The sequence below is a fragment of the Sus scrofa genome, chromosome 15, assembly GCF_000003025.6.
Source record: "Sus scrofa isolate TJ Tabasco breed Duroc chromosome 15, Sscrofa11.1, whole genome shotgun sequence".
NCBI classification, from domain to species: domain Eukaryota; kingdom Metazoa; phylum Chordata; class Mammalia; order Artiodactyla; family Suidae; genus Sus; species Sus scrofa.
Genome location: NC_010457.5, coordinates 24,981,192 through 25,269,549, shown reverse-complemented (window position 1 = coordinate 25,269,549; position 288,358 = coordinate 24,981,192). Strand labels below are relative to the sequence as shown.

General features: G+C 43.3%; 4 protein-coding genes, 2 long non-coding RNA genes and 1 pseudogene across 17 annotated transcripts; 3 read left to right on the top strand and 4 right to left on the bottom strand.

Annotated features, from left to right (window-relative positions):
- Positions 10,005-24,965, bottom strand: LOC100517560 (cytochrome P450 27C1). Its single transcript, XM_021075641.1, is given in 9 exon segments — positions 10,005-10,795; positions 17,298-17,483; positions 17,989-18,067; positions 19,469-19,641; positions 20,100-20,115; positions 22,408-22,415; positions 22,989-23,128; positions 24,556-24,590; positions 24,592-24,965. Coding segments are annotated over 9 exon segments (954 nt in total). The 5' UTR covers positions 24,792-24,965; the 3' UTR covers positions 10,005-10,678.
- ERCC3 (ERCC excision repair 3, TFIIH core complex helicase subunit) lies at positions 45,169-79,906 on the bottom strand. Its single transcript, XM_003133288.5, has 15 exons — positions 79,810-79,906; positions 79,242-79,447; positions 78,096-78,332; positions 76,016-76,065; positions 75,479-75,614; positions 75,127-75,291; positions 74,464-74,668; positions 72,649-72,963; positions 68,485-68,669; positions 64,727-64,929; positions 56,790-56,886; positions 55,462-55,579; positions 49,028-49,146; positions 47,094-47,246; positions 45,169-45,605 (listed from the first exon to the last, which is right to left on the bottom strand). Exons 1-15 carry the CDS (start codon positions 79,835-79,837, stop codon positions 45,474-45,476), a joined length of 2,349 nt encoding a protein of 782 aa, XP_003133336.2. The 5' UTR covers positions 79,838-79,906; the 3' UTR covers positions 45,169-45,473.
- On the bottom strand, positions 85,444-182,071 carry MAP3K2 (mitogen-activated protein kinase kinase kinase 2). 2 transcript variants are annotated; one of them, XM_003359437.5, is made up of 17 exons: positions 181,989-182,071; positions 140,901-140,969; positions 129,117-129,235; positions 128,444-128,484; positions 126,391-126,490; positions 119,497-119,610; positions 119,020-119,110; positions 114,944-115,074; positions 113,949-114,028; positions 112,331-112,398; positions 112,067-112,159; positions 110,607-110,813; positions 108,971-109,119; positions 108,463-108,594; positions 101,424-101,553; positions 97,180-97,357; positions 85,444-94,320 (listed from the first exon to the last, which is right to left on the bottom strand). In XM_003359437.5, the coding sequence occupies exons 2-17, from the start codon at positions 140,905-140,907 to the stop codon at positions 94,095-94,097; spliced, it is 1,866 nt and encodes a 621-aa protein (XP_003359485.2). In that variant the 5' UTR covers positions 140,908-140,969; positions 181,989-182,071; the 3' UTR covers positions 85,444-94,094. The 2 variants fall into 2 exon arrangements, with proteins under 2 accessions (XP_003359485.2, XP_005671692.1); XM_005671635.3 differs by lacking the exon at positions 181,989-182,071 and adding an exon at positions 181,729-181,912 and having other exon boundaries at positions 93,356-94,320.
- Positions 183,305-191,961, top strand: LOC110257077. Its single transcript, XR_002339296.1, has 2 exons — positions 183,305-183,414; positions 184,544-191,961. It is a non-coding gene; the product is annotated as an uncharacterized LOC110257077 (long non-coding RNA).
- On the top strand, positions 215,240-226,007 carry PROC (protein C, inactivator of coagulation factors Va and VIIIa). 8 transcript variants are annotated; one of them, XM_013983970.2, is made up of 9 exons: positions 215,240-215,395; positions 216,490-216,675; positions 217,294-217,457; positions 218,782-218,806; positions 218,930-219,067; positions 219,172-219,306; positions 221,143-221,294; positions 222,141-222,258; positions 225,324-226,007. In XM_013983970.2, the coding sequence occupies exons 2-9, from the start codon at positions 216,537-216,539 to the stop codon at positions 225,899-225,901; spliced, it is 1,449 nt and encodes a 482-aa protein (XP_013839424.1). In that variant the 5' UTR covers positions 215,240-215,395; positions 216,490-216,536; the 3' UTR covers positions 225,902-226,007.
- LOC102163381 lies at positions 231,885-237,780 on the top strand. 4 transcript variants are annotated; one of them, XR_001301353.2, is made up of 3 exons: positions 232,054-232,158; positions 233,104-233,183; positions 236,246-236,349. It is a non-coding gene; the product is annotated as an uncharacterized LOC102163381 (long non-coding RNA). The 4 variants fall into 4 exon arrangements; XR_002339118.1 differs by having other exon boundaries at positions 233,104-234,060; XR_001301354.2 differs by lacking the exon at positions 236,246-236,349 and adding an exon at positions 233,917-234,276.
- On the bottom strand, positions 237,919-238,709 carry LOC102163252 (annotated as a pseudogene).

Here is a 288,358-nt window from a genome sequence, read left to right as displayed (position 1 = left end):
TGGACCGAGCTGGATGTTTTCACCAGTGATCGAGAGTGAGTAACTGGAGGTTTTTGAGGTTTTTCCTTTTCTGGAAGTGATCCAAGACTATTGCAGAGTTCCCTGGCAGTGCAGTGGGTTAAGGATCTAGATTTTCACTGCTGTGGTGCAGGTTCAATCCCTAGCCCAGGAATTTCCACATGCCATGAGTGTAGCCCAAAATAACCCAAACAAAGAAAATGATTGGAAACTGCCCAAGGTTTCAATAGGCTGGAAGTGACCACAGCACAGGATTGCAGGAACAGATTAGAGGATGGTCGTTTTCAGTCTCACCCTGGGAACTCGACATAGCCAGGAGCTGGGATGCTGGCTGGCTGGCAGCCCAGGTTTGGGGCATCCCCCCACCCCTTCCTCCAATGGTCAGGGAACCTGTCAACCATAAGCCAAGCCAGTCAAACGCCAGTCACCTTGGGGAAGGTGCCCCCCCCGCCCCAGCTGGGACACTGGTTACTCAGAGATCCAATGGCCACCCAGGGCTTGGATGTTCCTTCCTGGTTCCTGGCAGCTCAGCTCTTCCTTTGGTTTGGTGGCTGCCCACTGCCCCCACCCAGTCTATCTGTTGCCCATGCCCCACAGGCCCCATGGACATAGCTCCTTGGCCTCAGGAACTGAGGAGCAGCAGCCTGCTGGGAGTGTGCCAGGCCAGCTCTCACAGCAGGTACCCCACACCTTTTCTGTCAGCCCCAGGCCAGTGCTGACCCCTCCTGTTTGACAGCACATTTTCAGAAATGGAGTGTGAAAACCTCTAGCAGGGAGCACAGCCTGCAGGCCCCACCACTCCCTACTGTCTCCTACCTAAGGTTTTACCCACTCCTCCCCTCCTTGGAGACAGCACCTCCCTGCTCCCCTTTCCCTCCTGATGCCCCGATTTTCCCCCTGCCTTGGCTTCTCAGCTGCAAAGGCCAGCTGACCCCTAGCCTTCCAGCACACTGTAATATAGTTAAATCAATAGTTTCCAACAATTATTGAAAGAGAAGGTAGCACTCCCTAAAGAAACTAATTTATGGTCAGTTTTGCTGGTTTGTAAACAGTATGAAAAAACAAAGGAACCATGAGAGTCTCACAGCATATGGAAGTTCCTAGGCTAGGGGTCGAATTGGAGCTGCAGCTACAGGCCTATACCACAGCCACAGCAACACCAGGTCTGAGCCACATCTGCACATTTTGACAATGCCAGATCCTTAATCCACTGAGCAAGGGATCAAACCCGCATCCTCATGGATACTAGTCAGGTTCTTAGTCTGCTGAACACAAAGGGAACTCTCAGCCTTTGGCTTTTGAAGATACTTTTTTATTATGGAAACATTCTCGTGTACACAAAGCAGAGAGCAGGTGAACCCTCCATGGACTGTCACCAGCTCCCAGCTGTTAACACCCAGCTGGTCCTGATTCACATACCCAACACATACACATAACTAGCCCCCCATGGCAAGCTGGTTGTCTTAAAGCAAATCCAAGATGTTGTAACATATTATCCATAAACATTACATATTTATATCTTTAAGGAATACCTCCAAGAGATAGAGTTCTTGTCGTAGCGCAGCGGAAATGAATCTGACTAGGAACCATGAAGTTGTGGGTTTGATCCCTGGCCTTGCTTAACTCAGTGAGTTAAGGATCCGGCATTGCCGTGAGCTGTAGTGTAGGTTGCAGACGTGGCTCAGATCTGGCATTGCTGTGGCTGTGGCTGTGGCCAGCAGCTGTAGCTCCAATTAGACCCCTAGCCTGGGAACCTCCGCATGCTGTAGGTGTGGCCCTTAAAAATTAAAAAAGTTTTTTAAAAAAAGGAATACCTCCAAGAGGTAAGATCACTTTTGTTAATGTGACAATATGTAACAATATTTCCTTAATATAATCAAACACAAATTGTTCAAATTTCCCTAATTATCCTTTAAATCTCTTAACCTTTGGCAGTTCCCCCTTTCTCTTCCCCCCACCCCCACCCCCACTCACATGGCACATGGAAGTTCCTGGCCAGGGATCAAGTCTGAACCACAGCTGCATCAACGCCAGATCCTTAACCCAATGTGCCACAGTGGGAACCCCCTTTTTCTTGTCACTTTCTTGTTGAAAAACAAATTATTTGTCCCGTAGACTTTTCTATACTCTGGATTTTGCTAATGGCATCCACATGGAATTTTAACATGTCCCCCTATATCCTGTATTTCTGTAAACGGGCAGTTGATCTACAGACTTAACCAATTGGGTTTCACTTTCTTTGGCAGGATTGCATCCCAGCTGGTGCCAAGGAGTGCCCCAGTGATCACACCAGGAGATGTCTAAGGTCTGGCTGCCTCTCTTTCTATCCATGGAGACTGAGGGGTGGGCCCAGGGGTGACCCCCCACTGTGCCCACCATGAGAAGGGCCATACCTCACTAGAGGGTCACCTTGTAGAATAAGAGGTTCACCTCAAGTTGCTTGGTTTGTCTAGATTTTTTTTATTTTAAAAATATATATATTTTATTACTCAATGAATTGATTACATTTATAATTGTACAATGATCAACACAACCCAATTTTATAACATTCCATCCCAAACGCCCAGCATCTCACCACCCTCAAACTCTCCCCTTAGGAAACCATAAGTTTTTCAGAGTCTGTGGGTCAGTATCTATTCTGCAAAGAAGTTCATTCTGTCCTTTTTTCAGATTCTACATGTACATGATAGCATTTGATGTTGGTGTCTCATCATCTGACTGACTTCACTTAGCATGATAATTTCTAGGTCCATCCATGTTGCTAAAAATGCCCTTATTTCATTCCTTTTAATGGCTGAGTAATATTTCACTGTGTATATGTACCACACCTTCTTCATCCACTCCTCTGTCAATAGACATTTAGGTTGTTTCCATGCCTTGGCTATTGGAAAGAGTGCTTCAGTGAACATTGGAGTATATGTGTCTTTTTGAGTCATGATTTACTCTGGATAGATGCCCCGGAGTGGGATTGCTGGATCAAATGGTAATTCTATTTTTAGTTTTCTGAGGAATCTCCATACTGTTTTCCACAGTGGCTGTACCAATTTACAATCCCATCAACAGTGTAATAGGGTTCCTTTTTCTCCATACCCTCTCCAGAACTTATTGTTTGTAGACTTTTTGATGGTGACTATTCTGACTGGTATAAGGTAGTACCTCATAGTGGTTTTGATTTGCATTTCTCTAATGATGAGTGATGTTGAACATCTTTTCATGTGTTTTTTGGCCATCCATATGTCTTCTTTGGAGAATTGTCTGTTTACATCTTTTGCCCATTTTTTGTTGGGTTTTTTTTTTTTTTTTTGTATTGAGCTGCAGATGTTTATATATTTTGGAGATTAATCCCTTGTCAGTTGCATCATCTGCAAAGATTTTCTCCCATTCTATGGGTTGCCTTTTCGTTTTGTTTAGGGTTTCCTGTGCTGTGCAAAAACTTTTCAGTTTAATTAGGTCCCATTTGTTTATTTTTGTTTTTACTGTTGTTACTCTAAGAGGTAGATTGCAGAAGATGTTGCTGTTGTTTATGGCAGAGAGTGTTTGGCCTATATTTTCCTCTAAGAGTTTTATAGTATCTGGTCTTATATCTAGGCTTTAATCCATTTTGAGTGTATTTTTGTGTATGGTGTTAGGAAGTGTTCTGATTTCATTCTTTTCCATGTGGCTGTCCACTTTTCCCAGCACCACCTACTGAAGGGGCTGTCTTTACTCCATTGTATATTCTTACCTCCTTTGTCATAGATGAGTTGACTGTAGGTGTGTGGGTTTAATTCTGGGCTTTCTATCCTGTTCCACTGATCTGTATTTCTGTCTTTGTGCCAGTACCAAAGGTTTTGATGACTGTTGCTTTGTAGTATAGTCTGAAGTCAGGAGCCTGACTCCTCCAGCTCCATTTTTCTTTTTCAGCATGTCTTTGGCTATTCTGGGTCTTTTGTGCTTCCAAACAAATTTTAAAATGTTTTCTTTGAGTTCTATGAAAAAGGTCCTTGGTAATTTGATAGGGATTGCATTGTATCTGTAGATTTCCTTTGGTAGTATAGTCATTTTGATAAATATTGACTCTTCCAATCCAACATTATGTCTTCATCTATTTGTGTCATCTTTGATTTCTTTCATCAGCATCCTATAGTTTTTTCAGACTACAGGTCTTTTGTCCCTTTAGGTGGGTTTACTCCTAGGTATTTTATCCTTTTGGATGTGATGGTAAATGGGATTGCTTCCCTAATTTCTCTTTCTGATCTTTCATTGTTAGTACATAGAAACGCAGTCAATTTCTGTGTGTTAATTTTGTATCCTGTGACTTTGCCATATTCATGGATGAGCTCTAACAGTTTTCTGGTAGAGTCTTTAGGATTCTCTAGGAATAGAATAGAATAGAATGTCATCTGCAAATAGTGATAGTTTTACTTCTTCCTTTCCAATTTGGATTCCTTTTATCTCTTTTTCTTCTCTGATTGTTGTGGCTAGGACTTCCAGAACTATGTTGAAGAGTAGTGGCGAGAGCAGACATCCTTGTCTTGTTCCTGATCTCAGCGGGAATTCTTTCAGCTTTTCACCATTGAGAATGGTGTTCGCTGTGGGTTTGTCATAGATGGCCTTTATCATGTTGAGGTAGGTTCCCGTCATGCCCACTTTCTGAAGGGTTTTTATCAGAAATGGGTGTTGGATTTTGTCAAAGGCTTTTTCCGTGTCTATTGAGAGGATCATATGGTTTTTATTCTTCAGTTTGTTAATGTGGTGTATCCACTGATGCATTTGCAGATATTGAAGAACCCTTGCATCCCTGGGATAAATCCCACTTGAACATGATGTACAATCCTTTTAATATATTGTTGGATGTGGTTTGCTAGTATTTTGTTGAGGATTTTTGCATCGATGTTCATCAGTGAGATTGGCCTGTTTCTTTTTTTGTGGAATCTTTGGTTTTGGTACCAGCGTGATGGTGGCCTCACAGAATGAGTTTGGGAGTGTTCCTTCCTCTGCCATTTTTCAGAATAGTTTCAGAAGGAGAGGTGTTAGCTCTTCTCTAAATGATGGAATTCTCCTGTGAAGCCATCTGGTCCTGGACTTTTGTTTGTTGGAAGTTTTTTAATCACAGTTTCAATTTCAGTTCTTGTGATGGGTCCATTCATCTTTTCTATTTCATCTTGGTTTAGTATTGGAAGATTGTACTTTTCTAAGAATTTGTCCATTTCTTCTAGTTTTTCCATTTTATTGGCATATAGTTGCATATAGTAGTCTCTTTGATCCTTTGTATTTCTGTGATGTCGTTGTTATTCTCCTTTTTCATTTCTAATTTTATTGATTTGAGTCCTCTCTCTTTTTTGCTTGATAAGTCTGGCTAAGGGTTTATCCATTTTGTTGATCTTTTCAAAGAACAAGCATTTCCTTTCATTGATCTTTTCCATGGTTTTCTTCGTTTCTATTTCATTGATTTCTGCTCTCATCTTTATGATTTCTTTCCTTCTACTAACTTTAGGTCTTGTCTGTTCTTCTCTCTTGAGCTGCTTTAAATGTAAAGTTAGCTTGTTTATTTGGGCTTTTTCTTGTTTCCAGAGGTGGGCTTGTATTGCTGTAAACTTCCCTCTTAGAATGGCTTTTGCTGCATCCCATTGGTTTTGGAGTGTCATATCTTTGTTGTCATTTGCTTCTAGGTATTTATTAATTTCCTCTTTGATATCTTCAGTGATCCATTGGTTGTTTAGTAGCATATTGTTGAGTCTCCACAAGCAAAGTGTTTGTGTTTTTTGCAGTTTTTTTCTTGTTGTTGATTTCCAGTCATATAGCGTTGTGGTCGGAAAAAATGCTTGATATGATTTCAATTTTCTTAAAGTTACTGAGGCTTGATTTGTAGCCCAGGATGTAGTCAGTCTTAGAGAATGTTCCATGTGCACTTGAGAAGAATGTGTATTCTGTTGCTTTTGGGTGGAATGTCCTATAAATATCTATTAAGTCCATCTGGTGTACTGCTTCATTCAGGGCCTGTGTTTCCTTACTGATTGTCTGTCTGGATGTTCTGTCCATTGCTGTAAGTGGGGTGTTAAAGTCCCCGACTGTTATTGTGTTATTATTGATTTCTCCTTTTAAAGTTGTTAGCAGTTGCCTTATATGTTGTGGTGATCCTATGTTGGGTATGTAGATATTTAAAATTGTCATATCTTCTTCTTGGATTGATCCTTTGATCATTATGTGGTGACCTTCCTTGTCTCTTAAAATATTCTTCAATTTAAGGTCTATTTTGTCTGATATGAGTATTGCTACTCCAGATTTTTTTTGATTCCCATTTGCATGGAATATTTTCTTCCATCCTCTTACTTTCAATTTGTATGTGTCCCTAGAAGTGAAGTGGGTCTCTTAAAGAGAGCATATATATGTGGGTCTTGTTTTTGTATCCATTCAGCCAGTCTATGTCTTTTGGTTGGTTCATTTAGTCCATTAAAATTTAAGGTAATTATTGATATGTATGTTCTTATTGCCAATTTATTAATTGCTGTAGATTTGTTTTTGTTGCTCTTTTTTCTTCCCTTCTTCTCTTGTTCTCTCCTCTTGTGGTTTGATGACTATCTTTACTGTTGTATTTGAGTTGATTTTTTCTTATTTGTTTTTGTATCAATTGTTGATTTTTGGTTTGTAGTTACTCTGAAGTTTTGAAATGAGTCTATATATATATAGATATGAGATTTTTTTAAGTTGCTGGTTTCTTAATTGCAAGTGCATCTCCATTGTCCTGAATTTGTACCCTCCTCTTCTCACAATTTCTGATTTTGGTGGCATAATTGTGCATGGATGATTTCATATCTTTACTGTAGATATACCTTTCCTGGTGAGCCTTGTCATTTGTGGTATTGTTGTTTCCTGTTGCAGCCCTTTCTTTCCTGCCTAGAGAAGTTCCTTTAGTATTATTGTAAAGCTGGTTTAGTGTTGCTGAATTCTCTTAGCTTTTGTTTCTCTGTGAAGCTTTTGATTTCTCCTTCAAATCTGAATGAGAGCCTTGCTAGGTAAAGTAATCTTGGTTGGAGGTTTTTTCCTTTCATCATGTTAAGTACACTATGCCACTCCCTTCTGGCCTGCAGTGTTTCTACTGAAAAATCTGCTGATAACCTTATTGGGGTTCCCTTGTATGATCTTTGTTTCTTTTCCCTAGCTGCTTTCAATATTTTCTCTGTGTCTTTAATTTTGGTTAGTTTGATTAATATGTGTCTCGGGGTGTTCCTCCTTGGATTCATTTTATATGGTACTCATTGCACTCCCTGGATTTGAGTGGTTGCTTTCCCATGTTAGGGAAGTTTTTGGCTATTATCTCTTGGAATATTTTTTCTGTCCCTTTCTCTCTCTCTTCTCCTTTTGGCACCCCTATAATATGGATGTTGGTGTGTTTCACGTTGTCCAAGAGTTCTTGGGGACTCTCTTCATTTGTTTTCAATCTTTTTTCTCTTTTCTGTTCCACATCCATGATTTCCACTAATTTGTCCTCCACCTTGCTTATTCATTCTGCCTCCTGTATTCTGCTGTCAACTGCTTCTAATGAATTTTTTATTTCAGTTATTGTATTTTACATCTCTTCTTGCTTAAGTTTTATATCTTGTATTTCTTTGATCAGTGTTTCCTGTAAATTATCCATCTTTGCCTCTAGTTTATTGCCAATGTCTTGCATCATCTTCAGCATTAACAGTCTAAAGTCTTTTTCCTGGAGGCTGAGAATCTCCTGATCACTTAGCTGTTTTTCTGTTTTTTTTTTTTCCTTTCTCCCTTATCTGAGTTATAGTTTTCTGTCTTTTCACTTTTATAGGTTTTTGGCATGGTGACCTTTTTAAAGATAATAGAGTTGTAGCCTCTCTTACTTCTGGTGTCTGCCCCCCTTGTGGCTGAAGTTGGTATGAGGGCTTGGTGTAGGCTTCCCGATGGGAGGGACTGATGACTGAGCACTGGTAGGTGGAACTGATTCCTATAACTCTGGTGGGTGGGGCTTTGTCTATGGGTGTGATTAGAGGCAGCTGTGTACCTGGGGGGGCTTTAGGCAGCCTGTTTACTGAGGGGCGGGGCTGTGCTCCCACCTGGATTGCTGTTTGCCCTGGGGCTTCTCAGGCTGACTTACGGGTGGGGCCAGATTTTCCCAAAATGGCCACCTCCAGAGAAACGCATGCTGATGAATATTCCCAAGAGCTTTGCCTCCAATGTCCTTCTCCCACAACAAGCCTCATTCACCCCTGCTTTCCCATGAGGTCCTCCAAGGACTGCAGTCAGGTTTAACCCAGATTCCTATGGAGATTTTGCTTTGCCCTGGGAGCTAGTGCACATGAAAGTCTGTGTGTGCCTTTTAGGAATGGGGTCTCCATTTCCCCCAGTCTCATGGAGCTCCTGTGCACAAGCCCCACTGGCCTGCAATGCCAGATGCTCCAGGGGTTCTTGCACCCAATGCCAGATCCCCGGTGTGGGGACTTTATGTGGGACTTAGAACCCTCACTCCTGTAGGTGAGTCTCTGTGAACCAGTTATTTTCCAGTCCGTGGGGCTTCCCACCTGGGAGGTATGGGGTTGCTTATATTGTGTAATCGCCCCTCCTACCTCTTGATGTGACCTCCTCTTTTCCTTCTGGAGTAGGATATCTTTTTGAAAGTTTCCAGTCCATTTGATTGAAGATTGCTCAGCATTTGGTTGTGATGTTGTTGTTTTAGGAGAGAAGTTGAACTCCAGTCCTCTATACCATCATCTTAGTCTTGTCTCAGAAATGCAATATATTTGTAACATACTCATGTCCTGGCTTCTGGTGTTCTTCAGGAGTCTGCCATTTCACTCTTGCTTCAGAAGCAGATTAGAGCACTAGATGCTGCAGCAAACACCTTTCTCGATTTTTTTTAAATTTCTGTCTCAAGCAAAAGAAAATTTTATCTAGTTTATAAAAGTTAGTATAGGAGTTTCCATTGTGACTCAGGAGGCTAAGAACCCAACTAGTATCCATGAGGACGCAGGTTCGATCCCTGGCCTCCTCAGTGGGTTAATGATACAGTGTTACAGCAAGCTGGGGTATAGGTCGCAGGCATAGCACAGATCCCAAATTGCTGTGGCTGTGGTGTAGGCCAGCAGCTACAGCTCTGATTCAGCCCCTAGCCTGAAACTTCCATATGCTGTAGGTGTGGCTCTAAAAACTTTTTTTTTTTTAATTTTTTAAGAAGTTAAAAAACAAAGTGAGTATAGATACTGCAACCTCAAAGTGATCCAACATTTTGTCAGATAACATGACACAATTTCATACGAGAGCTAACATCACAGATTTCAATATTATTAATACTTGAACAGAATGGGTATGTGAAATAGATATTATTTCCACTTTAAGGATTACTTTGCAGAATGACTAACTAAAGAGGGGAAGAAAGATTTGTAGTATGTGTATTAATAGGAAAGTGATCTGTGGGTAAAGATTATGTAAAGAAGACTATGGAACCAGGAATAAAAGGTCTCAAGTATGATAGTACAGAGAGAATATTATAAAATCATGTTTTTTATTGGTGGTCAGTAAGTAGCATGAACAGCAACAGGACAAAAACACTTGGGTGCCCGAGGCATCCAGTCAGAGCCTTGTGTGGTCACCAATGGTCACATTTCCAGTTCAGATGTTTAAAATAAAACTATGAAGATAAAAGTATTATTTTTTTATCTATAGATGCCCACTTGGGTATTTATTTTTCCTTGAAATAAAAATGTTCTGGAGTTCCCATTGTGGTGCAGCAGAAACAATTCTGACTAGGAACCATGAAGTTTCAGGTTCAATCCCTGGCCTTGCTCAGTGGGTTAAGGATCCGGCCTTGCCATGAGCTGTAGTGTAGGCTGCAGATGCGGCTTGGATCCTGCGTAGCTGTAGCTGTGGTGTACACTAGCAGCTGCAGCTCTGATTAGCCCCCTAGCCTCCTAGCCCCCTAGGCTTCCATATGCCTCGGATGCAGCCCTAAAAGACAAAAAAAAAAAAAAAAAAAAAAAGAACAAGAAGTTGGAACTAAATCCTGACATGGAGTCAGGATGTCACATTGCAGAAGGTGTATTAAAGCCCTGGATTTATAAGTACACCACACCTCCTGTGGCAAATGCATAGGAGATGGCAGGGAGCTGAATATTGAGTCCAAGGGTGAGACAGCATGTGCGGCATGAAAATTCCACGCCACTGGCTTCCAAACAGCTGTTTCTTCAAAGGAAAGGCAACTCAGGTGGGCAAAAGTGAAAATCTTCTCACATTACTCTGAATCAAGATTTCACAATATGAAATGCTATAAAATTGGGTTGTGATGATTGTTGTACAACTATAAATGTAATAAAATTCATTGAGTAATGAAAAAAAAGATTTCAAAGTATGGTGTTCTCTGGTGGCACAATGGGTTAAGGATCTGTCATCACTGCTGGCTCACGTCACTGCTGCAGCACTGGTTCTATTCCTGGCCCAGAAACTTTCACATTTTGCATGCTCAGCAAAAAAATAATAAATAAATAAATAAATACTTACATACATACAGGCACCCACAGAAGTGTCTTGAAAAAGAAAAAAAAAAAAAGATTTCAATGTCTGCCAGAGCCCGAGAGGCTGGTTTATGAGCAAGAAAGCCTCAGAAGGGATCCTCTTCCTCGCCCGCTGCCACCAGGTCTGCATCAGTCCACTGACAGGTGAAAACTTCAGGCTACTTCCTGCTGATGAAACGCACATGGATGGGCTCCCCTGGCATCAGAAGCCCCTGGGGTTTTGCATGAATGGTTTTAGTCTGAGGAGATGTTTTGATCTCAAAATGCTGAAGCAACTAAGAAGAGAGAGAAGGGCTTCAAAATTGGGAGGCAGGAAATTCACAGTCCTGCCTGGGTCCCTGTCCTCCTGCCCCCAGGCCCTGTCCACAGGGAGCCAGGGAAACGAGATGTGGGCATTTGCTGCCCACGGAACCACTGTGTTAGCCAGAAACAGCTGGCAGGTCTGCTGAGCAACTGTGAGTCTCAGGGGACAAAGACGTGCAGGCAGAATGTTCACATGCTGACATTTTATCAGCTGGTTCAAATTTCTAACCCTACTGCTTCCACTGTAGGTCTAAATGAAGAAGGAATCAAAGGAGCAATGGAAAAGAGAGACATTCCAGGGCTCCCATTGGTTCGGAACCTTCAGCCACTGCCCTCAGGGTGCAGACATGGGGGCAGGGGGGTGGGTGTCAAAAGGTGGGGGCAAAGCATCCCACAGGCTTCATTTAATTTAACATTCTTAGTTTAAACATTCTTCATTCTACAGTTCTAAGGGAGGAGCAGCCCAGCCTCTGACGGTGAAAGTGGAAAGTACTGTGACCGATGTCACTACCTAGCAGTAAACAAAGGATGTTGCAGCCATCAAGCCATCACATTACAGCCATCCCAGCAGTGAGCCCTGAGGGAACTCAGGATGGAGGCAGGAAGCCCACCATCACCTGCTGCACCTGCCCTGACAGTGCACCCAAAGGGACTCGGGATGAGAAAGCACAGGATGCTGGCCCCAGAGAGCTGACATGCACATCAAAGGGGCGATTTCATTGAGCCCAGATTCCTGCATATCCCATACACAGCAAAGCACTGAATTCCTTAACTTGAGATGTCTGGTTTTCTTTAATGAACAGTAATCTTTTGATGTTCTGACTACTTGGTCTTTGTCACTAAAGTTCCTACATATCCTGGTTCCTCCCTGGCCTCTTGGAAGCAGTTCCTCCAAGTGACCTGAGAGTCCTGACTCCTGGGCTTGACAGGGATGGAGGAGGCACAGGTAGCTAGGTCCCAATAAGGGACCATAGAGAGGGAAACCTAGGGAAATTTGGGAGATCACGGTAAGTTAATAACTGCTCAAGAGGACCATCAGAACGAGGCAGGCTTGCTAGACCGGTGGAGGCACGAGATAGGCCTCAAGTCATTGGACGGGGGATGGGGTGAGGCCTGCATTCAGGTTCAGACCAAGGGCAGGAGTTTGAGGACCGCCCTTCTGCTGATTTGAATACACACCTTACCAGATACTAAGGAGGAGCTACTACTACTCGAAGAAAGAGGAATAGGCGGTCTTTTCTGACCCCCGCTCCCCTTGGATGATAAAACTGTAGCCCACCAGATCCTGGGGCAGAGTCTCCCTGCCTGCCAGCTTGCATCTCTCACAAGGGTCCTATCTTAATAAATCTATTTCTTGCCTCTCACAGAATTCCTTCTGTGAAGAGGCATAAAGAAAAAGAACCTCAGTGATTCCAGATGCTGGGTGAGTGATTCTAATTTAAAACTCTGGGTTCAAGTTCCAATCTGGGTTTAGGCTGGGTTTGAGTCCCGGCACATGGGTTCAAGGCCCAGTCTGTGTTCTGACTAGGTTTAGCCTATTAGTGTTGTCAGTTTCAGGCTTAAGTCCTCAGAATGTCTGCCAAATAAAACATAATTATCAACTTTTATGTTGTGCATTTTTCAGTCATAGTACCAAAATGACCAGTTATTAAGAACCTCTAAGTACCCACCAGCCTAAAGCACTAACGTCTCCACCAACTGGCCATGGCCTGATGGTCAAAGTCACCTCTAGGTTTAGGGAATAAAAGGCAACCTACTCTAAAGACCCCTGTCACAACCATGTAAGCTCCTGGGGGAAGGCGGGGCACAGAGCAGGCTGGCTGACCAGCCACTCCTCCCTCCCCTGCTCCAGCCTGCAAGAGAGCCAGTGCTGAACAGCATGTGGTGTCACAGGTCAGACAGCTGCCCCGTCCCAACTCCAGCCTGTCTCCCAGGCTGGACCCATGGATAAGTCTTCTGCTGAGTTGGGGCTCTGGGGTGGGGGGCAGGCGGGGGCAGGGCTCAGTGAAGCCCCGGGCTGAAGGTGTTACTTTGGCACTGTCAGAGAGCCAAGCTGAACAGCCTGTACTTAGGCAGCCCTATAACACTGTGGCATGGAGACACCATCACCTCAATGTCTAACCTCTGACCCTCTGCTCTTACCTCACAGGACTATTTGCACATCCCCACGTGGCAGAAGGAGGCTTCACGTGGGGGTCGTCCTAAAGCAGGGAACAGGTGGGTCCCAGGCTGAACAACTGTAATCTGTTCCCGGTGGACAGATAACTTCAAGATAAAAGATGCATCCCGATTGGATAAAAGATAGAGTCAAAGAGACCTCCAGAACTACACATGCTCAGAAAGTTTCTCAGGGGTCAGAGAAAGGCGGGGCACCAGACCATATTACACCCTGTCAACTTCCCAGAGACCCTGGTGCTAAAATCCATCCTGGCTGAAGGATGCGAACAAGGGAGGCCCTGAGTCAGGCCAAAGCCAGAAGAAGCAAGATGATTGGGCAGGGGAAGCCTGGAAGGACCGGACACAAGTGATTTGAACCACTCCCAAGTGCATGGTGCTCTGTGAGTCTGTGTGTCTGTGTGTCTGTCCATCTCTCTGAGCCTGCTCAGGCTGTCTCCTTACATATCTTTTCTCCTAATAAACACTTTACTTTCCTCACTACTCTCAGTCTCTTTGCAGAATTTTTTCTCCAAAGGGACAAGGATTGGGATCCCACATGAAGCCTGCTAGCCCTGGTGGTCTAGTGGTCAGGGTTTAGCGCTCTCGCCTCTCGGCCACCCAAGAACACCCCTACTCCAAGGTCAACATCCCATATGGCCTTTTTACCTTTCTGAGTGGCAGTGTGTACTCACTGAAAATGTGAAACTACTCAGGAGACAAAAAAAAAAAAAAAAAAAAAAGACAAAGCTCCTTCCCATGGGTAGGGGCGTCTCCTTCTCCTTCCTCTTCCTCTTCTTCCTCCTCTTCCTCTCCTCCTCCTCCTTCTTGTCCTTTTAGGGCCACACTCACAGCATATGCAGTTTCCCAGGCTAGGGATGGAATCAGAGCTACAGCTGCCGGCCTACACCACAGCCACAGCAACTCAGGATCTGAGCTGCATCTGCAACCTACACCATAGCTTATGGCAACGCCGGATCCTTAACCCAGTGAGCAAGGCCAGGGGTCGAACCTGCATCCTCATGGATACTAGTCGGGTTCATTTCTGCTGCGCCATGATGGGAACTCCTGGTAGGGGCATCTTCTAAACATTCTCTCTGCAGTATGAAGGTCTCGTTCCTATTTTAAGGAAACACATTACTACTGCACCATCAAAGCCAACCCATCCTTCCAGGAGGCCATGGGCCTGCTTGCTGCACTGCTGGGACCAATGCTCTCTATTTGGTCAAGGAAGGCCCTCCCACATGGTTATGCTAAGAGACTTGCTTCATGAATGCGTGCTGAGTTTTAGCGATCATTTTGGGAGGTGGTCATATAATTTTTCTCTAATTTGTCATTGTGGTGAATTTGATCTTGAGGTGAATCCTTGCATTCCTGACCACACCTGATATGGTAACAGTGCACTTCTGTTTAATATGTTGCTGGATTTGTCCTGCCACTTTTTCATTTAAAGCATTTTTCATCTTTGTTAATAAATCAGATCTGCCTGTGGTCTTCCTTTCTTTTTTTATCCATTCCAGGTCATGACTGTCATGGTTATACAAGTCTCATGAAAATGATGGTCATCCATTGAATTGGTATTTTGATAAAACTTGCCGATGAAACTCTCTAGGTTGGAAATATTTGGGGGGTAGATCTTTTTACTACTGAATCAAGGTATTTAATATTTGAGGTCTATATCTTCCCACTGAGTCAGTTTGGGTAATGTACATTTTTCCTAGCAAATTGTCCATTTTATCTGTCTTAAAATTCATTGGTTAAAAAAGTTGTTTGCAGTGTTTTTTTGACTTAAAAAAAAATCACCTGCTGCATTTATAGGTATGTCGCCTTTCTCATTCCTAGTACTGTTTATTTGTGCCTTCTCCTTTCTCTTTTCTCCTGGTAATTCCAAATGATGATATTCCCTTTCTATCCTTGCACAAGTAGAAATTAGGACTCATGGAGCAAGAATTTCATTTGCATGTTAATAGCAGCAAACAAATAAAACCACTTTCACCACCACCCAGCATCTGGTTTCTGACCCCCTTCCCACCATCTGGGCTCTGGTAGAACGAGGGCTCTGCATGCTGGGCCGTGGCTTCGGGACACAGAGCAGCACTTAATGGACCAGGACCTTCCTGAGCACGGTCCGTGTGAGCAGACAGAGCAGGTGTTCTCACTGCTCACACATCCCAGGGGAGTGTATTTGGCCCATCCTGTGGATGAGGCTCAGGGTGGCTTGGAGGCCACTTGTGGTGTTGGAGCCATGAACTGGCACAGCCTGGAGCTGTCATCCTTTACACACCAAGCTGCCTCTCACCTCAGGCACCAGTGGGTCTGGCCAGTGTCTGCAGGGCCCACTTCTGCCAGCTTCAGCCGCCCTAGAAGTGACACCACTCAGCCACCACGTGCCCAGAGGCTGGATGGCCACATGGTAGGCCACCCCCTCACCCTGGCTGTGCCCCTCAACTTCTTTCCCTCCCAGCCTTCCCCCACGCTGACCATCCACAGCCCCCTGCAGGCCCCCTTATGCTCTCTGATGCCCTCAGCGCCCAGCCCCGGCTCTGCCAACCTGCAGGAGGCACTCCTGACATGTAGGAGGTTGGGACACCTGCCACACTGCAACCTGGCAAGTGCCTCCAACTCTCAGCCTCAGCTTCCTCGTCAGTCAAAAGGGACACGGTTGCCAGGTCATCCCTCCTGCTTCCAAAGCAGCTCCCGATCCCGGGGCCAAGGTTCCCATGGCCAACAGGTCATGACAGGCTTCCCAAATCCACAGGGAAGGCTAAGGGGTGGAACGTCTTTTCTACACTAGGCGTTGCTTTCATAAAACTTCCTTCAGACACTGCTCAGTTCCTGCTGCAGCCTGAACTCAGATACTGTATAAGCAGAAAAGTCAATGCTTTGAGATAGGCGTGTGAGTATTCTCTAACAAAACCGAGCCTCCCGGTGTTTGAAAACCCAACCATGTAAAAGTCTGGTTCACATAAAAGAAGGTACTGAGGGGGTCTAAGACAGCAGGTGTCACTTCCTCCATGGTAACCTGGTGACAGCACTGAGGGGGGACACCTGGGAGGCCAGGACTCAAAGCAGATGCAGCCGCCAGTTGGGTGGAGGCACTTCACACTTTCTTACACTTTCTGCATTTCTTACACCAAATGCAGCCCACAAACCACTGCTCCAGAATCTCCCAGAGCCCCAGAGTTCCCATCGTGGCGCAGCGGAAACAAATCCGACTTAGAACCATGAGGTTGTCAGTTCAACCCCTGGCCTCGCTCAGTGGGTTAACGATCTGGCATTGCCATTTGCTGTGGTGTAGGTTGCAGACTCGGCTCAGATCCCACATCACTGTGGCTGTGGCGTAGGCCAGCAGCTGTAGCTGCAATTCAACCCCTAGCCTGGGAACCTCCATATGCCTTGGCGAGGCCTTAAAAGGCAAAAAAAAAAAAAAAAAAAAGAATCTCCCAGAACCCAGCACAGTCCCACAAAGTTACTCTCTCTGTGGTCAGGGCTCAGGAATCTGCATTCCAGGAGCTCTTAGTGATAGGAAGATCCATAATATTTGAGATCCACTCCCTGGATACTCCAACTCACCTCTTTGTAAGGCTCCCGTGTGAGTGCCTGGGTTCAAGAACCCCCCAACTACACACACACACACACACACACACACACACACACACACACCAGTTCTGCCCACAGACTTCCAAGAGGAAAGAAACCAAGCAGGCAGCCATGGGGCTAAAGATGGCTATTTGGGGGAAGGGAAGGTATTTTAACATATAAAAGGGGGAGTTCCCCAGATGTGGCACAGTAAAAAGGAATCCAACTAATATCCATGAGGATGTGGGTTTGACCCCTGGCCTTGCTCATTGATTTAAGGATCTGGTGTTTGCCCTGAGCTGCGGTTTTGGTTGAAAACGAGGCTCCGACCTGACTTGCTATGGCTGTGGTGTAGGCCAGCAGCTGTAGTTCTGATTTGACCCCTAGCGTGGGAACTTCCATATGCCGTGGGTGCAGCCATGAAAAAAACAAAAATAAAATAAATTTTAAAATATATATAGAGAATTTATATAAATTTATACATAAAATTTATATTTAAATATATATATATATGGGATTTAATGTGAAGCTCTTATTTAAAGTTTTCAAAGTCATTTTTTCCTTTCTTTCTCCCCCCACCAAATGCATATAGAAGTTCCCAGGCCAGGGATGAACATGCGCTGCTGCAGTGAAAACGCTGCATCCTCAACCCATTGTGCCCCAGGGAACTCCTCAGTCTGGATGCAGAGGAGCCCAGTAACCCAAACCACACCTGCAGGCTCACCTGGCCCCCTGCCCTACCTGGATCATGACCAGGTGGATCTCCAGTTCTGCAGTCCTCCGCTGGATGCAGCTTCGAGCCCCAGAGCCAAAGGGGATGGACCCAAAGTTGCCCACCCTGTCACAGGTTTCCTACCGGAACTCCTTGGCCTGAGGGAAGGTTTCATCCTCGTAGGACATGGCATAGTGGCAGAGGGCCAGCTGGATCTGAGCAAGCCATTTCATCAGAAGGGAATAGAGAGCAGAATCAAGGGACACAGGGCAGAGACCAGAGCCCCAGCTCCAGAGACACTTCAGGCCAGGGAAGCCGTGTAAGGGCCCAAGAGGCCCCCAGACCTTGTGCAGCAGGGCCCCTTCAATTCACATCCTATCCTGAATGAACATCAATGCAGCCACAGAGAAGGCAACTCAGGTCCTTCAGAAATGCTTCCCCAGGGACCTTGAAGCTTCCAGGGGGTCTGGGGTGAGGACGGGGAAGAGGCCTGTGTGCTACAGAAATACCTGGCTTTGCTTTTGCCAGAGAAGTCACAAATACACCACTCCTTGCTCCTAAAGCCTCACCCTCAAAAAAAAAAAAAAAAACATGCATGAGAAAAGGAGAAAAGGAAACCTATAGATACCCGCTTAGAGACAAGGATGTCCTAACCATGGAAGCAAATTTCCAATCCAGCCCCCCTGCTCAGCCCTGCCTGGCCAGGTCAGCCACACTCACGCTTCTGGGAATCAGATACCCGCCAACAAGCAGGTCCTCCTGGGTGACCTGGCCATTCCCTGGCAGCAATGGAAACAGCCTGGAAAAGCCAACTGGGACAGGCAGGGAGTAGTGACTTTCAAAATACTTTACTACATTGAAAACTGTGTATGGAATGGATGAGTGAGGAGGTCCTGCTCTACAGCACAGGGAACTCTATCCAGTCTCTTGGGATGGAACATGATGGAAGATAATATGAAAAAAGAATGTATAAACAGAACAAAGGGTGGGGAAAAAATGCATACATGTAAGAATAACTTGATCCCCATGCTGTACAGCGGGAAAAAAATTTAAAAAATAAAAAATAGAATGTATATATATTTATGACTGGGTCACTATGCTGTACGGCGGAAATTGACACAACGTTGTAAATCAACTATACTTTAATTTAAAAAAACAGAAAAGTCTGTATGTACTGACATTTTCATTTTCTAGAAAGAGTTTCAACCAGGAAATCTCCAAGGACCTCCATGGCTCCTTAGCTTAGCCCAGTGCATATTCTGGGGAATGTGAAAAGAGGTTTCAGAGTCAAAAAAGTTTACAGAACATAAAGCAAACATGCTATTGTGCTCCCAAGAGGAATCATTACAAATTTATGCCATAAATTATGAAATTTATCAAGGACTAGTTCCTAGGACTTGGGGCTCCAGGAAATACATTCTGAGAAAGCTGACTTCAATTTTGGATTGTGCTGCAAAGACACTGAATATAACTTTGACAAATGCCAGTTAACACATAGCCGGCTTTTTTTCCTTTACTTTTTTTCTTTTTTTGAGTTTAAACAGCATGCTGAAGACTGAGAATGCAACACAACTTGCAATATCATTATCAAGTCAGGCTTCAAAGAATCTTTTTAGCGGGTACTCTGAATAAACTTTGCTGCTTGTCATGGCATTTCCCACAGAGGCTGCTACATTCAGGACCCTCAAGAGAGGAGGAAACTTCACTGCTCACCTAACCCCACCTCCCCCCTCAACCCTGCCCCAGACCACCTCTACCCCGAGTCCCCAGCTTCGCAGGGCCAGGATGCCCCTTCCAGAAGAGGATGAGCCTCCCAACTTGGTACTTCTAGCACAACTAGGAGATTCACACTAGGACCACAGTGTTTTGTAAGCACGTCTGGTAACCAGCCAAACAGCTCAAAACAGTCTTAATCTGCTTTGTCTGCAGAGGAGCCCACTGAGAGAGACACTGAGTGAGCCAAATGTCTGGAGTGGGTGCAAAGTTCAAGGGTGGCTCTGAAGGTCTTGATGAAGAAATTCGTGTTTCCAACCATAAAACAGAATAGACTTTCTGCCACCCTGATGAGGCCAAGAGGAAATAAAGATGGTTATGAACACCTCCCTCCTAAAGTATGTGCTTAGGACCCATTTTTAGGTCAAAGCACGATCGTTACAATAAAGAATCAGAGTCACGGTCTGGGCATGAATTTCCATGAGACTTTTCCTTCAAGTTCTCCTTAAGCAGAACTTGGATCAAAGGGACTTTAGAGACGTCTGCGGCTGTGGGGACCTGCCTTTCCCCCAGATTCTTCACTAGCTCCTGGTACACCGGCTGCTGCACGTCCCGGTGTCTTGCAAGGAGATACACCGCCCAGGCCAACGTGAGGGATGTCTGATAAAGCAACCGGCAGACATGGCACGTGGCGAGGAAAGCCAAGGATTGAGGCTGAGGCATAGGTAAGTCAGAAGCCAGGAGGTTGTGCCTAGAACTTTCTGTGACCCTCTTCCCAAGGGTCCCCTGGACCTTGTTAGAAAAGGTCTGAGACTTCATTCTGTGGCCCTGTGGCTGGTCTCAGACCACTCTGCCTGCGCTAATTAGCAGAGGTGGGGGAGTCAGGGGCACAGTACCAATGGTGAGCCAGTCATTGCTCTGTGAGCATATCAAGCAAAGCAGCACGTAGCATTTGCACAAAGCAGAACCATCATTTATACCATTTCTTAGATTGAAGAATTACATTTCCGGTTATGGTGACTAATTCTATATCACATCCTAAGTTCCATGACTTTCACTAAAAAATACTGTTATCTATACGACCATATTTTACTCTCTTGTAAACAAGGAAATTCCACAGTATCAATGCCCTTTCTTTCATTTAAAAAAAAAAATCTAACTTGGGAGTTCCCTGGTGGCCTAGTGGTTAAGGATCCAGCACTGTCACTGCTGTGGTGAGAGTTTGCTCTCTGGCCCAGGAATTTCTGCATGCTGGGGCATGCAGCCATAAATAAATAAATAAATCTAACTTAGGTTGGCCATATTGATATTATTTCCCTCTAAAAGATACTATGTATTTTCAGAGGGCAAGTGCTCCTTTACCATAATGGGCAGGTTCTTCCTTATAAATGATAAGGAAATACTTTAGATGTTTCTTATTAAGAGAACAGAACATTTCTGTTAAAATCACATTTTCATGGTAAAACCTGATGTGGTATATCCACACAATGGAATACTATCTAGTAACAAAAAAGAATAAACTATTTTTATACACAACAACATCCATGAATCTCAAAATCATTTTGCTGAGAGAAGGAAGCCAGACACAAAATACACACAAAATACATAGGGTTCTATTTATACAAAATTCTAGAAAAATGCAAAACCGATGTACAGTGTCAGAAAGCAGATGAGTGGTGGCCAGGGGATGGGGGAAGGGGCTGAAATGAAGGGTGAGGAACTTGCAGAGATGGTAGAAATGTGGTGTTGATTTCAACATCCAGGTTAATTTTAATTATTTCACTCAGCTAACTTCTTTCCACCAAACATTGAAAGCCTGGCCCTGCCTTTTCCTAATTCACTATCTTTTAGCAAATATAAAAATTGCTCTGTGGAAGTTCCCATTTGTGGCTCAGCAGTAATGAGCCCAGCTAGTACCCATAAGGATGCAGTTTCAATCCCTGGCCTTGATCAGTGGGTTAAGGATCCGGTGTTGCCATGAGCTATAGTGCAGGTCACAGAACTAGCTTCGATCCCGTGTTGCTATGGTTCCCATGTTCTCGTACCACCCCTGCTCTGGCCCAGAAATCCATGTCAACCATTCAGGCTGCAAGGCTCCATGCTCTCCTCCACACCCAGCAATCACTCAGACACATGTGCTCATGGTCTTGGGGGTTGTGGGGGGGGTGTTTGTTTTGCTAATGGGAACACAGGATGTATGCTTTTATCACACTGCAGCTTCATTTCTCATGTGGCAATAGGGTATGGAATTCCCTCCAAATCGTCTGGCAGTGCTTCATTTTTATTCTGACACTGAGCCCTCCTTGGTCCAAGTACATTATTCACCCACTACACTAATTAAATCTATTCACCAGGAAGAGTTTATTTAAAATTGATACATATACAAAAGTCAAAATTCTTTATTACTCAATGAATGTATTACATTTATAGTTGTACAATGATCATCACAATCCAATTTTATAGGATTTCCATCCCACAACCCCAGTGCATCCCCCCACCCCCTGAACTGTCTCTTTTGGAAACCATAAATTTTTCAATGTCTGTGAGTCATCATCTGTTCTGCAAAGTTCAGTCTGTCCTTTTTTCAGATTCCACATGTCAGTGAAAGAATTTGATGTTGGTGTCTCATTGTCTGACTACTTCACTTAGCATGATAATTTCTAGGTCCATCCATGTTGCTAAAAATGCTAGTATTTCATTCATTTTAATGGCTGAGTAATATTCCATTGTGTATATGTACCACATCTTCTTGATCCACTCCTCTGTCGATGGACATTTAGGTTATTTCCAGGTCTTGGCTATTGTATATGGTGCTGCAATGAACATTGGAGTACAAGTGTCTTTTTGAGCATAAGTCAAACTTCTTGTTAAACTTTTATTTATGCTTTCTTTAGCAGGTTTTGGCTTTAAGTCATTTATAAAATGAACTGGGAGGGAATTCCTGTTGTGGCTCAACAGAAACGAACCCGACTAGTATCCATGAGGACTCGGGTTCAATCCCTGGCCTCGCTAAGTGGGTCAGGAATCCAACGTTGCTGTGAGCTGTGGTATAAGTTGCAGGCATAGCTTGGATCCCCCATTGCTATGGCTGTGGTTAGGCCAGCAGCTGCAGCTCCAATTCAACCTCTAGCCTGGCAAATTCCATATGCCATGGGTGCGGCCCCTAGAAAAAGCAAATAAAAAAATAACAAAAAAATAAAATAAAATAAAATACTGGGGTGTTCTCCATGGCCTGGAATCTTTGTTCTTTTTACAGCCACACCTGAGGCATGCAGAAGTTACTGGGCCAGGGGTTGAATCAGAGCTGCAGTTGCTATCCTACAGCACAGCCACAGCAATACCAGATCCTTAACCCATGGAGCTAGGCCAGGGATCAAGCCCTCATCCTCACAGATACTATGTTGGGTTCTTAGCCCACTGAGCCACAACAGGACCTCCTGGCCTGGAATATTTTAAATGGTAAGTAAGAGTGTTTTTAATGACTGTGCCCTCTACATTTCTGATATTATTAAACAAATTGAGAAACGTTTGCAAATCTGGAATGACTTTAAACTTGAAAGCGTATTGTTACTTTGTGCACGTGATAGTGGAATTGGTTTATGCTATTTACAGAATTCCCTGTGCCCCTTAGGTTTACATCTCACAAACACACACACACACACATACACACACACACATTTGCCATGCCCAAGGCATGTGGAAGTTCCCTGGCCAAGGACTGAACCTGCACCACAACAGCAACCCAAGCCGCTGCAGTGACGAGGCTGGATCCTTAACCACTAGGCCACCAGGGAGCTCCTATATATATTTTATAAAGAAAAAAGGTCAAATCTTTTCCTGGACACCTTCAGCAGTGAAGCAGGTGTTCCGCTAGTATAAACACATGTGGTCCTCTTAAAGTATCTGTCACGCATTGGATTCCTCGGAAAGGTCATCAACTATAATTGCGCTCCGTTTATTAAGAAAAAGGCAACCCACAGCTCAACAGGTCAAAGCTGGCCAGCAGCATCTGGCCAGTTAGCGTAGATCTCCTCCCGCATCAGCTCCTAGCTGAGGAAGAGGCATGTGAGCAGCCCAGCTCCAACTCTCTGCCCCTGGTCAGGCTGGCACTGTATGTCCCCCAGCCTGCTGTCAACATGAATTTGGCCTGTTGAGACATTGTTTCTTTGGAAAGAAGTTTTGGTAAAGAATCATCTCTTCAGAAATGTGAATCAAAACTACAAGGTACCACCTCACAGGAGTCAAAATGGCCATCACTAATAAGTCTACAAATAACAAGTGATGGAAAGGGTGTGAGAAAAAGGGAACCGTCCTACACTGTTAGTGGGAATGTATATTGGTACAACCACAATAGAAAGTAGTATGGACATTCCTCAGAAAACTAAATATAGAACTAATACATGATCCAGCAGTCCCTCTCCTGGGCAAATATCCAGATCAAACTGCAATTTGAAAAGATACATACACCCATATATTTGTAATAGCACTTGGCTATTAATAATAGCCAAGACATGGAAACAACCTAAATGTCCACTGACAGATGAATGGATTAAGAAGACATGGTACATATATGCACAATGGAATACTACTCAGTCATAAAAAAGAACAAAATAATGGCATTTGCAACTACACGAATGCAACTAGAGATTCTCATATTAAGTGAATTAAGTCAGAAAGAGAAAGACAAATACCATATATATCACTTATATGCAGAATCTAAAATATGGTACAAATGAACTTATCTACAGAATAGAAACAGATTCTCAGATATAGAGAACAGACTTGTGGTTACCAAAAAGAAAGAGAAAAAAAAAAAGAATCATGTCTTCAGCCTTCCAACAACCCCATGTGTGGCAGGTTCAGAGGCTAAACAGGCCTCTGTTGATTTACTGTTGACGCTGGAACCTCATTCTTACATTTGTCTGTATGAATGAAATGAAAGTAGGGAGCAACCTCCTACTTGCCAGGTGGGACTCTGCTGATTCACGAATCATTGAATAAAACCAACTGGATCCTCAAATTTACTCCCCACCAAAAGTTACACATAAGCTAAATATCTCTTCCTTTTGAAGAATAATCTATAGGATATTTGCAAATGTTTGCTTTACTAATGAAATAGCCAAAAAACACTTTGGAGCTACATGAATACAAATCCTTTTTTTTTCCTACTATGCTTCTAGAGGGGAAAATGAATTGAGGGAAAAGGCCATGTCACTACAAAAAGAAAATTGCTAGTAAAGAAGTTCCCATCGTGGCTCAGCAGTGATGAACCCAACTAGTATCCGTGAGGATGCAGGTTTGATCCCTGGCCTCACTTAGTGGGTTAAGGATCCAGCGTTGCTGTGGCTGTGGCATAGGCCGGTGGCAACAGCTCCAATAGATTCCTAGCCTGGGAACCTCCATGTGCCATGGGTGCAGCCCTAAAGAAAAAAGACTAAAAGACAAAAAAAAAAAAAAAAAAAAAAAAAAGTTGACCCCAAATAACACGTAACCCCATCAGGCATCTTCTGAAAGACATCCCTGTCTGCATGGGCATTCAGCACACAACTAGCATCAGACTCCGTCTGCTCTTACTGAACTTGAAGAGTCCATCCCAGGACCTGCAGAACATCCCGGAGCCACTTGGGGATGGTGCCCGTGTACATGGAGGTCTTGAACAGGCTGAATAGGAGCCCCAGGGCCTCGAGGTAGTCCAGCGTGGGCTGCAGGCAGCATAGATGACTCTCATACAGGATGGTGGCCAATCCTGCATGGGAACACCAGATCCTTAACCCACTGAGTGAGGCCAGGGATCGAACCCTCAACCTCATGGATTCTAGTCAGATTTGTTTCCACTGAGCCACAACGGGAACTCCCTCATTTATTACTTTAGGTAGACATTGTGACTATTTCCTGATGGAGATATCTCTATACAAAGATGACACAATCTTGCATATAGAAAATTCTAAGAATCAGCTAAAAAACTATCAGAACTGGAGTTCCTGTCATGACTCAGTGGTTAATGAATCCAACTAGGAACCATGAGGTTGCGGGTTTGATCCCTGGCCTTGCTCAGTGGGTTAAGGATCCAGCGTTGCCATGAGCTGTAGGTCGCGGATGCAGCTCAGATCCCGAGTTGCTGTGGCTCTGGTGTAGGCCAGCAGCTGCAGCTCCTGGGAACCTCCATATACTGCGGGTGTGGCCCTAAAAGGACAAAAAAAAAAAAAAAAAAAAAAAAAAAAAAAAAAAAAACAAACTATCAGAACTAGTAAACATGTTCAATAAGCTTGCAGGATATAAGATCAATTTCCATACACTAGCAATGAACAATCCAAAAATAAAATTAAGAAAACAATTCCATTACAATAGCATAAAAAGAATGAAATACTTGGGAATACATTTAACAAAAGCAGTGCAAAATTTTTCTTTTTTTCTTTCTTCTTTTTTTTTTTTAATGGCCATACCTGCGGCATATGGAAGTTCCCAGGCTAGGGGCAGAATCAGAGCTACAACTGCAGGCCTACACCACAGCCATGGCTAGTCAGATCCTTAACCCACTGAGCAAGGCCAGGGATTGAACCCCCATCCTCACAGAGACAATATTGGGTCCTTAACCCAGTTAGCCACAACAGCAATTCCAAAAAGTGCAAAATTTACCCTCTGAAAACTAAAAGAGATCACTGAAAGAAACTAAAGACCTGAAAGACAACCCATGTTCATGGAATGGAAGACTTAATATTAAGATGGTGATACTCCTCAAACTAATCCATAGATGCAACATAATCTCTATCAGAATACCAGCAACTAAGAATAGCAAACACAACCTGGGATTTCACGAGGTAGCTCAGTGGTTAACAAATCTGACTGGCATCCATGAGGACAAAGGTTCAATCCCTGGCCTTGCTCAGTGGGTGAAGGATCTGGCATTGCTGTGGGCTGTGGCGTAGGTCCCAGATGCAGCTTGGATCCTGTGTTGCCGTGGCTGTGGCGTAGGCTGGCAGCTACAGCTGCAACTTGACCCCTAGCCTAGGAACCTCCATATGCAGTGAGTGTGACCCAAAAAAAAAAAAAAAAAAAAAAAAGAATAGCAAACACAACCTTAAAAAAGGACTTGCCAAAAAAAAAAAAAAAAAGAGGGACTTAACACTTCCCTATTTCAAAGGTTACTATATAGTAATGACAACAGCGTGGTGCTGGCATAAGGATGGCATCTACATCATTGGAACAGAACTGAGAGCCCAGAAATAAACCCACACATCTATGGTCAACTGATTTTCAACAAGGTGCCACAAGAATTAAATGAAAAGTAATAGTCTCCTAAGAAATGGTGCTGGGAAAACTGGATAGCCACAAACAAAAAATAAATTTGTACCCTTATCTCACGCTATATACAAAAATTACCTCAAATTGGACCAAAGACCTGAATGTAACAGCTAAAAGCATAAAACTCTTAGAAGAAAACAGAGGTAAATCTTCATGACCTTGGATTTGGTGATGGTGTCTTAAGATATGATATCAAAAGTACATCTTTTATATGATAACAAAAGAAAAAATAGACTGGACGTCATCAAAATTTTAAAATGTGCTTCAAAGGACATTACCAAGAAAGTGAAAGACAATCCCTAGAATGGAGAAAGTATTTGCAAAGTACATATTTTATGAGAGATTTATATCTAGAATATATTTAAAAACTATTATAACACAAGAGTAAAAAAAAAATGTTAAATGGGGAAAGAGTTCCCCACTGTGGCACAGGGGGTTAAGGATCCAGCATTGCCACAGCTGTGGCATAGGTCACAGCTGTGATTTGGATTCAATCCTCAGCCTGGGAACTTTCATATGCTGTGGGTTTGGCCAAAAACAAACAATAACAACAACAACTGGGCAATTTTTGAATGGACATTTCTCTAAAGAAGATATCCAAATGCCTAATAAGTACATGAAAAGAAGCCTAACATCATTAGTCATTAGAGAAATGCAAATCAAAACCACAATGAGGAATTCCTGTAGTGGCTCAGCGGAAACGAACCCAACTAGTATCCATGAGGATGCAGGTTCGATCCCTGGCCTCACTTAGTGGGTTAAGGATCCAGGGTTGCCATGAGCTGTGGTGATGGTCACAGATGTGTCTCTGATTACGTGTTGCTGTGGCTGTGGCGTAGGCTGGCAGCTGCAGCCCCTATTTGACCCCTAGCCTGGGAACCTCCATATGCCAAGAGTGCAGCCCTAAAAAAACAAAACAACAAAAAAACCACAAGCTATCACTTCACATGCACTCAAGTGCTAATACTCAAAAGAATAGGTAATAACAAGTATTGGGGAGGATGTGGAGAAACCAAAACCCTTTTGCAGTGCTGGGGGAATATAAAATAATGCTACCACTTTAAAACAGTCTAGTAGTTTCTCAAAAGGCTAAACACAGAGTTGCAATTCCACTCCTGGATATATATCCAAAAGATATGAAAACCTATATCTACACAAAAACTTACACTAAATATTCATAGCAGCATTATTCATAACAGCCAAAAGGTGGAAAGAATTCAGATGTCTACCAACTGAAGGAGTGAGCAAAATGCGGTCAATCCATACCCAGGAATACTACTTGTCCATAAACAGGAATGAGGCAATGATACACTTTATGACATGAGTGAACCTTGAAAACGTGATACTCGGTGAATGAAGCCAGATACAAAAGGCCACATAATATATGATTCTATTTATATGAAATGTCTAGAATAGGCCAATCTATAAAGACAGAAAGTTAATTATTACTGGTTACTTAAGGCTGGGGAAAGAGGAGGTCTGGGGAGTGACAGCTATAGGATAAAATATGTGGTTTCTCTTTAAGGTTATGAAAATGTTCTAAAGTTGATTGTGGGAGTTCCCAACCTTGGCTCAGTGGTATTGAACCCAACTAGTATCCATGAGGACTCAGGTTAGATCCCTGGCCTCGCTCAGTGGGTTAAGGATCTGGCATTGCCATGAGCTATAGTGTAGGTCACGGATGCAGCTCAGATCGGGCATTGCTGTGGCTGTGGTGTAGGCCAGCAGCTACAGTTCTGATTCAACCCCTAGCCTGGGAACTTCCATACACTGTGGGTACAGACCTAAAAAGACAACAAAATAAAAAATAAAGTTGATTGTGGTGATGGTTGTATACTGTGAGTGGGAGAACTGTGTGGCATGTGAATTATATCTCAATGAAATTGTTACCAAAAAAAGAAATCACAATAAATGCAAATGGGTTAAACTGTCCAGTTAAATAATTAAGGTAGGAAGAAAGGAAAGTGCCATCCAGCATGACACAGGCAAGGTTGAATGTAGAGAAAATGACTATATCTCACTGTGGCATCTGCCAACATTTCTCATCACCCAGACTCCCACCCTGGGAAACAGCAGGTAAGGGTCTTTCCTCATTTCTGCCCTCAGGTGGAAGCTGTTGGCTTCTTTATGGACCTGATTGAAGTCCAGGAGATGAAGACACTCAGACTCAACTGGAATGTGTCTAGTACAAAGGGATCACTCTACCCAACAAAGAGGCAGCTCTAAAAGGGTGTTTCTCCAGGTGTCTGATAGGATGACAGTTACAGGAACTTCTGGGAGATGGGCCGCTCCTCAAAGGGGCAGGAGCAGCACAAGGGAGCAACAAACCCAGGGGCAGAAAGAATGAGAGGAACACACAGATAGTTTATGGCCTTTTTGGGAGGTGGGCAGTAGAATGACAGTCAGCCACAAACTCAGAGTTTGTATAGACAGCCAGAGCCCAGGCTCTTGAGTGTGAATCTCAGTTTACTAGCTAGGTGACCCTGGGAAATTAGGTCCTGCTGTGCCTCAGTTATCTCACCTGAAAAATGGAGAAATAATAGAAATTTCCATGTCCAGCACTGCAGGGCAACGGGAGATCCTGGAAGAAGGATGGTGCAGCATAATAAAACACACAAGACTCTTTTATATCTAGAAAGTGGGGGACCAGGAGGCACTCTATTCTGCAGAGCAAAGGCCCCTAGGCTTTAGCCCTCATGACCTTCATTAGGGAAGGTGATGTAGGTTAATGAGCAAAATCAGGTGCAGGTAATGATAAAGCTATCTCTTAGTGGTTGTGCTTTTGCACGTGTGCCAAATTTGTTTACTGCATCATTCAACAGTTTCGATGGTCTCCAACAAGAAATGACCTCATGAGGAGGAGTTAGAACTGTGTCTGGCACACAAAAGAGTTCTAGAAATGTTTCTTATTACCTTTTGGTTATTATCACAGCTTACAAAGCCCTTCTACACCTCTGACTTCACAGCCTCACAATAACCCATGAGGTGGATTGGGGGTAGCTAGGCTTCTGCACAGAGGGGGGAAACCAAGAGAGACCGACCAATTAGCCAGGACTCTGCAGGTACTTGTGGGGGCAGCTGCAGCTCTGATTCAACCCCTAATCTAGGAGTTCCTGTCGTAGCACAGCAGAAACAAATCTGACCAGGAACCATGAGGTTGCACGTTAGATCCCTGGCCTTGCTCAGTGGGTTATGGATCCAGTGTTGCCATGAGCTGTGGTGTAGGTCACAGATGCGGCTCAGATCTGGTGTTGCTTTGGTGTAGGCCGGCAGCTGTAGCTCCGATTAGACCCCTTGCCTGAGAACCTCCATATGCCTCGGGTGCAGCCCCCCCAAAACAAAAACAAAAACAAAAAACAAAAACCTAGTCTAGACCCTCCCGCTCTGTCATACCTGGACCCTGATCAGTGTCTGCTCTGACACTAACCAGCTATGTGACAGCAGCAGGTCACTTGGCCAATGCTGTGGGCCTTTTCCACATTTGCAGTGAAGGTCTGAATCCTGTAGGGGGGCGCTGTGGCTCTTCTGAGCTAACACTCTGCAATTACATGTCCCAGAAAGTGAACCGGATTTGGGGTAACAGAATAATTCTCTTCTTCCCAGAAATGCCCCAGGGGTGACCTGGAGAGCATGACAAGTGGGTTTTACTAGAACCTTATACAGTCCAGAGTGACCTGAGGACACGGGCGTCCAGGCCCTGGCGAGGTTCACTTAAGGCCATAAAGCGCTGCCTGGGGTTCCTCAGAGGGCTTGGAGGAGAACGAGTGCTCTTACACACCTAGTACCATCTGGAGAGTAAAAGGGAAGCCAGAGGGGAATAAAAGGGACACTGGGCCTTCTGCTCTGTGGTGAGAAAGCACCGCAGGACTCCAGGGGCCAGTCAGAGCTGAGCCAGGCCGGTCAGGGTGGTGCAGGGAACACCCACCTGATAAGACAGGTCCTGAGGTGGCGGAGGTGGCAGTGGTCAGCCTCTCAGAGAACCCATGCTGGGGAACAAATAGGGCTTACGGTGTGAGGAGAAAAGCGGGTCGGTACACAATTATACCTCAAAAACAAACAGGCTAACAAATAAATTCATAGCAAAAGAGAGTAGATTTGTGTTTACCAGAGGCGGATGGGGAGGGGAAATTGGAGGAAGGTACAAAGTTCCAGTTATAAACCAATATATACTAGGGATGTAATGCACAACATGATAAATATAATCAACACTGCTGAATGTTACATATGAAAGCTATTAAGAGAGTAAATCCTGAGTTCTCTTCACATTTTTCTGTTTCTTTACTTTGTACCTATATGAGATGGATGTTCACTAACCGTTGTGATAATCGCTTCATGATGTATGCAAATCAAATCATTACATTGCACACCATAAACTTAATGCAGTGCTCTGTCAATTATATCTCAATAAAACTGGGAGAAAAAAACAAAAATAGAAGCAGATGGATGTAGAGGTGGATAAAAGCAAAACAAAAACAAAAAATTACAGTGTATTGAACTTGTCAACAAATAACTACGTGTGTGTATATATATATATGTACATATTTAACCATATTTGAAAACTATCATCCTTATAGCTACTGTTCAGATTCTACATGGAACAGAGAGAATGTCATTTTTGACCCCTAGAAACATGTCTGGGAAGAAATTGTGTAGTGTTCAGATAGAGGATGGAAGGAGGGGGCCAAATGAAATTTTAGTCAAATTAAAACTGCTCCTCTTAGAGTATCCATTGTGGCTCATCACATGGAAGGACCCCACAGTTGTTTCTGTGAGAATGTAGGTTCCATCCCTGGCCTTGCTCAGTAGATTAAGGATCCAGTAATGCAGTATGCTGTAGGCCAGCAGCTACAGCTGTTTCTTTCTTTGTTTGTTTGTTTCCCATTTAAACTTTTTTTTTTCACATCTGTAGTTGTTTAATGATCATAACAATCCAATTTCACAGGATTTCCATCCCATAATCCAAGCACATCCTCCCACACCCCAAACTGTCTCCTCTGGAGACCATAAGTTTTTCAACGTCTGTGAGTCAGCATCTGTTCTGCAAAGTTCAGTCTGTTCTTTTTTCAGATTCCACATGTCAGTGAAAGAACTTGATGTTGGTGTCTCATTGTCTGACTGACTTCACTTAGCATGATAGTTTCTAGGTCCATCCATGTTGCTAAAAATGCTAGTATTTCATTCATTTTAATGGCTAATATTCCGTTGCGTATATGTACCACATCTTCTTGATCCACTCCTCTGACAATGGACATTTAGGTTGTTTCCATGTCTTGGCTATTGTAAATAGTGCTGCAATGAACATCGGAGTACATGTGTCTTTTCGAGTCATGGTTTTCTCTAGATAGATGCCCCGGAGTGGGATTCCTGGATCAAATGGTAGTTCTATTTTTAGTGTTCTGAGGCATCTCCATACTGTTTTCCACAGTGGTTGCACCAATTTACAATCCCACCAACAGTGTAATAGGGTTCCTTTTTCTCCACACTCTTTCCAGCACTTATTTTTCGTAGACTTTTTGATGATGGCCATTCTGGCTGGTATAAGGTAGTACCTCATAGTGCTTTTGATTTGCATTTCTCTAATAATGAGTGATGTTGAACATCTTTTCATGTGTTTTTTGGCCATATGTATGTCTTCTTTGGAGAACTGTCTGTTTAGATCTTCTGCCCATTTTTTTATGGGGCTGTTTGTTTATTTGGTATGGAGCTAGCTGCAGCTGTTTCAACCCCTAGTCTGAGAACTTCCATATGCCGCAGGTGTGGCCCTAAAAAGAAAAAAGAAAAAAAAAAAACAAAAACGGTTCCTCTTGTATGTAGAAATATGGTAAATTACTAGCTGTTTATTAAATAATCTACTAAATATACTAAATATACTAAATTACTAGCTGTTTATTAAATAATCTACCTTCAAAATACACACACATACACACACACAAAACTGCTCCTCTTGCTCCACTGGGTTCTTTTTAAAATATATATTAATATGTATATTTTAAATATGGCCTTACCAGAGGCAATATGGAAGTTCCCAGGCTAGGGACTGAATCCCAACCACAGCTGCCTCAACCCGGATCCTTTAACCCACTAGAACCTGTACCTCCACAACAACCCAAGCTTCTGCAGTTGGATCCTTAACCCACCAGGCCACAGCAGAAACTCCCTCCACTTTGTTTTCTATCAGTAAAGTTTCTGCTTCTCCAACTGCAGCTGGCACCATGGTGTAGGTTAAGGGTTAGGGAAAGAATGAATGGCCTTAACTCAGGTGATTGGTCAGAAAGGCTTCCTGGGAGAAGAGCCCTGTAAGTGGAAGGGTAAGCTTTGAAGAAAAGGAAGTGAGTAGTGGGGAAGGAGGGTGTTCTTGCAGGAGGTCAAAGGGCCCATATTCCAGCCACATGTGTTGGGGGGACTCAGACCAGGGGGACACAGCTGCTGCCGCAGCCAGGGAGCCACAGTGGGCTTGAGGATGCTTAAAGGCGTGGGTCACCTGGCAATGAAAGACGCGATTTGAGGTGGGCACAGAAGGGCAACACTTGACAGTGAGCTGGTTCCCTGACACTCCGGCCCTGCCCAGACGTGGCCCAACATTGAGGTTCACACACGTAGGTTCATCCTGGTTTGTCCTGGCTCATCTTCCCATCACTTAGAGGTTACATAACCCCGAGCCTCCCAACCTCCGTTACTATTTTTGTTTCTTGTTTTTAATTATAAAACACAAACAAGGACAACTTCTCAAGATGGCAGAATAGAAGGACTAGAGCTCAACTTCTCTCCTAAAAATAACAAAATTCACAACAAAAGGCTGAGCAATCTCCACCCAAATGGACTGAAAACCTTAAAAAAGATACCCTACTCCAGAAGAAAAAGAGGAGGCCACATCAAGAGGCAGGAGGGGTGATTTTGCAATATAAACAACCCCATACCTCTTGGGTGGGAAGCTCCACAGACTGAAAACTAACTGGTTCACAGAGAGAGACTCACCTACAGGAGTGAGAGTTCTGAGCCCCACATCAAACCCTCATGTGCAGGGATCTGGCCCTGGGAGAAAGAGCCCCTGGAGCATCTGGCATTGAAGGCCAGTGGGGCTTGTGCGCAGGAGCTCCACGGGACTGGGGGAAATGGAGACCCCATTCCTAAAAGGCGCACACAGACTTTCACATGCACTGGGTCCCAGGGCTGAGTGAGGTCTCCATTGGAATCTGAGTCAAACCTGACTGCAGTTCTTGGAGGACATCCTGGGAAAAGAGGGGTGAACGTGGCTTGTGAGGGAGGGACACTGAAGGCAAAGCTCTCGGGAATATTCAGCAGCAGTGCCTTTCTCTGGAGGTGGCCATTTTGGGAAAATCTGGCCCCACCCGTAAGTCAGCCTGAGAAGCCCCAGGGCAAACAACAATCCAGGTGGGAGCACAGCCCCGCCCCTCAGTAAACAGGCTACCTAAAGACCCCTCAGGCACACAGCTGCCTCTAATCCCATCCAGAGACTAAGCCCCACCCACAAGAGGGATTAGAATCGGCTCCTCCTACCAGGGGACAGGCATCAGCCCCTCCCATCAGGAAGCCTACAGCAAGCCCCCATACTGGCTTCAGCCACAGGGGGGCAGACACCACAAGTAAGAGAGGCTACAACTCTATTATCTGGAAAAAGGTCACTACACCAAAAACCTATACAAATGAAAAGACAGAGAACTACAACTCAGATGCGGGAGAAGGGGAAAAACCCAGAAAATCAGCTAAGCAGTGAGGAGATTCTTAGCCTCCAGGAAAAAGACTTTAGACTGTTGATGCTGAAGATGATGCAAGACATTGGAAACAAACTGGAGGCAAAGATGGATAACTTACAGGAAACACTGAGCAAAGAGATACAAGATATAAAACTTAAGCAAGAAGAGATGCAAAATACAATAACTGAAATAAAAAATTCACTAGAAGCAGCTAACAGCAGAATATAGGAGGAGAAGAATGAATAAGCGAGATGGAGGACAGATTAGTGGAAATTATGGATGCAGAACAGAAAAGAGAAAAAAGATTGAAAACAAATGAAGAGAGTCTCAGAGAATTCTGGGACAATATTAAACACACCAACATCCATATTATAGGGGTGCCAGAAGGAGAAGAGAGAGAAGGGGACAGAAAAAAATGTTCCAAGAGATAATAGCCGAAAACTTCCCTAACACGGGGAAAGGAATCACTCACTCAAATCCAGGAAGCACAACGAGTACCATATAAAATAAACCCAAGGAGGAATACACTGAGACATATATTAATCAAACTGACGAAAACTAAAGACAAAGAAAATCTTGAAAGCAGCTAGGGAAAAGAAACAAAGAACATACAAGGGAACCCCAATAAGGTTATCAGCAGAATTTTCAGCAGAAACTCTGCAGGCCAAAAGGGAGTGGCATAACATACTTAACAAGTGATGAAAGGAAAAAACCTCCAGCCAAGATTATTTTACCCAGCAAGGCTCTTATTCAGATTTGAAGGAGAAATCAAAACCTTCACAGATAAGCAAAAGCTGAGAGAATTCAGCAACACTAAACCAGTCTTATGACAAATACTAAAGGAACTTCTCTATGCAGAAAAGAAAAGAGAGCAACAGGAAACAAAAATTCCACAAATTACAGGGCTCACCAGTAAAGGTATATATACAGTAAAGATATGAAATCATCTATGCACAATTATACCATCAAAATCAGAAATCATGAGAAGAGGTATGTACAAATGCAGGACACTGGAGATGATCTTGCAATTAAGACAACAACTTAAAACAATCTCATATACATATAGACTCTTGTATCAAAACTTCAGAATAACTGCAAACCAAAAATCTACAGTTGATACACAAACAAGGAATCTCTGGAGAAGAAACATATCTCATAGTAAATAAGTGCATAATCCACCATGAAGGGGGTCATTTGACATCATTCTTGGAATGCTGAAGTCTTCTTGGATCTGATTCTGATTTCCTCTCCATCAAAGAACTTATGATAATTATAATTAAATAATGCCACTGTACAATTAAATAATACAGTTCTACAATTGTATTATTAATAACCATTTCTCTCCATGGTACAATGTAAGGTCTATAATGTCTTGTGTATCACATCACCTAGAATGGTGTAATGCCTATATTGAAGAATCAATAAGATGTAACAAATTGTGAGGACATATTTATATAGTTACACTGTTTTTTAACCAATTTATGCACTTTATATTTTACTTATTTTCAGAGGTTGTATTATTTTTGTTATTCTTAGCAGTTAAGTTAATCTTTTTATTATGCTATATAAAATATTTAATGGTATATACAGCTTTCTTCTTTATAAATTTTAGTTGCATAATATACACAATTTTAACATAATGCTAATTTTTAAAGAACAATTGAAATCTAATAGATAATACTAAATAGTAAAGATGAAAGCCATACAAAATGGGATAAAGTATTGAATAAATTTCCTATTTGTCTCAGCATATTTTCCATTCCACTTCCCCAGAGGGAGTCACTTAATCTGTTTCTTAAGATCCATGATATAATAATCTGTGTGAATGTAATTGTGTTTAAATATATGTATTTTATTCTGTAAAAAAGGTAGAAAAAAATATATATGCCAAAAAACAAAAAAAAAAAACAAAAAAAAACAAAACCCACAAACAAAAAGGACTAGAAACATACCACGTCTGCGGCCACATAAAGATCCACAGGGTCCTCTCCTCGCCCACCACCCGCAGAGGCACTTCTCTCTGGCTTCCCTCCCACCGCCCGCGAGGCGAAGCGCAAGGAGCGGGGTGGGGGGGGGGGAAGCGGAGCAGCTCCGGGGAGCCCCCACGGTGACCCTCTCCCCGCTCCCCTCCTCGGGTCGCTCTGAGCCCTGTTTCCGGCGCACCCTCCACGTATCTCCCTCCCCAGGATTCTCTCCCCAGCGTGCCCTCCCTGGGACCCTCTCCCGGGCCTGGTACCCGTCGCCCTCTTGCCGGAGCAAGCCCGCTCGCCTTCCTGGCACCCCCGCGCCGCTACCTGGATCTCCTAAACCCGGCTGAAGCCGTCCTCCCAGAACTCCACCAGGTTGGCGAGGGTCTCGGCATGGCGGCGAGGCTCCTGTGCCCCTCTGCCCGAGCCCTGGCCCGCTGTGCCCCCGGCTGCCCGGATCCTTTGTCCAGATTCCGCGCCCCCGTCGGAAGCTCGCCACCTAGGGCCACCGTCTCAGACCCGTTTTCAGGATCCCCGCCAGCAGGGTCATTGCGATCCTTTGCGTTGGTTGATTTGAACAGTTTTTTTGCTTCGAGGGCTGCCATCTGAGGTTGCTCCTCGCTTCGTTTTAATGTGTAGGAGCAGCGCTCCTTTGAAGTCCTATAGCCTGGGAAACAGCTTACACAGACCGAACGCTCCCTCCTCCAAGGCTGGGGAAACGGAGTGGTCTGTGATGAGACTCCAAGAGAAATGAGGCAATTATTATTTCTTCTTCACATCAGATTAGTTCAGCGTTGAGACCAGAGTTTTAAGGTCAACCCCACTTCCAACCATGACCCCCGCCAAAAAAAGTCTCCTGGGGTTTTTAATTATTTCCTTCCTTGAAAATTACTATAGAGACTTATACTGGAGGAAGCTAATTTGCCCTTTTTGTATTTTAAAAAGAGTTCTTCGTGGTTTCAATACCATTCAATCACAAAAATGTGAATAAAAATGTAAAAAAAAAAAAAAAAAAAAAGCTAGTTGATCTTGCAGTAGTTCACAGTATTGTAAAATAACCAGTGTTATTTTAGCACGTTTCCATAATGAAAGTGATGCTGTCTCTATTGATGGTTTTTAATGGGTCTCCATTTTATCCCAGCACAAAGTAAGTACACTCTGGAAGTGCTAGTGAGGACATATGGTGAGGGGTGAGTGACTTTTCTTTGAACGTTTGGCCTTTTTCTGGTTTCCCATGAGGCCTGGGCTTGCTGCACAGTGCTTACAGAAATGAACATACCTCCATGTGAAGGTGAGAAGAAAGGACTTTGCCAACACAGGTTCCCATCTCAGCACCCAGCTCCAGAAGGAAAGTGGGCCACAAAGGGGGAACTTGGCATGGGATGGGCAAGAAGTGTGTCATCTGGTTTCAGGAAGGAAGCCCAGATTCTGAGCTAGTAATTCAATCATTTACTCTGAAAACTGAGAACACTGGTGAAAGATTTCATGCAGTTTATACTCCTGTATCTAAAAGTTAAAAAAGGAGTTCCCACTATGCACAACAGGTTAAGGATCCGGTGTTGTCTCTAGAGTGACTGAGATTCCATCTCTGGCTGGGGAACTTTTTTCCAGCAGGTGTGGCAGGGAAACAAACAAACAACACCTCCTTATGCAGGTGCAACACATGGAAGTTTCCAGGCCAGGCATCGGATCCCAGTTGCAACCTATGCCACAGGTATGCCAACACCAGATCCTTTAACCCACTGTGCCTGGCCAGTGACTGTGTCCCTATGCTGGACATACCACCAATCCCATTTCTCCACAGCAGGAACTCCCTATTACTTTTTTTTTGATTAGTAGTTTATACCTTTACAACTCTGTTAAATGTACATGGCATTTCATTGAAATAATTCTACATATGTAAGTAAAGCAAAGAAGACCATAGTTATTCAATTTCTAAAATATGATTAATAAGTATTTCACAACTCTTATTTATAAGGCACTATAGTCGCAAAGGACTCAAGAGTAAGATATCAAACCAGGTTTTAAGAAGCTTGTAACCCATAAGAAGAATAAAACAGTATATGAATACAATGGATTAAGAAGATGTGGTACATATACACAATGGAATACTACTCAGCCATAAAAAGAACAAAATAATGCCATTTGCAAGCAACATGGATGCAACTAGAAATTCTCGTATTAAGTGAAGTCAGTCAGAAAGAGAAAGACAAATACAAATACGTGAAATCTAAAATATCACACAAATGAACCTATCTACCGAACAGAACATGGAGAGCAGACTTGTGGTTGCTAAGGAGGAAAGGTGAGGGGGTGGATGGAGGGGGAGTTTGGGGTTGGTAGATGCAAACTATTCCATTTAGAATGGATAAGCAATGAGGTCCTACTGTACAGCACAGGGTCACTTTGCTATGCAGCAAAAATTGGCATATTTTAAGATAACTATATATATATTTTTTTTTAATTTTCTTTTTTCTTTTTTTTTTTTTTTGCTTCTCAGGGCCACACCCACAGCATATGGAGATTCCCAGGCTAGGGGTCTAATCAGAGATACAGCTGCCAGCCTATACCACAAACACAGCAATGCAGATCCGAACCGCGTGTGCAACCTACACCACAGCTCACGGCAATGCTGGATCCTTAACCCACTAAGCAAGGCCAGGGATTGAACCTGAAATCTTATGGTTCCTAGTTGGATTCATTTCCGCTGAGCCATGACAGGAACCCCAGGATAACTATATTTTTTTTAAAAAAAGCATATGAATACAAACCAGATGAGCCTAAGTGCCAGGAAGTTGGTACAGAATACAACTGGAATTTGTGGGAAGGAGCAGTCACCCCTGATGGGGCGGGAGGGTGGTGGAGGAGAGAGTCCTCTTGAGGGAAGAAGCCTTTCAGGCAGAGTTTGAAGAGAGGCTCAGCTTCAGTTGGCAGAGGTGGGTGCAAAAAATGGCACTATAATACTGTTCCTAGAGATTTTTCTGAAGTATTCCTGATGGTTACTGTTCCTCAGGAACAAAGAACTCATTAGAGAACCATACCTGTAAAATGCAATCCAGTCCATTGTGGACAAGGAATGTTAACGACAGATTTACATACATAATGATTTAAAACGCAGCTACTTCTCTATTAGGGTTAGTTAAGATGAAGATGGTAGTAAAGAGAGTGAGAGGCTCTGAAGAAAGGTAATGGTAGAGACACAGATTTTCACAGAGGAGCCCTCTTCACACGTCTTCTAGAGCTGATTTCAAAACTGTGGATACAAATAAAGTTAGCTGTTCTTGATATTTGCCTCAAGCTTTATTGAAATTAAATTGGCGTCTGGTATAAATTATCTGCCTAAAATTCTGCAATAGAATGATATACTGCTAATTATTATTAATGGAAAACATACGAACACAGATATAGAATAAATCATTCAGATTGGAAGAATTTGTGTTTTAAAAAAATTATAAAAGTAACAGTTACTTTGGTCTATCCAGGCCTTTCTTTCTTTCTTTTTTTTTTTTTTTTTTTTTTGTCCTTTTAGGGCTGTACCAGGCCACACCTGTGGCATATAGAAGTGACTGGACTAGGGGTCCAATTGGAGCTACAGCTACTGGCCTACAGGGGATCTGAGCTGCATCTGCAACCTATTCCACAGCTCAAAGCAGTGCCAGATCCTTAACCCACTTAAGGGAGGCCAGGGATCTAACCCGAAACCTCATGGATCCTAGTCCGGTTCATTACCACTGAGCCACAATGGGAACTCCTATCCAGGTATTTCTAATGAATAGTGCTTTATATTTTTTTAAAAAGGTTATTTAAAACAAATGATTCTCATAGTTGTGGGGAAGTCTAGTGGGGAGGAAATAAAGGATGGAACGTTTTAAGAATCTGAAATATAAGTGAAAAGTTAACTAAAAATTTTTTTTTCCAAAATAGGGAAATGATATCCACGTGTTTGCTCCCTTCTCCCCCAGGGAGCAAGACAAATAAGACTCTGACTTCAAGGAGACAAAAGAGCACCCTTTATCTCCATGTGACCTGAAACCAGACTTTGTACAGATGTTTCCCCTCAAGAAAGCCAGTTTGCTGGCAATGCTCAGCAAAGCAGTGAGCCGCCCTTACCCAACAAAAAGGAAAATAAGATTTCTCTCAAAGCCAGATGAATAAACTTCCCTCAAATAACTAGTCATGTGTGGACAGAAAACCAAGAAATCCTGGTTTAACATCTCTCCCTCAGACATATCTCAGGATGCAGAACTAGAACTCGGGGCTGTTAGGTAAGCAGAGCTCGGTGACCAGAATGGGTGAGCAAGCTGGAGCTCAGGAAAAAAGAACTGTGTACAAGCCACTCTAGCAAGCAAGGCTCTGAATCCCCAAAGCCAAAGCTACTGGTCATGGTGGGGCCAGAATAATTTACCAAGCTTCCTGGTCTGGGTGAAGTACCCCTCCACCCATGCCAGCTTCCTGTGCTCTGACTCCTTGCCACTGATTGGCTTCGTTTTCCATTTGAAGAATTAATGACGTTTTTTTAAAAAAGAATCAATCGGAGTTCCCGCTGTGATGCAATGTTAAGAATTCGGCTGCAGTGGCTCGGGTCGCTGCAGAGATGCAGGTTCAAGATGCAATAACCTGCACTACAGTGGTGACCACATCCCATCCCTCACAGGTTGCCCTAGCGTTTTGTGAAGCAATGTGGTGTGGCTGGAAAAGAAACAACTGCAGGCATCTTCTAATGTCCCAGATCTTGGACCAGACCTTTGTTTTGGCCAGGCATGTACCTCACAATTTTACCTTGGGAACTCCCCAAATCTCTTTTACCTCCATCCTATATATGTGCATCTCATTTACTAGCAATAACATAAGATGGTCCTAAGAACCTATTTAAATTCTAAAATGAGATCCTAGTATATATCTGGGAAAACCTATAAGATGAGAAATTTGCAAGGGAGAAGTATTTATTCTTAATGAAGACCCATTGTAGAAAAACTTAGCATCAACATATTACTTTCCTAGGAAACGCTTCACCTTGGACTCCCCAGGCCCCTGGATAGGAGGCAGGGACAGTGCAGGACCCACTGCAGATGGCAGTGAATGTTGCCAGTGTTCAATCAACAACAGCTGCTGATGGAAAAGCAGAGACGGCCACACGGTGAATGTGCTGTCTCAGAGTGGAAGGGGCATCGTGCTAGGAGGCACGGCCCCAAAGTCACTGTTCTAACTCGCCAAGCCCTACAGTCTCTCCCTGGCCTCTTCCCTTGTAGGCTATGTCCAGGAAAGGGGGTGGGGGTGGTGGCTACCTTTGGAGACAACCAAATGGGCTCAAATCCTCAGTTTTCTAGTTACCAGTCATGGGATCTGACAAGTCAGTCACACTCTCTAGGTTCCAATTTCCTTATCTGAAAAGTGGAGATGATAATAATCAGGTGCCTATAGAAGGCACTCCTTAAAACAATGGTTTCATATTTAATGAAGAAAGACTACAGCTTTTCTTTATAGTATCAAAAACAAGACAAGGACATCTGCTTTTGCTGTTTCTAGTCAACACTGTACTGGAGGTTCTAGTCAGAGCAATTAGACAAGAAAAAGAAGTAAAAAGCATCCACATTGGGAAGAAAGAAGTAAAACTAGCTCTGCTTACAAATGACATGATCTTATATATGGAAAAGTGTAAGAAAATCCTGCACACACAGGACAACTATTTACATTAATAAATAATGCAGCAAGGTTGCAGGATACAAGGTTAGTATACAAAATTGGTTGTGCTTCTACATATTAGCAGTGAAATATCCAAATACGAAATTAAGAAAAAAATTCCACTTAAAATAGCATCAAATTAAATAAAATGCTTCAGAATAAATTTAACCAAAGTATAAAACTTAGACACTGAAAACTATAAAACATTACTGAAAGATATTTTTAAAGACTTAAACAAATGGAAAAACATCCATATATATGAGTTGGAAGACACTATTATTAAGATGACAATAATCCCCAAATTAATCTGATTCCATGTAATCCCTATCAATACCTCAGCTGTCTTTTTTTTTTTGCAGAAATTGGTAACATAAAGCTAAAATTTGTGTGTAAATGCAAGAAAAGCAAAGACAATCTTGAAAAGCAACAAAGTTGAACTCGCATTTCCTCATTTCAAAACTTACGTAGTTAAGATTAGTGTCATCAGGATGACGTAGTACTGGCATAATAATAGACATCTGCACCAATGGAACACAATTGAGAGTCCAGAAATAAGCCCATACATCTACAGTCAATTTGTTTTTTGTAAGAGTGCCAATACAGTTAAATAGGGAGCAAACAGTCCTTTCAACAGATGCTGCTGGACAACTGGATATTCACATGCAAAAGAATGAAGGTGCACTCCTGCCGCACGCCATGTACAAAAATTAACTCAAAACAGACCAAACAGGAGTTCCCATTATGGCTCAGCAGTTAAAGATCTGACTAGCATCCATGAGGATGCAGGTTTGATCCCTGGCCTTGCTTGGTGGGTTAAGGATCCTGCATTGCCGTTAGCTGTGGTGTAGGTTGCACACATTGCTCGGATCCTGCGTTGCTGTGGCTGTGGTGTAGGCCAGCAGCTGCAGTTCCCATTCCACCCCTAGCCTGGGAACCTCCATATGCTGTGGGTGAGGCCCTAAAAAGCAAAAAACAAAAAACAGAAACAAAACAAAACAAAAAAGACCAAAACATCTAAACGTAATGTACTGTAACAATAAGTTTTGTTTTGGAATGTGGTAAGTTACTTGCAAAGTTGCATTCTTTTGGGACTTGCTTTCAAATTTTGCTAGGACTCATGCAACATTAGTTTAGGTCTAACCCAGGACTGAAGCAAAACCTTGCTGTGAACTGAGGATTTTCATTCTGCCTGGTGGGAACAGGAACCGTCCAGGCCCTTGGTGAGCTCCCCCCACCCTTTCATGCGGCTCCTTGCCAGTCTTGGGTAACTTTTTCATGTGCATATGCTGACCAGTGCTCAGTGGAAGCCTAAGCACATCTCTCTACGTCTCTGTACAGCTCTCCTATTTGGTATGAGAGCTTCCATACAATCCACTATGGGGTGTGAGGTCTGGCTCAGGGAAAAGACAGGAGGAAGGGAGAATAGGTAGATGGTTACCAGGGAGCAGTTCACTCACAACTTCCCTCCAGATGCAAGCAGGCAGTATTATTGTGTACCATTTAAGTCCATACTTTGAAAAGAGTCCAATTCAGTAGTAGCTCACTGGGTACCTGTGTCTGCTAGATACTGGGGTACAGAGAGAAATCAAACAGGATACAAATGCAAAAACCAAAAATGAAAAAAAAAAATAGTTCATGCTGTGGCACAGTGGGTTTAGAATCTGACTACAGCAGCTTGGGTGGCTATGGAGGCGCAGGTCCAATCCCTAGCCCAGGAACTTCCATAAGCTGCAGGTGTGGCCATTAAAAAAGAAAAGAAAAAAAAGGGGGGTGGGGGACAACACAAAGGACACAGCACAGGAGAGGGAATACTGTTGCCAGCAGGAGCAAGAGCTAGGCTTCCTAGAGATGGTATCTCAGCTTACTTTCAGAGAATAAACAGGAATTTGTTACATGGTATTGAAAAACTAACACAGACTTACTAAGGAGACTTTATTTGAAAGGGATACTGCAAAGGGGGGCACTTACACCAGGAGGACAGAGAAAAGTCTTCCTTTCATGGGGAGGAGGAAACCAGGAGGACCTGAGGACTGGGCGAATGGGAGTGGCCTGGTCGGACGGTGTATCAGACAGGGTCTGACTTTGCCCCTGCCTGTTCTCAGGGGGCTGCCAGCTGTGGGTGGGCCAAGATCGTGGGGTCTGTGGGAAGGAGACAGTCTTTACCAGGATTTCGTTAACAAACATTTTGTAACTGATCCATGGGGACAAGCCATTGGGCTACTTGTGTGAGGCAAAGAGAGGGAGTTTGGAAGGTCTGTATCTGGCTTGTCACTGGCCAACAAGAAGGGTGCCTGTGAGTTCTCCCTGACATGTGGGGAAAGGTGGGTCTTTGCAGTAAGCACTTTCCAGAACACAAAAGATGAGGGATTTCTTTAACAGACCCTGCTTTCCAGGACCAACAGGCTTGGGTAAAATTTAGCCACTATCCATAGACAGGTAGAGAATAAGAAAACAGTGAGCAGAAGGACAGACATGAAAATACAGCAAGTGTTTGGTATTGCTTGAGTATCACAAAGCTCTGACAGTATACAGATCTGGAAATAATAACGGTTCTTTCAAGTTTGAAACATCCTGATGCCACCCTGGGTGGGTGACGGGCAGGTCTGCAGGAGACCGCAGCACGGATGTGTCCAAGCACAGGCCTTGGGTCTGGCTGCCCAGGACCACTTCCAGGGTCTGCGGGACAGCAGCACCAACTGCTGGCTAGACTGTGACAGTGCACATCCCCAAAAGGCCAGCTCAGGGAAGGGGAATTCATGGAAGGAGGCTCTTGCCCTAAAGCATCTGGACAAAATGAACATGGTCCTCTGCCCGCTGGTGGGTGGCAGCCTCGAGAGTGGCACTGCTAACCTGGACTGACCTGGAACGCTGCTGTTGAGCTGCAGGCATGAGTGGCTCCAGGGTCAGGGGCCTCGGTAAGCACAGGCTCCTGCACTCCCCAGAGATGGTGCTGCTGTGTCCTGAAAATAACAGGTGCCTCTCTGTGACCTATGACTCCTTGGCACTTGCCTTGTATGTCTTTTCTGTAACCACTTTTCTTTCATACCAGGAACAAGAGAAAAAAATCCCAGACATCTTTCAGAATAAAGGAGCCAACTGTCAAAATCCAAGGGTACTAAACTGCTGCTGGAAGAGGACGCTAGCCTCCCAGCAACATCAACAATGTTCTTGGGGAAGAAATAAGAGATCGTTGTCTCTCAGAAGATCAACCCCCAGGAGCCTGTGCACTGTGGCTCCCTAAGAAGGTGATGCCTTCAGGTCACTGAGGGGACCTGCAGCTGTGGGTACCTTCCACCGAGCCCTCCAGACAGCACTGCAAACTGCTGAGCTCCTTGCTCGCCCCATCCAGCCACTCAGCCCCCCAGTTCCCCAGGGCCTGGCAACATTTCACACCTGAAGGCAAGTCTCTTCTCCTCTCTCTGCTCCCCACAGATGGCCCATCCTCCTCCTCTGGGCCTGCGCCAAACGGGACCTTGATGCCGTCCTCTAGCACCCTGTGACAAGGCAGAAGGACATCCATATGGAGGTTGGTTAAATGTCCGACTGCTGTTTATTCAGGAGAACATCAAGAAAAATACACTTAAGTATTACAAATTTTTATATACAGGAATGACCTCCCCAACAATTTTGAAAAGTAGTCTTAAAAAAACCCAAATATATATATATATATAGTCCCACCAACTTCCACTTTTAAATCTAGATGACCCGTGAAGACAGACTCAAGCTCTTGATGCATTTTCTTCAACAGTCCATAGATACTGAGTCTAGACTGGTTAGCTGATGCTACTGACAGAGCACGAATGTCCAGCACATGACCCTGTGGGGGTCACTTCCTGAAGCGCTTGAAAAGCGGGTGCACGTGCTTGGTGGCCGCCTTGCTCCGGGCTGAGTGGTACTCCATGTACACTGTGTCATCGGCCCCAGACATAGAACTCATGGTGCCAAAGCGCCGAGAAACCTGCAGGGGACACAGCCCAGCGTTAGTGTCCATGGGGAAAGACTCTCCCAAAACATTTATAATCACAGTATGTTTCATAAATGCATAAGCTTCATAGCTTTTATTGTTTTTACAGTAACATTTACTGACCACTTACTATGTCTCAGGCAGTGTTCTAAGCAGCTTATCCTTATTTACATGTCTTAACTTACCAAGTCCTCCCAAGCATTATAATCTCCGTCTTACAGAGGAAGAAACTGAGGCACAGAGAAATTAAGTAACTTGCCCAAGGTCACACAATTCTTAAAAAGACAGGACTTGAACCCAGGCTCTCAGCTCCAGCTTCCATGTACACAGACAGCCCTGAAGCAGCACCTCACACAGCCTGACCTCAGGTGGACCTATTGGAGGTGGAACTGATCACACATCACCTTGGGACACACTCAGAAAAAGCTTTCCCTGGGGCTCCTGTGGAGACTGCCTGGGAGAGGCAGCCCCCAGGTTTGGGGACAGAAAGGTCTCACTGCAGCCTGAAGCTGCAGGGAAGGTGGCACCTCCCTGCTGACACTACCTCTTTCTTGCCTGTTCCAGCCATTGCTCACCTTGTGCCTTTAAAATTAGCTCAGTTTCAAAAGTATCTGATTAAACTGTACTCTCCAGAGTTCCCATTGTGGCGCAGAGGAAACAAATCTGACTAGAAACCATGAGGTTGCAGGTTCGATCCCTGGCCTCGCTCAGTGGGTTAAGGATCCAGCATTGCTGTATGCCGTGGTGTAGGCCACAGACATGGCTCAGATCTGGCATTGCTGTGGCTGTGGTGTAGGCTGGCGGCTAGAGCTCTGATTGGACCCCTAGCTTGGGAACCTCTATATGCCGCTAGTGAGCCCCTAAAAAGACAAAAATAAATAAATAAATAAACTCTACTCTCCTTGGAGAGGCCTGGTAAGAATTCTTCATCAGTTACACTATGTTACATTCGCCTGGCACAACAGCAGGCAACTAATCAGTATTTGCAGAATAGCTGAAGAGTTGAGCACTTTTAGAGAAGTCTAAATTTTTCAAAGTATGTGCTGAAACTACAACATAAACTGTCTCAGACCCATCCCGCAGGCAAGAAGGTGCAGTTTCATCACTGAGGAGGAAGTCAGAGATGAGGGGACTCGCCCTAGGTGCGTCACGCTCCTTCCCGCTAATACCCTAGCAAGTCTGGGTCACATCTGGTACCCTGGGTTCTAACGTCAAAGTGCCAAACACTACGCCAGACTGTTGTGAATAAAGCACGGACTGACTACAGCCACCGTGGGCTCACACACCTAAAGCCAGACAGATGCACAGAACAGCAACAGGTAGTTCCTACTATTCTCTGTGTTTTGCAGGTTATTAAAAATACCATACAGACGAAAATACACACACACACACACACACACACACACACGCAAACTGTGCATGTGTATGTGTGTCTATGTCCTTCGGGAGAAATGCCATCAAGAGCCTCACCCGCTCACTCACCTGGCTGGATCTGGAGCCAAATTCCCCTGCCACCACTTCCTCCTCAGCATCCAGGTCAGTGGCTGCCAGCACCTTCTGTAAGAGCTGCTGCTGCTCCTCTTTTGTCGAGAATGCCAACTCCTCCTCCTCCATGCCTGCAAGCTTTGTGATCACCTGCAGGCAGAACCCTCTTGTTCTCTCCCTCGGCCCGATCCCACCTTCTCCTAGGTTGACCTGGTCTGGTCACTTCCCTCCCAGGCCCAGTAGAGCAGGTGGTAACAATGGAGGCTCCTCTTTGGCAGTGCAGAGACAGCTCCAGGAGCTGCCACTAACCAGGGGCTCAACTAAGGACTGCATGGCAGGAGGCTTAGGAATTCTAGAGAAATCTGCTCCCCATACAGTAAGATAACCACTGCTTACAGAAGAGCAAAAACAGGCACCTTGGCAACCTCAAGCCCACCATTTTGGCTGTTCCCCATCTTGCACAGGTAAAGGAGGGGACCTAGGCAAAGACAAGGCTTGCTGTCCCACAACGCCTTCATTTCCAGGCCTGACACTCAAGGCTTCCAGCAGGACGGAGCACTGACAAATGACAGCATCCTGAGAATGGATTTGAAAGATTTTTTTCCTAAAAGAACAAGTTAATAGCACAGTGGAGAGAGATTAGGTTTTCATTTCTTTGGAGATAACTTACTACAAGGCCTACCCATCCCTGAAGAAAGCTTGGATTGATTATGTAAAGGGAACGCTTTCTCTCGTTCTTCTCACCATTTTAATTAAAAGAAAATCCTAAGAAGGAAGGATCCGAGCCCTTCAGGTGGCCACTGACGTGGACCAGACATGGGACAGCCTTGCCTTGGCTTCATCACCACTCCTGAAACTCCAAGGTGGTGACTCGGGGAACTCTAAGCTGGTGCTCCCAGCCAGGGGGGCCCGACTAGAACAGAAAGCCATGGGCTCAGGCACCCAGAGCACCTTCGGATCTGCTGCTTCTCTTACCCAGACAACTCTCCCAGGAATCGGGAGCTATGAATGCTGTTATCAGCACAGTATTTCACAGATGGACAGAAAGGTCACAATGAAAATCCTCCAAAAAACTGTCCCAAGTGTCCTGAGCTAGAGCTCACTCAGCACAAGAAGTCTGGAAAGCATCACTGCCCCTGTTTTCTCCCTAAGGCTAATAAAGGGAACTCTATCAGCTCCCTAAACCGATGTGGAAAAGACATGATCTAAAGTATCCGAAAAGGCAGCCTATGGTCCTTCACAAATCAAGAGCCTGGGAACCTCCACGCTCTAAGATGTCCTTGTAGTCCCCTGTTTCCAACATCTCTGCACACCCCCACTAATAAAAACCCTCTGAGACATTGAATCCTGACATAATAAATAAATCCTATCTGTGTCAACAAAAGAAAGCAAATGGCTCAGCCAATGGAAGTTTGCCAGAGCTTCAGAATTTCCTGGTTGCTGGAAGACCAGACATATATGCATGGTTCTGATGTTGGCAGCTCCCTGGGACCAGGCTCAGCAGACAACTAAACGCAGAGCTCTGCCAGCTACCTGGAAGGGTTCCCCAAGAAAGTAAAACCTCAGGGCTCAGACTAGCACAGTGATGGCTACAGTACCTTGGCATCCCAAATCCTAGGCCAGCACATTTTCCCACCAACATCTAATGTTCTTTTTATAAGGCAACCATAAAGAGTTAACGACCTGATCTTGCATCAGAGGCCCCCTCCTCCACCGATCCACTGGGAGAAGCTGGAGGCAGGAAGAGCAGCAGAAGGCCCCATGACTCACGCATTGACAGAGGGAGTCTGAGCAGGGCTGCTGGACCCCAACTGCTGTGTGCCTGCCTGAGACTATTCTATGCTTATGATGACATGGCTCCTACTTCTCCAGAGGACTGGGTACCAAAAAAGCCCAGGTCCTACTCCGACCAGAGACCAACGGATACGTACCTTAAAGCTGTAACCTTGATCTACCAAGAACCTCTGGCGCTTGGTTGAGTAAGCCATCTCCTGTGTGTCCTGGGAGACCAGCGAGTAGAAGAAGGCATTGTACTCCTCTGCAACCATCCCTGGGGGAGGCAGGGAGGACAAACCAGCTTAGAATGCCAGGGACAAGGGCCAGAAAGCAACCACGCAGTGTGAGAGCTCTGCAATCAGAGGGTCACTGCCCTGATTTCATCAAAATTAAAAACTTTTGTGTTTCAAAGGACATCATCAAGGAAGTGAAAAGACAACCCACAGAATTAGGGAAAATGTTTACAAAGCATATATCTGATAAGGGGTTTGTATTTAGGCCATGTAAAAAACGATTACAACTCAATATGAAAAAACAAGCCAATTATAAAAAGGACGAAGGCTCTGAAGAGACATTTCTCCTAACAAGATACAAAAAGAAGATTCATGTGCCAATGAGCACATGAATAACATTAGTCATCAGGGAAATGCAAATCAAAACCAGGACAAGGAGTTCCTATTGTGGGCTCTGAGGTAACGAACCCAACTAATAGCCATGAGGATGCAGGTTCAATCCCTAGACTTGCTCAGTGGGTTAAGGATCTGGCATTGCAGTGAGCTGTGGTGTAGATCACAGATGCGGATCAGATCTGGCGTTGCTCTGGTGTAGGCCGGCAGCTATGGCTCCAATTCAACCCCTAGCCTGGGAACTTCCATATGATGTAGGTGTGGCCCCAAAAACACCAAAAAACAAACAAACAAACAAAAAACAACCCAGGACAAAATACTACCTGGCACACACTAGGATGGCTAGAACCAAAGAAGATGGTTACATTGCTGGGGAGAATCAAAATCCTCTGTGGAAACAGTCTGGCAGTTTATTAAGATGTTAAACAGAGTTTACTGTAACAGAGTTTACTATAACAATTTCACTCCAATATACACCCAAGAGAATTAAAAACATATATTCACACAAAATTTGCATATGAATTTCATAATAGCATTATTCTAAGGGCCAAAAAGTAGAAACAACCCAAATGTCCATAGTCAGACAAATGGATTTGAAAAAGCGGCATGCTGGAGATCCCACAGTGGTGCACAGGATTGGTGGTGTCTTGGGAGCCCTGGGACAGGGGTTTTAATCCCTGGCCCAGCACAGTCAGTTAAGAATCCAGTTTAGGTTTCGACTTCTGCTTGATCTGATCCCTGGCCCAGGAGCTCCATATGCCTCACAGCAGCCAAAAATAAAAAGTCACATGCCCATACAGTGGGATATTATCCAGCAATACAAAAGGAAAAAGTACTAAAAGGATAAAACCCTTTTGAAAACATTATGTTAAAGGTACTTAAAAAAAAATCAAAAAAATCAAAAAAACGCTGAGAAAAAAAACCCGGTAACTAGAAAATTACCACTGAAACTAGGACAGAAAATATTGCAGCCTATAAAACCTGATCCTTAGGAAAATCTAAATATTTTTGCTTCACAGTAAGTATTTGTGTGCTACCTCTGAATTCAGTTGTTTCCTTATCTAAAAAGAGCTCTTATATCAAGTATTTTCTCTTTCTTCTTCCTTTCAATTATACTGAGATAAAACTGACATATAGTGCCATCTAAGTTTAAGGTACACAGAATACTGATTTGTCTCACACATACTGTGAAATGATTACCTCAGTAAGTCTAGTTAACATCCATCACTCCATATGAATAGCCTATGGTGAGACTCTCCCAGACTTACTCTGAGCAAATGAGTCCACCCAACGGTGTTCCCTGCAGTCCTGTTGTACTCCCACCCCAGCACATTGCACCTTCCACTGCCAAGTCTATACCTGATGAACACCTTTGCCCAACGCCTCCACTCCCAATGCCCCCATCCCTGGTAACCACAAATTTGTTACCTTTTTCTATCAGGTTATTTATTTATTTATTTATTTATTTTTTGGTAGATTCCACATGGAAGTACGATCATGACTTATCTGTCTCTCTCTGTCTCATAATGCCCTTAAGATCCATCCATACTGTCACCGATGGCAGGATGTCCTTTATGGCTGAGTATCACATAGAAACACATGTGCATGCATACCACACATTCTTCATTCACCTGCTGACAGGCACTCAGACTGCTACTGTGTCCTGGCTATTGTAGCACTGCTATCAATATGGGACATGCATAGTGACTCCATTTCTGTCAGACACCCAGAAGTGGGATTGCTGGATCTTTTTTTTTTTTTTTTTTTTTTTTTTGCTTTTTAGGGCCACACTCATGGCCTATGGAAGTTTCCAGGCTAGGGGTCGAATCAGAGCTGTAGCTGCCAGCCCACACCACAGCCACAGCAACGCAGGATCCTTAACCCACTGAGCAAGGCCAGGGATTGAACCTGCATCCTCATGGATACTAGTCAGATTCATTTCTGCTGAGCCACAAAAGGAACTCCCATATGGCAATTCTACGTTTAATTTTTTGAGGCACCTCCATACTGTTTTCCACAGTGGCTGCAGCAATTTGCCTTCCCACCAGAAGTACACAAGGGTACCTTTTCCTGCACATCCTTGCAGGCATTAGTTACCTAGACTTTTTGATAATAACCATTCTAACGGGTGTGAAGTGATCTCACTGTGGTTTTGATTTGCATTTCTCTAATAATTAGTGATGTTAAGCACCTTTTCATGTACCTGTTGACTATCTGTATATCTTCAGGTTTTTTGTTTGTTTTTCTGTTTAGCTGCACCTGAGGCATGCAGAAGTTTTGGGGCCAGGCATCTAACTGCACCGGAGCTGTAACCGCAGCGACACCACCAGATCCTTAACCTGCTGAGCCACCAGCAAACTACTTGTATATCTTCTTTGGGAAAATGTGTGTTCAAGTCCTTCGCCCAGTTTTTAATTGGACTGTTTGTTTTTTTGTTACTGAGTGGTATATGAAGTCTTTATAAATTTTTGGTATTAACCAGATATATGATTTGCAAATATTTTCTCCCATTCCATACGTTGCTTTTTCATTCTGTCAATCATTTCTTTTGCTGTGAAGCTTTTTAGCTTGATGTAGTCCACTTACCGTTTATTTTGTTGCTTATGGTTTAGGGGTAATATCCAAAAAAACATTGCCAAGATCCATGTCAAGGAACACTTTTCCTATGCTTTCCTTTAGGAGTTTTTTTAAGGTTTCCAGTCTCGCATTTAAGTCTATAACCCACTTTGGGTTAATTTTTGTAAGCAGTGTAAGATAGGGGTCTATTTTCCTTCTTTTACACGTGTGGATGTCGTTTTCCCAGCACCATTTATTAAAGAGACTGTCTTTTCTCCACTGGGTATTCTTGGCTTTCTTGTCAAATACTAGTTGACCTTACAAGCAGGGGTTTATCTCTGGGCTCTGGATTCTGTTCCATTGTTCTATGTCTGTTTGAATGCTGGTAACATACTTTTTGATGACCAGTTTAAAAATGCAACTTAGAAGTATGACACCTCTCTCTTTGCTGTTTCTCAGAATTGCTTTGGGCTATACGGGATCTTTCGAAGTTCCACATAAATTTTAGGACTATTATTTTTACTCCTCTAAAAAATGCCATTGTAGTCTTGATATGGACTGCCTTGAATCTATAGATGGCTTTGGGAAGTACGGATATTTTAAATATTAATTTTTCCAATCCACAAACACAGGATATTTCCCATTTGTGTCTTCAGTTCCTTTCAACAGTCTTGTAGTTTTCAGTGTAGAGTGCTTTTACCTCCTTGGTTAAATTTATTCCTAAGTAGTTTATAGCTTTTGATGCTACTACAAATGGGATCATTTTATTTCTTTTTTTTAAAGATAATTTGTTGTTAGCATATAGAAATACTACTGATTTTTGTATGTTAATTTCGTATCCTGGAACTTTATTGAATTCACTGAATATATATGTTTTTCTGTGAAGTCTTTAGGATTTTCTTTGTATAAACTCATGTCATCTATAAATAGAGAAATTTTTACTTCTTTCCTAATTTTTTTTTTTTTTTTGTCTTTTTGCCATTTCTTGGGCCGCTCCCGCGGCATATGGGGGTTCCCAGGCTAGGGGTCGAATCAGAACTGTAGCCACCGGCCTACGCCAGAGCCACAGCAACGCGGGATCCGAGCTGCGTCTGTGACCTACACCACAACTCACAGCAACGCCAGATCGTTAACCCACTGAGCAAGGGCAGGGATCGAACCTGCAACCTCATGGTTCCTAGTCGGATTCGTTAACCACTGCGCCACGACGGCAACTCCCCCTTTCCTAATTCTGATGCCTTTTATCTTCTTCTTACCTACCTGCTTTTGTTAGGACCTCTAGTACCATGTTGAATAGAAGTGGTAAGAGTGATCTTAGGGGACGTGCTTTCAATTTCACCATTAAATATGATGGGCATGTGGGCTTGTCACATGAAGTCTTTCTGTGTGTGTGTGTGTTTTTAGGGCCACACCCTTGTCATAGGGAGTTCCGAGGCTAGGGGTTGAATCTGAGCTACAGCTGCCAACCTATGCCATAGCCACAGCAACGCCAGACCCGAGCCGCATCTGCAACCCACACTGAAGCTCACAGGTCCTTAACCCACTGAGCAAAGGTAGGGTTTGAACTTTCATCCTCATGGATACTAGTCGGTTTCGTTACCGCTGAGCCACAGCGGGAACTCCAAGGTCTTTATCTTATTTTATTCTTTTCATTTTTGGCCACCCTGCAGCATATGGAGTTCCTGAGCCAGGGATCAGATCTGAACCCTGAACCACAGGCATGAACTAAGCTGCAGCTATAGCAATGCCAGATCCTTAATCCACTGTGCCAGGCGAGGGAGCAGACCTGTGACCCAGCACTCCCAAGACACCGCCAATCCCACTGAACTCCTGTATAAGGTCTTTATTACGTTGAGGTACATTCCTTCTATATCTAATTTTTAAATCTTTTGTTCTGCCTTTTAGGGCCACACCTGCGGCATATGGAAGTTCCTAGGCTAGAGGTCAAAGAAGAGCAGCAGCTGCCGGCCTACACCACGGCCACAGCAACATGGGATCCAAGGTGTGTCTGCGACCTACACTATAGCTCACGTTAGATCCTTAACTCATGGAGCAAGGCCAGGAATTCAAACCCACATGCTCATGGATACTAGTCACAAGAGGAACTGAGCCATACCTAATTTCTAAAGAGTTTTTATCATGAACAGATGTTGGATTTTGTTAAATGCTTTTTCTGCATCTATTAAAACGACCATAAGATTTTTTTCTTTAATTATATCAATGTGATGTATCACATTTATTGATTTGCATGTGCTGAACCACCCTTGCATCCCAGGGATAAATCCCACTTGATCACGATGAATGATCCTTTTAATGTCCTATTAAATGTGGTTTGCTAGTATTTCATGGGGGATTTTTGCATCTGTAGTCATTGGATATTGCCCTGTCATTTTCTTTTCTGCAGAAAACTTTTCTGACTTTGGTATCAGGGCAATACTAGCCTTGTAAGATGAGTCAAATAGTATTTTAAGAAATAAAATTCCAATAAAATTCAAAGGAGTTTTCAAATTAGGTTTGGTTTTCCTGTATGTGATGAAGAATAAAGATAAGCAATGGATCACTTCTACACACACCAGTCAGCTCTATCCAGCAGCCTACCATACTCTGTTAGGTAGTCTCATTCCTCAAAATTGTCCAGCAAGATAAGGACTGTCACTATGACTCTGAATAGGAAGCTGAGGCTTAAAGGGGCAGATTATGTGCCCAAAGTTGCAGTGCTGAGCTGCAGCCTAAGACCATGTTTGCTATTCCTACTAACTTGCCCTGTCTCCATTTTAAACACAATCAATTAGCTGCTTCCTAAACATTCTCTCATACAGTATAATTCTCACTTGTACCTACTGACCTCATCATCTTCAAACATCCTAGCAGTCCAGGTTCTTCCTACGTCAAGTGACTTTCCTGAGGACAGGAGGGTGTGTGTTCTGGTCCCCGGAGGACATCTCTTAGCAGCAACATCACCCCTGCTCTCACCACAGTTAACAAGCAGGGACTCCTGCCTCCCACTTCCTTACTCACTGAGCTCCTGATGCCCCTGCTCCCCCTGAGGTGACCACCCCTCCAGACTGAGTGGGTTGAGCACCTGTGGCTGCCCAAGCTGCTCCCGAACTCCTGCTGGAGCCTAAGTTCTGCTCTTCCTCCCAGGTCTACCCTACTAAGCACAGCTTCCCTGGCCCCTCCACCTCCCAACACAAGCACGCAGCTTAGAGTGTGAGTTCCTGACAGCTGCCCTGGAGTACACCTGCATGCCGATCCGCAGTGCAGGTAGAGACCTTGGGCCTTGCTCCTCCCTTCAGAGCCCAGGAGCCCACGAGCCCCAACTTGCCCTCCTGGACACAGGCAGCTTGGCCAGACCCTCTTCCTGACCAAGGTGGTTGGAAAGAAGAGGCTCTGGGAGCAGAAGTTACCTTTCTTTGCCCGGAGCACTCGCCCAAGCCTCTGGGCCTCTTGCCGCCGGGAGCCACCATGAGACGAGATCTGAATGAGGACATTTGCCTCTGGCAGATCAAACGATGTGTCACCCACCTGCAGAAATGAAACAGCTGTGACTTTGGGAAGGGTTTTATTTATTTATTTATTTATTGGCCTCACCCATGGCATGCAGAAGTTCCCAGGTCAGGGACTGAACCTGTGCCACAGCTATAACCAGAGCCACAGCAGTGACAACACAAGACCCTTAACCCACTGAGCCACCAGGGAACTCCGGGAAGGTTTTTATGTAATGAGACAAAAAGGATGAAAAAAAAAACTGGCCTCAAATTTAAACATGCTCTGTAGGTAAGTTAGACAAACAATCACTATCCTCCTCAGCACGTACCAGGGTCCTTCAGATGCAGGCAGGCCCCTAGGATCTGGTGCTCTCCTGAGAGCTGTCCTGAAGCATCCCAACCCCCATTTCTGCCACAGGCCTGATGGGTCCCTGGGGGCCCAGACAAGAAAGCCCTGGCAACAGAGACTCTGGGAGTAAGTCTTAGTTTCTGCTGCAGAAACAGGTCTGTACAAACCCAACCATAATCTTATCTGGAGGCACCGAGGCCAGCAGCACATGTCAGACATGTGACCAGTTCGGGGCCACTGCCTGCACAGGCTGGATTCTGACACAGGGCAGCTTCCTGAGCTTGGGGGTGGGAACCACCCATTAAGGTTCCCACACACAGACATCAAAGCTTGGTACTTACTGACCCAGACATGATCACTTTATAGGCAAATCTCATTTCTCTAGGGCTTTGGGTCTTTTCTAATCTGAATGACTACCCTGAACTGCTGGGCCACCATCTCTAACTGCAAATTAAAGCCATCACAAGCTAGGCCTGCATAAGCATGCATTGTGCCAACATTCACCACCCATATTGAAACACACTGGGAGCCAGGACAAAGGCTGCCCACGACCCCCAGGAAGCACCAATGCCCCAAGGAGAACCTCACCAAGGTGCCCAGCTTTGCCAGAACAGGTAAAGAAAATACAACCTAAAATTCCTGTATCCCAGAAAGACATGGGAAAACTCAAGTCAAGCAAGATGACTACAGATCACATACTCCCTGAGATAGGGGCAAAGATGAGCTACATTTAAGCCCTAAACCTGCTTCTCCTGAGCTACCCAAGGCAACACTCCTGCCCCCAGAGCCTGGATACATGGGAATGAAAAGTGACACAGGACATTCCTTCAACAAACAGTGGTTCACAGCATAGAAATCATGAGAGCCCCAGGCTCTGGGCTGCCACTGCCCCACAGACCTTGGATATGAAGATGGTGTTGATTTTGGGGTTGTGCTTGAAATTCTGGAGAATCTGCATCCTTTCTCCCTGGGATGTAGGACCATAGATGTAGGGCCTAGAGAGGAACAAAGCTGTGTTAGAAGACCACAGACTCTCCCCAGCTACCCTGAAAGCATGTCAGAGGGAAAGGGACCCTGCCAGACGTCTATGCTAGGAAGGCTCCATCGTGCAGAAATACTACGGAGAGACCCATACAAAGGAGTGGCAACAGACCCTCACCACGACCTCACACGTCCAAACAACCCAGAGTCTGTTCTGCAAGGTATTATAGTGACCCTGTTCCCTTCTTATTAAGGTCAAGACTGACCAGAAGCTCAGCGACTTCCCGCCACTTTACAGAAGGGAGCACATGGAGTTTCCATCATAGTTCAACAAAAATAAATCTGATTAGCATCCATGATGTCACAGGTTCCATCCCTGGCCTCGCCTAGTGGCTTAAGGATCCAGTGTTGCCATGAGCTGTGGTATAGGTTGCAGATGTGACTCAGATCTGGTGTTGATGTGGCTGTGGGTGTAGGCCATCAGCTACAACTCCGATTCGACCCCTAGCCTGGAAACTTCCATGTGCCACAGGTACAACCCTAAAAAGACAAACAAACAAACAAACAAAGGCTTTCGGGCTCCTGGAACACAGTCTGAAGGGCCAGGTGCATGAGCTCTCCATTGGGTGCCCATGAGCCAGTGAGACTAGACTCAGCACAGAGGACAAGAAACAAACAGGGGAGGAAGAACAGTTTACTGGTCACTAATTCAGAGCCAGCAACAGCATCCTGCGAAAGACCATCCCGACTTTGTTACATGTGGACAGGACTGCAAGGGAACATGTGAAATTGAACATAATTGACAGAGACAAGACTCCAGAGTAGAAGGACTCAAGATCACCTCCTCTAACAAAAACACCAAAATTACAACTAACTGTTGAACGACCATCAACAAAATAGACTGGAAGCTACCAAAAAAGATATCCTATATTCAAAGACAAAGACGAAGTCACATCAAGAAGGTAGGAGAGGAGTTCCCGTCGTGGCGCAGCGGTTAACGAATCCAACTAGGAACCATGAGGTTGTGGGTTTGATCCCTGCCCTTGCTCAGTGGGTCAAGGTTCCAGCATTGCCGTGAGCTATGGTGTAGGTCGCAGATGCGGCTCAGATCCTGCGTTGCTGTGGCTCTGGCGTAGGCTAGAAGCTACAGCTCCTATTCGACCCCTAGCCCGGGAACCTCCATATGCCACAGGAGCGGCCCAAGAAATTGCAAAAAGACAAAAAAAAAAAAAAAAAAGAAGGTAGGAGGGGTGCTTTCATGATATAAGCAATCCCATAACTGCCCGGTAGGTGACCCACAGACTGAAAAATAACTACATTGCAGAGGCTCTCCCACAGGAGTGAGAGTTTGGAGCTCCACATTGGGTTCCCACGCCTGGGGGTCTGGCATTGGGAGGAGGACCCCCCGGATCATTTGGCAATGAAGGCCAGTGAGGCTTAAGCACAGGCTCCACAAGACTCAGGGAGACAGAAACTTCACTCTAGGAGGGCACACAGGGTTTCATGTGCACTGGATCACAGGGCAAAGCAGGGACCCTATAAGAATCTGGATCAAGCCCACTGGGAGGTCTTGGAGGGTCTCCTAGGACAGCAGGGGTGGCCATGGCTCACTGTGGGGACAGGACATTGCAGGAGGGAGTCCTGGGAATAATCATCTGTGTGAGCTCCCCTGAGGCTGCCATTTTGGAAAAATTTGGCCACACCCATCAGGGCTGAGAAGCCCCAGGCCAGACAACAAACAGGGTGGGAACACAGCTCCACACATCAGCAAATAGGCTGCCCCTAATCACACCCAGAGACAAAGCCCCACCCACCAGAGAGATAAGAATCAGCTCCACCTACCAGTGGGCAGGCACCAGTCCCTCCCACCAGGAAGCCCCTGTATCAATCAACTTCACCCACAAAGAGGCAGACACCAGAAGAAAGAGAGGCTACAACCCTCTAATCTGCAGAAAGGAGACCACACAAAAAGTTCTACAAAATGAAAAGTCAGAGAAACATGAGTCAGATGAAGGAACAAGACAAAACCTCAGAAGAACAGCTAAGTGAAGTGGAGATAGGAAACCGGTCTGAAAAATACTTTAGAGTAATGCTAGTAAGGATGATACAAGATTTTGGGAAAAAAATAGAGGCAAGGATTGATGAATTAGAAGAAACGTTTAACAAAGGAATAGAAGATTTAAAGATTCAACAAGCAGAGATGATCAACACAATAGCTGAAATAAAAAATTCACTAAAAGAAAACAATAGCATAATACAGGAGGCAGAAGAACAAAAAAGCCAGGTGGAAGACACACTGGTGGAAATCACTGATGTGGAACAAAATAAAGAAAAAAGAATGAAAAGAATTGAGGACAGTCTAAAAGAACTCTGGGACAACTTTAAACGCCCTGACATTTGCATTATAGGGGTGCCAGAAGGAGAAGAGAGAGAGAAAGGGCCAGAGGAAATATTTGAAGAACTAATAGCTGTAAACTTCTCTAACAGAGGAAAGGAATCACTCACTCAAATCCAAGAAGCACAACGAATACCATATAGAATAAACCCAAGGAGAAACACACCAAGACATGTATTAATCAAACTGACCAACGTTAAAATCAAAGAGCAAATATTGAAAGCAGCTAGGGAAAAGCAACAAATAACATACAAGGAAATCCCAGTAAGGTTATCAGCTGATTTTTCAGCAGAAACTCTGCAGGCCATAAGGGAGTGACATGATATAGTTAAAGTGATGAAAGGAAAAAAAATGCAACCAAGATTACTCTACCCAGCAAGGCTTTCTTGAAGGAGAAGTCAAAACCTTTATAGACAAGCAAAAGCTAAGAGAATTCAGCACCACCAAACCAGCTTTACAACAAATATTAAAGGAACTTCTCTAGGCAGAAAGAAAAGGCCACAACTAGAAAGAAGAAAATTACAAATGAGGAGGCTCACCAGTAAAGGCAAACATCAGTAAAGGTAGGAAATCATCCTCACACAAATATGCCACCAAAAGCAGCAATTGTGAGAAGAGGAGGGTACAAATGCAGGATCCTGGAAAGGCATTTGCAATTAAGAGACCAGCAACTTAAAGCAATCTTGTGTGTATATATAGACTTGTGTATCAAAGCCTCATGGTTACCATAAATCAAAAATCTACAATAGATGCAATTCAAACACAACACTAAAGATAGTCATCAAACCACAAGAGAAGAGAACAGAAGGGAAGAAAAAAGGCCAAGAGATAAAGGGCCAGAGAAAATCAACAAAAACAAATCCAAAACAATTAACAAAAGGGCAATAAGAACATACATATCAATAATTACCTTAAATGTAAATGGACTAAATGCTCCAACCAAAAGACACAGACTGGCTGAATGGATACAAAACAAGACCCATATACATGCTGTATAAAGAAGATGTGGTACACACGCACAGCCACGATGGAACATTACTCAGCCATAAAAAGGAATAAAATAATGCCATTTGCAGCAACATGGATGGGACCTAGAGATACTAAGTGAAGTTAGACAGTGAAAAACAAACATCACATGATATTACTTACATGTGGAATCTAAAAAAAGGATACATAATTATTGCGTCATTTAAGAGAAAAAAAACATGTGAACTGAAAATAGAAATACAAATATATGAGTAAAGTTAACTTTTGTTTCCCTCTTTATTGTTTTTCCCTGATTAATCTGTCCTTTAATAAATTTATGTCTCTCTTTTCTGCTAAGGAGAGGTATACTGACAATCTACTCAATAAAGAAAAATCTTAATACAAAAAAAATAAAAAATAAAAAAAGGATACAAATGAACTTAATGCAGAACAGAAACAGACTCACAGACTTTAAACAAACTTATGGTTACCAAAGGAGACAGGTGGGGTGGGGGAAAGGGTGAACTGGGGATTTGAGATTGGCACAGGTACACTGTATATTGAATGCCTGGCCAATGGGGACCTGCTGTACAGCACAGAGAACTCTATGCAATCAATATTCTGTGATAATCTATATGGGAAAAGAATCTGGAAAAGAATGGATGTGTGTATATGTGTAACTGAATCCCTTTGTCGTACAGCAGAAATGATCATAACTTGTAAATCAACTCTATTTCAATAAAATTTTTTAGTATGGGGAAAAAACAAAACAAAACAAACAAACAAAACAAGAAAGGAGCACAGCCCAGAGGCCACAGGATCATTTTAAAGCAAGAAGATAAGACAGACAACAACACTCCATTCATTTAAAGGCCAAGGAAAGAAAATAGTAAGTAAAAGCTGTAATTATCATTCTGATACCCATGAGAATACACAGCCTGCTGCCCTTCACTGTGCAGACCAGTTCAGTACAGGCAAATGAACGTCCCTGCTGAGGAAGCTCCAGGGAGAATGTGGACAGAGTGCTGGAGTGGGGACAGGAAGAGGAGGGAAGACGGCTCTTAACTGTGACACATTAAAGAAGGGCAGTGCCTTGTTGCCCCCTCGGACACTGATGTGACAGGAAGGATGAAAAACACCATCCCAGAAGGGCAAAGAGAACAGGAGAGTGTCAGCAGAACAGTGGAAGCTGACAAGCAGGCACATACAGACTTGGTAAATGAATGCAGACCAAAGAAAGCAGAAGCCCAAACCAGCAGGAAGGAAATCCAAATAAAACAAGCCAATTTGCTATGCAGAACACAGAAGCTTTGGGATCTAATCACCAGATGCCTCTGGAGGCGGGTGGTGGGGCAGGACTACAGACAGAAAGACAGACAGTACACATGTGAGGAACAGAGTCAGACCCCATCCCCAGCAATCAGGCATGCCCCCGCCCACCTGCAGAAAACTGGAGGCTTACCTTCTAGATTCTCAACGGGAGGATCTACACTTAGGAACCTCAGGCAGAGCTAAAGGCAAAGCAAGACTAAAAGAGAAGAATGAAGGGGAATCCCTTTTCCCTCCCCGCCACATGCTGGTATCTGGGAGACCAGAAGATTCCTCTCTGGAGAAACCTTCCAGCACAAGAGAAACGATTCAGATTATGGGCATCTGGCAATCTCTCAACAAGCTAGCCTGGTCTCTGCCTGACCATGCTATGGAGAGGCCCACAGGTCAGCTAAAAAGGCCAATCCGCTTTTTAGTGATTGACTCTTAAATAAATAAACAAAGACTACCAAAAATCAGAAGACAGGCTCTAATGACAGGTGAAATAATCAAAACACTTGAAGAAAGGAGAGTGCAGGGAATAAACAAAAGTCTCAGAGAAGACACTGTACTTACTCAAAAAACAAGAACAGTCTGCAATAAAGAAACCTTGGGAATGAACAAAAGTTTCTTTCAACAAAAGTTGAAAGACACAGGGATTAAAAAATAAGAGAAAAAAGATAGGAAAGTTGGAGAAGCTGTGGAGAAAATTAGAGAAGATCTACCATCTGACCAGCAGGAATTCAAAAGAGAGAACAGAGAAGGTGAGTACCAAAGAAAAAATAGAAAGTCTCAGAATTGATGGGCAGGGGTTTGCAGACTGAGTGTCTATCACGATGAAAGAAAAAAGTTCACACTAGACATACTGCTTTGAAATTTCCAAAAAAGAGGAGTTCTCGTTGTGGCTCAGTGGTTAACAAACCTGACTAGTATTCACGAGGATTCGGGTTCAATCCCTGCCCTCAGTGGGTTAAGGATCTGGCATTGCCATGAGCTGTGGTGTAAGTCGCAGACGTGGCTTGGATCCCACGTTGCTGTGGCTGTGGCACAGGCTGGTGGCTACAGCTCTGATTTGACCCCTAGCCTGGGAACCTCCATATGTCTCGGATACAGCCCTAAAAAGACAAAGAAAGAAAGAGAGAGAGAGGGAGGGAGGGAGGGAGGGAGAGAGGGAGGGAAGGAGGGAGGGAAAGAAGGAAGAAAGGAAGGAAGGAAGGAAGGAAGGAAAGAGAGAGAGAGAAGGAAGGAAGGAAGGAAAAGGAAAGGAAAGGAAGAAAAAGAAAAAGAAAGAAAGAAAGAAAGAAAGAAAGAAAGAAAGAAAGAAAGAAAGAAAGAAAGAAAGAAAGAAAGGAAGAAAGAAAGAAAGAAAGAAAGAGAAAGAAAGAAATTTCAAAAATGAAAATAACAGCCCTGCCTGTGACATTCTGAGGCCCAGCTAAACACTAGCCAACAGTGAGACTGACTAATGACATCTGCAAGCAAAGTCTTAAAGTGTCTCCTTCATACCTTCTCTCAGGAACCTGTGAAGACAAGCTCCACAATGAGAGACCAAAAAAGGAGATTCGAAGTTCCTGTTGTGGCTCAGCGGTAATGAACCCGACTAGTATCCCCAAGGATGTGGGTTCAATCCCAGGCCTTGTTCAGTGGGTTAAGGATCCCCCATTGCTGTGGCTGTGGTGTAGGCCAGCAGCTGCAGCTCTGATTCGGCCCCTAGCCTGAGAACTTCCATATGTCTCAAGTGCGGCCCTAAAAAAAAGACAGAAAAAAAAAGAAAAGAGATTTGGCGACAGGGCTCCAACACAGGAAAACACAGGCACTTCACAGGTGATGTCACAGGGCCCAGGGGTGACACAGGCAGCATCTCTAGTCATACAAACAGGGCAGGAGAAGGTGCTGGAAAGACACCAGGGAACGTGACAAGGAACCAAAGGTTGCCTGATGGAACCAAAGGTTGAGTGGGAGTTTATGACTGCATGAAAAGTCTGAAAAGGAATAATTATCAAATACATGGAAAACCAATAAAAGTAATGACAAGGCAATTGCTACCTCCAGGAAAACAAATATTAACGAAAAAGAAAATGTAATCATAGCATAATACATGCCTTGGCTTGAACAATATTATACAGTCAAAATAGTGTAACATTGAATATTAACTTAACCCCAAACACACTGGGAGATGGAGTGGGGAGGGGAGGGGAGGGACACGGTGCATTGCTGTTAGGAAACCAGCAATTCCTTGCACCTAAATTCCTACCCACAATTTCTCTTCCCCAAAGATAGCCACTTTCAATTTTGTTTTCTGTTTACCTTGGTATTTCTTTCTCTCTCTCTCTCTCTCTTTTTTTTTTTTTTTTTTTTTTTTCTCTTTTCTAGGGCTGCACCCACAGCACGTGGAGGTTCCCAAGCTAGGGGTCCAAACAGAGCTGTAGCCACCAGCCTACACCAGAGCCACAGCAACACGGGATCCGAGCCACGTCTGCAACCTATACCACAGCTCACAGCAATGCCAGATCCTTAACCCACTAGCAAGGCCAGGGATCGAACCCGTAACCTCATGGTTCCTGGTCAGATTCGCCAACCACTGAGCCACGATGGGAACTCCCCTAGCTTCATATTTCTAAGTTATAATCTGTATAACCACTTCTTGAATACGTAATTTTTTTAGGGCCACATTAGTGGCATATGGAAATTCCTGGGCTAGGGGGTGTATCAGAGCTGCAGTTGCTGACCTACACCATAGCCACCTCAATGCCAGACCCTAAACCCACTAGGTGAGGTTAGGGATCAAACCCACATCCTCATGGAGACTATGTCAGCTTCTTAACCCGCTGAGCCACACTGGGAACTCCCTAAGAAGCCCTTCCTAGACGCCAGACCACAGCTGGGATCTGTGTCCCTGTCCACTTTGCCTTCCTGACCCCTATGGTCTGATGGCCTACCCGGCCAGAGCGCCCACCCAGCCTGGAGATCCAGATGCCAACTTGTGCCCACCTTTGTAGACCAGCTGCAGAGCAGCACCCCTACAGCCCCTGCTCTTGTCTCACCTGGTCCCTGGGGCTCCAAAACTAGGTCTCTAGATCCTAAGAGGTCCCTGGGAGCTTCAAGAAAAAAACAGGCACCTTCTACAGGCTCACACAGGGAAGATAAACTGGCTTTGGAGGCAACGCTAACTTTTCAGTTCTTACTTGTTCAGTCGAATGGCATATTCCTTCAGAGCAAACACATTGTCAGCAAAGACAATAATCTTGTCGTTCCTCCTCTCATGAAACTTGATCAGAAACTGGCACGCTCTGAATTTGTTGGGGTTCATGGTGTACAGCAAGATTCGTTTCTTGGTTTTGATTGCCACATATTCCCGGTAAAACTCAGGAGACATCGGGCACCAAACCTGGAGTACAGTAAGAGTCAGGGTCAGCGTGCAAGTCTAAGGATCAGACGACAGGAAACCTGAGCAAATTAGCTTTAAAACAATCAGGACAAAACCAACAGTATATGAATTATATCTCAGTAATGCTGTGAACACACACACACCAAAGAACAAAACCTAATAGCCAATGTTGAACATAGATACTCTCACATGTTAATTATTTAACAAAGATTTTAAAACGTGTTGATATCCAGGGAATTATTTTCATACCAGAGCCAAGTGAGGAAAACCAGATTCCCAATCAGAGGTGCAAGCAAACCCTCCTCCCTACTGAGATCACAGCTGCACACACAGCCCATGCAGCACCACTAGAGAACTGCACACAGTCTGTGTGCCAGCGCTGTCTGTGGGCTTAGCCTAGCAATGCCATCCCAGGAGAACGGAACACATCCAGCACCCAGACCTTAGTTTTTAAGTTACATTCTCTACTAAAACGGCTCCATGGAGAAATGGCCGAGCCAGGGCCAGGGCAGGGAAAGTATCAGATGAGCCAGAAACCAAGGAAGCATTCAAACAATGGTGGGAACATGTCAAATGGTCATCCCTGACCCAATCTGAGCATCCAAATAAGAGTGACAGTAACATCCTGAGAGCCCTCCATGCCAAGCCCTGTGCTTGGGCTGCTTACAAACCACAGGAAGCTCGGGTAGGAGTTTTAAAGGTCTCAAGTCTATGTACAGATAAAAACGCCCCTCTAGGAGCTGTGCTGAACAAGCCACACTGCCCACTGGCAGACTAAGCTTTTGGTTATGACCAGTGCTGCCTCTGCGTGACCATCACAGACCACTTCTTTCTGCTGCCACCACTGCAGAACTCTGCCATCGCTATGTGCCAAACTCTGCTCAGCTCATCCATATGTTGTGCTGCTGCTGTTTTCTGGTCCTCTCTGGGACATACCTTGTTATGACTAGTTCTTTACAGCCAAAACAATTCTTTTTTCAGAATAAAATCTTTTTTTCTTTTTAGGGCCACACCTGCTGCATACGGAAGTTCCTAGGCTAGAAGTCAAATTGGAGCTACAGGTGCCGGCCTATGCCACAGCCACAGCAATACTGGATCTGAGCCGCGTCTGTAACCTATGCTGCAGTTTGCAGTAACACTAGATCCTTAACCCACTGAACCAGGGACTGAACCTGCATCCTCATGGGAGCCACAATAAGATCTCCCACAGTAAAATCGTTCCAATCCTGCATTTCACAGAATATGAGACACAAATGGCCAATAAACATATGAAAAGATACTTAACATCATTAAGTAAACTGGAAAATACAAACTAAAACCACAAAAAAAAAAAAAAATACCATTTCACACCTGTCAGGTTGACAAAAATTAAAAGAAAAAATTTCCATCCTAAGTGTTAAAGATGTGGAGCAAGCACACTACCCATGATGAGAGTGTTAATCAGTATAGCCACTGTGGAAAACAGGGTTTTCCAGGACATGACTAGTAAAGTGAGCATCTGGGAAGCCTTCACCCAGCAATGCTATTTCTCGGTGCACAAGCAAGAGCAGTGGCCTTCAAACCTGGATCACTTTGTCATAAACTAAACATTCCTACACAGGGCCTTAGGAAATAAGATACACCCTTAACACACACGTAATCTGGTGGATTCTAGTCTATCCTGGCTGTGACCATGATAGCACCACCTATCAGGTCACAGTCCACAGTGTGAACAATACTACTATAGAAAAATCTTTGACACAAGGGACCAGGAAACAGGTACAAAATGTATCTGCGGCAATACTGTCATACAGCAAAAAAACTAAGCACCAAACTTACAGACAGAAGAGAAACAAGTGCTGCCTAGGGCTGACAGCAGACATTGCAAATGGCCACAGAGGAAATTTTGTGAGGTGGGAGAAATGTTTAAAACTGGATTGGGGGCATAGCTGCACAAATCTTACATTTACTGAAATCACAAAATTTACTTACAACAGATGGATGTTATAGAACATAAATTAGATCTTGATAAAGCTGTTAAAAAACTTAGTAATCCAGGGAGTTCCCGTTGTAGCGCAATGGTTAACGAATCCGACTAGGAACCATGATGTTGTGGGTTCGATCCCTGGCCTTGCTCAGTGGGTTAAGGATCCGGCGCTGCCGTGAGCTGTGGTGTAGGTTGCAGACGCGGCTTGGATCCCGAGTTGCTGTGGCTCTGGCGTAGGCTGGTGGCTACAGCTCCGATTGGACCCCTAGCCTGGGAACATCCATATGCTGCAAGAGCCGCCCAAGAAATGCCAAAAAGACAAAAAAAAAAAAAAAAACCTTAGTAATCCAATGTCTGTCAACATTAGAAAAGGTTTTGTTTTTACTGCTGCATTATATTCCACTAGCTACCAAATTGTGTTTTATCTGTACAGTGGAATGCTACACATGAAGTCAAAGGAATGAACTACAGCCACATGCATCATCAAAAAATAACTCATTATGCAAGGAATAAAAATACTAAGCAAAAGACAGAAGTCATACAAGAACTATACAGCATGGTTCTATTTGCACATTGCATAAACATTTTTTACCAGGTAAAGCTAAACAACAAATGTTTAGGGAATTATATGTAGGAAGTAAAATAATAAAGAAAAGCAAGAAAATGGCAAAGACGGAGGTTGCCTTGGTGGGAGGAGGGGAGGTGTAGCTAGAGAGCAACAGATGCCTCAGAGGCTCTGGCAACATTATTCACAGGTGGATACTGGTTATGAGGTTGCCGCTCAAGGATAAGGAAGTTCTTAACAGAGCACTGACATCACATCCTCACACTTGCCTTTACCCAAGACACCCATTCAGAATAGAGCCCACTCTACCCTAGCCACTGGGTGAGAGTCATTTTAAGGTGCCAGAAAGGATTTCTGCTGCTATTCCTTCTGAGAAGACATACCTTTGAACATGTTTTTTTTAAAATGTAGCTGTGCAGGTATTTATTTTAGAGCAATACTAGGAAAACGTGTTCTTAGATATAAAATGATCAAGGCCACATGTGCCTTCTGGAAGCATCAAATCGATAGGCTTTGGAAGGTCCCTGGTGGCTCAGCAGGTTAAGGATCTGGCATTGTCTCTGCTGTGGCTCTGGTCATTGTTGCGGCACAGGTTCAACCCCTGGCCCAGGAACTTCTGCATGCTGTGAAGGTTTGGGGAAAAAAATAGACAAAAGCAAACCCAACAGTGCTTTGGCATTGGGGGTGGCCTGAGGGCTGCCCATACAGGGTCACTAAAGACTCCCGCAGGGGTGAGAGTAGGCAGAAATAACCTGAGGTGCGCACTTGCAGAAAGGAGGGAGAGGCGTGGGCTTTGGCACCGAGCCAGCCTGGACCAGCCTCCTGACTTCAGTTTTCCTGTGCGCCCCTGGAACTCATCTTATGCACACACCTGTGCCATGGCAGAACCTGCCCACCCCACAGGGGCTGAGGGTGCCGCTCACGTCAGTAGCATGTCTGCACAGGTCCTAACTGTACATCTGCCCACAAGGAATGGACCTGATCCATCCCTTCACTCAGGGACGGAGCCAGGAAGGGCAGCTACCTCGGCACACTGGACCTTGGCGATGTAGCCGTTGTTCTGCAGCTCCATCCAGTTGGCCTCATAGAGCTTGGGCCCGATCAGAAAGTTCAAGTCGACGATCTTGTCATCTTCCCGGACAAGGGTTGCAGTCAAACCCAGTTTGCAGTGGGCCTGCACGATGGTGAGCACTCGTCGGAACATCTTGGCTGGGGAGACAAGCGCACTCGTGCTGTCACTTCTTACATGCCCAGAGTACCACGGTCACGGTCCTGACACGACACACACTAAGTCCTGGTTTCTGGATCCCAGGGCTTTGGCTCTAAACAAGAACTGGTGGGAACTCCTGACCACCACTTTCAGTCCTGTTCAAGAAAAGGGTGAACAGGAGAACAAAAGGGCGAGGGGGCTTGGAGGGAGCCCCAAGCTAGGAAACTCCAGCACCCTCCTCACAATGGCTCCACTCTTGCCACAAACATAAACGGCAGTTAAAACCCACCACTGAGCTCTGAACTATGAAAGGAACTTGTCCCTGAAGCCTTTTACCTTGGTTTCCAGGAGTATGGCTGGGCAGCTGGAGAATCAGAGGAAAGGAAGGAGCCAGATATGCTCCATTCCCCCATCCTCCCAGAGACCAGAAATGAAACGTCCTTCTCCACACTCTTCTAGCCATATTCATCCTGCTCAGCCAGCAACTCCCTTTGCCTTCGCTTCATTTGAACGTTTTAATTCTTTGCGATGTATCAAAAATTAAACATATAAATGTGTATGAGATACTCATTTTAAAAAACTCAATTTAGGAGTTCTCCTGTGGCACAGCAGGTTAAAAGACGGGGTGTTGTCATTGCAAAAAAACAAAAAACAAAAACAAAAAACAAACCCAACAAACCAAAACTTCCTATAGCTTCACTTTTTAAAATTCTAATACTTTAAAGGAAGGTGGAAATGTTTGTCATGCTTATCTTATGTAAAATTAAAGACAAAGGTGAATGATACTTCAGAGATAGACATAACAATATGAGGGAAAAGAAGGTAGATTTCATCAAAACCCAAACCAAAAATAGGGAACAGTGGAGTTCCTGTAGCACAACAGGATCAGCCTTATCTCTGCACACCAGGATGCAGGTTCAGATCGCAGCCCAGCACAGTAGGTTAAAGATCTGGCATAGAGGAGTTCCCGTCGTGGCTCAGTGGTTAACGAATCTGACTAGGAACCATGAGGTTGCGGGTTCGATGCCTGCCCTTGCTCAGTGGGCTAAGGATCCAGCGTTGCTGTGAGCTGTGGTGTAGGTCGCAGACATGGCTCGAATCCCGAGTTGCTGTGGCTCTGGCATAGGCCGGTGACTACAGTTTCGATTGGACCCCTAGCCTGGGAACTTCCATATGCCGCAGGAGCAGCTCAAGAAAAAGCAAAAAGACAAAAAAAGATCTGGCATAGGTACAACTGCAGCTCAGATCTGATCCCTGGCCTGGTAACTCCATATGCCTGGGGGTGGCCAAAAAAGAAAAAATATATATACTATCATCTGAAATAACAAAGGGCTGTCTAACCCCAAACATCCATGTCTTATAGAGCTTCTCACACTGAAGCCTAACATGGCTACACACACACTTGGAAAAAAAACAGGGGGAGTTCTCTGATGGCCTAGAGGGTTGAGGCTCCTGCGTTCTCACCACCGTGGCTCTGGTTGCTGCTGTGCGGTGTAGGTTCAATTCCTGGCCCAGGAATTCCCACATACTGCCTGTGTGGCAAAAAAGAAAAAAAAAAAAAAAAACAAGAGAGAACCTGAAATAAACGTTGCAACTCTCATTTTAAAAAAAGCAACAATAACAACAAAAAAAAACAGGGCTAGGGTTATCTCCAAGGACTGTGCCAGCTCCAAAAAAGGGCAGCCCAGGACCCCAGCCCAGGTTCCCACATCAGAAAGACATGGCAGCCCAGGCAACGGAGACACCAAACTAATGTGGGCTCCAGGGAGGTGGCACTGGGGGATTTTACCCACCAGGAAGGCAGGACCCTGACTGTAGGCTCTGCAGTCAGAAAGCAGCCCTCCCTGAAGTATCTATACAACAGCCCCATCCTGCTGCTGCATCCTTACAGCCCTAACGGCTGACACAGGGAAGGATGCATGTACTAAGCAAACCAGACTCCAAAAGCTCCCAGGCTCTCCCTTACAGGCAGCCCCCCCCAGCCCCCTGACCTGTTGTCATCACTATAGTTCTGCCTTTTCAATGTTAGACCAAAGGAGTCACCCTGTAACCACTCAGGCCTGCCTGCCGTAATACAGCACCCACACCGCAGGCAGCGGGCGTCCCTTTTCCAGCAGAGCAGCGTCCCAGTGGACAGTGCCCCAGCTGCCCAACCAGCCTCTCCCTGACAGGAGTTTCCCTTGTTTCTAGGTTCTGGAGATTATGACCAGAACTGCTTTAAACATTCATGCACAGCTTTTTGTGTGACCCTGTTTTCACTTCTCTGGGAGAGACGCCCAGGCTAGAACCACCCAGTCACGTGGTACTTTTCTAATGAAGCCCCAGTGACTGCATTTTGCGATTTCTCTGGCCTCGTCTGATAGGTTCATTTGCTCTGCACTCTTCTCAGTACCTGTACAGTCAATGCTTTTATTTCTGCCACTCCAACAGGTATGCAGTGGCAACTTACCAAGGGGACCAAAGTAGCTGTACACCTTTCAAATGCTCACTGGTACCTGTATACTCTCTTGGGTGACAAGTCTACTCAGGTCTTTTGCCCATTTTCTAACATTTTGGCCACTGCCTGATGGTCTAACAGGCAATCAAATAAACGTGTCTAAAACATGACTCCTGATCATGTTTCTCCAGAGGAGAAGGCTTCCCCATCTCCATGAACGTCTACTCCTTCCAACGGCTCCAGCCCAAACCTTATGGCAGCCTTGCCCTCTCCCTCCTTCAGAGCCACATCCAGCCTGTCAGCTTAGCCTTCACCACAGAATCAGAATCAGACTGATTCGAGCCTTGGGCTGGGCTTCCACAAGCTAAGCTGCCTGGCTGCTTTCCACCCACTTCCTGGGTCTCTTCCCAACCCAGAAGCCATTAACTCAGATCACCCTCTGCTCAAACCCCTCAAGCAGCCTCTCACCCAGAGTCCAAGCCAAACGCCTGCTTTCAGGTCCTACAGGAAGTCCAACACTCTCAACCTCAGCATGACTACTGCCCTTGTTCCTCTAGCTCCAGAGCTGTACTATTACCCCTGCAGGACCACTTCCTTCTACCTGAAAGATCTCCCTACCGGGTGTACCAGCACCTCCGGGTCTCTGCAGACACCCACAGTTCCAGGAGGAGCTCTTGTTTCACAGGAAAAAACAGATGGAAAGGCCATTTTGACCATATTTTGAATGCTCTATGTGAAAATGCCTCCGATTTCACTGAATTCAGAGTAAACTCTAATTTACACTGCTTAACTGATCAGGGCTACCCCTTAATTTGTTATGCCTGGAATACCATTTAGTAATAAAAGGAACACATTACAATGTGGACAAAAAATTACATGAAGCCAGGTACAGGAAAATACCTATTATACGATTCTGTTAGTATGTTTCCAGAAAAGGCATGTCTCTACAAAGAGAAAGCAATTCAGCAGTTGCCTGGGGCTAAGGATGATAACACTGCAAGTAAGCGAGTATGAGGAAGATGCTCTAAAACTGGATCATGGTGATGGCCGCACAAACTCCATCCCACTAAAACTCTTAGATTGTATACTTATAATGGGTGGATTTTATGGTTTATAAATTATATCAATATGGCTGTTTAAAAGAAGGATCACCTGCAATATTGGACAAGTAAGGCTTCTATAACATATTAAGAATCAACGCTTTAGTCTTCAAATAAAACAAGCAGTACTGTAAGTACCTTTTTCTCCTAGTCTGGGTTTTTCTGGACCATTAAAAAAAAGGGCAGAGGGTTAAAGGTAAGTTGAAACAGAAGAAGGAAGAAAATTTCACTTTCTAAATGACTACTCTGGGGCCAGTGGTTAAGGAAGGAAGTGTTCAGTGTGCACCCCCCACCCTGTGCTTATGACTTATTCAGAAGCCTCATCTCGCAAGTATTTCCAGCAAGATGGATGCACTGCACAGCCAATCCTCCCTCAACCCAAGAACTGGAAATCAGTCTGTCCACACGCTGAGTGGGCATCTCTGCTCTCAGCCTGCTCACCAGGTATGGTGTGGACTTCGTCCAGGATCATGAGGCCCCACTCTTGAGTCTTCAGCCATTCCATCACCCGCTCAGCCTCCCAGGACCTTTTGGTGGTGTGGCCCAGCATGGAGTAAGTGCTGATGGCGATGGAACAGCCTATGGGCTTGTCCTTGGCATCGGAGGTGAAGCGGCAGATCTGGCTGTCATCAATGGTGGACCACATCTTGAACTGGGCTTTCCACTGCTCCACAGACACAGCTGAGTTGCCCAGGACCAGACAGCGTTTTCTGACAGTGCACGCAGCTGTCACTCCAACCAGGGACTTCCCAGCGCCTAGGAGAAACCAAAGGGCAATCCTACCCAAGGCCCAGTCAAGATGAAGGAGGACAGAGAGGACTCAGCACATGCATCTGGCCAAAATTATTTGTAATCATCCTAACAGCTAGCACTGCTGAGGTGCTTGCTGCTCTGAACTTGTTTCCTTCTTTAGAAAAAGGAGATATGTCTTTTCACACACAGATGTGAGCATTAGGAGAGACAAGGGCCAGGCAGGCCCTACTAGAGCACTGTACATGCACCTTGTTTAAATACTGAAATACACCATTTGTCAAAACCAACCACAGGTGAAAGGCCATCTGAGACATGGGAAGACAGCAGCCAAGGTGTCACGTGCCCCAGGCCCGGGAAGGGTGCTGCTGGGATACAGTGCACCCAGGAGACCACCTCAGGAGGGACTTGGTAAAGATGCCTATGAGGACTGAGCAGTTGACTGGGCCAAGCACCCAGGAATGTGGGAGCAGGCAGCTGATGGCAAAGACAGAGGAAGGAGAGTCCAGGGCTTCCCAGGCTACTACTATCTACCACTGGAAGATCAAGATTAAAGTTCCTCTGAAAGCTCCCTTTGTGGCTCAGTGCTAATGAACCTGACTAGCATCCATGAGGACGCAGGTTGGTTCCCTGGCCTCCGCTCAGTGGGGATTAAAGATCCAGCATTGCCGTGAGCTGTGGCTCGGATCCCATGTTGCTGTGGCATAGGCTGGTGATTATAGTTCTGATTCGACCCCAGCCTGTGAACTTCCATACGCCATGGGTGCACCCTTAAAAAGACAGGGGAAGAAAAAAAAAGGTACTCCTTTAAATAGCAATCATTCCTTTACTGGGGATGTGCCTCGAAACAGCCCATGGAGCTTTAAAAAAAAAAAATCTGAAGATGTAGGCCCCTTCGCTAGTCTGCCTTCTTGAGTCTGGGGTAGGGTCCCAGCAGAGTCTGCTGTGACCTCTGGCCAAAAATCTAGGCCAGACCTGACATGACCAAGAAAAATGGTAGCAGTCAGGTGCCAGCAGGCTGCTACTGCCCTTTCTTGGAAAAATGGTAGCAGTCAGGTGCCAGGGGGCTGCTACTGCCCTTTCTTGCTACTGCCCTGTAATAAGCAGTCCAGGAACAAAGTTGCTGGGCTCGGAAGCCTGCAAATACACATAACTCAAAAGAGAGACTGAAAAGAATATGACCCTAACCCCAGTATATAACGTCCCACAACACCTGGTTCCTCTCAGTCCAAGGTCTCATACTGTTTGGGTGACACATCGCATCTGTCCCAACCCTACCACATGAGCTTCCCGAAGCCAGGGGCATTGCTCCACCCTGATCACATCCCAAGCTGAGGCCAGGGCCCTGCAGAATAAGCTCTCAAATACCTGTCTAGTCATGGCCTTAGCTGTTCCCTGACCAGGTATGATTTAAAGAAAGGTGCCGGGGGCGGGGGGGGGGGGGGTAGCCTAAAGCAAATCCAGACTGAGCAGCCTAGCCATCTCCTTCACTCAGGCATGACTTACCACAGGGCAGAACAATGACCCCTGAACGGGCACGGCCATTCCCAAACATCTTCCGCAAGCTCTTCTCCTGGTAAGGTCTAAGCACAGCGGTGGGTTTCAGGTCAATGTTGATATCAGGGTTGACAGAGTCATTCCGGAAGTCATATTCTGCCAACAGAGGGTACTCCAGATGGATGCAACGTTTCTGGAGTTCCTCAATCATTTCCTAGAGTGAGTATGAAGGAGGTTTGATAATCTTAACTCCAAAGCGTGCTCACAAAAGGCAGGACATATTCTAAGAAGCCTAATGATAAAAAATAAATAAATAAGTAAATAAAAATTTACCTAGACTCAATTTCAGATCCTGCTTCATAAGACCAGGGTTAAAGCACAGAAATGCACCCCAAAGTAAAGGACATGGACAAAATTAAATCTAATCAGACACCAAAAATGCCCTGCAGGCACTGTTTCTGACATTTCCCCAGGAACCTGTGAACACTGGTCCAGCAGCCTGAGGAACAGGACACTCAGTCTAACTCCATGGGGAAGAGTGGTGCTGCAGTGCCCAGACACCAAAAGACAGGGACATGTGGGGCTTCCCTTCTCTCACAACACTAGCTGTTCATGCAGCACTGGCTTCTGACATAGCGCAAAGAGCCTACCAGGAGGGCATCTGCTCCTAACCTGTTTGACTTCAAAAGATACTGTCTGTGTCTCTTCTTCTTCCTCCTCATCCTTGTCCATTTGCTCGTAAAAATCAAACAGGTCCGTGGGGATATCTGATTTACCCTGTGGATCTGTCACCCGGGAGGTAGAGGGCCCACCACTGCCCTCAGCAGTCTTAGCGATCTGAAAGAGAAAGGCAAGACCTGGCCTTGCACAAAACACTTAACCTTATTGTTAGCAAGCAACAAAGTCTGAGAAAACTGCAGGACTGCTAGGTTGCAGCTGTCAGACTCAAAGAACCTGAGGGAACTCAAGTCCTTAACGTGCCCACCCCTGACCCAACCCAGCCCCAGAGCCGGAGCCCACATACAGCTGACTTGCTCGTGAAGGTCTCTGTGATGAGCTCGGTGGCCTCCCCCTCGGAGTTCCTCAGGCGGCATTCTCGGATGACCGGGTCCTGTAGAAGATGCTGGATGACATCAGGGTGAGAGCTTTCAACGAAGTATCTGTATGAGGCGGGGAAGGAGGGCCCGTGCTCATATAACAAGGTGGCTGGACATAGTGGCCTCGCACCTTTCTCCCCCTCGCTCTCCCACAGCCCTCTGCCAAATCCAAGCTCTGTGCTACGGGCCATGATATAATGCATGAGAGATATAGGCAAAGCCCCACTGTGACGACAAACTGGCAGTGATCTGAACCCCAGCTCCACTGCTCAGGGGAATACAGGGGGACACAGCAGTCAGCGAATGAATTTACCGTTTTGGTCATGTCACTTTGCTTACTCCTTTTACCCTCTAACTTAGGGAAAGGTGCTAGTGCAAAGCACAGTCCACAAAACATTAGCTCCCTGCCACTGGATATGCAGAGAGTGAAAGTGCCTTGGATGGGCCGTCACAGAACCCCTTACCTGTTGTGCTTCAAGACCAGCTTGACTTTTCCGTAGCTGACAGTACACAACTGCAAGGAGCAACGACATATACAGGTGAAATAGCAAAATGCAGCTCACTCAGAACACATTCCTCACTGGGCCCATCTTACTACCTATCAACTATGTAGAGAGTTCCTTTTACTTTCAGAAAACACAATGTGCAATCCTAAAGGGGTAAGATCTTCTAAATTGAGCTTTTCCTACTAGCTTCTTTTTGAGAGTAAAACCTTCTTCTTGCCTGGCTAATTCTTTTTTTCTCCTCCAGTGAGAGCAGGTTTATTTTGAGGTACACACTCCAGAGTGTGGGTGATAAACATTTTAGAGACAGACCATCTCAAAAGACTCTCTCACCTTTGAGACAGTCTGCATTCTATGGAATGTGTATCTATAAAATGCTGGTTAAAATCTTTCTTTGATTTTCCCTTTCTCTCTCTTCACCACACACATAGGCCCCGTCTACATCCAGAGTTTATCCTCCCAGCACAAAGCTGGCACACGTGTGTGTTCATTAATTGTTTGCTGTGTAAATTAAATGCAGAGCCTCTGGCCTCCTCATCAATGTTCCTAATTTCCCCAACTACAAGTAGTCCTTTTTTTTTTTTCTTTTTATGGCCACATGTACAGCATATGGAAGTTCCCAGGCTAGGGGCTGAATTGGAGCTACAGCTGCCAGCCCATGCCACAGCCACAACAACACGAGATCCAAGCCACGTCTGCGAACTTCGCCACTGCTTGCACCCACACCAGATCCTTTAACCCACTGAGCAAAATCAGTGATCAAACCCACATCCTCAGAGAGACAATGTCAGGCCCTTAACTGGCTGAGCCACAACAGGAACTCCATACATGTAAACTTCTTGATGGTAGAAAATCTTTAGGATGGAATGCAACAGAGGTTTGGAAGTGGCCAAGAACATTTGCAACTCAGATCCTGGGCTGCTGCCTGTCTCTACTGCTGCCCTTCTGGATCCACCAAGCCACATTCATGCAGGCAGCTCCCAGCCAAGCCTGAGAACAGCCAGGGTACTAAAGCAGGCTCACTTCAGCAAGGTGCCCGCCCTTCTCCCTGGGTACTCTCTCATATCACAAGAAGAGAACTCTCTCCAGAGCTCCCACCAGCCTCCTGAGATTGGATTCAGGACGACTGGACACCTGGGGCACTCATCTTCTACCACTCCAGGTGTGGGAGTCTGAATCCAATTCCCTCAAGACCAGAGGAGGACAACGAAAGCCACTGCCCGTCTCTTTTGAATGCTACTATCTCTCAGAACAAACCCAGGCAAAATCAAGTGCTCCTCCCAGAAAACCCTATCCACTTCAACACCTAAAGTCCTTTTTGACTTTTCCTAATGAAAGCTGTTGACTATTGGTCTCAAGCAGGTATTCAGATTCAGATGAAGTTTACAATGTGTATCAGTCTGCTCAGGCTGCCAGATAGAACACCACAAACTTGAGTTGTTTAACAACAGAAACTGATCTCTAGGAGTCCATGATCACGATGCCAGCAATTTCGTTCCAGTGAAGGTTCTCTTCCTGGCTGGTAGATGACTGACTACCTTCTCGCTTTGTGCTCACTTACCTCTTCCTTGAGCAAACACAGAGAAAGAGCGAATACAAGCCTTCTACTATCTTGTCTTTTAAGGACCCTAAGCCTACTGGCCCCACTCTTATAACCACATTGAATTTTAATTATTCCCTACAAATACAATCACATGAGGGGTTAGGTCCCCAACACATGAATCCTGGAGGGGGCACAATTCAGTCCACAACACCATCCCCTTTGGGCTGAATTCCTACATTACCTAGAGCAGAAGGGGCCTGAATTAGTAACCGCACTGTGTCAGTACCACTGGCTAAGAGCCGCTCATGGGAAGTAACCGCACTGTGTCAGTACCACTGGCTAAGAGCCGTGTTAAACCCGGGGCACAGCAGCTGAGCAGTCAGTTATCATGCTGCCCACACTGGATCTGACCACATGGGCTAACAACATACAGCTCCTGCCCCCCCTACTTCCACACTAAGAGGGAGGGCAAAAGAGACAGCTACAGCCCCCACTTGCCTTAATAAACTGAATGATCCCCTCGGGGACGCCCGTCTTGCTGAGCTTCCTGAGGTACTCAGTAATGTCACTGGTTTGCAGACCCACGCTGACGGCCGCATACAGTGAGTAGGCAGTAAGCTTGTACTCATGCACATGGGTAGGTCGGCACACCGGCTCTGCAATGGCCACCAGGAAGTCTTGGGCATATTTGTAAACTGGAGAAAAGGCTTCTAAGAAGATGTGCCCATCAGGAGCCTGAAAAACACCAAATGGACACAAAAGACAAACTATGAGTGGCAGAGACAATCAGACTCTTTCCCACATCATTATCTAGAAAGGATAAGTTGCCCAGAAAGCGATCTCTTTTTTTTCTTTTCTTTTCTTTTTTTTTTTTTTTTTTTTTTGGCTTTTTAGGGCTGCACATGGCATATGGAAGTTCTCAGACTAGGGGTCAAATTGGCGCTAAAGCTGCCAGCCTACGCCACAGCCACAGCAACCTGGGAGCCAAGCTATGTCTGCAACCTACAACACAGCTCACGGCAATGCCAGATCCCCAACTCACTGAGCAAGACCAAGGATCAAATCTGGATCCTCGGATACTAGTGGGATTCGTTTCCACTGCGCACAATGGGAACTCCAGAAAGTGATCTTTACACTAGCCAATACCAGAGTATTTCTGTAAGCACGCTGCCAGCCAGCTATAGGGCCAGTTACTTTAACCAGATACAACAGGAATAAAGAGAAGAGAAGAAAAGGTTTCCAAAGTCACTATTCTTCAAAGGAAAAGCTCACCTTATTGGCTATCTTTCTGGCTAGATTTCAAATGAATGGAGAACATTAATCACTTCAAGCTAACCAAAAAAGCTGCCTAGCAAATATGTCTCATTAATTTTTTAAGATGAATTAAAATATTAGATAGTAACTGACACTTATTCTTTAGATAAAAGTTACTTTCAAACATGTGGCTGAATTAGAGGGGAAGGGAGGGTGAAACGAAGGGGTTAGAGAGGCAGGAAGCTCAAGACTAGCCAAGTGTGGCCAACACACGAGTGCGAAGACGCTTATTCCCTGGGCTATTTCAGATGGTGTCTGTGAAAACTCACAGTTGGATTTGGGCTCCACCAAGCCTCAAGTCCCACCCACCCTGGCTGAGGGCGCACTTACCACCCAGAGGGGCCTGGAGGCGTGGTCGTCCTTCAGCGGCATCTGCAGCCTGTAGTCCTTGGCTCCATACTCATCCACTTTGGTGCCAGACTCATCCACCTGTTTCCCGGCCGCCGATGGAACCGCTTCCTGAGAGTCGTTCCCAGGGGCGTCTTCTTCATCATCTTCCTCATCCTCGTAGTGCCGCTTCTTAGACTTCTTCTTATCTGCAGGTACGGACATGGACACACAAGTGAGCCCGGAGGAGCCCTGGGTTCCCCCGCACTGACCCGCCGCACTTTGGGGGCACCTAGCTGCAGCCCGCGGCAGCCCAGAAGTCAGGGTCGTCCCCACTTAGCCCGGGGCACCCAGAGGTCAGGGTCGTCCCCTACCCAGCGCGGGACGCCCGGAGGTCAAGGTCGCCCCCCAGCCTGGGCGCCGGAAAGTCAGTGTCGCCCCCAACCAGAGGCCTGTGTGCCTGCCGCGAGGGACTGCGGACTCGACCGCTGTCAAGAAGCCATGCGCATCTCACACGGGACGTTGGGACTGCGGGTGCAGGCAGTCCCACCCGCGCCCGCGCACGACTCACCTCGGTCTCCCCGGTCTCTTTTGCCCATGGCGATAAACACAGCACCTGCCCGTGGGCCTCCGCGGTAGCGGCTCTCTACAGCGTTTCCGGTCCACACCGGAAGTTATTTCTGAACTGCACCGGAAGTCCCGCCTCCTAGGCGCTGGGTAGCTGTGCGGGTGGTGAAGGCCAGCGCGGAGTCGGGGCTTTTTCTCAGTGCTGCTGCGGCAGCTTCTCCGCATTTTTTTCCTCCTGATCATTGAAATCCTTTTTGAGTTATGGCCGTCCTTTTGTCATCGTTCAGGCACTGTTGTTTTAACTGCTGGTGCAGGATAGTGAACAAAGGCCTTGCATATATATCCAAAGGAAATGAAAACAAGGTCTCAAAGAAATGTCTGTACTCCCCTGTTTTTTGTTGTTTTGGTCTGCAAGATAGACATCTGCACTCCCATTCTTTTTTTTTTTTTTTTTTTTTGCCTAGGGCTGCACCCAAGGTGTATGGAGATTCGCAGGCTAGGGGTTGAATCAGAGTTGTAAGCTGCCGGCCTAAGCCAAGCCACAGCAATGCTAGAAATGAGCCATGTGTGCAATTTACACCACAGCTCACAGGCAAGGCCAGATCCTTAACCCACTGAGCAAGGCCAGGAATCAAACCAGCATCCTCATGGGTACTAGTCGAGTTCATCAACCACTGAGACATGACTGGAGTTGCTGCACACCCATGTTTATTGCAGCATTATTCACTATAGGCAAGCTGTGGAAACGACCTCAGTATCTGTCAATGGGCAAATGGATAAGGATATTTGATGATATTCTGATGTATATATATATATAATATATATAATATTATTCAGCCACAAGAAAAAAAATCTTGTATTCCCATTTATGTGTGTGTGTGTATATATATATATATATATATATATATATATACACACATACACACACATATGTATATATATAAATCTTTGCACTCCCATTTTTTTTAGGGCCGCACCCAAGGCATACATAATATATATTATACATTTATTATATACATAATATATATAAATTATATGTATGTAATATTATTCAAACACAAGAAAAAAGGAAATCTTGTCATTTATGACAAATACTGTATGATATTACATATAGAATCTAAAAAAAACTCTGAACTCAGAGTTCCCTGGTGGCCTAGTGGTTAAGGATTCCACATTGTCACTATTGTGGTGCAGGTTGGATTTTTGGCCCAGGAGCTAAATAAAACTATGAACTCATAGAAACAGACAGTAGAATGGTGGTTACCACAGGCTGGGGAATGAGAAAAATGGAAAGATGTTGGTCAAAGAGTAAAACTTCCAGTTAGAAGATGACTAAGTTTTGGGGATCCTATGGACAGGATGGTGATTATAGGTTTTTTTTGTTTTTGTTTTTTTCTTTTTGCTATTTCTAGGGCCACTCCTGCAGCATATGGAGGTTCCCAGGCTCAGGGTCTAATTGGAGCTGTAGCTGGTGGCCTACACCAGAGCCACAGCAACTTGGGATCAGAGCCGCATCTGCAACCTACACCACAGCTCACGGCAATGCCGGATCCTTAACCCACTGAACAAGGCCCGGGATTGAACCCGCAACTTCATGGTTCCTAGTCGGATTTGTTAACCACTGAGCCACGATGGGAACTCCTGATTATAGTTATTAACACTGTATTAAATACATAAAAATTGCTAAGAGGGTAGATCATAATCTCCTCAGCACAAGAAAGAAACAGTAATTATGTGGTGGATAATGCTGTGGTAGTTATTGCAATATGTAATTATATCAAATCAACACTATACATTTGAAACTTATACAATGTTTCATGTTTACTATATCTCAATAAATCTGAGGGAAAGAAAGGATTGTGTACAAAGCAAAAACATTTATCATAAGAATTTTTTAAATTGCAAATGAGCAAAATTAATAACCACATCTTGAGTGACATATATACTCTCCCAATGTTTTTTCTATTTTTAAACAAAAAATGGGATTAAACTATACATCTCATGTAACTTGCTTTTGTGAAATAAAATTCATATTTTATGGCAAGACGAGAAAAATTTACATATGAAAATCCCTTTCTGCCCTTTAGCCTCCTCTCTCCCCCACTGTGCATGTGTATCTGCATTTTGCATAGACCAGACCTCCCCCATCGGCAGGAACACCTGCTCCGCCGTAAAGAGCAACATTCTCCCAGCAGCAAGTCAACTCCTTAAAGATCACACTCCATCTTGATCTTGTAAGTAGGGTCACATGACCCACCATAATGGCACTTAGATCTGGATTACATAAACTGTCAATAGTATGTCATTTAATGTACAGCACTCTGTCTCAAAAAGCTTATATAAGCTGTGTCTTGACTCCTAATGGGCAGAACAGTTCTCACAACTTTCTGAGATGGTCTTCCTGGGTTATAATTCTCAAATTTGGCTCAAAATTTTCCAATTATTTCTTAGATCAACTGATTTTTTGTCGACAATTTCTTTCAGTCAATAATACATGACCGAGAGTTCCATTGTATGGATATACTACAATTTATTCGCTCATTCCCCATTGTGGTTAATATTATGTGTCAGTTAGCAAGGCTATAGCGTCCAGTCGTTTGGTCAAATGGTCTAGATATTGCTACTGAAGTATTTTTTAGATATAATTAACATTTACACTCAGTAGACTAAGTAAAGCAGGATTCCCTCAGTGTGGGCAGGCCTCATCCAATCAGTAGAAGGCCTTAAGAGCACAGGCAATTTGCAAAGGATAAAGGAATTCTGGGAGTTCCCATCGTGGCTCAGCTGAACAAATCTGGCCTCGCTCAGCGGGTTAAGGATCTGGCATTGCCATGAGCTGTGGTATATAGGTTGCACACACAGCTCAAATCCCGTGTTGCTGTGGCTGTGGTGTAGGCCGCCGGCTATAGCTCCAATTCAACCCCTAGCCTGGGAACCTCCATATGCTGCAAGTGCAGCCCTAAAAATAAAAAAAAAAAAAAAAAATTCTGCTTCCCGACTGCCACACAGAAGTTCTGCCTCTCTGCAGAACCCTGGCTGGTACAGAGTGCTGTAATAAATACTGCAAAATGTGGAAGTTTCTTTGAAATTGGGTGATGAGTAGAGGCTGGAAAAATTTTGCCATGGGTTATAGAGAAAGCCTAGTTTACCTTGAGGAGACTGTTGGTAGAAACATGGACATTAAAGGTGACTGTGCTGAGTGCTCAGATGGAAATTCCAATGTAATTGGAAACTAGAGGAAAGATGATCCTTGTTATAAAACAGCAGAGAATTTGGCTGAACTGTTTCTGTTGGGTGGAAAGTGGAACTTGCAAGTGATGAACTTGAATATTTAGAAGATTTGTAAGCAAAGGTTGATGGTGTGGCCTGGTATCTCCTTGTTGCTAATAATAAAATGTGAGAGGAAAGAGATAAATCGAAGAAGGAATTTTTAAGCAAAAAGGAGCCAGAATTTGAAGACTTGCAAAGTTCGCAGCCTATCCATATTGCAAATAACTAGAAAATATGCTCTGTTTGGTTTTGTTTTGTCTTGGGGCCACACCTGGGACATGCAGAAATTCCCGGGCTAGGGATGGAAGGAACCTCCTTAACCCTTCCTGCTGGGTGACTGCACCCAGAGGGAACTCCTAGAAAGTATGCTCTGGAGAAAACACCAAGGGTGTGGCTGGACAACCAATAAATAGATTAGGCTTGTCATCTGTGGATCCAATCAACTGTCTCAGCAGAAAGCCTGACAGCTCGGGAGGGACAGAGATGGGACAAAATAAAGAAAGGCTGGTAGAAGTCAGGTAGCCTACAGGCAGGAAAAGAACTGGTAGAGCTTTTCAGCTGCAAATGTGTTATCCTTCAAGTGAAGGGAAGAACAGCTTGAGGGCAATTCAGATGCCAGCAGGGCTGCTGTCAGGGCTACCTGCCTGGAAGAGGCCCAGGTACAGGTCTGCTGACATAGGGCCACCTTGGTTCTGACGGTACAGTGTAACTACCGCAGTGGGCTCTTTAGGACAGGGCATGAAGCCAATGAAGAATATTCTGAAATTTTAAAGTATAATGCAATGTGCTCTGCTAGATTTCAGATCTGCTCGGGACTCATGCCCTTTCCCCTCCTGATCCTCCCTCCTACCCCACCTTTGTACTTTGGAAGCTGGTAACCAGTCTGGTTTTACAGGTTCACAGGTGGAAAGGAATTCTGCTCCAGCATGAATCATACCTCTTACTCATAATTGATTTGGATCATTTAAATGATGAGATCTGAGTTGATGATGTTTAGATATTTTGATGCTGCAATGATTCAGACTTTGGCAAAGTTGGGATGGGGTGAAAGTTTTTTGTATATGGGAAATTATGAATTTTTTAGAGGCCATGTGGCAGACTGGAATGGATTCGTGTTCCCTACAAAAAGATATTTTAATTAAAAGAATTTTTTTTTTTGTCTTTCCTAGTACAGCACCCACAGCATGTGGAGGTTCCCAAGCTAGGGGTCTAATCAGAGCTATAGCCACCAGCCTACCCCACAACTCACAGCAATGCTGGAGCCTTAACCCACTGAGTGAGGCCAGGGATCGAACCGGCAACCTCATGGTTCCTAGTCGGATTCGTTAACCACTGAGCCATGATGGGAACTCCCAAAAAGATATTTTGAAGTCCTAACCCCCAGTACCTCAGAATGTGAATTTCTTTGGAAATACAGCAGTAATGGTTGAAATGAGGTCATTAGGGTGGGCCCTAACCCAATGACTGGTGTCCTTATGAAAAAGGGAAGGAAACACACAGAGGAAGACCCCCACCTGTAGATGGGAGGCAGAGGGTGGAATTAGAGCCATGTGCCAAGGAATGCCTGTGGCAACCAGAAAAGGAAGAGGCAGGGAAAGACCCTCTCTAGGCTTCAGAAGGAGCACAGTCCTGGTGACACCTTCATTTTTGTCCTGTAGCCTCTAGAGCTGAGACAAGTCCTGGTTTGTATTATTCTGTCACAATACCCCCATTGAGTGACACATAGAACCTCAATTTGGGGCTTTTATGGCCATATTTTGGCACATCTGCAATCATACACCTGCATGCAAAACTGTTGGGTCTGAGGTTTTTGACTTGCATTGCTAAGGGAGCACCCATCCCTTACCCTCTGACAGTAAGTTTTTTGTTGTTAATCATTGTTAATTTGTTTTTGGTTTTTTTTTTTTTGTCTTTTTTTTTTTTGTTGTTGTTGTTGCTGCTATTTCTTGGGCTGCTCCCGCGGCATATGGAGGTTCCCAGGCTAGGGGTTGAGTCGGAGCTGTAGCCACCGGCCTACGCCAGAGCCACAGCAACGCGGGATCCGAGCCGTGTCTGCAACCTATACCACAGCTCACGGCAACGCCGGATCGTTAACCCACTGAGCAAGGGCAGGGACCGAACCCGCAACCTCATGGTTCCTAGTCGGATTCGTTAACCACTGCGCCAGTTAATTTGTGATTTGGGTAATCAAAGTGTCCAGAGAAATCTGCCAAAGCATGCTGGGAACATGATGGACTTACATCCTGGAAGATTTAGTAGCAATGTTTCTAGTTGGTCTTTTTGTTGTGGGTATCCTTGAAAGTGGACAACTCAGGCAAAGGACAAACAATTGAGCACACGTGACCAAGAACAGATGTGGACACAGCCATCACAGTGGAAATAAATATCAGCTTTATTAACACTCAAAGTGCCATTCATTTATATTCATTCCATAGTCCAGAAGGTTACTCAGAGTAAGCCTTTGCACCACAATCTTTCAAAAAATGAACATGTAAGAAAAAGCAGTTTTTGTTGTGCTAATTATTGCAGGCCTTCATGCACGATAAATCTAAACAGAGATGTGTGCCAACAATATACAAATTTCCATATAAACAAAGTCATTGGTCACTAACAAAATATAAACATGGTCTCTTTCACATTGGTTTAAAAAAAAAGCTATTTACCAGCAAGAAAAAACAAGTACATAAAAACTGTAAAACTCAGAAATTTTATACATTTTTACAAGCACAATTGTGAAAGAACACAAAGTCAAAATGTGCATGAAATGTGGCACATACCACACTGTATCTGGCTTCTGGTAGGTTTTTCTAATCATACCGGCTCCTTATAACACAATAAGCTTAGTGACATTCGACTTCAACAGTGGACTTTATTCCTAACATTAAGTCATTTCACGTGGTACCGCATATTAAAAACAAAAGATTTTTCTTATTTTTTTCTCACATTGTCTGACTGGAAATTTAATTCCCAATTCTTTTTCTGCCAGTTACTTAAAACACACAGTACAGCATAAAGACACAACAATGTATGTTTGGACATTTTTAAACTGATTTATAGTCAATTACAGAGAATCACAATATGTTGATGTATTTTATAAATGAGGTATGGCCTTGCCCAGTGAGAGAACTAAATGTTGAAATCTTTGGGGTAGAATAAAGGAAATATTAAAAAACAACGTAGGACAGGCCAACAGCAACTGGTGATATAAAAACCTTGACATCTCTTCAAGATAATTTAATTTCTCATTTTTTCATAGCTCTGAGAATTCAAAGGCTGTTTTAGTGGACAGTGTTTTTGCTTCTGCTTAAAACCTTTTTTTCCCCTCTTAATTTGCATTTTGCAGAATTCTCAAAGAGAATTCAATGTTCTTCTTTGCAAGAGTGTTTTAATTGGTAGATATTTAAGTAAATCTGCATCCAATTGTGGAAATACAAATACATTTTGAATGGTTAAAAACAAAATTAAAAAAATACTTTTGATCAGCCAGCTGAAAATATATTCATATAGTAAATAATCTCTCAGAAAGCTTTATATATATTTAATTATTCTAACTAAACAGTACCTTTATAAAACAAGTTCATAAAAATGTAGAAATGAAAATAAGAAATTACTGGGATATATACATGTGCCTACAGACAGAAAAAGACATTTCCACACACACACATCCCCTGACACACAGAGTACAAGCATACTTTCAACTTAGTCATGGATTTTAGAAAGCATACAAAATCAGAAAGTGATGTTGAACTCCTGAGTTCTTCAACAAAGATAGAACCATAGATAAGTATACTTTGTAAAAGCAAGAGTGTCCATTTAAGTCAGTAATAGCAGTGCAGTTACTGACGGTTACATCTTAAAAGAAGTTTAAACACAGAGACAGACAGTAGTTCAATGCACGCATCCGCATTCACGATGCTCACACACCCATCAACGATGACTGTCAGAGTAGTAAATCAGTGTACAAATAAACATTTCCAAAAATGTGCAAAAAAGTCAACCTGGATAGGAAAAGAACACCTTTGTACATAATTATAAACTGCCCAGCATTCAAATGAGATTAAAAACGTTTACAGAGAGAAACTAACAGATTAAATATAGAGAATTTAATGGCTACATTAAAAATGTACATTAGGTCAAAGGGTAAATTTACAAATTGATAATCATAGTTTGCAACATTAAAAGTTTATTCTCAGATTTATCCAAGTTTACTTTTATTTACAGTGATGTTTGAATAAAAAGAACCATGTGAAATGTAAGAGATGTCAGACAATAAAAGTATTTTTTGGTATTAACTTTTATAATATTTCAGAATGCAGGGTAGCAAATTTTAAAACCAATAGCAATAGAAAAAATGTAAACCTTTACTTACTAATTAAGATTGTATTAAAACCACTTGTTTTTAAAGAAGTATTCTTATTCTCAGACACTGTACTTTCACTTGAACAGGGTATATTGCAAGGGTTTGGCCTATTTTCTTTTGCCCATAAATCTTTCCAGCTCAAATGTTTCCACCAGTTTTTTCTTATTCCAGGTGGAAAAAAATCTTTGGAAAAAATGAGAATATGACAAGTCCATTTTGGAGCCTAAGGATCTAACAGAGTTAAGATATAATTTTGTTACTTATCTCTCCTCTCCAAGTAATGCTAATGCTAAAATCACCAATAGTTATGTAAGAGAACACAAAAGTGCTTTTCAGTATAGTCACAAACTTTACTGGCTTTAAAAGGACTCAGAAATCCTAATGGGGGACAAATTCTGTACTCTTCCTTATGTTCCAAAATTTCTATGGTACAAAAAAATCCATAACCTACTTTTCTTCACAGCTTTCCTGAAGTGACCCTCAAGTCAAACACAAGTTCATAAATGTTAAGACACCAGGAAGAAAGAATGCCACCAACCTGAGGCATGCCATGTGGATGTATATGTGTATGCCTCTGTGGTCAAGTGGCATTAGTAAGATTGGCACATGTACAAGCTCAAGTTTGTAATGTCCATATAGTTCCATAATAGTCAAAGTAAATTCTGCATGTCTTAATGCAAACACTGAGCACCTGTCCTTTAACTTGAAGGCTAGACTGATACACAAATTCTACTAGTACCTGCTTTATCATTTTTATACTACTAGCTTACAGGTGGGCAGAAGTAACAGTGCTAATCATTTTGGCTATGTGTGCAGAGAATATAAAGCTTTGGTTTAAGGTGATTCTGATAATACAAATTGTAAATACAAACAAGACATCATCAGGCATAGAGAATAATAGTACTCATTGATTTAATGCCTTTGCTGTTAACAAAAATATCATTACTGTCAATTAAAATGCACAGTTATGAAAAACATGAGGAATTACATAAGAGACTGTATACAGGCAACAGATAACATTTATTCTTTTCTTGACTATAGCTCTGACTCCTCCCTCCACTCTCTGAAACTGGACCATGTCCTCACTATAACCAAGAAGATTCTCTGGACCCACCTGAGGGCTCACTGTGCCCTCAGCTCTGACAGATGAGTGCAGAGAGATGGTTGGCCCAGGTACTTCCACACCTGCCACAGCATCCTGTCCAGACTGTGGTAGAAGTCAAAGCAGAGCTAAAGACGACTGTAAAGGAGGAACACTGGCTTCACAGCACGCCTTCCCTAGCCAACAAAAAGAGGTATGAAACAATTTCCTTTTAAACGCCTGTTAAGCTAAGGAAGCTTATTTTGATAATGTCTGGCAGAATTTCTATTCCAAAAGAGCTCATGAAGAACTATGCAAAACCAATTACTTTCTATTTAAGAATTATATATAAGCTATTATACACACATACAAATTCAACTTTAATCTACTTTAGCAACCAAGAGCTTGGCAATTTACAACAAATACCTTTACTGAACAATCGTCTGTACTAGCTATTTGTGGAAAATGTGCTGGCGCTCCTACCTGAGGACGATTACACTCGCCTGTCACCAGGAGGTCACCTATTTTTGAGTTGTTCTTCCAAGAGCAGACTAATCTAACTGGACAGTCATACCTTTCCTTCCTTCCCACCCCTGCCCCAACTCCACATACACACACTTCACAGAAAAGGAAACTAAGGTTTTAGTCAAAACGTTAGTTAAAAGTAAGGATTAGAATTTGCTATCCCTGGATTTCTTGCTCATTGCCCTAGGTCTCATTGCCTTAACATTTGTAAACCATTCAAACGGGACCTCTTTAGGGCAAAACCCACCATTCTTGCTCTGCTTTGAAAATTATAACTGAATCATGATATATACTTTATATATACATAATATATAAAGAATTTGGACAGTGCCAATGTGATTGAAAATCAAGTAATCAACCTGGAAAACAATTCACTACGTCACATTAGAATTAGAATACCTCTTTCTCTCCTTGTCTTAGGAATTCGCATCAAGTAAAACTGCAGTGTGACTATCACAGACTAATGCTAATGTTTCTAACATATTAAAAAAAAAAAAAAAAAAAAAGAGGTAGAAAGGGGTAGGTGGAAGAAGCAGGCATTAAGAAATGTTTAAGGGCCAAAACACAGTCTAAGGCCAAATGACTCTTGAAGCCTACTGATTTTGGAAAAACCTTCATTTCGGTGGGTAACTTGAATTATTATTGATATAAAACAAAATTAAGGCATACAGAGAAAAAGGCACTACCAAAAATGAACAATTAAATTGCTTTTCATTGACATTTTAACCAATCTTAAAATCCAAATAAATATGAACATTACATTTGTAACAAAGGCCAAACTTCATATAAAGTAGTAAGGTCTCAAGATATTTTCCTGATCTTAGTATAAATAATACTGTTGAAAGAATTCAATTTCTATCAAATGTTTTGGGTATTTTAACAACTTAGCCTGAAAGAAAAAACAAGAAAAAATACTACGTTATGGAATAAATGCTCCCCATCACTGGAACTACTTGAGCACAGGCTGGGTTTTGAAGAGGGGTCCTGAGAGAGAGGCTGCCTGACCTATGGGGATCCCTCCAATTTGGGGATATTTTCAATCTCTGTTGTTCATGATATTTTAGTTTACAATAGCCAATGGTTACCCAACATTGTTTTCCTCTCACTTCATAAGAAATAACATTTTAAAATATTATGGCTGAACTTTCAAGGTTAGAATGTGCCATAAAAACAAGTTAGCTATCTGTTTGCCCATTTTTCCTCCTAGATTGTGATATCCTTAAGGATAAGTTAATTTAGAAATGGACACAGTAAGCCACAATATTGAATGAGCAAATGAAAAAAATTCATCTTATTAAAAAAAATTGATAGATCCCTATACTTGGTTAACACCAGGTGATTTTATATCAAGCTCTTGGTCACTAGACCCCAAATGAAATCATTGACAAAGAACTCTGCTGTAGGCCAAGGAGTTTGCATCTGGTGAACATGTTTGGCTTTGGCACTCAAGCTTGGTCATTCCTATAAATGATTCAGATTTGACTTTCTTAGTGATTTCATGTATCTTAGAACTATAAACCACACCTGATATACCTAAGAGCTGAAGTAGCAGAGAAAGCTACTCTAAAGAAATAATTTCACCTTTTTAATGTAGCTCTATTAAGAATAAGACTCCCTCAAGTGAAAGCCAATTCAATTTACTATGAAATAAGTTTTAATTTTTCTTTTACAGTTCAGCCTGTGCACTAACATTTCAATCTCTATTTATATAAATTATGTAAGATGGACTGTGCCTTTGAAAACTTTCTAAGGCAGTGGTCTTTAACCATTTTTCAGGTTAGAAACATGTTTTGTAAATGAGGAAAACTGAAAAAACCTTCAAGATAGTCATACTGAAAATTTCAAAGTCTGTATACTTTTAAATGCATCTTAAAGAATTACCATCGAAATTTCCATTAGTCAATATGATGGTATCTTTCAACCCTTTTATTCAACATACCATGTCTGCAATGTTAAAAGATCTTAAATTTGGTCCAAGCCTAAGTCATGCCATTTTGAATCTCTCAAGGCCTAAGTAGAAAGGTATTTCCTGAAAAGCACATAAGACTGCTAGTGAATCTTCTCCAGCACCAAAAAGTCTGCCACTATCAAAGCAGAATGCATTTTAAAGGCACAAAGTTAGCAGTCTGGCCATTTTTCAGCCTCGGCAAAGAAACATTACAATATAGAAGAATCAGTTGTGCATTTAAAAAACAAAACACATTTAGAGTCATCTTAAAAAGTTCAAATTTCTTTTGTTGATCCACACATTAGAAAGAAAAAATTGGAGTGTTACATTTAACTGCCCCTGATAGAGGTGTTTCCTTTCAAATTTTTCTTTTAAATTTACTTTTGGTCTTCCATACCTCACCTCACTTTAAGCTTTTTTGTTCTAGTAGTTTATATATATATATATATATATATATATATATATATATATATATATAAACTTTTACTGTGGTTTTTGGTACCTTTATAACTTGTCTGAAATAAATTCACATCACATTTTTATATAACTCTATAAACTATTAGTCTATTTTTAAATCTTTACAGAAAGAAATACTTTCCCATAGCTAATAATATTTTTCTTATAAAACAGAGGTCTTGCGCAGCAGTGTTAAAGTAGTAGTTTCCTTTCAGGTGATTTTATTTTCTTTATCATTTTGAAAAGAAAAAAAAGACTGAAAAGAGCAAACGATTTTGCTTTGGGTTTCACAGCCTTCCAAGATTTCTCTCTAAAGAGCATCTGTCTCATATTCTGCACTGCTGATTACCCTGACAGACCAAAAATGAGCCAAAAGGAAATCACAACCACACAATACAAGGGAACAAAGGGAAAGCCCACTGGTCCAGATACCATGATCTTGCTCAAGTAGAAGAGATGCCTTCACTCATAAAAGATCAAGAAATTATAATAGATCCACATCCTTGGGGACTATGTTTACAACACAAGATCTGGCAGTTGATTTTCCAGGGGGAGGAGGCCATTAATTCATATTCTTCCTGGCAAGCTGCTCCTTTCATTACAAGGGTATGAGAGAAGCTGTACAAGTCTATTGTGCTTTCACTTCTTCTCTGATATTCTTGCAGGAAATGCCAGATAGGACGTTGAAACAGTAAGCCAAGATCTACCTAACTTCAGAAACAAGATATTTTTTAAAAGTTCCTAAACAAGCATACCTTTCGGCAGAAAATAAAACATCCGCGTCCCTTATGAATTTCATAAAAGGCATCACATTTACGGCCTCCAGTTAGAGTATTACTTTCTAGATCTTTAAAATTAAAGTACTCAGCACTTGCTGTAATACAATGAAAAAATTGCAAGAGGCCAAATTACTGTTATCAGTCATATCTTTTCTGCTTAATGTCTTTGCTCTTGGTGGACACATTATATTAGAAATACCCGCTATTTTTAACCTCTTATAAAGTAGTTAATACTTTGTTTTGATATGCTTTTCTTTTCCCATAATTATGAATTGACTTTCGAGGAAAGAATACATACAGATGGCTGAGTTCAATAGGCTCCATGTTGAAGTTCCTTTTGCTTCTAAAATGGAAGTTACTGATTTGGGTGCAATATGCAGCTGGTAAGGAAAGGATTGCTACTTGCTGTCTGTGGAGATAACTCACCCTTGACTTCAAGTAGTGGTATCTGCTCCCGTAAAGCCCTCATTATGCATTATATCACTTTCACTCTGAAATTTATCTTGCAAGGGACCTGCTTTGTAAATGGCTGTTTTTTCAGACTATAACTGGGAATGGTATGTATATCAGGGTTTCTCAACCTTGACACTTTTAACATTTGCGGCAGGATCATTCTTTGTGTTGGGGGGAGAGGTGCTATCCCTGTACATTGCAGTTTGTTCAGCAGCATCCCTGGCCTCTACCCACTAGATGCCTCTAGCAGCCTCCTAGCTGTGACAACCAAAAAATGCCTCCCGGCCTTGTCAAATGCCAAGCAAAATTATCCCCAAGTGGTAACCGTTTTTTGAGGTGCTTCAGTATTCTGCGATCCCAAGAACAAGGGTTTTATCTCATGACACTAGCTTTAACACATGGATACTCCAGGTAAAACTCTTAGTTCCTAAAGAACATTGCCTATGGGAAATCAGGAGCTAGAAACAGGAAGATATAGTATACATGATTTTGATTATTTCTCCTTTCCTTTACTTTTGAAACTTCCCCTTCAGGTAAAAAGCATAGTTTAAAATATACTAAAAACAACATTTAGTTCTTCTTTTCATTATTTCTGTTGACTGGCAAATGTGGTCTCTTCTACTACTAAAACATTTAATTAGAGCAATCTCCTTTTGTCTTTTAATTTGGATTTGCTTACTGACTTCCCATATCTGCTTTAAAATAAAACACAGTATCTTTTTTTTTTTTTTTAAAGCAGAAAGCTATCCCTCAAGGTTTATAGATTCCAGTAACATGGATCTATTATAGTGTATTTGCTTATTATACTGGTTAGGATTAACAAATAAACATACCTCCTAGAGATTCATATTTTCTATCAAGATTCCTACTGAGCAAAAAGTCTGGTAGACAGAGGTTAGGATCTAAAGAATACAGACATAAGAAGGAACCTATATTCTTTAAGTTGAGTACCTATCCTAAACTCAAGTTTAGGGCTCAACCCCACAAACAAGAATCTATTTTAAATACTATCACTAAAAACTACAAATTATACATCACTTTCTTCTCCTTGTTTTCCATGTCTCCCCATTACCACCAATCTGTCAGTGACACAGGGAAAGACTCTACAATCTTTAGATATTCTGAATGATTTTTTGTACTAAAAAGAGTGACTATGTACTAAAGTGCTTTTATCTCTCTGAACCACATCAGTACATTATAAAAATTAAAAAAAAAAAAAAGAAGTTTCAAGTTCTTGTAAGGGAAAAAAAAGATTAAATATAAAAAATTTAGGTTAACCAGGAATCAAGAGAAACACTTTCCCTCTTGTCTTTTTTTTTCCCCATCTCTCTTTTTTGTAAAAAAAGAAAAGTGCAGTCAGAGAGAAGGTGAATGAATAGATGGGAGCTGGGTAGAGGCACAGGAAGGTTACTGGCTGCTAGTGATAGTGCACAAACATGTGCCTTAGAAGTTCATCAGCTGAGGGTCTCAGTTTGGCCTCTACAAAGATCCGTTTGAGGAAATCTCGAGTATAGTCTGAGACGTGAGGTGGCAGCTTTGGGTTCGTTGGCTGAGTGGCAATTTTAAAGATGGCAGCCATTGCTTCAAATTCTGCCCAAGGAGGTTTTTCAGTTAGCATTTCCACCACAGTGCAGCCCACGCTCCTGAGAAGAAATAAAATAAACCTTACACAAATGGTATCACTGTGAAAGAAAGTCAGTTAACTAACTGCAGAATAGAAACAGGTGTGAAGTCCATGTATATCTAAATAAGACTTGATTTCAAAGGTAAAGTTTCATTACAAAGCTTCTGCTGCCTGGCTTTGCAACTTTCTGCTGCATCCTGGGCAGCCCTGCAAAGGTGCAAACTCAAGGCAGGGGCTGTGGCTGCACCATAATGGGTTGGAAGCCTCCCTGGTTTGCGGACATTGAAGGCGACCTGACAGTAGGGGCTGAAGAAATGAGGTTTTCTGAATTGGAGGAGACATTTTGAAGTGAATTCATTTATTCTTAAGGAAAAGTGCTATTTTCCATACCTGATAGGATATCATCCCCCAACCTGAAAAGTGAGGAAAAGCTGTTTTAAAGATGCCACTGTCGATACTGAGCCCCCAATAGCTATAGGGGAGCATCTTACATAGGCATTCTTAAAGAAAAAGCTATGTTTAGATTCTAAATCTGAATGACTTCTGACAGTTGTAAAAATAGAAAACACTCAAATATTCCTCTTTTGTTGCACCAAAAGGTTAATTTGTGGTACATGAAATGAATATTGTTTTTTAACATAACTTTTTTTTTTTTGCATTTTAGGGCCACATCCATGGCATATGGAGGTTCCCAGGCTAGGGGTCCAATTGGAGCTAAAGCCACCAGGCCCACCAAAGCAGCCAAAGCAACACCAGATCCGAGCTGCATCTGCAACCTACACCACAGCAGTGCTGGATCTTTAACCCACTGAGCAAACTCATGGTTCCTAGTTGGATTCGTTTCTGCTGAGCCACAACAGGAACTCCTATAACATAACTTTTATTAATAAAATGCCTTTTTTTTTTTTTTTTAAGGGCCACACCTGTAGCATATGCAAGTTTCCAGGATAGGGGTTGAATTGGAGCGACAGCTGCTGGCCTAACAGCCACAGCAATAGCAATGCAGGATCTGAGCCATGTCTGTGACCTACCCCACAGCTCACGGCAACACTAGATCCCCAACCCACTGAGTGAGGCCAGGGATCGAACCTGCATCCTCACGGATACTGCTCGGATTGTTTCTGCTGTGCCACAACAGGGACTCCTTGCCTAACCTTCAATATTTGACGTTTGTTAAGCTCAACTTTGGGCAATAAAATATGGACAAAAAAATGAGAATGAATAGGTGCTTCTCTCCTCCTTTTCCCAGAATAAGAGGAAAGAAATTTATTATATTTCTTTTTTTAACTTTTTGCTTTCAAATTGCTTTGAAGGCATGGTTTTTATTGCTCATTACTTTAGACTTGTAGTTCTCAACAATGACATCAGAAATCTCTGCCTGGGCCTCACTCCTGAGTGACTGTTATATAACTATTCTGAGATGGGCTTTGTTTATGACTAATTTTGAAGTACCAAACGTCCTCTTTCCCTCCATTCCTCAAATGTGTGGACATGTTTGAGAACCACTAGACCAACAGTAGTTTTTCCTGTTTAAAGGAAATAGGAGGAATTCCTGTTGTGGCTCAGTGGTTAACAAATCTGGCTAGCATCCATGAGGACGTAGGTTTAATCTCTGGCTTTGCTCAGTGGGTTAAGGATCTGGCATTGCCATGAGTTGTGGTGTAGGTTGCAGAGGTAGCTCAGACCCTGCACTGCTGTGGCTGTGGCATAGGCCAGCAGCTGTAGCTAAGATCTGACCCCTCGCCTGGGAACCTCCATATGCCACAGATGCGGCCCTAAAAAGCAAAAACACAAAAAAAAGGAAATAGGAAATAACCAATTTGAGCTGAAGTAATGCCTTCTAATTAGCTTTGTCTTAATTTTGATCTGTTGATGGCTTTGTTACAACTACATTACTGTGTTATTACTACTTCATTGTTCAATAAATAAAGCAGTTTGTGTTTGAGTTAAAAAAAAAAAAAGAGTTCGTTCCCATTGTGGCTCAGCAGTTAGGAACTGGACTAGTATCCATGAGGATGCAGGTTTGATCCCTGGCCCCGCTCACTGAGTTAAGGATCTGGTGTTGCTGTGAACTGCAGTATAGGTGGCAGATGTGGCTTGGATCTAGTGTTGCTATGGCTATAGGGTAGGCCGGTAGCCGCAGGTCCAATTCGATCCCTACCCTGGGAACTTCCATATGCCTTCCACAGAGCGGGTGTGGACTTAATAAGAAAAAAAAAAGAAAAAACTTTCCTTAGTAGGAAGTAGTAAATGGCCACTTTATGTTCTAACTTAAAATTATTAAGCAATTAAAGATTAGCTGAAACAGGAGTTCCCATCGTGGCTCAGAGGAAATGAAACTGACTAGTATCCATGAGGACAAGGTTCAATCCCTGGCCTCGCTCAGTGGGTTGGGGATCCGGCATTGCCATGACCTGTGGTGTAGGTCGCAGACACAGCTTGGATCTGGTGTTGCTGTGGTGTAGGCCAGCGGCTACAGCTCTGGTTCGATCCCTAGCCTGGGAGCTTCCATTATGCCTCCGGTACAGCCCTACAAAGACAAAAAAAAAAAAAGATTAGCTGAATTATAAGACTAATAATAAAGATTAATTTCTTTTAAAGTTTTCAGGGAAATAAATAAAGATAGATTTCTAATGCTGAAATTTGCTTAAGATGAAATCCTTCCTAAAGAATGAATGGAAGACAGACAGGTTCAAGAGCTCTATTTAGTAAATTACTAAGCCTCAAAGAGGCATAATTAAAATATTAATCCTTGTAATCCTGATATCCTATTTAAAAAGTACAAAAGACAATTTAAATCCAGCTCAGTAATTTCCATCCTGGGTGGAAATACATAAGAAGTCATGTGTTTTCAGACAAATCCCCAATCAAAACCTACCAGATATCTGCTTTTCTGCCATAACCTTCTCCACTAATCACTTCAGGGCTCATCCAATATGGCGTGCCTGTGACAGACTTCATTCCTGTCCCCGAAAGACAGATGGTTTGAAGCCGTTTGCTGGCCCCAAAATCTCCTAGTTTGACGTTGCCTGTTGAATCTCGCAGAATATTTGCGCCTACAACAAGAAATATCCTCATTTCATTATTTTTACTGGCAGTTTGGAATGTAACATAAAAGAACAATGGCAGAGAAATACTTAGTAGACTGTGTAGAATTCACTTAGTAATCTGTTTCTAAAATCAGACTGCTTTTCATCTTCCAAGCAGTACCTGGCATAATGCCAGTCACAGTCAGTGTGCATTAATGACATCATATAAACACTGAATATTAGTCACCTGTGTGTGCTTCAGGACCTAAGAAGGTTCTCCCACTGAACAGAACTGGTCCAAGTGGGAGGTTAGGATGAAAAAGAAAAGGGGAAAAGGACTAAGAATGCGAAGTTCAGAGAAAATGAATAAACAGCAGGCTCTTGGCCCCAGTTTCTCTGTCATAAAGCAAGCAGGCCCATGTTTAAAGATTATTTCCCTGAGAACCTAGCATCTCCTCAGGTACTTCCAAGGGAAATTCTCAATAAAATTCTTCATTCTTCATCTTCTTGTCTATATGGTACTTGTTGGTTTTTTTTTTTCCTTCAGGGCCACACTTGCAGCATATGCAAGTTCCCAGGCCAGGGGTTGAACTGGAGCCACTTCCTCTTCCCCTCTCATATTATTTGAATCAAATTAAAGATATGATCAATCATTTAGTACATATCTTTAAAAGAACTCTTATCATACATAAGATAGACAATAACTCCTTAATATTATTAAATATATACTGTTTTTCACATTTTTCTTAAATAAGGTCCTTACACTGAGAATCACTGATACATCTATCTCTTAAGTCCAAATCTATAGTTCCCTCCAACCTGTTTTTCTTTGCAATTTATGAAAAATCTAAGTTGTCTGCCTATAGCTTTCTTATGGTCTAGATTTTGCTGAATCCATCCCAAGAGGAAATTTAACATGTTTATCTATTCTATGTATATATTCTATATTTCTACAATTTGGTAGCTGTACCTAGAGGCTTGATGAAATTCAGGTTCAAGATATTTTTGTTTTTCGGCAAAACTATTTTGTAGATGATGTTATAGTTTATGAATAGGAGGTATGTAACGCGAGACTATCTCTGTGATGTCAGCAGATGTTAATGTTCAGTGTTTCTATCTATTAATCTGTCATTTGTTAGCTAAGATATTTTTATAAAGATAAGTCTCCTTTCATCCACTATTTAGTCCTCAGTAGTACAGCTCATAAAAGCAGAGTAAAAGGACCCTATTATGAAATAATGAGTAGGCTCCCTAGCAAAAATGATCAATTAATTTTTATCCTAGGTTTCATTATGAACTCATGGGTTTAAACAAAAGTGATCAGCTAGTTTTCCTTTTCCTTTGCCATTTAAAAACTGCTCATCATAAAAAGTTAGGAAATACAGAAAAAGTAAAAAGTATCCAGGAGAAAAGTAATTATCACTAATCCTGCCACTTGGAAATAACCACTGTTAATCATGTGGAAATTTTTCTCCTAGGCCATACTTTAATACTTGAGGTCATACTGCACATCTAATTTTATATCTTACACTTTTATCATATATCTTGCCCTGTACTGTTTATAAATCACCTTGCTTCCAACCTCCTCACACTGGCAAGGTGAAAAAACCCAGTTGGGGAGTAACTGTTTGAATAAAGATTATTCCTAACAGACTAATTCATAATAAAAATCATTTCCCTATGTATTTTTCTTTGTTTTACCATGTAAGTTCCAGGTACACAACACAGTGATTCAGTATTTCTATACATTACAAAATTGTCACCACCTTACATGGTTCTTTAAACTACTGGGTTTTATACTTGACAACTGGTAAGAATTGGTGGATCTTGAGGTGAAAGATAGGCTCCTCTTTTTTTCAGATCATGAGTGATGTGGTCATCTCCAAGACTCACCGGTCAGCTCCACTATACATGGGGTCTTGCCCAGGCATTCTGCAGCAGTTTCTACTCTATGACTGAAACTGGCTGGGAATGTTCTCTTTAGCCTGAATATGGCCTTGTTCAGGATGTGACACACCACCAAAAGGGAGTAAATTCATGATAGCTCCTAAGAGTTCCCAGGAAGGCTAATGGAAAGAAGTTTTAAATTTATTGTGTGTGTGTATTTGTTCATTATTCTCAACAACTGATTGAATAAAGTGATTTTTTTTTTTTTTCGTCTTTTTAGGGCCACATCCATGGCATGTGGAGGTTCCCAGGCCAGGGGTTCCAATCGGAGCTGCAGCCGCCAGCCTACGCCACAGCAACACAGGATCCGAGCTGCATGTGCAACATACACCACAGCTCACGGCAATGCCAGATCCTTAACCCACTGAGCGAGGCCAGGAATCAAACCCAAGTTCTCATGGGTTTAATTGCTGCGCCATGATGGGAACTCCCAAATAAAGTAATCATAACATTTGGGTCACAACCTGGTTTTTACAGAATGAAGCCTCCCGGTATGCTTTGGAGAACAGAGTTTTAAGACTCTTAAATTCACACATCTCTACCAATCAATTTTGTCTTGCTTCATGCAGTCACTTTATGTTTGATCCATGAAAACAGCTGAGTTTTAAAAAGTGAGCTTAACTGAGCTGGAATTCATCAAAGCTCAGTCTTGGGCTCTCTTTTTATTCTCTCCTTAGGTAATGATATCCATCCCACAGCTTTAAAAATGCTCTCAACATAAAGTACATCATGATTGTAACTAACTTTTGAGTGCTTTCTAGATACCAGGCATGGTATTAAGCATACTATATGCATTAACTCATTTAATTTTTTTTTTTTTAAGGCTGTACCTGCGGTATATGGAAATTCCTGGGCTAAGGGTTAAATTGGAGTTGCAGCTGCCAGCCTACACCACAGACACAGCCACAGAGCCTCATCTGCAACCTATGTCACAGCCTGCGGCAAGGCCAGATCCTTAACCCACTGAGCGAGACCAGGGATTTAACCCACATTATCACAGACACTATGTCAAGAAGTCCTTAACCTGCTGAGCCACAACAGGAACTCCAACTCATTTAATTCTTATAGGAATCCTCTGAGCTGTACACTGTTATTTCCCTCCTTAAAAATGAGGAACTGAGGCACAGAAGATGTCTCACAGTTAGGGAGAGATAAAGCCTGAATTTAAACCAGGCTATGTGGTATCAGAGACCCTACTTTTTTTTTCTCCCCATTTTTGGCTGCCCTGTGGCATATGGAGCTCTCGGGCCAGGTCTGAGTCACAGCTGCGACCCAAACCACAGCTACAGAAACGCCAGATCCTTAACCCACTGTGCCAGACCCAGAGCTCCCAAGATGCCTCCAATCCCACTGCGCCACAGCTGGAGCTCCTCAGGGGCCCTATTCTTAAGCATTATATGCTAATACCTGTGCTCTCTGGATGAAAACATGTCTCTTTTTTTATAATCATTTGAACTTTACTAAACCTGTGAACCCCACAGGGTAGTTTCCCTCCTGTGGAACCCTGATCATCAGGACTAGTTGGAACTGTCTTCCTACAGTATTTTAAAGGTAGATGTATTAATTCAAATGTCCAATTTCTTAACCATGTTTCATTAAAAAAAAAAAAAAGAGGGAGTTCCCTTCATGGCTCAGAGTTTAACAAAGCCGACTAGGATCCATGAGGACACAAGTTTGATCCCTAGCCTTGCTCAGTGTGTTAAGGATCCTGCACTGCCGTGAGCCGTGGTATCAATTGCACACGTGGCTTGGATCCCGCATTGCTATGGCTGTGGTGTAGGCTGGCAGCTGCAGCTACAATTCAACCCCTAGCCTGAGAACTCCCATATGCTACAGGTGCAGCACTGAAAAAGCAAAAAAAAAAAAAAAAAAAAAAAAAAAAAAAAGAGAGAGTGAGCTGCTGGAGTTCCCTACAGCAGCTCAAGGATCCAGTATTGTCTTTATGGATTTGATCCCCAACCTGGCACAGTGGGTTAAGTATCTGGTGTAGTCATAGCTGTGGTGTAGGGCACAGCTGTGGCTCAGATATAATCCCTGGCCCAAGAATTTCCATATGCTGTGGATGCAGCCATTTTAAAAAAAGAGATAGAGAATGCTGTATATTTTTTTAAAAATAGCTCATTTAAAAAAATAGTTCATTACTTACCTTTTATATCTCTATGAACAATCATATTACTGTGCAAATAATGGACACCCTCCAGAATCTGACGGGTGTATTTCCTAGTCACGTTCTCAGTAAGAGCTCCATATGCTTTTAATTGGTCCTTAATTGAACCCTGGATAAAAGAAAACAAAAAACTATAGTATGGTTTGAAATGAAAACTACCAGTAAATTTTTATTTTTAAAGACTTGTGTGTGTTTATTTATTTATTACTCTCACTGACTAAATAAACCTATGCCACAGCTGGGCAATGTTGGATCTGTAACCCACTGTGCCGGGCTGGGGACTGAACCTGTGCTGCCACAGAGATAATGCCGGGCCCTTAACCCACCACACCACAGTAGGAGCTATTTTATTTATTTATTTATTTATTTACTTATTTTTGTCTTTTTGCCTTTTCTAGGGCTGCACCTGTGGAATATGGAGGTTTCCTGGCTAGGGGTTTAATCGGAGCTGTAGCTGCCAGCGACAGCCACAGCCACAGCCACACGGGATCCGAGCTGCGTCTGCAACCTACACCACAGCTCAGAGCAATGCCGGACACTTAACCCACTGAGCAAGGCCAGGGATCGAACAGTAACCTCATGGCTCCTAGTCGGATTCACTAGCCACTGAGCCATGACGGGAACTCCCTATTTTATTTATTTTTAATTGAAGTTTAGTTGACGTACAATGTCATGTCAGTTTCAGGTGTATACCAGTCATATGACATTTAAATACATTACACAATTATCACCATGATGAGTCTAATAACCTCCTACCTCTGTACAAATTTATTACAGTATTTTTTATTATATTCATTATGGTATATGTTACACTCTCATGATTTATTTTATAATTAGACATTTTAATTTGGGGAATCCTAGTTCATGACTGGGAGGCTTTAGCTGGACAGCACAGGAACTCTTAGTAAAGAAATGACATGCATTAATTTAACATAAAACCCTACGATAATCCCTGACTAGAACTGCAGAAGAGTAGAGCTGAAGGAAGCCTTTAAAATTATTTTTTGGGAGCTTCCTGGTGGCTCAGTGGGTTAAGAATCTGGAATTGTCACTGCTGTGGCCTGGTTTCAATCCCTGAAATTCCACATACTATGGGCATGGCCAAAAATTATTATTTTTTGACTGATACTCTGTTGTTTCTATGACTACGTCAGCTCTATCTTCTCTTCCTTGCAACATATTTAAAAAAATCTCCAGTACTTTTGTCTTACTCTTTTTTGCCCTACTTGCTCTTCTATGTATGACCTACTTTATTTTTTTTGGAGGGGGTTGTCTTTTTGCCCTTTCTTGGGCCGCTCCCTCGGCATATGGAGGTTCCCAGGCTAGGGGTCGAATTGGAGCTGTAGCCGCCGGCCTATGCAAGAGCCACAGCAACGAGGGATCCCAGCCGCGTCTACGACCTACACCATAGCTCATGGCAACACCAGATCCTTAACCCACTGAGCAAGGCCAGGGATCGAACCCGCAACCTCATGGTTCCTAGTCGGATTTGTTAACCACAGCGCCACAACGGGAACTCCTGTATGACCTACTTTAATTTTATTTGTTTTGTTCTGTTTTTTTAAAGCACTGTTTTATTGATATTTACAAACTTCTCAGGAGAAAAAATGGGTATGATTAAAAGATCAGAACACATGTGAGATTTTTAAGTTTTTCTTTTATACTCACCATTCTAGTTCAAACCATGAGAAAATATATGAAAAAGGAATTTCTAATTTTCTTTTCTTGCCTTTTTTTTTAGGGCCACACTCACGATATATGGAAGTTGCCAGGCTAGGGGTCGAATCAGGGCCACAGCTGCCAGCCTACATCACAGCCACAGCAACGTGGGATCCAAGCCGTGTCTGCGACTTATACCACAGCTCATGGCAATGCTGGATCCTTAACCCATTGAGCAAGGCCAGGGATTGAACCAAAAACCTCAGAGATCCTAGTCAGATTCGTTAACCACTGAGCCATGACGGGAACTCCCTCTAATTTTCTTGAGTACTTTTCTGAGGCAGGATAAGGTGCCAGGTCTGAGAAAAGGGAAACAGTCTGATACACAGGTCTTTGAATTTTGAAAAAGCTTCCTTGCTGATTCCAATGTGCAAATTTAATACATAACCACTACTTTATTTTGTTTGTTTATTTAATGGCTGCACTCATGGCATATGGAAGTTTCTGGGCTAGGTAATGAATCCTCTAGATCCTTTAAGTCCCTGTGTCAGGCCAGGGATTGAACCTGTGCCCCTTCAGTAACTGGACCCGCTGTGGTCGGATTCTTAATCCGATCACTGTGGCCACTGCGCCAGAGCAGGTACTTCAATAATCACTGCTATAAAAGATAAAAATAAATGCTTCTTGAGGGAAAAAAAATCCCTCCTTTTTTTCTTTTAGACTGATGCAACACAAGGCCAAAGAATGGAGAAGCGGGAACCTAGTTGGCAAATCAACTTGTCTCATAATCTTTGTGTTTAAAGAGCTAATATATATCCAAGTGTTCCTGCCTTTCCCTGAATTTTAGTAAACTGTGTACTTCGTCATATAAAAGTGGATCCTTGGACTTTAAAGATTTAACCATTTGCTGTTTCTACTGTTCATGATCAATCCCTGAATGGACAGCAAGATGCAATTCTGCTGACTCAAACTTGCAAATATGTGTGGAAAGCCTTAGGCAGTAAGTGAACCCAGACAACCATGCATACTTATAACTCAATGTGGCTTATTCCTTCAGTCAACTTATTGTGCTTCTACTTGAAGTAATGAAGCCAAAACTGAACTTTCCAAACAATAAGTGCCAAAGACTTACAGGCTGCAAATGAGTGACAGACTTATGGATCCTCTGGGCCATGGCACCTGGGCCAGTGGCTTAGGATGCTAACAGCTCCATCAGTGTAGTATGTTTTCTGCTGTGCACCATGAAAATATTATTTTCTTCTGTGTGAACAAGTAGAATGGGTTAGAAAGTACCGTGTCAGATAAAAGCAGAGTGTGTGTGTATATAATAGCAACAGAAAGAAATAAACTGTGCTGTATCGAAAATAAAAGGTTCTAGTCTGAAAGTAGTTCTAGATAAATTAAAGAATGGAATGCTATGTCTGGGAAAACTGAAGAATAGAATGACAATTCTGGTAAAGCCTGAATCTATAGCATAAAGGTGTATCTCCTGATAAATCTAATGAGAGAAATTATATAGCATCATTCAGACTTGGAGGTTCAGGATAGTCTAGGAACATCTATATCTAACCCATATAAGCCATGGGCTTGCCATATGTGTAATTCATTCAGATCGTCAGTGAACTATTATTAATTTAGTAACATGCTTTACAAATTCAAGGTGTGATAATCTATATTCTGAAGAGATAGCTGCCTTTATAAAGGTAATGAGAACAGTGATCTAACACCTCTTTCTGAATAGTCCTAGTCTTTTTTTTTTTTTTTTTTTTTTTTTGTCTTTTAGGGCCATACCTGCAGCATATGGAAGTTCCCAGGCTAGGGGTAGAATTGGAGCTGTAGCTGCTGGCCTATACCAGAGCCACAGCAATGCAGGATCCGAGCCACATCTGTGACCTACATCACAGCTCACGGCAACATCAGATCTTTAACTAGGGATTAAAGAGCGAAGCCAGGGATCGAATGCACAGCCTCATGGTTACTAGTCAGATTTGATTCCACTATGCCACAACGGGGACTCCTAGTTTAATCTTAAGATTGCTAAACATATACAGAATACCATGTCTCTATTTGTGATGTAAATTGGTTCTATCCAATGAACCATTTTAATTAATTTTATCTCTAACAATGTGGGTCTCTATTCACATTTATTCAGAATTATTTTTTATTCCTTTTTTTTTGTCTTTTTTTGCCTTTTCTAGGGCCACACCCACGGCATATGGAGGTTCCCAGGCTAGGGGTCTAATCGGATCTATTGCTGCCGGCCTATGCCAGAGCCACAGCAAGGCAGGATCTGAGCCGAGTCTGCAACCTACACAACAGGTCACAGCAATGCCGGATTCTTAACCCACTGAGCAAGGCCAGGGATCAAACCTGCATCCTCATGGCTCCTAGTCAGATTTGTTAACCACTGAGCCATGATGGGAACTCCTATTTTTTATTCTTAATTTAAATATTTATTCCACAAACAGTAATGGAAATCTGAATAAGAGAAAAATCAATTACAATCCCAAAATAATTCATTTTCATTTTTCTAAATTTCTGTTCTTTTCCAAAGAGATACTTTAAAATATAGCTATTAAAAAGCATTTTATTTAAAAATTTTTATTATAGTTGATTTACAGTGTTCTGTCAAATTCTGCTGTACAGCAAAGTGACCTAGCCATAAACACATACATTCTTCTTCTCATATTATCTTCTATCATGGTCTATCACAAGCCACGTGATTAGATATAGGTCTCTGTGCTTAAAAAGCATTTTATATTCTTTTCTCTCTCTTATTATAAGTACTTTCTCCAACTTTGCTACATGCCTTCACAACTTTAATTTTTAATATATATTCTCTTGGATAATGCCATCATAATTTACTTCCACCGGGGGCACTGATATTTCCACTTTTTCCACCACAGATAATCCTAAAATAAAGGTACACAGTTTTTTCCTTCTTCTGGATTACTTTTATAGACTAAATTTCTGTGAGATTATTAGGTCAAAAGCTTTCAATACATACTACCATTTTATTTTCCAAAGGGGATTTTTAAAAAACTCAATTTACACTGCCAATGGAATCTTTGAAAACAAAAAAGTAGCAATGATGAGTAACAATGATGTCACTATAAACAATTATCCATGAGGATAAAAGACAAAGTACAGTTTGGTGTTACTCTCCTAAGACTAAGAAAATTGGTCATTAAAATCATTTAAAAATCATTAAAATTGGCCCTCTGTGTTTGCCAGTTCCACATCCTTAGATTCAACCAAGTGCTGATTGAAAATATTTGAAAAAAAAAATTCCAAGAAGTTCCAAAAAGCACAACATGAATTTGCTGCATCGGCAACAATTTACATAGCATTTACATTGTAGTTACAACTATTTACATAGCATTTATAGCGTATTAGGTATTATAAGGAATCTAGAGATGACAACATACACGAGAGCATATGAGCAGGTAATATGCAAATATTGTATCATTATGTAAGGGATTTGAGCATCTTCAGATTTTGATGTCTGTGGGAGGTCCTAGAACCAATTCCCTGGAGATACTGAAGGACAACTGCACTATCAGATACTGATCCACGGTTTTATTGATCCAGAAGCTTAATCTGCATCCTGTACATTCTACATACAATTCTAGTAAGCTGTTCTCTTAACGACCCATAAGTTAAACGTTTTTTAACGTATATACGGCCTATTATGACAATGAATAAGGTTTTTTATTGGCTGCACCTCCGGCAGGTGGAAGTTCCCAGGCCAGGTATCAAGCCAGCGCTGCAGCTGTGACAACGCTGGATCCTTAACCTGTGTCACAAGTGAACTTCCAAGAGTGAATGTATTTTTAAGTGAATAAATATACCACTGTCTTGGGAGTTCCCGTCGTGGCGCAGTGGTTAATGAATCCGACTAGGAACCATGAGGTTGCAGGTTCGGTCCCTGCCCTTGCTCAGTGGGTTAACGATCCGGCGTTGCCGTGAGCTGTGGTGTAGGTTGCAAACGCGGCTCGGATCCCGAGTTGCTGTGGCTCTGGCGTAGGCCGGTGGCTACAGCTCCGATTCAACCCCTAGCCTGGGAACCTCCATATGCCGCGGGAGCAGCCCAAAAAATAGCAACAACAACAAAAAGACAAAAAAAGACAAAAGACAAAAAAAAAAAAAAATACCACTGTCTTGAAAAACATTTAGTATTAGAATGTATTCTACAAGACTAAAAATAAGAAGGAATGACAGTTTTGAACAAATCACATTTTTAATCTCCTAATGAAATTAATGACTCAGGCAATAGTTATTAATCCGTGTTAAGAACGTGAAGTGGATGGCTGAAAAAGACCCAGATATTCCCATGTGCCACTGCTGTAGTTCAGATTACTTTCTGGTCTTCAGGAAAAACAAAACTTTACAATGGAGGAATCAGGATGTCAATCACCTCAATCTAACAGTCAATCTTAGCATTACCACTAGTGGAACAACCAGAAACTGTATGTCTCCTAATGAGATGCAACATGAAGTGGACAGCATCATTTAGGATGCAGCTAATAAATGCTAAATTTGAATCTAATTTAGATTTTAGATCTAACTTGGAGTTTACAGGAAATCTGGGGATAAAGGAATAAACCAAACACCACCACAAGGATGCAGTGAGAGAAATCTATGAGATACGGCTCTCAACAGAACAACTAGCCTGATCTCTTTGTCAAATATGTGTCACCTACAAATTGTTCTAGATTTTTTTTTTGGCCACACCCATGGCATGTGGAAGTTCTTGGGCTAAGGACTGAACCACAGCAACGCCACATCACAGCCACAGCAACACCAGATCCTTAACCTGCTGAACCAAAAGAGAATTCCCCAAATTGTTCTAGATTAAAAGAAGAGTAAGAGACAAACAAAATACAATGTGTGGTTCTGGACTGAATCCTGGTGTGGATGAACTAGCTATTATTACAGCATTTAGGAAAATCTGAGTATAGACTGCTATGAGGTCTGTAAATGATTTTAGTATTCTTTAGCATTAAAAAAAAAAAAGAGTTAAAAAATATAAAGATCAATGAAGAAGATAGAAAATAAAAGTATACTACCCAGCTTTAATTTAAAACTTCCAAAATGTCCTTAACATTTTATAATCAAAAATTGCTGTTTTTCCTTCTTCCACCAAGACTTTAAACAGAGTATCTCTTGGGTCTGGCATTGCTGTGGCTGTGATATAGGCCGGCAGCTGCAGCTCCAATTCGACCCCCTAGCCCCCTAGTCTGGAAAATTCCATATGCTACAGGTATGGCCCTAAAAAGCAAAAAAAGAACAAACAAAAAAAAAAACCCCAAAAAAACAAAACAAAAAACCTCCATTTGCAAAGGATATACTAACTTACCCCTGGCATATATTCCATAAATATGGAAAGTGTTTTTTCTTGGGGATCCCTCAAACAGCCATAATACTGAACAATTCGCTCATGCAGCAAGTTTTTCAACAACTGAATTTCACACTCAAGTGCGTTTACTTCCTGAAAGACAGAACTCACCGTTAAGTCTTTACAGTATTGCTAGTAAAAGCAAAAACAATTCAAACTTCATAAACCATCAAGGTGATTTCATCCTGAAATTTTCACTTTCCAAGGAATAAATATTTTTAAGTCTCTACACAATAGCTTTTGTAATAGTCCTTGATGGTTAGCTAACACTAGATCACATTAAGAAGCATAACTGAGTACTAAAAGAGAAAAATCCATAGTATGAAATAAATAAACATATCTTATTATCTATCTGTTTTAATAATTTGTATTAAGAAAAAATCTATTTTGTGCTACATTTATTTTAGTAAAAATCCTTCTTTTTTTAAAAAAAATCATGTGACAGAGTAGCTTGTTTACTGATTCTTACCTTGCTGGTTTCAGGGCTATCTGGGTCAAACTGAACTTGCTTAACAGCCAATTCTCTTCCTGTGTCAACATCATAACAGAGGTAGACTCTGCCAAAAGCTCCCTGGCCAAGCAGTTTGCCCAATCTCCAGTTGGTTGGAGCACGAGGTGCTAAAAAAGGAATATTTTTAAAGATGGAATAACCAGGCGACACCCAGTGGTTAGGGACTAAATGAGTATACTGCATTAATGACATCTTTAACTGAATATGCTTGGATATTAAGGGAAATTCATGATCACCCAAATTCACAATGATCATCGTCTTTGAAATTTTTTCTCTTTAGTCATATAAGAATTCTAAACCAAACAAGTTTCACAGCCCTATGACTCATTTTTTCTAATGAGATTATTTTTTTTTACCTGATTACAAATGTAATAGCATCTTTCACTCAATTTAAGATGTATAAGACACACTATTTCTAATCTTTATTGCAGTAATATTTGTGATTAGTTTTCTATCTGCCTATCATGTAGGGAACTGGGAAGACAATCACTCTCAGACCAACAAGAGAAAAGCCTGAACGCAGTCAGAGGGAAAAAAGCACACTAAAGACAGAGGAACAAAGATAAGAAATACAGTAGATAAAAACACAGTACTTCTCAGGAGGTACACAAGTCAGAAGACAATGGAGAGACAACTTTAAAGTGCTGAAAGAAAAAAACTGCTCAGAAATCTATGCCCAGAAAAAAAAAGAATCTTTCAAAAAATAAAAGAGAAATAGTTTTTCAAACAAATAAGAGCTCAAAGAATTTATTACCAGTAGATCTGTATTACAAGAAAAGGTCAAAAACAATTCTTCGGGCAAAAGGAATTTGATATTTGACAGAATCTTGGATCTATAGAAATAAAGATCTACAGAAATAGATAAACTAGAGGTATATATAAAAGACATTCTTCTCTTATTTTAAATCACTATATAGTTGTCTAAAGCAAAAGTAGCAATGTTGTGAAAGTCATAGATGTAAAAATAAAATAAGACAACACTTAGCACAAAAGGGAGGAATTCAGAGTATTGCTGTAGCAAATGTCTTTGAGCATGAATCTTTGAATATACACTACTTACAAAATCCAAATACTTCACAATCTGCCCTTAGTTTCCATCCTAGTCCTATATCTATTGTTTCAAGTGAGATAGCCTTCACTTCAGCTGAATATAAACTATTCCCCATTTTCAGAATATGTCCTTGGCCTCTTGCACGTGAAACCTCCTTCCTTAGCTAGTGAATTCCTATTCATATTAAAGATCTAGATTAAATGCTATTATTTTACAACACAGCATTCTTTCCATTAGACTAGATCTTAGAGGTCACGTTTGAAATCCCAGAGTTAAGCACTCAACTAGATTATGTGAAATGAATGAATGGCTAATTGGTAACAATTTTTCCAATAAAAGCAAAGGACGGAATCATTTAAAGTAATGAGCAGTAATGTCATGTTTATACCTGACCTTACAACCACTTTTACAAATACCATTTTCATCTGTTTCTGAGAAGTTGGTTTCAGTCTAAGGACTGGCTTAGTATGTATTCCTTCTAATCCTATCAAAGTCTGCAAAAGTTCTGCTATACATTTCACTCTGACAATTTCTATTACTTACAGCGGCTGGGTGGGCTGATGTCCATGACAGTCAGAGTAGGATTGTCTATATCACTTCCCCTTCTTCTTAATCGATTCTCATCATACTCTGGGGTAAAGATGCTGCTTCCACTACTAGTGCTTAAGGAGTGGTCAGTAGGACTGAAACTCACAGGAGACCGGAAGCTGGTTCCCTGGGTCCTTCTAGCTCTTGGGAAAGTTTTACGCCCTACAAAATGAAAACAGAATTACTTTGCAACTTTTTATTAATATATTGGAACTGAAAGTATTTAAAAATTATAACATAAGGAATAGAAATTTGTTCTGTGACTATGCTAAGAAATGGAAAGAGCAATGATTATTTGATTATATGTTTTAAATTTATGAATAGTTGAATAGTATTTTTTTTTTTCTTTTTTGGTTTTTTAGGGATGGGGTCTAATTGGAGCTACAGTTGGCGGCCTACACCACAGCCACAGCAATGCAGGATCCGAGCTGCATCTCCAACCTATACCACAGCTCACAGCAATGCCAAATCCTTAACCCACTACGCAAGGCCAGGAATCAAACCTCATCCTCATGGTTACTAGTCAGGCTCATTACTACTGAGCTACAATGGGAGCTTCCCTGAACAGTATTTTTTAAAAGTTCACGGACATAGCCTTATTAATAGTGAATCATAGTCAAAAATCAAAAACAAAGAGAAAGGTGAAGGAAGAAATGAAAAGTGGGGCAAAAAAAACAGAATCTGAATACAAATTCAAATAACCTCTTATGTTACACACACATTCATAAAAGCATAGACTAGAACTCCCTCATTTGTGGATAAAAAGGAAAAAAATATATTTCAGCCTCATTTCCAATAATGATTTAAAATATAAAACAAAAATTGGAAAGTTTATAGGTAGTAATATTTTTTTTTCTTAGAAGGACAATGCAAGCTGAATGCATTTCATCATCAAGGAGTAATTTTCTAATGAATGCTATTTTTTTTGGCTGTGCCCATGGCATATAGAAGGAAGTTCTCAGGCCAAGGATCAAACCTGAACCACAGCAGTAACCAGAGCCATAATAGTGACAATATCAGATTCTTAACCCACTGAGTCATCTGAGAACTTTTTATTTTTTCCACTAATTAATACCATTTTTAGCTACCCCTTTTCTTCTAAGGGAAAGATAAGTATTATAAGGTAAGTTGGCATGAAGCTAAGATGTTATTACAGTTTCGTTAAGATTCAAATTCTTTCTCTTTAGGATGAGCTTACAGCATATGGAAGTTCCTGTACCATGGTTAGAATCTGCACCACAGCAGTGACCTGAGCCACAGAAGTGACAATGTTGGATCCTTAACTGCTAGGCCACAAGGGAACTTCTCTTTAAATAACTTTTTAAGCAGAAAACTAAGTGGTATAGGAACAAATTTATTTTTATTATTTTTGAGATTTTTAACAAACTTTTTTTATCTAATTGCCAAAAACTTACCATCATTATAGTCTTGATGGTGATATGAAACATGATACCTTCTTGGATATGTTCCTCCTTTTCCAAATTTCTCAAAGATAGGGTTATCGTAGTCTATTAAGACACATAAAAAACTTATGTTACTTTAAAAAGTCAGATTATTTCTAATGATGTAAGATACATTTACACATTTTTATTTGATTTTTCTAAAAAAAATTCTTCCCTCTCCCTCCCAGCCAAAATGTTATTTAATGACGTAAACATTTAGAATGTGGACAGTCTAACCTGAAAATTCCTGATGATTATCCGGGTAGCTCTGTGCCCTAGGCATTCGTGATTTTGGATAGCTCTCTCTGAAAGTAAAACGTGTCTCATTAAATTAAGAGAAAGTATTTAAGATATTTTAGAAAATCTTTATGCAATATCAATTTCAGTATGTATGTGTGGATATATTTACAAACATATATAAATTATATATATTAAAATTTTAAAAACAAATAAAAGTGCTCACTCTCAAGTGTTAACTAAAAAAGGGAAATCTCTTTTTAAACACTTATTTGACACATGAATGCCCTGGGCTTTTAATATCAACCTGCAGGAGTTCCTGTCGTGGCTCAGCAGAAACAAATCTGACTAGGATCCATGAGGACGCAGGTTTGATCCCTGGCCTTGCTCAGTGAGTTAAGGATCTAATTATGCCATGAGTTGTGGTGTAGGTTGCAGATGTGGCTTGGATCCCATGTTGCTGTGGCATAGGCCAGCAACTACAGCTACGATCTGACCCCTAGCCTGGGAACCTCCATATGCCGCAGGTGCGGCCCTAAAAAGACAAAAAAAAAAAAAAAAAAAAAAAAAAAAAAAAAACCATTATAATCAACCTGCAGAATACAGTAGTAAGAACAATACATTTTGGAATTATAGATGCACAGAAACACTTGTGTTTCAATCCTAGCTCTGCCACTTAAACTAGCTATTGCAACTTTGGCAAATCATCTTTCTGAGACTATTCCCACATCTATAACAAGGAGATAATGATATCTAACTCACTAATTTTACACCTATCTACCTCAGGAAGCATCTTTCAAATATTAAATACTCAATGCACAGCATTTACATTACTATCTCCCTGAATTCCTTAAATATTTTAGATACCTATCTTGAGGTAAATGTGGGCACTGACAAAGTGTACCATGTATATGGGTAACAGAAAATTAAATGTGTATTTTCATACAATATTAGTTATATTTTCAGAATTTGCTTTCATAAAGCAATCCCAGAGATTAAACAGGTAACAATCTTAACAAAGATACTAGCTTTTTTTGCATGCTACAGGTAAACACTATCCTACTGAGGAGAAAGGGAGCACTTATAACAAAAAATTAACAGATGCAACTTGACCCAGCTTATATTCCTGAACAGCTATCTTACGAAACCAAAAAAGTACTTAAAATTTAAATGACAACCAACATACTGGGACATAATTACCGAGAATGTACGTTATTTATAATTTGGTGCCAGAATGAACATAATCCCAAAAGGTGAAACAACCTTAAGAATCTCCAAAACCAAACCTATTATGAAAAATTTGATTGCAGCTTCACCAACACAGGTTTAAAAGTAAACATACATAAATTCTAAGTTCACATTTATTTTCACATATAACTTCAGCAAGCAGGAAACTCAAAATATTATAATCAGATATAATTTTAACTAATAAAGACACTGAGCACCATGAGGTAAAGGGGTTTGCCCAACCTGTGAAAACAATCAATATACTGTAAGTACAGGTCAGTATTAACTATATTCCTCTGAATGGAGCACGAAAGAGTTGATAATTCAACATGCTACATATATGCATATTTATCTACATATACTAAAAAACAAAAACCACAATCAACATTACCCATCCAAAGGGCTATCAAGTGATGGACAACTTCCTGAGCCAGAATTTTCAGGGCTGCTTAAAGATAATGGGTCCAACATCTAGAAAAATATGGAGTCCACACTCAGTCGACATGATTATAACCAGAGTTGCCATTAAAAAAAAAAAAAAGCTTTATTAAGATGTAACTCATGTGTCATAAACTTCACCCGTTTAAAGCATTCAATGGTTGCTTTAAATCAGGTGGTTGATACTGAGCATGCACAACTCTCACCGTAATCTCAGAACACTTTCAGTACCCAAAAAAGAAACTCCCTATCTAAGAGCAATCATCCCCAGAGTTACTCATTTTTAAATGTTTTAGAAGTACTTGTCCCCCGTAGGTAGGCTACAATTTCAAAATTCCCAATAGAAAAATACTCTTTCTCTCTGGATTATTAGGTAAATAATTAAAAGCTAAAAGACGTCACATAATTTTCTTTACTGAACACTGAACAATGGCCCCATCCAAACTGAAACTAATGACACCATGACAGATACATTATTAGAAAATATAAACTCTAATAATGTAAGCATCCAATGTAATGCTAAGGAAACAACAGCAACTCAATGAAAATACTTTAATACTACAAAACTTTCAAAAACATTCAAAAACGATTTTGAAAGTAGACAAACCTCAGCTTCATAACGTTAAATATTTGTAGTTTTACTGTATCCTTCAAATGTCAATTTAAAAAACCTGAATGTTAATCCCAGGATTATAAACAAATGCATTCATTCATTTATGGATGAGCAACATAAGAAAATCAGCCTTATTCTTTCTTTATATATGAATGCCCACAGGCATATGTAAATTAGTGGGTATTTCCCTACACCTTTACTATTTTGTTCACTTAAAAAGGAAGACATGTGATTGGAGAAGATGTAAAATAAATACCATACACCTGCCAGACTATGTTATCCCCTGACTACATCCCTTTACATGAAATTAAAAACTACAACCAAATTTTGCTTACTTGGTCCATGCTCTCTGGAATGAACTCTCCTTCACTGTTGATACTGGTGAACGACCCATTCCGGGCAACCTGGTGCAATTCATCTGGAATGTATCCAGGGGGAGGGGAGCTTCTATCTCTACTAGTGGGACCTCAAAGGAGAAAAATCATTTGATTTTATAAATTCCATCAGGGAACCAATTCTTGTTTTAAGTAAATATACACTCAGAATTTCTGGACTATGGTACTGATGCTTTTAGCAACTGAAACCTAGTTTTATAAAAACTTAACCAAGCATTCATGTCTCTAAAACTTCCAATGTTTTTATTCCTTTCTAAACTTCCACCCTACTGTAATTATTAACCTTATTGCAATATCCATTTATACTTATTAGGTGGTATTCTTCTAACTGCTGACAACCACATTGTGAGGCTAACAAAACAACACAGAATTTTATATAAACGCAGTGCTTCTGCACTTTCAAAGGTCATTTCTGCCCTGAAATGTGTTACCCTGTAAAGTAATTTATGGAAAGCATCATTATGCAGTGGAAAGATGGGCTTTATAGTCCAACCTCAGTTTAAATTCTAGTTCTAGTTCTTTACCTCTGTGTCTTTGAGAAAGTTATTCAATCACCATGAACCTCTTCCTTATCTGTAAACATGAGACTAAATCTCTCCTTTACAAGGGTTATGATGGCAAATTTATTCACAATAAACATATGCTCTGCACATTTGTCTCCATGATGTTCTTTCCATTCCCTCTCTTTCATCGTTAGAAACATAAAGTGAGATTAATTCTCAGTCATTCAGCCCATATTACAGTGTTTCCAATCTGGAATTCTGGATTTTACTCTTGGATACTTAAAATTAGGGTTTTTGGAGTTCCCGTCGTGGCACAGTGGTTAACGAATCTGACTAGGAACCATGAGGTTGCGGGTTCAGTCCCTGCCCTTGCTCAGTGGGTTAACGATCCGGCGTTGCCTTGAGCTGTGGTGTAGGTTGCAGACGCGGCTGGGATTCCGCGTTGCTGTGGCTCTGGCGTAGGCTGGTGGCTACAGCTCCGATTAGACCCCTAGCCTGGGAACCTCCATATGCTGCGGGAGCAGCCCAAGAAATAGCAAAAAGCAAAAAAAAAAAAAAAAAAAAAAAAAAAAAAAATTAGGTTTTTTCATGGCAAGTCATATTCCTAGAATTTAAATTTCTTCATAGTTCAGAAAATCAGAAAATCTACTTTGGTTCATTTAATTATGCTATGATTATAATACAGTTTCCCTGCTTTCCTCCAAATTTTTGAATTAAACTATAAAAAAGATATAAGGAAGTTATGTGAGCATTTAGGTTCTGGCCAGATTTAAAGCAAAAAAGGCTTTTGCTTTATGTATGGGGGTCACTGTAAATGTATATTTGCATTTGTTAGTGATGAGATAGGGTGAAAGAGAACAAAATGATTACCAAGAGATGTGCATTAAAATGATAATTTTCTAAACTCAATTCCAAAATTATTACAGACTCAACTTGGAGCCAGGGGTTGGGGGCTGATTTAGGCTTTGTAACAACTATGATCACAACAATGTCCCTAAAATTTTTATTCCTTTCATATGACATTATTTATAAAAGAAGATAACAGGAGTTCCCGTTGTGGCACAGTGGAAATGAATCTGACCAGGAACATGAGGTTGCAAGTTTGATCCCTGGCCTTGCTCAGTGGGCTGGGATGTGGCTTTGCTGTGAGCTGTGATGTAGGTCGCTGACACGGCTCAGATGTGGCATTGCTGTGGCTGTGGTGTAGGCTGGCAAATGTAACTCTGATTAAACCCCTAGCCTGGGAACTTCCAAATGCTGTGGGTGTGACCCTTAAAAAAAAAAAAAAAAAAGATAAACATATTCATTATCCTAAAGGAGACAGGGAAGGAAAAAGGTTCTGAAACTTTCTTCAACTCCTTACTTGATAACCTATTTCTGGAACTTTTCTTAGTAATGGGTGTGCCAATACACACTTGGTTGAGACTTCCACACAAGCATATATTCCCAGCCCAAAGAAAGTTCTTCCTCTCTCTTTCGTGAAAATAATTAAAGGAAAGAATGGTCAATAAATAAGGAAAAAAGATAATGGTCATATTTATCAAAGCCATTTCAATTTTAAAGAGGTGCCAAGACTAGTAATTTTATACTTCACAATTTTTGCTTTCCTCTTATGTTATTAGCACTGAAGTTAAGAATATTAGTAGAACAAGAATGAGGTATTCAGTACAGTTTTAATTCAAAATAAATTTAAAATGTTAATTTAATGTATTTAGCTTGTTCTGTCTAATGTAACTAAGATGAATTGGCAATTTTTAACTTTAAAATGAATAAGTACTATAATGATAAGAAAAGGGAAAAAAATAAAAGAATGTACTCATACTTCCTAGTTTGAAAAACAAAATGTACATTAACAGTGTACTCTAGATTGACTGCCACAACAATCCCATCATCTACAGATGAGGACAATGTTTTTGGTCTCATGTTAACTAGAGAGCTGGAATTTGAATTTAGGTATCCCTAAAGTTCTGTCATCAAAATATTAATTCATATCAAAATATATCCAAATGAAGACAAGCAATTTTTATTTTACTTCTGAAACTCAAGGTAAGACTCACATAAGACATTTAGGAGGAAGTAATCATAAAATAGCTTCTGGGGACCAAAGCAGAAGATGAATAGCAGATTTTCTGGTTGGTTCACACAGCCAATTCAATCTTTTCTTTCATTATTAACACCCTCTTCTATGGCTAGTCTTAGATCCTACCTTCCTGCCTCCTCCCTTCATCTGTTTCATCTCTTCTACTTCTTCCTTCAACCCACCCTCACACGTTTCCATGCTATCTTTAATGACCATATTCACTGCCCTGTTAATAACATCTTTTTTTTTTTTTGTAATGTAATTTTTTAAAATTTATTTTCTGCTTTTTAGGGCCACACCTATGGCATTTGGAAGTTCCCAGGCTAGGGGTCTAATCGGAGCTACAGCTGCCAGCCTACACCACAGCCACAGCAACATGGGATCTGAGCTGCATCTGCAACCTACACCGCAGCTCACGGCAATGCTAGATCCTTAACACACTGAGCAAGGCCAGGGATTGAACCTGCATCCTCATGGATACTAGTAGGGATTGTAACCCACTAAACCAAAACAGGAACTCCTAGTGTAATGTTTTTATCATATAAAATTATACATTATCAATGTTTTATACAAACTGAAGAAGATACAAAGAACTGGGGCGCTCAGAGCTCCTGGGCCCAGCTGATGCCTAATAGCCCTTGTTTAAAAAAAACAGCTCATATGATCCATTCTTCTTTTTACCATAAGCTTAATTATAACAGTATATTATTAATGACTAATTAATTATAAAGCATAATCTGGAAATTCTTAGCAATTTTTACTTTGATAGCATTTTTGGCAATAACTAAAACTTAGAGAAAGACTCATGAACTTAGTCCATCCATAAATTTTAATATATTAGAATTACTTCTTTTAATTTTTTCCCTTCAGTTTATTTGTAGAATTAAAACTTTTTTTGAGGTTTTATTTTAATTTGTTAAACATCAAAATACCCTGGATATATAAAGAAAGAAAATAGGAGTTCCCGTTGTGGCGCAGTGGTTAACGAATCCGACTAGGAACCATAAGGTTGCGGGTTCGATCCCTGCCCTTGCTCAGTGGGTTAATGATCTGGCGTTGCCGTGAGCTGTAGTGTAGGTTGCAGACGCGGCTCGGATCCCGTGCTGCTGTGGCTCTTGCTTAGGCTGGCAGCTACAGCTCCGATTAGACCCCTAGCCTGGGAACCTCCATATGCCACAGGAGCAGCCCAAGAAATAGCAAAAAAAAAAAAAGAAAAAGAAAAAAAAGAAAATATTTAGACTGCAGACTGCTAACCCTGCATGACTTGACATAACTTTTCAAGGGCCACTAGAAACTGGAGGTAGTTAACTGAAGTAAATTAGAGCATAGAGATGGACTGCTATTTATCAGGATTCTGTTCAGGTGCTGCTGTACAGTAAAGAATGAAACTGAGAAATCACCCATTTCATGATTCAGACCTCTAGCTTTCTTACCTACTATAGAAAGTCTTTTTTTCCTCTCTGCTCCAAATACTGTGTTATCCAAATCTTCTAGTGATGGCAATGGCTCTAAATTAGTAGTAGCCTACAAAGAAAAAAGGAAGATTAATGTCATACGCTTCCCCTTCAGGGCTTTAAACAGAATCCTTTCCCCTACCAAATACCGTCTAAGTATTCTATATTGTTTGTGGGTCTTAGCAAATCTACTCTCTGAAATTTTAACTCTAACGTAATTCTTCCCAAGTTCTCAGTTTCTATTAGTTTCATATGCACAGCATATTATACTTATTTGTAATTTTTGTTACACAGTTTTGGGGAGCAAGGATATTAAGATATAGCAATAACAATGTGTAAGTTTGAATTTAATCATATTGAAAATATATCAATGATTATAGAAATAACTGTTTTATATATTGACTTTTATAGGCATAAATCCTATAATCTTCACTGAAAAAAAATCCCAATTCATACCTGTGTACTTCCATTCATTACAAGTAGTATCTTGAGACTCTTCATGTGAATACTGCGATCAAGCAGTTCCACAGCTTTGTCCAAGTCATCTTGGGTAGTTAATGGGATTACCAACTAAACAAAAAGGAACAAAAGGAATCATGTAGCCCTCTGACCAGACAAGTCATTTGAGGAGTATCTCCATTACTATGGAATTATAAATCTCAAAACACCCTGCTCTTTGATTTGTTAGTACAGTGAAATCCTGAATGAATACAGGTACCTAGGCTGTTTTCCTCTTCCCATCCTACCATCACTAGAATGAGTATGGACAAATTTTTTGCTTTATTAAAAATTAAATTCTGGAGTTCCCATCGTAGCGCAGTAGTTAACGGATCCGGCTAGGAACCATGAGGTTGCGGGTTCGATCCCTGGCCTTGCTCAGTGGGTTAAGGATTCGGCGTTGCTGTGAGCTATGATATAGGCTGCAGACGTGGCTCGGATCCTGTGTTGCTGTGGCTGTGGTATAGGCCGACAGCTACAGCTCCAATTCGACCCCTAGCCTGGAACCTCCATATGCCACAGGAGCGGCCCAAGAAATGGCAAAAAGACAAAAAAAAAAATTAAATTCTTCTATGGAATTCCCATTGTGGCACAGCAGAAACGAATATGACTAGGAACCATGAGGTTGTAGGTTCGATCTCTGGCCTTGTTCAGTGAGTTAAGGATCTGGCATTGCCATGAGCTGTGGTGTAGGTTGAAGACACAGCTTGGATCCTGCGTTGCTGTGGCTGTGGTGTAGACCAGTAGCTGTAGCTCCGATTTGACCCCTAGCCTGGGAACCTCCATGTACAGCAGGTGCATCCCTAAAAAGCAAGAAAAAAAAAAAAATTAAATTCTTCCAGAAAACACAATTAAAGGGAGTTCCCGTCGTGGTGCAGTGGTTAACAAATCCGACTAGGAACCATGAGGTTGCGGGTTCAAACCCTGGCCTCGCTGTGTTGCTTTGGCTCTGGCGTAGGCCAGTGGCTACAGCTCCGATTAGACCCCTAGCCTGGGAACCTCCATATGCCATGGGAGCGGCTCTAGAAAAGACAAAAAAAAAAAGAAAACACAGTTAAAGATTAAAAGATCAATTTTCTAAGATGTTGCCATAATACTGCTAACTTAAGTTATAGTATGCTTACCATAAAACAACAAGAAGTATACACAAAAACTACATAAAAGTACTATCTTTCATCTGCATCAATGAAACATTTTCTACAGTAACCACAGATTTGCATTCTTACCTGATGTGCTTACCAACATACAAAACACAAGGAACATCAGTGATGGATGCCCTAGAAAGGTGCACCCAGTAATGTACCTGCAATCTACGGCCCACCTGAGGCTCTGAGCTCTGACCCTGGTGACTTGACTACTCCTGTCTAAAACAAATAAGCTATATAGGTTAACCACCCCACAGTAAACCCTGGAAGTTGAAATCTGCTTTCATTAGTCCTCTCATGGATCATATGTCATAAGGGTCAAAAACACCTGAACAGCCCATAAGGAAAAAGCATGGTTCAAACTACTTAACGAAATACCTTTTTTTTTTTTTTTTTTTTTTTTTTGGTCTTTTTGTCTTTTTGCCTTTTCTAGGGCCACTCCCATGGCACATGGAGGTTCCCAGGCTAGGGGTCAAATCCGAGCTGTAGCCACCGGCCTACACCAGAGCCACAGCAACACGGGATCCGAGCCTCCTCTGCAATCTATACCACAGCTCACGGCAACGCCGGATCATTAACCCACTGAGCACAGCCAGGGATCGAACCTGTAACCTCATGGTTCCTAGTCAGATTCGTTAACCACTGTGCCACGACGGAAATTTCCTGAAATACTTCTTTTTTAATGTAAACTTGGTAGCTTATGACAACTCTGTCAGTAATCTTCAATGTATATTTCCACTTCATTGAAAGGATAGAATATAAAACAAATAAACATATTCCATACTTGTTAGCCTGTAACACAGTATTTAAGCCATTCAAATGTAAAGGCCTAATTCGTTAAGAGTCCTCTACCATAAAAATACCTTGCAGATAAGGACCCTCCACTCCTAACCACAGAACACAGCAAAAAAAGAAACACTTGGTAAATTTTGTTTAGTAAATATCATACAGTGAAAACTTCATTGGCAGTCAAAAAATCACTAGTTGACATGGTGTTCACTCATTCTCTGTAATTTCTTTTTCTTTTCTTTTTTTTTTTTTGCTTTTTAGGGCCACACCCGTGGCATATGGAGAGTCCCAGGCTAGGGGTAAAATTGGAGCTGTAGCTGCTGGCCTATGCCACAGCAACGCAGGATCTGAGCCGCATCAGATCCTTAACCCACTGAGCAAGGGTAGGGATCGAACCTGAGTCCTCAATGATGCTAGTCAGATTTGTTAACCGCTGAGCCACGACGGGAACTCCTGTAATTTCTTTATGAAAACAATTCCTTGTTTTAAAAAAGTCTGCCAGACACAAATATAAAGCAGGACTAATGTGAATTACATGATACAATCTGCTTACATTTACTTACTCTGTACTTAAAATTATATTCCCCATTTCTGTTCGTAGCTAATTTTATACTACTACAACTTATCTAATACTAGACCCTTTTTCCTTTGTGAGAATATTTTCTTTTTTTTTTTTTTTTCCTTTTTTTTCTTTTTTTTTTTTGGTCTTTTTGCCATTTCTTGGGCCACTCCCGTGGCATATGGAGGTTCCCAGGCTAGGAGGTGAATCGGAGCTGTAGCCGCTGGCCTGTGCCAGAGCCACAGCCACGTGGGATCCAGCCGCATCTGCAATCTACACCATAGCTCACGGCAACGCCAGATCCTTAACCCACTGAGCGAGGCCAGGGATCGAACCCGCAACCTCGTGGTTCCTAGTCAGATTCGTTAACCACTGAGCCATGATGGGAACTCCGAGAATTTTTTAATTAAAAAATATTAACCGTTTGGTATCACAGAACAAATCTGATCTACTTAATTAAATTCTTTTCATTTTCCTATCAATTATTAACCATACTGGTACATCTTGTTCCCACCTTTAATAGTTTTTAAATTACATTTTAGGTACTAGAAAACATTTTAAAGCAATGATGAGGGTTGTTTTTGCCAGTTTTTCATTTGAGAGGAAACTGAATATTATTTTAACTACACATTATTTATAATTGGATTGTTTACTTCTTTAAGAATCTGCTGCTTTTGGAGGGAAAGATACTAGTTTAATCACAGTAACAGAACACTAACATAAATGACTCTGTTCCTCTTCAGTTTGCTAACATGAAAGCTGGAAGTTCCCTGGAGCAGCAGTTTGGACTGCTATTACAGTGTGATGTAATCCTTCACATGTGAGCAAGTTTTAAAATGAGGATTAAGAGTCAAGAACAAGTCTAACCTTCTCTAAATTATACTAAATAAATCACCCAATATTTTCCTGTCTGGTGAATTCACTTTGGCCTTATTCATAAAATCTATTTGCCACTGGCTTATTACTGATAATCAGTTTTACGTTAATAAAAATCATTTCAGGAAAGGAAAGTAAAAATTGAGTTAAAACTCCATCAAATAGAAACTAAATCTGAATTATCTTCCTACTTTACATAGTGAAACATAAAAACAGTGAATTATTTTCTTGACTTTACATAGTAAAACATGAAAACAGTCCATAAAAAGTTCCTCCTCCTCTACTCATCTAAAATGGGAAAGGTCGGAGTACCCATTGTGGTTCAGTAGTAACAAACCCAACTAGGATCCATGAAGAAGCGGGTTCGATCCCTGGCCTCACACAGTGGGTTAAAGATCTGGCACTGCTGTGAGCTATGTTATAGGTGGCAGATGTGGCTTGGATCCCATGTTACTGTGGCTGGGGTGTAGCCTGGTAGTTGCAGCTCTGACTTGACCACCAGCCCAGGAACTTCCAGATGCTGCAGGGGCAGCCATTAAAAGCAAAAAAAAGAAAGAAAGAAAAGAAAAGGGGAAAGTATGGGTTTCTCTTGTGGTGATGGGTTAATCCGCGTTGTCACTGATATGATGTGCGTTCGATCTCTGGTTTGAGAATTTCCACTGGCCACGGGTACTACCAAAAAATTAAATTACAAGACACTGCTTTGGGAATGATCCCAGTGTTCTCTTTACCTGCTGCAATTAATAATAAATCCTTCCTTCTCCCATCCCCCCCCAATTAAATTAAATTAAAAACTGGGAAAGGTCTCTGAAAATCCACTAATTTTGTCTGCACACTCCCACGTACCCCATGTGACAGCACACCCAACACTTTATTAGAAAAAGAGTGCCCTAACTCACACATCCAATCAATCGCAGCTTAAATTCAATTCTGGCAAACCAGAAGTTTACAAAATAATAATTCTTTTAGAATAGACTTTATGTTACACAAAAAAAAGGATTTACAGGACTCACTAACAAGCAGTAAGAATGGCTTTTTTGCTTGTCTATAGGTCCACAAAACTAACATCTCTTCTAAGTCTTTCCCTAGAACCTTGAATGTCCAAGGATACGCAGTGGTCTTGTCATGACGTGAATCAGGAAATAGCTAACTCACAGATCACAGATTCCCACAGAAACTCTGAGCTACAGAAAATTTTAAATAATGTCATGTTACCCTAGGGCCTCCATTACCACATTTCTGCCAAGTGGCCACCCAGATATAATGGCAAAACCACTCTCAGAAAACTTTCAGAAAGTATGAGAAAAAGAAACTGAAAATAGAGAAATTTTCCAATTTTTAGAAAATGACAGAGGGTTTCTAGAATTACAGATTCTGGGCTAGGGATCAACTCATGCCATAGCAGTGACTTGGGTTTCATGCTCACCTGAAAAAGCAGTGACCCAAGCCATAGCAGTGAAAACACCAGATCCTTAACCTGCTAGGCCACCAGAGAATTCCAATAAAGTATTTTTAAAGTGAGGTATATATGTTGTTTTCTTAAGACATAATGCTACTGCACACTTAACAGACAACAGCACAGTGTAAGCACAACTTTTTAATTTTTTTTGTCTTTTAGGGGCCGCACCCGTGGCATTTGGAAGTTCCTAGGCTAGGGGTCAAATCAGAGATGCATCTGTCAGCTTATGCCACAGCAACACACCTAGCAAGGCCAGGGATTAAACCCATGCCCTTGTGGATACTAGTTGGGTTTGTTACTGCTGAGCCATGATGGGAACGCCTGTACAACCTTTTTTTTTTTTTTTGTCTTTTTTTTGCTATTTCTTGGGCCGCTCTCGTGGCATACGGAGGTTCCCAGGCTAGGGGTCTAATCGGAGCTGTAGCCACCGACCCACGCCAGAGCCACAGCAACTCCGGATCCAAGCCGCGTCTGCAACCTACACCACAGCTCACGGCAACGCCAGATCGTTAACCCACTGAGCAAGGGCAGGGACCGAACCCGCAACCTCATGGTTCCTAGTCAGATTCGTTAACCACTGCGCCACGATGGGAACTCCCCCCCCCTTTTTTTTTGCTTTTTAGGGTCACACCTGTGGCATATAGAAGTTCCCAGGCTAGGGGTTGAATGAGAGCCACAGTTAATGACCTATACCACAGCTCACGGGAATGCCAGATCCTTAACCCACTGAGTGAGGCCAGGGATCAAGCCCACATCCTCATGAATACTAGTTGGATTTGTTTCCACTGCACCATGAAGGGAACTCCCCAGCACAACTTTTATATGCACTGAAAAACAGACAATTCATGCCTGTGACTCATTTGGTTGCAATATCTGCTTTTACCACAGTTGTCAGGAACCCAACTCAAAATATTTCCTTAGTATACCTGGACAAGTCATGGTAACTTTGATCTCTTGGTTAAAGTGATGTCTCCCTGAGGTTTCTCCCCTATAAAGTCAGTTTTCCTTTGTAATTAATAAACATCCCGTGGGGAGTAGCTTTATGACTAGATAAATAGCCTGTTTTTACCTGACTTTTTCCCTCTAACTTTAAAATCCATCAACAATTCTTATTCACAACAGTTATTACTGTGTTTTTTACCAAATGGTGATTTTTCTATTACCACTGTTCTTTCTACATTTGTCAACTGGAATTCTGCTGTACAAAAGAGCTATAATCCAAATTTTACAGAAGGTTCAAAAGGGAATTCCCTGGAACACAGAGTTCTTCACCATTCCAGTGACCTCAAGATTGAATGTGCTGGAGTTCCCGTCATAGCGCAGTGGTTAACGAGTCCAACTAGGAACCATGAGGTTGTGGGTTTGATCCCTGGCCTTGCTCAGTGGGTTAACGATCTGGCGTTGCTGTGAGCTGTGGTGTAGGTTGCAGACGCGGCTCGGATCCCGTGTTGCTGTGGCTCTGGCGTAGGCTGGTGGCTACAGCTCCGATTCGACCCCTGGCCTGGGAACTTCCATATGCCGCGGGAGTGGCCCTAGAAAAGGCAAAAAGACAGAAAAAAAAAAAAAAAAAAAAAAAAGATTGCATGTGCTGACTCTCAAACACAAACATAATCATCTAATCACATCCTTACCAACACAAGGTAATCCACTAAATTTTAACTACATTGTCTGGCTACCAACACTCTGTTGTTTCTGTAGACAAGTATACAATACAAGAAGAAAAGAGTTCATCAGTAAAGAACAGAGAATAACATAAAACATAAATAAACAATAAACTTCTAAGTAATACATAAATTTCCTCCTTTAATAGATTTTCAATTATTTGCACAGTAGCACCTTTCAATACCCTCCAAAATGAAAGTTACCTTTTAATAAGTTAAAATTTACTTCTGCTATCTTATTCCTCTAACTTACCATATGCTTAGCAATCCCTAGATAAAAGCATAACCATCCTAAAAAAATCTCCAAATAAACATCACTTTTCCAAAATAAGAACTAATGAAAGTTAAACTGTACATATTTACCTCATTATTGGTATAATGTAGATCCATAGACTGTCCAAAGGCAATTTTAGCTTTAGACCTCAGATCTTCCAGTTTAACTGGTCTGGGGAACTGAAGGATTCTATACAGACAGAATTTTAATATATTTTATTTTCCTAGGCATAGTTAAATAACATACTTGCAACAGTTATCTTTTGGATAGAGAAATATAATAAAATTAACTTAAAATGTAAACATTCATTTTACTTGAACATTACAATGGCTCGATTTTGATCAAGTGCACTGTTTCAACACAAAGCTAAAAAACTAAGTTTATTCTACCTTAATAAAAGAATATGAAAAGGAAATTCTCAAAATGTTCTGCAGTTTATAATGTGCACTGCAAGTGTTATAGTGAATACTAAAGAGCAATGTAAAATGTGCACTGAGGAAAGTGACTGAACTATGTGACATCCATAAAATAAAATGCAATGAAACTGTTAAAAAGAATAAAGTTGTTCTCTGGGGATCCAAATTTTGATTTCTATACCCTTATCAACTCAACATTTTTGAGTACATATATATTATGCAAGCCTACCTCCCCAAAATAAATATTTTTTAGAAGTTTAATTTTTTTAATTCTAGAATTGTCTTCTTATATTGCAAAGGATTGACTTGTCTTGCCCCGGGGACCAAGCACCTAAGAGTGGAGACTACTCTTCTAGAGTATTAAGTTATGTAGAGAGAGGAACCATGTCTATTCCATTCACTTTATTCACTTCAAAGCCCAGCAATACAGTAAGTATTCAACAAACAGTGCTCAATGAATGAAAAAAACTGAGAAAATATCCATAAAAAATTGTAAACAGGAAAAAAGTAGACTAGACAATACTTGTATGGTATATCTGGTGGGTCTCTTTTTTTTTAACATCTCTATGTAAAACATTTTTACATCTTCAGGTTATATTTGTGAGCCTTTTTAAATCCCTTAAAATTGATAGATTTTTCATTAAATTAATGAGACACTAATAGTAGAAAGAAAATTCTATCTTCTCTAACTCCTATCAGGTCTCGTGAGTATTTCTAATGTCACCATCACTACCACCTTGAGATACAGAACCCAGTTGAGGGCTAGGCTTCCACCTACCTAAATAATTTACAGCCGCCATTCCAACTCATCTTCCTCAATGTTATTAATTAAATGCAGGCCATATGATTAAAGTCTCTTGCGAATAATCAAAACTGTGATTGTTAAGTCCACATACATAAATTCTGTATAGTATCTGAAGGGATGATACAATTATGATAAGAGAAATATATTTAAATTCCACTGTGTACAAATAAAGAGACAGTGGAGTTCTTGCTGTGGTGCAATGGAATAAGTGGCACCTGGGGAGCACTGGAATGCAGATTCAATCCCCCACCTAGCATAGTGGGTTAAGGATGCGGCACTGCCTGTAACTGTGGCTTAGGTTGAAACTGTGGTTCGGATTTGATCCCTGATCCAGGAACTTCATATACTGTGGGGTGGCCAAAAATGAAAAAAAAAAGAGAAAAATGGAAAAAAAAGTAATATTTAAAACTCTATTATTCAATGACCTTATTTATTTCCCAATATTTCAAAGTAAAAACATTAATTATTTATGATGTTTAGCCTGAATTTTGACAGGTTTTTTTTTTTTTTTTTTTTGCTTTTTAGGGCAGCACTCGCAGCATGTGGAGGTTCCCAGGCTAGGGGTCCAATCGGAGCGGCAGCTGCCAGCCTACGACGCAACCACAGCAACATGGGACCCGAGCCACATCTATGACCTACACCACAGCTCACAGCAACGCCAGATCTTTAACCCACTGAGCAAGGCCAGGGATCAAACCCACAACCTCATGGTTCCTAGTCAGATTTGTTTCTGCTGTGCCATGACAGAAACTCCTGACAGATTTTTATCTTGTGCCCAAGTACATGTTACCAAGGACTACTCCATTCTCAGTTTGTAAGCCATAAACCTTCACTAAAATCTAAACAAAACCTCTAGTGGTCTTAACTAGAATATGTATTTGATTAAATCAATAAACTGACAAGTGATATTTCTTTCCTTACCTTTTTTCTCCTCTGTGTTCAAATTTGACTCGGACATCATTCTGTAATGAAATGATAAATCCTTAATGAAATGATAAATCCTTTCGGAGACTATACCAAATTTCCAAATCACTTTTTTCTTAGTCACTCATTTGAAATATAGCAGAGGATGAAGGAGGTTTCAATTTCAGTGTCAAGGCCAATCAACTGACAGTGTCTACCAGAGAACTGAGTTGATAACTAGGTTGCTGGGTCTGGGCTCCACAGGAGAGCACCAAAGTCTACAGTGACGGCACAGGTGAGGGTCAGTTGCTAACTGTGCACAGGATAGAAGAGAGTATGGCATGTCCACTCTTTACCTCCCAAACAGTTTATTTATATGACCCCAAGTGATCTTCACCTGAAAATATACATATAAAGAACAGACTATTTTAAATAAAAACAATGTGCTTAGCTTATGTGCCTTAAGAATAGATAAAATATCAAGTGTAAAGAAAAGTCACTACACTAAATGACCATTTTGGTTTTTTAAAAAACAGACACCCTTATGAAAAAATATATCACAAACAAAATATTTGATTCAAAAGTATAAAAGGTAATCAGTTTAAACAAAACACTCTATACGATTAGGACAGTCAAAGAAAATAATGCAAAGAACAACAATAGATATTTATTAAAATATTGAGACAAATACCTGCTTTTTTGGTGAGGAAGATTTTGTTTTTCTGGTTTCCTGTAAGGATAATGCTGGTCGACTGGCCTTATGAAGAACAGCCAAATCTTGCATGATTGAGTTCAAAGCTTGCTGATCATCTAGAAATGTAATTTTAATATGTATTTATTATAGATATTAAACAAAATTTGTAATGAAATGTAATGCAAATACACATTAATTTAATACAAAAATTAATCTGAAGCATTTTCAATAACCACATTTCTGTTATTTTGGTAAAATAAAAATTTACTTAAAAACTGGAGACAAGTAAAATTAAAATTGCACTAGACTCAAGCACTTGCATCATACTAGGTGTTCACACATGAGACATAGACAAAGCAAGTAAAGTCACTCTGGCTCTTCTAATGATGTAACATCCTAGGATATGGGTCAAAACAGCCCTGTCATGACAAAATTCTTTTCTATGACTCCTAAACAAACATTAACAAGACATCTCAGATCTGAATTAAAATAAGTGGGGATAAATAAACAACTTTTTTTTTCTTTTTGCTTCTTTTTAGGGCCATACCTGCAGCATATGGAAGTGCCCAGGATAGGGGTTGAATCAGAATACACGTTCGGGCCTACACCACAGCCATAGCGACCCGGAATTCGAGCCTCATCTGTGACATACACCACAGCTGACCACAACACCAGATCCTTAACCCACTGAGTGAGGCCAGAGACTGAACCCACGTCCTCATGGATACTAGTTGGGTTTGTTCCTGCTGCGTCATAACAGGAACTCTGGGAACTCTCGACAACTTTCTATAAATACCATCATTATTTAGCATTTCAGTTTAAAGCACAGAATTTCTTTATAGAGTTTTTCTCTTTCATCAGTATTTCAAGTCAGAAACAAAGAAAACCTTTATCTGTGAATAATGGCCTACTGATATTTGGAAGTGTATTTTTGAACTTCTTTACCATAAGGTTTAACAAGACTAAATTTACCAGACTAATGATCTCAGCCACTGACAACTTAAGGTATCAATGCAAGAAAAATTTATTCCTTAAAAAAATACTGAATTCATGAAACTGAATGAAAGAATAATGAACCATGAACTTTTAATTTCTTCGAAATATATCAAAGATTTCTTTCTAAGACTAGAGCCTCCTAGTAATGCCAATTATATGACCTCTAGAAAAACTTCAGAGACAATTTAACTGATTTTCACTGGTAAATCAAGTCTATTAACGATAATCAACAGTTTGTAAATAAAGGAACTGAAGGACCTCACAGCTTACATTTTAAAATGTAACCACTTTGGTGAACAATAATTTATGTTCCAGAGCAGTGGCACCTAAAACATGCAAACTGGGAGTTCCCACTGTGGCTCAGCACAGGTTAAGGACCTGGTGTAGCCTCAGTGAGGATTTGGGTTCAATCCTGGACTCAGTGGGTTAAGGACGCAGTGATGTTGCATGCTACAGTGTGGATCACAGATGCGACTCAGATCTGGTGTTGCCATGGCTGTGGCCCAGGCTGGCAGCTGTAGCTCAATTTGACAAACCTAGCTTGGGAATTTCCATATGCTGCAGGTGCAGCCATAAAAAGGAAACAAAAACAAACAAAAAAACCATGAAAATTGGTACAACCACTATAGAGAACAGTATGGAGATTACTTAAAAGACTAAAAATAGAGTTGTCATATGATCTAGCAATATCACTCATAACCATGTATCCACAGAAAATCATAATTCAAAAAGATGTATGCATCCCAATGTTCACTGCAGTACTATTCATAATAGCCAAGACATTGAGGTAACCTAAACATCCACAAATAGAGTAATGGATAAAGAGGATGTGGTACAAGTACACAATGGAATATTACTCAGCCATAAAAAGGAATGAAATAAAGGCAATGCAACAACATGGATGGACACAGAGATTATCAATACTAAGTGAAGTAAGTCAGACAGTATCATATGATATCACTTATATGTGGACTCTAAAAAATCATACAACTAAACTTATTTACAAAACAGAAACAGACACACAGATTTTGAAAACTTATAGTTATCAAAGGGGAAAGGTGGGGGGTGATAAATTAAGAATCTGAGATTAACATATGTACACTACTATATATACTATATATATAAAATATATAGTATATATAAAATATATCATCAAACCACAAATCTACAATTGAAACAAAAACAAATAAGAAAAATCAACTCAACTACAACACTAAAGACAGTCATCAAACCACAAGAGGAGAGAACAAGAGAAGAAGGGAAGAAAAGGAAACAAAAACAAATCCAAAGCAACTAATAATATGGCAACAGGTACATACATATCAATAATTTTCTTAAATGTAATAGAATAGACACCCCAACCAAAAGACATAGACTGGCTGAATGGATACAAAAACAAGACCCACATATATATGCTCTCTTCAAGAGACCCACTTCACTTCTAGGGACACATACAAATTGAAAGTAAGAGGATGGAAGAAAATATTCCATGCAAATGGGAATCAAAAAAAATCTGGAGTAGCAATACTCATATCAGACAAAATAGACCTTAAATTGAAGAATATTTTAAGAGACAAGGAAGGTCGCTACATAATGATCAAAGGATCAATCCAAGAAGAAGATATGACAATTTTAAATATCTACACACCCAACATAGGATCACCACAACATATAAGGCAACTGCTAACAACTTTAAAAGGAGAAATCATAAAAAAAAAAAAAAATGGAGTTCCCATCGTGGCGCAGAGGTTAACGTATGTGACTAGGAACTATGAGGTTGCGGGTTCGATCCCTGCCCTTGCTCAATGGGTTAATGATCTGGCGTTGCCGTGAGCTGTGGTGTAGGTTGCAGACGTGGCTCAGATCCTGTGTTGCTGTGGCTCTGGCGTAGGTCGGTGGCTACAGCTCCGATTGGACCCCTAGCCTGGGAAACTCCATATGCCACGGGAACGGCCCAAGAAATGCCAAAAAGACAAAAAAATAAAATAAAATAAATAAATAAATAAAATAAAAATAAAAGGAGAAATCAATAATAACACAATAATAGTCGGAGACTTTAACACCCCACTTACAGCAATGGACAGATCATCCAGACAGACAATCAGTAAGGAAACACAGGCCCTGAATGAAGCAGTACACCAGATGGACTTAATAGATATTTATAGGACATTCCATCCAAAAGCAACAGAATACACATTCTTCTCAAGTGCACATGGAACATTCTCTAAGACTGACTACATCCTGGGCTACAAATCAAGCCTCAGTAACTTTAAGAAAATTGAAATCATATCAAGCATTTTTTCCAACCACAACGCTATACGACTGGAAATCAACAACAAGAAAAAAACTGCAAAAAACACAAACACCTTGCTTGTGGAGACTCAACAATATGCTACTAAACAACCAATGGATCACTGAAGATATCAAAGAGGAAATTAATAAATACCTAGAAGCAAATCAATAAATATATGACACTCCAAAACCAATGGGATGCAGCAAAAGCCATTCTAAGAGAGAAGTTTATAGCAATACAAGCCAACCTCAGGAAACTAGAAAAAGCTCAAATAAACAACTTAACTTTACAGCTAAAGCAGCTCAAGAGAGAAGAACAGACAAGACCTAAAGTTAGTAGAAGGAAAGAAATCATAAAGATGAGAGCAGAAATCAATGAAACAGAAACGAAGAAAACCATAGAAAAGATCAATGAAAGGAAATGCTTGTTCTTTGAAAAGATCAACAAAATGGATAAACCCTTAGCCAGACAAATCAAGCAAAAAAGAGAGAGGACTCAAATCAATAAAATTAGAAATGAAAAAGGAGACATAACAAAGAACATCACAGAAATACAAAGAATCATAAGAGACCACTATATGCAACTATATGCCAATGAAACAAAACCTAGAAGAAATAGACAATGAAAAAGAAAACCTAGAAGAAATTCTTAGAAAAGTACAATCTTCCAAGACTAAACCAAGATGAAATAGAAAAGATGAACAGACCAATCACAAGAACTGAAATTGAAACTGTGATTAAAAAACTTCCAACAAACAAAAGTCCAGGACCAGATGGCTTCACAGGAGAATTCCATCAAACATTTAGAGAAGAGCTAACACCTCTCCTTCTGAAACTATTCCGAAAAATGGCAGAGGAAGGAACACTCCCAAACTCATTCTATGAGGCCACCATCACCCTGATACCAAAACCAGACAAAGATACCACAACAAAAGAAAACTACAGGCCAATCTCACTGATGAACATCGATGCAAAAATCCTCAACAAAATACTAGCAAACCACATCCAACCATATATTAAAAGGACTGTATATATGATCAAGTGGGATTTATCCCAGGGATGCAAGGGTTCTTCAATATCTGCAAATTCATCAGTGGGATACACCACGTTAACCAACTGAAGAATAAAAACCATATGATCCTCTCAACAGACGCGGAAAAAGCCTTTGACAAAATCCAACACCCATTTCTGATAAAAACCCTTCAGAAAGTGGGCATGACGGGAACCTACCTCAACATGATAAAGGCCATCTATGACAAACCCACAGTGAACATCATTCTCAATGGTGAAAAGCTGAAAGAATTCCCGCTGAGATCAGGAACAAGACAAGGATGTCTGCTCTCGCCACTACTCTTCAACATAGTTCTGGAAGTCCTAGCCACAACAATCAGAGAAGAAAAAGAGATAAAGGAATCCAAATTGGAAAGGAAGAAGTAAAACTATCACTATTTGCAGATGATATTCTATTCTATTCTATTCTATTCTATTCTATTCTATTCTATTCTATTCCTAGAGAATCCTAAAGACTCTACCAGAAAACTGTTAGAGCTCATCCATGAATATGGCAAAGTCGCAGGATACAAATTAACACACAGAAATTGACTGCGTTTCTATATACTAACAATGAAAGATCAGAAAGAGAAATTAGGGAAGCAATCCCATTTACCATCACATCCAAAAGGATAAAATACCTAGGAGTAAACCCACCTAAAGGGACAAAAGACCTGTAGTCTGAAAAAACTATAGGATGCTGATGAAAGAAATCAAAGATGACACAAATAGATGGGATTGGAAGAGTCAATATTTATCAAAATGACTATACTACCAAAGGAAATCTACAGATACAATGCAATCCCTATCAAATTACCAAGGACATTTTTCCTAGAACTCAAAGAAAACATTTTAAAATTTGTTGGGAAGCACAAAAGACCCAGAATAGCCAAAGACATGCTGAAAAAGAAAAATGGAGCTGGAGGAGTCAGGCTCCCTGACTTCAGACTATACTACAAAGCAACAGTCATCAAAACCTTATGGTACTGGCACAAAGACAGAAATACAGATCAGTGGAACAGGATAGAAAGCCCAGAATTAAACCCACGCACCTACAGTCAACTCATCTATGACAAAGGAGGTAAGAATATACAAAGGAGTAAAGACAGCCCCTTCAGTAGGTGATGCTGGGAAAAGTGGACAGCCACATGGAAAAGAATGAAATTAGAACACTTCCTAACACCATACACAAAAATACACTCAAAATGGATTAAAGACCTAGATATAAGACCAGATACTATAAAACTCTTAGAGGAAAATATAGGCCAAACACTCTCCAACATAATGACAGCAACATCTTCTGCAATCCACCTCTTAGAGTAACAACAGTGAAAACAAAAATAAACAAATGGGACCTAATTAAACTGAAAAGTTTTTGCACAGCAAAGGAAACCCTAAACAAAACGAAAAGGCAACCCAGAGAATGGGAGAAAATCTTTGCAGATGATGCAACTGACAAGGGATTACTCTCCAAAATATATAAACATCTGCAGCTCAATACCAAAAAAACAAACAACCCCAACAAAAAATGCGCAAAAGATATAAACAGACAATTCTCCAAAGAAGACATATGGATGGCCAAAAAACACATGAAAAGATGTTCAAAATCACTCATCATTAGAGAAATGCAAATCAAAACCACTATGAGGTACCATCTTATTCCAGTCAGAATGGCCACCGTCAAAAAGTCTACAAACAGGAGTTCCCATCGTGGCACAGTGGTTAAGGTATCCAACTAGGAACCATGAGGTTGAGGGTTCGATCCCTGGCCTTGCTCAGTGGGTTAAGGATCTGCGTTGCCGTGAGCTGTGACATAGGTTGCAAATGTGGCTCAGATCCCACGTTGCTGTGGCTCTGGCACAGGCCAGTGGCTACAGCTCTGATTAGACCCCTAGCCTGGGAACCTCCATATGTCGCGGGAGTGGCCCTAGAAAAAGGCAAAAAGACAAAAAAAAAAAAAAAAAAAAAAGTCTACAAACAATAAGTTCTGGAAAAAATGGAACCCTATTACACTGTTGGTGGGATTGCAAATTGGTACAGCCACTGTGGAAAACAGGATGGAGATTCCTCAGAAAACTAAAAATAGAACTATCATTTGATCCAGCAATCCCACTCCAGGGCATCTATTCAGAGTAAACCATGACTCAAAAACACACATGTACTCCAATGTTCACTGCAGCACCTTTTTCCTTTTTTTTTTTTGTTTGTTTGTTTGTTTGTTTGTTTTTGGTCTTTCATCTTTTTACGGCCACACCACAGCATGTGGAGGTTCCCAGGCTAGGGGTCTAATAGGAGCTACAGCTGCTGGCCTATGCCAGAGCCACAGCAAAGCCGAATCCTAGCCGCATCTTCAACCTACACCACAGCCCATGGCAACAGTGGATCCTTAACCCACTGAGCGAGGCCAGGGATCGAACCTGCAACCTCACAGTTCCTGGTCAGATTCGTTTCTGCTGTGCCACAATGGGAACTCCCCACACATACTCTTAAATAATCTCTTCTACAGTACAGTTAATGTGATTTTGTGTGTGTGTGTATGTGTGTCTTTTTGCCATTTCTTGGGCCGCTCCCGCAGCATATGGAGATTCCCAGGTTAGGGGTCTAATCAGAGCTGTAGCCACCAGCCTACGCCAGAGCCACGGCAACGCAGGATCCAAGCCGCGTCTGCAACCTACACCACAGCTCACAGCAATGCCCGATCCTTAACCCACTGAGCAAGGGCAGGGACCGAACCCGCAACCTCATGGTTCCTAGTCGGATTCGTTAACCACTGCGCCACGACGGGAACTCCAGCACTCTTTTCAATAGCCAAGACATGGAAACAACCTAAATGTCCATCGACAGAAGAGTGAATCAAGAAGATGTCGTACATATACACAATGGAGTATTACTCAGCCATTAAAAGGAACGAAATAACAGCATTTTTTTTTTTTTTTTGGTCTTTTTAGGGCCGCACCCATGGCTTATGGAGGTTCCCTGGCTAGTAGTCTATTCGGAGCTGTTCCTGTGGGGCTAGCCAGAGCCACAGTAATGCCAGATCTGGGCTGTGTCTGCGATCTACACCATAGCTCACGGCAATGCCAGATCCTTAACCTACTGAGTGAGGCCAGGGATCTAACCCACAACCTCATGGTTCCTAGTCAGATTGTTTCCACTGCGCCATGACAGGAACTCCAATAATGGCATTTTTACCAACATGGATGGACCTAGAAATTATCGTGCTAAGTGAAGTCAGACAATGAAACACCAACATCAAATGCTATCACTTACATGTGGAATCTGAAAAAAGGACACAATGAACTTCTTTGCAGAACAGATACTGACAGACTTTGAAAAACGTATGGTTTCCAAATGAGAGAGGTTGGGGAGTGAGGCGATAAGCTGGGGGTTTGGGACGGAAATACTATAAAACTGGGTTGTGATGATCATTGTACAACTATAAATATAATAAATTCATTGAGTAATATAAAAAAAGAACCTACTGTAGAACACATGAAATTCTACTCAATATTCTGTAATAACCTATATGGTAAAAGAATCTGAAAAAGAATGGATGTATTTATATGTATAACTGAATCACTTTGCTGTATAGCTCACATTAATACAATATTATAAATCAACTATATAATATAAAATAAAAATTAAATTAAAAACCAAATTTTATATAAAACATTTTATTCTGTAAGGGAAGATCATTAAAAAGAATTTGGAAAGTCAATGGCTTCATTAATCTTTTAAACACACAAAGAACTGACTTCTCTGTGTTAATTTTTTATAGTGATACATTCTGTTCTATAGTGAAACTACTTGTATATTAAAATTAAAATAACAACTCAAAAGGTTGTGTTAATAAATTCCAGGTCTAGGAGTTCCTTTCCCGTCGTGGCGCAGTGGTTAACGAATCCAACTAGGAACCATGAGGTTGCAGGTTCGACCCCTGGCCTTGCTCAGTGGGTTAAGGATCCGGCATGCCATGAGCTGTGGTGTAGGCTGCAGATGTGGCTCGAATCCCACATTGCTGTGGCTCTGGCGTAGGCAGGTGGCTTCAGCTTCGATTAGACCCCTAGCCTGGGAACCTCCGTATGCTGCAGGAGCGGCCCTAGAAAAGGCAGAAAGACAAGAAAAAAAAGATAAAAATAAAAAAATAATAATAAATTCCAGGTCTAGAGAAAAATTTAATCTTTCAGAAAGTACCCTTTGTAAAGTAAAATTTCGATACAAGATTAGCTTAGCCAAAAAGAAACTGAGGCTGATTGGTATAATATATTACAGCACGTGTACTGTACATGGGTCCAACCCAGACTATGCCACTTACCAATAAAAATAAATCTTTCCTTAGGAAAACAGTAAGCCGAGAATGATCTGAACTGGAATATAATTAACTGATGTAATCTTCTAAAGAAAAGTAAGATCTTTAATTCTGCACTGGGGAGAGGGGAACTTTATTACCTAAACTTATCTATGTTCTAATTGTTTTCTTCATTAAACATGAATTTAGGCATTTTCACAATATTTAATGTTTAACATTTCATGTTTATTATTATATATAACTCCAAAATAAATTAAAGCCTGGGTCTATCATGTTTACATACACCAATTTCCTCATTTTAAAAATGAACAATACCATTTTCCGTTTTCTTCTGAGCCATGCCCATGTCATGTGGAAATCTGAACCCATGCCACAGCAGCAACCAGACCTACAGCAGTGACAACACCAGATCCTTAACCTGCTGTGCCACTAGGCAACTCCTAAATCCTGTTTTCTTTTCTTTTTCCTTCTTACAGCCACACCTGCGACATACGGAAGTTCCTGGACTAGGGGTCAAACTGGAGCTGCAGCTTTAGGCCACAGCCACGGCAACATGGGATCTGAGCCCCATCAGCAACTTGCGCCACAGGTTGCAGCAATGTTAGATCCTTAACCTACTGAGTAACTTCTTTGGTAGATGACATACACCTGAAGGGCTATTTAATTGAGTTTCTTCTGTTCCTGGATTGGGGAAGAATCAGATGATAAATAAGTACCCTTGACAAGATGTAAGCTAACAAATCCCCAAAAGATCAAGCAACAGAACAAGCACTGTTCTAACTGTTAGACTACTTTACTCTATTAAGAATCTCTACTGCGGTTAGAGTTTCTAGGAAGATTAGACAGGTTATAAATGTCATAAGGACCATGGGTTGATCCAAATAGCAGAAAGGATGAATGGAGGATCCCAGAGTCTGACCAACAGTCACAGAGAAGAAGCAGTGGATTTCTGACACAAATTTAAAGGATATTTAGTTGAGCACAAAACCAGAAGATATTTGGCAAATTGCAAATAAAAAATTTATCAGAAATGTTTAATTTGATATCTTATATACTTACTTAATAAACTTAAAATGTATTTACAGATGAAAATCCCTAATAAAAAAATTCAAATAGGAGTTCCCGTCATGGCTCAGTGGTTAACGAATCCGACTAGGAACCATGAGGTTGTGGATTCAGTCCCTGGCCTCGCTCAGTGGGTCGGGGATCCGGCATTGCCATGAGCTGTGGTATAGGTTGCAGACATGGCTTGGATTCTGTGTTGCTGTGGCTCTAGCGTAGGCCCTCGGCTACAGCTCCAATTAGACCCCTAGCCTGGGAACCTCCATGTGCCGCAGGTGCAGCCCCAGAAAAAGCAAAATTCAAAAAAATTCACACTTTTAAATATTCATGGTTTTTTGTGACTACCTTTGTGCATGTTTTTAAGCAATGACTCTGCTTTGTTGAATACTATAGTGAAGTATTTGAAAAGTACAGTGGAAACCAATTTAATACAAAGTTCAGACTGCAAGTGAGAGTAACAAAAATGAAAAGTTAAATTCAGTAAAAGATATCCAATTTGGAACTAGAGGCGAAGCTGATGATAGTGGAGAATATGGACCACATGATGGCACTGCACTCATCATTACAAAAACAGAAAGTGGAAGAGAAACTTAGAAAGTAGGAAGGTGAAAGTTTGGCTTATACATTTGCCACAAGCAGACACACTGAAAGTAGTATGCTAGCCCTTCCATTAAAGAACATGGACAAGAGCTCCCATCATGGCTCAGCGGAAATGAATCTGACTAATATCCATGAGGAAGCAGGTTTGATCCCTGGTTTCGATCAGTAGGTGAAGGATCTGGCACTGCCGTGAGCTGTGGTGTAGGTCACAGACACAGCTAGGAACCTGTGTTGCTGTGGCTTCGGTGTAGGCCAGCAGCTAGAGTTCCGATTTGACCCCTAAGCTGGAAACTTCCATATGCTGCAGGTTTGGCCCTAAAAGGACGAAAAAAAAATCCATAAGAACATGGACAGATTTAAGCTCACTGGCTTTAATGCCATGCATACACATATAAGAGTGAATATTACATCTGTTAAGCAAGTAGTAAGAACAGTGTGACAAAGACAAACATTGGCAAATACATATCAGGATTAAGATATTGGTCTAATTTTAAAAACTTAGATTCTAACTACCCAGTCCATGTTCTCCTGTTTAGGGTGGGGAGGGCCATTTGCTCCATTTCTTTCTAGTGTTTCCCTGTCTGATCCCTGACTCACACTGGAACCTCTACTCCAAGGGGAAAAGAAGGAAAAAAAAAAATAGTACAGAAGAAAACAAAATGACATATAAACTGAACACCCACAATCCATTCCCATACTTTAGTCTCCCTTTCTATTAACATTATGACACCACAGGAAATTCATAAGAGTTGTAAAACATACCCTCCTTGAGCAACAATGATTTACTGCTCCGTTCTGTTATAAAGTTTTATGATTTATTATTTTTAGCTGCTAATTTTTTTATCTATATTATTACACTGCTGGGTAGTTATAACAATCCATTCTTCACCATTTATTCAATTTTTAAAAGTCAGGTTTTGTGATCAAGTACTTTCTCTGGCCATCAGATGCTAAGAAAATCAAGCCATCTTAACAGTTTATTTTGAATGTCTACACTACGCCCTGCATTAACTGGTTATTCCAAAAATGTAAGTCAACAAAAAATTTACTTTAATTGAAAATCTAGGTGTTCCCGTTGTGGTTCAGCAGTTAGCAAACCCAACTAGCATCCATGAGGACAGAGGTTCGATCCCTGGCCTCGCTCAATGGGTTGGGGATCCCGTGTTGCCATGAGCTGTGGTGTAGGTTCACAAACATGGCTTGGATCCTGCATTACTATGGCCCTGGCAGCTACAGCTCCCATTTCACCCCTAGCCTGGGAACCTCCATATGCTGTGGGTGCAGCCCTAAAAGGCAAAAAAAAAAAAAAAAGGAAGAAAAAGAAAAAGAAAATCTACTAAATAAATAAAACATTACATAAATTTCTAAATCACAAATTTCTTCATAAAAAAGCTTATCATACATAGAAAAAAGTTTTCTCCCTCATTTTACCATTTAATTATAGATAAAAAATGCTTTTAGTTGGAACTCACCCATCATGGCAACCAGCTCAACTCTCTGAAAATTAGGGAAATGGTTCTCCCATCAGCATTCTTTATTGCCTAAGGAGGTAAAAAGATGAATATGTTAATCATAAGAAGAGAAGAGTCAGCCATAAAAAAGAAAAATGTCAGTATAAGTAACACTAATGATAAATGTAAAATATTCACATTTTACACATTTTGCTTGGGAATAGTGTTTTTATTTTTCCCAGATACTCCATTATTAAGAAAGAGCAAAAAAATCATTATTATGATTTAAATTTAAAATTATATTAAATTTACTTCGGTATTTTTCAGGTTCCTATCTAAGATAAAACAATTTTTTTTTTCTTTTTAGGGCCACACCCATGGCATATGCAAGTTCCCAGACTAAGGGTCAAAATCAGAGTTGACAGCCTATGCCACAGCCACAGCCACAGCCATGCAGGATCAGAGCTGCGTCTGTGACTTACACCACAGCTCACAGCAACGCCTGATCCCCAACCCAAGGAGCAAGGCCAGGGATTGAACCCACATCCTCTTGTACATAAAAGTCAGATTCATTTCTGCTGCGCCACAACGGGACCTCTAACAAAACAATTTTTGACAGTCAAAAAGCTTAAGAGACAATCTAATTAAATTCAAGTTCCAGGGCAATGGAAGGTACAAAGATGAGTGGAAAAGGTCATGTTAAGAGACAAAAAAGAGGACATCAGCAGAGTAGTAAAGACCTACATAAATTACCTCTTTCATAAAAGAAAAAATTATCAGAATCAGGAGTTCCTGTCATGGCTCAGCGGTTAACAAACCTGACTAGCATCCATGAGGACACGGTACGATCCCTGGCCTCATTCAGTGAGCTAAGGATCTGGCGTTGCAGTGGGCTGTGGCGTAGGAAGCAGATGCGGCTCAGATCCCGAGCTGCTGTGGCTCTGGCATAGGCCAGTGGCTACAGCTTCGATTCGACCCCTAGCCTGGGAACCTCCATATGCTGCAAGTGTGGCCCTAAAAAGACTATATATATATGAATCACAAAATGGAATAAACCAAATGCTTACAGCAGTCTGGCCAGCATTTAGGAGTCCGGGGTAAAAGAGGAAGCCTTGTGATGTTCTGACTTTCCTATTCCTAATCTTCTAACCTCTTACTCCCAGCACCCAAGGATCGATGTAAACCAGTAAGCCCACAGTCAACACGAAAATGAGCAGCATGGCAGCAAAATGGAGATGGAATGCCTTCAAAGCTTGATTCCTTAAAAACTGACATTATTTGACCTATCTAATGACTGGCTGACAGATTCTATTTGAAAGGCTGCTTTTATTTAATCTGACTCAAAGTTCTTCTAGCGTAATGTGCTTGAAGTGTTGAAATCAATCAGGGACAACTGCTGCTTGATGATGGAGAAAACAGTTGGGACAAACAATAGGTTAAGAAAAAAATTTTTTTTTAAATCTGAGGAATGAGATGTCAGTCGGGAACTTTGAAAAGCTCCAACAGATTCCTGGGAACCTAGAAGTCACACAAAGGCCCAGGGCTGCTGCATACACAAGAAAGGTCAACGAAGGCCCTAAACTTTCAGCTCTGGCTAACATTAAGGCTCTATGCAGCAGTAAGTGAAGAATAAAATGGAGCTGTAAATTGTGAGAATGTTAAAGGCCAGCCCCAAGACATACAGAGAAAAACTCTCAAAAGAGACTGAGACTTGCTGGTTCTAAGCATCTAAGGAAATCTCTGTCTAATTATTAGCTAATAACAAACTAACTGAGCAGTCTTCAGTGACCACACACAACAAATGCAAGACTTTAGAAAACAAGTTCCAGAAATTGGCACGACATAGTAAATCAACTTTAATTTTTTTTTTTTTTTTTGTCTTTTTGCCTTTTCTAGGGCTGCTCCCGTGGCATGTGGAGGTTCCCAGGCTAGGGGTCTAATTGGAGCTGTAGCTGCCAGCCTACACCACAGCTCACAGCAATACCAGATCCTTAACCAAGTGAGCAAGGCCAGGGATTGAACCCGCAACCTCATGGTTCCCAGTCGGATTCGTTAACCACTGAGCTGTGACAGGAACTCCCAACTTTAATTTTAAAAATGTAAAGCAAACAAACAAAAAATGAGTCCCCCCACAAAAAAGTGAGAGCTCCAGGAGTTCCCTTGTGGCATAGCAGGTTAAGGGTCAGTGCTGTCACTGCAGCAACCCAGGTCAATACTGTACTGCAGGGTCAATTCCTGGCCCAGGAATTCCCACATGCTGTGGGCTCAGCAAAAAAAATAAAAAAGATTTCCAAGAAGTCACTAAAGGAGTTCAGTTGTGATGCAGTGGGTTAAGAATCCGACTGCGGCATCTAGGGGCCACTTCAGAGGCTCGGGTTTGATTCCTGGCTCAGCACAGTATGTTAAAAGGATCTGGTGTTGGAATTTCTGTTGTGGCTCAGCAAGTTAAGAATCCAAGAAGTATCTGTGAGGATGTGGGTTCAACCCCTGGCCTCACTCAGCAGGTTGAGGATCCAGCACTGCTGAAAGCTCTGGCTGCAAGCATAGGTTGCAGATGTGGCTCGGATCCCACACTACTGTGGCTGTGGTGTAGGCCAGCAGCTGCAGCTCCGATTTGACCCCTAGCCTGGGAACTTCCATATATGCTGCATGTGCAGTGATAAAAAAGGAAAAAAAAAAAAAAAAAAAAAAAAGATCCAGAGTTGCTGCAGCCGTGGCTCAGATTCAATCCCTGCCCCAGGAACTTCCATATACCACAAGTTCAGCCATTAAAAAAATAAATAAATAAATAAACAAAAAACACTGGCAAGAGAGAATCTGATTCTAGAGGTGACACATTACAATATTTTAAATGCCCAGTTTTCAAGAAAAAAATGAGACACAGGAAGCATAGGAAGACATTAGTTCATACACCAAGAAAAACCAATCAACAAAAACTGAGGAAGTCCAAATGTCAGACCAATTAGACGAAGACATTAAATCAGCTCTTTCTGAGTGTGTGTGTGTGTGTGTCTTCTTAGGGCCACACTTGCAGCATAAGGAGGTTCCCAGGCTAGGGGTCGAATCGGAGCTGTAGCCACTAGACTACGCCACAGCCACAGCAACACCACTGTGGCTGATCAAGGCCAGAGATCAAACCTGGGTCCTCACCAATGTTAGATTTGTTTCTGTTGAGCCACAATGGGAATTCCTCATCCCCTCCGGCCCCCATTTTTGGCCATCCCAAGGCATATGCAGTTCCCAGGCCAGGGATCAGATCTGAGCCGCAGTCACAACCCAAGTTGCAGCTGCAACACAGATCCTCAACCTACTGTGCCAGAACAGGGATCAAACCCGAATCCCAAGGTTCCCAAGACACCAGTGATCCCATTGTGCCACAATGGGAACTCTAAATCAGCTCATTTTAAATATGTTCAAAGAACTAATGAAGCCATGTCTAAAGAACTAAAACATATAAGAATGTCTCGTGAAACAATACCAATAAGTAAACAAAAATTATAAAAAGGAACAACACAGGAGTTCCCGTTATGACTCAGTGGTAACAGACCTGACTAGTACCCATGAAGATGCAGGTTCAATCCCTGACCCTGCTCAGTGGGATAAGGACCCAGCATTGCCACAAACTGCAGTATAGGTTGCAGATATGGCTCGGACCTGGCATTGCTGTGGACAGCAGCTGCAGTTCTGATTCAACCCCTAGCCTGGGAACTCCCATATGTCATGGGAGAGGAAAAAAAGAGAAAAAAAAAAGGGAACAAAATAGAAATTCTGAAGCTAGAAAGTATAATAACTGAAATATCAGGCACACCAACAAATAAATAGGAGTTTCAGAAGGAGAGAAAAAAAAGGGGGCAAAAAGAACCCTTCAAGAAATTATAGCCCAAAACTCCTTAAATTTGATGAGAAAACAAGCTACACATCCAAGAAGCTCAACCTCCTAAAGTAAGATAAAATCAAAGTGATCTACTTTAAGAAACATCAGAATAAAACTGTTAAGAGACAGAGAATCTTGAGAGCAGCAAGAGAAGGAATTCATCATGTGCAAAGGATACTCAACTGTCTGCTCACTGGTAACCTAGGAGGCCAGAAGACAATGAGACGGCATATTCAAAGTGCTGAAAGTAAGATTCTCAACTAAGAATTCAATATCCAGCGAAACTATACTGCAAAACTGAAGACAAAATTAAGACATTCCTAGACAAACAGAGAATTCATCACAACAGGACTTGCCCTATAAGAAACATAAAAGGAGTCCTTCAGGCTGAAATGGACAGTATATCCAATCCACATGCAGAAAGAACACCAGTAAGGATGATTACACAAGTAAAAATAAAAAACAGTATAAATGTAATTTTGTTTCTAACTCTTTATTTCTCCTGACTACGTAGGTCTACCCCAAAGATGTCTACATCCTAATTCCTAGGCCCTTTGAATATATATGTATTACCTTACATGGCAAAAGGGACTTTGCAGATACTAGTTAAGAAATTTAAGTAGTTCCCATCGTGGCTCAGTGGTTAACGAATCCAACTAGAAACCATGAGGTTGCGGATTTGATCCCTGGCCTTGCTCAGTGGGTTAAGGATCCGGCATTGCCATAAGCTGTGGTGTAGGATGCAGATGCAGCCTGGATCCCATGTTGCTGTGGCTGTGGCATAGGCTGGTGGCTACAGCTCCGATTAGACCCCTAGCCTGGGAACCTCCATATGCTGCAGGAAGCGGCCCTAGAAAAGACAAAAAGACAAAAAAAAAAAAAAGAAAGAAAGAAAGAAATTTAAGATGGGATGGTTATCTTGGATTATGTGGCTGGACCCAACATAAACACAGGGGTCCTATTTATTTCTCTGTTTTTTAGGGCTGCACCCAAGGCATGCAGAAGTTCCCAGGCTAAGGGTTGAATCAGAGTTATGGCTGCCAGCCTTTGTCACAGCCACAGCAATGCCAGATTCAAGCAATGTCTGTGACCTACACCACAGGTCACAGCAACACCGAATCCTTAACCCACCAAATGAGACCAGGGATTGAACCCACGTCCTCATGGATACTAGCCGGGTTTGTTACCGCTGAGCCACAACAGGAACTCCAGGGGTCATTATAAAAGAAAGGTGCAAGCTGGAAAGTGTCAGGACAACACTGTATAAGAAAAACATGACCAGTCATTGTTGGCTTTGAAGATGAAATGGGGTGGCCATGAGCCAATGTATGAAGGCAGCTGCAAGAAGGTGGAAAATGTAAGAAAACAGATTTTCCCTTAGAGCCTCAGGAAGGGACAGAAATGATGACACCTTGATTTTAGTCCAGAGAGACTCATTTGAGACTTCTGACTTCCAAAACTGTAATAAACTTATGCTGTTTTGACACCAAATTTTTGGTAATTGTTGCATCAGTATGTACGTAGGAAGTAATCAAGACCACGCCCAGTTTCAATGACTTGCCAGAGTACTCACAGGACACACCAATATAGTCGTACTGAGAGCTAAAATTTATTATGACAAAAGGTTACAAAGCAAAATCAGCAAAGGCAAAAGGGTACATGGGACAAAGTCCAGGGCAATCTCCTAAAGATCCTTTTTCAGTAGAGTCATATAGGACATGACTGATGAGTTATGACAACACATGTAAAATGTCATCAACCAGGAAATATTTTGAGACTGGGCACCCAGGATTTTTATTAGTGGCTGATCATATAGATATCCTCTGTCTAACACATACCAAAATTCCAGATTCCCAGATGAAAAGCAAGTGTTTGACATAAACTAAATTGTTTGTATAGGCAGCTTAGGCACAACAAGCCACTCTTATCAATTAGGTAGGTGGAAGCCCTCCTGGAATCCAAGTTCTCAGATGCCAGCCAAGAGCAGACCTTATAAGCAGTTCATTCTAAGGATAAGCAGTGAGGCCTACATTAACTCTTTTCTACACAAGCAGCAGCAGGAAACTAACGCATGTTTAAAGAAACTGAATTAAGGAGTTCCCGTTGTGGCGCAGTGGTTAACGAATCCTACTAGGAACCATGAGGTTGGGGGTTCGATCCCTGCCCTTGCTCAATGTGTTAACGATCCGGCGTTGCTGTGAGCTGTGGTGCAGGTTGCAGACTCGGCTCAGATCCCGCACTGCTGTGGCTGTGGTGTAGGCTGGCAGCTACAGCTCCGATTAGACCCCTAGCCTGGGAAACTCCATATGCGGTGGGAGAGGCCCAAGAGATGGCAAAAAAAAAAAAAAAAAAAAAAAAGAAACTGAATTAAGCATGTTGTTGGGTATACAATATATAGATACAATTTATATAATAACAATAGCACAAAGGAAGGGAGGGGGTGAAGTTAAACAAAAGAAAAGTTTTCTGTACCACTATACTTAAGTGGGTAATAACTCAGATTACACTGTTTTAAATTGAGATGTTAATTTTAGTCCCCACGTCAATAACTGAAGTATAAATTTTTTTAAATGGAAAAAGAAACAAGAAAATTAAAATAGCATACTAGAGGAGTTCCTGTTGTGGCTCAGTGGAAATGAATCCGACTAGTATCTATAAGGATGTGTGTTCAATCCCTGTCCTCGGCCAGTGGGTCAGAGATCTGGCATTGCTGTGGCTGTGGTGTAGGCCGGCAGCAGTAGCTCTGACTCGAGCCCTAGCCTAGAAACTTCCATATGCCATGGCTGTGGCCCTAAAAAGCAAAAAAAATAAAATAAAATAGCACACCAGAAAATGCCTATTTAACACAAAAGAAGGCAGTAATGAAGGAATGAGGAACAAAAAAGATATAACACATAGAACACAAATATAAAACGGCAGATGTAATCCATATTTCTACATACTAGCAGTGAGTAAGACAAAATTTAGAAATAAATTCCATTAATAACAGCATCAAAGGAATAAAGTACTTAAGAACATATTTAACAAACAAAAAAATCTTGTACATTGCAAACTATAAAACATCGAAAGAAACTGAAATAGATCTAAGTATAAGGAAAGACATCTCACGTTAATGGATTGGAAGAAAGTATTTTTAAGAAAGCAAAACTCTTAAAGTGAACTACAGATTCAGTGTAATCTCTATCAAAAGTCCAATGGCCTTTCTTCGCAGAAATGAAAAAGCTAATCTTTAAATTCATGTGTAACTATAAGGGACCCCTAATAGCTGAAACACTGAAAAATAAAGCTGTAGGGTTCATAATTCCTGATTTTAAAAATTACTACAAAGTTATAGCAATCAAAGCAGTGGAGGTACTGACATAAAGATAGAGACTGGTGGAACAAAATTGAGAGTTGAGAAATAAACCCAGGAGTTCCTGCTGTGGTGCAGTGGCTTAAGGATCTGGTGTTGCTGCAGCTATGGCATAAATTGCAACTGCAACTTGGATTCAATACCAGCCCAGGAGCTTCCATACGCCGTGAATGCAGCCGAGAGAGAGAGAAAGAGAGAGAGAGAAACCCAAATATACATAGTCACATGATTTTAAACAAGATGCCAAGACAATGGGGGAAATTATAGTCTTCAATAAATGCAGCTGGACAACTAGATATTCACATGCCAAAGCAAGAAGTTGGATCCCTACCCTCATACAATATACAAAAAATAATTCAAAATAGCTTGAAAACTAAATAGAAAAGCTAAATCTATAAAACACTTACAAGGGAACAGAGGTATAAACATCATTTTCTACCAATCACCCTGAGTTTCTCAATGTAGAACTCACCTAAAATGCACAAGTTTTAAATATACATTTTACATATGTATTCACCCAAATAACCACCAGATACACATATATTTCCAAGACTCATGAAGGCTTCTTGGAAAGCTTTCATGGGTCTTGGAAATGTACCCATTCCCACTCACCCTTTCTTCATAAGAGTAATCATCACCTTGACATTTATTGACATAGGTTAGTTTTGCTCTTTAAAACTTCATGTTAATTGAATTATACAATATATACTTAATACTTATATTCACTTGGTATCTTTTATATCTCTGAAATTCTTCCACATTGCCTATCTGAGTATTCTGTTTACTTTCATTGCTGTGTAATATTCCACTATAGGCCTCAATTACCTCAATCAATCTACTAATTCTTTTTTTTTTTTTTTTTTTTGTCTTTTTGCTATTTCTTTGGGCCGCTCCTGTGGCATATGGAGGTTCCCAGGCTAGGGGTCCAATCGGAGCTGTAGCCGCCAGCCTACGCCGGAGCCACAGCAACGCAGGATCCGAGCCGCGTCTGCAACCTACACCACAGCTCATGGCAATGCCGGATTGTTAACCCACTGAGCAAGGGCAGGGATCGAATCCGCAACCTCATGGTTCCTAGTCGGATTCGTTAACCACTGCGCCACGACGGGAACTCCAATCTACTAATTCTATTACTGATGGATATAAGGCTTGACGTTACTGGTTATTACAAATAAAGCTTCTACGAACCTTCTTAAACAAAACTTTTGGTAAAAATAAACACATATTCCTGTTGAATATATACCCAGGGAGGGAACTGCTAGATCTTTAAGACATACACATAGTTATTAGCTTTAGCAGTTATGGCCTAACATTTCTTCAAAGTGGCTATGTTAAATACATATACTCTCATCAGCAGTGTAATAGCATTCCAATTCTTCCACATCCTCACCAACTCTACTGGTCATTCTAGCAGCTGTGTTCTATCTTACTATAGTTCTAATTTACATTTATCTGATGATTAGTGACGGTGAATACCATTTTCTTTGGTTTACTGGCCATTTCTTGATATCCTTTTCCGTAAAGTGACCATTTTACAGTGTGCAGAAGTCTTTTTAGATCCAAGAATTTTACTGAATATGCTCACTATGGTCTATATCTTAGCCTTACACTTTGTTTACAGTACCTTGAACAAATTTAACATAGTAAGTTTACAGTGGAGAATTTGGGCAACTCCTTAATTAGGTGATCAAAATTAATATCACATATGATAGATAGATGGATATCCTGTGTGTGATATTCTGAGAAGGACACAACATAAACTAAGTGGTTTTCTGAGAATGTATAACCTAATAAAGAAAATTCAAGAAAACATAGAATGAAAAACACTATATTTAAACAACAGGGAGACTGCATTCCTCAAAAATATCCTTGAGGAGTTCCTGTCATGGCTCAGCAGAAACAAATCTAACTAGCATCCATGAGGACACGGGTTCTATCCCTGGCCTCCCTCAGTGGGTTAATGATCCGGCATTGCCATGAGCTATGGTGTTTTGCTGTGGGCTGCGGTGTAGGTTGCAGATGAAGCTTGGATTTGGTGTTGCTGTGGCTGTGGTGCAGGCCAGCAGCTGCAGCTTCAATCCAACCCCTAGCCTGGGAACCTCCATATGCTGTGGGTGCGGCCCTAAAAAAAAATCCTTGAGATAAATGTCAAAAAAGGGCTATGAAATTGTTGCAGATTCAAGGAGAGTAAAGAAACATGGCAACTTGTTGAATCCTGACCCTGGACTGGATCCTGTACTAGAGGAAAACAATGCCATAAAGGTCATAACTAAGTCAAAAAACAAAACTGGAATATGCAGTTATTTTTATTCAGAAAGGCTACATTCCAGTTACTACTGTCTCTTCTTTGTTCTTTTGTCTTTTTGTCTTTTCCAGGGCCACACCTGCGGCATATGGAGGTTCCGAGGCTAGGGGTCTAATCAGAGCTATAGCCGCTGGCCTATGCCAGAGCCACAGCAATGCCAGATCTGAGCAGCATCTTCGACCTACACCACAGGTCACGGCAACGCCGGATCCTTAACCCACAGAGCAAAGCCAGGGATCAAAGCTGCAACCTCATGATTCCTAGTCGGATTTGATAACCACTGAGCCAAGACAGGAACTCCTATCTTTGTTCTTTTTATTCTCACTATTAGAGAGCCTTTAATATTTGCATATGAATCATAAAAATGTGTATGTGTGTTTGGTGGTTATTAATTGGCATGAAAGATATGAGAAATGAATTTTCATTCAACAAATTGGTAGGATTCAAATATATGGACAGCCTAAAATACCACTAAAACACTGCTCTACTGCATAAACAGATTATAAAAGCCAATATTCTTCACTTCTTTATTTTTATTTTTTTGTCTTTTTAAGGCCACACCTGCGGCATATGGAGGTTCCCAGGCTAGGAGTTGAATCAGAGCTGCAGCTGCCAGCCTACACCACAGCCACAGCAACTATGGATTAGAGCCGCATGTGCAACCTACACCACAGCTCACAGCAATGCCAAATCCTTAACCCACTGAGCAAGGCCGGGGGACTGAAGCTGCATCCTCACAGATACTAGTCAGATTAGTTTCTGCTGAACCACAACAGGAACTCCTGTTTTTTAAATTTTTTAAAAAATTGAAGTATTTACAATGCTGTGTTAGTTTCTGGTTTACACCAAAGTGAGTCAGTTATACACACACATACACATTTTTAATATATTCTTTTCCATATGGCTTATCTCAGGATATTGAATATAGTTCCTTGTGCTACGCAGTAGGACCTCATTATTAATTTATCCTATATATAATAGTTTGCATCTGTGATCTCTCTACTCCCACCCCATCCCTCTCCCTTTGCTGGCAACCACAAGTCTATTCTCTAAGTCTGTGAGTCTATTTTTGTTTTGTAGATATATTCATTTATATCATTTTTTTTAGATTCCACATATAAGTGATATCACATGGTATTTGTCTTTCACTTTCTGACTTCACTTAGTATGAGAATCTCTAGTTGCATTCATGTTGCAGCAAATGGCATTATTTCATTCTTTTTTATGGCTGAGTAGTATTCCACTATATGTACATCTTTTTTTTTTTTGGTCTTTTGACTTTTTTAGGGCCACACCCAAGGCATATGGAGATTCCCAGGCTAGGGGCCAATCAGAGCTGTTGCTGCTGGCCTACGCCAGAGCCACAGCAACACCAGATCCGAGTGACTTCTGCAACCTAGACCACAGCTCATGGCAACACTGGATCCCTAACCCACTGAGAGAGACCAGGGATGGAACCTGCAACCTCATGGTTCCTAGCTGGATTCATTTCTGCTGTGCCACATCTTGTTTTTGCTTGTTTGTTTGTTTGTTTGTTTGTTTCCTTTTTTCCATTTCTTGGGCCGCTCCTGCGGCATATGGAGGTTCCCAGGCTAGGGGTCTAATCGGAGCTGTAGCTGCCGGCCTACACCACAGCCACAGAAACGCAGGATCCGAGCCGCGTTTGCGACCTACACCACAGCTCACGGCAACACCGGATCCTTAACTCACTGAGCAAGGCCAGGAATCGAACCTGCAACCTCATGGTCCTAGTTGGAGTCGTTAACCACTGCGCCATGACGGGAACTCGTGCGCCACATCTTCTTAATCCATCTGCTGATGAACATTCAGGTTTGTTTCTATGTCTTGGCTACTGTGAACAGTGCTGCTATTAACAGAGGTTCACGTATGTTTTTGAATTACAGTTTTGTTTGGATATATGCCCAGGAGTGGGATTGCTAGATGGTAACTTGATTTTTAGTTTTCAGAGGAGCCTCCACACTGTTTTCCACAGTGGCTGCACCAACTTACATTCCCACTGTAACCCTTTTCTTCATAACCTCTCTAGCATTTATAATTTATAGACTTTTTTTTTTTTTGGCTGCACCTGCAGTATGTGGGAGTTCCTGGGCCAGGGATCAAACCTGTGCCATAGCAGCAACCTGAGCCACAGCAGTGACGACAGATCTTTAACTGGCTGAGCCACATGGGAACTGCTGTTATTTGTAGACTTTTTAATGATGGCCATTCTGACCAGTGTGAGATGGTACTTCACTGTAGTTCTGATTTGCATTCCTTTAATAATTAGTGATGCTGAGCATCTTTTCATGTCCCTACTGGCCATCTGTATGTCATCTTCAGTGAGTCTTCGCCCTGTTTTCTGTCTTTTTTCTTTTTGGCTATACCCTCAGCATATGGAAGTTCCCAGGCCAAGGACTTAATCAGAGCTGCAGCTTCAACCCACACCATAGCCATGGCAACACCAGATCTTTAACCCACGCACCACAGAGGTAATTCCTAGTGTCATGCCTTATATTTAAGTGTTTAAAACCATTTTAAGTTTATTTTTGTGTACGGTGTGTTCTAATTTCACTGATTTACATGTGTCTGGTCAGCTTTCCTAACACCAACTGCTGAAGAGGTTATCTTTTCTCCACTGCCTCTTTGCTCAATTTTTTTTTTTTCTTTTTTAGGGGCACACTTGTGGCATAATGGAAGTTCCCAGGCTAGGTGCTGAATTGGAGCTTCAGTCACCAGCCCACATCACAGCCACAGCAATGCCAGATCTGAGCCACATCTGCAACCTATACCACAGCTCACAGCAACACTGGATCCTTAACCCACTGAGCAAGGCCAGGGATCAAACCTGCATCCTCATAGTTACCAAATTTGTTTCCTCTGAGCCACGACAGGAACTTCATTTTGTGGCATTTTTATTTGACCTTGCTCCACTCCCTCCCTACACAGTTTTGGAGCAAACATCAGCCAGGTTCCCAAATCCCTCCCTCAAACCAGAAGGAACAAAGCAAACTTATCTTCAACATTCTCAGCTCCTGGAGGCTGCCTGAAGAACTGCTCTCTGTTCTACCTCTCAGAGCTCAGGTGGGGAAGATGCCAGTACTACTTGGGTAAACTGCAGAAGGCCTATAGACCTGCAGATGCCTGGAACAAGAGATTATAGTAGAAATACATATAAAAGATCAGCTGAGGTCCTGAGGAGAAGATTCTGGGGTAAGATTTTTTAGGAATTTAAGACCTTTAAAAGCAACTGTATATATGAGGGAACCGAAAAAGTCATATGGAGATTTGGCAAGTGGAATGCCCAGAAAAGGCCTAACACCAAAAGCCCTCACACTGTGCTGATCCAAACCTCCAGAGCACACTCAGCTTATTAGTTAAGGACTGGTCTGGTAGACACAAAATCAGTCTGCCAACAGGGAGCAGTGATAGCTTTATCAATTTTCAATGAAAAATTACAGAGCATAAAAAAACAAAAAGTAAGAGAACATGACCCATTCAAAGGAAAGAAATAAAGTGGTAGAAACCAGCCCTAGAGAAGCACAGGCGATGGACTTACTAAAGACTAAAACCAACTGTCCTAAATATGTTTCAAGAGCTCAAAGAAAATACAAAGAGGAAAAAAAAAAAGGGAAACATAAACAAAATTAGAGTATCAACAATAAGAAATTATAAAAAGGAACTGAACAATTTCCAGAGCTGAAAAATAAAGGGGTTCAACAGAAGACTTGAGCAAAAAGACAAATCAGCAAACTTAAATATAGAACATTTGAAATTACGAAGGCTGAAGAACAAAAAGAAAATATAATGAAGAAAAGTAAACAGACCCTAAGGAACTCATGGGACACCATCAAGCAGACTGACAGATCATTATAAACATTACAGAAATCTGAGAAGAGGAGGGAGTAAAAGGGACACAGAGGTTATCTGAAGAACTAATGGCTCCGAACTTTCCAAATGCGATAAAAGATGAATCTACAAATCCAAGGAGTTCAATAAATTATAAGTAGGATACACCCAGGCAGATCTACACCAAGACAGAGTATAATCAAACTGTTGAAAGACAGAATCTTGAAAGCAGCTAAAGAAATATCAATCACAGAGATCCTCAAAAAGATTATCAATAGGAACTATGGAGGACACAAGGCAGTGGGATAAAATATTAAAAGTGCTAAAAGAAAAAGATAATAACCAAGAATTCTATATCCACCAAGAGCTAAGGAAGTTCATTACAATTAGTATTGCCCTAAAAGAAATGCTAAAAAGAAGTTCTTCAGGTTGAAACAAAACAAAACAAAAAAAACACTAGACAGTCTATGATATAAAGATGTAAAGACCTTCAGTAAAGGTAAATACATAGGCAAATATAAAAACCTATATTACTACAAGATTACTCTGTTCATTTTCTAAAGAACATAATACAAATTCACAAAAAAATTAAAAATTTATATTAAAGGGAACACAAGGTTCAAAAATGTAATTTGTGACACTGGCAATAAACAGGGATGAATAGAGCTGTAGAGGCGTAGAGTTTTTGTATGTGAATGAAGTTAAGTTGGTTCCAGTTCAAAACAAACATTACTTTAGGATGTTATATGAAACTTCATGGTACACACACACACACACACACACACACACACACACACACACACTCTCTCTCTCTCAACAGAACAGAATACAGATAAAAAGAAGTGATGGAGGAGTGGCGTTGTCTCTGTGGCAGTATGGGTTTGATCCCCAGCCTGGCCCAGTGGGTTAAGGATCTGGCAGTGCCACAACTGTGGCATAGCTTGCAGCTGTGGCTTGGATTCGATTCCTGGCCTGGGAACTTCCATATGCTGTGGGTGCAGCCATATGAAAAAAAGTGATAGAGTTGGAGTTCCCTTGTGGCTCATTGGGTTAAGGATCCAGCACTGTCACTGCTGTGGCTCAAGTGCTTGCTGTGGTGCAGGTTGGGGCAAAACAAGCAAACAAACTATTAAACATAAAGAAAGAGTAATGGACAAAATGAGGGACAAAAAAATACAAAAATACAAAAAATAAAATCCATCCTTTCACTACCAGCAATTATTTATTTAGTTTTCTTTGGCCACACCTGCAGCATGCAGAAGTTCCTGGGCCAGGGATCGAATCCAAGCCAGGCAGTAACCCAAGCCATTGGAGTGACGATGTCAAGTTCTTAACCACTAGGCCACTAGGGAAATCCTATCAGTAATTATTTTATATGCAAAGTAATTAAATGTTACAATCAACAGGTGTAGACTGGCAGAAAGGATTAAAAAAGCATGATCCTCCCTTATGCTGCTACAAGAGATACATTTTAGATCTAAGGACACAACAAGTTGAATGTGAAGGGACAGAAAAAGATACTCCATGCAAACAGTAACTGGTAGAGAACTAGAGTGGCTATGTTAGTATCAGACAGAATAGACTGTTGTAAGAAACAAAGAAGAAAATTATATACTGAGGAAACGGTCACTTCATGAAAAAGATATAACAATTACAAATATACATACACCAAACATCAGAGCCCAAAAATATACGAAGCAAACTCATAGAACTGAAGAAAGAGACATGTTTTAGGAGTCCCTGTCGTGGCTCAGCGGTTAACGAATCCAACTAGGAACCATAAGGTCACAGGTTCAATCCCTGACCTTGCTCAGTGGGTTAAGGATCCAGCATTGCTGTGAGCTGTGGTGTAGGTTGCAGACGTGGCTCAGATCCTGCATTGCTGTGGCTCTGGCACAGGCTGGTGGCTACAGCTCCAATTAGACCCCTAGCCTGGGAACCTCCATATGCTGCAGGTACAGCCCTAGAAAAGGCAAAAAAAGAAAGAAAGAAAAAGACATACTTTAAATAATAACAATAGATTCAATACTCTACTTTCAATAGTAGAGGACTTGAACAACATTATGATGAATTAGACCTAAAAGATGTATACAGAATGCTGCACCCCAAAACATAATACATAGCCTCAAGTTCACATGGAATGTTCTCCAGGACAGACCCTATGTTAGGCCACCAAAAAAAGTCTTAATAAACTTAATAGGATTGAAATCAAAAGCAGAAATGAAATCTAGAAAAGTCACAAATATGTAGAAACTACAAAGCAAACGCTTAAAGAACCGATGAGTCGAAGAAGAAATCATAAGGGAAATTAGAAAATAGCCCAACAGGATCAGCAGCATCTCTGCAATGCTGGGACACAGGTTCAATCCCAGGCCTTGCTCAGTGGATTAAGGATCCATGAGCTGTAGTGTAGGTTGCATATGTGGCTCGGATCCGGTGTTGCCATGGCTGTGGCGTAGGCCAGCACCTGCAGCTCTGATTTGACCCTTAGCCTGAGAACTTCTATATGCCACAGGTGCACCCCTAAAATGCAAAAAAGAAAGTACAGATATAATGTATATGTATAACTGATTTACTGCGCGTACACTTGACAGTAACACAACTTTCTAAGTCAAATACACACCAATAAAACTTATTTAAAAAAAATTAAAACATCTTGGAGTTCCCTGGTGGCTCAGTATGTTAAGTATCCAGTGTTGTCTCTGCAGCAGCTCTGGTTACAGTTGTGCCTTGGTTTTGATCCCTGGCCCAGGAACTTCCACATGCCGAGAGCATGGCTAAAAAAATTTTCTTTTCTTGGAGTTTCTGACATGGCGCAGCAGAAACGAAATCTGACTAGGAACCATGAGGTTGCAGGTTCAATCCCTGGCCTCGCTCAGTGGGTTAAGGATCTGGTGTTGCTGTGAGCTGTGGTGTGTAGGCTGGCAGCTATAGCTCTGATTGGACCCCTAGCCTGGGAACCTCCATATGGCATGGGTGCGGCCCTGAAGGGCCTAAAGGCATATGGAGGTTCCCAGGCTAGGGGTCCAATCAGAGCTACAGCTGCCACCCTACACCACAGCCAGGATACGGTCAGATTCATAACTTCCTGAGCCACAATGGAAACTCCCTCCCAAATTTTTTCAAACATCTCCTGGATGAACCTGGAGGATGTTATGTTAGTTGAAATAATCCATAGAAAACATAAATAATGCAAAAAAGAAAAAGATAAATAATGCATGATTTTACCTGTATGAGGTATCTAAAATAGCAAAATTCATAAGCATATAATAAAATAGAGGTTGCAGGGTGGGGGGACTGGCAGGTGGCAAAAAAGGAGCATTATTATTCAATGGATATAAAGTTTCAGTTATGCTAGATGATTAAACTCTAGAGAGCTGCTGTACAGCATAGTGCCTATATTTATTAATATGGTATTATGTACTTATAATTTTGTTAAGAAGGTGGGTATCATGTTAAGTATTCATACCACCACCAAAAAAAAAAAAAAAAAAAAGAGAGAGAGGGGGACACAAGGAATTGGGGAGGTGTTGGCTATGTCTATTATCTATTGTGGTGACGGTACCATCAATGCTTGCATTATGGCCAAACTCATAAAATTGTACATATTAAATATGAGCAGTTTTTTAAAAATCAACTATACCTCAATAAAACTATTAAATTTTTTTTTGGTCTTTTTGCCTTTTCTAGGGCTGCTCCCACAGCACATGGACGTTCCCAGGCTAGGGGTCTAATTGGAGTTGTAGCTGCAGGCCTACACCACAGCTCACAGCAATGCCAGATCCTTAACCCACTGAGAAAGACCAGGGATCAAACCCACAACCTCATGGTAGGTTGCAGACGTGGCTCGGATCCCGTGTTGCTGTGGCTGTGGTGTAGGCCAGTGGTTACAGCTCCGATTCGATGCCTAGCCTGGGAACCTCCATATGCTGCAGGAGCGGCCCTAGAAAAGACAAAAAAACCCCAAAAAAACAAAAATAAAAATAAACTAAAAAAAAGGCGTTCCCTTCGTGGCTCAGTGGAAAACCTATCTGACTATCATCCATGAGGACTCAGGTTTGATCACTGGTCCTGCTCAGTAGGTTAAGGATCTAGCATTGCCGTGAGCTGTGATGTAGGTCGCCAGATGCGGCTTGGATCTGTCGTTGCCATGGCTGTGGTGTAGGCCAGCAGCTACAGCTCTGATCCGGCCTCTAGCCTGAGAACCCTCATGTGCTGTAGGTGCAGCCCTTAAAAAAAAAATGAAAATCTTGATTTCATAATGGTACTTTCAATCCCAGTTCCACACCAGAGGCTTCATTCTTGACTTAGCCCTTTCCATATTTGCAGGAGCCCAAAGGACATTACATGGGGCAGTTGTTGGTGGAGGGAGGCAGGTCTAATAGCAGCTCAGCACGGTGTTATAATTTTTCCTTCACCACTGCTTTACCTTTGTTTTACATAGTTTTATGTGTTGTATTCCCATTTAGTTCTTTATACTTAAAAAAAATGTGTTGAAACTTTCCCTTTTGCAGATTATTTTTAAAGTATGTTGTTTCACCTCCAAATGTTTGGAGATTTTTCTGTTGTCTTTCTGTTATTACTTTCTAAGTTGCTTCCATTATGGCAAAGAACATATAGTTTATATGATTTTAATTCTTTTAAATGTGTAGAGATTTATTTTGTGGCCCAGGATATGGCCTATGTCTATCTTGGTGAATATTCCCTGAGTGCTTGGAAAAAATGTGTAATCTGCGTTAATGGGTGGGCATCGTGTGTGGTGTGTGTGTGTGTGTGTGGTGTGTGAATTAACTTTGTACAATCACATGTTTTTTAAGGAGTTTAAGAGAAGGAAAAAATAGTCTTTTTTTGAGTAGTCTTTTAAACTTGCTCTCATATTTAACTCTTTCTAGTGTTCATCTTCTTGTTCTTAGTCTACTGGGTTCAAGTTACCTCATCTGATGTCACTTCTCACTCAGTCTGAAGAACTCGCCTTAGTATTTCTTATAAGGTAATTCTTGGGATGAATTCACTCAGTCTCTTTTTATCTGGAAATGTCTTATTTCACCTCCTATTTTACTTTATTTTGTATTTGTTTTTTGGCTGCCCAGCAGCATATGGAGTTTCTGGCCAAGGATCAGATCCAAGCCTAAGTTGCGACCTACACCACAGCTGTAGCAGTGCTGGATCCTTAACCCACCGCCCTGAGTCAAGGATCGAATCTGTGTTCCAGTACTCCAGAGACACTACTGATTTGAACACCTCACCTTTTCTTTTTTTCTTTTTACAGCCATACCTGCAGCATGTGGAAGTTCCTGGGCCAAGGGTCTAATTGAAGCTGCAGCTGCCTGCCTACTCAATGCCGGATCCAAGTGGCATCTACAGTCTGTACTGCAGCTTCCAGTAATGCCGAGTCCTTAACCCACTGTCTTTTTGCCTTTTCTAGGGCCGCTCCCAGGCAAGGTGTCTAACTGGAGCTGTAGCCACCAGCCTACAGCAGAGCCACAGCAACGCGGGATCTGAGCTGCACCTGCAACCTATACCACAGCCCACAGCAACACCAGATCCTTAACCCACTGAGCAAGGGCAGGGATCGAACCCACAACCTCATGGTTCCTAGTCAGATTCGTTAACCACTGTTGCTCAACTTTTTTGTTTTGTTTTATGTTTGTCATTACACATACCATTCCACTTTCTTCTTTTTTTCTTTTTTGGCTGCACCTGTGGCAGCCTATGGAAGTTCCCAGGCCAGGGATAGAATCCGAGCCACTGCTGTGACCTATGCTACAACTGCAGCCACAGCAATGCCAGATCATTAATCTACTGTGCCAGGCCAGGGATCAAACTGGTGCCTCCACAGAGATAAGCTGGCTCATTAAACTTCACCACTGTACCTCCACTGCCTCACAGCTAGAATTCCCATTCTTCCCATACTTTCTCTGACTCTGTTATTTATGGTAGAAGTCAGTAGTTAATTGTATTTTTCCCCTCTAAGAAATGAGTTATTTTTCTCTTTCTGCTTTTACGATTTTATCTTTGGTTTTTTGCATTTGACTGTGTGTCTAGGTGTCGATCTCTTGATGTTTATTGGGTTTAGAGATAATTAAACTTCTTGGGTGTGCAGAGTCCTGTTTTTCATGAAATTTGGGAACGTTTCAGCCATTGTTTCTTCAAATATTTTCTATGTCCACTTTTTCCTTCTCCTTTCTTATGTGATACATGGCCTGCTTAATGTCTTATAAATCTCTGAAACTTTGTTCATTTTCCTTCAATCTTTTTTCTCTCTGTTCTTCAGATTAGATGATTACTGTTGATCTTTTTGTAGAAATTAATTCTTTTTTTGTTACCTCAGATTTACTGTTGAGTCCATCTGATACATTTTACATTTCGATATGGTATTTTTCAACTCTAGAATTTCTACTTTAGTTCTCTTTTTATAGTTTCTGTTTCTCTTTTGATATTTCCTATTGTGGAATAATTTTTGTTAGACTTTCCTTTAATTCTTTTAAATATATTTACAATAGTTGCTTTGAAGTCTATTCCAACATCTTGACCTACCCAGAGTCACTTTCTATTGACAGCTTTTTTATTCTTGAGTACAGGTCACAATTTACTCTTTGCTTGTTTGGGTCACTTTTTTTTTTCTTTCTTTTTTTTTTTTTTTTGAGAACTAGACTATTAGAAAATGCATTGTAGGAACTCAAAATTGGGATTTTTTTTTTTAAACCAACTTGCTCTACTTGATCTGCGGAATACATTATTTCCATGCTTGTTTGGCTGCTATCGTATTTGCTTTGTTATTTTTGTTTGTTTTTCTTTTCTTTTTCTTTTTTTTTTTTTGCTTTTTATAGCCACACCCTCAACATATGGTGCTTTCCCAGGCTAGGGGTCCAATCAGAGCTACAGCTGCCGGCCACAGCCACAGCAGTGCCAGATCTGAGCCACATCTGCCACCTATACCACAGCTCATGGCAATGCCAGATCTTTATTTAACCCACTGAGCAAGGCCATGGATCGAACCTGCAACCACGATGGGAACTCCTTTCTGTTTGTATTTTTAAACCAGGCTTCCTGGGCGTTGCCCTTTGGCCATATAGTTTGGTAGTCAGTTAGTGATTGGGCAGAGCTGCCCTCAAATACCTCAAGCCCATAAGGCTTTGACCATCTTCTGGTGGATGTATGTGAATTAGAAAGCACAAATTTAAGGCAATATCCAAATGTACCTTAAATTTTACTTTGTACCTGGCCCTCTTGGGTTTCTTCCATCTGCACATGCCCACAGTTTCCTAGTCAGCCAAGAATTGTCAAGAGTCCATATAGCACTTCTGCAGCTCTCATTTTAAAGATCTTCCCTAAGAAGTTCCTGCTGTGGCACAACAGTATTGATGGCGTCTTGGGAGCATTAGGATCATAGGTTTGATCCCTGGCCTGGCACAGTGGGTTAAGGATCTGGCACTGCCAAAGCTGTGGTTTAGGTTGCAACTGCAGCTCAGATCTGATCCCTGGCCTGGGAATTCCGTATGCTGTGGGGCAGCCAAAAATGAAAACAAAAAACAAAAAACAAGATCTTCCCTAAATTTTTAGCTGGTCTGCCCCCAAATGAGATACTTTCCTCCTCCTCCTAGCAAAGCTACTGGTTTTCCTCATTCTTTTTTTTTAAATTAAAAAAGTTTTTTGGCTACACCCATGGCATGTGGAAGTTCCCAGGCCAGGTATTGGACCTGCACCACAGTAGCAACCCAAGCTCCGGCAGTGACAATGCCAGATCCTTAACTCGCCACCAAAAAAACCTCCTTTCCCATTGATTTTTACCCTATGTTTTTCCTTTTATTGACGGTGTCATTCGATGTGGGCTTTTTATCTTTTATACTAAATGAAGTCAGCCCCTCTAACAGAGTTGGTGTATTTCAAGGCCAGTTCTGCTCTGTTGAATGTTCTTTTTTTTTTTTTTTTTTCCTTTTTTTGTCTTTTTGTCTGTTGTTGTTGCTATTTCTTAGGCCGCTCCCACGGCATATGGAGGTTCCCAGGCTAGGGGTTGAATTGGAGCTGTAGCCACCGGCCTACGCCAGAGCCACAGCAACGCGGGATCCGTGCCGCGTCTGCAACCTACACCACAGCTCGCGGCAGCGCCAGATCGTTAACCCAATGAGCAAGGGCAGGGACCGAACCCGCAACCTCATGGTTCCTAGTCGGATTCGTTAACCACTGCGCCACCACGGGAACTCCCTGTTGAATGTTCTTAGGCAGCCCAAGCTGGCCTAGTGTTGGGAATTTGCTGACTCTCACTGCTTTACCTGAAGTTCTGGTAGTTTTCCATGAATAAGTACTTCTCAATTTGTTGTTTATCTTTTGGCAACTTCCAAATCCCTGAAATAGTTATTTTTGGCAATTCGTCCAGTTTTATTCATATTTTTGGGAGGAAGGATTTGCTGACTTCTTTATTCTGCATTAGTTGGAAGTCCAAGTTCTCTTTATTCTGTCTTCAGAATGTACCTTGAATCCATCTTTTTCTTCTCCATCTTCCCTGCTACCATATTATTCTAAATGCTTTTATATATCATTATCTCCTGGACTTTAATCTTATGACTAGTTTTTGCTCCATCCGTTCCTTTTACAGTTCATTCTTTTCTTTAATTACTTTTTAGACTTACAGGGAACTTTTAGGTAGTTTAGAGGGTTCTTGTACTCTACCCAGTTTCCTGTTGTTAATGTCTTATATATTTGTCACAAGTAAGGAATCAATATTGATACATCATTATTGACTTAATTGTATACTTTATTCAGATTTCATTGCCCTTTCTCTTTTCCGGGATTCCATATAGGATGCTATACGTTATTACATTTGGGTTTTGATTGGTTTGGTTTGTTCTTTTTTGGGGGCTGACGGGAACTCAGGGAACGCCTTTTTAAAAAAATGTTTATTTGTTTTGCTTTTTAGGGCTGCACACAAGGCATATATGAAGGTTCCCAGGCTAGGGGTCAAACCAGAGCTACAGCTGCCGACCTACGCCACAGCCATAGCAACTTGGGATCCAAGCTGCGTCTGTGACCTACACCACAGCTCACGACAATGCTGGATCCTTAACCCACTGAGCAAGGCCAGGGATCAAGCCCTGAACCTCATGGACCCTAGTCAGATTAGTTTCCACCGTGCCCCAACAGGAACTCTGAAATCATGATTTTTAAATATGCAAAGAAACAAAGAGATGTACACAAAAACACACATTTACACCTATGTGTGTTTTACAGCTTTGTCTACAGACACCTGGAAGTTGGGACATTTTACAATGAGTATACCTGCTGAGTGTTGGTTTCTAAATACCCATCTCCACTAGAAGAAACAAGGATTCCTTGAAAATATGGGTTTATCACCATGTATGACTCAGGTAACACCAAGGTGAGCCTGGAACATCTAACTGTGCCCAAAAAAAAGTATACAAAGAAACACGGAACATGTCAAAAGGTCACAGGATCCACCTTGAAGGTGCTCCTCCTAGCCAAATATGGGACAATTTGAGCTTCATAATAAATAATGATAGAGTACAACCCACTGAAAAAAAGAGGAATCCATAAGTCCACAGAGACGACATTAAAAACTGAATCAATAAATGGGAGAAAAGGAAGAAGCCTTTTCTTTGACATTCAAAGCATGGGTATTTGAATATAAACTAATAAGTAATAATATAATAAAATTATAAGATCATTATTTGCAAATCATCAATAGTAATAACTCAGCCAAGAAAATTCAATGAATGCTAAAGCTGGTATGGTAAAGTAATGAAGAATTGAAATGCTTGGTCTCAAAATACCTTCCCCCTAAATTTTCACTAATTATAAAGGAAAAACATACTTTTCTTTCTTTTTTTTTTTTTTTCTTTTGTCTTTTTGCCTTTTCTAGTGCCACTCCTGCGGCATATGGAGGTTCCCAGGCTAGGGGTCCAATCGGAGCTGCAGCTGCCAGCCTACCACCAGAGCCACAGTAATGCAGGATCAGAGCCGCGTCTGCGACCTACACCACAGCTCACGGTAACACCGGATCCTTATCCCACTGAGCAAGGCCAGGGATCGAACCCGCAACCTCATGGTTCCTAGTCGGATTCATTAACCACTGAGCCACAAAGGTAACTCTCTTCTTTTCTTTCTTCTTAAATTTTTTTTAATGGCTGCACTTTCAGCATATGGAAGTTCCCAGACCAGGGACTGAATCCAAGTCACAGCTGTGACCTGTGGCAATGCTGGATCCTTTAACCCATTGCACTGGGCAGGGGAATCAAACACTCGGCTCCACAGCGACCCAAGCTGTTACAGTCGGATTCTTAACCTGCTGAACCACAGCAGGAACTCCGAAAAGTACCTTTCTAAGTGTAGAAATTCAGCAGAAAGCTTAGTTAAGTGATCAATATTAAGATCACCAGTAATGGGCAAATTAAAATAATTTATAACTGAAAGGATGTGTTGAGAAGACCTTATCACGTCTGTCATATTCCTGACAAAAATATACAACCTACATTGAACCATAAGGAAGCATCACATAAACCTCAACTGAGGAATTTTTAAAAGTTAACTACTCCATAAAACTTCAAAACTGTCAAGATTGGAGTTCCCGTTGTGGCTCAGCAGTAACAAACCCTAGTAGTATCCATGAGGACGCAGGTTTGATCCCTGGCCTTGCTCAGGTTGTTAAGGATCCAGTGTTACCATGAGCTGTGGTGTAGGTCACCAGACGCGGATCAGATCCTGCCCTTGCTGCAGCTCTGGTGTAAGCCGGCAACTGTAGCTCTGATTCGACCCCTGGCTTGGGAACCTCCATATGCCGCGGGTGTGGCCCTAAAAAGACCAAAAAGCAAAAGAAGAGTTTGGTAATTCTTGGTAACCCGCAGCATATGGAGGTTCCCAGGCCAGGGGTCTAATCGGAGCTACAGCTGCCAGCCTACCCCACAGCCACAGGAACTCCGGGATGTGAGCCGCGTCTGTGACTTACACCACAGCTCACGGCAACGCCAGATCCTTAACCCACTGAGCAAGGCCAGGGATCGAACCCACAACTCCGTGGTTCCTAGTCGGGACTTGATTCTGCTAAGCCACGACGGGAACTCTCTCGTATCAACTTTTAAGAGTAATAGCCCCAAACCTGAAACTCAAATGTCCATCACTAGGTGAACAGTTAATTTATGGTGATAAAAAAGCAGAAAAGCAGATCATTTGGTTGCCTAGGGTCAATGAAATGAGGCACGATAGTGATGGGACAACAAAAGGGTATGAAGAAGCTTCTGAGTTCTGAGGATAGTGCATAAGTTCACTACCTTGACAGAAGATGGTTTCACAGTTATACACATAGATCACATTTTACCATACCACATACTTCAAATGCATGAGTCTCACTACCTTATAGATACTCCTTGGAGTTTGGGGGGTTTGTTTGGTCTTTTTAGGGCCAAACCAGCGGCATATGAAGGCTCCCAGACTAGGGGTTGGATCAGAGCCACAGCTGCCGGCCTGCACCACAGCCACAGCAATGCCCCGAGCTATGTCTGCAACCTACACCACAACTCACAGCAACACCAGACTCTTAACCCACTAAGCGAGGCCAGGGATCGAACCCATGTCCTCATGGGTTCATTAACCACTGAGCCAGGATGGGAACTCCCTCCTTGGTTTTTTGTTTTTTGCAGCATATGGAAGTTCCCAAGCTAGGGATTGAATAGGAGCTGTAGCTACAGGCCATGGCAACTCAGGATCCGAGCCATATCTGTGACTTACACTACAGCTTGCTCATGGAAATGCCAGATCCCCAACCCAATGAGCAGGGCCAGGGATTGAACCGGTACTCTCATGAATACTAGTTGAGTTCTTAACCCACTAGTTGAGTTCTTAACCCACTAAGCCACAACTGGAACTCCAGATACTCCTTGCTTTTGATTTTTAAAATTGTTACACAAGGCTAGTAGCCCTTTCTCTATCAGACTACAAAGGAATTCTGACTCTAAAAAATAAAATAAGGAAGTTCACATTGTGGTCAGTAGGTTACACACCCCACTAGTATCCATGAGGATTTGGGTTTGATGCCTGACCTCACTCAATGAATTAAGGATCCGGTGTTGCCAAGAGCCGTGGTATAGGTTGCAGATGCAGCTCAGATCTGACCTCTAGCCTGGAAACGTAGGTGCGGGCCTAAAAAAAAGGATAAAAAATTAAATCTGCCATCACTTGACAGATACAACCCAATTTCAAATATTTGAAAATTCTGAAGACAATTTCAAAGGAGTATTTCCCTAATAATATTGGTTCCTTCTGGTAAGAAGAACTGGGCAGCAGGGGTAGGAGACTTTCACTGTGTTATCTTTCATAGTTTCTGAACTTTGTATTATATTATGTTCTCATAACCAAAAGAAATTCAAATTTAAAGAGAACTTTAAAAGTGTTCCCCACACATCTTAAGTATTGACATAAGTAATAAAAAACAATATTCTCTTAGAATGATTAAAGAATACACTTGCAGCTTGGTTAATTCTTAATAATAACTTAGTAGCCCTAGCTCTAATGTAATTTGTAATAGGTTGAAGGATCATCCTAACACAGAGTGTTAATCACTTGTAAATAGGCAAATCGCTTGCACTTCCTCAGAAAGACCAAGAAAAATCTAATTTCCATCTAGTGGTCCCTGTTGTCATGATAATCATCATCTTTAGGAGGTATTTTCTTCCTTTCTGTTATCAGGTTCTAAAGATTCTTTAGTTAATAAAATGTTTTATCAATTCTTGAACTGACATTTCAAAAGAATACGTAGTTTATCTGGCAAATCAAATTTGAGTTCTCATATTTTCTTGGGAAGCAGAGTATTGCAACAGAATGTTTTAGAGTCACAGAGGGAAGTGAGTTCAAAACTCTGGCCATTTTGTACAAATAACAAATACTGGAGAGGCTGTGGAGAAAAGGGAACCTTCCTACACTGCTGCTGGGAACATACACTGGAACTACTACTATAGAAAACAGTACGGAGATTCCTCAGAAAACTAAATACAGAACTACCATATGATCCAGCAATTATCCAGCAATTCCATGCTTGGATATACATCCAGACAAAACTACAATTCAAAAAGATATATGCACCCCTATATTCATTGCAGTACTATTCACAATAGCCAATACATGAAAACAACCTAAATATCCATCAACAGATGAATGGATTAAGAAGAAGTGGTACACACACACACACACACACACACACACACACACACACACAATGGAGTACTACTCAGCCATAAAAAGTATGAAATAATGGCATATGCAGCCCCACGGATGCAACTAGAAATTCTCACACTAAGTGAAGTCAGTCAGAAAGAAAGACAAGTACCATATGATATTACTTATACGTGGAACCTAAAATATGCCACAAATGACCCTATCTACAGAAGAGAAACAGATTGCCAGACATAGAGAACAGACTTGTGGCAGCTGGGGGGTGGGAGGCATGGGGGTGGGATGGACAGGGAGTTTGGGGTTAGTAGATGCAAACTATTACATTTAAAATGGATAAGCAACGAGGTCCTGCTGTATAGCACAGGGGACTATATCCATTCTCTTGTGATAGAACATGATGGAAGATAATATGAGAAAAAGAATGTATATATTATATATAATATATAAAAAATATGTATGTATAATACATATGTCTGACTGGATCACTTTGCTATACAGCAGAAATTGACAGAACACTGTAAATTAACTATACTTTAATAAAAAAAATTACAAACAGATTCTGGCCATTCTGAATACAACCAGAGTATCCAAGTAATTGTTTATGAAATTAATATATCAGAGATCATATTCCTGGTTTGCTTTACACACTGAATAAGACATAGGTATAGTGCCTAACACAAATGCTTGTCATAGAGATTCTAACTTAATAGGTGCTGGTTGCCTTCTCTTCCTCTAAACAGCTCAGAGCTAAAGGCAAACTAAACTCTAAAAAGACAATTCTATTTTATTTATTTTTTATTTTTTATCTTTTTAGGGCCACACCCATGGCATATGGAGCTTCTCAGGCTAGGGGTCTAATATTCTTCTCCTTTTTAAAGTATTGCACAGAAACAGCATATTTGTGATCTATAACATTACTTCTTACTCACCCACATTTTAACTCTCAATGGGTCATGCTCCCTATAAAAATTAAAATAGCAAGCACAGTAGATAAGAGGTCAGACTGTGGAGCCAAACCACCTGGGTATGAGATCCGCACATGCCATTCACTAGCTGTGTGATCTCAGGCAAATGACTCAACCTCTCTTTGCCTTACTTTCCTTATCTGTAATAGGAAACTGTGTATAGGTACAATAATCACCAGATTGCAATGGAAATTAAACAAGTTAATGTTTGTAAAGTGCTTATAATGAGCCCGGAATAATATAATAAGTACGTAAATGTTTGTTAAAATTAAATTGCTATATAAAGATTTGGGTTTTTTTTCTTTCTTTCTTAGTTCTTAAATCATATTGAGACTATTGGGAAATTCATTTTAAATGCCTGTAAATCTTAAATATCTTATTAAACAGATCTCAAAGGAGAACAGGGTAGCTATTAAATCAATACTCTATAACAAATTTAGGCTTTTTAAAAACTCTCAAATCACTGTTGGCTGATGTAGATAAGATATTTGTACCCTGGCTGCCATTCCCTATTTCTATCAGGTACTACGGAGAAAGTCCTCATAATTGGTTTACTAAAAATGTCACTCAAAATTCATTGACAATAATGATAATAACGGCTCTCAGTGCTTATTTCCTCATCTATAAAATGGGGACAGTAACTGTACCTATTTCATGTGATTATTATAAGGTTCAAATGAAGTACTGTTGTAAGGCACTTAAAATACCAGAGCATAGTGAACACTCGAAAGGAAAATAGTAAGAGCTAAGTTTATTTAAGTTCAGCTTTGGAACTGAGACAATCTTGTTCAAGATCCACTCTTATATGCTGCACTATATTGCCTTTCATTTGTTTATTTGTTCAACCAACATTGACCACATGCCTACTGTGTACTAACATGCTCACCTCATCAATGTATGGATTTTAAAAATGACAAAATGCCAAATTCTAAAATAATAATGTCTTGGAGTTCTCCTCATGGCACAATGGTTAACGAATCCGACTAGGAACCACGAGGTTGCGGGTTCCATCCCTGGCCTTGCTCATAGGGTTAAAGGATCTGGCATTGCCATGAGCTGTGGTGTAGGTGGCAGACACAGCTTGGATCTGGGGTTGCTGTGGCTCTGGCATAGGCCAGCAGCTACAGCTCTGATTAGACCCCTAGCCTGGGAAACTCCATATGCCGTGGGTGTGGCCCTAAAAAGACAAAAGACAAAATTAAATTAACATAACATAAAATAAAATATTAATGTCTTTTTAAAATTATAAAATCTATCCAAAGCTTAAAAAGTAAGCAAATTCATATACCTTATACTGGTATAATGCAATCACAGCTAGGCAAAATAGGATTATGTTGTGCATACTTTTTTGTGCTGTTAGGATTCAAACACCTTCTACTGCCTATCATATAAATCAAAACTGCCAAATAATATCAAACACGGTATTTCTCAGTCAGAACTCTGAAGTCAGTATATACTGCCAAAATCTCAAACGTCAATATAAAACCCCAAGGCCAGTGAATTTTCATCAAATCAATTGCCATAATCCCTTTCTTTTCATGCTTTGTGAAAAAGGTTCTATGTATACTTGGTTGTGTTCTAATTATACAGTAAGCTCCTGGAGGGCAAGAAATATTACTTACATATCTTTATATCTCCCACAGAACCTAAAAGCATTTTGTAAATAGCTAGGCCATTAACAAATATCTTAAACCTCCAATTTGAATTTCCTTACAACCACGACATCACACAGCTGTTTTAGTCAACCCAATCTACCTCCACCTTCCTGGGTTTTGGCTTCTGTCCCATCCCCTGAATGCCCATTTCTCCCTCCTCTTTGGGAACTTTCACTCCTAACTCCATCTCAAAACAACCTATTCATGAACCTTTTCCAATAAACTTAATTGCCACTCCAAGCACTTTGTATCCTATTTCTCTCATTTCTGGGCAAGATCTCCTACACATCCAATTTGAAATGTCTTGGGAGTTCCCACTGTGGTGCAGGAAGGTTGGTTAAGAATCCAGCATTACTGCAGCTGTGGTTCAGAATTGATCACTGGCCAGGAACTTCCATGTGCTGTGGGTGCAACCATAAAAAAAATTAAAAAAAAAAAAAAGAAAAGAAAACGACATTTCTTAAAGTTTTGTCACCTGTGGCATTTATGAGGTTTTCATTAGGTTAAGCTGAACTCTTCATTCCTGTAAGATCAAAAGCGCTACTGCTTTCATTACTTAATTAAATATACCTTCAGGTTTTTTGTTTTTGTTTTTTTTTGTCTTTTTGCCTTTTCTAGGGCCACTCCCTCGGCATATGGGAATTCCCAGGCTAGGGGTCCAATCAGAGCTGTAGCTGATGGCCTACACCACAGCCACAGAAACGCGAGATCTGAGCCGGGTCTGCGACCTACACCACAGCTCACGGCAACGCCAGATCCTTAACCCACTGAGCAAGGCCAGGGATCAAACCCGAAACCTCATGGTTCCTAGTCGGATTCGTTAACCAAAGCACCACGACGGGAACTCCTACCTTCAGGTTTTGAATGTTACTACTACTTACACTTTCACATTTAGTATTATTTTACATGTTATAACATGTATCATATTCCCATGGTACTTTGTACATATTTCACTGTATCATACTCATTTCACATATGTAGGATAAATCATACATCCCAGTTTGCTAAGGAGAGTCCCAGTTTATTTTTATTTATTTATTAATTTTTTGTCTTTCTGCCATTTCTTGGGCCCTCCCATAGCATATGGAGGTTCCCAGGGCAAGGGTCGAATCGGAGCTGTAACCACTGGCCTACACCAGAGCCACAGCAACCCGGGATCCAAGTCTGCAACCTACACCACAGCTCACGGTGATGCTGGATCCCCAACCCATTGAGCAAGGCCGGGGATCGAACCCACAACCCCATGATTCCTAGTCAGATTCGTTAACCACTGAGCCACGACGGGAACTCTAGTCCCAGTTTATTTTTGATGCTCCGAGATAATTTTTTTTTTTTTTTTTGTCTTTTCAGGGCCACACCCATGGCATATGGAGGTTCCCATGTTAGGAGTTGAACTGGAGCTGTAGCTGCCAGCCTACACCACAGCCACAGCAACGCCAGATCCAAGCCACATCTATGACCTATACCACAGCTCAGGGCAACTCTGGATCCTTAACCAATTGAGCTAGGCCAGGGATCAAACCTGCGTCCTCATGGATACTAGTCAGATTTGTTTCCACTGAGCCACGATGGAACTCCCAAGATAATTATTAAAACAGCTTCTTCTCACTTTCAAAAGCAGCCCAGTCTGTATAACAAATTATGAGGTCACCCTAATATGTCTGTCTCCCCTGACCAGAATGGAGCATTATGATTACAGGAACAATAATTAATTTATTTATCTTCAGTGGTGATACAGAAAAGGTAATCAAATATTTTAGTAATAATTATACACACAAACAACTAAAAGAAATTTATTAAAGGCTTATTTTACTGATCCCTTTGACATTCCTAAGATCTTCATTAATCATTCAGTGAATACAAAAATTAAAATAGATGGGAGTTCCTGTTGTGGCTCAGTATAACAAACCCCTCTAATATCCATGAGGATGCAGGTTCCATCCCTGGCTTCACTCAGTGGGTTAAAGACCTGTCTTTGCCACAAGCTGTAGGATGAAGATGAGGCTCAGATCCTACGTTGCTATGGCTTGGTACAGGCTGGCAGCTGCAACTCTTCCAATTCGACCCCTAGCCTGGGAACCTCCATATGCTGTGGGTGCAGCCCTAAAAAAGGCAAAAAAAAACAGAAATAAAAAGAAAAGCTACTGTGAATACCTCCATCCAAAAGACAATTTTATACTAACAACAAAACTAAAATATTACTATAATAAAACATCCGGTACAATCTTTTAGGTCTGATTATATGGCAGAAAACAGAATGGAATAACATCTTAAAATTGCTGAGGAGGGAGTTCACTTGTGGTGCAGTAGGTTAAGGATTCGGCATTGTCACTGCAGTGGCTCAGGTCACTGCTGTGGCATGGGTTCAGTCCCTGGCCTGTGAACCTCCACATGCCACAGGTGTGGCCAAAGGAAAAAAAAAAAAAAAAAACAATGCTTAGAGGGAAGTAAGTGCTAATCCAGATTTTCATTCACAACTAAAACATCAATCAAGAACAAGAGCTAGGAGTTCCTGCTCTGGTGCAGCGGGTTAAGAATCCATCTGCAGCAGTTCAGTTTGCTAAAAAGGCATGGGTTCAATCTTTGGCCTGGCACAGTGGGTTAAAGAATCCAGCATTGCTGCAGCTGTGGTGTGGGTCACAGCTGCAGCCTGAATTCAGTCTCTGGCCTGGGAACTTCCATATGCTACAAGTGCAGCCATTTAAAAAAAAAAAAAAGGGCTAAATATTTTCAACAAACAAAAATCCTAATTTACCACCAACAGACCTTTAGTCAAGGAACTTCTGAAGGATATACTTCATGAAGAAGGAACGTGATTTCAGAACAAAAGCTAACAAGAAATTGGTAAACGTGGTGAAGTTAAATAAATACGAATTGTATAAAAAGAATAAAATGCTTAATAATGTCCTGAAAAGAACAAGGTAGAATTATAATACTGAACGACTATAACAAAAGGAGTGATTCATCCATAGTGGCCTTCTTCTGGAAACTTGTCTCTTCTACCACCACACCTCCAACCACCCACTTAATTACTAACTGATATCAAATTAGCTCAGTGTTGTCCCACACCATAAATGATAGTCCAGAGGTGGGCAACCAGTCCAAGCAGGAACAAACACAATCTTTAGAAACTACAAATAGATTACAAAAGCAAAGAGCAGGAGTCAACAGGTATACAGTTGTGTTCATGAAGCACCACATGCCTTGTTGATGCCTCCTACTATTGTCTGAAATGCTTCCTTCCGCTTTTCTACTTGTCTAAACCATCTTTGAAGGACCCAGCTTAAGCCTTCCCATCCCCCTCACCTGGCCATCCTTCCTTCTATAAATGAAACGAAGTGGAAAATAATTAACCTCTGTGGACTCTCAGTGTACCAGGAATTTCACATACACTACCACTTAACCTTAACTACACTGGAATGACAGCACTTGCGGTCTCTACACTCAGCACAGCAGTTATTTTCTTAAAGGATACTGCCCTACTTAACAGCTTCCTAAACATTCTATATGTTTACATGTGTTCTCTGTCACCAGAATATAACATTCTCAAATATAAGAACTATGTCTTCCATGTCATTCTTACTCCCATTCATCTTCTCTACTCCTCCCCTCTCATTTCGAAATATTTCTCAATCCCTTCTATCACTACCACAACTACTACTATTAATAGAAGCTACTCTTTATAATAGTTTGCATTGTGCTGACACTCTGCTAAATGCTTTGCAAACATTTCCCTTAATCCTTACAATAATCACATAAAGTAAAGATTATCTCCCATTTCACAGAGGAAGAAAAAGGCTCGTAGAATGTAAAGAACTTGCTCTCTCACAGTAAAATGAACCTAGATTTATAAAATACCACTGTGGACTCCCACACTATCACATCCCCACTTAGTTCCCCACTCCCACTCTCACCTGCTTTGGCAGCTAGGTTAAGCGCAGCTGGGCTAAGCTCAAACTACAATTCCCAGAATCCTCTTCCCATATGATTTCAGGTTAGAGTTAGTCAAACTGAAGATGCCAGAGGATTTCACCATGTCTCTGCTCTCCCCCATACTGTGTGTAGCTCTTCTTCCTGATTGCCAACCCTGCCAACCAAACAGCAACCTCAGGTCTACCACCAAAAGCTCGAATGAAGACCACAGAAGAGGTAGCAGCTTTCCATACACTTTCCACCAGCTCTACTGCGTGGTCCCACTCCAGCAGCTGGGCATAACTGGTTCCTCAGATTCACCCGCTCCTCAGAGGCAATTCACCTTCTCTGACTTGCCTACTACACCCCAGCTTCAGGGAGGCTGATTAGGGACTTCTTTGATCTCCCAACTGCCCCTTACAGACTCTGATTTCTGAGTTTCCCCCACAACTCTGTAAGGCCTTCCTCCTTTCATAAACGCTTAATTCCATAACACCGTAGCAGTTCCGCTTCTGTGACTAAACTCTAACGAATGCAACTACCCAAGCCTTCCCCCCGTCTACTGACGAAGAAATCTCTGCAACTTTCCCTTCTCAGATCTTCCTGCACAACCAAATCTAGACCACTCAGTCCTTTCATTACCTCCAACCAAGCCTTCTTTTATCAGTTCTGAGCTGCCCATCTTTGGAAACAAGCTGAAGTGTCCTTCATTCTATAAAGAAGCCATATCTCCCAATTGATCTTCCCATTTGCAAAAGAGCAAGATTTAAATGAGAGAAAACACTAGAGTGGGTATCAGATTAACAAATGCTAACACTAATTTAACTAAGAACAAAATAAGCTAAGAACATTTAAGTATTTCTGTGCTTTGGTTACAGATGTGAAAATGGAGAAAGAAAGAATAAGAATACAGAAAGATTCTGAGAAAAGATTTTGCTGATGCATGGTTTGTCCTAAATGTTTTTTCCATTGGGAAGTGGGAAGCTTCATTTTTTTTTCTTATCCAAATATATCTATAAATTATTTTTAAATTTCTAGTGGGCATAAAAAACTTCATGTACAATTTTTCCAATACTATTTTTTTTTCTTTTTCAAAAAAGATCTTTCGCACCTTTTTGGCTAAAGTAGTTTCAAAAATGAATTTCACTGGTCTTGGTTCCCCATTCATAATATAATAATTTAGTTCTTCTCTGTTATTTTCTAGCAGTTAATGCTTACTATTCTAGATTTTGTCACTAAACTGTCCCATGGGTGAGTCTGATTTCTATCACATATGTCCTGAATTTACTCATTAACTCTTTCTTTCTTCCTTCCTCCCTTTCTTTCTTATCTTTTAGGGCCACACGCTTGGCATATGGAGGTTCCCAGGCTAGGGGCTGAATCGGAGCTGTAGTTGCCAGCCTACACCACAGCCACGACAATGACAGATCCAAGCCGCATCTGCGACCTACACCACAGCTCACGGCAACATCGGATATTTAACCCACTGAGCGAGGCCAGGGATCAAAGCTGCATCCTCATGGTCACTAGTAAGATTCATTTCCGCTGAGCCATGACAGGAACTCCTTACTCATTAAGTCTTTCAACAAGTATTTACCGAAATCAAGCGCAGTTCAACACAAGATATCTGGCTATAAAATATCTTTAAGTAGAAGATCTCACTCTAATAAATTAATCACATTTAAAAAGAGCTATTTATCTTCCAAAATGCTGCCCTATAACAAATCTTCCCTGGACTGTTGTTATCTTAACAACCTTCGAATCAAGAAAACTTAAATCTCTTTTGACTCTTCATTATTTTCTATTATGTGGTGGGTTTCACAGAATCACACAGCCTATGTCCTTAAGAAATTAACTAGGGCAACTTACCAAATTCAAAAATGTTGAAGTCACTTTATCACCGTCTATTTCTAATGAATGGCATATTTAAGTCTGAACTCAGCTTCCTAGTTACCACCAGTGTTCAACAAACAGTATGGAATACATTTTGGAGTTTGTGGTGCTCACTTAAGGAACAGTCTTAACAAACTCCTTAGGTACATCCCTAAATAAACTCTAACCCTAACTAATCTACTCTTTCTCAAATCATAGAGCAAGATTTATGCAAGATTTATGTTTGGAGGTGAAATCAACAGAATGGAGCCAGATACTGCTCACAGACTTGATGGTTAATCTTGCACCACCTCTTTATCAACACTAAAGCTGAGCTACCTTCTACTTCTTTCCTTTTATTATAATGCATAAACAAATCAGAAAATTTGTAAATATTGTTTGACTTATTGTTCTTATACACTATGTGATACCATAAAATAGAACTAATTTTAAGAAGGAGTCAAAAGGGTACTTAAAAATGTCTAAACTGATTTAAAAATACGGTAAAGCCATCACACATATCATGATATTAATCCCTCCTTAAACTGAATCAAGGATATTGGTCTCATTCCTTTATCATATTCAAACAAACAAAATATGTTGGGTTAAAACTCCACAAATATCTTTAACATGTAGCCAAGTCAGTCAAATTTGGAGTAATCACTAACTTACCAAATAAAGATAATGAAGTATCTTCAAGTCACAAATCTAAAACAAAATAAGTTGTGAACATTTAACTATCATTAAATAGAAACAATTAAAAACTGACTTCACCTTAGACTTCAGATCTGCTCTCAGGCTGACAAAAATAGTAAGTATTGTCTCACATTTTCCCACTGGCTCCTATTAATAATTTTCAAAAACCTTTCCACGCCTTGCCTCTGTGGTAGAGCTGTTCACAAATACTTGATTTTTTTCCTGAGCATTTGGAAATATTGAACTTGCCCACCCTGTTCAACTCAGGTAGGCATCAACCATCTTTTAGGAAACTTAGGATACTTTAAAAGGAGGTCAATTCCCATAAACACTTGGAAACAGGCATTGTGCTAGGTGTTGCGGCACCAATATCAAAAAACACTGCCGCTATCCTTGCAGAGCTAACTTCCCAGTGGAGGACACAGAGATGAGAGCAGTGCAGGGTGATGAGTGGGTGGTAGTAGAGGCAGGTCCTGAGTGCTCGAGGGAGCCCAATTTGCAAATTATCAAAAGAATATGGATAAAATCATATCTTAAACTATTATTTTAATTTGTCATTATTAATTGTTAAAGTCCACAATAAACAACTAACTGCACAAGTAAGGGAAAAATTACCTCTAGGAAAACCCCCCAAGGTTTATAGACTACACAGTGCTTTCAAAATTTATGGCACTATGAATCTCAAGCAAAACACTCTTGAGTACATATAAGAAAGGCAGGGAGCTAGTTACAGGAGGAACTCCAAAGAATTCTATCACCATCCTCCTGACAAAGTATGTATAACAACAACAACAAAAAAGCAAGCAATAAGAGTTAAGTAACAACAAAGGCGACAATACAAGAGATGTTAAAAGCAAATATGTGATTAACACTGAGAAATGCAGTCAGCCAATGTTCCCAATAAATTAATTCCAGGGATATCCTAAAGACAAACTATAGACATGTTTCTTATAAACGTCTGTGTGTATGGAGAGATACACATCACACAAATAAGGGAAAAGTTTTTTAAATTTCCATATATACAGTTCATTCTGATTTAATTTAATTTATTTATTTGGTCTTTTTAGGGCTGCACCAGAGGCATATGGAAGTTCCCAGGCTAGGGGTGGAATTGGAGCTGTAGCACTGGCCTATACCACAGCCACAGCAATGCTGGATCTAGCCTCCTCGTCTGTGACCTATGCCACAGTTCATGGCAACACGGAATCCCTAACCCACTGATCGAGGCCAGGGATCGAACTAGCCTCTTCATGGGTATTAGCTGGGTTCGTTACAATAAAATCCCATTCTGATTTTATAAAAGAGATGTGTAAAAAAACTTTAAATTTGTTTCGTGAATTAAATCATATTTTTAATAAGACAATGTGCTACTTAAGTCAGTCCTACTATGAACCCTTCTTTAAAACAATCACCTACTAAATGTCAGTTAATTCAATGGGAAATATATTCAATTTTACATTATACATATCTGATTTACTTCTATTTGGCTTAATTAAAATGATTTGTCTTTTTTTTTCTTTCTTTTTTTTTTTTTTTTGGTCTTTCCTAGGGCTGCTCCCGCAGCATGTGGAGGTTCCCAGGCTAGGGGTCTAATCAGAGCTGTAGCCACCGGCCTACGCCAGAGCCACAGCAACATGAGATCCGAGCCGCGTCTGTGAACTACACCACAGCTCACGGCAACACTAAATCCTTAACCCACTGAGCAAGCCAGGGATCGAACCCAAAACCTCATGGTTCCTAGTCGGATTCATTAACCACTATGCCACCAAGGGAACTCCAAAACAATTTGTCTTTAAATTTAACTGACACACCCCATTATCAGAAATTCACAGATATTTACTAACTTAATCATGGTATGAGAACCCAGAATGAAATTAAAAATCTTTTTTTTTTTTTTTTTGTCTTTTTAGGGCCGCACCCGCAGCACATGAAGGCTCCCAGGCTAGGGGGTCTAATCGCAGCTGTTGTTGCCGGGCTACGCCAGGGCCACAGCAACTCAGGATCAAGCCGCGTCTGCGACCTACACCACAGCTCACAGCAACGCAGGATCCTGAACCCACTGAGTGAGGCCAGGGGTCGAACCCGAAACCTCATGGTTCCCAGTCAGATTCGTTAACCACTGCGCCATGAGGGGAACTCCAAAAAAATCATAATTCTTGAACTTCACAGAATGGAAGAATCAGTACTAGTGTTCAGATCTTCTGACACTCAGTCAAGTGCTCCTTTGCATAACGCCAGGAAATAAAGTTTCCTCAAAACATTTTTTAGTAAAGCCATTCTTCTATTATATTTCTGGATATTCTGGTACAACAAATATTGGCTAAGAAAACTGACAAGACACATATTCCTTAAGAGAGAGTACAGGAAAACACAGGCATTGAATTTTTCCCATTTTTTTCAAGACAGGTTTCTTTTTATTCATAACAGGAGATACCCTGAATTCATAATTTAAAATCTTTAAAATCTTCAAAATCAGAACCTAGATCCAAAGAATATTTTTACTACTTCTGTGTTTTGTTACTATCTATACACCCAACAAATGATTGTTAAAGTTGAAATCCAAAAGTTAGCTTGACAAGGGTCCGAAGAAGATGCAGAAATAGATACAACTATTAGGTGAAAGATTTCTGGTGAACAGACTAGCACTACAGAGCTAATTTATCATGCCAGACGACTTAACAATTACAGTGGGAAAATATACCTCACCCCCATAACCAAATGAGCAAACTCAATATCACAAATAATAGGACTTGATAATACATGTCCACTGATAGGAAGCAATATAAAGTACATAGCAACACTCACTAGTTATTCTTGCCCAAAATATTTAATTTGAAATTAATCAATCCTCTAAACCTTAGCTTACAGTTAGCTAATACAGGTGGAAATATGTGAATTTGCTAAATGATACATGAGGGGGAAAAATCAGACAAATTAAGAACGTGACATTTTGAAAGACAACTGGCTTGATTTCTTTTAAAAAAAATCAATACCATTTTAAAAGGAGGAGATGAGGCTGTTCTGATTAGAAGAGATCAAAGAGACTTAACCACCAAACGCAGTGAATAAACCTCGATGGGATCCTGGTTTGATGGAGTTGGGTATAAGAAGTCATAAAAGACCTTTCAGGACAAATGGGAGCTTTAAACATGGATGGATATTAGATTATATTAAGAAATTATCAATAAGAAACTGTTAACTAATTATCAATTAAAAAAAACATTAACTAGGGAGTTCCTGTCATGGCTCAGTAGAAACGAATCTGACTAGTATCCATGAGGACACAGAGTTCGATCCCTGGCCTTGCTCAGTAGGTTAAGGATCTGGCATTGCTGTGAGCTGTGGTGCAGGTCACAGAGGCAGCTCAGATGGGGCACTGCTATGGCTGTGGCATAGGCCAGTGACTATAGCTCCAATTCAACCGCTAGCCTGGGAACCTCCATGTGCTGCTGGTGCGGCCCTAAACACACACACACACACAGACACACACACACGAAAATTAACTTAAAGAAGTTAATAATAATATTCTGTCTATATAAGAAAATGTCCTTATTTTGGAGATGCAAGCTGACATTTTTAGGGGTAATGTCTACAGCTTAGTTTCAAGTGGTATGGCCAAAAATAACATACACATATTTACAGATAAAGCAAATATGGCAAGATGTCAACAAATGAATCTAGAGGATTATTATATGGATGCTCACTATCACCAACTTCCTGTGTGCTTGAGATTGTTTCATAACAAAAAGTTGGGGCTGGGTTCGGGGGTGGGGGGTGGTGCAGTGGGGGAAGCCTAGAAAGTACCAATACTACAAGGAAAAAAAAAAAAAATCAACCTGAAACCAAAGCGTAGGAATTGAGAATCAAACATGGTTTCATTTTAATACAGCATCTATTACTACCCCTTTGGTAGTAATCAGGTAAACCAGGAATGAAAGCTCCAACTAAAACATTGCTTAAAAGACTGAATCTAGAATGTAATCCAATTATTTAATATAAATCTTTAATAACTAGTTTTCTCAAGAGACATGTATGGGGAGCATGACTAGGTAAGTATCCTATAATGATACGATATTCAGCAAAACTCAACATACGTTTATATTTTAACCAAACAACAAATCAATCTGTGAAACATCCATTTAAGTCTATAATTCAACCTTTTTTCTACAACGTTATAAAGATACTCAACCACAAGTTTTCTTAAACCTGTTAATGTACTGAAGAAAATGATCAAGTACTACAATTGGGCATCAACAGATTTCTTAAACACAACCATGCATGAAGCTTAAATACTCAAAGTAATTTATCAACACTTTCTCCTGTAAAGAGAAATGTAAAGGTTCTTTACTTTTTCACTAACCATAATCAAAGAAACAGTACAAGCCAATGCTAAAAATGAGAATTTCAGCAAGTTCATAAACTTAGTTGTTTATGAAAGGAAAAAAAAACATTAAAACATAACTTTTTACGATATTCCACACATTAAATTTTGACATTCCACTCAGAAATATTGCATAAGTTAATGCACAAATTACTAAGCGTGTGGCCATTGCCACATAATCCAGCAACAAATTATGCAATAAGGAAATCTCAAGCAAATAACCCAACTGTGAGTTCCTTGTATGCATCAAGAATAAATTGCACAAGTAAAATTGTAACTTTTCAAGAAACTGGAGTTTTACCAAATATATTTCTTTTTTTTGATAAAAGGAGGAATATTTTCTATTCAGTCAGTCCTACTGAAAAAAAAAAAAGATAAAAGTGTATGGAGTCACCTTTTAAAAGTAATTTTAAAAAAGAGCCAAGAAAAATCATTTCGCTAGGTTGCAGCAAAACACATCGAACAGCACACACTGGGGGCAAGTAAATTATGTCTACCTATGCATCTAGAATTTACTGCCAAGAAGAAACTTTCCAGCGATTCTCACTTCCCTCACATATTTATTTTCTCAAAACCCAGAAATACAGTTCTACAAAAGAGACAACATATTCAAATCTAGGCCTTCCCAGATTACCAAAGTGCACGATCTTGGCCAAGTTGCTGAAACTGAGCCTCATCAATTCTTTTGATCTGTAAAATGGGCAGACGGTGAGGCGAGACAATAAACAAGTAAGTGAATCGGTCCGCAGAGAGAAAAGGGATTCAACCCTAACCACCAGTCCACCGCACCATAGCAGCGCAAAGACAGGCACCTTCTCCCTCACTGCGCGGAAACCTTCCGCTTTCCCGGAGACCAGAGGCAGGCTTCCTCCTGAACTCCTGCAGAGTTCGAGTCTGACAGCTCCGCGCAGACCTGGACTTCGGGACCAGCAGCCGGCGGCGCACGCCCGCCCACCCGGGAGAGTAGAGCACCTAGCGAAGTCTCCGCCCGCGAGCTGCGCACTGGCCGGCGGCGGCCCCCTCCCCACGTCCGCCCGCGCCCCGCCCCCCCCATCCACTCATAGGCACGTACCGGCCGCTCCACCGAGACGCAGCGAGCCGCAGGCCCACCCCTCCGCCCCCGCGCGGCCTGTCACCGCGCCCCCCGGTCCGAGAGGCCGCGGGGCGCCGGGGGCCGGAGGGGCGCACGAGGAGTCGGGTGCGGGCCGGGGGCAGGCCCGGCCCTCCCTCACATGGAGCCCGCGCCGGGCGCGGTGGCAGGCACGGGGACCGTCGCGGCCGGCGGAGCTTCTCGGTGGCCCTCGGTTCTTCTCGCCGCCGCGGCCCCGAGGCCCGCGGGAAGCTGGGCTGCGAAGGAGGAAGCCGCGGGCCCGGTACCGCCAGAGGCCGGAGAAGGGGCGCGCGCGGCGACTCCGCGGCTGGGAGTGCGGGTCCTCCTGATCGTCGCCGCCGCCGCCACGGGCCGCAGGACCCCCAAACGCCGCGCCCAGCGGCCGCACCACCCTCGTCAAGAGCCGCTGCTGAGGGCTGCCCAGCCGCCACTACACACGGGCCCGTGACGTCGGGCGTACAGCGGCGCACGTCACGGCCCGTCGCTCGTGCGCGCGCAGCCCTCCTCCAGACTGGAGCGGAACCGCCGCGGGCGCGCGCTCGCCTGGAGCGTCGCGCCGAGGCCGAGGGGCGTGTCCGCGCCTGCGCATTGGCTAGCTGCTCACAGCCGCGTACCCCTGGCGCTGCTACCTCGCTCGGTTCGGTGTCCGTGCCGCTTGGACCTTGACCTCGAGTGCACGCGCGGGCACCTTGGTTCCTTAGGTCTGCGGGAGTCCTCGGCGGAGAGTCCAAAGCAAACCTCGAAGAGGGACTCCTCAATGGGCTTCGGGCTGAGCGGGGCAGCAGAAGAAGAGGCCGCAACCTCCTCCAAGTCCATGGCAAGTCGTTTGCTGGCAAAAAGCCATCTATTTTCCTATTCATTTGTGGATCTCGTGTGTAGAATTTTTATCCAAAGTACTTAAATTCTTGTTGGCTTGTCACCTGACTATAAACCACCCCCCTGGAGACCACCTTTCTCAGTTTTACAGTTCTCTGTTTAGTTCTTGTAGGAATTACTTTTCGAGTTTAGCGAATGTAGAAGCCTCCCGCTAGAGGCTTCTACACCTGGAGAGCTAGCGACACAGTCTAAAACACAGACACAGACAGAGTCGCTGTCACCGAGTCCTTTCTTCACTCCCGTCCCCCCCAGGATAGCATTGGAGGCCTCAGTGATATGACTGACTTGCATTTCAGCTGTTTTTAGCCCACACTACACTGACCCAGAGAATATCTTTAACACCCCATCACTTTCCTCAAATGCCCCTTTCAATTTCCTGTGCCGTTTCTTCCCTCTTTCAGCGTCTGCCTGGTTTCGCAGTACGTTATGGATCCCACCCTCTTGCTGTCTTTTCCAGACCACTCAGCAGTTAAAATGAGAGGGACGGGAGCAGCACTCACCAGGCTCAGAGGTAAGCACCTGGCCAACTCAAGACCATAGACGGGTTAAGGGAGCTGGCATCTGTGGGGCAAGGACTAGGGGAGATGGTGTTATGGAATAATAAAATATCTGGGTCCCTTTCCAGGAATTCTTATTACAGACCCGTTAGTGGAGTTGTTAGAGGAGCAGGAACAAAGATATTCATTGGCAGGTTTTTATAATAGTGGAAGCCTGAAAACCTAAACGACTTTAAGACTGAGCTTGATAAATAATGGTTCATCTGTTCTGCAGAGAATTAGGCAGCCAACACCAAGAAAAGCTAATACTGTAGGACCTCAAGAATACAAAGCTAAATAGAAAATGTTTGTTTCTACTTATTTTAAAAAATGGAGGACTTTTAAGATTATGTACGCATAAAATCAGTCTTTACCATTGCTTTCGGTTCTAACATTCTAAAGCCTGGTATGCCACAAGGGGAAAAAAAGGATATTTTTCTAAGCTTGGGCAAGATTTCAATTTTATTTTATTTTATTTTATTGTCTCTTTAGGGCCACACCCACGGCATATCAATGTTCCCAGGCATGGGGTTGAATCGGAGTTGTAGCTGGAGGCCTACACCACAGCCACAGCAGCGTGGGATCCGAGCCACATCTGAGACCTACACCACAGCTCATGGCAATGCCAGATACTTAACCCACTGAGCAGTGCCAGGGATCAAACCCACGTCCTCATGAATACCATTCGGATACGTTTACCACCGAGCCACGACAGGAACACCAAGGTTTAAATTTTAAAGTCTATATTGTTTTCCACAGTTCCTGGCCTGACCATATAGCAGGCACTCAGTATTTGTTTAAGTTGTCTAGATATAGAGATGAATTTTTCCTCACACCTCTGCTCACTCCTTCACTCCCTACCATACCTGGGGACTTCATCTACCACTGGCTCCGTAGAAACACCCCACATGTATATTAATAACATGTTCTTTTTTCTTTTTTTTCTTGTAAAAATCTCTTTTTACATTACTGAGACTCTTGCTTAGACACTAAATCTCTGGCACCCGGGATCATTTTAGTATATATTACTAGAAATTAGTGATCTTGGGTTTTTTTTTCCTGGATGAAAACTTCGATATATTCTTTTCTTTTTTTGCTTTTTAGGGCCGCAACTGCAGCATTTGCAAGTTCCCAGGCTGGGGGTCTAATTGGAGCTGTAGCTACCCTCCTACACCACAGCAATGCTGGATCCTTAACCCACTGAACAAGTCCAGGAATCGAACCCACATCTTCATGGATACTAGTTGGATTCGTTTTCGTTGCACCACACAAAACTCCTCAATATATTTTTTGCTTTTGCCTCTCTACTCTGTGCCTGGGATTATAGAAATAAAGGGGTAGTCTTGATCACCTCCCAGGAACTCAGAGTTTGTGAGGAGAGCAGACTGGTAAATGAATCATTATAATACCAAGTGACTTGCCCTATGGCAGGGATGGTTATGAGGTGCCAAGGCAGCAGAAAGGAAAATGGCACAGGTATGCCCAAGGATTGAAGGAAAACCTCCAAGGGGTGTATTTATTTTCTTTTGCTGCATAACAAACACCACAGACTTAGTGGCTTCAAACAACACTTGTTTATTAGCTCACAGTTCTGTAGGTCAGCATCAGCATCATGGCTGGGTTCTCTGGTCAGTATCACAGGCTGAAAGCAAGATGTCAGCTGGCCTGAGTTCTCATCTAGAGGTCCTGGGAAACATGTGCTTCCAACCTCACTCTTGGCAGAATTCAGTTTCCTGTAGAGTTGTGGGTTGTTGTACAGGTGAGGTTCCCATTTCCTTGCAGGCAGTCAGCCAGAGCTTGCTATCAGCTGCTAGAACCCACTGGCATTCCTTGCCATGTGACCTCCTCCATCCTCAAAGCCAGCAACCAAGGATTTCTTACACACTGGACCCCCCTTACATGTTGAATATCTGACCTCTTTTTCTTTTTTAAATTGGAGTATAGTTGCTTTACAATGTTGTGTTGGTTTCAGGTGTACAGCATGTGATTTAGTTATACATAATTCTTTTTCAGATTCTTTTCCCATGTAGGTTATTTACAAAATATTGAGTAGTTTCCTGTGTTATACAGTTGGTCCTCGTTGACCTATTTTATATATAGTAGTGTGTATATGTTAATACCAATCTCTTAACTTATCCCTCCCCCGCCACATTTTCACTTTGGTCACCACAAGTTTGGTTTCAAAGCCTGTGAATCTTTTTCTGTTTTGTAAATAAGTTCATTTGTATCATTTTTTATTAGTTTCCACATGTAAGAGATACCATATGATATTTGTTTTTCTCTGACTTAACTTAGTATGATAATCTCTAAGTCCATCCAGGTTACTGCAAATGGCATTATTTCATTCTTTTTTATGGCTGAGTAATATTCAATTGTACATGTGTACCACATCTTCTTTATTCATTCATCTCTTAATGGACATTTAGCGTAGGAGGGTTCCCTTTTCTCTACACGCTCTCCAGCATTTATTGTTTGTAGACTTCTCGATGATGGCCATTCTGACTGGTGTGAGGTGATACTTCACTGTAATTTTGATTTGCATTTTTCTAATTAGCAATGTTGAGCACCTTTTCATGTGTGTTTTTGGCCATCTATATGTCTTCTTTGGAGAAATGTCTATTTAGGTCTTCTGCCAACTTTTTTTGATTGAGTCATTTAGGTTTTTTGATAGCTGAATGACCTGTTTGTATACTTTGGAGAATATTCCCTTCTTGATCTTTTCATTTGCAAATATTTTCTCCCATTCTGTGGGTTGTCTTTTTGTAACTTCCTCTTTTGCTACCAGCCAGAGTAAACTACTTTTAAAGAGTTCATATGATTAGATCAGGCCCACCAAGATCAACTATCATACGACTAACCCACTTATAGCCCCCCAGCAGACTGCCTCTTGTTTTTGCAGCAAGGCCTCTAATGGTGCCCCCAATTCATGCCTTCCTTTCCAAAGTCATCAGATTTTAGCTGAGTACATAGGCCCACATAATAAAGAGTTCATGTCCCAGTCTCCCTTGCAGCTGAATGTGGCCATGTGACTAAGTACCAGCTAAAGGGAAATCAGTGGAAGTGTCCAGTCCAAATACCTTCCTTGAGAGACCCTTCCTCAAGAGACTATTCCTTTGCCCCTCTGTCTTCCCCCCTCCCTCCATCCTAGAATACCTCCCTGCTGTCTTAGGGAGTGAGGACGAGGGGCTACACAGCAGTGGTGGATGGGGCTGGAGGCAGAGCTCCCTCCCAGGCTGGACCACAGGGCTCTTTCACATGAGCAGAGGGTAAACATCTGTCACCAGGAGCATTTCACTGGCGGGAGCTGGGCCACATGCCTGTGCCTGCAAAGCATCATCATGATGGTCCAGCCCCCGCAAGCCTCACCTTGGGGCTGGGCAGAAACCCAGGGGAGCTGAGGCATGGGGGGCCATTTCGTAGCAGTCAGCAGTGTCTGCCAGAGAAGCAGGGGGAGAGCCAGGACTTGGGGAGCCCAAGTGGAACCCTTTAAGCATATCTTGTACTGTCTGCATTGTCATCCTCAGGGCAGTTGGGTAGAAACTCGATTCACTCTTTTTTTTTTTTTGGTATTTTTAGGGCAGCACTTGCAGGATATGAAGGTTCCCAGGCTAGGGGTAGAATCAGAGCTGCAGCTGCTGGCCTCTGCCACAGCCACAGCCATAGCAACTGCCATATCCTAGCTGCATCTGTGACCTACACCACAGCTCATGGCAACGCCAGATCCCTAATCCACTGAGCAAGGCCAGGGATTGAAACTGAGCCCCTGTAGATACAAGTCGGATTTGGTAACCAGTGAGCCACAAGGGAATGCCTCACTTCACTCTTTAAAGTAAAACATACTAAGGTACTAAGGTAAGTCCCCTGATTAAAAGTGCACAGTGCTTCCACAACCAAAGAAGAGTAATTTCTACTGTTTGGGATTGCACAAGAAATTTTCTGAGTTTGGAGAAAGACCATTTGAAGTATTTCTAATAGATTATCTTGAATTTTCTATAAACTTGATCATCTCTAATTCTTTTATCAGCTTCTAATACATACATTTCTATTTTTTTTTTTTGTCTTTTTTTTTTTGCGGGGGGGCAGCTACCCCCATGGCATATGGAGGTTCCCAGCCTAGGGGTCGAATCAAACCTGTAGCTGTTGGCTTACACCATTAGCCACAGCAATGCCAGATCTGGGGCATATCTGCAACCTATACCACAGCCCACAGCAATGCCAGAACCTTAACCCACTGAGCAAGGCCAGGGATCAAACCTGCGTCCTCATGGATACTAGTCAGATTCGTTTCTGCTGAGCCACAATGGGAACTCCCCCATACACTTCTTTAAAATTATATTTGTTACCTATTTTCTGTTATGTTATACATATTAATAGAAAACATGGAGAGCTCCCCATTTGGTGCAATGGGATCAGCAGCATCTTGGGAGAGCTGGGACATGGGTTTGATCCCTAGTCTGGCACAGTGGATTAAAGATCACACATTGCTGCAGCTGCAGCTTAGGTTGCAACTGCGGCTTGTATCTGATTCCTGATCTGGGAGCTCCATATGCTGCAGGGCAGCAAAAAATGAAGAGGGAAAAAAAAATGGAAAACACAAGGGAAAAAAAACCTCCAATTCCTTCTGTAGCTTTTTCATCCAGTCTTTTCTCTATAGGTAGATTTTTGTTGTTGGGATTTTTTTTTTTAAATTTTTAGATACATTTATTAGGTGGTTGTACATGTAATTTTATATTCTACTTTTTTCACTTACATAGCATAAGTAGTTTCACTTCATTTCACCTTATACTTGCAAACATAAATTTGAATAGCTATATATATACACTAAAATTTTTACCTTTGTTCTTTTTAATGAGAAATGTTCATAAAATAGATATATGTAGAGCCAATGAGCATATTAGAGAAACTTCTCTCTGTCCTCAGCCTTTGAGACAAAGTGAGAGCGACTACGTGAGATCCCGGTGCTAACTTAGATCCAAGAAGTAAAACTGAATGTGACTGTCCCTTTCACATTCCCTTAGGCCTGTGCCAGCGTGAGCTCATTATACTTACAACACAAAAGGAATATTACAGATTTCTATTGGGGGAGAACCTCCTATTTTGGAAAAGCACCCAGAGGTACTTAAATCAAATGGTTTATCTGAGTTAGTGCATTCTAAGACTGTATACTAAAAGATATACTTTTAAAACATCAAATTATATTGGAGTTTCCCGGTGGCTTAGTGATTAGGGATTTGGTGGTGTCACTGCTGTGGCCTGGGTTCAGTCCTGGCCCCAGGAACTTCCTTATGCCTTGAGTGTGGCCAATACAAAAAACATCAGATTGTAAGCAGTAATAACTGGTTTATGTAGAAGGTGGCTCTTTGCTTGGGGCCTCCTGGTGGTCTCCACCACTGCAGCCACCCTCTAATATCCCCTCCTCACTTCTGACGTCTGTCAACAAAATAAGGACTAGCTATTTGTTCTCTTTCTCCTGTTTATATTGTCTTCTTCTTCTGTTCCTGTTCCTCTTTTTCCTTCTCTCTCTGCCTCTTCCCCACTTTCTTTTAATTCACCAAGTTTTATTAGCTATTTTTCACAAACACCCTGAGAAGTAGGTCAGCAGAATTTGCCGAAGAGGAAGCAGTGGCAGAAGGTTGGGTTGCTGTCTCCGGGTCCATGGGACACCCAGTGGAGTAGCCCTGTCCTGGAGCCCGCCTCTTCAGCCCTCCCACTCCATGCCTGTTTCACTTCTCTGCCTAAGGCCAGGTCCCTACCAGCCTCCTCTCAGAGCTGCTTTGCAGGACCCCCATCCCCACCTACATCACCAAGGAGGTTGACATCAGCAGAGGTGAGTAAATAGTCATCTTCATCCTTAGGGCTCACCATACCTGTCACCCAGTATGACGTAGGTCCTCCTGCAAATGGTTTCTGCACATCCAGTCATAAGGCTTGGGATCCTTTCTGCACTAGTTCTTCATCATAGGCCAGCTTGGCTGAAGCTGAGCAGGGCAGGGTTCAGGGTCCCAAGAGGCAGCAATGTCACTGACCCTTTAGGTGCACCATACTGCTCAAACCAGTCTCAGTGGGGTTCCCTGTGCCCTCAAACGGTGGCTGCCATCCCCATGGCCGGTCCTGGTGGCTGTGGCCAGGCTGAACCACAGAGCACACTGGTGTTGATAAGACACTGGTGCTTGCCTTCCTCAGCCTGGCTCACTCAGCATTCTCATCTGAAGACAGAAGAAGGCGTCCAGCCCCAGGATTGGGCATCGGTGGGGTAAGGCATGTAAAAGCCATTGAAACAGCATCTGTCCCCACCTGCTGCCCACAAAAACCCAGCACTGCTCCTGCCCCACTAGGTCACAGAGCCAGTAGGCCCTTCAGAGTGGTGGGTACCCAGCATAACCAAAAGGCACAGGTATTTTCAGGGAGACCAGCTCTGAGACCATGGCCCCACATTGTGAGTCACCACCTAGAGAGTGAGTGGAGTTCACGCCGATGACCAGGCTGCCATGAGCCAGCTGGCCATTCAGCCTTAAGCACAGCACAGGTCTGTGCCAGGAGAAATCTCTGTGGTTTTTTGTCACCGTGGAAGACACGGTCTACCATTGGGAGCCCCTGAGACCACCCTCCCTCCACCAAACCTGGGCCCACTCTCCCTGACCCTCCACCACCCTTGAGAACGTCCTCTGCCTTGGAAGTAACTCACACTGAAGCAAGAAGAGCTAAAACATCTTCCTCAGAGGTTTATAAAGTTTGTAGAGAGATTTCTGAGCAGAGAAACTGCACTGTGTGATTGGCTTGGCTTGGGTTTCCCTCACCTGGTGAACCCAGCTTTTACTATAGATTCCCTTGTAGGCTGATGTCTGGCTTTGCTGAGCCCTTACACACAACCAGTCTCAGGGCCCTGCCTTTCACCTAACCCTGCTTCCCTATGACCCCATAGCCTGAGGGGACCTATAACTCAGACATGTCAGAGACAATGAGTATATCTAGTGCCCCAGTCTTGGTTCTGAATGACATGCTTCATTAAAGGGATCAGGGCTGGTGCAGAAATGTGAGAGCCTGGGACATCTCACACCACGGAGTATGGAAGGGCTCCGCATGTTAAAAAGACACAGCCTAAAGGGACTGCTTCTGGCTAAATATGGGACACGTTGAACATTAAAAAGTGTTAGTAATGAATTCTCCCCCATATGGTGATGACCCTTGAGGCACACTGACAGACATAAATGAGGAAGAAGGACAAGCCCTCTAGCACAAGAGCATCCACTAACAAGTGTAAAAGGAGTGGTGGAGTTAGGAAATGCACAATGGATATTCACACAGGTGGGTGAAAGCTTGATATTTCAAGATACTTTGAAAGTAAAAAAAACCACACATCCTGCAGTCCTGCCATTTAGGTTGTTAGAAGTCACCTCCTAAAGTGCTATCTGAGTGACCTATGTCCCTGTGCACCCACTGTGCTCAGTGTCAGTGTACTTAACACAGGCTAGGAACATGAATGCAGCTAATTCAGCCCATGTACACGTTACTGCAGTGATTGCGGACCAAAGAAGTATTTTCAACTCAAGAAATACCCATCTTTGAAGTTGTTGCTCAGTGGTAACAAACCCAACTCATATCCATGAGGATGCAGGTTCCGTCCATGGCCTTGCTCAGTGGGTTAAGGATCTCGCGTTGCCACAAGCTGTGGTGTAGGTCGCAGACAAGTTTTGGATCCTGTGAGGCTGTGGCTGTGGCATAGTCTGGCAGCTGCAGCTCCAGTTTGAGCCCTTGTCCAGGAACTTCCATGGACCTCATGTGCGACCCTTAAAAAAAACACAAAAAACTTCTGCTTCTTCCGTTCCCTTGTGGTGCAGGATCTAGCATTGTCACTGCAGTGGTCAAGGTGGATGCTGTGGATTGGGTTCAATCCCTGCCCGGGGAACTTCCACATGCCATAGGTAGAGAAAAAAAAAAAAATCTATGGGTGGCCACTTTCACACAGATTAGACCTGGCTTTGGATTTCTGCCAAGCTGTATAAGCTCAGGCAAGCTGCTTAACCTCTCTGAGCTTCAATCTTTCATCTATGTAATGGAGGTAATTATAATACCTGTTGAATGAACCAGCAATTCCACCCCTAGTATTTCCTCAAGGGAAATGAAAACATGTCCACACAAAGATTTGTACATGTCTGATCATAGTGGCTTTTTTCATGACAGCCCCAAACTGGATACAACCCAAGGCAAAAAAGGAACAAACCAGTGCTAGTGTGGATGAATTTCAGAACCATAATGCCAAGTGAAAGAAGCCACACGAAAGGCTGTAGATTACATGATTCCGTTTATAGGAAAGTCTAGAAAAGGTAAAGCTGGTGCAGTCAGTGGTTGCCAGGGGCCAAGAGGGAGGATTGTCTGCAGACGGGTGATGGGGAGGTTCTACAAACGCTGCGGTGATAGTTACAAGATTGTATACTTTTGTCAAAATTTATTGAATTGTATACGTAAAATTGGTGAACTTTGTTGTGTGTGAGTTAAGCCTAATAAAGCAAATTAAAAACCTACGTTACAATGTCATTGTGAGGGTTAATGGAAAGATACATATATGCAGCCCCAAATTCAGTGCCTGAGTAGGACACGAGTCCTAAAATCAAGCTGTTAACTGCGCTCTCAGTCTTGGGCCCAGCAGGCAAGTGTGGGGCCCAGGGGGTCCCACTCAAGACGTCCGCGGTTCAAGCGAATAACCAGGTTGATGCGGCGGTGCATCAAGGAAAGCGCGGTTCCAGGAGAGGGGCCATGCAGGCCTGAAGACCCAAGCAGGATGCTCGCGGCCCCAAGGGCAGCAGAAGCCCCTCGTGCTTCAGGGAAATGGTCCGCACTCCCACGGCAAGAACCTTCCTGCTGTCCTGGACCGGGTCTCAGGAAGTCCGGCCCGGGCGCACCAAACCCAGGGGAGCGGTGAAAGTCAGCGCTGCCCTTGCCTCTAGCGGCCTCTCCTCTTCCTTCTCTAGCAGCCTCGCCCCTCCTGTCGCCGTCGCCGGAGCAGAGCTCCACCCCAGGGAATCCACCTTCGCCCTCAGCGGGAACCCCAAACCAGGAGAAGCCGTGGGAAGGCTGAGGGGCGGGGAAAGTACAGCTTCACGGGTACCGCAGGGATCGTGTGTTTACGTCTGTTGTGTCTTGTTGCTTGGCAACCAGGTCTGGGCAGCTGGGGAGGGGGTTCTCCTCACAGGCGTGGGGGCGGTGACTCACCGCTGCACAAGCGATGGGGGACTAGGGGTAAAGGACCACGTCGTTCCAGGCTGGGGGCAGCCCCGGGCTCTTGTGGAAGCGAGGCCTGGCGTGGCAGCAGCTCGGGAATAAACGTGGGCTGCGTGGTCAGACCACCGCCTGGCTCCTTGTTCTGCCTGTCCTGCAGCCTTGGGCAAGTACCTTCACCTCTCTGACCTCAGCCACCTCATCTATAAAAGAAGACCATGCGATCACATTAAGAGTGACTTATTACTGGGGACTTAACAGCAGACTTTAAACACATTAACTCCTTCACGCTCTCTGCTCCCTGCATTTGACAGTGAGGAAACTGCAGGCCAGGCCAGAGTTAACTGACTTGGCTAAAGTCACCTAATATGTAGGTGGAAGAGGAAGGATTCCAGCTTGGACCTGTGTGTCTCTGTATGGTGACATCCACCTTGCTTGCTTGAATACCTGGCCCCCGTGAGGGTTCAGGGCCCAAAAGTCCTGGGTCCAGGTGAAGCGATTCTCCAGGGCAGACCTGCAGAGGCTGACCTCAGGGCCAGGTCTCAAGAGCCTGGACAGCCCTGGACTTGGCTGCCTTCATGCCTCAGCCTGCCTGCTTTCCCTGTCAGCCGTTCACTGGAAACCCCAGCTTCCCTTTTCTATCCCTGAGTCACCTCACAGGGTGTCTTCCAAGCGCCTAGTGTCAGATTTTGACCAGTTTCATTGTGGCTGAAGGAATCTCTTGAGTCAGTGTAAAGGATACAGATCTGGCCATGGCACTCCCCTTCATGGAGCACTTCACTGGCCTCCTTGCCCATAGGATGAAGTTTAAATTCTGTTATGTGACCTCCAGTTGTGAGGCCTCTGCACCTCTAGTCCCTCATAGTTGTTCTCATAAACCCCTGCTCCCCAGACCCAAAACCTCAACCAGCCCCACCTCTAAGGCCTGCAGTTCTGCTGACAGATCCCTTCTTTCCTGCTCCCTCCACAGACCTCCCCAGCCTCCCATATGCTGACGACCCAGGGGAGCAGGTCTTAGCTGCTCTGTTTTCTGGGGGAGGAAACCGAGACTCAGAAAGAAGAGTTTCCTACAGTCACACTCCCATCCTGCCAGGCTGCCAGCCCTCACTCCCACTCTGCTCATCTCTGTCATTACAAGGGCCTCTACAGCTGCTTATAGGCTGCTTTCCAAGGAGGCAGAAAGCACTCCTACCTTCATCTTGTTTGCCTGCTTCTGAATAGGACCAGCTGTGCATGTTTGCTGAGTAACTCGTTGCATAGGCAGATGAAGGACAAAACATTTATGTTATTTTAGAAATTATGTTACATTAGAAATTTCAGACTTATAGAATAAGGGTAGGAAATCTCTTTATGACCCTTAGCCTAATTTCATCCAGCTCTTGACACTAAAAAAAAAAATCTAGAGTTCCCTTTCTGGCTCAGCAGTTAATGAACCTGACTAGGACCCATGAGGATGCTGATTTGATCCCTGGCCTTGCTCAGTGGGTTAAGGATCCAGCATTGCCATGAGCTGTAGTGTAGGTTGCAGGTGGGGCTCAGAACCCCCGTTGCTGTGGCTGTGGTGTAAGCCCTAGTCTGGGAACCTCCATATGCCACTAATGCAGCCCTAAAAAGAAAAAAAAAAAAAGTCTTTATTGAAGTATAGTTGGTTTACAAGGTTGTGTTAATTTCTGCTGTCCAGCAAAGTGGTTTATACATATATATTTTTTCCATATTCTTTTCCATCATGGTTTATCACAGGATATTGAATATACTTTCCTGCTCTATACAGTAGGACTTTGTTGTTTATCCATTCTGTATATAATAGTCTGCTCACCCCAAAGCCCTCCATCCCTATCCCTTGAGAGCCACAAGTCAATTCTCTATGTTTGTGAGTCCATTTGTTTCACAGATAAATTCATTTGTTATTTATTTATTTATTTATTTATCTTTTTAGGGCCACACTCATGGCAAATGGAGGTTCCCAGGATAGAGGTCAAATCGGAATTGTAGCCACTGACCTATACCACAGCCACAGCAACACGGGATCTGAATCAAATCTGAGACCTACACCACAGCTCACAGGAACGCCAGATCCTTAAACCACTGAGCGAGGCCAGAGATTGAATCTGTGTCCTCATGGATGCTAGTCAGATTTGTTTCCACTGAGCCACAATGGGAACTCCATTTGTGTTATAGTTTAGATTCCACATATGAGTGATATGGTATTTGTCTTTCTCTTTCTGACTGACTTCATTTAGTATGATAATCTCTAGGTCCATCCACGTTGCTGCAGATGGCATTTCATTCTTTTTTTATGGAGTAATATTCTATTGTGTATATGTAGCATATCTTCTTTATCCATTCATCTGTCAATGGACATTTAGTTTGCTTCCAGGTCTTGGCTATTGTGAATAGTGCTGCCATGAACATAGGAGTGCATGTATCTTTTCAAATTAGAATTTTCTCTGGATATAAGCCCAGGAGTGGGATTGCTGGATCATATGGCAACTCCATTTTTAGCTTTTTGAGGAACCTCGGTACTGTTTTCCATAATAGCTTTACCAGTTTATATTTCACCAACAGTGTAGGAGGGTTCCCTTTTCTCCACACCCTCTCCAGCATTTTTTCTTCAAGTGGCAATCAGGAGAGTTTGGAAGCCCCTATCTCTCTGAGGCCTGAGGATTTCATCACTGGGAACTGGAGTGCAGGTGGACTCCCACACAATCATTTTGTGGTGGTTGAGCCCCTCTGTAACAATCCATCTATGTCCCCTCCACTGTTCTTCAGATTGAGGAAAGGAAGTAATACAGACATTGTTAAAGAAAAAACAGAATAATAGATCTTTTCTGTACAGTTTTCAAAATAATAAATGCTGTGGTTTAAAAAAAAATCAGGGAGTTCCCATCATGGCACAGCAGAAACGAATCTGACTAGGAACCATAAGGTTGTGGGTTTGATCCCTGGCCCTGCTCATTGGGTTAGGATCTTGCCATGAGCTGTGGTGTAAGTCGCAGATGGGCCTCGGATCTGGTATTGCTGTGGCTGTGGCGTAGGCTGGCAGCTATAGCTCTGATTGGACCCCTAGCCTGCTAACCTCCATATGCTGTGGGTGCGGCCCTAAAATGCAAAAATAAATTAATAAAATAAAATAAAATCACACAATACTAATGCAAAGAAAATAAAAATCATCCTCTCCCTTTCAACTCCAGCCCCAAGTGTACCCCCCAGGGGTAAGCTCTGCAAGGAGCACAGTGGACTGGGCAGGGGCACTGCTGCTCTGAATCCCTCCTTTCATTTGCGGGGAGGTCATGCTCCCCATGGAGCCCCAGTCAAGGATTGAGTACCAGGCTGCCCTCCCTGCCTAGGCTCGCTCTGGCTCACCTATCTCACCATCCATTTGTCTCCCTGCCTCTCTTCTTGGCCCTGCATAGCTGCCCTTCTCCTTCCCAAGCTGCCTCAGTGCCAGCTCAGGTCTGCATTTTCATTTAAGCCAGTTTAATCTGACTCATGCCTAGATCTTACTTTCTAAACACTGTTCTCCAATAAAACAAACTAGGGCTCCTAGAAAAAGGGTTGATTCTGAGCTGGAGCAGGGAAAGTATGAGGTGAGCCTGGAACACCTTGTGTCAGACAGTAAGGCTGATGGGGGCCATGAAGACACAGGGACCACCTGGAAGGAGCTCCCAGTAGTCAAATGTGGTACCATTTGAGAAAAATATAGAAGTAATAGTAATGGGTTATAACCCATAGAATGAAACAAACCTCCAAAAGTCCAGTTATAAAATAATGGAATAAATAAATACATGGAGGGAAGAGACAGCTCTTTTGAACAACAGAATTCAAGTTAACAAATGTAGAAAGAGCAATGGTTATGGAAAAATCACCATTTGGTAAAAACCACAGTAATAACTGTTGTGAACAATAATTGTTGATGGATTCTAAAATTAGAGGGAAAATGTCGGAAATAAACAGGATATTTACCTAATCATAAAGCTACTCCCCACGGGATGTTTGTTAATTACAAAGGAAAATAGTGACTTTACAGAGGAAAAACCTCAGGGAGATATCACTTTAACCAAGAGATCAAAGTTACCACAACTAGTCCAGTTGTACCTAGGAGATATTTTGGGTTGGGTTCCTGACAACTGCAATAAAGCAAATATCGAAACTAAATGAGTCACAGGCATGAACTGCCTGTTTTTCAGAGCATATAAAAGTTGTGCTTACACTGTACTGTAGTTTGTTAAGTGTGCAATAGCATTATGTCTGAAAAAAATGTACATACCTTAATTTAAAAATACTTTATTGGGGAGTTCCTGTCATGGCTCAGTGGTTAACCAACCCAGGTAGCCTCCATGAGGACAAGGGTTTGATCCCTGGCCTTGCTCAGCGGGTTAAGGATCCGGCGTTTCTGTGAGCTGTGGTGTAGGTCGAAGATTCAGTTTGGATCCCGTGTTGCTGTGGCTCTGGCGTAGGCTCCATTTGGACCCCTAGCCTGGGAACCTCCATATGCCGAGGGTGCAGCCCTAAAAAGACAAAAGAATTTAAAAAAATAAAAATACTTTATTGCTAAAAAGTGCTATCTTCTGGGCCTTCAGTGAGTCATAGTAGGGACACCAAAGATCACTGGTCATAGACCAGCATAAAAATATAATAAGGAAAATTCTGAAATACTGTGAGAACAGCCAAAATGTGACACAGTGACACAAAGTGAGCAAATGCTGTTGGGAAGATGGTGCTGATAGACTTACTTGACACAGTGTTGCCACAAACTTAAATTTGTAAAAAAAAAAAAAAAGCAACATCAGTGAAGTGCAGTTAAGTAAAGAGCAATAAAATGAGATATCCCTGTAATGAGGCACATCAGCAATCCCTGATGTGGTGTCCTGACAGGCACAACATCACTTCCGTGGTGTTCTCGCCCTGGTGCATAACCTCAATCTAGTAATGAAAAGACATCAGACAAACCCAAAGTGAGGGAGTTCCCCTTGTGGCTCAGCGGGTTAAGAACCCAACACAGTCTCTGTGAGGATTGGGGTTTGATCCCTGGCCTTGCTCAGTGGTTTAAGGATCAGGTGTTATTGCAAGCTGCGGGGCAGGTCGCAAATGCAGCTCAGATCTGGTGTTCCGTGGCTGTGGTATAGGCCTGTAGCTGCAGTTCCAATTCAACCCCTAGCCTGGGAACTTCCATATGCGGCAGGTATGCCCCCCCTCCAAAAAAAAAAAAAAACAAAAAAAAAAAAACAAAAATGAGGAATGTCTTACAATATAACTGGCCAAAATGTCGAAGTGATGTGGAAAGGCTGAGGAACTGGCCCAGATGGGAGGAGACAAAGGTGACATGACAACTAAATGATGTATGGGATTCTGAATGGAATCCTGGACCAAAAACAGGACTTTAGTGGGACATTTGGCAAAATTCAAATAAGTTCAATAAATGAGTTAATAGTATTATGTCATTGTATATTTCCTGGCTTTGATCCTTATACTGTGGTCACAAGAGACATTAACGTTAGGGTGATCTGAGTGAAGGGTGTCACATTGGCAACTTTGTGGTAATTCCAGATTTTGAAAATAAAAAGACTGGGTGGGAGTTCCCACTGTGGTACAACAGTGTCAGGGGCATCTCTGGAACCCTAGGACACAAGTTCAATCTCTGGCCTGGCAGAGCGGGTTAAGGAACTGGAGTTGACAGTGCTGCTAAGTAGGTTGCTGTGGTGCAGGAACTGCACATGCTGAAAAGCAGCCAAAAAAAAAAAAAAAAAAAGACTGGGTGCTGGTAGATAGGGTCAGGAAGGAGGGGGACAGTCTACAGAATGGCAAATAACTTTCAACTCAAGTTTTGATGGGATCAGTTGTCACTGCTGCTTGAAATGCTAGTTCTTTGGCTTTGTCCACTCCCCAGGCAGTGCTGAGCTGGTTGGAGCTATGGGGGGCGGGGGAGTGGGACAAAGTCAGAGGGCATGAACTTGGTGACAGGTACAGGACTGTTACATTTGTTCCTGAGATCTTTGTGTACCTCTGAAAAGTTCTTTTTTTTTTAATAATTTTTTTATTTTCCCACTGTACAGCAAGGGGGTCAGGTTATCCTTACATGTATACATTACAATTACATTTTTTCCCCCACCCTTTGTTCTGTTGCAACATGAGTATCTAGACAAAGTTCTCAATGCTATTCAGCAGGATCTCCTTGCAAATCTATTCTAAGTTGTGTCTGATAAGCCCAAGCTCCCGATCCCTCCCACTCCCTCCCCCTCCCATCAGGCAGCCACAAGTCTCTTCTCCAAGTCCATGATTTTCTTTTCTGAGATGTTCATTTGTGCTAGATATTAGATTCCAGTTATAAGTGATATCATATGGTATTTGTCTTTGTCTTTCTGGCTCATTTCACTCAGTATGAGATTCTCTAGTTTCATCCATGTTGCTGCAAATAGCATTATGTCATTCTTTTTTATGGCTGAGTAGTATTCCATTGTGTATATATACCACATCTTCCGAATCCAATCATCTGTCGATGGACATTTGGGTTGTTTCCATGTCCTGGCTATTGTGAATAGTGCTGCAATGAACATGCGGGTGCACGTGTCTCTTTTAAGTAGAGTTTTGTCCGGATAGATGCCCAAGAGTGGGATTGTGGGGTCATATGGAAGTTCTATGTATAGATTTCTAAGGTATCTCCAGACTGTTCTCCATAGCGGCTGTACCAGTTTACATTCCCACCAACAGTGCAGGAGGGTTCCCTTTTCTCCACAGCCCCTCCAGCACTTGTTATTTGTGGATTTATTAATGATGGCCATTCTGACTGGTGTGAGGTGGTATCTCATGGTAGTTTTGTGAAAAGTTCTTTAAATGTTTAAAGTACTATACAGAGTTCCCGTTGTGGCTCAGTGGTAACGAACCCGACTAGTATCCATGAAGATGAGGGTTCGATTCCAGGCCTTGCTCAGTGGGTTAAGGATCTGGTATTGCCCTGAGCTGTGGTGTAGGTCCAAGACATGGCTCAAGATCCTGCGTTGCTGTGGCTATGGCATAGGCAGGCAGCTGCAGCTCCAATTCGACTTCTAGCCTGGGAACTTCCACATGTTGCAGGTGCGTCTATCGAAAAAAAAAAAAATTCAAACGGTACACTGAAAAGTCAGTCCTTCCTATCTCCTGTTTCTCCCCTCCCCCCATCCATGTTATCACAGTTCCCTGGGGAGTCAATACACTTCAGGTATAAACAAACAGCTAAGCGTATTAATTACCCATGGAAGTTGGGGGCTCCGAATTAGGTCAAAAGAAGTCAAGAAGTATCATGGTGACTGAGAGCTAGGAAGTCTCTGCCAAAAGGAAGTCTCTCCTTTCTTGCTGCTGTGCTTTGTATTGAAAAGAAACAAGACATCTGTCTGGATGCCACCAAACACATTTGTGTTGCATTAAGTAAGTCATAAAATCAATTTAGTGTTTCATGATTATCATTTTTTAAAAAACAGAAAGTTGTTCAAGGAAAAAGGGAGGAGAATAGATGAAATGAGATGGACAAAACGTTCATTGCTGAAGCTAAGGGACTTGTGTGTGGAATTTGATTACACTACTTGACTTTTCTGTGTTTGACACTTTCCACAACAGTCTCTATAAAAATATATCTTCTAGGAAACTTTTCTTTCAAAGAAAGAGAGAAAAAGGAATAGACAATAGCTATAGAGTGCCTCACTGTAATAGGGGTAGTTTTGTGAAACTTTGTTAACCATGCAAAACTTATTTCTTACTGAGGATTGTGGAGGTTCTTTTCTTTCTTTCTTTTCTTTCTCTTTCTTTTCTTTTCTTTCCTTTCTTTTTTCCTTCCTTCCTTCCTTCCTTCTTTCTTTCCTTCCTTCCTTCTTTCTTTCTTTCCTTCCTTCTCTTTGAAAAACACTACCTTAAACCACAGCTGTCATAAGGCCAGAACCTGGGTCACCAAGACAGTTTGCTCCAGGCTGCAGGTGATAAGGCATGTCACATTTCTCGGATCCACTAGGCAATAAATGTGCAGGCCTGACTTCCTTGAAACTTTATGAGAGGACTAGCTGGTTAATGGGTAACCGGGAGCAACACCCACGCAGCTGGGAGTATGTGGCCCCATGGGGGACCTTGCGACACCGCAGAGTACAGGGGTTCCAGAAATGGGGAGGAACAAAACCTTGCCACGCAGCAGAGTACAGGGGTTCCAGAAATGGGGAGGAACAAAACTCCCAGGCAGTACCGGGGAGCCCTCTGCCCCAGAGCCCGGCAAGTTCAGCCCTCACGGAGGGAGGCTGGGGGCGCCTGTGCTGAGGGCTCTCCTGCCGGTTGACAAACCCTGGGCTAGCTTAGCTGGGCTGGAATTATTGCCTGGGTCGGAATCCGCCTCAGGACAGAGTCTCCGGCCGCCACCACCCCAGAACGCACTGTCCACAGACTGAGTTGTCTCCTTAGCAGCAGGGCTGAGCGCCCTCCAGAATGCAGACAGCAAGCCTCCTGGGAAGGTACGGAGCTTGGAGTCTAGGCTCAAGGGGCCACACAACTGCCCAGCTCCGCACCTGGCGTGCAAATCAGCCATGGGCAATACAGAAACAAATTAGCACCACTGTTCCAATAAAAGTTTTCAAGGACACTGAAATGCGAATTTTGTATAATTTTCCTGATACGAAATAAATCATTTTTTTGGTATTTCTCAAACATTAAAAAATAAAATAAAAATAGAAACCATTTTTAGCTCCCAGGCTGAACAAATGACCCGCAGGCCATAGGTGGCAAACCCTGGGTTTGGAAAGGGCCCTCCCTCCCTCCGTCTACCCTCCCCCATGCCTCCCCCATCCTCCCCTCCCTGCCCCCTGTCGCCTCCCCGCGCCAGTCCCGGCTGCATCCCAGACGCGGCGGCCAGCGGTCGGGAGCGCTGACTCACAGGCTGACTCAGCTGCAGGCGCGCAGCCAGCACACGCCCGGGCGAGGCGGCGGGGCGCAGGGCGCCGGGCGGGCTCGGGGCTGGCGGGATGGCCGAGGGGCTGGCGGAGGTGGGGGTGTGACGGCGGCCGCGCGGGGCCTAAGGGGCTCGGACCACCGCGCACCCGCAGCCCTCGCAGCCCCGACCTCTGCGGAGCCGGGAGACCGGCGCTGCTGGCGTGATGCCTCGCCGGAGGATGGGCCGGGGCGCGGGGGATCGGAGTCCAGGAGGGAGACGTGGGTCCTTGGGAGCCGGTCCTCCGGAGAGCGGCTGGGCGCAGGCCTGGCTTTTCATACGCCCCTTGGGATTCCAGCCCCGCCCCCGCCCTCGCGCTCCTGTTCGAGCTGACCTTCTCCGGGAAGCCTTCCCCGGGGGCCTCCTCAGGGCCAGGTAGGGCCCGCCCCAGGGTTGCCTGAAGAACCTCCCTCCCGCGCCCTCCACGTGGCTCTGTTGCCGGTTTTGTGTCTGGTTTTTTCACTCAACTGAGAGTCCCTAGAGGGCAGCAACCACGTCTCAGTTGGCTCTGCATCCCTGGGACTTAAACGCAGCGCCAGAGGCAGAGTAGACCTGTATTCCAGTGACAGGTCTACTGCGGCTGTGGCAAAGGAAGGCAGCTATAGCTCCGATCCACCCCTAGCCTGGGAACTTCCACATGACGTGGGTGCGGCCCTAAAAAGCACAAGGCTAGAGGTCGAATCAGAGCTAAAGCTGCCAGCTTACACAAGAGCCACAGCAACACCGGATCCAAGCCGCGTCTGTGACCTACACGGCAGCTCATGGTAAGGCCGCATCCTTAGTCTACTGAGCAAGACTAAGGGTCCATCCTGCGTCTTCATGGATCCTAGTCAGGTTGGTTACCACTGAGCCAAGATGGGAATTCCCAATGTCCCTTTTAAAATAAGTATCATTAAAAAAAAAAAAAATGACATTTCTGTCCTACGGTACAGAGTCTCTTTTACCTCCTTCCATTTCCTTGCCTGCAGCCTTTAGGAAATCTTTCTTCTAGGTAGTGATCAAGCAGAATGTGGTCAAACATAAAATTCTTTGACTTGGAATTTTGCTGTTATTCAGCCCTCGTTACACTGATTCTGGCTGTCAGGTCAGCGTGATGGCATCAAGGGAACAACCCCTCAATAAAATCATCTGAGCACGGAATCCTTAGGGTCATAAAGCAGCAGGTTTTTAGATCATAAGAATTAGTGTCCAGCTCTCCAGAAATGTCCATGTGCTTTGTACCACCAGACTGGTTTTGGTAGCTCCTTTGCATCTGGTAATTCATTAGGTAAGATATCCTTGTTTAAAAATGTCCTTTCTTTTAAACATGTTGAAGCTCACTGGATATCATAAGTTAAACCTCTCTTTCGGGGAAAATAGTGTTAAAACACAGTGCTGTTTGAACTTATGAAATTACAAATAACTTCCAGTTTTAGAAAAGATATAATAAAATCCTACTTAAATTGGTTGTCCTTTTCTGGTGACATTTTGTTTTGTTTTGCATTTTCTTGAGCCACTCCTGCAGCATATGGAGGTTCCCAGGCTAGGGGTCTAATTGGAGCTGTAGCCATCTGCCTACGCCAGAGCCACAGCAACGCGGTATCCGAGTCACGTCTGCGACCCTCACCACAGCTCACGGCAATGCCAGATCCTTAACCCACTGAGCAAGGCCAGGGATCAAACCCGAAACCTCATGGTTCCTAGCCAGATTCGTTAACCACTGTGCCACAACAGGAACTCGTTTTGTTTTTCCGGCCATACCTGCTTCATATGGAAGTTCCTGGGCCAGGGATTGAATCTAAGCCACAGCCGTGACCTATGCCATAGCTGTGGCAATGCTGGATACATAACCCACTGTGCTGGGCCAATGATCAAACCTGCACTGCCAGAGAGACAAGGCCAGATCCCCTTACCCGCTCGCTGTACCACACCAAGAACTCCCAGGCAACTTTTTAACATCTTTTCTGACAACAAGGACAACCATCATGTCTAATGGAGACCCTCTCCTTCCATCTAGAATGTTACTTAGCTTTTGCATGTTTTGAGGAGGTGGAAGTCACCAAACCTTTCATCGTGAGAGCTTTGGTATCCCACGAAGTAGCCCTCACCCCCATAGCCACACTGTGTACGAGTTGCAAAAGACAGCAGGTAAGGCCTTTGAATTTTCTCTGTTGGAGTTTGTAGGCTGAATGGAGTTCACAGAACTACACTTGCCCTGTCTGCCAAATATGTAGACAGATGAGCAAAATCGCCTTTGTATTTGGATAAGATATCAAAACCAAAAAAATATTTGTTTTTTCTGAAGTTTCATTAAAATCTTAATAAAAATCTAAAAGACAATGTGAAACCCCATTTTTCAAATTAAGTACTTAAGAAGGAGGCAAAAAAGTTTTAAAAAATTTTTCATTATAGTTGATTTATAATGTTGTGCCAATTTCTGCTGTAGAGCAAAGTGACCCAATGATAAAAATATATGCATTTCCTTTCAGTAGGACCTCATTGCTTATCCATTCTAAATGTAATAGTTTGGATCTACTAACCCCAAACTCCCAGTCTATCCCACTCTCTCCTGCACTCCACCTTGGCAACCACAAGTCTGTTCTCTGTGTCTGGGAGTCTGTTTCTGTTTTGTAGATACATTCATTTGTGCCATATTTACGATTCCACATATAAGTGATACCACATGTTATTTGTCTTTCTCTTTCTGACTGACTTCACTTAGTATGAGAATCACTAGTTCCATCCACGGCAATATTTCATTCTTTTTTATAGCTAAGTAATATTCCATTGTATACATGTACCACATCTTTACCCATTCATGTGTTGATGGACATTTAGGTTGTTTCCATGTCTTGGCTATTGTGAATAGTGCTGCAATGAACATAGGGGTGCACATATCTTCTTTTTTTTTGGTCTTTTTAGAGCCACACCTGTGGCATATGGAAGTTCCCAGGCTAGGGGTTGAATTGGAGCTTCAGCTGCCAGCCTACACCACAGCCACAGCAACTCGGGATATGAGCCACGTCTGTGACCTACACCACAGCTCAGGGCAATGCCGGAGTCTTAATCCATTGAGCAAGGCCAGGGGTCAAACTTGCATCCTCATGGATGCTAGTCAGATTCGTTTCTGCTGAGCCATGATGGGAACTCCCACATATCTTTTTGAACTATAATTTTGTCCAGATATATGCCCAGGAATGGGATTGCTGGATCAAATGTTAGTTCTATATTTAGTTTTCTGAGGTACCTCCATACCGTTTTCCATAGTGGTTGTACCAGTTTACATTCCTACGAATAGCATAGGAGGATTCCGTTTTCCTCACACCCTCTCCAGCATTTTTTTTTGTAAGATTTTTATTTTTTCTATTATAGTTGATTTACAATGTTCTGTCAATTTCTATTGTACAGCAAAGTGACCCGGTCTCTCTCTCTCCCTCTCTCTCACACACACATATACACATATATACACTAATTTTTTATTTGTAGACTTATTACTGATGGCCATTCTGACTTGTGTGAGGTGATATGTCATTGTATTTTTTTTTTTTTTGTCTTTTGTATTTTTAGCGCCATACCTGTGGCATATGGAGGTTCCCAGGCCAGGGTTCAAATCAGAGCTGTAGCTACCAACCTATACCGCAGCCACAGCAACACCAGATCTGAGCTTCATCTGCAGCCTACACCATAGCTCATGGCAGTGCCAAATACTTAACCCATTGGGTGAGGCCAGGGATCAAACCCATATCCTTATGGATACTAGTTGGATTCATTAACCACTGAGCCACGATGGGAACTCCATAATTCACAACTTTTAAAAGTTATGTTCCATTTATAGTTATTATAAAATATTGGCTGTATTTCCCTGTGCTGTACAATACATCCTTGCAGCTTATTTATTTTATACATAATAGTTTGTACCTTTTAACCCCCCACCCCTATCTTGCTCCTCCCCCCTTCCTTCTCCCCAATGGTAACCACTAGTTTTTTCTCTATACCTGTGAGTCTCTTTCATTTTTGTTATATTCACTAGTTTTGTTGTGTTTTTTAGTTTCCACATATAAGTGATGTCATATAGTATTTGTCTTTGTCAGACTTATTTCACTTATCATAATGCCCTCCAAGTCCATCCATGTTGCTGCAAATGGCATTATTTCATTCTTTTTTATGGCTAATATTCCATTGTACATATGTACCACATCTTCATCTATTCATCTGTTGATGGACACTTAGGATTCTTCCACATCTTGGTAGTTGTGAATAATGCTGCTATGAACATTGGGGTGCATGTATCTTTTTGAATTAGTGCTTTTGTTTTCTTCATATATATACCCAGGAGTGGAATTGCTGGGTCATATGGTAACTCTGTCTTTATCCTTTTGAGAAAATTCCATACTGGTTTCCATAGTGGCTGCATGAATTTACGTCCCCACCAACAGTGTACAAGAGTTCCCTTCTCGCTATATCCTCACTGCTCATTGTTGTGTTCTCATTGATGACAGCCATTCTGAAGGTTTAAGATAACATCTCATTGTGGTTTTAATTCACATTTCTCTGATTATTAATGATGTTGAGCATTTTTTCATGTGCCTGTTGGCCATCTGTATGTCTTCTTTGGAAAAAGGTCTATTCAGTTCTTCTGCCCTTTTCTTTCTTTCGTCTTCTTCTTCTTTTTTTTTTTTTTTTTTTTTTTTTTTGCTTTTTAGGGCTGCACCAGCGGCATATGGAAATTCCCACGTTAGGGATTGAATTGGAGCTACAGCTGCTGGCCTACACCACAGCCACAGCAACTCGGGATCCAAGCTGCATCTTCAACCTACACCACAGCTCACAGCAATGCCAGATCCCCAACCCACTGAGCGAGGCCAGGGATCAAACCCAGATCCTCATAGACACTAGTTGGATTTGTTTCCACTGTGCCACAGCGTGAAATCCATGCCCATTTATTAATCAGGTTGTTTTTGCAATGTTGAGTTGTATGAAGTATGCATATATTTTTTTGATATTAACCCCTTATTTGTCATATCGTTTGTGAATATTTTCTCCCATTCAGTAGGTTGTCTTTTTGTTTTGTTAAAAGTTTCCTTTGCTGTGCAAAGCTTTTAGTTTCATTAGGTCTCATTTGTTTATTTTTGCTTTTATTTCCTTTGCTTTAAGAGACAGCTTAAAAAAAAAATTGCTATGATTCATGCAAAAAGTGTTCTGGGAGCTCCCACTGTGGCACAGTGGGATCAGCGGCCCCTTGGGAGCACTGGGATGTGGGTTCAATCCCCAGCCTGGTGCAGTGAGTTAAGGATTTGGCATTTCCACAGTTTGGGTCATTGCTGTGGCTCAGATCTGATCCCTGGCCTGGGAGCCCCATGTGTTCCCAGAGAGTGTTCTACCTATGTTCTCTTCTAGGAGTTGTATGATTTCCAGCCTTACATTTAGGTCTTTGAGTTTATTTTTGTGTATGGTGTTAATGAGTGTTCTAATTTCATTCTTTTCTATGGAGCTGTTCAGTTTTCCCAGCACTGCTTATTAAAGAGAATTTTTTTCTCCATTATATATTCTTGCCTCCTTTGTCATAGACTAATTAATCATAAATGAATGGGTTTATTTCTAGGTCTCTATTCTGTTCCACTGATCTATGTGTCTGTGTTTGTACCAGTATCATGCTGTTTTGATGACTGTAGCTTTTTGGTATAATCTGAAGTCTGAGAGCCTGATTCCTCCAATGGCCACTCTTTTCAACTGCAAATTGATGTCTTTGAGGGAGACCAAAAAAACCTCTTTTGATTACTTTAGAAGCACTTGCCTGTCTCACTGGGGACTTGTATCAGTTTCTACATGAGCTTTCACATTCCTTTCTCCACCATGCCCAATCCCAAATTCCTTTCTCCATATTGTGCATATGCTCTTTTTGATTTTTTTTAACCTCTCTAACCCAGCTGTATATGTTATGTCAGCTGTCTTTAAAATAACACAGTCATTTAGTCTTCTAAATGACCATCTTTGGAGTTCCTATCTTGGCTTAGTGGTTAATGAACCTGACTAATATCCATGAGGGTGTGAGTTCAACCCCTGGGCTTGCTCATTGGGTTAAGGATCCAGTGTTGCTGTGAGCTGTGGTGTAGGTTGCAGACGTGGCTCAGATCCCAAATTGCTGTGGCTGTGGCATAGGCTGGTGGCTACAGCTCCAATTAGACCCCTGGCCTGGGAACCTCCATAATGCTGAGAGTTCGGCCCTAAAAAAAAAGAAAAAAAAAAAAAAGATCATTATGTCTGTTTTCTGACAACATTGATTGGTATTGTTATCATTCTCATTTTCATTATCTGAACTCTTAAACATGGGCACATCATTCACCGTGTTGAAAATTCTACTAGCTCTGTCTATATAGATCACAACAACCGTACAAAGGCAAAGTGGGGGTTCACACTCCAGACTACAGTGCACTTAAGTTGCATCACCAGGTGAGGGGTAAGAATGGATAATCCATTACTGTGAACTGCAAATTGTGGTTCCCAGCAGCAGCAGGAACTAGGGAAAGTGCTACGTCCACTTGGCTCTAAAGCCGGTTGCTTTCAGCCCCTCTTTGTGGGGGTGGGCCACCTTTAGGTTTTGTGCCTTTCTGCTAACCTTCTGTGCTTGTCAATGAAAACTGGGAGTTTCTTGTTCCAGGGAAGAGTTTTCCAAATGTAGGGCTTTTAGTGCTAAAATCAGGATATCCTAGACAAACTGGGATGGTTGGTCACTCTTGCAAATGTTTGCAGGATTGAGAACTCAGTCTCAAGGTAAGTATTGTATGATCTCATTCATGTGTGAAATTTAAAAAAACTTAAGTCAAAGCTTAAGGAACCAGATTGGTGCTTGACAGAAGGGGAGTGGAGGAAATGGGTGAAGGTGGTTAGTTACAAGATAAATAACTCTGGGGATGTTATGGTAACTATAGTTAACAATAGTGTATGCATATGGTAACTATAGTTAACAATACTGTATGCGTATATGAAAATTGCAATGAGAGTAAATCTCATTTATTCATCACAAGAAAAAAATTGTAACTAGATGAGGTGATAGATGTTAACTAAACTTATTGTGGTGATGATCATCTTGCAATATATACATATGTCAAATCATTATGTTACATAATTTAAACAAATGCAATGTTATGTGTTAATTGTCTCTCCATAAAATTGAAAAGTCTCTATATCAAAACAGTTGTATTTGTATACACTAGCAACAAACAACTGTAAATTGTAATGTTTAAAGTGCCATTTACAGGAGTTCCCTTTGTGGCTCAGCGGGTTAAGAACCTGACATAGTATCTGTGAGAATGCGGATTCCATCCCTGGCCTCACTCGGTGGGTTAAGGACCTGGCGTTGCTGCAAGCTGCGGTTGCAGATACCGCTCAGGCCTGGTGTTGCCATGGATGTGGTGTAGGCCATCAGCCGCAGCTCCAGTTCCACCCCTAGCCTGGGAACTTCCATATGCCATAGGTTTGGCCCAGAAAGAAAGAAAGAAAGAAAAAAAGAGAGAAAGGAAGAAGAATGCCATTTACAATAGCATTTTAAAAACATTAATTAAATAGTGATAATTGAACAGAATATATTCAAAGCCTGTATGCTGAAAACTATCAGACTTTGGTGAGAGAAGTTAATAAAGACCTAAAAAATATGGAGAGAAATATCATGCTAATAGATCAGAAGATTCAATATTAAGATGTCTTTCCCCCCAGATTTTTCTATAAAGTCAGCTCAATCCCAGTCAAAATTCCAGCAAGCATTGTTTTGGTAGAAATTGACAAGCTGATTCTAAAATGTGTGTAGAAGTGCAAAGGACCTAGAATAGCCAGAACAATTTGGAAAATGAACGAAGCTGGAGGACTTAGACTACCTGATTCCATGACTTACTTGAGTTTTGTAGCAGCCATCAAGCAATTAGGATAGTGTGATACAGGCATAAGGAGGAATGGATAGATTAATAGAATAAAGTAGAATGTAGATGTAGATATGTGCCTATATGGTCAATTGCTTTTTGACAAAATACCAAGACATCTCAGTTTGGAGAGTGATAGTGTTTGCTACAAATGTGCTAAAACAACTAGATAGCCATATAGAAAAAGAACCAAACCCTGCCTCACACCATATATAAAAATTAATATATTCAGGAGTTCCCATAGTGGCGCAGTGAAAATGAATCTGACTAGGAATCATGAGGTTGCGGGTTCGATCCCTGGCCTCGCTCAGTGGGTTGAGGATGTGGCGTTGCTGTGAGCTGTGGTGTAGGCTGGTAGCTGTAGTTCCGATTCAACTCCTAGCCTGGGAATCTCCATATGCTGCAGGTGTGGCCCTAAAAAGAAAAAAATGAAAAATTAACATGTTCAAATTGGGTTGGAGATCCAAATGTAAAAGCTAAAACCATAAAGCTTCTAGAAGAAAACACGAGGGAAAACCTTTGTGATGTTTGTGACCTAAAGCAAAGATTGCTTAGATAGGACATAGTGACACAAACCATAAAAACACTGATAATTTGATTTCATCAAAGTTAAAAAAAAATTGCTCATTATGGAGTTCCCTGGTCGCCTAGCAGTTAAGGATTTGGCATTGTCACTGCTGTGGCTCAGGTTTGATCCCTGGCCCGGGAACATCCACATGCTGTGGGGCAGCCAAAAACCCTCCAAAACCAAAAATCATTTGCTTATCAAATATACTGTTAAGTGATGAAAGACAAACCATAGACTGAAAGAAAATTTTATTTATGTGACAAAGGACTTGTTGCCAGAATATATACGAATTTTCAAAACTCAATTTTAAAAAATAGGCCAGAGATTTAAATAGTTACATAACCAAAGAAGATATATGAGTGGCAAGTAAGCACATGAAGAGATGCTTCACATATTAATGATGAGGAAAATGAAAATTAAAGCTATAGTGTGATGCTACAACACACCTATTAGAATAGCTAAAAACTAAAAAACAAAACCAAAACAACTGGCCATACCAAATCTTGGAAGATGCAGAGCCACTAGAACACTCATATGTTGCTGGTGGCAATGCCAAATGGTATAAGCCACTTTTAGTAACATTTTTTGGGGGGTCTTTTTAGGGCCACACTCTCGGCATATGAAGGTTCCCAGGCTAGGGGTCGAATCAGAGCTGTAGTTGCTGGCCTACACCACAGCCACAGCAATGCCAGATCTGTAACCCACTGAGCAAGACCAGGGATCAAACCAGTGTCCTCATGAATACCAGTCAGATTCGTTTCTGCTGAGCCACGATGGGAACTCTGACTTTCAATAACATTTTTTATCTTTTTTAACAAAAGTGAACATATTTACCACATGACTCAGCAATCCCATTCCTAGATGTTTGCCCAAGAGAAATGAAAACCTATACCCACACAAAGGCCTGTAGGTGGATTTCTAGCAGTTTTATTTAAAAACAGCCAAGAAGAGGCAAATGGATAACCAATTGTGATATGTCTATATAATAGAAACTTCTCAGCGATAGAAATAAAATACTGATGCGGACATCAACATGGATGAATCCTGAAAAGCTCTATGTTGAATGAGAGAAACCAGTTTTAAAAGGATTCCATTTAGGAGTTCTGGTCGTGGCTCAGTGGTTAATGAATCCAACTAGGAACAGTGAGGTTGCAGGTTCGATCCCTGGTCTTGCTCGGTGGGTTCATTGTCGTGAACTGTGGTGTGGGTTGCAGACACGGCTCGGATCCCGCGTTGCTGTGGCTCTGGTGTAGGCCGGTGGCTACAGCTCCATTTCAACCCCTGGCCTGCGAACCTCCATATGCTGTGGGAGCAACTCCAGAAACGGCAAAAAGACAAAAAATAAATAAACTAAACTAAACTAAAATAAAAGGATTCCATTTAGGAGTTCTCCTGTGGCACAGTGGGCTAAAAATCCGGCCTTGCCACTGCTGTGGCTCAGGTCACTGCTGTGGCATGTGTTCCATTCCTGGCCTGGGAATTTCCACATGCCACAGGTGGGGCCAAAAACAAAAACAAAAACCTGCCTTCTTTGGGTGGCCACTTGGCATACAGATCGGACTAGGCTTTGAATTTCTGCCAAGCTGTGTGTGTTCAGGTAAGCTGCTTAATAAACTCTCTGAGCTTCAATCTTTTATCCATATAAGGATTCCATTTATATGCCATTCCAGAAAAGCAACAGAAATCAGGTCAGTGGTTGCCAGGGGCTGGGGGTGAAACACAGGGGAACATTGAGGGGTGTTAGAAATGTCCCATTTAATGATCATGGTAGTGGGGTTATACTATTACATACATTTGTCAAAACAAACAGAACTGTTCATTTAAGAAGAGTGAATTTTATTGTATGTAAATTATACTGCAAGATTTTTTTTTTGCTTTTTAGGGCCGAACCCGAGGCATATGGAAGTTCCCAAGCTAAGGGTCTGGAAGGTCCCAGGCTAGGAGCTGCAGCTGCAGGTCTCCACCATAGCCACACAGAACCTGAGCCAAGTCTGGGACTTACACCACAGCTCACAGCAATGCTAGGTCCTTAACCCACTGAGCGAGGCCAGGGATTGAACCTGCATCTTCATGGATACTAGTTGGGTTGGTAACCCAAGGAGCCACACAGGAACTCCCAAACCTATTTTTTAAAAAAAGAATCAATGTGTCAATGTGATGTTGACCTTGGACTGCACCCATTCGTCTCCATTTCTTCACCCCTAGGGTGAGTCCCGCATAGCCTGGCTTCTGAACCAGAGGGAATGGACTACAGGCACGGGGAATGGCAGGGGTCAGCCTCAGCCCCAGTCCACTCTAACCACTCTGCTCCGTGAAGTCGCTAACGCTGGGTTAGGTAGGCACACGCCCCAGACCCCAGGGATCTGGGTGACTCTCAGAGTTCAGAGCTGACTGCTGCTGTCCTTCCTCACCGCCCTCCTGGTCGACCCCCTCCTCACCTTCTCAAGCAGTTTGAAAGGGGACACCAATTAACCGCTCCCAACCCCCGCCCCCACACACACCTCGCCTTCCTCCATCCTCCCGAGGCGTCTCTGCGGTATCCTAGCACCCTGGAGACAGGATTGTCATTGACTGATGGATCACTTGTTAAATCCCCGCCCTGTCCACCTTCACGATTCACTTCTCATAACAACCACCCGAGGGGGGCGCTATTTTGGCCTCCCTTACAGAGGTGTAAATTGAAGCCCAGGGAAGTTAACCCATCCAGGAGGGAGCCAAGCTGAGGTTTAAACTCGGGGGAGCCTGACCCCAAAGATGAGGTTTTTGTACATCCCACTACTGGATGCCATCTGATAGTTTTAGCTTTCTGTCTCTCCGCTCCCTCCCCCGCCCCCCACCCCGCGCGCCCTTCTTGTTCCTTTGCATGAGTGCTCCAAAGGGAATTCCTGCACACAAAGAATTCTCTACATCACTGCTGGCCGGGAGCCCAAGTTCTGCTCTAGCGTCTGGGGTCCACCTGACCGAATGCGGGCCCCTGTGGGGTGACTCACACCTGGGAAGAAAAACTCCGGCGACCAACAAAGTCAGTCAGCACCGTGGACCCAGTGAAGTGAGACCGCACTTTGGAGCAGCGTCCTGGACCCTCCTGCCGGAGCCGGGCGGCGCCCTCTGCTGGAAGCTTGCTGCAAGCGAGCAGAGACTCGGGATTCCTGGCTGCACTCCAGGTGGTGCTACCACTCAGAGCCAGCAGAACTCGGGGGAAAGCTGGTGACGGGGACGTTTCCTGCTTCAGGGAGGTGGCCCGGGTCTCCTGCGTTGGCAGTCAATGAGAAGGCATGAACAGGCACCCTCACTGCAGCGCCCCAGCAGGCAGACAGGTGTGAAGAGCAAGAGGAACGCTCCCCAACTCCTCTGGGACCCCAGCACTAGTCGCTTTTTCCCCGGCAGATGCCTTCGCTCTTCTGGGTGCTGGTGCTTTGAGCATCTGGGCTGGTTTGGAGGTGGGCATCTCAGGCAGAGCTTATTCGTGGTCGAGGTCTGTGCGTGGTCCCTAGCTGACTTCACATGGAGCTGAGCTGTGCTGGGCTGGGGGCCAAGTGGGAGGTGAGAAGATGGTGGGGAATGGATGATGGGCAGGCATTCCCTTGCACTTGGCAAGTGAGGTGAGGGATGGCAGGCAGAGGAGTGGAGGTGACCCCTGGAACAAGAACAGGGTTGCAGGAGGCATTGTCATAAGGTTCTCGTGTGGTCAGGCACATGGTCTCCATGCTTCCTGCCCAAGCTGTTAGGACCACGGCTTCCCTTCTCCAGGCAGCTGCCTCAGACAGCCACTGGCTCCCCACTTCCCAGAGGCTCCAAACTCTACCCCCTCTGACTCTTCCACCCTCCCCTTCCCACCTGAAGGCTCTTCCTCTCTTACCTGGGTCCTGCCTGCCCTCTGAGGTCCAGCTGAAGCCCTGCCTCCTCCAGGTAGGCTTCCCTGGCTGCCACACTTGTGCTGATTTCCCTGTTCTCGGAATTCAGTAAGCATTGCCATCTGTCCCCACCACCTGGCCTCTACCCGGTGGGCCTTGTGGGCAGCACAGCTGAACATGGTCCTGTACCCCGTAGGAGGCATCTGTTTGCAAGGAACACCAGTTGCTCCAGCCAGCTAAAGGAAACTTAAGGAAAGAGGGGGTTTCCCAGGAGGGCAGGGACCCCCATAAACCCAAAGTCAGTCTGTACCCACCCCAACTCTCTCAGGCTCCCCAGGTCCCTGAGGTCTCAACCTCTCTCGGTGTATCTACATCTTCCTCCTCTTCAGCTTTCTCTGATTGAGCCCAAATGTGAGTGCCCAGCCTCTGGCTTCAAAGTCTGTGTCCAGGGTTCACAGTGGAATAAGGCTCCAGGGCCCTGTTTCTGGTCCTGGGAGAATCTGATTGACTCCTGGGTCAGGTGACTTCCTGACACAGTCACCAGAGGCCAGCCGGGCAAGTTTACATGATTCGTGCAGGGGCTGGGACTTGGCAGAGGGTAGTCAAGTCCTTCTGGGGGGCGTAAGGTAGGGAAGAGGTGGGGGCGTCTCTGGTTCAGAAAGGAAGATACTGAGGGACCACAGTGCCAGGGCAAAGTTCCAGGTCAAACCCTTTATTTCTGTGCCTGTCCTTTCTGGCACTCCAGTCGTGAACTGAGTGCAGCCTTTGCAGAACCCTGTTTATTCTTTTCACTTGCTTACAAAAGCAGCCTGAGGTCTAATCCAGGTCTGCTACTTATCAATTCCATGAATTTGGGCAAGTGACAAATGGTGTTACGGGAATAGTCTTGTGCAGTTGTGTGTTGAGGGGGCAGTTACAGTAATGGCTGGTACCAAGTGCCCAGTACCCAAGCGGTAGGGAGTCTGAGGCATATTTTTTCACCTTTTACATCATGAAGGTGTAAAAATCTTCATGGCATAATCAGGATGGTGTGCCATGGAGTAATTGACAATGTTTCTTTTCTTTTATGCTGGCACGTAAAATAGGTGCATCTTTAATTAAAGGCATCCCAGATTTGGTGAGATATCCTTACCAGTTGTGCCAATATGAGACAAACTGCAGTGTCTTTGGGTAAAAACGTCCCATCTGCAAAAGGGGGACAATGTCCCTCCTTCAGCCAGCCTCTGTGAGGCCAGAATGAGGCCACGTCTGCAGGCCGTTTTGACAGTGCCCGCCCCTCACCTCCCTCCCTCCTGGGTGGCACCGCTGGTGGGCAGAGGTGGGCTTTGGGCAAACAGAGCTGTCCTGAGCTGGGAACTTGTTTGTTTGTCTGTGGAGAGGGAGGCCTGACACTGAGGCCAAGCAAACATTTGGTTATGGATTAACTTGGGTTCCAGTCTATCATGGCGGTGAGAGGGCAGCCTTGCAGTTTCTCCGCGGCCCACTCCAGTAAGTCCCCTTCGAGGCAGGTCTGTGAGGGGGGCTGGAGGAGGGTGCCTAAGGTGGAATCTTCTAGCCAGGGTTCAAGAGGCTGGCTAGAGCCTGGGGTGAAGGAATTCTGGGCTCTGACACCGGTCAGGCCAAGGTCCTTGCTGGCATTTCTCAGGCCTGGGTGCCATGGTTCCCACGGGCCTTTGTCCCAGACTCTGAGGGAAGTGGAGGTTGGATGAGGGCCTCCAGAGCCCAAGGCCACCACCAGAGGCTGCGTGGAGCCTCGGGCCCTCCATGCTTCCCACCTCACCCCCTTCTACATCTGACTCAAACAACTGTCAGAGCCAGCCTTAGAGGGGGTCAGTGAAGCTGGAGAATGAGGTCAGCTGGGGAGGGGGTGTAGGGGGGGCAGTGGAGGGCTCCTAGGTTTCTGCCAGCAGGGCCTTGTGGTATGTCTGGTGGCTTGTGGGGCAGGGGTGAAGGTTGCAGGCCTGGAGCCACACAGGCCTGGGCTTGAGTTTTAGCCCTGCCACTTCCTGGTTGTGGGTATTTAATGAGCTACCTCACTCCTATGATTCTCAACTTCCCCCTCTACCTACCTCTTGGGTGGTGGTGAACTTTAGCTGAGATAGTAATGCTAAGGTTTACTGAGCATTTGCTATATACAAATCTATTTAACTGCTTTATGTAGATTAACTCATTTAATTCTCACAGTAACCCTTGAGGCAGAAATATAGTTTTTCCATCGATTTTACAAGTGAGGACACCAAGGAGCAGTTAGATATGTTCCACCATTGCTGTCCTGGAGCTGGGTTTGCACCAGGTGGTCTAACTCCCTCAGAACCATGTACAAATTGCTTGAGAGACATTGTGAGTATCCAGTAAACATTAGTTATTACTCTTAGCTTGGCCTTTAGGTCAGCAATGGTGTTGTCCCCAGCCCTCACCAGGGGAGGGCATGAGCATTCTGGGCTGAGCTCTTTTGATCTACATGTGCCCTCTTCACCCTGCAGACTCAGGTTGTGTGATCTGAGCTATGTGGAGGAGGGGCCTGCCAACCGGCTGTCTGAATAGTGAACAGCCCACATCCCCCACCCCCACCCCCACTCCAGCTTCTGCTGGGCATTAGCACACACAGGAGCCCCCTTCATCCAGCTCCATGGGTGGGGGCAGGTGGGCCTGCTCGAAGCTCAGAAGTCCTCCTCAGACAGGTGGCAGCAACTCCAGAATGTGGCAACTTGCAAGCCTCTTACTGCTCCTGATCATCTGGGCAGTTTCCAGCACACCAGTTCCTCCTGGTAAGGCCCCCTCCTGCCCCATTACCTCTGGGACCCTTGGGGCCCTCATCCCTTCACCATCTCCTCTGAGCTCAGGGTGAGATGAGAGGCAGGCGGACACGGCAGGCCTCCCAGGGGCATTGTACTGTGGTAATGGCAGGAGCCCCTGGCTCAGTCCTTACTCTTCCCCAGGGGTGGGCTATGTCATAGAGTTCCCAGGGCCTGCCCACTCCACCACTTACTCCCTCAGCTATGGAAAGCCCAGGGCAGCTTCTTCCTATCTGCTGGCCCTAACCCTCCCTGGTCCCCAGGTCAGGTACTGTACTAAGTGTTTTACATGATTATCTCATCTTCCTTTTTTTTTGATAAATAAACCCAAATTTGGAGAGGTGAAGACACTGGCTCAGGGTTGCATGGAAGTTGGGTTAGATTCAAAGGGAGGTCTGCTGGTCTCAGCACACACACTCTGAATGTCAAGTGTCCCGTCCTCCAGGAGAGGAGAAGGAAGAGAGTAGAGGAGGAGGGAGGGTATCTGTGCCTGGAATGATGATCCTGAGGGGCCCCAGACCACCCTAGGCTCTCCCCGGCTAGGCCCCCTCACTGCAGAGCCCCCACCAAAGTGAGCCCCCCGCCCCCCAGACTCAGTGTTCTCCAGCAGCCAGCGGGCCCACCAGATGCTGCGCAGCAAACGCGCCAACTCCTTCCTGGAGGAGCTGCGGCCCAGCAGCCTGGAGCGTGAGTGCAAGGAGGAGACCTGTGATTTCGAGGAGGCTCGGGAGATTTTCCAAAACACGGAAAACACAGTAAGGCTGCCTGACTGGGTCCAGAGAATTAGGCTCGGGGTGGGCCCTGGGCAGTAGGCTGGGGCCCCTTGGGGCTCCTGGGAGGCAGTGAGCACCATCCCCTCATCTGCCCAGCTTGCTGCAGTGCATCTGTGGATTGAATGGCCCTGGGGTCTTGGTCAGGGCACATGTGACCGCAAGAAAGAGGCTCTGCAATTATGTGGAAAAATTTTGGGGAATTCCCACCCAGTCCCACTGAAGGAGTTCAGGCCCCCTCCACCTGAAGCTGGCCCCCACTGCCTCCGCTTTCTCTCTCTTTGTGACCAAAAGGCCACTGCCTCTGGTTCCATCCTGCACTGGCCAGTCAGGGTGCGCGTGACCAAGATGGCCTGGCGTTGTGCCCACACTCACTCTGCCCTTCAGTTCAGATTCTCAAGGGACAAAACCTGACTGCTCAGGGAACGTGGAGAAAGGGTCTATGTCCTCTGGGCCCCAGGGCTGCGTGGTGGTGGCTCTGAGGCAGGGGGATGCCCTTGGTAAGGGAGGAGGCTTCCTGATACAAGACTCAGACCCTCTCCAGCTCCAAGATCTCACTCCAGCTACTGGGGCGGTGAGGCTACCTGGGGCTCCCTTTAAGCTGTCTGTAGGAATGTCCTTCCCACCCAGGGCTTTTGGTGCTGGAGGGGGCACTCTGGGCAGCTCCCTATCTTGCCCTCAGCCACCACCTCCTTGACTACATCCCCAGCACCTCTCTCCCCAGATAGCCTACTCAGCAGATGGAGATGATCTTGTGCAGGAACAGCCAGGGGCACATCACACCCCTCCCACAGCAGCCCCACCTCACCCCAGGTTTCTCTGGCCAGCAGTGCGGCCTAGGTATCCAGCAGTGGCTCCCAGGGAGTGGTGGTCCCAGACCAGCAGTAGAAGTGCCACCCAGTTAGAAAAGCAGACTTTCTGAACCCTCACCCATGCTCCCCTGCTTCTCCTTTGACTCTGAGGACGCTGGCTCAGGGAAAGACCAGATGCCTGGTGCTGGAAGGAGACAAATTGCCCTGGGGGGTGACAGGGATTTGGGTCCCCTCCATTACAGAGGCTGCCTGGGTAGCAGCTGCATGGAGGAGGGCATGGCGAATGGGATGTGGGAGGAGGAGGAGCCTGGCCTTACTCAGGGTGCAGCTATCCCAGAGGCTGGGGTTGACCCCTCTTAGTGTGGAAACCCTTCTGTCCCCTGCCTGCTTAGATGCTGCCCTGCTAGACTTGGGCCAGACCTGGGAGGGGCGCCACGGGCTCTCCATTCACCCAGGTGGGCCAACAACCCCTAACACTGCCCCTTCTCTCTCCGCAGATGGCCTTCTGGTCCAAGTACCATGGTGAGTGCACTCCAGACCCCTGGCCGCGGTGCCCCTGCTCCTCCGGGTCCCTGGGCCACTGCGGGTACGGGGAGGGGAGGGACCCGGCGGCACCAGTGACACCCTCCTCACCCCACGTGGCAGACGGGGACCAGTGCGCGGTCTCGCCCCCTGAGCACCTGTGCGACAGCCCGTGCTGCGGGCGTGGCACCTGTATCGACGGCCTGGGCGGCTTCCGCTGCGACTGCGCTCAGGGCTGGGAGGGCCGCTTCTGCCTGCACGGTGAGAGGGCGGCGGCGGCTGGCGGGCTGCTCCCCGGGGCGGGGCGGGGACAGGGCGCGCAGAGCCACAGCGCCTTCTCGGCGCCCTCTTCCCTGTTCCCTCAGAGGTGCGCTTCTCCAACTGCTCGACGGAAAACGGTGGCTGTGCGCACTACTGCCTGGAGGAGGAGGGCGGGCGCCGCTGCCGCTGCGCGCCAGGCTACCGGCTGGGGGACGACCACCTGCAGTGCGAGCCAAAGGGTGAGCCTCGAAGTGGCGGGGGGGGGGGCGGGCATGGGGCCCCGGGCGATGGGCCATCCACCGGCTGGGTCCCAGTTAGTGGAGACGGGCCGTCAGCCCACGGAGAGGGAGAGTGCTCTCCGCTCTTTCCCGAGATCCCTCCCCATCCAGGTGCCGCTGCTCACCTTGGGGATGCCTCCTGGAGCAGGAGCGCCGGGGTGGGTTCTCTCCCAGAGGGAGGAGCGGGTGTGCAGGGCACTCCAGCGTCCTCCTCCACCGACCTTGGATGGCTCTATTTCTCCCTTACCTCTGGCTTCTCTGAGGAGAGACAGGAACCGTGCCTTCTTTTCTGTTTTCCTTTTTATACATTTAAATTTCTGTCAAGTTTACAGATATACAGGACCGGCAGACCTTCAGCAGGTTGTCCCCAATGTGGATCCTCTTTCGTCTGCTGTGCAGTGACCTTTTAACGTGGAGATTCATATCTTCTACCTCTGGGAACACTTCATTTCTCTGAGGACCTGCTTCTGCTTTCTCTGCTCTCTCTTTCTGCACCTCCTCATCAAATTTCTTTCCCCTGGATTGGTCTTCAAGTTTTATTATCTCTTCTATTTTCCATCTCTTTGACTTTGTAGTCTTCTTTGAAGGAAATTTCCGCAACTTTATATTCCAATCCTTTTCCTTTTGAGGTAATTAGAGGTTCTCAGAAAGTTGCAAAGAAATGCCTGGTGGACCTTTTGCCTGGTGGGCTTTCCTGTGAGACCATCTGAGGACCCAGGTCACTGGCAGAACCCCTACTGCTGGATTCTTAGGACTTTCAGGCCATTTTCTGAGAGGACTCCCCCAAGCTCATGCCTGGAGGTCCCAGCCTGACTTCCAGCCCCTTGGTGGGGTGGGGTGGGGAAAGTAGCCGGCACCTGCCAGGTCTACAAATGTCTACATTGCTCCTTCTGGTCAGACTTGTATGTCACTCTGTGCTGTAGCAGTACCCGCAGTCCCTGGGTCGTGGTGTCTGGGGTTGCCCTCTGCAGACAATACACTTATGGTATTCTGCAGGGGTCAGAGAGAAGAGTGGAGCCACTGGGGAGAGGCTGGGACAGAAGCCTGGGACTCTAGCAGTTCTTTTACAAGCTCTCAACACACCTGTTGTGGCCCCACCTGCATCACTTCCTCAGACACACACTGAGCTTCCTGGGCATCTGCTACTGGCATCTCCTACCATTGGCTGAGGCTTTGCTTTCTTAGTTGGAAAAGTCAGTTGCCATGTCTGTCTGCTGTCCAGCTTCTGGTCACTGTTATCTCATCTCCATTTTTGGTCACTGTGCAATCCCTCTGCTGATGGTTTCCCACTGCTCCTGCAAGTCTAAGTCTGTCAGCCCAGCATGAATGGCCCTGGCTCACCTCCTGGCCCTCAGTTCTGTTCTATGCTGTCTCCTCCAGGGAGAGACCCTCACAACTGTGCTCAGAGCTACTTTGAGTCTCTCCAGGAGTGCCCACCTTCTCCTCCTCATAAGTTCTCACCTCTCTTAGGAGCTTGGCAGAATCCCTTGCTTGTGGTTTCAGGCATTACTCCCAACAGCCCTGGGGCATACTGAACTCAGAGGACTTTAACCACTGGCCCAAGGACACAAGGCTAGGTAGAGATGCTGCTTGGTCTGACTCTTGCCATTAAGCAGCACTGTTTGTTGATTGGCTGACTAGCACAAGGGGATTTGCAGGTTGATATAACTGAGTGCCTAAGCATCATTTATCCTAAAAGGCAGCCAGTGAGGCTGCTGGCCAGAGGTGGACAGAGGTGGGAGGGGAGTCTTGGGAGCAGTGCCTGGCAGACACTCAGCAGCCTCCCCCTACCTTCAGTGAAGTTCCCTTGCGGGAGGCTAGGGAATCGCATGGAGAAGAAACGCAAGAGCTTGAAGCGTGATACAGACCAAGTTGACAAAAAAGAAGACCAAATAGATCCGAGGCTCGTCAATGGGAAGCAGTCCCCATGGGGAGAGAGCCCCTGGCAGGTGAGCACTAGCTCCGGAGTCACTGAGCCCCCAGGGATTTCCCACTCAGGAGGCGTGATGGGGAGGGGAGTGCTGCCTTTGCTGGGGTGTGGGGGTTCCAGGGCAAGGTGGCACTTTACCCTGGAGGGGGAGGGGCAGCCAGTGGGGTGGTGCTGGAGGGTACACACAGGAAGGAGAAGGGGTATAGTTTTAAAAAGAGCTGCAGAGATACTCCCCTACTGGTGGTGTTTTAGGCAGAGGCAGGGCTGAGGGGAGCATTGTTTTGTGTGGGAGAGGGCTGGGAGGGAAGGTTGACCCCTGAGAACCCCTGCAGGTTCCCCGTGGGAACTAATTTGGTTCCTATCTCTGCCAGGCGCCAGGCCAGGGGTCCTGAGTTCACAGGCAGGATGTTGGCAGGCCTTGGGGAGCTCGCAGCCCCTGGGACAGTCAGGCCCCTAAATGCATGGCAATCCGATGGGACCAGAGCCAGGATGGCTGGCAGGACAGGAGCTGAGAGAACCTGGAAGAGGCCTCCCAAGGCAGCCCAGGGGCCTCAAAGGCTTCCCAGAGGACTCAGCCCAAGCCCCTGAGGGCGAGACCTCTCTCGGTGCTGCTGAAGATGATTACAGGAACAGCAGGGGCTGAAGAGGAGAGGTACTCTGGAACTGGTGAACCCTATCAAATGTGCAGAAAGGAAAATGCCATAATAGGGCCATGAGTCTATGCCCGAGTGGAACCCAGGGAAGACCAATTTGTGCAGCTGGTGCCACCAGCTTGAGAATTATGCCTGGGCTGTCCTAGACCCAGGGCCCCAGTGTGGGAGTGTCAGACGGCAGTGTGGTGACGGCACTACCCACTCCCTTGCAGGTGATCCTGCTGGACTCAAAGAAGAAGCTGGCCTGTGGGGCAGTGCTCATCCATGTCTCCTGGGTGCTGACAGCGGCCCACTGCTTGGACGACTACAAGAAGCTCACTGTCAGGCTCGGTAAGGGCAGGAAGCAGGCAAGAAGGGTGGGGAGCATGGTCTCTGGGGAGCTTGAGCAAGAAGTAGCTGGGGTGAAGAGGCCTGTGTGCTTCCACCCACCACTCCTATGGTGGAACATTAGATACAACAACACCAGGTATTTTGCATGAAAGGGATTCTCTTCAAATCTGGTACCAAGGGAGCTCCTTGGTGGTCTAGGGGTTAAGGATCAGGCATTGTCACTGCTGTGCTTTGGCTTGGGTTCGATCCCTAGCCCGGGAAATTCCACATGCCATGAGTGCAGCCCCCCCCCCCCCAAAAAAAAGTGTGGCGCTTACACACATGTGTGCGCAAGTGAGGGTTTTACACTTTCTCTGTGTGAAGCAGGCTGTATATGGCCCTGCAGCACCATTGGGCCTGGAAACCAGAGGGCATATACATGGCCTGGCATCAGGGCCACACTTGACACAGACTGACAGGGGTGGACTGTGCAACAGGGCCCTGGCATCTGCCATAGTAGCCAGCTGCTTCCTGCAACAGCCCAGGTCCCCAAGCCCAGGCCCACGGAGAGGGAGCCTCTCACTCTGTTCTATGCAAAAAAGAAGGAAGAGACATGTATTGAGAATGAATGACCACCGTCACACTCCCTCCAGTTACACCCACACAACCAAAGCCCAGTGGCTCCAAGTAGGGCTCAGCTTGGGGCCAGCAGCCACACACCCCACCACTTTCCAGGAAACATCAGCCTTGCCCCGAGGAGACCTTGTGTCTTGTGTGTGATCTAGACATTTCTTCCCAGGCGGAGCCTGTGTCTGGCTGGCTCTCCTCTCTGGGTCCTGCTGCTCCTGCCCTGCCCCCATTACCATGTCCCTGCCTTGAACTCAGGCAGGCCCTGATGAGGCATGGCAGGAGAGCCTGTCTCCAGAGGCAGGCACCCCAATTTCTTTTTGTTTTTTTTTCTTGTTTTATTATTTTAATTTTTTTCTGCTGTACAGCATGGGGACCAAGTTACTCTTACATGTATATGTTTTTTCCCCCACCCTTTGTTCTGTTGCAATATAAGTATCTAGACGTAGTTCTGGATGCTACTCAGCAGGATCGCCTTGTAAATCCATTCCAAGTTGTATCCAATAACCCCAAGCTCCCAATCCCTCCCACACCCTCCCACTCCCTCCCTCTCCCCCCGGGCAGCCACAAGTCTCTTCTCCAAGTCCATGATTTTCTTTTCTGTGGAAATTCATTTATGCAATATATTAGATTCCAGATATAAGTGATATCAGATGGTATTTGTCTTTGTCTTTCTGACTCATTTCACTCAGTATAAGATTCTCTAGTTCCACCCGTGTTGCTGCAAATGGTATTATGTCATTCTTTTTTTATGGCTGAATAGTATTCCATTGTGTTTATATACCACATCTTCCTAATTCAATCATCTGTGATGGACATTTGGGTTGTTTCCACATCTTGGCTATTGTGAATAGTGCTGCAATGAACATGCGGTGCATGTGTTTCTTTTAAGTAGAGTTTTGTCTGGATATATGCCCAAGAGTGGGATTGCAGGGTCATACAGAAGTTCTATGTATAGATTTTTTTTTTTCTGCTACATAGCTTTAATATGCATCTCTAGACAGTGTTAATATTTGGCTTCCATAAACATAAGGGTATTATTATATCTTTCGAAGTTAATTACTTGGTATTCTCTAATACCCAAATCATAATCAGATTTCCCAAAATAGTGTTAAATATTCTATTTAAGTTGGTTTGTCTGAATCAGCGTCTCAGCAAAGTCCATGTATTACATTTGGTTGTCAAGTCTTACATCTGTTAATCTAGGGAGCATTTCTCCTCCCCTCCTTCCCTTTTTTTTTTTTTTTTTTCTCCTTGTAAATCTATTCCAAGTTGTGTCTGATAAGCCCAAGCTCCTGATCCCTCCCACTCCCTCCCTCTCCCATCAGGCAGCCACAAGTCTATTTTCCAAGTCCATAGTTTTCTTTTCTGAGGAGATGTTCATTTATGCTGGATATTAGATTCCAGTTATAAGTGATATCATATGGTATTTGTCTTTGTCTTTCTGACTCATTTCACTCAGTATGAGATTCTCTAGTTCCATCCATGTTGCTGCAAATGGCATTATGTCATTCTTTTTTTATGGCTGAGTAGTATTCCATTGTGTATATATACCACATCTTCCGAATCCAATCATCTGTCGATGGACATTTGGGTTGTTTCCATGTCCTGGCTATTGTGAATAGTGCTGCAATGAACATGCGAGTGCATGTGTCTCTTTTAAGTAGAGTTTTGTCCGAATATATGCCCAAGATTGGGATTGTGGGGTCATATGGAAGTTCTATGTATAGATTTCCAAGGTATCTCCAACCTGTTCTCCATAGTGGCTGTACCCGTTTACATTCCCACCAGCAGTGCAGGAGGGTTCCCTTTTCTCCACAGCCCCTCCAGCACTTGTTATTTGTGGATTTATTAATGATGGCCATTCTGACTGGTGTGAGGTGGTATCTCATGGTAGTTTTGATTTTCATTTCTCTTATAATCAGCGATGTTGAGCATTTTTTCATGTGCTTGTTGGCCATCGGTATATCTTCCTTGGAGAAATGTCTATTCAGGTCTTTTGCCCATTTTTCCATTGATTGATTGGCTTTTTTGCTGTTGAGTTGTATAAGTTGCTTATATATTCTAGAGATTAAGCCCTTGTCCATTGCATCATTTGAAACTATTTTCTCCCATTCTGTAAGTTGTCTTCAATTCCTCATTATGGCTCTGGTCTGTGTCCCAGGTTTCCCGGGAACTTCAGCCTTCCCTGCTGATTTCCCACTGTGGGTCACTTCCCAGTCCTCATTCTCCATCCATAAGCCAGTCCTGAATTCAGACCAGCGTACTGCCCCTTCAGGATGGACACTCACGGGTGTTACCTGTAATAAGTGTCTGAGGCACAGCCCTGTGGCGCAGGACATGCCAGGGAGGCCGGGTGACTACTCCCAGCTCCTGTAGGAGCACAGCAGTCAACCTCAGGGGACCCTTGAGGAGGGAGGCTCCCTCAAGCTCCCTCTCACAGCCCCTCTGCCCTGCAGGCGAATATGATCTGAGGCGTCGGGAAAAATGGGAGGTAGACCTGGACATCAAGGAGTTCCTCGTCCACCCTAACTACACCAGGAGCACCAGTGACAATGACATCGCCCTGCTCCGCCTGGCCGAACCGGCCACTTTCTCGCAGACCATCGTGCCCATCTGCCTCCCAGACAGTGGCCTCTCTGAGCGTGAGCTCACCCGGGTTGGCCAAGAGACGGTGGTGACCGGCTGGGGCTACCGCAGCGAGGCCAAGACAAACCGCAGCTTCATCCTCAACTTCATCAAGGTCCCTGTGGCCCCGCACAATGAGTGCGTCCAGGCCATGCACAACAAGATCTCTGAGAACATGCTGTGTGCAGGCATCCTGGGGGACTCTCGTGATGCCTGCGAGGGCGACAGCGGGGGGCCTATGGTGGCCTCCTTCCGCGGCACTTGGTTCCTGGTGGGCCTGGTGAGCTGGGGTGAGGGCTGTGGGCGCCTCCACAACTATGGCGTTTACACCAAAGTCAGCCGTTACCTCGACTGGATCCATGGCCACATCAGAATGGAGGAGGCCTTCCACAAGAACCAGGTGCCTTAGTGTCTCCCTACCCCACTGCTTGGGCCCCAGAGGCCATCCTCGGGTGGGGGCTGGTTTGTTGAATGGCAACAGTAGGACATTAAAGGGGCATGCAGTAAGCACACCAGCTGTGGCTCTGTCTGTCTTTCCATCACTTTTCTGGGCCATTTTGGAGGAAAGTAACCTTTACTGAGAATCTACCACATGCCCCTCACTTTATGAACAGAATCTTATTTAATTCCCACAGCAACTCTGGAGTAGGAAGAACCAGATCCATGTTTTGTGGCATCTGAAGCTGATAACATTTGGGGAAGCTTTCTTTAAGAAAAAGCATAAAAACTGGGCTACAAGACCATAAGAGCCCCTCCCGTGGCCTTGGAAGTAGATCGTGTGAATCAGGGATCCTGAAGCTGAGGCTTGACCGTAGGCCCAGCTCCAAAGGCGGAGATTGCAGCTAATACCATGGGGCCAGGGGTGGGGTGGTGGTGGTGGTGGTATAGAACTGAGGTGCAGGAAGGTTTGCATTGTGGAGCCAAGTCAAACCTTGGACTGAGTCCAGGCCTGGGCCCTTCTTTCTGTCTTCTACTCTTCCCGCTGGCCCCATGTGGGGAGGAGCCAGAGACCCAGAAGGGGTTGGTTCAGTCGAGTGAGCTCACACTGTAGGTGGGGAGTTGGTTAAGAAAAAAGTTACAGGACCATGAATAGCAGAAAGCAAGAGGCTCTGTCTTTTTTTTTTTTTCCCCCAACACCTGTGGCATGCAGAAGTTCCCTGGCCAGGGATCATACCACAGCAGTGACCCAAGCCGCTGCAGTGACTATGCCAATCCTTAACTTGCTGCACCATAAAAGAACTCCAAGAGGCTCTTTTTTATTTCTCATATCTTTTTTTTTTTAAAACTCAATGAATTTTATTAGCTTTGTAGTTTTACAGCTATCATCACAACCTGATTTTACATTTCCATCCCAAACTGCCAGCCCATCCTGCCCCCACAACCTGTCTCCTTTAGTAATCATAAGTTTTCAAAGTCTATAAGTCAGTTTCTGTTCTGCAAATAAGTTTATTGTATCCATTTTTTAGATTCCACATATAAGTGATAGCCTATGATATTTATATCTCACTGTCTGACTAACTTCACTTAGCATTATAATTTCTAGATCCACCCATGTTGCTAAAAATGCCATTTCTTCATTCCTTTTTATAGCTGAGTAGTATTCTATTGTGTATATGTACCACATCTTCTCTATCCACTCCTTTGTCAATGGACATTTAGGTTGCTTTCATGTCTTGGCTATTGTATCTAGTGCTGCAATGAACATTGAGGTACATGCATATTTTCAAGTCATGGTTGTAGTGTAGTCTGAAGTCAGGGAGTCTGATTCCTCCAGCTCCACTTTTCTTTTTAGAATGGCTTTGGCTATTCTGGGTCTTTTGTGCTTCCAAACTAACTTTAACATATTTTGTTCTAGTTCTGTGAAAAATGCTATTGGTAATTTGGCAGTGATTGCATTAAATCTGCAGATTGGGTAGTATGGTCATTTTGACAATATTGAGTCTCGCGATTCAGAGCATGGTATATCTTTCCATCTGTTTATGTCATCTTTGGTTTTTCTCACCAGCATCTTATAATTTTCAGTGTACAGGTCTTTTGCCTCTTTAGGTAGCTTTATTCCTATTTATTTTATTCTTTTTAATGTGATGGTGAATGGGATTGTTTCCCTAATTTCTCTTCCAATCTTTCATTGTAAGTATATAGAAATAAAGTCGATTTCTGCATATTAATTTTTTATCCTGAAACTTTATGAAATTTATCGATGGGCTCCAACAGTTTTCAGGTAGTATCTTTAGGATTTTCTAGGTATAGTGTCATGTCATCTGAAAACAGTGATAGTTTTGCTTCTTCCTTTTTTTTTTTTTTTTTTTTTTTTTTTTTTTGTCTTTTTGCTATTTCTTGGGCCACTCCTGCAGCATATGGAAGTTCCCAGGCTAGGGGTCGAATCGGAGCTGTAGCCACTGGCCTACGCCAGAGCCACAGCAACGTGGGATCCGTGTCTGCAACCTACACCACAGCTCATGACAACGCCGGATTGTTAACCCACTGAGCAAGGGCAGGGACCGAACCCACAACCTCATGGTTCCTAGTCAGATTCATTAACCACTGCGCCACAACGGGAACTCCTACTTCTTCCTTTCTGATTTGGGTTCCTTTTATTTCTTTTTCTTCTCTGATTGCCATGGCTAGGACTTACAAAACTATGTTACATAGTAGTGGTGAGAGTGGACTTCCTTGTCTTGTTCCTAATCTTAGTGGGAATTCTTCAGCATTTCACCATTGAGAATGATGTTAGCTGTGGGTCTGTTACATATGACCTTTATTATGTTGAGGTATGTTCCTTCTACGCCCACTTTCTTGAGAGTTTTTATCAGAGATGGGTGTTGGATTTTGTCAAAAGCTTTTTCTGCATCTGTTGAAAGGATCATATGGTTTTTGTTCATCAGTTTGTTAATGTGGTGTATCACACTGATCGATTTACGGATATTGAAAAACCTTAGGATAAATCCCACTTGATTATGGTGTACAATCCTTTTAATGTATTGCTGGATTTAGTTTGCTAGTATCTTGTTGAGGATTTTTGCATCTATGTTCATCAGTGATGTTGGCCAGTAATTTTCTTTTTTTGTGGAGTCTTTGTCTGGTTTTGGTATAAGGGTGATGGTGGCCTCATAGAATGTGTTTAGGAATGTTTCTTCCTCTGTAATTTTTTGGAATAGTTTCAGAAGGATAGGTGTTAGGTCTTCTTTAAATGTTTGATAGAATTCGCCTGTGGGAGTTCCTGTCATGACTCAGTGGTTAACGAATCTGACTGGGAACGATGAGGTTGCGGGTTTGATCCCTGGCCTTGCTCAGTGGGTTAAGGATCCAGCATTGCTGTGAGCTGTGGTGTAGGTTGCAGACGTGGCTCAGATCCTGCGTTGCTGTGGCTGTGGTGTAGGCCAGCAACTATAGCTCTGATTAGACCGCTGGCCTGGGAACCTCCATGTGCCGCAGGTGCAGCCCCAGAAAAAACAAAAGACAACAACAACAACAAAAAAAGGAATTTGCTTGTGAAGCCATCAGGTCCTAGACTTTTGTTGGAAGTTTTTAAATCACAGTTTCAATTTCAGTACTTGTCATTGGTCTGTTCATCTTTTCTGTTTCATCTTGGTTTAGTCTTGGAAGCTTGTACTTTTCTAAGAATTTGTTCATTTCTTTTAGGTTGTCCATTTTATTGGCATATAACTGCTTGTAGTAGTCTCTTATGATCCTTTGTATTTCTGTGATGTCTGTTGTAACCTCCTTTTTCATTTCTCATTTTATTGATTTGAGTCCTCTCTTTTTTTTTTGATAAGTCTGGTTAAGGGTTTATCCGCTTTATTGATCTTTTCAATGAACCAGGTTTTAGTTTCACTGATCTCTTCTATAGTTTTCTCCATTTCTATTTCTGCTCTGATTTTTATGATTTCTTTCCTTCTGCTAACCTTGGGTTTTGTCTGTTCATCTTTCTCTAGTTGCTTTTGTTTATTTGAGCTTTTTCTTATTTCCTGAGACAGGCTTGTAATTGCTATAAACTTCCCTCTTAGAACTGCTTTTGCTGCATCCCATAGGTTTGGGATTGCTGTGTATTTGTTGTCATTTGCCTCTAGGTATTTTTTAATTTCCCCTTTGATTTCTTCAGTGATCCATTGGTTGTTCAGTAGCATGTTGTTGAGTCTCCACGTGTGCGGTTTTTTTTGCAGTTTTTTTCTCGTTATTTATTTCTGGTCATATAGCATTGTGGTCAAAAAACATACCTGATATGATTTCAGTTTTCTTAAATTTACTGAGGCTTGATTTGTGGCCCAGCATGTGATCTATTCTAGAGAATGTTCTGGGTACACTTGAGAAGAATGCATATTGCTGCTTTGGGATGGAATGTTCTACAAATACCTATTAAGTCCATCTGGTCTAGTGCATCATTTAAGGCCTGTGTTTCCTTGTTGATTTTCTGACTAGATGATCTATCCATTGTTGTAATCGAGGTGTTAAAGTCCCCTGCTATTATCATGCTATTGTCATTTTCTCCTTTTAAGGTTGTTAGCAGTTGCCTTATGTATTGAGATGATCCTAATTGTTACAATTAACAATTGTAATTAATATTAATATTACAATTGTTATATCCTCTTCTTGGATTGATCCTTTGATCATTATGCAAAGTCTTTCTTTGTCTCTTATAATATTCTTTATTTTAATTCTACCCTTAGCCTAGGAACTTCCATATGCTACAGGTGCAGCTGTAAAAAGACAAAGGAAGAATAAATTTAATCCAGGAAGTGAAAGACTTGTATACTGAAAACTATAAGACAGTGATGAAAGAAACTGAAGACCAAAAAAATGAAAAGATATTCTGTGCTTATGGATTGGAAGAATTAATATTGTTAAAATGTTCATACCACCCAAAGCAATCTACAAATTCCTATCAAAAATGAAATTCCTATTGAAATTATAATGGTATTTTTCACAGAAGTAGGAAAAAAGCTTCTAAAATTTGTACGGAACCACAAAAGAGCCCAAATAGGCAAAGCAATCCTAAGAAGGAAGAACAAAGCTGAAGGCACCATGCTTCCTGATTCCAAACAGGTCTTGGCATAAAAAGAGACACAAGATCGATTGAACAGAATAGAAAGCCCAGATATAGACTCACAAATACATAGTTAATTAATTTATGACAAAGGAGCCAACGATATACAATGTGGAAAGGACAGTATCCTCAATAAATTGTGCTGAGAAAATGACAAAAGTATGAAACTGGATCACTATCTTACACCATACACAAATATAAGTTCAAAACAGATTAAAGACTTTAACATAAGACCTGAAACCATAAAACTCTTAGAAGAAATCATAGGTAGTAAGCTCCTTCATGTGAGTCTTGGGGATGATTGTTTGGATTTGATACAAAAACAAAAGCAACAAAAATGAAAAATATGCAAGTGATGCTGCATCAAACTAAAATGCATTTGCACAACAAGGAAACAATTAACAAAGTGAAAAGACAACCTACCCAATAAGAGAAAATATTTATAAATCATATAGCTGATAAGAAGCTAATATCTAAAATATATAAAGAGCTCATACAGATGAATAGGAAAAAAAAAAAAAACAAACCCAACCAAACACTCTGATTTTAAAATGGGCAGAGGGAGATCCTGATATGGCACAATGAGTTAATTATCCTCTTCCATCCTTGTGGGTTAAGGATGTGGCATTGCTGTAGCTGCGGTGTAGGTTGTGGCTTCTGCTCAGATTCAATCCCTGGCCTGGGAACTTCTGTATGCTGCTGGGGAGACAAAAAATGAAAAAAAAAAAAAAAGAGGATCTGAATAGACATTTTTCCACAGAATCAAACAGGTATATGAAAAGATGCCCAACATTACTAACCATCAGGGAAATGCAAATCAAAATCACAATGAGATATCACCTCCTACCTGTTAGAATGTCTATTATCAAAAAGACAAGAAATTGGAGTTCCTATCATGGCACAGTGGTTATCGAATTCTACTAGGAACCATGAGGTTGCAGGTTCAATCCCTGGCCTCTCTCAGTGGGTTAAGGATCTGGTGTTGCCATGAGCTGTGGTGTAGGTCGCAGACGTGGCTCAGATCCTGAGTTGCTGTGCTGTGGTGTAGGCCAGCAGCTGCAGCTCTGATTAGACCTCTAGCCTTCGAACCTCCATATGCCATGGGTTTGGCCCTAGAAAAGACAAAAAACAAAACAAAACAAAAAAAGCAGAAATAACATGGGTTGGCAAGGATGTGGAGAAAAGGGAACACTTGTGCACTGTTGGTGGGAATGTAAATTGCTGCAGCTGCTATGGAAAAACCATACTGAGGCTATTCAAAAAATTAAACCTAGAGCTATCCTTTGAGCTAGCAATCTCATTTCTTTCTTTCTTTCTTTCTTTTTTTTTTTTTTTTTTTTTGCCTTTTCTAGGGCTGCTCCCCTGGCACATAGACCCCAAGCTAGGGGTCTAGGGGTCTAATCAGAGCTGTAGCCGCCAGCCTACACCAGAGCCACAGCAACGTGGGATCCGAGCCATGTCTGTGACCTACACCACAGCTCACGGCAATACCGGGTCCTTAACCCACTGAGCAAGGGCAGGGATCGAACCCGCAACCTCATGGTTTCTAGTCGGATTCATTAACCACTGCAACACGACAGGAACTCCTAGCAATCTCATTTCTGGGGATTTATCCAAAGGAGGTAAAAACACTAACCTGAAAAGATTCATGCACCTCTGTGTTCATTACAGCAGTATTTATAATAGCCAAAACATGGAAGCAACCAAAGTGTCTATCAGTGGATGAATGGATAAAGAAAATATGAGAGAGATGACAGATAGATAGCTATGTGTAAGATAGAAGTGTAAAATATGATGTGCACACACACACATCATGTGGATATGACGTCCGGCATGGTGACTATAGTTAATAATACTGTATTGTGTATTTGGAAGATGCTAAGAGAGTTGCTATATATATATATATATTTTTTTTTTTTAAAAGAGAGTAGATCTTCAGTGTGCTCATTGCAAAAAAGAATGATGTGTGGTGGTATTGACTAGATATTGACTAGACTTACTGTGGTGACCTTTGCAAAATATATACAAATATCAAATCATTATTTTGAATACCTGAAACTAATATAGTATTCTATGTCTATTATATCTCAATAAAAAAATAAAAAGAGGGAATAAGGAACTATTTAATCTTAATCTAATAAATTTGAAAACCTAGATGAAATAGATACAATCCTGAAGAAATACAAAATACCCACAGTGGTTCAAGAAGAAACTTGAAGTGGTGGTGAAAGCCATTTCTGCCTTCCTCAAAGGCTTCAGTCACATGTTGTTTTGTGCATGTGAGTTCTACCAAACTTTCATTTTATTTTTTTTTTGATAGGCAGGAAATAGATTTATTAGGATAGGAAGCTTGTGAGAGACGCAAGCAGGCAGGTAATGAAGCTCTGCCTCTACCAAACTTTTAAAGAACAGAAAGCTTCCATCTTAAACAATTAGCAATGAACAAAAGGAACGGCACAGTACAACAGGTGCCCAGCTTATACAAAATAAAATAAAATGGTCATTTTCTACTTGGTGTCCTAAGGCTCGCTGCCTGACCTCCGTAAACCTTCATTTCCTTATCTAAGGACTTGGGTTCACATCTGCTACATCCCAAGTGGTATGAAGATCAAAGAAGATAAAAATGTGCAATGCTTGGTGCCCAGAGGTAAGCTCCTCCCTCCTTTCCTTTCCTCTGCGCAAATCCAGGACTGTGGTTTTAAGAAGTCAAGACTCTTCAGAGAAGGGAGAAGTCATCCCAGGCTGAAATCATCTGTGAAAGTGTTAGAGTTCAGTTTTCCAGGGGAAACTGGCAATGCAGAGAGCTATGCTGGGTCTGCTGGGTCTGCTGGGGCGAAAGGCAGGGATTTTGCCTCCTGAGGACCTCTCCGCTTGGCTGAACCTGTAAGGACAGATGGGAAAATGCCAACTAAACTGAGCCCCTGCAGGGTGAGTTGGTAGGCAGAGGTCCAGGAACAGGTGGGCCAAGTCTCAGGGGAGGCCAGGAGAGGCTGGGCAGGGAGATGTGCCCAGGGAAGAACAGCTGGCCAGCGCCCGGGCTGTCCTAAGAGAGGCCATAAGCTAAGGTGACAGTGGCCACATTGTAACCTTCCCTGAAGCTGACCATGTGATGGAAATCTTCTGACAGCAAGCAAAGGGTTAAACTGCTTACTCTCCCCATTTTGTTGAGGAGGAAAGAGGCTAGAGGGGATTCCTAAGCTGTCTCTCCTGGGGGAGTCTGGGTAGGGGTGTGCTTTGCTTCAAAGTCCCTCTTTTGCGACATGGAGCCAGGTCTCGGGTGAAAGAGGAGTTATTTACAGTTGTGCAGTGGCCGGACCTGGGCCCTGTCAATATTTGGGATGGTTCAATCATTAACTAACCTCAGCCTTGTCCCTTGGTAGGTGCTGGGCCTGGGCTTGGCCACAGTCCTTGGGAACTGGAGCCTTGAGCCCCTCGAACTGCCTGCCCGCTGGGGGCTCTGTGGGGCTTCACCAGAGGGCAGGCGGGTGGCTGCGCCCGCCCTCCACTCAGGGAATCTTTCCAGGGTAGGTGTCCCCACCCACAGGGCTGCAGAGCTGTCTCGGGACCAAGTAAGCAAGTGCTTAGGGTGATAAAACAATTGGAGAAATGGGTTTCAGAAGAATCTGTCAAGAGAGAAAAAAGGCATTGAAAGTAGTCATCATGAGGAAGTCAAACTTTTTTTTTTTTTTGCTTTTTAGGGCCATATTCACAGCATATGGGGGTTCCCAGGCTATGGATCCAGTCAGAGCTGCAGCCGCTGGCCTACACCACAGCCACAGCAACACCAGATCTGAGCCGTGTCTGCGACCTACACCACAGCTCACGGCAACACTGGATCTTTAACCCACCGAGCGAGGCCGGGGATCGAACATGCATCCTCATGGATACTAGTCAAATTCGTTTCCTCTGAGCCATGATGGGAACTCTGGGAAAGTCAAAGTTTTGATGAACTTTATTGCACTTATTTTGTGGTTTGGTATTATTTTCATTTTAAATTATGTATGTAGTTCTTTGGTGGCACAGCGGGTTAGGGATCCAATATTTTCCCCGCAGCAGCTCGGGTTTGATCTCTGGCCCAGAAACGTCCACATACCAAGGGCATGGCCAAAAATAAATAAATGAAATAAATTATGTATGTGGGGAAAGAAAACACACGATAATCTTTCTAGTGCTCCGATCACCTACTGTTTCAGACCCTTTATGTGCACTGTTTGATTAATTCTCTAAGCCATCCTTAGAGATACAGGCTCTTGTTCCCTCATTTTACTTCTAGTAGGAAACTGAGGCTTGGCAAGTCAAAGTACTTTATTTATTTATTCTATTTTATTTTTTTTTTGCTATTTCTTGGGCCGCTTCCACGGCATATGGAGATTCCCAGGCTAGGGGTCGAATCGGAGCCACCAGTCTACGCCAGAGCCACAGCAACACCAGATCCGAGCCGCGTCTGCAACCTACACCACAGCTCATGGCAACGCCGGATCGTTAACCCACTGAGCAAGGGCAGGGATCGAACCCGCAACCTCATGGTTCCTAGTCGGATTCGTTAACCACTGCGCCACAACGGGAACTCCCAAAGTACTTTCTAAATGCACACGGTGAATATGGACAGAATGGGAGATCTGCCCCCAAGTTTGTCTGACCCCAAGCCAGGACTGTTTAGTTATATCCATCCTGGAAAAGAGACATCAGCAGGAACTGGGGAGGGTTACTGGGGGCAGGTGGGGGTGACCTCCAGGTGTTGGCAGAGACTGGTGCTGAATGGGGCCAGCCCTGAGGATATGGGGTCCTGATGGCTGACACATCCCTGCTGTGTGGTCTCCAAGGATGCAGTTCTGGTCTTCTTATAAGTGAGACATAGGAGGCAGGGACAACATTTCGCTTGAGATAAGGTAAGATAAGCTGTATGCTGGAACTAGGTGGCAGCAACTGGGCAGTAAGAAGGCCAGGTTGGCTCCAGGGAATCTATGTTGCCTGGGGGTCACCTCACCCTATGGGACACAGTTCTCAGTCTGGAGGGCAAGAAAACAGCTCACACAGCAAGCTGGTGGTAGATCTAGACCTGAAACACAGGTCCCCTGGTTTCTAGCTCATGTTCTGCACCCACTCACCACCTTCTACAATGAGTATAAGGGGTGGCCAAGGGTGTGGGCACTGAGGTCCCATGGGACCCTCCATCAGGCAGGAACATGTCACACATATATATTGTTTTAAATCAGGATATTCATGTACACAGTTAAACAACCAAATAGTAGAGTCATTATCTGCCATCTGATCTCTCCTCATTTACTCCTTTTTTCCTCTCTGTGCTGATTTAAGTCATTATTATTATTATTATTATTCCTTCAAGTTCACTAATTCTGTCTTCTCTTGTGTCCAATCCCCGTGAAATCTGTCTGATATTAATTTCAGATATTAAAGTTTTCAGTTCTAGAATGTCCATGTGATTTTCTTTGCATAATCCATCGCTCTGAAAAATTCTCCACTTTTTCACTCATTTTTTTCTCTATCTTATATTGTTATCATTATTTTAAATCATTGTCATCTTATGCCAACATCTGGATCTTCTATAGGGCTACATATATTGGCTTTTTCTATCTTGATTATTGGTTACGTTTTCCTGTTTCTTCGTCTATCTTGTAATTTTTACAGTATGCTGAACACTGTTTATAAAGTAACCAGTAACTGAAGAATACATATTTCTCCTACCAGAAAATGTTTCCGGAATTCCCGTCACAATTCAGCGGTTAACGAACCTGACTAGCATCCATGAAGACATGGGTTTCATTCCTGGCCTCACTCAGAGGGTTAAGGATCCAGTGTTGCTGTGAGCTGTGGTATAGGTCACAGATGTGGCTCGGGGCTACAGCTCTGATTTGACCCCTAGCCTGGGAAACTCCATATGCTGTGGGTATGGCCCTAAAAGACAAAAAAAAAGAAAAGAAAAGAAAAAAGAAGGAAAATGTGTCCCCTCTCTGGTTAAATAAAGGTGAAGCTGGATGGCAATTTTAGTTAGAATCAGCATCCATCTGGTTTCAAATGCTTCCTGAGGAGGATCTCTCAGCCTTGAACTGAAAGCCAGATAGGTCTGTCTTGCCTTCCCCAAAGATGCAGGAAGTTGTTCTTCTCTGGACAGTTTTAAACCCTGCTCTTGGGAGTTCCTGTTGTGGCTCAGTGGTAAAGAATTTGACTAGTATCCACGAGGATTCAGGTTTGATCCCAGGCCTTGCTCAGTGGGTTAAGTATCCAGCATTGCCCTGAGTTGGTGTAGATCACAGACATGGCTCAGATCTGGCGTTGCTGTGGCTGTGGCAGGCAGCTACAGCTCTGATTTGACCTCTGGCCTGGGAAATTCCATATGCTGCAGGTGCAGCTCTAAAAGGCAAATAAATAAATAAATAAGAAAAAACCCTCTGTTCTTCAGTTCCTCTGCCCTGCCCTGCCCTACCAATGCTCCTTCCAAATTCATCAATTTCTCCTTGCTTTTCTATCAGTTTTTGCCTCACATATTTTGACACTCTGTTTTTAGATGTATACATGTTAAATATCATTTTTATAAAAAGAATTGACACCTTTATCATTATGTAATATATTTTTTTATACCTGATATTTTTTCTTGGTCTAAAGTCTGCTTTGTCTAAAATTAATATAGCTACTCCAGCTTTCTTTTGATTAGTGTTAGCCTGGTGTATCTTTCTCCAACCCTTTACTTTTAATCTATCTGTGTCTTAATATTTAAAGTAGATTTCCTCTGTTTTCTATTCATAGCCCTTGTTCTTCATTTCTCTCTCTCTCTCTTTTTTGCCACACCCATGGCATGCAGAAGTTCCTGGGCCAGAGATTAAACCTGCGCCACAGCAGCGAGGTGAGCTGGTACAGCGACAACACCAGATCCTTAACCCATTGTGCTACAAAGGAACATCCTTTGTTTCTTTTTTCCTTCCAATATTTTTCTTTTTTCTCTGATTTTAATTGAGCATTTTATATTCTCTTTTTCTCCTCTCTTAGCATATCAAAAAGCAAAATTTTAGTTTCCCTTGAGTCTGCAATATACATTTGCATTCAACCTAAGTCTTCTTTCGAATAACACATCAGTTCATAGTGCAAAAAACTTATAATAGATTTGTTCCCAATTTATCTCTCCCAACTTTTATAACATTGTAGTCATTTCCCTTAACCATAATCTGTAACCACTATTATTATTTGCAACAAAATGTTACCTGTTAGATCAATTAAAAATAAGAAAATTTGAAGATTTTATTTTACCTTCATTTTTATTTCTTCTCTTCCTTTCTTTATGTACATCTGAGTTTTTGACCTATATACTTTTCCTTCTCTTTGAAAAATTTCTCCTAACATTTCTTTCTTTCTTTTTTTTTAACAGCTGAGTATCAATTTATTAAAAAGTTGGGGTTAAGCATCCACAGTGATGACTTCAACCTCGACTCCTGGTTCAATACTGATGGATGTGATCGGCTTAACAATCTCAGAAGGGCTGTGCAGGTCTATGAGTCGCTTGTGGATCCTCATCTGTAAACGATCCCAAGTTTTAGAACCTTCACCATAAGGGGTTTTTCTTGTAGTTATTCTCAGAGTCTTGGTGGGCATCCGCACTGGGCCCTTCACTTCGAGATTATTCTCCTTCACTCCTCTGAAGCACACACCTTCTCCAAAGACTTCACGTTGTGGCTGGAGAGGGTGATCCGAATCCGGTGAATCGCGACCTGGCTCCACTGGAGTCTTGCCAGTGTCCTTAAAGGCCATGTCTGCAGCACGCTTCCTGACCGACTTGTTCCTCTGGGAGGGTGAACAGCGGGGAGCCAGGAGCGGACGCAGACGGCCCAGGGCTCCGCGACAGCGCGGGCTGCGTCTTCCTCAAAGAATATTTCTTGCAAGGCAAGTCTGAAGACAACTTCCCTCAATTTCTATCCTGAGAAAGTCTTTATTTCTCCTTCACTTTTCAAGGATAAATTTCTGGATACAGAATTCTAGTTGGTGGAGTTTTTGTTGTTGTTGTTTTACAACTTTAAATATTTTGTATCACTCTTCTTGTTTGCATGATCTCTGAAGTTTGATGTAATTCTTTTCCGCGTTTCTCTATAAGTTATTTTCCCCTTTAGCTTCTTCCAAATGCTTTGCCTTTGATGTCTGCAGTTTGAATATTAGTATGCCTAGATGTAGATTATTTTTTAACTACTTACTCTCTGCTTATACTACATTTCTGTTCTTGCATGTTGTCCACTTTTTCATTAGCGCCCATAGGATACACATATGACGTAGCATATACATATGCCACACCTGTGGTGTATGGAAGTTCCCAGGGCAGGGACTGAATTCAAGCTGCAGCTGTGACCTATGCCTTAGCTGAGGCAATGCCAGATCCTCAAATCCACTGAGCCAGGCTGGGCATTGATCCTGAGCCTCTGCAATTTAGGTCACAAGAAAACCCAGGCATACAACCCTGTCTTGAGCTTTCAAATCCTAAGATGCTTGCTCTGACTTGACCTCTATTACTATTAGGAAAGTTCCTAAGCCACAGTTAATGGGGAAATTGGATGAACCAGCTGTTGGTTTCTCCAACCAGGGTGAAAGTAAATAGCAAAAAGCAAAACTGACCATGCCCATGCTCTCAGGCTAAATATTTGGCCTAATTTGGATGAATACTAGTTATGAACTCCTCCCTCACAGGCATGGTAACAACTCAGGGTGGTCTTAGCATCTAGAAGTCTATTTCCTTTGCCCCCACAGCTCCATTCGAGGTAATAGCAAAGGAAATGATAAAGGATCAGATTAATCGAGCCCTTTAAAGGACCCCTAAGGAGAGCAAGCATCACTTGATGAGAAGACTATAACAATGACTGAGCCCAGCATAGGGAACAAGGCTGAAGTGGTATAAGAGGTAACATCAATTGGCTTAAAGTCCAAGGGATGCTGAACTGGCTAAAAATAGTGAGGAGTAGAAGACCAGAAGTATGATATAATGGGATGGATTTATAATTCAAGGGAAACTCCCTAAGCTTACAGAACTGGATTATGAGCCCTTAACATTTTTCTTTTTTTTTCCCACAGTGCAAGGGATCTCCTTGCGTCTTGTCCTCCTAGGGATGCTATTAAAAGATAGATTTCCATCAAAATTTGGATTCTGGCCACTCAACTAGCATCACTTACTGTAAAATGCTGGCTCCTAACATACCGTAGGAAGCAGGGAAGGTGGAGATGAGAGTCTCATAAGGGGTTAAGGAACAGCTACTTTAAACCCTTCATCAACCTTCAAGAATTCACAAAAACAACATTTTTGTTCCTCACATGCCTTTCAACAATTGCTGGCCTTCAGAAACTTTGTAACCTATGGTTTCCCAAAGGCTTTGCAAAGACTAGAGTACATAGAGAGAGGAGATTTTGGGGTGGAGGGAATGGGAAGGAAAGTTTGCCTCGTGACTTGCTTTCTCTGTCTCTGGCCATCTCCCTCTCAGAACACTCTATTTGGTGCCTCTTGGCATATGGCAGGACGGTATAAACCCCGGACTGGACTCCTGGCCCTATTAGACTCAGGGGGGCTGACTTTGAGCCACAAGAGGTTGCTCAGGAGCTTAAATAGAATGACAGATGGGGAATCCTCCCTCACTTCATGTCCAGGATGCGTCTCAGGCTTGCACGCTCATTCACACACCCACACTCCTTTCTGAGGCAAAGGAAACTGAATGAATTAGAAAGTGTAAGCTTGCTGCCACTTACCTTGTGAGTGCTGGTGTATTAGATTGGATCTCAGATGAGCCCCCAAAAGATGATGCTGGAAAGATGTTACCAGAATCTGGGTTCTTGTTCATGCGGTCAAAGAATGAACTCCGAGAACACACAGGCAGCAAGCAAGCAAAGTCTTGACTACAGGAAAGCAAATAACTCCCAGGGTTGCTGGGAGAGGAGAGAAGAGCCCTCCTTCTCTATTGTTCTATAGGGACTTTTATCCCTTAAAGATGAGGGGGGTACCTACATGGGGTCCAGAAAGATGTGGTTTTCTCCCATTGGCCTTGCTCAATTACCTAGATGGGTCCTTGTCCAACAGGGTATTTAGGGGTGGAAATGTCCTGTAAGTCTCAAGGTTTCTTTGCCCCTTTCTTCCCATAAACTGAGTCACAGGAGATTAGGGATTAATGTCATCTGGGCATAGGTACACTCCCCATAGTAAACAAGGCCTGTGGGGCTGTTACTCCCTGGAGTTTTTAAGCCACAAATGTTAATCAATAGCCATATCAAAGAATGCATCAAAGCCCTTGCTCCTACACTGATTTATTATTCTGCCTCAGTTGGGTTCTGCTGCATAAGGATCCCCAACTGTGGTTTAATTACTAAATCCTCATTATGAACAATGAAAAGGAAAGGGACCTGACCCTTGCTAGTGCATTCCTCCATTGTGACCAGGCTTTTGCGGACTAAAAAAATACAACCTGAAAGTTGAGAGTTAAGTTTTATTTAGGGTGAAGTTAGAACTGGAGTCAAGCCCTGGAGACAGCATCTCAGGGGGCCCTGAAAAACCATTGAGCAGGTGAGGTGGAGGTGCCAGGATGTATGAGTTTTGCAACAAAGGGAAGGTAGTAGGAACAAAAGATTTACAGATAACCAGATTAACAGAAAATTAGTTTCTATGGGAAGATGTAAATGTCTGGGTTTACTGGAGTCACTCCTTTGATATGCACCTCAGCTGTGGGCCAGTCTCCTTTGTTTCTTCCCAGAGTTCCCTATGGGCTCACTGGCCCACCCTTGGGAGTGGTTGTTGTCACAGATGACCTTGACATCTTTTGTTTTGTCTGCTAACTACCGCCCAGTATTTCAGATAGCTCTGAAATACTGTCCTCAAGAGGAAAGGGGGAAATATCAAGAATAAATCACACAGGTGAAGGGGGAGGTGCATGCAGCCATGCACACATTTTACAGCAGTTTGTTTCTGGTCTTGTGAAGGTTGCTAACAGTCACAGACATCAGTCATCATTAAAGGATTTTAGTGATTTTTCTAGATATGAGGAGATGCAAGAATTGGGCTCATAAAACCTTCTCCTAAAAAATATCTAACTATCTGAAGGCCAGTTCTTCCAGTGTTCCCAGAGCACAGGGTGCCTCACTCCTGGTCTCCACTCTGAGTTCCACTGAGGGGGTGCTGCAGGTTGGCAGCTGCAGTGGCTCATGTTTTAACTCCATGTAGAGGCTGATGGCAAGTGCCAAACTTCAGTTCATACTTTCCTTGAATTTAAAAACCATCCCATGAAGGCCCCTACATTAGCTTTACCTGACCTGAGCCTGTTTCCACCACCTATATGTACATTAGAAAGGAGGAACTATCCTGGGGATGCTTATGCAAAAACTCAGACCTCTGACTCAGTTTATAGCTGATTTTTTTTTTTTAAGGGCCTTACCTGTGGCATATGGAGGTTTGCAGGCTAGGGGTCAAATTAGAGCTATGGCTGCCAGCCACAGCCACAGCCACAGCAATGCCAGATCTGAGCCATATCTGTGACCTACACCACAGCTCACAGCAACGCTGGATCCTTAACCCACTGAGGAAGGCCAGGGATCGAACCCGCAACCTCATGGTTCTAAAACTGACAGTACTAACAGCCTGACCCTAGCCAGAACATGAACTGAGACTTGAACCCAAGTGCTGGGACTCCAACCCAGGCAAAATCCAGTTTGTGACTTGAACCCATGTGCTGGGGCTTGAACCCAGACTAAACCCAGATTGGGACTTAAACCCATGGTTTTAAATTAGAATGACTCACCCTGTATCTGGACTCACTGATGTTCAGGTTCTTCATGTCTCTGTGCAGAAGGAATTCAGTGAGAGACAAAGTGATAGGCAAGAAACAGATTTATTAGGATAGGAAGCTTGTCAGAGATGCAAGTGGACAGGCAAGGAGGCTCAGCTCCAAGGATTCAGTGGGCTACAGTTCTATCATCCAAAGGAAGTGGGGTTGGAAAAGACCACCTCTTCCTTTCTGGGAGTAGTAGCTCCTCCTTGGTATCCTGTAAGGTGTGTATTCAAATCAGCAGAAGAGTGGTCCTCAAACTCTTGTCCTTGGTCTGAATCTGATTGCAGGCCTCACCCCATCCCCCACCCAATGAGTTGAGACAATTCTCTCAAATCCACTAGTCAAGCAAGCCTGCCTTGTTCTGATGGCTTTTTTGAGCAGTTTATTAATTTACAGTGATTTCCCAAAGTCCCCTAGATTTCCCTCTCTTATCTGAGATCCTCTACTGGGACTTCTATAACTACCTGTGCCTACTCCATCCCTATTAGTTCCTAGTCGGATTTGTTTCCACTGTGCCTACAGTCCCCAGCCTTTTTTTTTTTTTTTTTTTAATGAACTAGACCAAACTGCTAAATCTTTGTCCTCTGGCTGTTCTGCCCAGAAGGGCAAGTTGTCAATATCTATATTGACTCTAACTATGCCTGTTCAATCCTACATGCCCCTGGGGTTATCTGGAGGGGAGAGGAATGCTGACCTCAGGGAATAAACAGATTAAGAATTGGGGGGATGGGTAGGGGATTATGTGTTGCTGGAGGCTATACTCCTGCCAAAGGAGGTAGGGGTTATTCACTGCATAGGTCCTCAAAAAGAAGTAGGAATTATAAGAGGAAATAACAGAGCAGACATGACAGCTAAATAAGCAGTAGAGGATGGCGACAGACTTCAAATGACACTTCTACCAGCTCTCCCAGACCCTAACTCATGCACTCCCACCTACACCCCAGCAGAGAGGGGAAAAGCTTTGAGATGGGGCTATTTTTAAAGACCAGAATACCCAAGGTGGATGGATAATGGCCATGGGCAGCTGTTCCTTCCATCAACTCTTGCTCTGTACCGTTCAGGAAACCCACCAGAGGACACATTATGGGTAGGGGGGCCTATAGAAATGGCTCATAAAGCCATGGCTGCCCCCAGTTTCCCTAGTCTCCTTCCACAGGTGGTTGCAGCTCAACCTATCTGCCTTCAGAATAAGCCCAATTCTCACCCACCCCAAAGTCATTGGAGTGATCCCCACCCGGCATAGAGGCATATATCCAGGTCACAAGTGGCAAACTGACTTTACAGCAATGTTCTGGGCACAAGGAAATCTTAGATATTTGCTGGTTTTGACACCTGGATGGAAGTACTTCCCACCTGAACCAAGACTGCCTTGGAGCCTCTAAGGCCCTGCTCCAGAGAATAATCCCTTCGATTGGGCTCCCCAAGTCCATCCAGAGTGACAGTGGGCCCACCTTTGTTCCCAAGTTACTAAGGGAGTCTTTAGTGCTCTGGGAATTAAATTGGGTTTACACCCCACTTGGAAACCACAATCCTCAGGAATAGTAGAACAAATCAAACCTACCAAAGAAACTTAGCCAAGCTATGTCAAGACACTCATCAACCCTGACCCCCTTTCTCCCCACAACATTTGTGAAAATGTGAATAGTCCCTAAAAGAAAGATCATGTCGAGTCCATATGAGCCCATGTACAAGAGGCACATTCCTGAAGGACCCAGCTCCAAGACCAACCTTAGGGATGTGGACCAAGAGAATATGCCTTACAGAGAGGGGAAAATAATCACAGCTTTACACCATACAGCAATCTGAACATCCTTCCCTTCTGACATGGTTGTACATCTTTCTCCCTGTGGGAAGTGGGTTTATTTGAAAACCTGGAAGGCTGGAAATCCACAAGACCAGTTAGATTCCAAATGGACAGGACCTTATCTACTCATCCTGACCATTTGTTCTGCCCTAAAATTACGGTGCACAACTCCATGGTCCCACCATACCAGAGTGAAGACAGCATCTATGCCTGAGGATGAAATTACTGAGCCACCCACTCAATACATTTGTGAACCTGTCACAGACCTTAAGTTGCTTCTCAAAAGGATGAACTTCCCAACAGATAAGTAATGCAGGGATTGGCTTAGTAGTTGGCCTTGTTGCTGTTGTCTTACTTGTTTTCTGCCATTCTGCCAAACATCTCATCTGTCCATGTTGGATGTGAATGTTGGAAGTAGGGTGAGTAGCCATTCTTGTCTATTCTTTCTTATCTTCTCCTCTCTGTCTCTTACAGCTGTCCATGCAGAATAGGAATTTAGTACAATCGTAAATTTCTCCAGGATTATAGCCCATGGACAAAATCTATCCCAGCGCTGGTCCATCACCCCGACCCACACAGTGTTGCCTTTAGACTAAAGGTATTACATTTTACCCCTAAGAATGACAACCTCACTCTCTCTCACCGTGGCTCACAGGTCTGCTAAACTTACCCCTTTTGAAGTTCATGTCCCATCCCTAATGTGGCTTCCCTGATTGGACCTCACCCCTTGCATTAATATCTCCAATGAAGACAAAACACTCACTGAAGTGCCATCTCTCTGACCCATCTCACTACCACTGCTCTTCAAAAGCTCCTACCAAGGTGAGAAACCTGTAATAACATCCTGGAGCTGCTCTGGACTCTGAGCATGCTTCTTCCATGACCTCACAATTTTTGTGTCCCAGGATTGACTCCTATGGAAATCTCACCCATCGGTGCCCTCTGCACTGACTCTATGGATACACACAGGGACCAGATGGGAGATGTACTTATTGGGAAGGGATGAAGCTGGTTGTCTGATATTTAGTATATGGCTCTCCTGAGGCTTGGGGAAAATCCACCAGTCAGGAAGCCCCCAGTGACCGCCCCCCCCATGCAGGTGGGCCTCTCTCCTCACACTGCAAGGACACCCCCTCTTGGGTTGGTCTCTTACGAAGATGGTTCAACTCCTTAGAAGTGCAGTAGGCATGTGCTCCCTCTGGGTACTTGTTCCTTTGGAGCCCAGGGGTAAACCACTTGGCCCATCAGAACAACCCTGACTCCTCTGGGGGTCGGGTCTAGCCTACCCTTGCTTAGATGACGGACGCTCAGTTTGTGTACAACGCAGCTAGGCTGGCTAAGTTCTAGGAACCTGGGTATAACTGTTCATAACATCACCCAGCCCTGAGTTTAAAGGGCATTAAGCACAATAAAAGGGCAATAGACTCATTCTGGTATGAGTAGGGATTGCTCTTGGACTGGGTGTCCCCCGGGGAGGTTCTGCATACCATGAAGTCACTGTACAAAACCTCACATGGCTCCTTGAGGACTTGTCTAAAAACATGGGGGATGCCTTACAGGAACCCCGTATTTCTCTGGACTCATCACAAATGTTCTTGGCAATAGGCTAGCCCTTGACAATCCTCTGGCTGAGCAAGGGGGAGTCTGTGCACTGATTAATAACACCTGCTGCACATATGTCAATAACTCTGGTCAGGTTGAGGTAACAATAAAAGAGATATATGAGCAAGCTCAGTGGTTACAGTTACACCACACATGTGGAATTGAGCATTTGTGATCAGCACAAAGAACCATCACGGGGGTGCCCTGAGCTGCCAGGCTCCTGCAGGGAGGGCTGCCCTGTGCCTGCTCGCCCACCTGGGAAGGATCTGCCCATGATTTTCTGAGCCGAGAATCTGACTTTGTTTTGTTTCACATACAAGTTATTTCTGTATGTCTTTAAGATATGCTAAATTTTCTGGGAATATAACAATGATGCGAATCTGGAAAAGCTTGCTTTCATAGTTATTCATAAATTTACTAAGAATTCTCTGACATGTTGGAAAGCTGAATCTCCTGGCTCAGAGTTTCTGAATTGTCAGTAAATGCACCAGGATTTGTTACCACAGTAATGTGAATTACATACAAAGATGCCTCTTTGCCCTCATTTGAAAACATTAAATATAAAGGTTGAATCATATCAAATGTTACCCATCTTAAATCTAAACTGAAGGAAAAGCAAACATCTGGTAATTTAGTGTAGTTGAAGCCAAGTACTCACCTGTTAAATTATGTATTATTTCATTAGAATGTATTATCTTTAATTATCCTCTCTATTGTAACTATAACTGCATAGATATACACATATATATAATTACACATTTCCCCCCTTTTTTGGCCGCAACCATAGCACCTGGAATTTCCCGGGCCAGGGGTTGAATCTTCCTCGCATCTGCAACCTGCCACAGCTGCAGCCCCAGATCCTTAACCCACTGTGCCAGGCCAGGGATTGAACTGGCAATGCCACAGAGACAAGTTGGACCATTAACCCACTGTACTACAGGGGGAACTCCACATAATTATACCTTAATTGTATCTGTAGAGAAGTTACGTAATCTCTGCATCTGAATTCAGGAAGTGAGGAGAGTGTTACAAAATACTTAATATAAAAGGGGTGAGGGTCTGATGGGCTGACAGAACCCCCATGACGTAGCACTTCATTCCTACTAAGGTACTAGAATCAAAAAGACAGACAATTGGAGTTCCTGCCTTGGCACAGTGGAAACAAATCTGACTAGGAACCATGAGGTTGTGGGTTCGATCCCTGGCCTCGATCAGTGGGTTAAAGATCCAGTGTTGCCGTGGCTCGGATCCTGCATTGCGGTGGCTGTGGTGTAGGCCAGATACTCTAGCTCCAATTCAATCCCTAGCCTGGGAACCTCCATACATATGCTGTGGGCACACTCCTAAAAAGCAAAAAAGCAAAAAAAAAAAAAAAAAAAAAAAAAAAAAAGACAGACAATAACAAGGGGAGAAATTGAAATGGGAAATTTCAGCAGTGCTGGTGGGAATGTGAAATGGCATTGCCATTTTGGAAAACTGCCTGGCGGTTCCTCAAAATGTCAAACATGGAGTCACCACATAATTCAGCAGATCCACTCCTATGTATAAACCCAAGAGAAAGAAAAACACATGTTCACACTAACCCTTGCACATGCATGTTCATAACAGAATGATTCACAATAGCCAAAAGTGGAAACTACCCAATGACAATCAACAGGTGAACAGAGAAGAGATTCCCACAATGTAGTCCATCCACACAATGGATTATGACTTGGCCATGAAAAGGAGGGATACTTGCTGCAACCTGGATGGACCTTGAAAACATGATGCTTAGTGGGAAGCCAGACCCAGAAGGACACTGTCTTAGTCTGCTTGGGCTGCCATGACAAAACACTAGGCTGGGGGCCCAAACAACAGAAAAGTGTTTCCTGCAGTTCTGGAGGCCAGAAGTCTGAGATCAGGGTGTCAGGATGATCACGTCCTGGTCTTCTCCTGTGTCCTTACAAGGAGGAAGGGGCAAAGGAGCTCTCTAGGGTCTCTTTAATAAGGACCCTGACTCCATTTTGTGGGGGCTCCACCCTCATGACCTTATCACCTCCTTAAGGTCCATCACCTTGGGGGTTAGGTGATGAGGTATATTATATTATTATCATTATTTTGCTTTTTAGGGCTGCACATGTGGCATATGGAAATTCCCAGGCTAGGGGTCAAATCAGAGCTGCTCTGCCAGCCTACACCACAGCCACAGCAACTCCAGATCTGAGCCATGTCTGTGACCTGCACCATAGCTGGCAGCAATGCAGGATCCTTAACTCACTGAGTGAGGCCAGGGATTGAACCTGCATCTTCATGGATACTAGTTGGGGTCATTATCACTGAGCCACAATGGGAACTCCCATATAGTATATTATTTTTTTAAAATAAACTTTTGGGAGTTCTCCTGTGGTATAGTAGCTTAAGGATTCAATGTTGTCACTGCTGTTGTACGGGTTTGATCCCAACTTCTATATGCTGCAGCCACATCCAAAAAAAAAAAAAAAAAAAAAAAAAAAAAACAAAAACAAAAAAAACCCAGCACTTTCAGGGCTCCTGTATGTTATGTGAAAATCATATTTTACCATGAGGGTTTTTTTTTTTTTTTTTTTTGTCTTTTTTTGCCATTTCTTGGGCTGCTCCCTTGGCATATACAGGTTCCAAGGCTAGGGGTCCAATTGGAGCTGCAGCTGCCGGCCTACGCCAGAGCCACAGCAACTCGGGATCCGAGCTGCGTCTGTGACCTACCACAGCTCACAGCAACGCCGGATCCTCAACCCACTGAGCAAGGCCAGGGATCAACCTGCAACCAAATGGCTCCTAGTCAGATTCGTTAACCACTGAGCCACGACGGAACCTCCCATTAGGGTTTTTTTTCCCTTTTTTTTTTTTTTTTTTGGTCTTTTTGTCTTTCTAGGGCTGCTCCTGCGGCATATAGAGGTTCCCAGGCTAGGGGTCCAATCAGAGCTGTAGCTGCCGGCCTATGTCACAGCCACAGAAATGCAGGATCCGAGCCGCATCTGCAACCTACACTACAGCTCAGGGCAATGCTGGATCCTTAACCTACTGAGCAAGGCCAGGGATTGAACCCACAACTTCATGGTTCCTAGTCGGATTCGGATTCATTAACCACTGAGCCACGACGGGAACTCCTACCATGAGGGTTTTTAAGCTACTGGAGGTGCTCCAGCCCAGTGTCTCCCATGGATTGACTACAGTGCTTTCCGCTTCACCTGACAGCCTCAGGGTGAGAGGAATCCAGCTGCAGCCCAGCCCTGGCATCCAGGGCTACGGTCAGTCAGCCAGTGCCTGGTCCTGTTTACAGTGCAATAATAAAGCTGGCCAACCCTCACAGTAGGTTCTGTCCTGCTGGGGACACATCTACATGCCAGCTGAGCACTGGGTCTGCCTCTGGACAGTCGTGGCATGGAGTCATTCATGCCCTCATTTATACCCCACAGTCCCCACATTGTCACCCAGTAATTACCCTAATCCAGCATGTCCTCAGCTTAACCCCTTCTGCAAAGACCCCATTTCCAAACTAAGTCTTCAAACTGGGGTCAGGATCGACACTATTGAACCCACAGCAGTAGGTGGGGTGTTGGAGAATGGAGGGAACAAGAAGTGCCCATTAAATGGAGCCATTCCCCCACCTCACCTCAGGACTCAGGTGGGCTTCCCTGGGCACCCACAGCTGAGGGCTGCCAGACCCTGTTCCCAAACTCTGTCCTAGATTTTAATCTGCATCCTTCACCATCATGAACCCATCATATAAGGGCTTCGGGAGTTCTGGGAGCTCCCAAGGAAAAAGAAGCAGGGGCAGGGGTCTCTGGGGCCCCAACTCTGCAGTGGGGATAAGAAGTGAGGGGAATCTGAAGGGCCCCCTTACCAGGAGAGGTGTGGGAGCTCCTGGGTTGTAGTTAAAATGAGTCCAGGGCCTTCCCGGGTAGGGGGCATCCTAGCCGCTGTGGATCACGAAGAAGCTGGCTCCTTCCTCTCCTCTGTTCCCAGGCCTGATCCCTGGCTTGTGTGAAATTCCCTAGAACTGAATCCGCTGGAAATGCCCCAAAGCTGTGGCCTCCTGAGCCTCCAGGGAGGGTAACGGGAGTGGGGGAATACATGTCCACAGAAAGGGAGCTTCTGTCAGAACAAAGCCTGGGTCGGTCACCACTCTGTGTGCTAGGGCAGGAATGCGACAGCCAGGCTCCTTTCCCTCCTAAGACACAGAGGATACATGGGGCACTGGTACTGGACTCCCATACAACATTAAAACCCTTTCTCAGGGCAGCCCTTCTGGTGAGAAACACTACCTAAATCCTACTAATGGGGCAAGGGGTGGCCTGGGAGGGGTGGGGAGAGTGGAAAAGTAACCTAAGGGCATGCTCTCCCTGCAGCACCCCCAGGGGAGCCCAGGTGGAGATGGACCCCTCAAGTCAGAGCCCTCACAGCCCTGACACCCACATCCTAGTCCTTTGGGGGGCAAATACCTGAGTACCCCCAGTACTTGCCTACACTTGCTGCAGTTAGAGCTGCCCCATCTTCATGGCCCAATTTTCACCCCTCCCAGTGGGCCTCCTGGGGGCTAATGGGATGGGGTGTCCATGGCAGGAGCAGGGGTCCCAAATGGGAAAATGAACCCTTCCCGTCAATGCAGAGAGCCTCGGCCGCCTGGCTAGGGCCCAAGCAGGGTCCATATGACTTAATTGGGTAACAGTCTATAAGGGGATGGTCGTCTCTGCCTGTGGGGTGAGTGGAGGGAGTGCTTAGAGCCCCAGCACCAGCTCCGTGGACAGCACGGCCCTTGTGGGCCTGGACCATGCTCTCATCCCCCCAACACAGCCTGTCAGTCATGATGTGACACTGGCTCCTGGGCATCCGTTACAAGGAGCCCAGAGGCAGTACCTGGCCCCAGATCAGACTTGCCTTGTCACAGGCAGGGGGCATAATAGCTATTAGGGCTTTGTTTGTATCCAAAAAACAAACTGAGCCTCTAGAAGCTGGTCTGCGCTATGGTCTTGAAACCCAAGTGCAAAGCAAGAGCTCCCACTGGACACTGGCTTGGAGGCTTCTGTCCAAGAGCTGACCACACCAGTGCTTCCTGCTTCACCCCTCCAGGCCTCCCTGGTGGGCACAGCTGGACCCACGCTCCACAGGCTCCCCAATCCAGAGCCTGAAGGGCTGACGCTGGCAGGGCCTGGTGACAGAGGGGTCACTCCACCAATGCTGCTCAGCTCCTCCTCCCCAGTGACCAGGAGATGGAAGGCCAGTAGAGTCTGAGGCCTGGCACAGGCAAAGCTCGACCCACCCCTTCCACAGGACCCCTGTGCAGTCCTGCTGACTCAGGCCCATGGTCTGCACCTCCCAGTGACAACACTCCAGGTGTGGATGTCAGCATATGTATACAAGCTGCCCCAGGCCCTCTTCCCACACAGTGCGCCCCCATCCCTGCTTCTCCCTGATGACAGCCTGGACCCCGAGTGTTCTGGGCAGGAAGGGGGTCTGTCCTGCCGCCCCCTGGGGACCCAGACACAGGGCTTGGGGGCTGCTGGGCCTTGAGGTCTGGACGCTTCCAGGTTAGGATGAACCTGCCACTGCCCACTGGAGCCTCCCCCTTCAAGGAGACAGGTGGACCCCTCAAAATGAGCCCATCCCTGGGCTCTGCTGTGAATCTGCATGGATTTGCTCTCCTGACCTTGAAGTAAAATCTGCCGGAAATGGGACTTGTGATTCCCCTAAGGACAGCGTCCTGTGAGATTTCCTCAAGACCTCTTTCTACCTTGTTATGAGCAAATTACTAGTCAGTCCCTGCTTCTATCACCCCACGAGCAGACTGGGAAGCTGAGGCTCTGAGAAGCTGAGTGACCCACCCAGAAGCACAGAGGTGGGGCCACAGAATGGGGTCTGCACATGCCGTCCATATAGGGTGACTTCCTACTCCTGGTAGGTTCTATGTTCCCCCTCTGAATGGACCAGATCAGAGTCTTCTCTTAGGGGGATTCCTGATATAAAACCTTCCTTTGATGGGATTTGTCTTACAATCCAGCTGTGGGATCACCTGGGAGGCTTCTCTGCCTGAAGTGGGTTCAGCCTCATGTCAGCAAGGCAGCTTTCCTGGGTCACACTCACCACCTGCTCATCCATTCCAGCAGAGACCCAGAAAATCCCCTTAGTCTCTGTCCCCATGGTTTTGCCTGGGTGCCCACTCACCTCCCGCCTGGTCCCGCCCTCCTATGTCTCCTGCAGGGTCATCGGAGCTCCCACTAGTCTAGGGCAGGCTGTTTGCTCCCTCCTGAAGAAGCATCCATGGTATCAGGAGGAAGAAGCAAGAGATTCTCATGGGGTTTCTGTCATGCAGCACAGCAGCCACACCCACCTATTGACCTTGTCACTGGATGAACCTGGGTGGGAGTTCAAGGACTTGTAGCATCTCACTGTTCTCATCTCATCCCAGGGCTTCCTACAGGGGATTCATACTAAACAACTTTGTGCTGGCTGCAAAGAGAGGACACTTGCTCATGTGCCTGTCCCAGTACACAGGTTTCATGTGGGCAGGCCCTTCCCAGGATATGGAACTCACCTGGGCAATCACCCAGCAGCCCCTGGGGCTCATGTAGGAATACACTCAGCAGCTCATGAGGCTCACGTGGGCAGGTACCCAGAAGCCCCCAGGGCTCACATAGGCAGGCACCCAGCAGCTCACAAGCCCCTGATGGGTGAGGACTGTTTGACTTGGGCAGGTGACCTCAGCCTTTCCCAGGTGTGCTGGGTTGAGGTCTGTATAAATAGCCCCTCTGGGCAGCACGAGTACCTGCAACTGTATCTGAAGCCATACTTCCTCCCTTGTCAGGACTGCGGGTCTGGGCTGGTGGGAGAGAGTGAGAAGCCACGGCTTTTCCCATTGCCCTGTCTCAGTGGGCCTCTGCTGGGCTTGCCCGGCCACCTCCTGATAAAGAAGAGGATATGTGACCGGTATTTGCCACTGGAAATTCTCCCAGGCAGAGGTGAGGAAGCAAGAAAAAAGCAGTGGTGGCCAAGACAAGAGGGGTAACTCAGGTGGGCAAATAGAAGGCTTCCAGAAGAGCCCCAGGGCCAAAGACATGCCCTATAGACACCAGCTTGGCCAGAATGCTGTCACTGGCCTGCCTCCAAGTCCTCTCCTCCAGGCTTTAAAGTCTTTGCACATATTCCAGTAGTTTACCTGGGAAGGTTGGATGAGGTACAGGAGCAGCTACCCAGAGACCTCTCCCATGGTCCCTCAGCTTTCAATTAGGATATCCCACTGCTGACTTTCCTCAGAATTTTTCATCAGTGTAATGAGTGTCCTAATTTTTTTGTTGTTTTTGCTTTTTAGGGCTGCACCCATAGCATATGGAAGTCCCCAGGCTAGGGGTCGAATCGGAGCTGTAAAGCTGCTGGCCTGCACCACAGCCACAGCAATGCAGGATCCAACCTGTGTCTGCGACCTACATCACAGCTCACGGCAACATAGATCCTTAACCCACTGAGCAAAGCCAGGGATCGAACCTACGTCCTCATGGATGCTAGTCAGGTTCATTAACTGCTGAGCCAAAATGGGAACTCCCTAATTGGGTTTTCATCTGCAAAACTAGCAGATTCTTAATTAGCAGTGTGAACAGCAATATTAGAAGTTCTCAATCAGGCTTAAAGTTCCCCACGTGTAGAGGTGTAAGAACCTGGGGAGGCTGTGTGCAGCCAGCACCCTTAGGACAGGGCTTCAGAATTGACCCCTCAACATTCTGGTGTCCTGCCACTGCTTGGGGATTTCTGGGGGCCCAGTGCTGACTCTGAGGTCTCCATAATCTGGCCTCTATCTGCCTTTAGTGACACCCATGCTTCCAGGATCCTATAGAGCAGGAAAAAGTGACCACAAGCTGGGTGGTTTCAAACAACAGGAATCCATCCTCCCCCAGTCCTGGAGACAAGACCTCTGAGATCAAGGTGTTTCAGGGCTGAAGTTCCTTCAGAGGCTCCAGGGGAGGGTTCTTCCTCCTCTTCCAGCTACAGGTGGGGGGGCGGGGGGAGGGGGGTCCAGGGGTCTCCAGGCTTGTGCCTGCCTCCCTCCCACCTCTGCCTCATCTTCACGTGGCTTCTCCTCTGTGTCTCCCCTCTTTTGTCTCTTATCAGGACTCTGTCATTGAATTTAGGGCCACTCTAACCCAGATGACCTCATCTCGAAATACTCAACTACACCTGAAAGACCTTTCCCAGTTAAGGTCCTGTTCACATGTTCTGGGACACAGCTTTGGGGGCCACCATTCAACCCATTCTCTGTGTATAAAATAACCGTCATTTTAGGAGATGGCCAAGGTCCATATAGATGGGTGCAAACAGCAGCCATGTAAGTGGGGGTCTGGGGAGAATGAGGACCCTGGAAGCACCTGGAAAGGATCGAGGCCTGGCTTCATCAGGAGGTGAGCTCTTCCACCACAGGCCATGACAAGAGCCCCTCCACCCTGTCCATGGAGAGGGACCTAGTGCCAAGTCCAGAAGTCGTTACTTTGCAAAGCTGGCTCCTCTGGGAGTTTATCATCAATAGCATCAGGCAACCAATAACGACAGGGTTGGAGGAATCACTTTCTGGCAGCCGATGATGGCACTGTCACTTTAGGCCCAGCAAGATGAGAATAGGGAGGTTGGAAGGAGAGTTTGGGAGATTGCAAAGACTGGTTGTTAAGGAACTTCTCTAAGCCAAAGACAGAGTTTGGGGAGCTGAATTCCCAGGATCTTTTTTTCGTCCTTTCTAGGGCCACACCCGTGGCATTAGAGGTTCCCAGGCTAGGGGTCCAATTGGAGCTGTAGCCGCCAGCCTACACCAGAGCCACAGCAACGCGGGATCTGAGCTGCATCTGCAACCTACAACACGGCTCATGGCAACACCAGATCTTTAACCCACTGAGCGAGGCCAGGGATCAAACCCGCAACCTCATGGTTCCTAGTCGGATTCGTTAACCACTGAGCCACGACGGGAACTCCCCAGGATCTTTTAAAGAGGCTGCCCTGAAGCACCATGACCTGAATGGTGGTCTCAGCACAGGCTGTGGCTTGAGAAAAGTGTGATGAAATTAAGTCTTATTTTTCTCACAGGTGGGGAGGGTTTTGTAAAGCACTTTGGCTTTTAGGGCAAAGGTCTGTTACTGGAGCAAACTGTCCCCCCACAATGGTCTGAAGATCAAGATGTCTGTTTCCTTCATGGGAGAGTCCAGGGCAGGTGGGTGTCAGGGCCCAGCCTCTGTCCCCCTTGTTTATCCTCCCTGCTTCCAGGTGGAGGACTCCAACCAGGAGGGGATGGGATGACCATGTGGGCACCGTGCCCTTTGTCCTAGGATGCAGGCTGGCCAAGGCCCTCACCACATCCCCTTGCTAACAGGAGACACTGTGCCTTAGCTGCAGGGGCCAGGCAGGCTGGGAAATGTAGGGCAGATGTGAGCAGGAAAAACTAATGGGTTGTGTTGGGAGCTGGGCGGCTTTGCTGCAGTGGGGTCACCAGGATGCAATCACACAGTCTCTGGGTCCTGTGAAATGTGACTACACATGGGCATGAGATCTCTGATGTTTGTGGTTCTGGAAGTACTGTAGGATGTGTCCCACAGCAGATTAAGCCCACGTTCTCACTGGAGGTGACGAAGCCAAAGATCAGCAGTTCAGACTGATGTGGGCGTCCGTACAGGGCATAACCATCTCGTGTGAGTGTGGGTCAGGCTAGTGCAACATGAGTGGGGCCATGTTAATGCCTAAACTCTTCTATCTTGTGCTCTCCTTGGGGACCCCCTCCTCAGCTCCTGAGGCTCCTGTAACACGTGTACAGGGGAGTGGAGCGTGGGCCCTGTCCAGTCTGAGACCTGACATCCTGTGTCTGGGGCTGCATGACAAATACAACAGACTGGGTGGCTTAAACAAAAGACCTGTCTCCCAGTCCTGGATGCTGTCTGCAGTCAAGATGTCTGCAGGCTTGTTTCTCCTGAGGCTTCTCTCCTTGGCATATAGATGTCTGTCTTTTCCCCATGTCTTCACAGGGTCTCTACTGTGCCTGTGTCCTAATCTCTTCCTGTAGGACCTCAGACCTCTTGCATTAGGATCCACCCCAGTGACCCAGTTTTACTTTGACACTTCTTGAAGAACCCTATATCCAAATACAGCCACATCCTGGATTCCTGGGGTTTAGGGATCCAGCATGAGAATTTTGTGGGGACATACTGAGCCCACACCATCCTGCTTAGGAACTAACTGGGCTTCCTTCCCTCAATTCCTGTGGCAGGGTGTGTGTATGGGTGTGTGTGTGTGTGTGTGTGTGTGTGTGTGTGACAGCCCAGGGATAGGCCACTCATGCAGGTCTAGTTGGGGGTCAGTGCAGGACCTTAGTTAGGGACATGTAGATCTAGTTAGGTATAGTGCGACGCCTTGATAGAGACAGATCAGGGCCTTAGTTACGGAATGGTCATGCCTTTGCTTAGAAACAATGGAGGGCAGAGTTCCTGCCATGGCTCTGCAGTTAATGAATCTGACTAGCATCCATGAGGACGAAGGTTCAATCTCTGGCCTCGCTCAGTGTGTTAAGGATCCAGCTTTGCTGTAGGTCACAGACATGCCTCGGCTCTTGCATGGCGCTGTGGCTGTGGTGTAGGCCAGCAGCTGCAGCTCCAATTCAACCCCTAGCCAGGCGTGCAGCCATAAAAAGCATGCGTGTGCGTGCGTGCATACACACAAACAGTGGAGAGCATTATATAGGGATGCTTGGGTGTAGTTATGGACAGTGCAGAGCCTTAGTTAAGGATAGTCAGGGCTTTAGTTGGGAAACAGCAAGGCCTTATTGAGGGACAGCTCAGGGCCTTAGTCTGGGACATTGCCCAGACTTAATTAGGGAAAGCTCATTTAGTTGGGGACAGTGCAGTAAGGACAATGTAGGGCCTTATTTAGGGCCAGCACGGAGCTGTAGTTATGGGCATTAGGTCTAGTTAGGGACAATGAGGGTTTTAGTTAGGAACATCCAAGTCCACAGTTAGGGACAGCATAGGGCCTTAGTTAGGGATAGTTCTAGGACTTAGTGTCAGAGCAGGTTCTTAGGAACAATTTAAGTGTAGCTGGGGACAACACAAGGCTTTATTTATTCTTTTTTTAATTACTCAAATGAGTTTATCACATCTGTAGTTGTATAATGATCATAACAATCCAATTTCACAGGATTTCCATCCCATAATCCAAGCACATCCCCCCGCCCCCCAAACTGTCTCCACAAGGCTTTATTTAGAGAAAGCTCAGGCCCTGAGTTGGGGACAGTGTAGGGCCTCATTTAGGAAAAATGCAGAACCTAGGTTAGGGACAGGTCAGGGCCTGGGGACATGCAGGGTCTTAGTTAAGGACAGGTTAGGGCCCAAGTTTTAGGAACATCCCAGGAATTTAGTAAGGAATAGGGCAGGGCCATGGTTAGCAAAAACACAGGGCTTTATTTAGGGACAGTGCTGGGCCTTAGATAGGGACACTTAGGTCTAGTAATGGACAGTGCAAGGCCTCAGACAGGAATGGTTAGTTCTAGTTAGGAACTATGCAAGGCCTTAGTTAGGGATAGAGCAGGCCTTAGATAGGGTTAGCAGAGGTCTAGTTGAGGACAGAACAGAGGCATCTCAGGGCCTTAGCTGATGACCTTAGTTGGGAACAGAGCATGGCTTCATTTGGGCACAGTTCAGGGTTTTAGTGAGGAAACAGCTAAGCCTTATTAAGGGACAGTTCAAGGCCTTAACCAGGGACATTACCTGGCCTTAATTAAGTTAATCTTGGGGCTTTATTTAGAGACAGTGCAGTGCTTTAGGTAGGGACAATGTAGGGACTTATTTAGGGCCAGGATGGGGCCCTTAGTTCTAGTTAGGGCCAGCGAGGGCTTTAGGGATAGCAAATGTCCACAGGGACAACACAGGGTCTTAGGGACAGCTCAAATCTATTTAGGGACAGCACAGGGCTATAGTTAGGGACAGTGCAGGGCCTTAGGGCTACTTAGGTCTAGTTTGGGACAGTGCAGGGCCTTGGGATAGAGCAGGCACTTTAATAGGGATAGCATAAGTCTAGTTAGGCACGGGGATTTAGTTACATACAGCTCAGGGCATTATTAGGGACAAATCAGGGATGTAGTTAGGGACACTTAAGTCTGGTTAGGGACAATGCAAGGCATTAGTTATATACCATTCTGACCCTTCATTAGGGACAATATAAAGGGTGGTGGTTGTGAATGGAGGGTGGAAGTACAGTGGTATTTTTGTGGGCAGGCTGTGCTCATCTCTGTGCCCTTTAAAGATTCTCCCAAACATACTTCTTTCCATCTGAGTCTCTTCTCCTATCCCTGACAGTGTCATGGGTCATGTGACCTAAAGCCATGCCTCGTGAATTAAGGAAGGATGACTGATTTAAAGCTGGCTTTTCATGGAGTCCCTCTGTGGCTCAGTGGGTTAATGATCTGGTGTTGTCACTGCAGTGGCTGAGGTCTCTGCTGTGGCGTGGGCTTGATCCCTGACCCAGGAACTTCCATATGGCACAGGCACAGCAAACAAACAAAAAATCCCAAAAAACAAACAAAACCAAAAAATAACAACAAAAAGGCAGGGAAGGGCACCTGAGTATTTTAACATACTAGGACCAGTAGGTTGGGGTGAGTGGGGGCTTTGAGAGAGAAATACTTCCCTCAGGGCCTTTCATTGTGCTTAGAGGGAGAGGAGGAAGGAAATCAGGCTGGAGGTGCCCAAGGCCAGTGCAGTCCAGGGCTGGCTGAAGAAGGGCTCATAGTTGGTGTTAGAGTGGATGGTGGCCAGATAGCACCAGCAGGGCCCATCTGCAGTTCCCTGGCTGCACTTCTAGGCTCAGAGACAGGGTTGAGGATAGGTTGGTGGAAGTCCAAGGATGTGCCCAGAGTGTTGGGGTTTGTTACAGGGCACCTCTGACCCACTGGCCCAAATTGCCTCACTCCTCAGTGGGGATGCATGTGCTCCTTCAGCATCTGATGGGACTTCCAGCCACATCGAGTGTCTCTGTGGCCAGAGAGTTTGACAGTTTTTCTGGGGTCCAATTTCCCTTTGCTTCTCCAGAAGCAGGACTCAGGGTCCAAAAAACCTGGCCTGACTCTTGTCCTTTCAGTCTTCAAGCTTTGGTGTGTGTGGGATTTGGCATCTGGAAAAATGGTCTGATGGTATTGACCGTGGACAGTGAAGAAGCAGTGGTACTTTGGGTGCTCATCCCCGTGCCCTTTCTCTCAAGGGTTCTCCCCTTAGTTTTCTTTTTCCATATGAGACTCTTCCTTCCATCCTTGACCCCTGTCGGAGAACCTGACCTGAAGCTAAATCACTTGAATTAAGGGGTGCTGACTGATTTCAAGTAGTGGGCTGGGGTAGGACAGGGTGAGTGCTAGGAGGCTTGGAGAGAGAAGTACCCCCCTCTATAGGGAACTTGATTTCACTTCAAGGCAGAGGAGAAACAAATCAGGCTGACAGGTGCCCAAGGCCAATGCAGATCCTGGAGCTGGGGAGGGAGGCAAAAGGAAGGGCTGAGTGTTGGTGTTAGAAGGAATCTCTGCTAGAGGGCTCCAAAACACAAGCACGGCCCGCCTGCAGCCCCCTGGCTGCACCTCCAGTCTCACAGGAGATTGGAGATGGAGTTGTCAGAACCCCCAGGCCATGCCCAGCGATGAAGGGCTTGTTACTGGGCACCTCTGACTCTCAGGCACAAATAGCTCCATAGCTTCACCTCACACAGGATGTATATAGTTTGTTTTTAAATTACTCAATGAATTTTATTACATTTATAGTTATACAATGATGATGACAACCAAATTTTATAGCATTTCCATCCCAAACCTGCAGTGCATTCCCCCACCCTTCAACACGTCTCATTCAGAAACCAAAAAGTTTTCAAAGTCTGTGAGTCAGTATCTGTTCTGCAAAAATTTCATTGTGTCCTTCTTTTAAATTCCACATGTAAGTCATAACATTTGATGTTGGTGTCTCATTGTCTGACTGAGTTCACTTAGCATGATAATTCCTAGGTCCATCCATGTTGCAAAAAATGCTGGTATTTCGTTCTTTTTAATGGCTGAGTAATATTCCATTGTGTATATGGACCAAGTCTTCTTTATCCACTCCTCTGTCAATGGACATTTAGGTTGTTTCCATGTCTTGGCTATTGTATATAGTGCTACAATAAACACTGGAATATATGTATCTTTTCGAGTTATGGTTTTCTCTGGATAGATAACCAGGAGTGGGATTGCTGGATCAAATGGTAATTCTATTTTTAGTTTCCTGAGAATCTCCATTCTGTTGTCCACAGTGGTTGTACCAATTTACATTCCCACAACAGTGTGGTAGGATTCCTTTTTCTACACACCCTCTCTGGCACTTACTGTTTGTGACTTTTTGATGATGGCCATTCTGGCTGGTGTAAGGGGGTACCTCATAGTGGTTTTGATTCGGATTACTCTAATAGTGATGTTGAACATCTTTTCAGGTGTTTTTTGGCCATCTGTATATCTTTGGAGAATTTTCTGTTTAGATCTTCTGTCCATTTTTTGATGGGGTTGTGTTTTTGGTATTGAGCTGTAGGAGGTGTTTATAAATTTTGGAGATTAAACCCTTGTCAGTAGTTTCATTTGCAAATATTTTCTACCATTATGTGGGTTGTCTTTTCATTTTGTTTAGGGTTTCCTTTGCTGTGTAGAAAATTTTCAGTTTAATAAGTCCCATTTGTTTATTTTTGTTTTTATTGTCATTACTCCAGGAGTGGATCTGAGAAGATATTGCTGTGGCTTATGTCAGAGAGTGTTTGGCCTATGTTTTCCACTAAGAGTTTAATAGTATCTGGTCTTATATTAGGTCTTTAATCCATTTTGAGTGTATTTTTGTATATGGTGTTAGGAAGTGTTATAATTTCATTCTTTTACATTTGGCTGTCCACTTTTCCCAGCACCACTTACTGAAGGGGTTGTCTTTTCTCCACTGTATATTCTTGCCTCCTTTGTCATAGATTAGTTGGCTGTAGGTGCATGGGTTTAATTTTGGGCTTTCTATCCTGTTCCACTGATCTATATTTCTGCCTTTGTGCCAGTACCATATGGTTTTGATGACTGTAGCTTTGTAGTATAGTCTCAATTGAGGGAGCCTGATTCCTCCAGCTCCATTTTTCTTTCTCAGGATGGCTTTAGCTATTCTGAATCTTTTGTGCTTCCAAATAAACGTTAAAATATTTTGTTCAAGTTCTGTGAAAAATGTCTTTGGTAATTTGATAGGGATTGCATTAAATCTGTAGATTACCTTGGGTAGTATAGTCATTTTGATGATATTGATTCTTCCAATGCAAGAGCATGGTATATTTTTCCATCTGTGTCATCTTTGATTTCTTTCATCAGCATCCTATAGTTTTCAGAGTACAGGTCTTTTGCCTCTTTAGGTAGGCTTATTCATAGTTATTTTACTCTTTTTAATGTGATGGTAAATGGGATTGCTTCCCTAATTTCTCTTTCTGATCTTTCATTGTTAGTATATAGAAATACAGTCGATTTCTCTGTATTAATTTTGTATCCTGCAACTTTACAAAATTCAGTGATGAGCTCTAATAATTTTCTGGTAGTGTCTTTAGGATTTTCTAGGTATAGCATCATGTCATCTGCAAATAGTGATAGTTTTAAGTCTTCCTTTCCAATTTGGATTCCTTTTATTTCTTTTACTGCTCTGATTTCTGTGGCTAGGACTTTGAATTCTTTCAGTTTTTCACCATTGAGAATGATGTTAGCTGTGGGTTTGCCATATATGGCCTTTATTTGTTGAGGTAGTTTCCCTCTATGTCCACTTTATGAAGGATTTTTTTTATCAGAAATGGGTGTTGCATTTTGTCAAAGGCTTTTTCTGCATCTGTTGAGAGGATCATATGGTTTTTATTCTTCAGTTTGTTAATGTGGTATATCACACTGATTGATTCATGGATATTGAAGAATCCTCGCATCCCTGGGATAAATTGCTGCATCCTGCATGGCAGGGCAATGGGGGATTCTGTAAGAGGAATGGTGTGGTATAACAAAGACACAAGACTCTTACATTTAGAAAGTGGCGTCCAGGAGGCACTCTGTTCCGCAGAACAAAGGCTTTAGCTCACATGACTTATTAGAGAGGACATAAGTGAGGCAATCAGGCAGGGAGGGAAAACAGGCAGTTCTGAGGTCAGATCTCACAAGATCTGAAGAAACAGTCATCAATAAAATTGCCAGTGCATACTTCTAGGCCATAGTGCAGCTGCTTATAAAACAATATAGTTAATGCATAACTTCCTTATCCTATTTCCCCAAGAGCCCCTCTACTTTAGAACCTGTGTTAGCATATATGCCTATTGCCTTTTGCCATCATAAGCATTTCTTGGCTTCTTGTGCTTTTGCACCTACACCATGTATGCCTTCAGCAGAATTCATAAGTTCAGCGGTCTCCAACATCTCCCCCTTTTTTATTTATTTGTCATAAAAGAATAGTCATGGTAAGCTTTGATTGTAGAGCTCATGTCTGGCTTCTATTAATCAATCCAATTTGGCAGGCTGCACAGAAAAGAAAAAGTACAAATATAGTAATGATTAGAAAGACAACAAAAATAATATTTGGACTTTTGAACCAAGTACGAGGGTCAAATGTTTGAAGTCTGGACAAAATACTTACTATAATTTGATCTTTAGAAGTGTCCAATTGCATAGAACTAAATTGTGAATGTCCTTTTGAAGTGTTAGAATATCTAATGTAGCATTATGTTGACCCCAGGATCCCACTGTCATTCGTTGGAAGTCGCATCTCATCTGGTCTTCCTCTGTGCCTTGTTTCACACACTGTCAGGAATCCAGAAAGATGTAGCCATAGTTTCTGGGAAAATATAAGCATAACCTCTACCACAAGTTATCGGAGGATTAGGCCCTTTCCATATGTTTTCCTCAGGTGTTTTCCAGTATACTAACGGGGAGGTACCACAGTGCTATTCTATAGGCGTTATTCCTTGATAATTACATGTGAAAAAATTTAAAGTAAGCAAAGCTTGTCTTAATAATCTTGTAGGGAACCTTCTTGTCCCCCCCCTCCTCTTTAAAAAAAATTTTTTTTTTGGTCTTTTTGTCTTTCTTAGGGCCGCACCCATGGCATATGGAGGTTCCCAGGCTAGGGGTCTAAACAGAGCTGTAGTCGCTGGCCTATGCCAGAGCCACAGCAATTCGGGTTCCAAGCCTTGACTGTGACCTACACCACAGCTCACAGCAAAGCCAGATCCTTAACCCACTGAGCGAGACCAGGGATTGAATCCACAACCTCATGGTTCCTAGTTGGATTCGTTAACCACTGAGCCACAACGGGAACTCGCTGCCTTTATTTTTTTAAGTTGAAGTTTTAGTCTGTGATGTGTGTGTTCCACTGTAGCTTGTCCTTGGGGATTGTAGGGAATGTCGGTGACATGTAGAATGCCCGATATGTGACAAAAATCAGCAAAAACCTTACTAGTGTAAGTAGGACCATTACCAGTTTTAATATGTTGTGGAAGGCCCAGTACAGCAAAAGCTTTGACATGTTGATATGTTTCACCTGCCTGAGCCAAGGCCCAAATAACAGAAGGATAGGTATTAACAATAACATGGACAAATTTTAAACAACCAAAACTATTAACATGAGTAACATCCATTTTCTTTCCATATTTGATTACTTTTAGTTTTTAGGATTGACTCCCATATTGGTAGGTACTCGGACTAAGTTTTGACAGGATGAACAGGATCTAATAATATTTAGACAGACGAAATTGTCTATGCAGCATTGCTGCAGGTTGATGGAGAAGTGTATGTGAAGCATAGGCAGTTTCAAAGACAGAGGCTATTAGTTGGTCCACTTTTTGATTACCATCATGTAAAGGAACTAGTAAAGAAATATGAGAACACATATGACTAATGAAAAATGGTGATGTCCTTTGTCTAATAATTTGTTGTGTATAAAAAAACAGTTGAAACAACTTAATTTTGTTGTTTTTAGTTTCTGTGCTAATTGTACCACAGGCTGAGAGTCAGAAACAGTATTACAAGGACACAAGACTATTTTTAAAACTTTTTGACTAGCCACTACTTCTTCTTTTTGAGCTGAAGTGTAAGAAGTTTGTATTTTAGTAATATCCAGACCTCAAATACCAGCTTTACCATTTGAAGATCCGTCTGTAATTTTAAGTATATGCCTCAACAATTGACTGTGATTTGGAGTCTCTTGTAGGAATTTTATAAGTTTATTTTTGGGAGGATGATTATCAAGTTTCCCTGTATATCTGGCTAAAGCAGCCTGTATGGCAACGAGGTCTGGAATAGTTTTTCTCATAAATTTGTCTCAATACACAGAGCTAGAATATGAATCAAAACAGTCTTTTTCCTTAAAATTACACTCATTTTTACCAAGAGTAGCCAAATTAGGACTGTAGAAAGTATACTCCAAATGGAAAACACGTTTTTTAACCACTTCCTTTTTATTATTGGGTTTGTCAGGGAGCCCGGAAGACCCAAGCAGCTGTCTTGGATTTCCTACAGCCTTGACTGTTGAATTTACAACTATTGGTTACCTATCTTAACTTCTCTGATTTAGGAGCAGACTGTTACTATGTTACAAGGGCATCAGGATGGCGAAAGTCTGACAATGAGGGGTTAATTCTTTGTGCTATATTTTTCATTTGACAATGTTTTCCCTGTGATTTATATTTAGGAAGTTTGGAAAAAAGAATATGAGGAAAAGTTTAAAAATACCTGGTCAGATAGAATCATAGATTATTGTTTAACATTACTTATTTAACCAAAGGATTTTAAAAGCAAATACAAATTAAAGGCAAAGATTTTATATAATCTGTTATCAAAAGTAGCATTTTAAGAAAACACTTTTTTAACAGAGATCAAATCCAAATTTAAGTTTTGCACTAATTTACCTTTTTTACTTTTTTGAAGCACCCATGGACTATTTTTTTATACTTTCTAAAAGCATGTACTTTTTCATACAGAACATTTCAGGATAACACTGAACATACTGACTAATAGTCTTAAATGACTTTAGTTTCTTAAATGACTTTAGCAACTGAAGTCTCAGTATCTTATTTGACATTTAATAAACCTAGGTGCTGTGTTTGGGAGTGTTCCTTCCATGTGTTTGTGTTTTTTGTAGTTTTTTTCTTGTTGATTTCCAGTCGTATAGCATTGTGGTCGGAATAGATGGTATGGTCTTTAGTGAAACTAGCCTGTAATTTTCTTCTTTTGTGTGTTATTTTTGTCTGGTTTTGGTATCAGGGTGATGGCAGCCTCGTAGAATGAGTTTGGGAATATTCTTTCCTCTGAAATTTTTTTGGAGTAGTTTTAGAAGGGTAGGTGTTAGCTCTTCTCTAAATGTTTGATAGAATTCACCTGTGAAGCCATCTGGTCCTGGACTTTTGTTTGTTAGAAGGTTTTAAATCACAGTTTAAATTTCATTACTTGTGATTGGTCCATTCATCTTTTCTATTTCGTCTTGGTTTACTCTCAGAAGATTGTACTTTTCTAAAGAATTTGTCCGTTTCTTCTAGGTTTTCCATTTTATTGGCATATAGTTGCATGTAGTAGTCTCTTATAATCCTTTTTATTTCTGTGATGTCTGTTGTTACTTCTCCTTTTTCATTTCTGTTTTTTGTGTGTCTTTTTGCCTTTTCTAGGGCCGCTCCCACAGCATATGAAGGTTCCCAGGCTAGGGGTCTAATTGGAGCTGTAGCCATTGGTCTATGCCAGAGCCACAGCAAACGGGGGATCTGAGCCATGTCTGCAACCTACACCACAGCTCACGGCAACACCAGATCCTTAACCCACTGAGCAAGGCCAGGGATTGAACCTGCAACCTCATGGTTCCTAGTTGGATTAGTTAACCACTGAGCCACAATGGGAACTCCTCCTTTTTCATTTCTAATTTTATTGATTTGAGTCCTCTCTCTTTTTTTCTTGAAAGTCTGGCCTAAGAGTTTATCCATTTTGTTGATCTTTTTAAAGAAGGAGCTTTTTGTTTCATTGATTTTTTCTATGGTTTTTCTTCATTTCTATTTCATTTATTTCTGCTCTGATCTTTATGATTTCTTTCCTTCTACTAACTTTGGGTTTTGTCTGTTCTTCTCTCTAGTTGCTTTAGATGTAAAATTAGGTTGTTTATTTGAGCTTTTACTTATTTCCTGAGGTAGGCTTGTATTGCTATAAACTTCCCTCTTAGAACTGCTTTTGCTGCATCCCATAGGTTTTGGATTGTTGTGTATTGTCATTTGCTTCTAGGTATTTTTTAATTTACTCTTTGATTTCTTCAGTGATCCATTGGTTGTTTAGTAGCATGTTGTTTAGTCTCCATATTTTTGTGTTTTTTGCACTTTCTTTTATCTTGTTGTTGATTTCCAGTTGTATAGTGTTGTGGTCAGAAAAGATGCTTGATATGATTTCAGTTTTCTTGAAGTTACCGAGGCTTGATTTGTGGCCCAGAATGTGTTCAATCCTGGAGAATACACTTGAGAAGGGTGCACTCCAGAAGAATGTGTATTCTGCTGTTTTGGGATAGAATATCCTATAAATACCTATTAAGTCCATCTGATCTAATGCTTCATTCAGGGCCTGTGTTTCTTTATTGATTTTCTGCCTGGATGATCTGTTCATTGCTGTAAGTGGGGTGTTAAAGTCCTCTACTATTATTGTGTTATTGTTAATTTCTCCTTTTAAGGTTGTTAGCAATTGCCTTATATATTGAGGTGATCCTATGTTGGGTGCATATATATTTACAATTGTTATATCTTTTTCTTTGATTGATCCTTTGATCATTATGTAATGTCCTTTCTTGTCTCTTATAATACTCTTTGTTTTAAGGTCTATTTTGTCTGAGTATTGCTATTCCAGCTTTCTTTTTTTCTTTCTTTTTTTTTTTGTCTTTTTTTGCTATTTCTTGGGCTGCTCCCGCAGCATATGGAAGTTCCCAAGCTAGGGGTCCAATCGGAGCTGCAGCCACCAGCCTACGCCAGAGCCACAGCAACGCTTATTCCAGCTTTCTTTTGATTCCCATTTGCATGGAATATTTTCTTCCATCCTCTCACTTTCAATTTGTATATATCCCTAGAAGTGAAGTGGGTCTCTTGAAGACAGCATATGTATGGATCTTGTTTTTGTATCCATTCAGCCAGTCTATGTCTTTTGGATAGGGCATTTAGTCCATTTACACTTAAGGTAATTATTGATATGTATGTTCTTATTGCCATTTAATTAACTGCTTTGGATTTGTTTGAATTTGTTTTTGTTGCTCTTTTTTCTTCCCTTCTTCTCTTGTTCTCTCCTCTTGGGGTTGATGACTATCTGTAGTGTTGTATTTGAGTTGATTTTTCTTTTTTTTTTTTGTCTTTTTTTTTTGCCATTTCTTGGGCCGCTCCCATGGCATATGGAGGTTCCCAGGCTAGGGGTCGAATCGGAGCTGTAGCCACCGGCCTACACTTGGGCCACAGCAATGTGGGATCTGAGCTGCATCTGCGACCTACACCACAGCTCACGGCAACACCGGATCCATAACCCAGTGAGCAAGGGCAGGGATCAAACCTGCAACCTCATGGTTCCTAGTTGGATTTGTTAACCACTGCGCCACGATGGGAACTCCGGGCTGATTTTTCTTATTTGTTTGTGTATCAATTCTATAATTTTAGTTTGCAGTTAACCTGAAGTTTTGATATAGGAGCATATATATATATATATATATACATGAGATTGTTGTATTTACAGGCACATATATATATATGAATGATTATATTAAGTTGTTGGTCTCTTAATTGCAAATGCATCTCCAGTGTCCTGCATCTGTACCCTCCTCTTCTCACGATTTATTTATTTATTTTTTTTTTTTGCTGTTGTTGTTGTTGTTGCTATTTCTTGGGCCGCTCCCGCGGCGTATGGAGGTTCCCAGGCTAGGGGTTGAATCGGAGCTGTAGCCACCAGCCTACGCCAGAGCCTCAGCAACGCAGGATCCGAGCCGAGTCTGCAACCTACACCACAGCTCACGGCAACGCCAGATCGTTAACCCACTGAGCAAGGGCAGGGACCGAACCCGCAACCTCATGGTTCCTAGTCGGATTCGTTAACCACTGCGCCACGACGGGAACTCCACGATTTCTGATTTTGGCAGCATATTTGTGCATGGATGATTTCCTACCTTTACTGTATATATGCCTTTATGGTGAGCCTTGTCATTTGTATTTTTGTTTCTAGTTGTGGCCTTTTCTGCCTAAAGAAGTTCCTTTAGTATTTGTTGTAAAACTGGTTTAGTTTTGCTGAATTCTCTTAGCTTTTGCTTATCTGCAAAGTTTTTGATTTCTTCTTCAAATCTGAATGAGAGTCTCGCTGGGTAAAGTAATCTTGGTTGGAGATTTTTCCTTTCATCATGTTAAGCATATCATGCCACTCCCTTCTGGCCTGCTGAGTTTCTGCTGAAAAATATGCCAATAATCTTATTGGGGTTCCCTTGTATGTTCTTTGTTTCTTTTCCCTAGCTGCTTTCAAGATTTTATCTGTCTTTAATTTTGATCAGTTTGATTAATGTGTGTCTCAGGGTGTTCCTGCTTGTGTTTATTTTATATGGTACTCATTGTGTTTCCTGAATTTGAGTGAGTTGTTCCTTTCCCATGTTAGAGAATTTTTCAGCTAGTATCTCTTTGAATATTTTTTTCTGTCCCTTTCTCTTCTCCTTCTGGCACCCCTATAATATGGATGTTGGTGTGTTTAACTCTCAGAGAGCTCTCTGAGACTCTCTTCATTTCTTTTCAATCTTTTTTCTCTTTTCTGTTCCACATCAGTGATTTCCACTAGTCTGTCCTCCACCTCGCTTATTCATTCTGATTCTGATTGTTGCTTCTGATTCTGCTGTTGGTTGCTTCTAATGAATTTTTTATTTCAGTTATTGTATTTTATATCTCTGCTTACTTAAATTTTAAATCTTGTATTTCTTTGCTCAATTTATGCTGTAAATTAGCATCATCAGTCTAAAGTCTTTTTTCCTGGAGGTTGATAATCTCCAGATTATTTAGCTGTTTTTCTGGGGTTTTATCTTGCTCCCTTATCTGAGTTAAAGTTCTCAGCCTTTTCATTTTTATAGGTTTTTGGTGTGGTCTCCTTTTTGCAGACAGTAGAGTTGTGGCCTCTCTTACTTCTTTTTTTATTTTTTTATTTTTATTTTTTGTCTTTTGTCCTTTTAGGGCCGCACCCGCGGCATATGGAGGTTCCCAGGCTAGGAGTCTAATCGGAGCTGTTGCTGCCGGCCATAGCCACAGCAACACCAGATCTATGCCGTGTCTGCTACCTACACCACAGCTCACAGAATCTCCGGATCTTTAACCCACTGAGAGAGGCCAGGGATTGAACCGTCAATCTCATGGTTCCTAGTCAGATTCATTTCCGCTGCACCACGAAGGAACTCCGCCTCTCTCACTTCTAATGTCTGCCCCCCTTGTGGCTGAATTTGGTATGGGGCTTGCTGTAGGCTTCCTGATGGGAGGAACTGGTGACTGCTCACTGGTAGATGGGGCTGATTCCTGTCCCTCTGGTGGGTGGGGCTTTGTCTCTGGGTGGGATTAGAGGCTGGCTGTGTGGTGGTGGTGGTGGGGTCTTTAGGAAGCCTGTTTACTGATGGATGGGGCTGTGATACCACCTGGATTATTGTTTGGCCTGGGGCTTCTCAGCACTGTTCAGTGGCACCAGATTTTCCCAAAATGGCCACCTGTAGAGGATCACATGCTGATGAATATTCCTGAGACCTTTGCCTGCAATGTCTTTCCCCCATAATGAGCCACAGTCACCCCCTGTTTTCCCAGGAGATCATCAAGAACTGCAGTCAGGTCCAACCCAGATTCCTGTGGAGCCTCTGCTTTGCCCTGGGATCCATTGTACATGAACGCCTGTGTGCACCTTTTAAGAATGTGGTCTCGGAGTTCCCGTCGTGGCACAGTGGTTAACGAATCCGACTAGGAACCATGAGGTTGCGGGTTCGGTCCCTGCTCTTGCTCAGTGGTTTAACAATCCAGCGTTGCCGTGAGCTGCGGTGTAGGTTGCAGATGCGGCTCGGATCCCGCGTTGCTGTGGCTCTGGCGTAGGCTGGTGGCTACAGCTCCGATTCAACCCCTGGCCTGGGAACCTCCATATGCCGCGGGAGCGGCCCAAGAAATAGCAACAACAACAACAACAAAAAGACAAAAGACAAAAGACAAAAAAAAAAAAAAAAAAAAAAAAGAACGTGGTCTCCATTTCCCCCAGTCCCATGGAGCTTCTGTGCACAAGCCCCACTGGCCTTCAATGCCAGGTTCTCTGGGGACTCTTTCTCCCAATGCCAGATCCCTAGGTGTGGGGATTTGATGTGGGGCTCAGAACTCTCACTCCTGTAGGAGAGTCTCTGTGATACAGTTACTTTCCAGTCTGTGGGCTTCCCACTGGACAGGTCTGGGGTTGCTTACATTGTGTAATCACCTCTCCTACCTCTTGACTGGCCTCCTCTTTGTCTTCTGGAGTATGATATCTTTTTGAAAGGTTCCAGTCCCTTTGGTTGAGGGTTGTTCAGCATTTGGTTGTAATTTTGTTGTTTTTATGAGAGAAGGTGAGCTCCAGTCCTTCTATTCCTCCATTTAATCGTCCATCCAGAAGGTATATTATTTTGACTCAAGCATCTGATAGGGCACTTCCAACCTGGTAGGTGGCCTAGTGGCTAGAAACTTTGACAGTTTTTCTGGGTCTGACTGCCCTTTGATACTTCAGAGGCAGGACTATGGACATGGAAATACCAGGCTTGAATCTTGGGCATGCAGTTTTCTAGAATCAGGCTTGGGAGGGTTGCTGCCTCTGGAAAGCTGGGCTTGTGGTAGTGAATGGAGTGTGAAAAAGTGGTGATATTTTGGTGGGTGGACTCTTCCTCACCACTTTCTTTTTCTTTTGAGAGTTCTCCACATACATCCTTCTTTCTTTTGCCTCTGAGCCTTTTCCTCCTGTTATGGGGACATGACCTGTCACATAAAATAATGAAGGGTGATTAAATAAAGAAATCTCTCAGAGTTCCTGTCATGGCTCAGTGGAAATGGATCTGACTAGTATCCATGAGGATGCGGGTTGGATCCCTGGTCTTGCTCAGTGGGTTAAGGATCCGGCATTGCCATGTGGTATAGGTTGAAGATTTGGCTTGGATCTGGCATGGCTGTGGCTGTGGCATAAGTCAGCAGCTGCAGCTCTGATTCAACCCCTAGACTGGGAACTTCTACATGCTTTGGTTGTGGCCCCAAAAAAACAAAGAAAAAAAAAGGCAATCTCTGATGACTCAATGGGGGAAAATGGCTGAGTGATTTTAAAGTAATGGTGTTGAAGTTCCCACTGTGGCTCAGCAGTAAGGAACCTTACTAGTACCATGAGAACGTGGGTTTGATCCCTAGCCTTGCTCAGTAGGTTAAGGATCTGGTGTTGCCATGAGCTGTGGTGTAGGTGGTAGATGTGGCTTGGATCTGATATTGCTGTGGCTGTGGTGTAGGCTGGCAGCTCCGATTTGACCCCTAGCCTGGGAACCTCCAAATGCTGTGGGTGTGGCCCTAAAATTAAAAAAAAAAGCAGTGGTGTTACTACTCTATAAAATAGATGATTAATGAGAACCTATTGTAGAGCACAGGAAAATCTAATCAACAGTTTGTAATACCTATGTGGGAAAAAAGAATGGGTATATTTTTATGTATGACTAATTCACTTTATACATCTGAAAGTACTACAACATTGTAAGTCAACTATACTCTAATAAAATTAAAGAAAATAAAATAGTGATGTTGGTTAGGGATGGGGAAGCGCACTGGGAGATTTTGAGAGAGAAATATCACACTATGTAAGGCACTTCATGGTGCTTAGAGGGAGAAATCTGTCTGGCAGGTGCCCTGGGTTTGCAGCCAGTGAGGATGGGGCAGGAAGCAGAGGGAAGGGCTGAGGGTCAGTGTTAGAGTGGATGTGCCCTGGGTGGCACCAGAGCACCAGCAGAGCCCCTCTCTGCAACTCCCTGGTGGCACCTGCAGGCTCAGAGATGGGGTTGGAGATGGGGTGGTTGGAACCCCAAGGATGGGCCCACAGAGGATGGGTTAATGACTAGCTGCCTCTTACCTTCTGGCCCAAATTGGCTAACCTCACAGAGGGGGCATCATTCTGCCTTTGCATCTATGGGTCACTTCCAGCCTGGTTGGGTAGCCCAATGATGAGACAGTATGACAGGCTATCTGGAAACTGACTGCTCTTTGATTCTTGAGAGAGCACTCTGAATCTCAAAATACCTGGCCTAACTTCTGTGCTTGAAGTTTTTTTTTTGGCTACCCCTGCAGCATGTGGAAGCTCCTGGGCCAGGGATTAAACCCACACCACCAGAGTGACCCAAGCTGCTGCAATGACAAGGCCAGATCTTTAACCCACTGCACCACATGAGAACCCCTGGGATTTCAGATTTAAAGATACAGGTTTCCCTGGGTGCTGGGATCCAGAAAATGGGTCTGCTGGTCTTGAATGTGAAGTGTGTAAAAACAGTGGTATTTTCATGGGCAGTCCCTGCTCATCCCTGTGGTCTTTTTCTTGAGAGTTCTCCAAACTGTCCTTCCCTTTCCATCTGAGCCTTATCTCCCCCTGCCTGAAGCTTGTTTGGGAGAACCTACCTAAAAGCCAGTAAACATGGTTGAAGTTTGGGGTGTTACTGATTTCAAGCTGGGTTCCATGGCTGAAGGGTGCTTATTGATTTTAAGCCTCCTCACCTATCTTAATAGTTGGGGTAGCTGATTTCAGAAAGTGGGGTGGTAGAGGGTGGGGTGAGTGCCCTGGCAGAGTTGGAGAAAGTCCTACCCCCATCTGTAGGGTATTTCACTGTGCTGAGAGGGCAAGGAGAAAGGAAATCAAGCTGCAAGATGCCCAAGGCCATTGCAGTGTCTGGGAGGCAGGAGGAAGGGCTGAGAGTTGGTGTTAGAGTGGATGGTCTCTAGACAATGCCAGAGCACCAGCAGAACTCCTCAGCACTCCCCGGCCACACCTGTAGGCTCAGAGAGGGGATTGCAGATGGGTTGGAGGAACTCCAAGGAGGTTCCCAGAGTGTTGGGGTTGGTTGCAGGGTACCTTTGACTTTCTGGCCAAATTGCCTCACCTCAAGGAGGACACATGGTGCTGCCCTCAGCATCTGATGGGGGCACTTCCAGCCTTTTCAGGTGGTACAGTGTCTGGAGAGTTTCTTTTTTTTTCTGGGGTCTGATTGCCCTTTGATTCTCCAGAAGCGGGACTCTGGACCCAGAAATAACTGCTTGAATCTTAAAATTTTTTTTTTTGTTAAATATAGTTGATTTATAATATTCTGGTCAGTTTCCAGTTATATATACATACACATACACGTTCTTTGTATTATGTTATCTCCATCATGTTCTATCACAAATGATTGGAAAGAGTTCCCTCTGCTATACAGCAGGACCTCAATGCTTACCCATTATAAATGTAATAATTTGCATTTACTAACCCCAAACCCCCAGTCCGTCCCTCCCCCACCCCCTTGGCAATCACAAGTCTGTTCTCCCTGTCTATGAGTCTGTTTCTGTTTTGTAACTATGTTCATTTGTGCCATGTTTTATTTTTTTAATAATTTTTATTTTTTCCATTACAGCTTATTTACAGTGTTCTGTCAATTTTCTACTGTACAGTAAGGTGACAGTCACACATAGATATATACAGTCTTTTTCTTACATTATCATACTCCATCACAAGTGACCAGACATAGTTCCCAGTGCTATACAGCAGGATCCCATTGCTTATCCATTGCAAAAGCAATAGTTTGCATCTATTAACCCCAAGTTCCTAGTCCATCCCACTCCCTCCCCACCCCCCTTGGCAACCACAAGTCTGTACTCCATGTCCATGATTTTCTTTTCTGTGGAAAGTTTTCTTTGTTCCATATATTAGATTCCAGATATAAGTGATATCATACGGTATTTGTCTTTTTCTGACTTATTTCACTTAGTATGAGAGTCTCTAGTTCCATCATGTTGCTGCAAATGGCATTATTTTGTTCTTTTTGAGGGTCGAGTAGTATTCCATTGTGTATACATACCACATCTTCTTAATTCAATCATCTGTCGATGGACATTTAGGTTGTTTCCATGTCTTGGCTATTGTCAATAGTGCTGCAATGAACGTGTGGGTGCATGTGTCTTTTTCAAGGAAAGTTTTGTCCAGATGTATGCCCAAGAGTGGGATTGCTTAGTCATATGGTAGTTCTATGTATAGTTTTCTAAGGTACCTTCATACTGTTTTCCATAGTGGTTGTACCAATTTACATTCCCACAAATAGTGTAGGAGGATTCCTTTTTCTCTACACCCTCTCTAGCATTTGTTACTTGTGGACCTATTAATGATGACCATTCTGACTGGTGTGAGGTGGTACCTCATTGGAGTTCTGATTTGCATTTCTGTAATAATCAGGGATGTTGAGCATTTTTTCATGTGTTTGTTTGCCATTTGTATATCTTCTTTGGAGACATATCTATTCAGATCTTGTGCCCATTTTTCAATTGGGTTGTTGGCTTTTTTGCTACTGAGTTGTATAAGTTGTTTGTGCCATATTTTAGATCCCACATGTAAGTGATATCATATGATATTTGTCTTTCTCTTTCTGACTTAATTCACTTGGTATGAGAATCTCTAGTTCCATCCATGTTGCTGCAAATGGCATTTTTTATGGCTGAGTAGTATTCCATTGTGTATATATACCACATCTTCTTAATCCATTTATCTGTCAATGAACATTTAGGTTGTTTCCATGCCTTGGCTATTGTGAATAGTGCTGCAACAAACATAGGGGTGCATGTATCTTTTTGAATTGTAGTTTTGCTCAGGGTATACATCCAGGGTGAGATTGCTGGACCATACAGTAGTTCTGTATTTAGTTTTCTGAGGAACATCCATATTATTTTCCATATTTGTTGTACCAATTTACATTCCTACTAACAGCATAGAAGGGTTCCCTTTTCTCCACACCCTCTTCAGCCTTTGCTACTTGTAGACTTGTTAATGATGGCCATTCTGACTGGTGTGAGGTGGTACCTCACTGGAGTTTTGATTTACATTTCTCTAATAATTAGTGATGTTGAGCATTTTTTCTTGTTCCTGCTGGCCATCAGTATGTTTTCTTTGGAGAAATGTCTATTCAGAACTTCTGCCCATTTTTCAATTGGGTTGTTTATTTATTTATTTATTTTTTGCTGTTGAGCTGTATGAGTTGTTTGTATATTTTGGAGATTGAGCTCTTGTCGGTTACCTTGTTTGCAACTATTTTCCCCCATTCCATAGGTTGTCTTTTTTTTTAATTGTTTCCTTTGATGTGCAAAAGCTTATAAGTTTGATTAGGTCTCATTGATTTATTTTTGTTTTATTCCTATTGCCTTGGGAGACTGATCTAAGAAAACATTTTGTACAGCTGATGTCTGAGAATGTTTTGCCTATGTTCTCTTCTAGTTTTATGGTGTCTTGTCTTATTATTAAGTCTTTTACCCATTTTGAGTTTATTTTTGTGCATGGTGTTGAGGGTGTGTTTTTGTTTCATTGATTTATATGCAGCTGTCCAATTTTCCCAGCATCACCTGATGAAGAGACTGTCTTTTCCCATTTTATATTTTTGTCTCCTTTTATGCTTACCTCCTTTTCTTTTTTTTTTTCTTTTTAGAGCACACCCATGGCATATGGAAATTCCCAGGCTAGGGGTCAAATCAGAGCTGCAACTGCCGACCTATGCCACAGCAACCCTAGATTTAAGCCTCTTCTGCAACCTACACCACAGTTCACAGCAACGCTGGATCCTTAACCCACTGAGTGAGGTCAGGGATCGAACCCCAAACTTCATGGATACTAATTAGGTTCATTACTGCTGAGCCACAAGAACTCTCCTTACCTCCTTTTCATTGACCGTGGGTGTCTGGGTTTATTTTTGGGCTCTCTATTCTGTTTCATTGATCTGTATGTCTGTGTTTGTGCCAGTTTCACACTGTCTTGATTACTGTAGCTTTGTAATATTGTCTGAAATTGGGAGAGTTATGCCTCCACTTGGTTCCCCCCCCCTCAGGATTCCTTGACCATTCTGGGTCTTTTATGGTTCCATGTAAATTTTTGGATTATTTGTTCTAGTTCTATGAAAAAAAGTCATGTGCCATTTGACAAGGGACACATAAACATGTAGATTGCTTTGAGAAGTATGACCTGCCTCCAGTCTTGAACTGGAAGTTTTGCAGAATCAGCCTTGCCTGTGGTTTGGCATCTGGGAAGCTGGGCTTTTTGTCCTGAATGGAGTGTGTAATCACTGCGGTACTTTGGTGGGCAGGCTGTGCTGATCCCTGTGAACTATTGAGAGATCCTTCCAAGGGTTTTTTTCATTTTCCACCTGAGCCTCTTGCTCCTGTCATTGATGTTGGTGGAAGAAGCTGACCTAAAAACAGGTCATGTGAATTAAGGGCTCTGTGTGATTTATTTAAAGCTGGTTAGGTAGCTAAAAGGTGGTTCTGATGATTGACTAAAAAGTAGTGGTGCTGGATATGGAGGTCTGAGTGCCCCGGGAGACTTTGAGAGTATTACCACCAACCCCCTGTAAGGTACTTTATTGTTCTTACTCAAAGAGGAGGAAGAAAATCAGGTTGCCAAATGTTCCAGTCCAGTGCAGAACCTGGTTTTGGGCAGGGAGGCAGAAGGGCTCTGAGTTGTTGTTAGAGGGGATGGCCACTAGTGGGCACCAGGGCATCTGTAGATCCCACCTGCAGCTCCCTGGCAGCAGCACATCCAGGATCAGAGAAGGGGTTGGAAGTGGGGTGAGCCAAACCTCAAGGCTGTGCCCATAAAGCAGAGGTTAATTAGTGGCTGTCTCTGACCCTCTGGCACAAATTGCCTCACTTCACAGAGGGCACCTAGTTCTGTCTTCACATCTGTGAGTCAGTTTGAGGCCAGTAGGGTGGCCCAGTGGTCAGATAGTTTGTCAGGCTGTCTGAGATATGACTGATTCTTGATCCTCCAGAGGTGGAACCCAGGACCCAGAAATACCTGACTGGAATCTTGGGCTGCCGTTTTCAGTGATCAGGCTTGTGTGGGGTTTGGTGTCTGGAAATCTGGGCTTGTGGTTGTGAATGAAGTCTCTAAAAGTGGTGGTATTTTGGTGGGCAGGCTTTGCTCATTCCTGTGCCCTTTCTCTCTGGAGTTCTCCCGAAATTCCAGCTTCTCTTTCCATCTGAGTCTCTTCCTTGTCTATTCAACCCCTGTTTTGGAGACACACCTAATACCCAGTAATGTGTATAAAGTTTTGTGGGTTTATTTACTTAAAGCTGGGTGACAGGGCTAAAGTGTGCTGATTGATTTTAAGTTCGCTCATGTGACTTAAAAATGGGTTGGTTTACTGAATTCAGGGAGTGGAGTGGTGTGAGGTGGTGTAGGGTGGGGTGAGTATCCTGGCTGACTTTGAGAAAGTCATTTCATTGTGTTTCGAAACAGAGGTGGAATGACACGAAGCAGACAGCTGTCTCAGGCCAGTGCAGACCCAGGGGCTGCTGAGGGAGGCAGGCGGAAGCATGAGAGTTAGTGTTTAGAGCATATGGCCACCAGATGGCGCCAGAGCACAGGCAGAGCCCCTCCGCAGCTCCCCGACTGCACCTTCAGACTCAGACACGAAGTTGGAGATGGGTTGATGGGATCCTCCAGGACGAGCCCAGAGTATTGAGGTTAGTTACAAAATGCCTCTGATACCCTGGCCCATGTTGCCTCACCTCTCAGTGGGGACATATTTTTGCCTTAAGCATCTGATGAGACTTCTAGCTAGGTCGAGTGTCCTTGTGGCCAGTTTGACAGTCTTTCTGGGGTCTGATTGCCCTTTGATTCTCCAGAGGACTCTGGATCCAGAGATACCTGGTTTGATTCTTGTCCTTGCAGTTTTCAAGCTTCAGGTTTGTGTGCCTTTGGCATCTGGAAAAATGGTCTGCTGGTTTTGAAGGTGGGCTATGTAAAGGCAGTGTTATTTTGTTGGGCTATGTTCATCCCTGTTCCCTTCCCCCGAGGGTGCACCATAACTTCCTCTTTTCATCTGAGCCTCTACCTCCTCTAAATGGCCCTTCTTAGGGGGAACCTACTTAAAACCAAGTAACATGTATAAAGGCTGTGTTATTATTGATTTAAAGCTGGGTGCCAGGGATAAAGGGGGCTGATTGATTCAAAGCCTGCTCACATGACTTAAAAAGTGGGCTGGCTGACTGATTTTAGGAAGTGGGGTGATGGGAGGGTAGGGTGAGTGTCCCTGCCAACTTTGAGAAAATTACACCCTGGCTGTAGGGCATTTCATTGTGCTGGGAGGGAGAGGAGTAAGAAAACAAAGCTGGCAGGTGCCTAAGGCCAAAGAAGCCCCAGGACACACTGAGGGAGGTAAGAAGGGCTAGGAGTTGGTTTTAGAGTGGATGGCTGCCAGAGGGTGCCAGAGCGCAAGTCGTGTCCACCTGCAGTTCCCTGGCTGCACCTTCAGGCTCAGAGATGGGGTTGGAGGTGGGTTGGAGGAACCCCAAGGATGCGCCCAGAGTGCTGGGGTTGGTAACAGGAAGCCTCCGATCCCCTGGTCCAAACTGCCTCACTTTGTATGTGGGACGTAGTTCTGACCTCAGCATCTGATGGAATCATTTCCATCCTTTGCTGGTGGCCCACTGTCCAGAAAGTTTCAAAATTTTTCTGGTGTCTGATTACCCTTTGGTTCTTCAGACGCAGGACTCTGGACCCAGAAATACCTGCCTTGAATCTTGAAATGATAGTTGCCTAGAATCAGCTTTGCCTTGGGTTTGGCATCTGGAAACTGGTCTGGTGTTCGGGACTGCCATGTGTAATTGCTGTGGTACTTTGTTGGGATGGCTGTGTGCGTCCCTGTGAACTACATCTTGAGAGTTTTCTCTAAGGTTTTTTCTTCATTTTCCATCCGAGCCTCTTCCTTCTGTCATTGACTGTTGCGGAAGAAGCTAACCTAAAAGTAGATCACATGAGATAATGGGGGTGTGTGAATGATTAATGCCTGTTACGTAACTAAAAATGGTCCAGCTGATTAAAAGTAGTGGTGTGGGATAGGGAGGGATGTGTGCCCTGGGAGATTTGAGAGAGAAATACCCACCTCTGTAAGGCACTTGATTGTTCTTAGAGGGAGAGGAAGAACAAAATCAGGTTGTCTGGTGCTCCAGTCCAGTGCAGTCCCCAAGTTTGGGCAGGGAGGCAGGAGGAAGGGCTCTGAGTTGTTATTAGAGGGGACAGCTGCTAGAGGGTGATTGAGCAATGGGAGAGCCCACCTGCTGCTCTCTGGTAGCAACTCCAGGCTCATGGATGAGGTTGTAGAATGGGTGGTGGGAACCCCAAGGATATGCCTGGAGTGGAGGGGTTGCTTACTGATCCTTTCTGATGCTCTGGCACAAACAGCCTTACCTCACAATGGGGGGACATAGTTCTGCCTGCACATCTATGGGACACTTCCAGCCTGGTTGGGAGGCCCAACGGTCAGACAGTTTGACAGGCTGTCTGAGGTCAACCGTGCTTTGGTTCTCCAGATGGAGAGCTCTGCACCAACATACCTGGCATGAATATTCTGCTGCAGTTTTCAATCATCAGGCTTGCAGGGTGTTTGGTCTCTGATAATCTGGACTTGAAGTCATAGATGAAGTGTGTAAAAGCTGTAGTATTTTGGTGGGTTGGCTGTGCTCCTCCCCATGCCCTTTCTCTCAGGAGTTCTCCCCATCTTTCTTTTTCCCTTTCCATCTCAGCCTCTTCTTCCTCTACCTGACCCCTGTTGGAGGGAACCTACCTAAAACATGTTAATGTGTATACCATTTGGTGTGGGGGGTATTGATTTAAAGCTGAGTCACAGGGCTGAAGGGTAGGCCTGTTCATGTGACTTAAATTGCAGGGCAACTGACTGATTTCAGGGAGTGGGAAGGTGCAGGATGGGGTGATGGCCTGGGAGACTTTTAGATAAGTCATACCCTATACCTATAGCACATTTCCTTGTGCTTAGAGGGAGAGGAGGAGTGAAATTAAGCTGGCACGTGCTCAAGGCCAGAGACTTTCAGGGCCTGCTGAGGGAGGGGGGAGGAAGGGCTGAGAGGTTGTGGGTTTTTTGAGAAGATGGCCACCAGATGGCGCCAGAGCATCAGCTGAGCCTCCGCAGCTCCAGGCTCAGAGATGGGGTTGAAGACGGGTTAATGGAACCCCTGGGATGTGGCCCGAGTTTTGGAGTTGATTATATGATGCCTCTTACTCTATTGTAAAATTGTCTCCCCTCACAGTGGGGACATAGATCAACCCAGAACATCTAATGGGGGCCTGTCCAGACTTTGGGGGTGGCATAGTGGCCAAAGAGTTTCAAAATTTTCTGAGGTCTGATAGCCCCTTGATTCTCCAGAAGCAGAAATACCCGGCATGAATCTTGAACTGTCAGTTTTCCAGAATCAGCCTTGCCCGGAGTTTGGCATCAGGAAAGCTGAGCTGGTCTTCATGAATGATGTGATATTGTAGTGGGCCTGCTGTTCCCATCTCTGAACTATCTCTCAAGAGTTCTCCCCAGGGTTCTTCATTTTCTGTCTGAGTATCTTCCTTTTGTCGTTTAACTGGCAGAAGTAGCTGATCTAAAATGAATTAAGGGGAGGAGCTGATTAATTCAAAGCTGTTTGGGTGACTAATAGCTGTTTCGGCTGATTGACGAAAAGCAGTGTTGTTGGCTAGGGAGGGGTGAGTCCCCTGGGAAACTCTGAGAAAGAAATACTTCCGACGGTAAGGCACTTGATCGTGCTCAGGGGGAGAGGACGAATGAAATCAGACTGTAACCTGCTTCAGTCCAGTGCGGTTCCCTGATTTGCAATTTGTGTAGGGAGGCACCACTAAGGTTTCTAAGTTGTTGTTAGAGTGCATGGCCGCTAGATGGTGCCACAGCACCAGGAGCTCCCACCTGCTGCTTCCTGGCCACTCTAGGCTCAGAGATGGGGTTGGAGCAGGAGGTGGGCTGAACCCCAAGGACTTGCCCAGAGAGGTGTTGATTCTCCACCATCTCTGACTGTCTGGCCCAAATGGCCTTGCCTCACAGAGGGGCCATAGCTCTGCCTTCACATTTTTGGGTCACTTCAGGTGACCCAATGGTCAGAGAGTTTGACAGGCTATATGGGCTCTGACTGTCCTTTGATTCTCCAGAGGCAGAACTCTGGGCCCAGATGTACCTGGCTTGAATCTTGGGTTGCATTTTTCTAGACTCAGACTTGTATGGTGTTTGGCATCTGGAAAGCTGGGCTTGTGGTTATGAGTGGAGTGTGTAAAGCACTGGTATTTGGAGCATGGGTTATGCTCATCTCTGTGCCCTTTCTCTCTAGAGTTCTCCCCACCTTCGTCCTTACCTTTCCATCTGAGCCTTTTCCTCCTTTACCTGACCCTTTTAGGAGCAACCTACCTAAAACCTGGTACCATGTATAAGATTTGGGAGGCTATTGATTTAAAGCTGGGTCCCAGGGCTGAAAGGTACTCATTGATTTAAACCTGCTTATGTGACTTAAAAAGCAGGATGCTGACTGATTTCTGGGGTTAGGGTGGTGTAGGGCAGAATGAGTGCCCTGGGTAACTTTGAGAAAGCCATATCCCTGTGTGTAGGGCATTTCAGGGCACTGAGATTGAGATAGAGGTGGCAGGTGTCCAGGGCCAGTGCAGACCCTGGCTGGCTGTGGTAGGTATGAAGAAGGGTTGAGAATTAGTGTTAAGAGTGGACGGTCAACAGACAGCACCAGAGCACTGGCAGAACCCCTCTGCAGCTCCCTGGCCACACCACCAGGCTCATAGATGGGGTTAGAGGTTGGTTAGTGGAAGCCCAAGGACATGCCCAGAGTGGAGGGGGTTGATTACTGGTTGCTGTAGACTCTCCAGCCCAAATTGCCTCACCTCACAGAAAGGATGTAGTTCTGCCCTCACCATCTGATGGGGGCACTTCCAGACTTCATGTGGGTCCCAGTGGCCAGAGTTTGAGAGTCTGTCTGGGGTCTCACTGTGCTTTGCTTCTCCGGAGGAGGGATTCTTGATCTTGAAATACCTGGCTTAACTCTTGGGCTTGCAGTTTTCAAGTTATTGGTTTGCCTGAATATTGGCATCCAGAAATGTGTCTGCTGTTCTTGAAGCTGGAGTGTATAAAAGTGGTGGTATTTGGGAGGGCAGGCTGTGCTCGTTTCTTTGTCCTTTCTCTCCAGAGTTCTCTCCAACATCCTTCTTCCCTTTCTATGTGAGCTGCTTCCTCCTCTCCATGGTTTTGTTTGAGGGAACCTAACTAAATCTGGTTATGTATATAAAGGGTGGGGCATTATTGATTTGAAGCTGATTGATTTTAAGCTTCCTCACATGAATTACAACTCAGGGCAGCTGATTGACTTCAGGGGGTGGGGTGGTGCAGGGTAGGGTGATGGCCTGTGTGACTAAGTTACACCCCCATCTGTAGAGCATTTCAGTGCACTTAGAGGGAGAGGTGAAATGATATCAAGCTGGCAGGTGCCCAAGGACCGTGCAGCCCCTGTGGCTCTAGAAGGAGGCAGAGGTTAAGGGCTGAGAGTGGGTGTTAGAGTGGATGGCTACTAGATGGTAGAGTAGCACCAGCAGAGCCCCTGGCTGCTACTTGCCTGCACCTTCAGGCTCAGAAATAGTGCTGGAGATGGGTTGGTGGGATCCCAAGGACATGCCCGGAGCTTGCTTCTTGGTTACAGGGAGCATCTGACTTTCTAGCCCAAATTTCCTCACCTCACAGAGGGGACATATTTCTGCTGTTAGCTTCTGATGTTGGCACTATCAGCATTTGTGGGTGGACCAGTGCCTAGTCAAAAATTTTCTGGGTTATGTGTTCCCCTTCGATACTCCAGACACTGGACTCTGGACCCAGAAATACCTGCCTTGAATCTTTATCTGACAGTTTTGTAGAATCAGCCCTGCCTGGGGTTTGGCATCTGGGAAGCTGGGCTGGTTGTGCTGAATGGAATATGTAATTACGGGGCTGTGCTGATCTCTGCGAACTGTCTTGAGAGTTTTCCTTAAAGTTCCTTTTACATCTTCCATCTGAGACTCTTTTTCCTATTTTTCCCTGTTGCTGATGAAATAGCTGATCTAAATCCAGGTCACATGAGTAAATGGGGATGATCAGTTTAGAACCAGTTATGTGCCTTGAAGTGGGTTTCGCTGACTAAAAGCAGTGGTGTTGATAGGGTGGGGTAAGTGCCCTGGGAGAATTTAGGAGGGGAATACCCACCCCGGTAAGGCACTTGTTTGTTCCCAGAGGAAGAGGAGGAATTAAATTGGCTTTCAGGTGCACAAGCCCAGTGCAGCCTATGGGTTTGTTCAGCAGACAGGAGGAAGGGCTCTGAGTTGTTATTAGAAAGAATTGCCACCAGAGGGCGCAAAAGTGCCATTCAAGCTCAGCAGCCCCTTGGTATTGGCACTTCCAGGCTCAAAGATGGCATCCAAGATGGGGGTGGTGGATCCCCCAGGATGTGTCTGGCCAGGAGGGGTTGCTTACATGGAATATCTGATGCTCCAGTCCAAATGGGCTCACCTGGTTCTGCCTTTACACATCTGGGTCCCTTTCAGTCAGCCCAGGTACCCCAAAGTCCACACCACTGGACAGGCTGTTGGAAACTGACTGCCTTTGGATTTTTCCAAAGTAGAACTCTGAACCCACAAGCAGTTGGTTTGCGTATCAGGCCTGCAGTTCTCCAGAGTCAGGCCTGCTCGTTCTTTGGCATCAGGAAAGCTGGGCTGGTGGCTGTGAATGGAGAGGGTAAAAGCAGACAGAGGTCACTTAGTGGGTAGGCTCTGTCCATCCTGGAGACCTGTCTCATGAGGGGTCTCTGAAAAGTTCCTTCTTTTGCTTCTGTCTTGGCCTCTCCCTCTTCTTGTTCACTACTGAGGGAGGATCTTACCCTAAGCCAAGTCACAAAATTAAGAGGAGAAGCTAATTAATTTAAACCCAGTTACCTGATTTGGAGAGGGTTCAGCTCATTGACTAAGAGGAGTGAGTGTGATGGCTGACTTTGAGAGAGAAACACCCACCTCTGTAAGGTGCTTGTTTGTTCCCAGAGGGAGAGGGGGAATTAAATCAGCTATGAGGAGCCCATGGCCAGTGCAGTCCATGGTTAGTTCAGGAGGCAGGAGGAAGGCTCTGAGTTGTTGTTAGAAAGAACGGGCACCAGAGGGCACCAAAGCACCAGCCAAGTCCAGCAGCTGCTTGGTGTTGGCACTTCCAGGCTCAAAGATAGGGTTGGAGGAGTTCCTGTTGTGGCTCAGTGGTTAACGAATCCAACTAGGAACCATAAGGCTGAGGGTTTGATCCCTGGCCTTGTTCAGCGGGTTAAGGATCCAGTGTTGCTGTGAGTTGTGGTGTAGGCTGGCAGCTACAGCTCTGATTAGACCCCCTAGCCTGGGAACCTCCATATGCTGCGGGAGCGGCTCAAGAAGATAGGGTTGGAAATGGGGATGATGTATCCCCCCAGGAGGTGCCCGGCCAGGAGGCGTAGGTTCCAGGCTGCCTCTGCCTTTCCAGTCCAAACTGGCTTACCTGGTATAAGGGAAATGGTTCTGCCTTCACACATCTGGGTCTCTGGGTCCCTGAGTCTGCTCAGGGAGCCCAAAGTCAAGACCACTGGACAGGTCATTGGGAATCTGACTGCCTTTGAGTTTTCCCAGAGTAGAACTCTGAACCCACAAGCAGTTGGCTTGAGTATCAGGCATGCAGTTTGCCAGAGTCAGGCCTGCACGGTGTCTTGCATCTGGAGAGCTGGCTGGTGTCCTAGAATGGAGAGTGTCAAAGCAGAGGTCCTTTGGTGGGCAGGCTGTGTCCACTTTGGAGAACTTTCTCCTGCAGGTCCTCTGAAAATTTCCTTCTTTTCCTTCCATCTGAGCTTTTCCCTCATTTCGTGCAGCCCTGAGGGAAAATCTTAACTAAGCCCAGGTCACATAAAAGAAGGGGTGGTGAAGAATGGGGGTGGGAAATAATTTAAAGTCAGTTACCTGACTCGAAGTGTGTTTGGCTGCTTGACTTAAAAGAGCACTGACCGATAGGAGCAGTGAGGGATATGGGAGACTTTGAGAGAAAAACACCCCCCTCCATAAGTCCTGTGATTTGAGAGAGAGGACGACAAAATCAGGCTCACAGGTGCTCAGGAGCTGTGCAGGCAGATCTGGGTGGGATCAGGGGGCAGGAAGTTGGGATCAGAATTGTTGGTAGAGGTAAAGCCTGATGGGAAATGAGGAGCCCTGATGTTGCCCACCTGCTGCTTGGTGTTGGCACTTCCAGGCTCAGAGGTAGGGTTGGCGCTGGCAGAACCCCAAGGATGTGCCCAGCAAGGAAATATGAGTTATAGGTTGCTTTTTATATTCGGGTCCAAAATGCCTCTCCTGACAGTGGGTACATAGTTCTTCCTTGATGACGAAGTGTCGTTTCCATACTGGCCGCTGTGCCCAAAGACCAGATGATTTGACAGGCTGCCTGAGGTCTGTATGCCTTTGGATTCTCCAGCGGTATAATCCCGAATCCAAAAGTATTTGGTTTGAATCTTGGGCATGCAGTTTTCAAAAATCAGGCTTTTGTTTGGTGTGGCATCAGGAAACAGTGCCTGTGGATTTGAATGGAGTGTGTAGAAGTAGTGTTTTTGGCTGGCCAGGTGCTGTTCATCCCTGGGATCTATCTCTGAAATCTCTCCTTAGAGCTTCTTTTAATTTTTCTACCTGAGCCACTGCCTCCTGTCACTTACCCCTGAGGAATAAGCTAAAATTTGGGGACCTGAATTAAGGCAGGCAGATGTTTTTTCTAGCTAGCTTATCAGCTGACTTGAAGTGGAATTGGCTGTGCACATGTATTTGTGGTTTTGGATATGGAGCGGGGAGTGGCCTAAGAGACTTTGACAGACAAATATCACTCTCTCCGAGGCACATGGTGCTTCTTATCATGAGAGCAGTGCACCCATGGGTTTAATCAGGAAACTGGAGAAAGGGCTCTGAGTTCTTAGAAGTCATGGCTGCCAGAGGGCACCAGAGCATGGGCAGAGCCCATTAGCTGCTTGGTATTAGTATACCCCAGCTCAGAGATGGGGTTCGAGATGGGGGTGGGGGATAGGTATGGGGTGGGGTGGGGGGAAGGTTACAGGCTGCCTCTGACTCTCCACTCTAAATTACCTCACCTGATAGAAATGACATTGTCCTGCCTTCACAACTGTGGGTCACTTTCAGACAGCTCGGGTAGCCCAGAGTCCAGACAATTGGACGGGCTGTCAAGAGTTCTGATAGCCTTTGAATTCTGCAGAGGCAGAAATCTGAACATTGGAGATGTAGTGTTCCAGAATCAGGCTTGCATGATGTTTGGCACCTGGAAAGCTGGGCTGGTGTTCATGAATGGAGTGTAAAAGCAGATGTTCCTTGGTGGGCAGGCTGCGTCATCCCAGAGACGTGTCTCTTGAGGGTTCTCTGCAAAAGTTCTTTCTTTTATTTCCATATGAACCTCTCCCTTCTTTCAGTTACCCCTGAGGGAAAATCTTAACTCTGGACAATTCACATAAATTTAGAGGGGACACTGATTAATAAATCCAGTTACCTGATTTGGAGTGGGTTAAGTGCATTGATTGAAAGGAGTGGTGAAAATAGGGCAGAGTGAGTGCCATGGGTGATTTTGAGAAGGAAATACCCCCTCACAAAAGGTGCTTGATTGTTCTTAGAGTGAAAGGAGTAATTAAACTGACTATCAGATGCACAAGCCCAGGGCAGTCCATGGGTTTGGTCAGGCGGCAGGGCTCTGAGTTGTTATTAGAGGGCATGGCCACCAGAGGACGCCAGAGCACCCGCAGAGCCTAGCAGCTGCTTAGTATTGTCGCGCCCCAGCTCAGAGATGGGGTTCGAGATGGAACTGGTGGCTCCCCAAGGACATGACTGGCAAGGAGGGGTTGGATACAGGTTGCTTCTGATCTCCAGTCTAAACTACCTCACCTGGTAGAAAAGATATTGTTCTGCCTTAACACCTCTGGGTCTCTTTCAGGCAGCTCAGGTAGCCCAAAGTCCAGACAACTGGACAGGCTGTCACCGTTCTGACTGCCTTTGGATTCTGCAGAGGCAGACACCCCTACTCAAAAGTAGTTGGCTTGAATAATGGGCAAGCAGTGTTCCAGGATCAGACTCGCAGGGGGTTTTGCACCTGGAAAGTTCATTGGGTGGTCATGAATGGAGATTGTAAGAGCAGAGGTTCCTTGGTGGGCAGGCTGTGCCCATCCTGGAGACCTGTTTCTTGAGGGTTCTCTGAAAATTTCCTTATTTTTCTTCTCTTTGACCCTCTCCCACATTTTGTGCACCCCTGAGGGAAAATCTTACCTAAAGCTAGGTCACATATAATAAGGGGTGGCCAAGCAGGATGGGAGGGAAAGGGGCAAAATAATTTAAAGCTGGTCACCTGTGTCGAAATGTGTCCAGCTGATTGACCTAAAGGAGCGCTGACACTAGGGAGCAGTGAGGAATGTGGGAGACCTTGAGAGAGAAATACCACCCTCTGAAAGGCCTTTGATTTTTCTGAGAGAGAGAGGAAGACCGAATCAGGAATACAGGTGCTCAAGAGCAGTGTAGACAGAATGGGGTGGGACTGAAGAATGGGGTCTGAATTGTGGATAGAGGTAATGTCCGCTAGAGGACCTAACTTAGAGCCTGTTAGCTGTCTTAAGGTGGGTTTCACCAATTGCTAAAAGCAGTGGTGTTGATAGGGCAGGGTAAGTGCCCTGGGAGCATTTGAGAGAGAAATTACCCACCTCTGCAAGGCACTTGATTGTTCTGAGAGAGAGGGGTGGAAAATCAGGTTTCCAGGCGCTCCAGTCCAGCCCCCAAGTCCGTGAGGGAGGTAGGAGGGAGGGGTTCGAGTTGTTGTTAGAGGGGATGACCGCTAGAGGGTGCTGGAATGGGAGCATTACTCACCTGAGGCTCCCTGGCAGCAACTCCAGGCTCAGGGTTGGGATTGGAGATGTAGAGTGGGTAGAATCCCATGACGTGCCCAGAGAATAGGTGTTGGTTACCAGTTGCCTCTGACCCTTTGTCCCAAATTGCCTCACCTCACACAGGGGACATCATTCTTTTTTTTTTTTTTTTAGGGGAAAAATGCTAATCTTTATTGGTATTCTGGAATTGCAAATTATTCCAATGAGATCTTTTTTACAACTACCTGATGGCAAAAATTTTACAGTCTGAAAAACCAGGTGTTCTCAATTAAATGACTAGAACTGTTATAGAATTTGGGATTAGATATAGATTAAATCATTTTGGAAAAGGTTTCGATGTAAGCAGGAAATGTTGAATGTTTTTCATTTTTTTATTACTCAAATGAATTTATCACACCTGTAGTTGTATAATGATCATAACAATCTGATTTCACAGGATTTCCATCCCACAGCCCAGGCATATCCCCCCACCCCCCAAACTGTCTCCTCCAGAGACCATAAGTTTCTCAGTGTCTGTGAGTCAGCATATGTTCTGCAAAGAAGTTCAGTCTGTCCTTTTTTCAGATTCCACATGTCAGTGAA

What these genes read in the sequence shown, in the direction of transcription:
- PROC (XM_021074671.1), top strand. Translation starts at nt 215,350, where the DNA reads ATGGCGGTGAGAGGGCAGCCTTGCAGTTTCTCCGCGGCCCACTCCA. An exon ending in CAGCACACCAGTTCCTCCTG is followed by an intron (nt 216,676 to 217,293) that starts GTAAGGCCCCCT and finishes CCCGCCCCCCAG; the next exon opens with ACTCAGTGTTCTCCAGCAGC. An exon ending in TCCAAAACACGGAAAACACA is followed by an intron (nt 217,458 to 218,781) that starts GTAAGGCTGCCT and finishes CTCTCTCCGCAG; the next exon opens with ATGGCCTTCTGGTCCAAGTA.
- MAP3K2 (XM_003359437.5), bottom strand. An exon ending in TACATTATACCAATAATGAG is followed by an intron (nt 119,611 to 126,390) that starts GTAAATATGTAC and finishes CTTTTTGTTTAG; the next exon opens with TTGGTAATCCCATTAACTAC. An exon ending in GGCAGAAAAGCAGATATCTG is followed by an intron (nt 94,321 to 97,179) that starts GTAGGTTTTGAT and finishes ATTTCTTCTCAG; the next exon opens with GAGCGTGGGCTGCACTGTGG.
- ERCC3 (XM_003133288.5), bottom strand. Translation starts at nt 79,837, where the DNA reads ATGGGCAAAAGAGACCGGGGAGACCGAG. An exon ending in CCAAGGTCCAGTGTGCCGAG is followed by an intron (nt 64,930 to 68,484) that starts GTAGCTGCCCTT and finishes ACTGTACTCCAG; the next exon opens with GTTTGGTGCCCGATGTCTCC. An exon ending in AGTGCTCCGGGCAAAGAAAG is followed by an intron (nt 49,147 to 55,461) that starts GTAACTTCTGCT and finishes TGCCTCCCCCAG; the next exon opens with GGATGGTTGCAGAGGAGTAC.